The sequence below is a fragment of the Pelodiscus sinensis genome, chromosome 27 (genome assembly GCF_052426305.1).
Source record: "Pelodiscus sinensis isolate ZL-2025 chromosome 27, ASM5242630v1, whole genome shotgun sequence".
NCBI lineage: Eukaryota > Metazoa > Chordata > Testudines > Trionychidae > Pelodiscus > Pelodiscus sinensis.
In genome coordinates this window covers 12,051,725-12,292,829 of record NC_143078.1, presented here as the reverse complement: position 1 = coordinate 12,292,829, position 241,105 = coordinate 12,051,725, and the positions used below count along the sequence as shown (strand labels likewise).

Here is a 241,105-nt window from a genome sequence, read left to right as displayed (position 1 = left end):
ATGGGCGCTCTTGCGCAAAAGCACAGCTTGCACATGGCAGTGTGGACATTTTCTTGCACAAGAGTCTTGCACAAGATGTTCTTGCGCAGGAAGCCGCGAACATAGACATAGGCTAGAGGTTTAATAATAAAAGAAAGAAAAAGTATGAGAGTAAGGTTAAGGAGAATACATTACATGCACCAGTCACCAAGTTCTTGATGCAGGCTCTCAGCAGAGATGTTATAAACTGCTAGCTTAAAAGTCTCTGGTGTACATCCTATGTCAGGATGGGTCGACAATCCTTCCTGGCTCTGTCTCTCGCAAGGCTGCATCTAGGATCAGTAGCAGAATTGAAAACAAGATGGAGTTTGCCTCATGGCATTTTATATCCATTCCTGGTACCTTCCAAGCTGGAGCGGGTCACACAGTCAAGTGACCTATCCCTGTGTCCCATGCCAGCAGATTTGTGTGATGGGAACTGTGCTCAGCATGTGTAGACATGCGTACAGATGTTGTGGCTTGCTTTTATTTTCCTGGATGGCGGTCTGTATTTATACATACACACGTGTGTGTGTGTGTGTGTGTGTGTGTGTGTAAGTATTTGCACTTGTTTGTATGTGAACCTCTGTGTCTGCACACGTGCATGTTCTTATACAGGTAAGAATTTGTGTGTCATTGTTCTCACATATGCACCGATCTGCTTATAAATTTGTTCTATGGGCTTCTCTGTATGTGTCCTTATTCATAGAATACTAGGACTGGAAGGGACCTCGAGAGGTCATTGAGTCCAGTCTCCTGCCCCCATAGCAGGACCAAATACTGTCTAGACCATCCCTGATAGACATTTATCTAACCTACTCTTAAAAATCTCCAGAGATGGGGATTCCACAACCTCCCTGGGCAATTTATTCCAGCGTTTGACTACCCTGACAGTTAGGAACTTTTTCCTAATGTCCAACCTAAGCCTCCCTTGCTGCAGTTTAAGTTCATTGCTTCTTGTCCTCTCCTCAGCGGCCAAGATGAACAAGTTTTCTCCCTCCTCCTTATGACACCCTTTTAGATATCTCTTCATGTGCATATGAACATGCTGTGTAGAATCCTTGCACGTGCATGGATGCGTTGGGTATGGTTATTCATGGGCTGGCTTGTGCATATGTATGGATTTGTCTGTATATGCCCCTTGACATGTACCCTGTGCTTTCGCATGTGTCGACCTGTTTACACATGCAGTTGTCTGGGTGTAGCAGCTGTAAATGTCTGTGCGGCTCTTGTATGTGTGCAAGCCTCGCCTCTGTGTACAAGCCTGCTGGGTGTCCGTGCATGTGCAAATACTACGTGTTAGCCTGGAGTGTGCCGTGCACGCCTTTTATTTGATGTCCCAGCCCATGAGGGGAGTCCATCTTGGGAATGGGTCCAGGGGAGGTGTGCGTGGGAGGGCAAGGATGTAAACAAACAGCCTATCAGTGTGCATGCTGCAGTGCTTATCATTCACAGAGCCTCCACACGGGCTCACCATTTACTAGGGATGGGGCTGGCATCAGCCTGATGGAGCCATGCGTGGAAAGCAGGGGGAGCTAAAAGCCTGGCTGTGCGGGAGAAGACCTCTGCTCTCATGACCCTGAGAAAAAGTTGGAAGGATGTGGGATGCAGCCGGTAAGTGCACTAGGTGGGCCGATGCCATTCCGGAGATCTGTCGTATGGCTTAGCCCTGCCTCTGGGGTCCGGGCTGAACTGCAATACAGCTACTTACATCCTGTCAAAGTAACTTTTCCTTGTGGCTTCAGCTGGACACAGTGGGCCTGAGCTACCTCTTGCCACTTGGCTTGATTCCTCTGGCTCTCCCGAAGTTCCTTTTGACTTGCCCCAGCGTAGGAGGCTCAGGCCCAGTATTCCTCTTCACCCCCGGCCTCTCCTGTCAATCAGCCGCCACAGGCTGTCCCAGGTGGAGCAGCATTTCAGTGGGTAAAGCACTAAGGAGGGAAGGGACGTATCATTGCTGAGTCCCACTTACCTCTCGGCGCTGGGCCCTGTCATGTCACACCTGGGAGCAGGGCTCTGTAGCATTGGGCACGCTTGCATTGGGTGCGGAGCAGCTGGGGCAGCCTTAAGTCTGAATTTCCTGCCATTCGACTTCGGCCCTGGGGCACCTGTTGGGCGTGTGTAGGTTTCTCGCAGCTTACGTTCCGGAGAAGGGATCAGTCTCATGAGAGGGGCAGGGGAGTGGCCCTGTGGGAAGCGGATCCAGCAGGGCAGGAAGAGATGGTTTTGCACCAAGAGCGCAAAGGAGAAAGAGCAGAGTGTTGGAGCTGGAGGCTCCAATGGAGCCAGGAGAAGGGGCTTCATATCTCACCCAGCTGTTCATGCCCCCGGTGCAGAAGTGACCCCACAGCACCCTCACAACAGAGAGGGCCTCCCTCCCAAGCTGCCCACTTAATCTGGGAGAACCTAGCAAGGAACCATCTTAGCTCCCTGCCAGGACCCAGGCTCCCCTCTTGGAAGTGCTGGCTGCATGGTACCGGCAGCACTTCTGAAAGGGTTAAAGATTAGATGGGCCCAGCTCTGAGTCCCAATACCCAGCTCTGAGTAACCTAAAGGGTTAACCCTGGGCTGGGCTATTCAAACACCTCCTGAGGTAAGCACCCAGCTTGTTTGTTCAGGTAAATAAGGAAGGAATTAGATATAATGGGTAAAGGAGGCATTTGCTCAACACTTTGCATTCTAGCGCGCAGCGGCTGGGCATGCCTGCTACGTGCCTAGAGACAGATGCCTTTAGCTGAGTGTGTTTCTCCACAACCCACCACTTCGTTCCCACCGAGCCTCCTCGCGGCTCCCATCCCCCAGAAGTCACTTCTGGTGGCGCGTCTCTGAGGGCTGGTGCTTCTCCGCACAGCCGGCCTCCTGCAAACAGTGTCCTGCTGAGTTCCATAGGGGTAGAGCTCTTGTCCCCCCCGTCCAGCATTCTCCACAGACCAAGTCCCTGCACCCCCATTCCACCTCTCTGCCTCCCTCCCCATGCCTGACTGAGACGCTGAAGGGGAGAGGGAGAATTTTTCTAACCTTCTTCCTGGATCGATGCTGCAGCTGAGATCCTGCACGTCTCTGCACACCTGACGGGTAAGTCTCACTAGTGTTATATCTGACTTGCCCTCCATGGTGGTAGGGAGTACATCCTGGACCCTACGATCTCCTGGATCTTTTCCATCTCTGCTCTTTTCCAGCCCTGGCTCTCTAGTCTCCTGTCTTGTGTCATCTGAGGTCAGCTGGCTGATGCTGTGATGTGGTCACCTGGCTTTTCTTCCAGATCCTTCATTGTCTTGAACTCTCTCGGGGTTAACCTGAGAGATTTCCCCTGGGGGCAGCTTCTCCCATAGCTGCCTAATTTGGGGTTTCTTGCACTTTCCTCCGAAGCAGCTGGGACTGGCCACTCCTCAGGAAAAGTTACGGATCCAGTAGGTGACTCCTACAATCTTAGGGGGAAAAACATCCCAATGGCACAAATGGGGATGTAGTACCCCTCTCCTTCTGAAAAGCAATGAGTCGGAAACTCATTCTCATTAGTGCCCTTAGTAGCCCCCTCCAGAGCTTTGAGCAAAGGATGGGGGGGGGGGTTTCTGTACCTCGCTGTATTGCTGGATGACCACTGACTTTTAAAAAATCCGTGCCTCAGTTTACCCAGCTATGAAATGTAGACAATAAACGCTTGCTTCTGAGAGCATGCAAGGAGTTAATTGATTAAATTAGTGCCTTTGGAGAACTTGGTAGATGGTGGTATAGAAGGGTAAATTTATTGTTAGATACCATGCAAAATAAATAATGACAATTGTTAGGTTTCAGTGACTGGATTAGCTAAGATGGGCATGCAAGGGGCTGGGGGCATATTTGTAAAAGGACAGCGGGTGCTGTTAACCCTTTTAGACATAGTGGCCATGTTTCAGGGTGCCCTTCACATTTTTCAGTGCCGAAGGCAAATTGGCTCTGTCTGATTTTTGTAGTTCTGCTCGGTTAGTGAAACACAAATGACACCTTTGATGCCAAATCCCTTACAATACCAGTATTCTCCTGGGCAGGCGTCTCCGCAGGGCAAGCAGCTTGCAGGGGGGAGGCAGGCACTGATATAAAGAGGGGCTCTGCTGATTCTAATGGGGAACACCAAGCTCTGCTTCTCCCCTGGGACACATGCACAGGTCGGTGCTTAATTAAAACCAGCAGCTCGCCACCTCTCTGCTGTTCACCTCCCAGCGGGCATGGAGAGATGGCAGCTGGAGAGGGCAGCTTGACCCAGGCAGCAGAGATCTATGTGAACATCAAAGGCGGCTCCGAACAGGGGCTCCATCGCCCAAGAGTCTCGGCATTGGGTGAAGGTAAACCAGTGAGGAGCTGTGTATTGGTGGTTGTGGAGGGGTGGGTCTGCGCTCTCCTTTTAATACCCTAGTATTAATTTGCAGAGAAGTCAGCTAGGAAGAGAATGGCCCAAGAGGAAGGCTGGTCCAGGGGGAAGTGAAGGGACAGAAAAGAGAGGAAAAGTCTTTTCTCGAAGTCCTAAAATCAATAGCACCCAGACAGATTTCCCCGTCGTCATTAACAGGCCCGTGCCTGGCAGTCCGTGGAGTTTGCAGCAGGAATCAATACAGCCTATTGACACCCAAGCTTTTGGGGTGCATGGGGCTACAGCTGTGACCATTTTTTAAGAGCAGGAGAGAATGGGAGGACACTAGACTGGATTCTCTATCCTGAAAGTCCCGTCCTCTCTGCCCACCCTGCAGTGGTGGACACCTAGACAAGACAAACAGATCACCAGCCGTTCTCCACTCCTGAAATTGGTCCAACCTGCTTGTCTGTCGTCTGGGCTCTTCCCATGGCTAGGAGATCAACTGAGTGACAGGGACAGGCCTGGGTCACATACAAGCCTGTGAGGCCGAAGTGTTTGCGGGACCCCTGAACCTCACTGTGCATGGCTGGTGTTCCACTGACCCCTGTCAGTTGTGTGCTCTCTGGGAGGTGACCCCATCAGGCCTGAGGGCACGAGATGCAATTTGATCATGTGTGCAGCCAGACCTCCGTGCCTGACACCCTTGTCCTCAGGTGAGCATGCTCTGAACCCCCCCGGATCCAGAACCAGGGACAGCTCTTAAACCAAATGCTTCTAGTCCCTGCTCTGAACGTCACAGGCCAAACTTTGCCCAACGTCCTGCTTCGAAGAGCCCCAAAGAGAGGGAGCTTGTCCAGGCGTGTGAGAGACCGGAGGATTTTACAGACATGCTGAGCCCTCTGACACCTGGGCCCTTTCAAGGGTTTTCAAGATGGAGACACCTGGACTCACTAATCACTTGTGAAAACCTCAGCTGGGTGCTGCCTTCTGGGCGGCTGGTTCACTGTGGCCCCTTCTCCTGTCTCTCTATTTGGTTATGGGAACACCTAGAATTCACTTTCATCATTGATCTCATGGCCCCCAATAAAACCATCCCATTTCCTTCTTGCCTCCAGATGTCTGGCTGGCAGAGCAAACAGGCTGGTAATCATTTCATACCCGACGGCTGGACTTTGACAGCCTTCATTTCCAGGTGCGCCCCGTTCGCAATCTTGACGCTGTCCTCAGACCAATGCCAGGGCCCCTGAGGCAACCTGCTGTATTTCTAAAGCCCCTGTCTCCTTGGGATGTCAGGCCAGTGGTATCCTAGTAACCCGCATGGTTCCTCGGGGTTGTCCTAGGCCAGGCTCTGGAGGACACATGCCCAGCGCAAGGGGACTGGAAAGAGACGGAGAGATGGCCTTGCAGTCAGTCAGTGAGGGGCAGGAGGATAAAGCAGGGATATTATACTCCTTTGGGAACAGTGATCCGGACTTACTGAGCTTTCCTGGCAGTGGAAGGTACAATGTAAAGGGGTCTCGATAACATTCTCTCCCCCGGGGCGCTTTGCCTACTTGGCACCTTTGTTTGGAAGAGAGGGTTTATGAGGGTGAGAGATGGGGGGTGTTCTCATCCCAGGTGGCGGGCAGGAGCTGTGTACCTGGGGGAAGCTATAGAGCAGGGACAAGCCTCCAGTTCCAAACAAACCCAGCCTTGGAGGAGATATTGCAGCCAAGCCGAGCAGCTGAATCAAACCTGTGGAGCCAAGCAGTGCGTTTCACAGACGTAGCCGGGGGGTGATGGGTGAGGTACCCAAGGACCCTGCGCCTTGTGGACCAGTGTGGAAGCTGTCCTCACCCGGCCTGAGGCTGGGAGAGCCACGGCTGCGGTTGATGCTGAAGTTCTGAAGAGCTAAGGCTGCTGTAGAGAGGGCAGCTGAGCCAGCCACGTGGGTGGCTGGAGAACTCCAGCTGAGGGGTTTGGGAGGCCTGGGGAGCAAGGAGGGATAGCTTTCCAGGGGAGCTTTGGGAAGTGAGCACGGGGAGAACTTGCACAAGGGGCGTGGAGACTTGGGGCGCCTGTATGCAAATCCTTCCAGGCCAAGCTCTGCAGGCAAGTTTCGCACAAGCTTCTGCCTCTCTTGATCCTTAGCTGCCCTGCCTTGCTGGGCCCAGAGGCCTTGCATCACTCTTACCAGGTTAGACGCGCTTCTCTGACCAGCTGGGGCCAGCCAGGGATGGAAAGGGTGGGAGACTCAGGCAGAGCCAAGCAGCTCAGCCCGTGGGCTTGCTACAGCTGTGACGCCACCCTCAGGGGCTGCTTTTACCAAGGCAAATCCACCCCGAGGTAGGGGATTGCTGGGATCTTTGCAGACCACAGAATGGGGCAATGTGGCAATGGCCTATGTAATGGGTGGTGCCTGGTGGGGGGGGGACTGGGCCAAATGGGAGTGGCATTGCGGCCCTGTGCGCTGGGTCACGACACAAGCTGCCTCCCGGTCACGTTCTAAATCAGTTCTGGGGGCCTGTGATCCCGCAGTGCAGCCAGGGGAGTGGCCTGGACTCAGCTCGGGCAGCCCTGCAGTGGGGGAAAGGCCTCCTGGCCGGGTTCAGTAAAGGGCCTGCAATTTTTTATTTAAATAAGGGACATCCCTTATAAGTCAGGCCTGTTGCAACCCTATGCTCCCTCTGCCCTCCTGTCAGATGCTCCACTCCATGGGCATGGCCTACGTCCCCCCCACTTCAGGAGGGAGAAGAGTAGCCCTCATGGCCCCTTACAGCCCCACGGGGCGCACCCATTCTTGGGGCGCTGGGGCTACAACCCAGCTCCCTCCGCACAGCCCTGAGCCGCAGCGGGTCCCGTCTGAGTGGGGGGTTAGCGACGGGCTCGCTATCAGCCCAGCCACTAGAGAGTGATGTTCTGCACCCTCGGGCCAGGTGGATGCAGCTGTTACTTGCTATGCCTCCAAGGCTTGCCCCCAACACCCCGTGCCCAGCAAGCTGGCTGAGACTGGGCAGGTTGTAGGCACTGCAAGCTGCATTGGTTGGCCCCAGGGCTAAGGGAGAAGAAAGCCTTGCCAGAGAGTGCACCAGAGAGGGTGCCAAGAGCTGCTGGCCTCCCCAGGTGCAGGGAGGTGGGCGGTCTCATGTGCCAGGACCACTCCCTCTTAGTGCTTCCTGGAGGCGGCAGAGAGCTGGCTATGGAATCCCGGCCCTGCCTTTCTCCTACCCGGGGGGAACAGGTTGTGGGGGGGATCGGCTGGATAATGGGGCTTGGGATCCCCCTGCTGGCAGGGCTACTTCCTTGCTCCCTACTGCAACGGGGTCATACGTTGCACCGTGAGCCTCTGCGTACAGGGGAAACACATGGCCAGGGTCATGTGGCCCTTTCCAGGCACTTGGCAACAGGAGAGAAAGCCCCGGCTGCCCCATCACCCGCAATCTTACTATGCAAAGCAGTTCGGCTCTTGTACTCTGGAGCCTGGTGCCTTGAGGCAGCCTCTGTATTTATACAGTTACCTGCCTCCTGCTCCTTGTTGCTCCAACTCCCTTTAACCTCTGAGAGTGCGATCCAGAGCTGAGCCACCCGAGCAGGGAAGGGAGGAGGGAGCTCCATGCAATCAGAGCTGGTAACGTTGTCCAGCTTCCTTTGGGCACGGTGTGAAAAGGAGCTAGTGATTTTTTTTTTTCATGTACCGTTGAGGGGTGTTTTAAGGGGAGGCAGTGTTGTCTTCTGCTTAAACCATCCGACTGAGAATCAAGGCGCCTGGCTTCTTGACAGAGGCATTTGCTTTGTGTGTGACTGTGGACGAGTCATGGAAATGTGCTGTGCCTCAGTTTCCCCTTTTTGCAAAATGGGCCTCACCACTTTTGCCAAGTGCTTTGAGCAGGCCTGCCAACCCAGGAGGGGCATCGGGGGCAGTTTCCCTGGGGCCCAGCAATTCAAAGGGGCCTGGGATTCTGGCCATGGCCTGAGCGCTGGGCCCCTTTGAATTGCTGCTGGAGTGCTGCTCCGTACGGCTCTGAGGGCTGGAGAGGGACACGTTGTGGTCCCGGACGCACTGCGGGCAGCTGCTCTGCCCCTTCTGCCCAAGGTCTCGCCCCTTCTGCGGTCATGGAGCCGAGCCCTCTTCCCCCCCACACACACCTTGCCTTGGGGCCCGCAGTGGCTGTTGGCCCCACTGGCTTTGAGCTGCATACATGAAAGGTGCCACCAATTGTTAAATATTGTTTTTAGCCTTCGTAATGTGTTTGAATTCCTTTCCAAAGGCTCATCCTACTTTAAAAAGAAACAAAAAGCTTCTGTAATAGCAGCCTGTTAGCCCTCTCCTCTCCTGGGGAGACTTCAGAGTGGTAGCAAAGAGCACCCATTACGTTTAGATGTTTTAATCCAAAACTGCTCTGAACTCGTTGCATCTGCTCAATTGGGCTGGACCCATACACAGAATATGCAGCTGCGTAGGGCACCTGAACATTTGGGACACCCCGAGTCTTAACGTCCATCTGCCTGCCTATTCCCATCCCTGTTCTGTGGCTCTGCTTCCTTCAGAAAGGACTTAGTTAACTTCCAAGTGACAACCGTGGCCGGCGCGATTAGCAGGACACTGAACCTGGCAAAGGGCCAGCCACGCAGTCATGAAGCCATTTAACAGGCATTTGCAAACCCTGGGGCTGTGTCTACACTGGCATGAATTTCCGGAACGGCTTAAAACGGAATAGTATTCTGTTTTCAGTTTTTCCGGAAAAGGAGCATCTACATTGGCAGGCTGCTTTTCCGGAAAAGCCCTTTTTCTGGAAAAGCGTCTGTGGCCAATGTAGACGCGCTTTTCCGGAAAAGACTACTGGGCTGTCTACACTGGCCCTTTTCCGGAACAGTGTTCCGGAATAAGGACTTATGCCCGAGCGGGAGCAGAATAGTTTTTCCGGAATAGCGGCTGATTTTGTACAGTAGAGCATCGTTGCTTTTCCGGAAATTCAAGGGCCAGTGTAGACAGCTCGCAGCTTATTCCGGAAAAGCGGCTGATTTTCCGGAATAAGTGGCCCAGTGTAGACACAGCCCAGGGCTGTACCGTCAGTTTCTCAATTCACTGTGCTAGTCGACAGGACCTTGGTTTAAAATGTGCTTTAAAACCATTTCATTCGTGTGTGGCTGAAAGTTAGAAAATCACATCTCTAAAAAATCGTTCCCCCACCTCCCATCTCAGCTGCATATGAGCACCAGTTTACTAGTACTGTGTAGGACCCTGTATAAATCCTAAGGCTGGTCCTAGCTGGAAACAGGAAGCAAGGGCCCTTTTTGTGGGATTTCTGGAGATTTCCCCTCTTGGGAGGCTGAAAATGGGGGGGGGGGACAGTCTTCCCATGATTTTTCAGGGGTTCAGCTTATGTTCCTGATTGAAGCCCAAAGCACAGAGCCAGCATAGGGATGGGAGAACTGAGGGAGGGGGAGAGAAATGTAGTTTGGTCAAAGGTCAATCTTATTTTATCCCCTTTGGTTTGCCCGACGCTGGAACACATATTCCTCCTCCAAAAGCATTTATGGCTGCTGGAAAGAGCCCGCAGGGTTAGAGTTATACCACTTTGGCTCCCGTAGTCCTCCACGGACTGCTAAAAGGTGTCAGGTTCTTCTCCACAGGGCCCTCTCTCAAAGGCCTCTCCTCTTGTCTCGTCTGAGACATCCAGACCTTCTTGCTCCTGGTAGCCCAGAGACACAGAGCTAGGCCCTGGCTTTGGGCCGCTCCCAGATTTCTGGGCTGTTGTTGGCTGGGCGCCAACTTCAGTGAAGGCGAGACAGAGCCTCGGGAAACGGAAATAAGTTTTGGGAACCCCCCAAGATTGTCGAGCTGTCCTACAATCCCCCCCAGCCTCCAGGTCCCCTGCTTCTACTGCTTCTGCCTGTTCGCAAGCCGTTGCCAATCGTCGGGAGAGCTTTCTGAGCTTGCCCTAACCCAACCTGTTTCGCTGCGGATTTGATTTTAATTAATGAGCTCATTGTTTAAGGGAGGTTTGTTCTTTGCTTTCCATGGACTTGATCCCAACTCCACTGAAGTCAATAGCAAAGATCTCGCTGACTTATCAAGGAGGATCATCATAATACAAATAATGCCAGGCCGAGCTCTCAAAGCAAGAGACGTCTGTGCCGTTCTCCCCCCTTCGCAGATGGAGAAACGGAAGCCCAAGTGGCTGAGTGGTGAGCAGTAACCTGTTCTCCTGAGTCCCAGACTCGTGCTCCGTCCACTTGGTCACACCACCTCCACGAGAGACAAAAACCTGGGCTTTCCGTGTACTGACGTTCTGCATGGAGTTGAACGTAAGAACGGCCAGACTGGGTCAGCCCAAAAGACCATCCAGTCCAGTGTCCTGCCTTCCAACAGCTGCCAGCAGGGCCCGGCTGCGGGTTGCCACGGTGCAGGTGGAGCTCCAGGGTGTGGAGCTGGGGAAGGAACCGTCCCCCACCCTCCAGCCTGCTGCGGGGGCTGGATCAGCTTTGTTAGGGCCACAGGAGCCAGCCCGGCCACGCTCACCTGGGCCACGGCAGCCAGCCCAGCCCGGCCACGCTCACCTGGGCCACGGCAGCCAGCCCAGCCCGGCCACGCTCACCTGGGCCACGGCAGCCAGCCCAGCCCGGCCACGCTCACCTGGGCCACGGCAGCCATCCCAGCCCGGCCACGCTCACCTGGGCCACGGCAGCCAGCCCAGCCCGGCCACGCTCACCTGGGCCACGGGAGCCAGCCCAGCCCGGCCACGCTCACCTAGGCAAGGCAGCGAGCGGCAGGAGCAGCAGGCAGAGCGCCCCATGATGCAGAAGTGGACAGGAGGAAGTGTGTGGAGGGCAAGCTCCGGCAGGGCTTTATCTCCGGGCCTGGGCTCCCATTGGGCAGCACGGGAGCAGCCGGGGCCAATCACCGCTGCTCGAGATCCAAGCATCCCTTGGCGGGAATCAGGCAGTTTTGGTGCCCGAGGAGTTTCGACTGAGGCTGAATTAGCCACCTGCCTCACTGCGCACCCAACAGCTCTCACCTGCGGCGCGGGGCCCAAGGCAAGCACCTGGCTCACCTTGCCCTAGGGCTGGGCCTGCCCGGAGGGTAGGGAGGTGGGGCAGAGCAGGCTGCTGGGCCGCTCTGGCTCCCGCTGCTCGCCTGGTGAGCGGAGGGGAGTTAGGGCCGTACCAGGCCCCCGTAATCTCCCAGATCGCATTGCTTGGGAGCTGAGCAGGGGCGGGGCTTGAGGAAGGAGTGGGGCAGGGCCGGGCAGGGCCTGTGGGAGGGTGGGGTATGCCTTGCACATGGGGCACGGTGTGTTTGTGAGTGGGAGTTGTTGCCCCCTCAGCCCGGCCCTGCCTCTTTCCCAGGGCTATCCTGACCTATACGTAGAATGCACAGCTTCATAGGGCACCCAAATATTTGGGGTGACAGTGGGTCTTAATGTCCACCCACCCACCTCTTCCTATTAGCAGGACACTGAAGCTGGGAACGAGCCCGTCCAGTGGCCATGAAGCCATTTAACAGGCCTTTGCCAGCCCCAGGTCTGTACGGAGAGGTTTCAGAGGCAGCCCTGAGTTGCAACGCAGGGAAGTTTATGCCATAATCAAATTGCTAGTCTGTAAGGCGCCACCGGGTTCCTCGTTCCAGGTCTGTCCTGTCAGCTTCTGAACTTACGATCCGCTCACAAGCCCTTCGCTTACAATTGGCTTTAAAACTATTTCGGTCGTGTGTTGCTGACGATTATAAAACTACATCTCTACAAAAGTCATCCCTCCCCCTCTCTTCCGGGCTTCTGTCCGTAAGGGGGCACCAGTTTAAGATTGCAGCACAGAGCCCCACAAATCCCATTAGCTGGGGCCCTTCTTCAAAGCAACTGTGTTTGTGTGGCTCTGCTTAGCATCCCCGTGGGCGCAGGACATGCCAGCAGGGGCGGAAGGAGCAGCCAGCCCTCGACGCTGCCCAGATCAGGGACAATTTAAAGGGCTGATGCTGCGTGGCAGCTGGGGGCTCTGGGCCCCTTTAAATTGTTGCTCCCCCTGCCCCTTCCCCCGTTGACAGGCCTGCATGCCAGCAGTTGTATCGTCTCCTCTAGGGGGGGTTGCTTAGTAGGGAGCTACACCTGGGTTCTCTCGGCAGGCCCAACGGCCTTCACAAAGCTCTGAGCCGCGGGAGCGAGTCTCGTGTTTTTATCCTCCAAGCTGGATGAGTTTTACCTGCTTTGGCTCTTTTTCTTGGCAAGCGTTTTGCACGGTGCTAGGCCCTGGCATCGGCTCCTGTGTAGGACCATCCCGCTCCTCCATGGGTGAATCTCACCACTGATGCGCTCTCTAGCCAACGATCCCTTCATGCTTTTACCCGGTGAGCTCCTTTTGAGGGGTGAAAGGCCTTACCCCATCCCCAAGTCCTTATTCAGGCAGAGCTCCCAGAGGAGTCAAGGAGAAGCGGGAACCTCTCTCTGTTTTGCTGCAACTTTTCTCTGCTGGCAGAGACCTGCAGCTCCCTCAGGTGGGATAGAGGGTGGGTTAGACAGGGGTGGGCAGGCCCGATGGGAAGAGAGATGCTTTTTGTTGCAAGAAGGCTCTACTGATTTTTGCCCTCCCTCCCCCCTCCAGTGGCTTGACAAAAATGGAGGAACATGTTTCCAGCTGCATGCAGTGCTTACCTGGGATCTTTTTTTCGACTCATAGGAATATTTTGCATTAGAGTTAATGGGAGTGTCATAGGAGAATGAATGTACAGCCGGAAACTCGCCTGATAGCAAAGCTGATGTCCTCACAATTATCCACAGCTTGCAGGAGTTTCTTTTAACAGCATTTAAAATCTATTTCCCACTGGGAGGTGTGATTCTGTTTGTCTGACTGTGGGGAAAGAAGGCCCCTCCTTTCCCCTCAGACCAGCTCTTGGTGTGTATTTACCAGCAGCGTCGATCACTTTCGTGACAAACCTACTTTATTATTCTCCTGCCTCGCTGACAGAGCGAAGACTGTGCAAACTGGAGTCCGCTCCTCATGCATCTTCGCCAGCCCGGGTTGCAAAGTTCCAACGTCAGAGTTAATTGAGGCCCCAATGAAGGCAAGGGGCTTTGCAGACCCTTCATACCCGCGTGCAATGTCTGCCAATGCTGGTGTACACGAGCTGGAGATCTGGCTTAGCACCTTCCTTCTTGTAGACGGAGGCCAATTGGTGTGGAGATGCTGAGACCATTTTTACAAGGACTTTTTTCTTACAGTGACACCCCTTGCTCTTGTAGAGTCTGCAAACAGCTGAGGTGGGACATAACTCTGCAGATAATCGAGAAACCCACGAGGAGGCAGGGGAACCATTTGGGGGTGTCAGCAGGGTCCTTAAGTGCAACCAGGGCTATGCCTACCCTTCCGATAGCGTGTGACAGGTTCTCACGTGCTTCCCGAGAGAAAGAAAACCCAAAACTGTCAGGGCAGCAGCTCACACTTCGAAACCTTCAGGCCTGGGGGGATTCTTATAGCTTGGTGACAGGTGCTTGTTTTTAAAGACTGTAAGAGTTAATTCCTTCATTGTTTCCTTTCCTGCTTGGATCAGTGATAGCCTCGCTCTCCCCCCAGCCATGTGACCGAGAGAGAGGGACTAAAGTAGGGACCATACCGGAAAAAGAAGAGTCAAAGGAAATAGACCAGAGAGAGTTAAAACAGAGAAATGTGTGAGTGCTACATACCGGTACTCTCTGACTGGGGCATGGTGACCTCTGTAATTAACGTGCTGGAACCATTTGGTCACAGGAATGATCCCAGCTGACACTTGTTTTACATTTTTATTACAGCTGCCCGACGCACTGAGCCCTGGGACCCATTTGTTACTGCAGGGCTTGTCTAGCTGACAAATTACTGCCCCACACAGCAGGGTATCAATCTGCATTCGGATGCCATGCGCAGGCATAAGCGGCGGGCGGTTGGGCAGGGGAGGGGCTCAGCCCCTCTGCCCCCAAACACACCGACCAGCTCCCCCGTTTGAGCTGAGCCAGCCTGTGTCCATGCCCAGCTCCCATGCCCGGGCTGCTTCTCCTTGGTCTAGCAGGAGTGTCACAGGTAGTGAGGCTCTGGACAGCAGCAGCAGAGTCCTGGCCATGCGTTCCTGGTTTCAGGAGGGGCTGTCCTCACGGCTTGCCTGGTCTCTGCAGTGACAGCCAGACACCTGCTTCAGCGCAGCGAACGGATTTGCTGCGAGCTGCCCAGATAGGGAGCGGAGGGGTGGTGGCTTCTGGTCTCTCCAAGTCTGCTAGAATCTGCCCTGGAATTTAACTAGAAGTGCCTTTGGGTTCCCTGGCACATTCTTTTGCTCCATGAACCCCAGGTCAAATCCCAGAACTGCCTTTGACACCAGTCGGGGGGCAGGCGGTGGTAGGGTTTAAAGCTCTCTCCAAGGTGCTGGGGGAAAGGACTCGGAAGCCAAAAGAACCACACCCATTCAGCCATTAACAACTGTTTGCTTATGGCCTGAGCTCCAATGCTATCTCTGCAGCTGCTCTGCCTGGAGAAATGACAGGGGTGGAGGCAAAATATTAGCTGCAGCGCTAATGTCTAGCAGTAAAGAGGGGTGGAGGTCTCCAAGGCTAAAGATGGGCCAGGAGAAAGGGATAATGCAAGTGAGGGAGGAGAAAAGAGGAAATAAATGCAAAGGAAAACAGGCTAGAACATAAGACCAGCCAGACTGGGTTGGAGCAAAGGTCCATCTAGCCCAGTGTCCTGTCTGCCCAGGTGCCCCAGAGGGAGTGAACAGAGCAAGGAATCATCAGGTGACTCATGCCCTGTCACCCATTCCCAGCTTTATAGAGGGCACTTGCATTGGCCCCATTGTGCAATAGCTGGTTTCTAACTCATTGACACGCAAAGAAATTCAAGGGCTTCTCCTCCCTCGGATCAGTACGTCCCGGCTGATGGAGGGGACCTGATGCACCAGCCCAGCCCCCGTGTGACAGCCTGGCTTTGGAAGCAGGGCTGCGCCTTGACGATGCCGTTCGGGAACGGACGCGCCAGGGGAAAGCTGCGCGTTGCCTGCAGTGGGATCCCTCCTTCTGCTGTTGTCTCCGTCAGTCTCTCTCTTGCTCGACGCAGCTTCTCAGAGTAAATACGTCCCCACCTAACCCATAAAGGCCTCAGCAGCAGCCTCCTTGTGCCAAAGCCAGAGAAAATCAAACAAAGGTCCCCACCCTTGGAGTACAGCACATTTTGTCAGATGATTACTCAGTCTTTTCTCTCCCACAGCCCAGAGGTTCTGCTCCTGGCCAGAGTCTGTTTCCCAGGTGCTCCGTCCTAAACTTTCCCAGCCGATGATGGGTGGTGGTGAGGTGGGGTGGGGTGGAAAGAAAGGGCAGGCCTGATTAGTTAGAGGTTTCACCTTCTTTCTTTGTGCTCTGTCCCCAAACTTGGCAACGACCCGTGGGCCCGTGGGCCTCCGTTTGGCACCAGCTGTGCTGGCTTTGCCCCAGTCCATCTGTTTGATGTGTGGCTGCTGGCTTGAACACCGTGACTAGTGCGTTTCTCCAGTGGCTCTTGCATCAGAGATGTGTCAGGGACTTGGTAATGGTTTGGAGAACAGGGCTCACCCCACCTCCCGTGCAGACACAGAGGTAGGTGTCCCTCCGAGTGTTCCCCTACCTCCTTCCCTGGAGAGCGCTGTGGTGGAGATCAGGCAGCCAGATCCTCTGCTAGTATCAATTGGTGTTGCTCCATTGACTTCAGTGGAGCTACCCCTGTGGATGGCAGCTGGAGATCTAGCCCTGAAACTTAGGGGCATGGGCGGCGGGTATAAGAGGCAGGCCCCAAATGTGGCCCTGCCCACACTCTGCCCCCTTCTTTCGCGTGGCTGCCCACCCTCCCCATGCTCTGGACTGTGGAGGCTCACAGGGGGCTCAAGACCTGCCCCTGTGGTAGCGAGGGCTTGGCTCCTGAAGGGGGTGGGGCCTTGGGTGCGAGAGGTGGGGTTGGGGGGTTGCCTCCCCTGGCCGTAGGTTCGCCCATCCGCCATGCTTGCAGGTAATATTGTGGGCTCAAACGGAGATCTGGCTGAACGGCTACAACTGCAAATGCTTGATATCTCCGGAGGGGAGAGAACGGCAGACGGTGACTGGAAGGACAAACTCTGTCCCATTGCAGCCCATGCCTGGCACAGCCACTGTGCATGAAGGCGCGTTGCTGCAGGCACCAGACGCTGTTTTGCTGGGAGGGGACTTGGGCAGAGAAGGCTGGAATGAGGGAGAGGAGGGCAGCGCTGCAGGGGAAGGTCCCATGAGACAAACAGGCTGGGGCAGGGGGTCTGGTCTGCCATTGCTCCACAGTGCAGGCACATAACCGTGCACGCTCTTTTATTTACTGAGCCCGCTGCTTGTGGGGAAGGTGGGGCCTAGCCCTGCTCCCAGGGATCGCCTCACCCTCTCGGGTTTGCAAAGGGCTTTCTCAGGGCGAGGGCCTCGCAAGCTGTTACCAGCTTTCCTTTGTGCCGGGAGCAGCATGGGGCTGGATTTAAGGCTGATCCCCTCAAGTCTTAAACTAATCCAGAGCAAATAAACCAGAGGTTTGGAAGCGCGCAGCGTCTCTCAGGGAAACATGCTGCCTCTTGGGAGATGTCCTCCCCCCCTCCCCCCAGCTAAGGTCTTCCCAGTTCCGGCCTCTGGAACATGGGCGACAATGCAATGTTTGCTGGGCAGCAGCGAGGGTAGAACCCCTCTTCAGAGGATCTTCCTATCGGGCACCTGATCGGACGGGCCACGCTTGCTGCAGGGGCACTGGGACATGTTTCTAAAAGTCTCCTATCTGAGCCAAATTCCCCACTGACGGGCAGCCTGCTATTTCTGTGCTCCTTCCCACCAGGTGTAAATCAGCATAACTCCGAGAGCTTGAGGTCACCAAATGAAATGAATAGGTAGCAAGTTTAAAACAAACAAAAGGAAGTGTTTCTTCACTCAGCGCACAGTCAACCTGTGGAACTCCTCGCCAGAGGATGTTGTGAAGACCAGGACTTTCACAGGGTTCAGAAAAGAGCTAGATAGATTCATGGAGGTTAGGTCCATCAATGGCTATTAGCCAGCTGGGTAGAGATGTTGTCCCTAGCCTCTGATTGTCAGAAGCTGGGAATGGATGACAGGGGAGGGATTGCTTGGTGGTTACCTGTTTGTTACCTCTGGGACACCTGGCACTTGCCGCTCTCAGAAGACAAGACACTGGAGATAGGTGGACATTTGATCTGACCCAGTCTGGCTGTTTTTATGTTCTTATGTTCTCCATTGCTGTCCATGAGCCAGTGTGGTTGATTCAAGCTGGGAAATCCGTGTGAGTATATGATCATGTTGTGTAAATGTGGGAGGATATTTATCTATACGTTCTAGGGACTTATCCTAGCCTCCAATGTTCCCTCTAATTTTTTCCATGTGCGGAATACATTTTGTTAGGTGTACCGAGGCATGTGTGGATGTGCACCACCAGTAGACACACTTGCTGCTGACAGTGGGCACTCTGCGAATCAGCTGGGTGGCATTTGAATTTCTCCTGGGTGGCCGCCCACGTGCTCAGCTTACAGGGAACACTGCTGACTTCTATGACTGTAATGCCTGAGCTCCCCACAAACCTGCCTGTGTATACACGGTATGTGCAGGAGGAGAAGCTTTCTTTGTATAGTCAGTCGCGGGCGCAGAAGTAGTTACTATGGTAGAGAATGGCAACGAGATTTTCTGGCAGTCATCCTTGAGCACTGTGCTGGTTGTTGTACAGTTGTTCATGAGGGCTAGGGTTGCGCACAGTAGCTGGGATTTGTTGCATACCGTAGGATCCGCACGCTGACTTGTTATTGTAGGGTTTCCTGCGTATATGTTCTCTCTCTTTTTTTTTCTTTGAATAAAAGCACAGAAGCATTTAGATTTTTTTCAGATGAGCCCTGCAGGCCCCTTGAGTGCCGAGGCTTTGGAAAATCCAGCGAGAGCGGTAGAATTCCTCCCTCGCTCGCAATGTGGTTCATTTTCAAAACCTGAGATTTGTGCCACAAAAGGCCCTTGTGAAATGTTGGCCTTTTGGGATTCTGATGCCAAACAGGAGCAGTGGGATGAGACAGTGGTCTGTGCATAGGAATTGGAGCCAGGTCCGTCTAACCCCAGCTCGGCCACTGAGTTTGCGTGACCTTTGGCAAGTCTTTTAACCTGCACATGACTCAGTTTCCCTATATTCACTGCAAAGGGCCAGGACTTGACTTCAGTGGAGATATGATGATTTGCAGTAATGCAGGCCCTGGCCCAAGGATGGTAAAACTTCTTTCCCAGGGATAATTGGGAAACCTTTGTGAAGCACAGTGGCGATGCAACGCCCCGGGGGAATGTTAAGCGTTGCTGCTGTTAAAATCGTTGTAGACTTCGTTCCTGGTTTTGTTTGAAGGCTGAGTTTAACGGTAACAATGTAAATCTTCCGGATGCCTCCTCCTTTCCTTACCCCCATCCCTTCCACTGGCAAATCTGTGGTTAATGGAAACCTAGCTTGCGGCTGTTAATGACATTTCATTATCTCTTATTTACCAAGCACCCCTGGCTGCAAGGAGCAAACATGGGACATGGGACCAGACGATTTGCTGGAACCAACCTTCAAGACTCAGTAGAATGGAAATGAAATTTTCTTGGCACATTAAAAAAAGTACAAAGATAGTAACGCACAGTACAGAACACTTCGGTAAATAACATCTCTGCTACACAAAGGGTACTTTATGTGGCGAGAAGGGCTTGATAAACTCAAGGGATTTGCTGTTTCATCATCCGCTCCCTTGGGTTTCAAGAACTCAATGAAGGCTCTTCATTCCTATTATTTTCCTGCTGCTGCTGCTTTTTTTTATCATACCCACTGGGAAACATCCCACTCAAATCCGGTCACCTACCAATGTTTCCCGTCCTCCATCATATGTTGGTTTGTTTAATGCAAGATCACTTGTGTGTGCTGCATGGACCTATTTGGTTTTGTAATGTTTCTTTTGAGTCACGGCCTACGCTGACACATGCTGGTTATTTTGTGTAGAGTCACTTGTGTGTGCTGCTATCATTGCTCATTATTTGTATTACAGGAACAAAAGTAATGGCCCCTGTGCGCTAGGTGCTGTACAAACACAGATGGCCCCTGCCCCCAAAGAGCTTACAGTCTGTGATCCGTGTGCACTGTGTTTTGTAGGAGATGCCTTGCTGTGTACACTGCTTTGTTATTGCAGCAACCTTCACTAGCACGGGGTTGCTATATTGGGAGAAAAAGAGCGTGGAATCATTTGGTGGGGTTTGGTTTTCTGGAAAATCCCCATACAAAGAAAGGCACGGGCCATGCAAACAGCTTCCCAATTGCCCCTGGTGCTGCCCTTTTACTGGCACGCTCATTTCAGAGGGCTCTTTTCTTTAAAGCCTCAGGAGTCCTCTCGGGGAGCTATCGGGCTTTTTCTTTCGATGGCGACATTACCCAAGGTTGCCATGGAAATTCAGCAGGGTCATCCTCTTCTCTGCAGAGTCCAGGGCTCCCTGTGTCGAGGAGACAGATGGAAATGGGCTTTTAAACATGTGCTCTGGGAAGAAAAGAACCAGAGAAAGAGTTCATGCCAATAGGGATTGGAGGGGTTCGTGGCTAGGAGCCATCCGCTGCCGTGCGCCCTGTCAATTGATTGATAGTTTCCAAGGCCGGCCAGCGGGGACCGACGTGATCATCTCGTTTGATCTTCTAGATCGCCCGGGCCGAATTCCCAGAGATCTGATAGTAAAACAGCTCATCTTAATTTAAATGTGGTCGGGGCGATGGAGAAGCCAGCCTGACCCTTGGCAAATTGTTAATTACTCTCCCTGTTTTTTTTTTTTCTTTTAAGTGCTTCATTTCCATCCTTGGGAAACAGGGATACTAAAACCAGGGGGGTTCCCTATGGAAATGACACAGCAGCGAGGTGCCCTGAGCTGGGGCTCAGTCTAATCGCCAGCCACTCTTTTTAGGGTTTTTATACCAGGCTCATCCCTGTAGGGTCTGGGACGTCACAGATACCAGTGACTCATGCAGATCGGAGCCGAACTAGCACGGGTCTCAGTGGGTTTTGGAGAGCTAATGACTGGAGAGCTCATGGAGGTGGGGGTGTAATAGCGTGAGCTGCCCTGGGGCGCAAGAGTAGCGGCTACGCCTGGGCCTAGATCTTGTTAGAGAATCCCCACAGTGTCCTTTAGGACATGGCTCTCTGTCCTGGTCTACAGTAGGGACCAGGTTTGCAAAGAGGTTTAGGCACAGAAGGAAGCAGCAAGGCACCGAGGCAGGCTGGCTTAAGATACACCATCCAGCTATGCAAAATGTGTAGCTGAGGTAGGCTCCCCTTAAGCGGAGCCGCCGCAGCGTCCACGCCGTGGGAGGCCGATAGGAGCACGCGCTCCCTCCGGCTTCCCTTACTCCTCGCAGAATGAGGAGCAGCAGGTGCCGGCGGGGGCTGCCTGCAGCGTTCAACTTCCGGGTCTACACTTGAGCTGCTCAATCCAGTGCTAGATGATGGACTTCCAGAGGCTGGATCTTCTCTGCAGTGTAGACGAGCCCCTAGTGAAAAGCATCTAAGCAGCTGATGTGGCTAATTCCCAGTGACGTCAATGAGATTTCTGTGCCTCACCAGCTTTTTTAGGAATCTCCCAAGGTGCCTAGTTGCATGGTTAGGTACCTAAACCCCTTGGTAAATCTGGCCCTGTGCGAAAAGACTTTCCAGTAAGCCTGCACTCTGAATCCCTCGCAGTGCCTTGAATTTACCCAGCAGCCCTGCTAGGGACTTGATGGGGTTTGAGGCACCGCCAAGTCGAGAGAGAACCAATGTGGAGTCCAGCGCCGCTGGAAAGGCTTCCTGGCTCAATGCAGATGTGCCCTGCTGACGTGAAGCCCTTTTAAAGGGCTGCTCCTTTGGTGGCACTCGGCTCATTCATGGTTGTTATTGGTTTGTATGATTGTGGTGCCCTTGACTCCCAGTCCTGGCCCGGGACGCCAGCGCGCCAGGCGCTGTACAAACGCCGAGCAAACAGGCGGTCCTTGCCCCACTCGGTTGGACTTTTTCTCTGTGATCGTAACTGATCGGCGCTCGGAGGCCCCGCTTGGCGGAGATGCATGGAGGGGGAATGTTGCGGAGTCCAACCAGAGAGGCCCGCCTCTGTCGGCCCCTGCCCCGAGCAGCGCCTCCCCTCGCAGTGATGGGGCTCGGCTGTGAGCACTAGTGCTGGGTGCCTGGCAGAGAGGCACTCCCCGCCCAAGGAAGGGGGCGCAGAAACCTGACTCCCACGCCCTGTCTCTGGCTTTGTGTATGTCCCCCCCCCCCTCCTCCTCCTGAGGCTGATGGCTTCATCGTCACAACTGGCTTCGGCAACCCCCCCCCTATGCGCTCGACAAGGAGGGGGCTTATTTCTCCCAGACCCTGTTCCTTGCTACCACTCTGCTCAGGGGTGACTCCCTCACGTTTGGGTCTCGGATCGTTCCAGGCTGATCGGCTTTTCCCTCCTCTCAACCCCCCGACTGCCCAATGACCCAGAAGCAAAGCAGTCACCCGGGCCCACAAATAGCTATTTAACCTGTTTTCATCTGGGGGTCTCTTCGGGCGTCGAGTGGCTCTTTGGAGGCTTCTTTCCCGCTAACAGGCTTAGCTTTCCCCCATTGTGCCTGTCCACTGGGCAGAAAGACAGGAATGATGCTCAACCCCCAGCCCGCTCTGACGGGGGCTTGTGGGTTTGTTTCTCTCTCCAACCCTTGGCAGACTTGGAGACGCACCCGGGCAGAGTGATGGGCAGCGCAGGCCAGGGGCTGAGCGCTCTGCCTCTCGGCCGGATCGTCCCACAGGACGCCCTGCTGCTGACCAGCCTGGAGAAGCCCCCTGCTGCACAAGACCTCGATACCCAGAGCTGGAGCTCCCTGGACAGCCCCAGCCCCCCTGCCACGCCCGAGCAGAACCTGCCCGCTTTCTACCTCCACTACGTCGACATGTTCTACTCGGAGGACACCAGCTGGGTGCCCAAGGGCCTGGGGGAGGTGCCTCAGGGCAGCGGCCAAGCTGGCAGGGGTGAAGGGCAGAAAGAGCCGGAGCAGTGCCCCATCATCGACAGCCAGGGCCTGGGGCTCAGCCCCGACATGGACTACCAGGACGGCCTCCACTTGGAGGAGCACTCGCTGGAGCAGGTGCAGAGCATGGTGGTGGGCGAGGTGCTCAAGGACATCGAGACAGCGTGCAAGCTCCTCAACATTGCGGCAGGTGGGTGCTCCCTTCTCTCTCTCCCCTTTGCTCGGCGGGGCGGGGGGAGCTCAGTGCCTTGTCGTGGGGAGAGCAGGGGCCCTGAGAACTCCCGACCGGGCGGGGGCGCTTGTCACCCCTCGCTGCCTGGTTTGGGTTTGGCTCAGCAGCAGGGGAAAGGGGCTGGGGGCTCTGTTCTGGGATGTCCATGGGGTGGCTGCAGAATTCCTGGCCCTCCACAGTTACCAGAGCTCCCCAGGGCGGGCTGTGTAGGCAGGTAGCCCCAGGGCACTGACAGCTGAACCAGAGCCCCTGGAAGGCTGAGGCAGTTTTCCTGTTGTTTCAGGGAGCTTTGAGTCAGGTCCTAATTGTCCCCTGGTCGGCTCTCTCAGCAGAGAGGCCAAACACTGACTGGGCCATGGAGGCCACGCCATGCCCCTCATGGGCATTCCTCCAGGGCAGGACGGAGTCCCATTTCCAGGGGCTGCAGATGTCAAAGGAAACCTCCCCCACACACACACACACACTGGCCTCTGTGGGCTTCGCTGTCAGGACACTTGCTCAAACAAAGCCAGCTGGGCAGACTGGCTCTGTCCTTGCAGGCCCTTGTATGGGAGAGAAAAGGGAAACAGTGAAAGCGTTCTGCGGGGTTGTGATACCATGAGGGGGCGTGCGTGAGGGGCCCCCACAGCGCGGCATCTGGCACATCTGGATCCCAGCAGTGCCTAGAGTTTTCAAAGAGGTGGGAGCTGGGGGTGGAAGAGTCTAAGGCCAGAGCAACCCCTGAAACGTAGCTTGGTCTAGCTCAGAGGTGGGCAATAATTTTTGTAGGGGGGGCACTTCACCAATTTTGGTAGTGGTTCTGCCCCCAGAAGGGGCGGGGCATGAGGCAGAAGGGGCGGTTCCTTCTAGGCACCGTGTGCAGCTGGGGAGAGGAGACTTTGCAAGCTTCCCTGAGGTGTGGGGGAGCGCACAAAATCTCTCGGCCTCTGCCCTCACCATGCCAGGGGCGTGCAGCACCCAGAGGGACCTGCCGGCTGTTTCGAACCTCTGGTGCACGCGCCCCTGGTAGGGGGAGAGGAGACTTTGCGTGCACACCACTCCCAGGTGCCGATTGGCCTGGGGGCGGGGGAGTGTGCAAAGTCTCTCGCCCCCACCCCATTCTGCCAGGGGTGCACCGTGCCTAGAGGGAACCACCAGCTCTGGTGAGGGGAGGGGACTTCACGCACTCCCCCACCTCCAAGCCCCCGACTGGCCTGAGGATGGGGGTGCGGCAGGCCGGGCTGCAGGCCAGATCAGATGGCTTGGCAGGCCAGATCCAGCCCGCCAACCATATCTCGCCCACCCCTGGCCTAGCTACAACCCTCAAGGCTATGAGAAATGTCATGCCCTGAGCACTGTCAGTAGATCAACTTAACCCCCAGTATAGGGGTGCTAGCATTCTTCTGTCGACCAATAGAAAGGTGGATTATCTACATCAGTGTTTCTCGACCAGTGGTGTGAGTGGCCTTAGGGGTACTCGAGAGGAGTCTGGACACAACTGACATTTGGAGAAAACTGAATGAATGTTTTAAATTCTACAGCGCTTTCTTGTGTTTATACTTTTTACACCCACAAATTTCATCGCCCGCCCGGCTACGATGAAGTTGTTTAAACAAATGTGTTGTAATGGTAGAAAAATAGTTTGTATTTCTGAAAACTGTAGGTACTGGGGGTACTTACGTATTTTTTTTGAAAAAGGGGTACTTTATAAAAAAAAAAGGTTGAGAAACACTGATCTACATCAACAACAAACAACCCTTTTGTCGCTGTAAGAAGTGTCGATGCTGCAGTGCTGCAGCTGTGCCGCTGTAGTAGCTACAGTGTAGACATGGCGCAACGTTGCCTACATCAGTCTTCTACTCCCCCAGCCTTCCCCTAAGACACGCCGAATATTCTGGTCTCCCCAGAGACGGGGGCAACTGGATTTATAGGGACTAACAGTTTTTCCCCATCTCCCCTGTCAATGACCGTGGGAAATATATTTCACCAGGCTGCAGGGGGAATCTCTTCCCCAAGGGAGAAAAGAGTCTCTGAAGTCTTGTGTGCTAAGCAAGTGGATGGGAGGTGGGAAAGGGAGCAGCCGGATGGGTTGTTTTTTCTTCCTGGCTAATTTCCCGCTCAGGGAAGAGCTGGTGGTGGAATGTTGAGTGTCTAGCAGCTGTCCTCTGTGGTGAGTCCGGGGGCGAGGGGGGGGGGTACAGAGCCTGCTTTTGTTGATGTCAATGATAAAACTGCCAGGATTGGGCTGCAGGGGTGTGACAGTGAAACCTTAAAGCATGTACTATGGGGGGACTGCCAGGGAATAGTGCTGAGGCAGGGAAGGATGGCCCCACCCCCGGATGTGGTTCAATTGTACCCCTCTCGAAAATCATCCGGCACGTGTCTTTAAAGCAGTGGCCGGAGAGATCAGTGGAAGTGCTTTGGACTTGCCAACGCCTGCAGCAAGGTTTCAGCCAGCTGGCCCCAGTGGGGATGGGATGGAGTGTGAACCAGAATGAGCAGTCTGATCTTAGAGGAGCCGGAGCTGGCTCCTGTCTGAGTCAATGGGCATTTTCCCACTGACTTCGGGGAGGGAGGGAGCAAGAGCAGGGCCGAACTGTGGCCGTCTTGCTGCAGTGGTAGAACGTGCCCTGAGTGCGTCCTCTCTGACCAGCCAAACCCAGCAGCGAGGTAGGGACCCTACAGGCAGCACCTCGTTGGCTCTGCTTTGGAGCGGACGGTGATGGGCGAGGGATGGCGGGGCTACAGGGGAAATGACCTTGGTGGTCATTTGCTATTTCTCGTCCACAGATCCGGCAGACTGGAGTCCAGGAAACGTCCAGAAGTGGATCTTATGGACCGAGCACCAGTACCGGCTGCCCCAGATCGGGAAATCTTTCCAGGACCTGTCCGGGAAGGATCTGTGCGCCATGTCGGAGGAGCAGTTCCGTCAGCGCTCCCTGGTGTGCGGGGATGTACTGCATGCCCACCTGGACATCTGGAAATCAGGTGCGGAGCTGGAGGAGGTGGGGCGAGCGCGGCAAAGTTCCCTTCATTCAAAAGCTTGGGGGCTGATGCTGAATGAGCCATGACCCATTGACACTTCCCCGGCCAATTGCCTCTCTTCTGTGTTACCTCTGGCCCCTGTTTGTGAATGGCGCACCCTGTAGCGGGTGGATTCTGCTCCCCTGGCATGATGCCCCTCTCTGACACTACTTGGGCTTCCCTTCCAGCTGCCTGGATGAAGGAGAAGGCTGCGCCTGGAGAAGTGCGCTACTGTGGTGAGTTCCCACTTTTGCCAAGGAGAAGTGAGGAGGACTAGGGGGTGCAGCAGGAGAGTCAGTGTATTTATGATGGTTAATTTACTAATACTGTAGCACTCAGGAGTCCCAGCTGTGTACCGGCACCTTGATGTGCTAGGTGCTGTACAGAGGAAAGAACAGCAAGATGGTCCCTATCCCAAAGAGCTGACAGTCTCAGGCTTTACAACACTCCTAGATGGCAGGACAGGGCTATTCTCCCTAGGTTACAGATGGGGAACCAAGACAGAGGGAAGTTAAGTGACTTGCCCAAGATCAGTTTGGGAAATCTGTGTCGGAGCAGGAAACTGCACCTGAGATCCCCAAGTTGCAGGCTACTTTTGGCCCCTCATGACCCTCTGTTCCCAGTTACCAGAGTCATTCACTCCTCTGGCATGTGATTCCTTCCTGCTGCAGGCAGTGACGAGAGCTGGACCGATAGTGAGGTGGACTCCTCCTGCTCAGGCCAGCCCATCCACCTGTGGCAGTTCCTCAAAGAGCTTTTGCTGAAGCCTCACCATTACGGACGGTTCATTCGCTGGCTCAATAAGGAGAAAGGTGGGGGCCACTGACTCCTGGGAGACTCAAAGCTGCTCTTCTCTCTACGGAGTAATTTCCGGGAGCCCCCGCAGGTCGTCACCCAGGCAGACACTCCCTCGCAACACCCTCTGGGCCAGATTCCACTCTCGTTAGCCGTCAAGACACAGGGCCGGACTTTCTGACCGGCTCTTTGCAGCCAGAAAATTGAGCCCAGTCGCTCCTGGGTTCCGTGGCTGTCAGAGAGATCAGAATCAGGCCCTACGCCTGGGTGTCTCCCTGTTCTCTTTCCCCAAACTCTCTCCCTTCGTGAGTTTGTGGGAACCAAAGCTCCATGTGCTCAACTCCCTTCCTGGTGGACCTTCCGGTGGGCTCCTGCTTCCTGTAGTGCCCAGATCAAAGCCCGAGCGTGCTCGACTCTGCCTGTCTTGGGCATGTCTGCCCAGTGCCTGACAGGCTCACGGTCCAGTAGACATGCAGCTGTGTAGAGTTTGTGGCCTAGGCTCTGACACCCTCCCGCCCCTAGCTTCCGAGCCAAGGCTGAACATCTTCACTGATGTTCTTAGAGCAAACTGCATGAGCCTGAGTTTGCTGAGCCGGGCTTGGACCTTGCTACCTGAGTAGGCGTACCCACAGGGTCCCTGCCCCCAGACTTTACAAGGCTGCTGACGGGTGAAAAGGGAAACAGCCACACAGAGAGTGGGAGTCGCTTGTCCACATCCCCCCAGCAGGGCAGTGACTCCGGAATCCTAGTCCTGCACTCTGCCCACTAGACTATGCTGCCTCTCCACTGCTCTAGCGCAGTGTTTCTTAAACAGTGTCCTGTAGTACACTGGTGTGCCGCGAGGCAGCCAGAGATGTGCTGCGGAGAACAACAGAGTTCAAAATGGCTGCCCTTAAAGGGACAGGTGACTTTTCCCCCCCCCCTCAAGAACTTTCCCCTGACTCTCTCTCTCTCTCTTTTTTTTTTTTTTTTTTTTTGCTCAACAAAAAGTCCTTGGTGTTCCTCATTTAAAAAAAAAAAAATATTGTTCGGTGTTGCTGCATCTTAAAAAGTTTAAGAAACACTGCTCTAGCACCTCACCCCCCATCCTATATTATTGCCTCCTTTTTCTCCCCATCTTCTGCTCTCAGGCATATTTAAGATCGAGGACTCTGCCCAGGTGGCGCGTTTATGGGGAATCCGGAAGAACCGGCCGGCCATGAACTATGACAAGCTGAGTCGCTCCATCCGGCAGTATTACAAGAAAGGGATCATCCGCAAGCCTGACATCTCCCAGCGCCTGGTCTACCAGTTTGTACACCCCGTCTGAGAAGGGGGCAGGAGCAGGCGAACTGACTGACCTGCTGGTGGGATGGGGGGTTCCCTGTAACCACAGCACCCCCCACCCTCTCCCAAACATATATCCGCCTTTGATAATAAAGATGAAGCCTCGGGTTGTGCAAGAGGCTGGAAATGCATCAGACTTGCCAGATGTGAACTTCAGAGCTTCCAGCCTCCCTCAGGCTGCAGGTGCATGTGAGGGGGGAAGAGCCCTCACCTAGCAATGGACTGCCTGTGGAATGGAGTGTATGCATTTAATTCTGGGGGTCAGTGAATTTGTGCCAACAGCCCCCTTCTCCTGCTAAAGCAGCGGTGTGAGGAGACTCTGGGAGGCACGCAAATTGGGGAGGGGTGGAGGGGACGCTGCCTGAAAGCAACGTTGAACCTGTAGCCGTGGCATCTCGCTGTTGTGCATGGAGTTAATTGCCCCACCCCCCTAGAGTTTTGAATCTTTGGCTTGAAGAGAGGCACCGAGCCAGATGCCACTCGGCGGAGGTTTATGGCCTGTGGGAGGATATATAGCAAAGCAGCTGAGTGGAGAACCCAGGAGTCCTGCCCGCAAGTCCCTTACTGTGGAAACACAGGAGTTGCCGTACCGTATCCGAGCTGGTCCCTATGTTTGACAATGGCTGGCCACACCCATTTTAGTGACTGGTGCAGATACTCCTGCAGGGATGGGCAACTTGCTCCCAGAGGGAGTTTCTTCCTGACGCCCATCAGTGAGAGGCTGGCTTGGGCCTTGGAGGTTGATAAGAGACACTCCCCGGCCCCCAACCCCACACAGCATCTAGTGAAGATCAGACTCAGCTTCTCTTTGTCGATCCTTTTTCAGTTGTCCTGAAATATCCCCTTCCTCAGCCAGTCTGGAGCCTTTCTTTAGAGGGACAACTCCCTCACCTGTCCCCTAACCTTAAAGTGGTAACCTTTTAGCGTAAGTACCTCCCTCTCTGAGCTAGACTACCAGCTGGGTGGTCCAGTCGTTAACTGGTGGTGCCACATCTTTCAGCATAGAATGATAGCCAGAAAGTGCCTGTTACTAAGGCAATTTCTCCTGCCCACCTGCCGACGCTTCCTAGGTGCACGTGGTCAGTTTAGCAACTCCCCAGCCTTGTAGGGTGGCGCATGGAAGGGCGGAGAGCAGCAGTGCTGGGGGGTAAAGGACAGTGAGAAGAAGGTGGGGCATCGCGAGGCAGGGCTGGAATTGTCCAGTAGTGTGTGATGTTGGGTAGCAGCTGGTGAACCTCTTAATCATCCTGTGTCTCTTCCTTACCAAGCAGCCGTTCTGAAGCGCCTGCCTTGCTCTCTCTGGAAGATCGCTTAGCTACGCTCGTCGTGTCCGACTGACCCTCTGACGCATGCGGCGGGCAGTTTTCCTTTTTCTGAGTGCCTGATTCTTTAGCCTTAATTTAACACCTCAGAGCTTAATTGTGTGAGTATGAACTGGGATTAATTCTCTGAGCTTCTGCTGGTTTACTCTGGATTTGCCCTGGTGTGAGATCAGAGTCAGGCACAAGTATTTTTTGGAGTCAAATTCTGCTACTCCCCACCTCTGCTCATCTCCTGTAGCCCCTGGCAAGAGCAGCACCAGTTGTAAACCGTAGAGGAACGTGGCAGATTCCGGGGGGAGGGCTCTCACTCGGGGCTTGCCTAACGGGGTCAAACCCCTGACACGCGACTCAGCTCCAAAGTGACTGAGCTAGCCAGTTTCTGGGGCACACTTGGATGGCTGTGGTGACCATTTTCGGGCATTGTGTGTGAAAGGACAAAGTCACCCATGCGCAGGATGTGAGCAAGGTACATTTGAAAGGAAAGACAATAGGATCATACACAGCAATCTCCTGCCAGGGCTCACGCTGACCCAACATTGGGACAGCCTGGTACTTGGATGCATGAGAAAGCCATCTGGCTGAGCAGCAGGGTAACACCGAAAAGCTCTTCTGGGAAGCCTGGAGTGGTAGGCTGCGTAGTACCTGGCTGTGCCTTGCTCCTCTGCACTGGCCAATCTCCTAAGCAGAAGCAGATTGCAAACCAAGTGGGACCAGTGTCTCTTGCACCTCTTCTGTGTGGCTCTTATCTCTTTGCCACTGAGGGCAAAATAAAAGCCACTAAGCAGGTTTCCCTACCTCCCCACAATGTGAGGTGTTGATGCCCCAGGTGTGCTGGTTAATTTCACAGTGACACCCCATCCTGTTGGTGAGAAATCTGCTGCCTGTCTTAGGCAAGCAAAGTAGGGAGGCGGAGGCAGACTGCTTTGGGAGCACAGAGTGCTCTAGCAGTGGTTTCTAAGGTGGGTAGAAGGTCGCACGACAGCTGGGTTGGCTCTCGGGGACCAGATGTTCAGCTTGGTTTACAGTATGGCTGTATTCTGCCTCCTTAATTCTACCGGTGATTAAGAGCGTTGGAAGTGGCTGGAGCAGAAATCCGGAGGACTGACACCATAGCCAAGGTACTAAGGAAGCAAATTTTCCTACCCCCATTTTCCAGCTTCTGTCCTGACCTGGCAGTTCTTCTAGCATTAACAGAAGAACTCACTCTCCAGCCAACCAGGGCTCAAGCTGCAGATCTTGGATTCAGATTTCAAAGTCCCCAGCCTTCACCCCCGAGATAGCCAGCACAGGGTCAGATGGGGCAGGATCCCTTTAACCTTTCTGCTCAGACTGCCAACTGCGATCCAGTGGGGATGGTGGTTCATATGGACAGAAACCCACTCAATTCACTGCCTACCTGCTACTGCGTAGGGCTTCCTTGACTGCCTTGCTATTGTACCTGTTTTTAAAGGGATTTTATTCTTGACTCCTCCGTCGTTTACTCCCCCAGGAAACAAATCAACAGACGTTCACATGATGATAAAATAGAACTTGGACAGAGGGTAGAGGGTTGTTTAACTGAACGTTTCATAACAGGCCAAGCTAACCTGGTAATGTTGATCTTTTATATTATACGTTTTTAGTTGTTTTCTTTTGGCTGAAGAGCAGCTGTGATTCAGGTTCAAATGAAGAGTTGAGACAAGGGATAAGGATAGCTGTGAAAGCCTTTGGAAGAGATGGAAAAAATATAGATATATGTGTTTTTAATTTAAAAGAGCTGCCTGTGTCAGCTGCTGCCTTTGTATTTCTTTCTCATTATTTTGTATTGTTTACATGTCAGAGTAGGAGCTAAAATGCTTTTTAGCTTCCCCACAGATGTTTCATTGCCTTGGGGGTCTGATGCCTTGTCGGAAGGGCGGATGGGAATAGCTTCGTGTCTTCTGAAAAAACAGTGAAATTTGTGCTTCCTGATTATGTATTTTGTGTAATGAAGAGGGGAAAAATTGATGTGAACCATGTGGCTAATAGACCCCCTCCCCTCAACCAAGGATCTGTCCAATAACCTCCTCTCTATTACAATGAACAACTGTTTATTCTGTTCTGGGGTTTTCTTTCAGGTTGCAGTAGAAAAGGTGTGTCCTTGTCTCTGTGGAGGAGAAAGTGTCTGCACACCTAGGAGTGTGCAGGGAACATGCACATGTGTTTGTGCTCAAGTGTGTGTGCACAAACGCGGTGGGGTAGCGGTAATAAACGCTAAGCATAGGGAACAGTGGCGGCTGTCCATCTTGATTTTTGCTACAGCAATGTCATATGAAGGAGGAACAAAGCCTCCCTTTCTGCCACCCCCAGCCTGGCAACCACTGTGCTGTCGTTAGTCCCTTCCCTAGGAACTACTCCTGGACTTGCCTCGTCCCCCCGAGTTCTCCATAACCACATGCCCTTGTGGAAAATCTTGGCCCCCTAGATCCTCCTATGCTTTCCCCCGCCCCTTCCCCTTATTGTACGAAGCTGGGTGTGAAAACGTGCACTCAAGCCTAGGTGCCCCCTTTGCACACTCAGAGCTCCTGCCCCGCGGACTATGATACCATCCCCAGAGGACCCAGTGATGCTAAGCACCCCCAATAACAATGCAAAACACGCTGTGCCTGAATAAAATAATCCTTTTGCTTTATTACTGTATTTTTAAGTATTGTCTATTTTTTCCCTTTATGGAAGAAGAGCAGCCAGATACACACTCTCCTTCTCATAGGATGTAGCTTTGCTCACAGTAACACTGTTAATTACAGCCTCAAGAGTGCCCCTCCCCCAACCGCCACGGCACTAATGGGAAACGTTAAGCAAAGATATCACCCCCATTTCTGTTGTCTCCCTCGCGATGCATCCGGAGCCATACAGACAGTTAATGGCATTATCTCAGCCTCTGGTCCCTTCCATTTGAGCCCTTGAAGTTCCCCTGGCCATAAAGGGGCAGCCTCCCATTGTAAAGCCTGATAGGAGAGATTTGCCTTCTTTTAACCCTGCTATTTTCTGCTGGTGGTTTGGTCTGGTGGGGAAAGGAGGGAGGGGAGGGGGAGCGGCGCTTGCGACATTCTTTTGCCAGGCTAAAAGCTTTGCCTTGCAGCTCTTCCCATCCCAGGACTACATGTGGAATGACTCTCCTAGGTCGGGATGTGTTTGCATGCCTGTTGCACAGCTGCTGCCAAGCCTCAGTGGTAGCCTGTGGTCAGTGGTTATGAGGCCAGCCACGGAGAAGGCAACGGATTTAGGAGCTAACACCTCTCATGGAGCAGTCAAGGGAGGGAGCAGCGGACTTGCTCCATCTGCCAGGTTAAATAGTCTTAAATGGGGCCTGAGAGTCTGGCCGACAAGTGACTCAGCTCAGCCCTACTGGATAACAGCTCAGGGAGCTATCGGACAGGGCTCCTTACACTCCAGCTGAGCACAGTCTGAATGCAGCCTGCTCAGGATCTCACAGGGCTAGGCTCTTACTTCGAGTTGCAGCCTGGTGTTTGCTTGGGGTCTTGCTTGCTCCTTAGGGAGTCTTGGCGTCTGGGGGAAACTCTCCTGCAAAGGCCCTTTACTGAGAGAAGTGGCCACCTCTGGTGGCTGCCCATTGCACTTAATCCCCACCAAGGATAGCTGACTTGGGAGGCGGGGTTACTTGTTTGTTTAAAGTGAATGGGAGCAAATTCCCCTTGGGATATGACCCTGCTGGCTTCCCTGGAGTTACGGAAGCGATTTCCCCTTTGCACCTTACGCTGTTCCGCGTGTCCCATCCCCAGCGCCCTAAAGCAGAGGTCAGTTCCCATGCCTTCCGTGCAGGACGCTGCCAGCTCACGTCGCTTTATCCGCAGTGAAAACTCTCACCCCCTGGACCTACGTGTTATTTCCTCTGTTCCACCTGGACTGGTGCCCAGAGTCACTGCGCTAGAGACGTGCTGAGCTCAGCAAAAACAAAACAAAGCCTAAGAAGCCCTCTCCTGGCAGCCCAAGCTCCTCTGACCTGGTGCTGGAGCCCGGGAGAGGACCTGCTGAACTGAACAGCAGTAGGCAAGATGGGCCCAGAGGGTCAGTTATGGGGAGTGGGTGTCCCCCGCCCGTTCAGGCTTGGGGTGAATTGGAACGAGGCTTGGGTCCTGCATGACCGCAGGCAAACTCGCAAGCCCGGTCGATCAGAGGAGAATCTGAATCTTATGAGGAGCTTGGCTTTGTCCTGACAGCAAAAATTTAGAATCCTCCCTCCCCGCCTCCAACTCCTGGCTTTGGATTGGACTTTGGAGCGAAGCCCTAGAGGCAGCATTGGGGATTGGAATCCAATCCCTCCTCTCCACCAATAAAGGAACCACCGTGGACATCGTGGCCCAGCTCCCACAAGGAAAGGGAAGAGCTGGTCTTGGCTACAAAGGGCCTGTTCCTCCTGTCTCCCATCTAACCTCAAGCCTGCACCTGCAATGGGCTTCGCCTGGTAGGAATGTGTGTTCAGAACACCCAAGTCCTGGCGGCCACAGCGTCTGAGCACCTGCACCTCCAAATGAAGCCAGCAAACGCTCAAGAGGGCTGAAAACCAGGCCTCCCCGCCCCCAACCTTCTCTGGATGAGCACAACAGGCAGGAGCGGCCTGAGACCGGCTGCGGCAGCTGGCGCCCTAGTTGGAAGGTGCGATCGGCGCCCCCGCCTGCACGGCCGTCAATGGTCATGATGTAATCACGGGGCACCCGGGTGCCCCGTGACGTCATCATCGGGCGCCCGGGCCGGCGGCAACTGCCTAGTTTGCCTAGGTTCACGGGCCGCCCCTGACAACAGGGCCTGCTCAGCCTGGGTCGCGCCTCCATCAGGTGCAGCCATAGCTCAGCGTGCAATGAGTGAGAGGCCAATGGTGGGCAACAGGAAGGCCTCAAACTTGCCGTGCAGGATGTTGGAAGCAAGCAGAGAACCAAGTTCCCCCACCCCCGCCATGCTGGGGATTCAGAAATATCCCTTCTCTTACTCCCCCACGCCCACTGCCTGCTACTAACCAAACCCAAACTTAAGGCTCCTCTTGTAACGGTGACAGCTACATCTACACCGGGAGATATTTGAGCACAAGAATCAAAGGAGGATTAAAATCCATATCACATTTACATAGCTCAGTTACTCTTTTTGTTGTATCCACAGTAATACAATCACAAGATATATATATATATATTTCTTTTAAATTACACAATCAATGTACAAAAAACAGGGGCAGTGCTGAGACGACAGCATTTCCTTTACTTTTTCGTTTTCTACTAATGGAAGAAACAGAGCTGAAGGTTGGAGAGGTCTTGTCTATATTATCCCATATGCAGCACATGTATTTGGGCGGGAAGAACACTTGTCACTGGAGTCAATAATTCATGAACTAAACAGATTGAGGAGGAGGTGGAGGGGAGGTGGATGATGAATTTGAAAACGATGGGGGTATGGCATGAAAATAAATAAAGGGATGATTGGTGGCATCCTGTGGAAAAATCGGTGGTGTGTGTGTGTGGGGGGGGTATTTTCTTACGAACTGCTCAAGGGGTGGGGGTGAGGAATGGCAGATAGCCTGTTCTCCATATGCCCCAGTGGTCCATATGGCATTTGAATCTGCTATATATAATGTTCTGTCATTTCGCTGCACCTCCAAGATCCAAGCCGGTCTCGATGGAGGCTCTTTGTGGAGGAACGTAGCTAGATGCTGAAAGGAGGCTGCTGGAAAAGGGTAAACTCAGCTGCGATGCATGAAAGGCCTGTAGGGGCATGGGAGGCTTCTACCAGCCCATATAGTTTTGTCCTGAAGAGGCGGGAGACGATGCGTCTGGCTCGGAATCTCCTGAATTGCTCTTCTTTGCATTCAGCGATGATGGAACCTGTCTACGGCATGCCCAGGGATTGGGAAAGGACAAATGTGGTGAGATAACAGGTGACCCAACTTCATCGCCGACAGGAGGAAGCAGCTGTGATAACCAGGCTTGCTTTTGCTTGCTTCTCTCCTGGGTGGGGTAATGCTGTTCCTCAGAGAAGCTGTTCCTCCCTGTGGGGATTTGCTGGTAGGCCCATGCCAGGGCTATCAAATAGCAAACACAGATGGAGCCGAGACCTAAACATCTGCACTGTTTGGATAGAGGGTTTTAGGTTCAGGTTCATCTCTAATGCAACAGGCGGTCATGACAACGTGAGCAGCTGTGTGGTTTAATCTTCTCGTCTCCTCTCCCGTGGACGAGGGTTGTTGGTGTTATCTCAGTCTGAAGGCCAAAGCCGCTGAGGAATGGCCATTCTTTTCTCTCAGGGGACTCTTGACCCTTTGAACAGCTCCTACCTGCTTGTCTCTGATCAAACCTTCAAAGGGAGATGCTCTAAGGAGGACTGTTTGCCATGGGATGCAAGGCTGCATTTGAGTAAAGCGGAAGCACGTGTCCCTTTCTTCCATGGTCCATGCTTTGCTATCATGGCGTGCGGAGGGTTAAAGAGCTGAGATGTAGCATTTGACAAAGGGATTGTTGCTTCATAGTCGTGGGATGCTGCCTTTGTGGAACTGCCCCGATGGAAGAAGCCACAGGGCTTTCCCCGAGCACAGTTACCGATAGGCGTGCTGGGCTTAGCAGGGTCAGCTCCTTCCGCAAGGGCTACAGCGCTGTACTGGACCCTTCCCTCCATGGAGCAGAGTAAAAACCAATCCCCAGCAGCTTTCATGGTCAGTGAGGAGACCCTGGTGTTTTAGCTTTGCCGTTCTCTTCCATGTGGTATTTGTTCTTCGGTTCCTACACCCCTGCCTTTAGGCTCAGAATCCATTCCACGCGCACCGATCCAGTCCCACGTTCTCCCTCCACACCCCCATGCCAGGTGTGCAAAGCTGTCCAGCTAAGTTCTTCTTAGCCTTGTTACCCCCACCTAAGGGAGGGGTCTTCTCCTGTCCAACGCCAGTGCAGGCATCGTCTATTGAACCCGTCTCGCCTGGGATTCTTCCCCCGGGGTCCTAGGCAGGGCAGTGGTGCAGAGCACCTTCCTCATTATGCACCCAGTCAGCATGGCAGGACCCTCCTCTCCATGCCTCCTGCACCACCCAGCAGGTGGCTGGGGGTAAGAACCTGCATGTGTAAAAGGAATCTCCTACATCCATTCACTTCGGGTTGGATTAAACATAAATCTGGTCTCCAGGGCAAAGAACTGGACAGTAAAGTCTGCTCCTGGCTTAGTTTGGTGGCAGAAAAATAGTTCCCATGATGGTCCCTGGTGAGACTTCTTTCCCAGGAAGGAAATCCTCATCCAGGCCCCAAGATTCATCTCTGAGTAGTCCCAGCTCCTGTTGCTGCTACGAAGAGGTTTCCAACAGCGGTGAAGAAGTGAGACAAAAACTCCAAAGACTCTAATACAAGGGGTGATGCATTTCAAGCCTGGTTCGCTCCTACCCAGAGTGCAGGCCTCCATTAGCTTTCACAGACCTACAGTGTAGCAAACATCCACAAAGAGAGAGCAGGAGTCCACGTTATTGTTCCAGGCCCATGCCTGCCTGTGCCCCAGCGAGCCCAGGTACTGTCACACACAGAGGCATTCCTGTCTCAGAATGGAGAACTTGTACAGCCTTGCTGGGAACCGGGATTGAGGAAGTGATGTCACGTCACAGAAGAGCAGTGGAACGAAGCCTTCGCAGAGTCCAGAACGACAGTGGGAGACCAGACCATGGTGATGTCTGATTGGAGGAGGAAGACCAAAAGTGGAAGGTCCTCAAAGCTCTCACTGGTGTGAGGAAATTTCCCCTTCAATTTACGGGCAGCCATTCCTGCTTGCAAGACATCACTAAGCCTTTATCCTGGCCCAACTTAAGACTCCGGGGTATCCAGAGGGAGGGGAGGTGTACATGGATGTGGTTTGGAATGAATGGGAGAAGGCAAGGAACACATAAGGAGATATTTTCCCTTTACTTTCCCCCAAGGAAGGAGAGACAATGAACAAGGAGGAAGTGGGGGGAAGTGAGTATAAAAATCTATCCATAAAAGGGGTTGAACTCCATTTCCTCCCATTTTAATTTGGTTATGTTCAAATGGGACAAATTTGACCAGTCCCAGCAGTTGACGCGCTGTGCATTTCGAAACAGTTCCAGCCAATTGGAAGGCGGCTCATGGTTACAATATCCTTAAAAACCAACCAATCAAAAGCTCCAGAAATGCTCTCATTGGTTGGGCTTTAAGATCTTGAGGTATTGGCTTTTTGCTTCAAAAAAAAAAAAAAAAAAAAAAAAGGACAGACAATGTCGACCTTTTGCTTCACATTATCTTAAAAGAAGAAGAGGAAGAAAAGCCAGTATGCAAAATACTCTTTAGAGACAGCTCTTAAAAAAATAAAAGCTTGGTTGGAAAATATGTTTGACTCTCTAATGGTGCAGCGTGAGTGACCAGACAGCAAGATGGCTGGTTGGCTGGTGTACAGAAATGAAGATGGCGGAGGGTTTATTTTCTGACCGCAATGACGAGAACACCACGAGGTTAGATAGACTCCACGTAGTTGGCTGGGTAAAGGCCAAGTTGCCCATTGTCTAGACGCCCTTTGCACCATCCTTGTTCATCTTCTTCACCTAATTTGGTTAATTCATCGCCTGAGGCAAAAAGCAGAAATAAAGAATTCACTGCCAATCCATCTGTGTGCTCCTTAGCTTCAGTGCATACATCATGGGTGGTTAGAGGGGACTAAACCTTGCATTTCCAGTACGGTACTCTACCGCTTGAGGTGAAGCAGTAATTCCATAGGCTGATAGCAGTCGAAGGTATTTATCTAGCTACAGGAAGGGGACATGTAACACAGACTGAAAAAGTAGATTCTGTGGATATGTGTTATGTCCCAACTTCCATTCTATACACCCTAGTTAGCGCGTAACTTTCCCAAAGTGATTCCCATTGACATGTTCCAGGATCAGGCTCAGGCCATGTGTGAGGGGTGTTTGGAAAGTTGGAGCAAAACCGGTCACGCATAGTAAATGTTGAGTAAGAGGGGCAAAAAACTTCCTCTCCTTCCCTTATCTTCAAGGTAAATATTTGTGGGCTTGGATAATTCAGAGAGGGAGCACTGAGTTTACTCAAACTTTCAAAAAAACTCAAACAAACCTCTCAGCAAGCCCCCGCCTCTCAAAGTGCCAGCTCCCCTCATGGCCCCCATGGCAGACTGCTAGTGCCAACTCCTGGCATGTCCTGTGCCATACCTGCTTTGAAACTCAGCTCATCCTGCTCCTGCCCATCATAGTCATAGAGAGCCCGCACGCGGGCTCCCTTCCCTGCCGTCTCCTCCTCAAAGGGGTTGGCACCGCCGTTGGCCTCGCTGGCGCTGAGGGAGTTGCCGCCCTCGTCATCCGACCACTCCGCAGCGTAGGGCTGGCTGCGTTCGTAGCTGCTCACGCTGGGAACACAAATGGGGTAGAAAGTGCCGTGAAGAGAGGCACAGACGCAGGAGGCAGGAGAGTTTGGTCCCAGCCCAAGTGTATAAATATGTTTATCTATCCTAGTATCTTCCCAAGGAACCTCCTGCATTGAGACACGACCGTGTCCCCTCTGCTGTGTCACAACACAACCTACAGGAACCAGGGATGTAAATGGCCAACCATTTAACCCCAAGCCTCACCCTTAACGAGTGAGGCTTACCAGTTCTCGTTAACCAGTAGGGGCTGGGCCTCCCACCCCAGACAGGGGACTGCTCCAGCCTTCTGGAGCTTCCCACAGGCAGAGGCTGCTCTGGCCCCTGTCTGTGGTTGGGCCTGCCTGGCCCCCCGTGGTAGGTTACACGCTGGCTCCCCGGGAGCAGAGCCGGCAGGGGCTGCCGACTGCAGAGCCCACGGTGAAGCCTCCGTGGGAGTGGGGCTGGTAGCCTTTGCCGGCCCCACTCCTGGGGACCTTTTGCTGTGCTCTAGGGATGTTAAGAAGCGTATCATTTGTCAATCGTGGAGTCAACAAAAATGTTGTCGACTCCACAATCCATCGATAAGGGTGAGCAGTGAAAACACTTAGTCCCAGCTTGCGCCGCGTCTGGAACCAACCCCGCTGCAGCTCTGCCCGGTTAGTGGATGGGGGAGCTGGGACGCAGGCAGGCTGGCTCAAGCCCGGCTCGCTCTGGGTCCCAGCATCACCCCCCGGCAGCAGCTCTGCACTGTTAGTGGACGGGGGAGCCGGCGCGAGCTAGGGGGTTGATGCTGGGACCAGCCATGCGCCGGGACTGCCAGCCTGCCTGCACGCCGGCTCCCCAGTCCACTAATAATGCAGAGCTGCAGTGGGAAACCCAAGGTTGAGCCAGCCTAACGGGTCATAGAGCCACGGGGGCGTGTGTGTGCATGTAGCCAATAACGTTAAACGATAAGCTCCCGCTTATCGGTTAATCATACTGCAGAGCCTGCAGCGCATGGAACCGCTCAGATTTTTAGCAGTTGCATTTTTAAACGACTTCTTACATCCCTACCAGGAGCTGTCCACGGTGGAACAAGGCAGCACGAGGAGGTTCTAAGCAAAGCACAGCAGCTGTTGCTGTCTGCCTCTCTCCGAAGTTCCACCCTGTCTCTGCAGCCCTCCCAGTGGACCAGTAATCGGAGGCCTCCCCTCTCCCCTCGAGCAGCCTGGGTGCTGTCACCTGCCGCGGTCTCCGGCCAGTGCTGCTGACTCGCCCACTCCAGAGGCATTGGTCAGGGTCACACCTTCGTTCTTCTTACTTTTCTCTCTCCTCGTTATCGTGTGCGTGAGGTCTGAGTTCCACTCCTGGAGACACAAAGCAACATGCCCCTGTGCTTCTGTTGGGCTCTCTTCACCCTCCTCCCTCCCTGCATATCCCTTCCCCACCCCCCTTCTATTTCCTCCCCATTTACAGCAACCACCTCCGGAGGGGGCGCGCAGGCTCCTCACCTCAAACTGAGGCCAGTTCATAGGCATGCCCGGGCCGCTGGTGCTGCGGAACCACCGGAGGTCCTCCTGCGCGTCCGCCATGCGGATGGTTTGCTCCAGCTCACGGTAGACGTTGGCGTAGCTGAGGTAGGTCACAAGCAAAGCGGGAGTGAGGAACCCCAGGGGCTCCCTGCGCTCCCTGCAGGCACTGACTGGCGGAGAAGGGGCGGTGGGCGCAGCTATGCATGGGAACTATGCCGCACTCGGGACCCACTCCTGAGAGAACTCAGAACTGGAACGTCTCCTGCTGGCCACAGGAGGGAGCCAGGCACCGGCACACATCCACCTGGCGTGGCCACTGATCCAGCCATCCCCCTGAATGGGCTAGTGCCTTGCCAGGAGGTCCCATGGCTGAAGCAACTGATCCAACCCTGAGCCCTCCATCGGCCTCCTACAGTGACTGGGTCTGAGGGGGCCTCTGAGAGCCTCTCCTAGGTACCTGAACACATCCATGGGGCCTGGCTCATGGCTAAAGGAGCAGCCCAGCTACTGGAGTCACCGGAGACCCCCATGACTCCTCTACGCGGCTGGTCTCCTCCCTCCCCAGCACCCCCCGTGCGCGTGGTTACCTGCTGCTCTCCGCCAGGTTCAGGTGCCGCTTGATGTCCAACAGCACCTCCTTCAGGAAGATGAGCCGCTTCTCCTCGAACTGCTGGCACTGCTCGAACACCTGCTCCATGCTCTCCATGTACTGCGGGGTGCACTTGTTCAGCTCCTCCAGCACCTTCTCGTACTTCTCCTGGGCCTGCGGGGGCAACCCAGGGTGGAGGTTAAAGCCCGGGGCCCTCCCAGATCACCTGGCCTGGGCCCTGCCCTCCCCTGTGCAGCTTCTGATGAACCCATCTTCATCTTCGTGAGGGCAGAGAGCCTGGACCTCCAGCAGGGACAAATCAGCACGCCCTGGCATCAATGGATTGACACCAGCTGGGGGGCTGACTCCACTGGAGTGAGGCAGGTTTATGCCAGCAGGGGAGCTGGCCGTCTCTCCCCTAGCATGCACCTGCAACTCCACCCCCTGCCCTGCTGCACCAGGCTACAGTTGTGTGGGGCTGGCCCAGGGGATGAGATCCTTGGTGGAAGGGAAGATGGGAGACACGGATATTTCACCAATGCTCCTCTTTCAAGGACAACAGAGGCCTGTAGCACCTGGAAGGCTGCTTCCCGGAGGAGACAGAGAGCGGGGTTCCAGACGGTCCCCAGGGCCCTAGGCACTTTTGCCTTCGTGGGCCCCTCCCACCCTAATAATATCAATATTAAAAATTAGTTTTGATATCACTTTAAATACGTCAACATTTCATTTTTTTTTCTGTTTGAGGCAAAATGTAATAGATTTTCGTGGGCCCTAAAAATTCATTTTTTTCCTTTTGATTTTAAAAGAAATTAGAACATTTTCGTGGGCCCCTAAAAGTATCGTGGGCCCTAGGCACTGTGCCTACTGTGCCTAATGGATAAGTCGGCCCTGACGGTCCCCACACCCAGCGTAGTGTGTTTGGTTGCTCAGGAGCCAGGTATCCACCCAGCCCTGGCAGCTGGACAAGCTGCTCTGCCCGTGTGCCTCAGCATGGCCCTGGAGGGAGCTCAGCGTGTGTCTCTGATTCCCCTCCCCCTGCCCTTTGGGGCAGCAGCTCGCACCTTTTGCACATCTTGCTTGCACTTTTCCACCTTGTCCTGGAGCTTCTTCTGCTGGTCTGCGGTAATGGACTGCTCTGTCTTGCTGTTGGCTTCCCGGGTCACTGCCAGCTTCTCCTCTTTGCACGCCAGGTGGTAGGCTTTCTTCGCCGTCTCCACCTGTGGCCGGAGGGCAGGGTCGGGGAGGGAAGTCACCCAGGACAGATGTTCACAGATGTTCTACCCATAACCCGTATCCCTTCCCCTACGCATCATCTCTGTGCTGCAACTGGGCTTCCATCCTGCCTGTGTCAGGGTCTCCCTGCCCCTGCACATGGAGATTTTGCCTCATTCCACCTTTGTCCAAGTGCAACGGGTGTTCGGACCAGAGTTCCTATGGGGTCGGTGGCAGAAGAACGGGCAGATGCTCAGTAGTGGGTGTACCTACCAAGCCTGAGTCCTGGGCCAGAATATGCTTGTGCTAGGCCCTGTACAGACACCAAACAAAGAGACGGTCCCTGATCCTGCTTCTGCTTCCTACTGTGGAAGAAAACATCCACACTACGTTCTCCCACGTTCAGCCCTTCTCTCAGGTGCCATACAAGACGTTGAATGGGAAGCTCTGTAGGCAAAATGGGCATCTGTCTGCTGCTCCTAGAGGAATGACTGGTTCTCTCAGGCATCAGCCCTGGGACCCCACTGGAGAGGGGGGACCGCCCGCCCTGCAAGCTGTGACTGGTGCCTCTGTGATAGGCATCTTTCTCCTCACTGCTTGCAAGGTCAGGGCCGGATGGAGGCATGGGTGAGCCGGGCAGCCGCCCAGGGCGCCAACCCACGGGGGACGCCTGATGGCGGCTGTAAGGGGTGCGCGGCGTCCCTGACAGCTGCCATCAGGAGCTGCATGCCTGGCTCCCACAGCGCCGGCCCTATGGCACCAGACAGCAGTGCCCTTGCCCCTATGGCTGCGGGGGTCCTGCACGGCCCAGCGCGTGCGCTAGCCAGGCCAGGCTGGGCAGCGCATGCACCGTGCGCCCCGGGGGCACATCCTGGGGGGGGGGGGCAATGCCCCACGGGCGGGCCTGTGCATGTGCCCTGCGCCCTGTGGCAGCACTGCACGCCCGGGCCCAGGGCGCCAAAAGGGCTCGGGCCGGCGCTGTCCAAGGTACAACCAGTACCTCTGGCCATAAAGTGGCACATTATCCCCTGCCCTGCCCAATGAATACTGTGGTACTGTGTCCAGTTCTGGGCCCCACATTTCAGGAAAGATGTGGACAAACTGGAGAAAGTCCGGAGAAAAGCAACGAGAATGATGAAAGGTCTAGAAAACATGACCTATGAGGGAAGACTGAAAGAATTGGGCTTGTTAACCCTTGGGGTATGTTTAGACTGCGGGGGTTTTCCGGGATTCCAAAGGTATCCCGGAAAAACTCTGCCATGTCCAGGGCATGTGTTTGCTCTTCTGCTTTTTTTCCTAGCCGTCCTGTGGTGCAGTAAGTGGACTCTTTGCTCCTTGAGCTCTCCGTGGTTCACTGCTCCGTGAGCAGGCCCGCTCCACCCGGTCCCATCTCCTACCTCCTTTATTTTCTTGGCCCAGGGTTTCTGCGCTTTCCGGAAGCCGTCATCTGCCTCCTTGGCCTCCTTGAAGCCCCCTATGATCTGCTTGTGGTAGGCGTCCTTCTGCCAGTTCTTCACCTTCTCAAAGTCCTCGTTCAGCAGGCTGCTCTTCACGTCCTGATGCAGCTCGCTCACCTTATCCGCCTCTGTCATCACGGCTCCCCACGCCCTCTCCAAGCTGCCATACTGGGGGCCTGTGGGACAGGGCTGGGGTAAGCAATCGCGGTCATAGCAACACTTGGAGTCCCACAAAACGCCTGTCAATGGCTGGGGAAACTGAGGCACAGCATGTGGCAAGGGCGACTTACTCAAGGAAGTGCACTAAGTCAGGGGCCAAGTCACCCTAGAAGTCGTGTTTTCCTGTGCCTGGATCTAGCCCATAGGACAATGCTGCTTCCCCTTATGAACGGTGAAATGCCCCGTGTGGCCTATTCCCGAGTGCTGACTGGGAGACTGGCAGGATTAAAACCAAACAAACCAATACTATGAATCTGGACAGCCTGCTCAATAGGATGCTAATTTGGGGCCAGGCAGGAAGCCCACAGCCATTACTCAGTGGGACTTCACAGAAATGGGGGTAAGGTGGGGACTGAATAGAGATCTTCCAGCTCCAAAAACATAGTCTCCTGACACATGAGCTACAGGGGAATCTCCACTAGCAGTACAGGGCCTATGCCACACACTCAATTCTGATTCCACCCAGAGGAGAGCAGTGGAGCATGAACCACCAGCCAACTCTTTCTAATTATTAGAGGACCTACAAATATAGAAGTAAACAATTCCCAGGGGAAGTGCACAAACCCTGTCCTTAGGGGGCCATTCTGGGTTTTTTTCCCTGGTGAGATGAATGTTGCAGCCCCTTCCGCCCCCCCTCCCCTGCACACACACACATTGTGGAAGGCTGGGGACGGAGACAGGGCTGCAATACCTTTCTCTATCAGCTGCCTCCACCTCTTGGACCAGTCGGTCAGCTGCTGGGCGTAGGCCTTCTCGATCTTGGCCCGCTCATGGACACAGTTCATCAGGTCATTGCAGAGCCGGTGCCCGTCGTCGATCCGCTTCACTGTCCGTTTGTAGTTCCCCACCTGCGTGCGAGAGAGACAGCTGGCTGGGGACTACAGCTGGCTCTGGCCCAGGCATGCCCGCTCTGGAGGCAGGAGGGAACGGTGCCAGGCCAAACCTCTCCGGGAAGGAAGAGGGCTTGGGGCGAGATCAGCCATTTCTACAGTGACTAGCTCAGGAGAGGAGTGTGGAGAAGGCATGGGGGCCAATAGCCAGGCTGGGCCCCTGGGCAGGTTGGGGGGAGTCCTAGCTCTGCATTCCCACACCGGGTAGCCTTGGGTGGAAGGGGCGGGGCAGTGAGCTTGCCATGCCAACCCTCCTGCACAGCCCTCAGCACCACCTGGAGCCTGGTGCATGCCCTCCCCAGCCCTTAGAGTTGACTGGAGCGCACTGTGCCGTGCTCCAGGGGCACTTGAAAGGGCTGGGGCTCCAGGCGCTGTTACCCCCTTCACGCCCCCTGCCCTCACTGGCAGGCCTGGGGGTGGGGCAGGTTGTCATTTACAATTAGTGAGTGAGAGGCTGAAGCTGGTGGATGTGAATTCACGTGGCAACCCCCCTCGGCCGCTGCCACACGCAGTGGCTAGGTGGGATTAAGGGCAAGCCAGGTGATTTCTTTGCCTGGGTGACTTGGGGGAGGACTGAAACGCCGCTCTGCGGAGAGGAGCGGCCCGTGTGCTGCAAGGTTGCCTTGTAGAGGGTCACGTTCAAAAGAAAGCGAGAACGCCGCATTCTCTCAATCACTCATTCCCCCGCGCAAGGTCACGGAGCCCTCCCGCCGCCCTGCAGCCTGTGCCAAGCCCGACGCTGGATGCTGAACTGCTGAGCACCTACGACAGCGGGGCTGGGAACACACAGTGCTTCAGCTCGGGCCCTCAGGGCGCAGCGACTGCAGCCACGCACACAGCGGACACTGAATGCTCAGTGACAGCTCACGTCCCCTTGGGCACGAGACCGGGTTCCAACGAGATGTCACCCCCCCTCCAGATGTTGTGCCTGGCTCTGAGGGTCATGGGGAGTTCACCCCCTTGCAGGGGTGGTCAGGAACTGCAGGTGAGGGTCTCTGCTGGACCAGCCAGCAGGGGGCGCTTCCCGTTTATACTAGTTTTGCCATCTCGGTTTGCAAAGACGGCTGCTTGAGGTGGCTAATGGCGCCCTCTAGTGGCAACAGTTTGCTCAGCAAAGAGTGCAGAGCGAACCCTAGTGAGTAGAGATTGCTCTGGTTCTTTTCCTGACTATTCCATCAGCAGTGCTCATCCAGGCACCAGGGGAGGCATCTGCTACAATTCGTTGCTCCTCCCTGCTTGCTCGATATCCCTCAGGTGGCCCTGGGAAGAACTCACCTCCCAGAAGCTGTCGGTTATTTCCTCCGCAGCCGCCGCAGACTCGTCGTAGGAGCCCGACATGTTTCCTTAGGGTTTAATGCACAGGCTCAGCCACTCTCCGGGAAGCACCAGACCTCATGCACTGGTCAGAGGAAGGACAGGAGTCAGCAGGGGAGAGGGCATCATTCAGAGCCCAGCTCTGCACAGCTACTGCCAGGCCTGTTATCAGATGCCACCGCTGAAAGGCCCAATGTTCCACGTGCTCCCTTCTCTGCACTGCTCTGTGCTCTACCAAAGCACTTTGACTCCAAGCTGCAGAATCCTTCTGTGCCAGTCCTGCCCCACCCCGCTTTGCCAATCCCTTCACCCTGATCAACAGCACCCCCAGAATTATTCCCTCTAATCTTTTCCATCCATGTGTGGAATTTTTCTATCCATGTGAAGAATAAATTTTATGTGCACTGAGGCATGTGCTTAATGTGCACCACCAGGAGAAACAAAAACTTAGCTGTGGGTGCTCTGGTTACAGGAAACACTGACTCCCGGCTACCCTGACCATAGGTCCCCTGCTTTTCATTTGCTCTCTTTCCTTAGCAAAGGCCACATTGCACGATGCCTTCTCGGCCACCACTCACTGAGAACGAATAATCCCAAAAGGCATTTCAGTCGCGCTGTCTGAAAGCTGCATATTGTTTTCTGCACAAATGCTTGTCAAGCCCATTTTACATTTTCCCTTCCAAGCTTTCCCATGGAATAAAATTTAAATTCCCATGAACATTTTCCAGTTAAAAAAACAAAGAAAACTGACCACCAATTTTTAAAAACAAACTAAACAAATCCAATGGTGTAAAATATTTGGTTGTGAGTAAAAAAGTTCGTTTTTTTTTCCTGAAAATTTCTAGTGAAACTCAACTTTTCCACAGGAAAAATGTTGGCTTAAAAGGCCATTTCCCCAGAAAACACAAATTTAGAGGGAAAAGGCCAACTCTGCTTTTCCAAACCACACCGCTCTAGGAATCATTTTGCTCCCCCTGCAGTGAAATTATCATCATGTAATAATTAGATTACAGTAACCCACAGAGATCCCATTGTGGTTGTATTTCTCTTGTAATAATACTCAACTCCTATATGACATTTTTCATCAGTGGATCTCAAAACACTTTACTAAGAAGGTCGGTATCATTACCCCATTTTACAGATGGAGAAACTGAGGCACAGAATGGTAAAGTGACTTGCCCAAGGTCACCCAGACAATCAGTGGCTGAGCCAGGAATAAAATCCAGGTTTTCCTAGTCCAGTGCTATACCCACTAGGCTCCTCGAGAGCCTAGCATAGCGCATGTGTGTATATTGTGAAGTAAATAACCTTTTACATACAGAACTAAAAGAAGTAAATTGGACTGGTACAAATTCCATATTATACTGGTGTACAGCATCGTCATACAGACAGGCCCTTAGACCACACTCCTGTACTAAGGGGCTTCTTTCTTGGCATGGGAGAGGAATCTATACGTTCATCCATTCTTTTGCTTCTCTGACACTAGCCCCTGAAGCAGGATTCTGCCCTGACCTTGACACCAATTCAGAGCTAGCTCAGCCTCCTTGCAGCCCTGTGTATAAGTCTGTCACATGCAGAGAGCAAGAGCTGGCTAGCTTGGCATCTCGCTGCTGCTGTCACGGTCTTAGGTCACGTGAGCAGTTCAGCGATGTTATTAAAGTCAGTGTATTCTACAGTGGGAGGTATCTGTACTAGGAACCGCTGCAGAGGGATGGGATGGGAGGAGGCATCTTAGCAGTGTGACCTCCCCTGGTGGCAGCTACCCTCCCGCTCCCTTCTGCATTCAGATCCCAACTGCATTAAATCCAGCAAGAGGTTTTGGAAGTGGCAGGACAGTTCTTCATAGCTCAGCAGGCACCAAATAATGCCCGTTCCCTAAAAGGGTGCCTGCTGTCCTCCAGTACATTCAGCCACTGGCAGCTCTCAGGTATGTTCATCCCTTGCATCCATTATAACCTGCACCCATGCCACCCTCAGCACCCTTGATCCCAAGAGGTACCCGGCTCCATTCCAATGGTGTTTACTAGCCAACTTCCCCGGTGCAGAGCCCGAATGAGCCATGCACAGCCCAGGCGAGGCTCTGGGCAAGGAGGAGGAGCTAACCCCTGGACTGCTCGGCAGAATCATCCCCTACTCAGATTTCTTCCTGCCCAGCTGCATATCCCTGCTGGACTGAGTGGCACTTTGGGGGTGGGAGGGGAGGGAATAGGAGGCTGGGTTGTGTTTAGGGAGGATGGGAGAAAGGGGGAGCTGAGCAATAGGAAATTCTGGTCCTGATATTTCTATTTAATCCCTTCTGATCTTCAGAAAACCAGCATCTCTGGAGAGTCACATGAGCCGGCCAGCCACTTAACCCTTTGCTGCTTGGCTAAAGGAGGGAAAAGCTGGTGCCAGAACAAAGCAGACAGGCAGCCCTGGCTAGGGGGCTGGTAGGGAAATGCCCAGCAGGTGCCCTGCAGAACACAGATCTGCACTGGGGAAGGCAGAACTGGAAAGGCTGTGAACCTGCCCACAGTCAGCTCTCCTGTACCTGGTCCACCCTGCTGCAGGAAACTGGGGGTGGAGTAGTAAATTTTGCTGCTTGGCAGTTGTTTGCCTGCACTCTCTCCAACGTCATTCATGCTCAAATTTGACACTTTACGCTTAGGTTTGAACAAAGACTCTAATTACCTTACCCATTACAAAGATAGCCTCCCCAATTATCACCTCTAATATCATTAGCTCACAGACATTTACCTTTCCCCCTCCCCATCCCCCTTCTGTTCTGAAATGTGATTTGTCCTTTTCATATGTGTTCATTTTTTTAATTGTATCCTTTGGTATATATGGTTGTGCCAATTTTCTTCCACTATTTGATCTGAGGAAGTGGGTCTGGCCCACGAAAGCTCATCACCTATTAAACCATCTTGTTAGTCTTTAAAGTGCTACATAGTCCTGTATTTTGTTTCTCTCCAAAGTAGTGAGGGAGCTCATGGACTTCTCATACCTGGCCTACCCTAACCCTGAAGCTCGAGTGTTTGAGAGCACACCAGCAACTCCTGTTGGCTTGTTCTTAGTATGCTGACCTTCCTAACTAGCTGAGAGATTATCTCAGGTGACTGTAACCCCTCCCCTCCTGAAGCCAGCCTCAGGGAGCACAAGCTGTCCCAGCTGAGTTAATTATTAACAGCAAGTCTGCAGCACTTTGGCACGGGAAGCACTCTGCAAAGACGCTGGAAACTCAGCCATAGGTAACAGGATATGCACTAGAATTCATCAAACCAATGTCTCCAGCCTTTAGCTTGATGCTGGCTAAGGCTGAGTTGGGGGACAGAATGGCTGGGTATTGCATTGTTACTTAAGATCCAAGGGTTCTGCTCCCAGGGATGGGAAGGAGGGGTGCTAGTGGGGAGAGCAGGAGATTCTGGGTGCTGGTAGGGTGAGCTGTATTCTACTTTTATCATGGCTGACCTTGGGCAAATGGCTCCCCCGTTCTGTGCTTTTGGTTCCCCTGCCTGTCAAACAAGGACAGGGAGCTGGGTTCTCTGCTGTACAGCACTTGGTGAGCGATGGGAGGAAAAGAGCTACACTCTGGGCTATTTTATGTGTGCCCTCTAGCCCGACGGACAAACACCAAAAACATGAAAGCCACATTTCAGACCAAGAGTGTGAGTCCAAAAAACAAATCTCCCTGGCAACTCCCAGCAGCTCCCTTTCCCACATCCCCCGGGGGAACAAATGGCCTTGTAACTTTGACCTGGAGTCCAGCAAACTTAGATGCTGGCAGCCTGAAGCCTCAAGTAAACTCTCCAACCAAGGAGCCCTCCCCAAATACGACCACTCCTGTGGTGCGGCCTTACCCTGAAAGCCCAGCAGAGAAAGGGAATCCTGGGGAACCCATGGCCATGCCTTTTTGAGCACAGAGTGTAAATGAACAACTGGAAGGGAACGGATAGCCAGTGTGGCTTCCTATGCCTTGATGCCCAGGCTGCTGCATTGGCTCCTTGCAAGGTGCGTCCCCATGTGGGCACTGCAGCAATCCAGCCACACGGTGACCAGGGCCTTGCGCGCTGTGCAGGATCCCAGCAGCTGGGAGGGGAGGTAGCCAGCAGCGAGGCTGGGCCAGGCTCCCTCTGTACCAAGGCGGGCTATGACTCAGTGCTATCACCTGCTCACACACATGCACAGCTTGGGAACAAGAGTCGAGGGGGCTTTTCCGTTGGCCGGTGCAGCAGTGGGGACCATGGCAAGCTGCCGCCCTCTGTGCCGAAAGGGACACTGGTGCTCCTAAGCTTCTTGTTGTTAAGAGGCTGAGTTCCAGGGCTCGCTGCAGTGGAACTAACAGAGCCTAGAGGGGATTTAGTGATATAACCAAGGAACTACCAATCCTGCCCTGTGGTTTAGGCTGGCTATAAATAAATGTATGACTCTGTCGCATGCAGTCCAAGGGACGTACATATGCATGCACATGCTCAAAGTAACGCAAAGCACACAGCAATGCCCCTCGCCTGTACGCACCCAGCAACGCACCCTCACACAAAGAGCAACATACAAGTCACACCACGTACAGATAGACCCAGTAACAAACAGCACATAGAGCAGTGGACACATGCACAAGACCTACAGCAATGCAGAGAGACACACGGACAACAGGTAGACAGAGCAACATCTCCCTAACTTAGAGCCCCACACTCGCAACTGTGCAAATACACACCCACAAATCCAAGCATCAGGTCGCTACCATATACAAACATACATACACACACAAACTGCATGCTCACATTCCCACGTATAAATTGAATTACATATTCACACAAATGTACTTTCTACTAGGGATGTTAAATTATGTTTAATCAGCTAATTAAGTAGTCGGTGGAATTTTTATTGACTACTCGTTTAGAAACTGCAGAGCTGCAGCAGGGTAAGTTCCCAGCCCTGGGAGCTAACCTTGCTGCAACTTTGCCTTTTAAATTAGAGCCTGGAAGCTCTTAATGTATTTAAAAAGCAGAGGCATAGTGGGGCAGCCTGGCATGAGCCGGGAATCAGCTGATTTTGGGCTCATGCCCAGTCCCCACCCCTACTCCTCAGCCTCCCTGCGGAGACAGTGTTGGGGGGAACCAGCTTTTAAGCCGACTCCTCCCAGCACCAGCTCCTGCTCCCCCCCTTGCTGCCCCTCTCTGATAGAGGCAGCAGGGAGAGGGAGGGAAGGGACTAGTCGAGTCACTACTATCGGATAGTCGACTAGTCACTTACATCCCTACATTCTACCCACAGGTGCACGCACTCAAACTAACATTGATGTTTACACACTGTAGGGTAAACTGAGGCAGTCCATGTCATCTCTTGCCACGTGTGTTACAGTCCACTACTGTCAGCTGTTTTGTTTCAGGGCTATATAGCCAGATATATACACATATGCTTCATTGTGTATATTACTGTCTGTGTTGTTTTGAGGTGCTATATACACACATTTGTATGCGCGCGCACACACATTATTGCTCTGTTATTTTGTTGTATGGCTACACACACACACACACACATTGCTGTCTGTTGCTGCATATATTGTTGCCACTTGCTGTCAGTTCTGTTGTGGTGCTATGCACACACACATTCCCAGCTGTCAGTTGTTGTTTTGGTGCTAACCCTCCCCCCTACACATACACCCACTCACTCACTCACCCCCCACCCACCCTGCACTCCCTGCCCCCTGCAGAACACTCCCTCCCTCATCAAGTTCCCCAGCTCCTGAGATCAGCAAGGCAACAAGATGAGCAGCTGAAAGGAAAAACAGTTGAGCGTTATCAAGTCAATTTTATGCTTATTTCACCGGGGTTAAGAAACATCAAGGGGAGAAAAGGAAACAGCTTTAGTGACAACTCTGCCTGGGAGTCAAGTTTCTCTCCACCAGCCGCAGAGAGCGGGCAGGAGTCAAAGGGGAGAATGTAGAAACGCTGAGGACCTTGTGAAATTCTCCCTTTGCCACGCGGGGTGGCTAGCAGCATCATGGAGGGGAGAATGGTGGGATCCCCATGGCTGAGTCCCGGACATATTGCATGCCAGTGCTAGAGCACGGAGAAGGATCGCAGGGCAAACCCAACCCAGGCGAATGTGGGTGTTATGGCACTGTAATGTGATGCAATCATGCCAGCTGTTGGCTAATGAAAGCACCATAGTCACCACGGTGCCGGTAAGCCAATGGCCCATCTCATCAGCCCGTGCCAGAGAACAGGAAGCAAAGAGGAACCTGGAAAACCAGCTTTCTGCTCTTCACTGTTCCCCAGGAGCTCCAGAGAAGCCAAGGACTGAGAGAGTGCGGGGTGGTATGCAGGGACTCCCGGAGCAGGGAGAAGACACCAGTTCCTATGCTACTGCCAGGCAGCTAGCCTGTGGCAATTAACCCAGCAGGGAACCACCAGCCCTCTGCAGAAGCCCTGAGATCAGGCAGAAGGAAAGGACCATAACGGAGTAACTGGACTTATGCTACATGGTTTCTCTTTTGAAGAACTGAGACCAAAGCCACTGAAATGGGAAGTGACTTGTCCCAGAGAATCTCGGGGTTCGCAGCACCTTGCAGCCCTGGCTATTGTTTGCAGAACAAGTCAGCCCCCTGTGAAGGCAGCGGCTGACCTCTAATGTGCAGACACACGTCGCCTGTAATGAGGGTATTTGTTAAACAGGCTTCCACCACATGCAGGGCGTTTTAAACCCAGCTACGTGACTGCAACCAACCCTGGCCTGCAGCCCCCTCATTCCAGTCCTGGGCTCTGCACATGCAGTTCTGTGCGGCCCCTCCATCCTGCCGGGCAGCCCCTCTATTCCAGCTCAGGCCGCTCTGCCCGTGCACCATGCCTGTGCCGTGGTGCAGCCTCTGCTGTTTTGATCCTTGGCCTTTACCCGTCGCTACTACTACACAAGCCTGTAGCAACCACGGCTCTTCGCTCCTGTGACCACTAACTGCATGATTCCCAGCTGCTCATTCCTGACCTGTAATGCCCGCTCTCCCAGTCTTGAGCCTTTGCATGTCCAAGTCAGTCCCAAATTGGAGCACCCCTGGCTATCCCCGTCCTGGCTCCCTACACCCCTCTGCCAACGCACCTCAATCCTGACCTTCAGCAACCCCCTTCTGTCCAGTCCAGGGCCTCTCTTCTAGCAGCTGCCAGTCACGCCTCACTACAGCACACAGTGCAAGTTGCCAGAGATGACTGCATTGGCTCACTGGCAGGCCCACGGTTCCTCTGCAGCCTGCATTTTAACAACTGCCTGTGGTGCACTTCCTTTAGCTGCCAGGTATCTGCAGTGCCTCAGAACCTGCGCGGGCCAAGCCGACGCAGCTGCATGTTAGAAGACCCATGGGATTGTGCAAGCCTTTTGGTCTAGAAACATATCCTTGGGCTTCATGCAGCTCTGCCAATGTGCCTCCATCCTGACCAGCAGGGCTACTCCAGCCCAGCCTCCCAAAGGCAGCATGCAAGGAAATGTAATGTTCCCAGCCAAGCGTGATCCACAGGAGTGGGAGATCCATGAAGCGGTTAGCTCTCTCTGCCCGGCCCATGCTGTGGTGCTGAGCCAGCAAACAGGCAGGAGAGGGTGTCGTTTTAGGAAACCCCCTGAGTGGGTTGGCTTTGTTAGCAATTGCTCTCTGCAAGGAGACCCAGAGCAGGCAAAAGGCTCTGAGAGTCAGGCGCAGAGGCCTGATGTAATAACTAGTTCCCAGTTGCACCTCTCGCTTTCTCTCTCATCTTGTGTTGCATGGTGGGTCCAGGGAATTTCTCTCTGAATTCTAACAGGGCCATCCAGTCCCTTGTATGTGAATGCATGTGCACCCATGCACGCGCACACACATGCAATAAAGCATCCTTATTTTCCTGTGAAATGCATTGCAGTGCCACGCTGTCCTAAAAGCGGCTTGTTCCTCTCGCTCTAGCCCTGAGCCTGGGCACTCCCTGATCTACAGCGACTGTCCCTCTTCGGAGGGGAGATGGAAAGGCCAGTCCAGCCATATATCTCCGGCTTCACCCAGCATCCTCAGCCCTCGTTACAGAGAGCAGCTTGCTTCCTTGTGCGTCCAGTACTGAGCTTCGCTGGTGCTGAGTCGAATGCTGAGAACTTCCGCTGCTACTTCTCTGCAGCCTGCTTTGTCTCCCCCCATTCCCTCTTGCCCTCTGCCAAGTTGGCGGTCCCTGGGAAGCTGCGGCAGCCCCAGCCATAGCAACTTGGGTGCTGATGAGATACCGGAGGAAATCACAACGGTTGTGTTGCGCAGCTCTGCTTGTTGGACTCGCATATGTCCCCCCAAAACACTTGCACACTTGGCACCAGTTGCATCCCACGGGCCTCACCTTCCATCACCCTGTGCTACACGCCATCATCTACACCAGTGCTGGGGGTTCGGCGCTGCCACTCCGCTGCGGCAGCACTCCCTTTGCACTGGGGCCACCAGGACAGGGCACGGAAGAATCTGGGCCTGTCTCAGCTGAGAGGCCACAGGCAGAGCCTGGCCTCCCATCACACCTCACGGCCGTCTTCTCAGTGCAATGGAAGCACCTTGTAGGTGAAGCTTATCCTGCTGCTGCCCAACCGGCACCTGCTCTGCAGAGGGAGTGTTAGACACTAGCACTGTCAATGCAGCACCTGGTCATTACAGAAACACCACAGGCAGCTGGGCAACAAGCCCCTACTTCCAAATGGGCATGAGCTATGGAAGTTATTATTCCAACCAAGACCATGCCCCACCATGTTGGGTACTGTACAAAACCTAGGAAGAGACAGCTCCTGCTCCTATGTGCTTATTGCCCAGACAAAGCAGAATTCATAACCCTATTTTACAGGTGGGCAACTCAGGCCCAGAGAAACTAAGAACCGGAGTTTTGATTACATTTAGGCACCTAAAGATGTAGGGCGGGCCCTAGCAGGGATTTCAAAAGCACCTTGAAATCAATGGGAGTTAGATGCCTAATCTCCGTAGGTAGTGCCCTGCAAATCCATGGATATCCGCGGCTCATTTTTGCAGATACGGACACAGACGCAGATACAGATTTTGGATCTGGAACCATGCAAATCTGCGGATATCCACTTCATATTCTCAGATCACCTTTGCAGATGTGACTACCAGTTGTGTAGCTGCGCAGAGCTCTTTGAAAATCTCACAAGGCGCCTGCCTGCATCTTTAGGCACTTTTGCAAACATGACCAAGATCACACAGGAAAACTGGGCTGGAGCAAGGCAGACTTAGCCCTGTCAGCCGATGGTCAGGGTAGTGTGTGTGTGTATGTTACACCCGAGTCTTCAACTGCTGGGACACAAGGTCCCATCGCAGCGGGCAGCCAAGGGAGGCTGACGGGCACCCCGAGAAGTTTAACGTCCGTGTTTTTGACTGCTAGGACCAGGTCCCTTCGCAGTGGGCAGACAACAGGCTGACAGACGCCCCAGAGTTTACAGAGAGAGCTTATTACACCTCAGACTTTGACTGCTAGGATACATGATCCCTTCGCAGCAGGCAGCCTAGGGAAGGCTAGGGAAGGCAGCCTAGGCAAGACTGAGAGATGCCCCTACGGATCTGTCCTCTGGAAGCGACACGATCGAAATGTCCAGCTCTGCCTGTATCTGTCCCTTATGACCGGCTGGAGTTCTTTTAAATTGTGCTTGGTTCTGTTACAGCAACTGAAGGAGTCAGGTTAAAACTTAACCAGTTACAGGTTTGTTAAAGAAGCTTATAAATCATATGGTTACAATGGCTATTGCTCTATTTCTTAACTGCTAGCAAATATAGATCTTAAAAATGGTTACAAAGAAAATAAAGATAGAAAATAGAAATAATGGTACCAAGTGACAGCTTAATCTTTAAAGAGCTCTAAATCTATGTGTACACTTAAGACAAAGGACACATCCAGGTACAATTTTACCCCCTTCTGTGCCTCTCGACTCCAGCGTATCAGGCCAGGGCCGGTCCCTCAATTCCTAGGAAAGACAAACACGAGGTGGGCGTCCCCGTTGAACCTCGGAAGGCCAATCGCCTAACCCGACCAGCAGATAGATGGTAGATTGACGCTCGGAGTAAGTGTGCTGCTTGACCCATCTTTATACCCATAGGGGCCCGTATCCTCTTTCTTATCTTAGATGCCAAATTGTACTGGTCCGTCTTTGTGATGCCAGTTCTCACACGGGAGTTTCAACTTAATTTACACTTGTAAGAGAGAGAACTAAATTGTGAGTACTGGACATTCTTTACTGGGCGGGAGATTCCTCCCCCCAGACAAGTGTGTGTGATCGTATCAATATGGGTTTCAGTCAAGGGCACTCCTCGGCAGCCTCTTGGTCAGCGATTGGCGTATCTCTGTTTACAGCCATCCAGGGTCACAGCAGCCAGCATATCCGGGCCTCCTGTCAAGTCTTCAAAGACTATGCTGATTTTACTGCTCTGTGTGCCCTGTATGCTTCTAGGTAAGCAAAGATGAATGTTATAGGTGAGGGTACCTGTCTGGCTACAAGCCCCCAGCTAGTGCACTAACTAACCACTGGGTAATGCTACCATTCTTTTTGTTTCTTTGTCACAGGCTTAAGTCCTGAGCTAGTATAAACTTTGCCCCACATTGGAACTAAGGCCAGGCATGCTCCCTTTGAACTTAATATAGATTTTATCATTGTCATGCAGTAGGCTGAATACAGTCATGGTTCATTCTCTCCTAGTTCCCCTCTCTCGGTGTTATTGTCTCTGGGAAGGAAAGCGCGAGGAGCTGTTAATTTTATACCCTGTCCTCCTTAACATCTGCACATTAGGTGCACGAGTTTCTCTGCTGCGGCAAAATGCCCTGCTCAGCACCAATTTGCTATGTGCTGACTGCCGGGTGCAATCTTTATGGCAATGTGATTCATCTGCAAGTGAGAAGGGCTGGGGAGGGGGGAGAGAGGAGAAGAAGCACAGGAGAGGAAGAGGAGGAAGGGAGGGAGGTCAGGTGAGTCATGTGACTAAGTACCTGCCTGCTGGACTCAAAATTATCCCATTTGCCAGAAGGAAAGAGTGAAGAAACAATAAGAGTGAGGAAAACCGGACAAGGAGGGAAATGTACCAGGAGTGAAAAGAACCAGGAGACAGACAGACAATCACCGCCTATTGGTGGTGGCAAGGTGTAGGGCGCGGGTGGGCAATTATTTCTGCCAGGGGGCCACTTCAAAAATTTGCTCCTTGTTCTGCCATCTGTCACTACTGAGAACAGCCTTTCTCCAGCCTCTTTGGAACCTTCCTTCAGGAAGTTGAAGGCTGCTGTCAAATCCCCCCCCACTCTTCGCTTCTGCAGACTAAATAAGCCCAAATCCCTCAGCCTCTCCTTGTAGGTCATAGGCTCCACCCCCCTCATCATTTTGGTTGCCCTCTGCTGGACCCTCTCCAATGCGTCCACATCCTTTTTGTAGTGGGTGGCCCAGAACTGGACACAATACTCCAGATGTGGCCTCACCAGAGCTGAATAAAGGGGAAAGAACTTAAGAACTCTAATCATGGTCCATGAGCCCATGGCAGGAGGACCTGTACAAACACAGAACAAACCCCTTCCAAGTTCTCTGGCCCATCCACATGCGCCTCCCTAGCAATGGGGTCTCCCCGCAGCAGCCCAGGCCACAACCTCATAGATGTTCCTTGTCTTTCTCTTCTAAGATCTAGCCTCATTTTCCCCTTCTCTTCATTCCACCCTCTGACTCCTAGGCTATATCTACACTGCACAGTTATTTTGGAATAAGCTGTTCCGGAATAGTTACTCTGAAATAGTTTATTTCGAAATAGCACGTCTACACTGCAGGGAAGTCTCAAAATTAGTCCGAGGCAGGTTCCCCTAATGCAGACGCGCTACCTTGATTTCGATCCCCAAGGAGGAATAACTTGGAATGGCCCTGGTAAAGGGCTATTTCGAAATAGCAGTAGTGGGGTGTCTACACACGCCTTATTTTGAAAAAGCTATTTTGAAGTAGGTGTCAGGGCCGGCTTTCGGAAGTGTGGGGCCCAATTCGAACCGTTTCGACGGGGCCTTGGCAGCCAGGATATTTTTTGTTGACCAAATACAAAAAAACAAACCAGCACACACAGAAAAAAGTCACAGCCCCCTTAAATCCCTAGCTACAGGGCAGAGTCCTGCCTTCCGGGCAAACCCAGGCGCCGAACTCCCCTCCCGCGGCGCACAGAAACCACCGCGGCATGCCAGCACACTTCCGGGTTTAGAGCGCAGGGCCCTCTGGCTTTAGGGCGCAGGGCCCTTTTAGGTGTGGGGCCCTTTTGGGGGGAATCGGGTGAATCGGCCTAAAACCGGCCCTGGTAGGTGTTATTCTTCGTGGAATGAGGTTTACAGAAGTCGGAATAAGCTGTCTGTTATTTCAAAATTATTTCGAAATAACGCACTTGCTGTGTAGACACTCGCGCAGTTATTTTGGAATAACAGCCTTTATTCTGAAGTAACTTTGCTATGTAAACACACCCCTAGTTTCCTCCCTTTAATCCTAATCTTCTCCCCTGCCCGCTCACTACTGCTCCTTTCCCTGTACATGACTATGTTTCCCTGTTAGCCAAGCTGTATACAAAGAGTCAAATCCATGCCTGCCACAAGCCCAGTAGAGCTTCACCAGGGATGAATTTGGCCCATTTAGCTCCATAGGGACAGATACTTAGCCTATGTGACTTGTCAAAGCTCTACACCGATTGACATCAGTTGAAGACCTGGTCTTTAATCTTTGCTCATCAGATGATTCCCCACCCCCCACTTGCAGGTTGCTCTTCACTGAATTCGCTCTCCTCGTGGCTGGTTCTAGAGCTTGGTAGCTGAACACAATGTTACGGGGCAGCCTAATTAGAGACACATATCGAGGAGCTACTGGGGTACCTTCTGCCCCCTAGTATGATGCCTCTACATATGCAGCCCACAAGAGCCATGTTGTATTACAAGCTCATGTCTAATACGCTGTCCACTATCACCCCATGTCTCCTTCAGCCTCTGCGAGCCGGCTTCTCCCTTCTCCTTCATCTCCTTTCTGCGTTTGTACAGCGCCCGGCACAACGGGGCCAGATCTTGACCGAGGCCTTTGGGTGCTATTGCTTCTGTGCACCACCCCACATGGAATAGTTCTTGCATTTTCCGTGAACTGAGAGTCACCATATTTCCTGCCTCTATTTCTCAGCTCTATATCCTGTCCTCGTTGGTGCACATCTTCTCCCAGGACCCAATGCTGCAGTTGCTGTTGCTATTGCTATTTGGCCTACTACAAGAGCATCTAGAGGGCCCAGCTGAGATTGTGTTAGGTGCTGTACGTGCCCACAGTGAGAGCTTGAGAGAGAAGAAGAGTTGCTACCCCTATTTTACAGTTGAGGCTCGGAGAGTTTGCCCAAAGCCACCGTGGGATACTGTAGCAGACCTGGGATCTGCAGGAGGGTTTAGTGTTAGTAAGAGGGCTGCCTATTAAAGAGGGACTTTATAAGGAGCATCGGGGCCGGCTCACAACATTTTGGCACCTGAGGAGGGGAGCTCGAATGACACCCCCATGTCCCCTTGCTTGGGCCAAAACTTTGAAAGGTCTCAATTCTCTGGGTCTTAGTGACGGCCGCCTCAGTTTGCCTCATGGGAAGTCCAGCCCTGAGGAGCGTGGCCCCACAGAAGAGAGCTCTCTAAGCAGAGGGAGCAACCCTTGTCTCCGGGTGGCCGGGAGAGACCGCAGCTCTTTCTGGCGTCTCCGTTTCTGATCCCTTTGAATTATTCATCGGCAGGCGACGCAGAAGATCAAGCTGAGCTGCCTTTATTCAACGCGACGGCCTGTGTGTCAGAGGCGGACGCAGGCTGCGTTCTGCGCCAGTGCAGCCTTGAGGGGAACACGGCCCAAACACTGTCAAGTCACGGCAGGGCAGACATCGCTTGAGGGGTGCTGGCATTTCTACCACAGCAGTGCTTGCTACTGGGGGGTGGGGGAGACGCATGGAGAAGGGAGCCTGCCCAGGACAAGAGGGAGCCCCACTGGCTGTTTGTGGGGCTCCATGTTCGTGTGGGGTTTTTTTTGGGGGGGGGGTATTGGCACATGCGCTCTGAGCCCCACACTTAGCCAGGTATTGCAGCACCCGGCGCGCCATGGGCGGTGCATGGGTAACACAGCTCACGTGCTCAGACGCAGCCCCCCACCCCACTCCTTACAGAACTCAAGGGGCAGCTCCCCAACAGGAGGAAGCTGGGGGGTAGGCCTGGCACACTCCGCTCGCCAGAGGGCAGCTTCATGCAGACGTGTCGCTGCGATGCTCAGGGTGCAATGCTTCCCTTTGTTGGTGCAAAATGGGGGTGGGCGTGGAGGGAGGGAAAAGATGGATTGCACTCACCCCACCCCCCCAATCCTGCAGCTGCCAGGGCCTGCTTGAGCCCTGACCTCACGTGTACATGGCTGTGTAGTGTGCACAAATGCTTCCCCTCCTTGTGCAATTGCATTCAACTGCCCCAGGACTCTGCAGCAAGCAGGGCACAGCAGGGCGTGCAGTTCCCACTGGATATATCCCTTCCAGCATAGGTAGCCTCCCTCCCCCTGGCCTAGAATGGTCCCTGAAATTGGAGGCTCTTTGCTGGAGCTTTGTGGCTCTAAGCTTGCATCACCCACACAACACTGTGCATCCGCACATCGCCCGCACAACACTGTGCATCCGCACATCGCCCGCACAACACTGTGCATCCACACATCGCCCGCACAACACTGTGCATCCGCACATCGCCCGCACAACACTGTGCATCCGCACGTCGCACATCGCCCGCATAACACTGTGCATCCGCACATCGCCCGCACAACACTGTGCATCCGCACATCGCCCGCACAACACTGTGCATCCGCACGTCGCACATCGCCCGCACAACACCGTGCATCCGCACATCGCACATCGCCCGCACAGCACTGTGCATCCGCACGTCGCCCGCACAGCACTGTGCATCCGCACGTCGCCCGCACAACACTGTGCATCCGCACATCGCTCATCGCCCGCACACTGTGCATCCGCACGTCGCTCATCGCCCGCACAACACTGTGCATCCGCACATCGCCCGCACAGCACTGTGCATCTGCACATCGCACGTCGCCCGCACAACACTGTGCATCCGCACATCGCCCGCACAACACTGTGCATCCGCACGTTGCTCATCGCCCGCACAACACTGTGCATCCGCACGTCGCACATCGCCCGCACAACACTGTGCATCTGCACGTCGCCCGCACAACACTGTGCATCCGCACGTCGCTCATCGCCCGCACAACACTGTGCATCCACACGTCACAGCTGCTGCCAGCATTTCACAGGGTTATTACTTGCGTTGGAAGCAGGAACGTAGACCCAGTGCCGAAGAGGGTGTGTAACTTTTTATGCCTTGGGGAGGGGGGCAGGGCAGAGATGTTGCTTAAGGTTTTGGCAGGTTTTTAAGCTCGTCAAACCTTTTAATCACCTGCTTGATCACTAGTTAAATGCACCCACTGGGTCTGAGATCATAGCGTGTTCCCAGCCAGGTCTGAGGTTAGCTTGTTTGCTGGCGGGTTAGTGAGTGAAGCGCATTCGCTGTTGGGTTTGTGATCACAGCCTATTCACTATTGGTTTGCCATCAGGGGCTGTGACCACTGTGCATTCACCGTGGGGCCTGTGATTTAGCATTCGCTGCTGGGTCAGTACTGAGCCTGTGCTGCCTTCGTTAATGGGTTTCCCAGCGCCGTGATGATCCCGTGTCGCTACAGAGATGTGGCGGTGCTACAGGCATGGGGACTGCATGTGTGTGCAAATGACAGCTTGCCAGCCCCATCGCTGAGCAGAGCAAGCGCGGGTTAGTGGGCAGGATTCTTATGCTGCGTCCTGTGACCGGGCACCACCCAGGGAGTGGGGAGATGTGCCCTGCCTGTAGAGCCCTGGTGGTGTCTGTATCACACCCAGAATGACTCGTCCCTTGGGTTGGAAGAAGGGGGATGCCCTGGCTGCTCCTGGGTGTGCTGGCTAAGGAGGTGCCTGCTTGTGGTTCCGATGGCAGCTGTGAAGGGCGTGGGTATTCTGGTCCTCCACGTTTCTGGTGGAGGAAGCGCCTGGTGTGAATGGTCCCCAGCAATCTATGGTGACTGTGGGGGTAGGCAAGTGAGGGATGAAGTCCCCAGAGCTAGTGAGGAAAGGGAATGGCACAAGGAGGTGTTCAGGGGAGTAACAGCCCCCACACTGATCCCCAGCTGAACGCTGCAGACCACTATTGAAGCTGTCGCAAGGCACGGAGGGCAGGAAGGGCGTGTGCTCTTCCTGCTCTGTGGCAGAGTCTGGGACAATGCCCCACTCTCCCTGCCATGGCCCCTCCCTATGCTTAATGAAAACTGGCTTATAGAATCCCAGGGCTGGAAGAGACCTCAGGAGTCATAGAGTCCAACCCCCTGCCCAAAGCAGGACCAATCCCAATTGAATCAACCCAGCCAAAGCTTTGTCAAGCCGGGGCATAAACACCTCTAAGGATGGAGATTCCACCCCCTCCCTAGGGAACCCATCCCAGTGCTTCCCCACCCGCCTAGGGAAATGTCCTAATGTCCAACCTAGACCTCCCCCACTGCAACTTGAGCCCATTGCTCCTTGTTCTGCCATCTGTCACCACTGTGAACAGCCTCTCTCCATCCTCTTTGGAACCTCCCTTCAGGAAGTTGAAGTTATGAATATGTGCATGTATCCGTCTTGTATGTGAAGATAGAAATACGAAGTGTGGATCTGCTTATCATTCTAAAAGTGCTAATAAAGGCCATTATTGATGCCTCGGGACCTGTGGCTCGGTGCTCAAGTCAGCGACCTGTGAATAGCCTTGTTCGTCCTGTGAGCCCAAACTATGGTTGGCCCTAGAAAGACACAGGGCCAGGCCAGCTAATGCCGAAACCCATTTTGGATCTGGTTCTTTTCCACTCAAGTGAGAAAAGTCTGAACTGAGCACAAAGAATTTCCGCCTTTGGCAAAAGGGATAGAAGAAGGGAAACCAAACAATCGAGCAGTGGTCAGACGCCAGGCAATCCCCTCCCTTACCACTGCCTGCTGGAAACATCTAAGGCAGGAAGGAGGCATCAGTGACTTGATCAGGGCACGGGGGGATAATCCCGAGTCCCCAAGAGGATGTCTGAAGGAACAATCAGATTTTTGCTTCCGACACTCTAATTGCAGCCACAGCTGAGATCGGCAGAAACCGCCAACCAATTCTGCTGAGACTTCCACTCCCAAATCAGTGAAATTCAACCGCTATTAACCTTCTGGCACACGTTAGTCTGAAGGGGCTGCAGAGCCTTCCAAGGGCAAAGCACAGACCCTCCTCCTGCTCAGCACTCTGCCAGCCAGAACCGTGCATAAGGGACTGTACCACAAGGCTTGCCTACCTCCCCCCACCCAGATGGAGCGGGAATGCAGGGCCGGCTTTAGGCCGATTCGCCTGATTCCCCCGAATTGGGCCCCGCGCCCTAAACCCGGAAGTGTGCTGGTATTCCGGGTGCGCTGCGGGAGGGGGCGTCGGCCCCGGAGGAAGAGCGTGGTGGCTTCTGTGCCCGGCTGCCGGGGCCCCGTCGAAATGGTTCGAATTGGGCCCCTCGCTTCCTAAAGCCGGCCCTGTGGGAATGCATGCAGGGCAGGGGGAAGAGTGCAGCTCGCTGGGGCTCCACCTGCAGCCCACGCACCCCCTGCCTGCCCCTCCCCTCCACGTGCCTCTCGTACACTGGGGCATGGAGCCCTGCACGTCCTAATTCTCCCCCTCCCTCCCAGCACTTTCGGAGCGCCATGAATCCGCTGATTCGCGCTTTGTTCCCACTCCTCTTCCTCCATGCCTCCCAGAGCTTGAACAGCCATGAGCGGGGCTCCAGTGCCCCAGTGTGCTAAAGGTGTGAGGGAAGGGGGCAGAGAGGGGATGCATAGGCTGCAGGTAGAACCCCAGAGGGCTGCAGGTTGTCCGCCATGCGGCCCATTGGGATGAAGGAGGGTCACTGATGAGGCCCACTCACTAGGCTTGGTTGCCCATCGCTGCTGCACGTGGTTAGGGGTGTAAAAAAGGTTTTAAAAAGGTAGTAAGCATGTGAGGTTTATACTGCAGATCCTGAAGTGTAGCCAGCTCCCTGGGACAAGGGCCAGCAGCCAGGAGTTGGTGCACGCTGGGAGCCAGCACACAAGGGGAGTTTAACTGCAACCGGACCCTGATGCTTAAAGGTTAGGTCCATCACTGGTGATTAGCCAGGATAGCTAGGAATGGTGTCCCTAGCCTCTGGAGGTGGGTGACAGGGGAGGGATCACGTGAGGCTTACCTGTTGTGTTCCCTCCCTCTGGGGCATCTGGTATTGGCCACTGTCGGCAGACAGGACACTGGGTTGAATGGACCATTGGTCTAACCCCGTATGGCCGTTCTTACGTTCTTAACTGCTTAAACACTTATATCCCTATTCCAGGGAATGTAGTCCTGACCCTTGATTCTGAGTCCTGACTTTGGGTCTGACATCTGACTCTGGCTAAGACCCTTGGCTCTGTTTCTTACTCTAAACCTGAGGCATAACTACACGTGTCCCACTCACTAACACCCATTGTACCAAACTGCTATATAAACCACAACTGCATAGGGACATGGGAGTAGAACTTGGCCCTTCTGCTCCAAAAACACAAGCCTGTACCACCTGAGATCTTTTACATGGTAGCATGTGGTCCACCTATCCAGTAGATACTAACATCACACATTGTTATACAAAACTAGTGCATTACAGTCCCCTGTACCAGTCCCCTATTTTCCCTTCCCAACTAGGGATGTGAACGACTAGTCGACTATTCGATAAGCAAATGCTTATCGGATAGTCGACAAACTAGTCAACTAGTCGCTTCCCCCCCTTGCTTGAGTCCCCTGCTGACTCTGTGCTCCCCGCAGCCCTGGGGCTGTTGCTGCACTTCAAAGGCAGAGGTGCTTTTATTGACTAATCAAATAGTCTAAGCAAATTGACTAAGCAAATTGCATTGTCTGTTCGATTAGCCAATTAATCAAAATTTTACAACCCAATTCCCAGCACTCCAGGCCCACGCTGCTTGATCCCCACAATATTTAATCTTGCGGATCACTAGTTTAACCTCCATCGAGTGTGATCTGGAATAACAGATCTCCTTAAACAAGTGTTTATTTGAGAAAATTGCAACAGACCCAAAAAGGCTTCAACACATCTTGAAGCCTGTGCTGGTTACTAGGATCTATGCAGAGCTCTCACCAGAACATGATGACATCCAGTGGCTGCAATATATATATGCATATACACAGACCACCGAGAACCTCTGCTAACAAGGCTTCCTTGTTGAAAATTTAAATAAACCCTTTAATTTTACCCAATAGTTCATCTCGAAACATCCCTTAGACAAAATGTGGTGAGGATCCCAGTGCCTGAGACATGGCTACATCGGATCCAGAAACTTCACTTATTAGGTAAATATATGACCTCAAGAAGAAATGCTAATTTGTTCCATGCTGTTGCCTTTTAGTTACTTGTTGGTTCCCAGCAGGATCATCATTAAGAGCTTTGGAATTAGAAACAAACAATTGTGTTCAGGAACAAGGAGAAAATGGCCTACTTTATGTCTTAGATTTAGGTTTTGTAAAATGATAGTATTTCGCTGGGCTGTAATATGAAATTGAAGTATCTGAATTACTTTAATTGAAAATCATGTGTGTGCATATAAGCATGCACACTAGGATACTGGGATAGCCAATCAGAAGCAGAAAGGAAGGGCGTCCTTTACAGTTAAGGCACTGGCCTGGGACTTGAGAGATCTAGATTCAATTCCTAGATCTGCCATTGATTCCCCTAGGAGATCCATTGTGGCTGGACTGCTGTATGTAAGCAAGCAGAAATCATCCTAAATCTCCTTGTGCCTCAGTTCCTCATCTTTGAAATGGGGATAATATTTCCTTTCTCCCTCTCTGTTTTGTCTACTTAGATTGGAAGCTCTTCAATCAAGGACTGTCTCGCTATGTGTACGTAGGGAACCTAGTACAATGAGGTCCTGATTTGAGTTTTGGCTTTTAGGTGCTACCTTAATACAAATAACACTGAAAGAAAGTGAAATTGACTAGAAACAAAGGAGAAATTGATAAGCTGAGTTTAATAGTTCAAACTGAGTGAGATGCAGAGAGCAAGTCCTTTGGCCCTAATGGGGGGCTCTTTCTAACATCATCATCATCATCATCAACCATGAGCTCAGCGCCCATTGGTGTCCGATGCCTCCCTCACTATTTCCTTCCATTTTTCCCTGTCCAGTGCGGAGTGGCTTAGTTTCTGTAGACTAGCTCTGCACCAATCTACTATATCATCTCCCCATTCTCTGTGGGGTCTGCCTCTCCTATTCGGACCATCCATTATGCTGAATACCTGGGTCTTAACTTTTTGCTTGTCGTTCATTCTGCAGATATGCCTGAATAGCTGTAACTTCCGTTGTATAACCTTTTGCAGTAGGTTCTCTTTTGGCTGTATCTTCCTATATACTTTCTCATTGGTAACCTTCTGCATCCATCCTATTCTCAGCATCTTTTTATAACAACTCCTCTCGAACGCTAATATCCTTCTCTTCAAATCTTTCGTTATCACCTATGTCTCACACCCATACAAAATGCTGCTAACTACATGTTTTCAAGACACTCAGCTTAGTTCCTAAGCTAATCGCTTTACTTTTCCAGATCTTATCCGTCACCTTCAAACTCGCTCTTGCTTTTCTAGTCGCTAGTTCCCTCTTACAGTCTAGTTCATACGTCATGTTGCTACCCAAATACGTGAACGTCTCTACGTTCTCTAGTTCGATCCCATCTACACTGATCTTCCTTCCTATTTCCTTATCTCCAAATACCATTCTTTGTTTTATCGATATTCATAATCAGTCCATACCGCTTCTCTTCCTCATCTAGCACCTGCACCATTCTCGCTAATTTCTCTTCATCTTCCTCTATGATAACTATATCATCCGCGAACCTCAAGTTGTTAATTCTCATCCTGTGCACCGATATCCCTTCTATCTCTTCCTTAATCTTGTCCACCACTCTCTCTAGGTGTGTACTGAAGATACTTGGCAATATCAGATCTCCTTGTCTCGTACCTCTACTTGTTCTAAACCAACTTCTCAACTCTCTGTACGTTCTCACCGCTGCCTCCACATTATCGTTGATATCCTTCAACAACCGTATCAGTCTGTTATCCGCTCTGTACGACTCCAACACCGCCCAAGTCACTTTCTGATCTATACCGTCAAATGCCTTCTGAAAATCAATAAATCAAATGTAGATATGCTTGTTCTTTCGCTGAGCTTTCTCTGCTATCAATCTTAGTGCCAATCTGCTGTATGGTACTTCTATCTTTCCTGAATCCCGCTTGCTCATCCACTAGATGTTCTTCTATCTGTGATCTCAATTTCTCCGTCAGTATCATCATCAGCACCTTGCCTAGATGATTCGTTAAGGCAATTGTTCTATAATTCTTATATTCCAACATGCTAACACTGGGAAGGGTAAAAGTTGCTAAGGTACTCTGGAAAACTGTACCCTGTAGCTCTAAACATGATTTTTATCCTGTTTAAATACAGGATGGCTCAGAAAGGAACTAGCAGGCCTATTCATGACTAGAACCCACTTCCAACTCATGTTGTGCATATACATTATGGGTTAATCTCATTGTGTGGGTGCTCACTCCCGCCTTTCTTGTTGCTCTGTGTAAACAGATTGAAAGGCACCGGTGGGCGAGGTAATTGCTCTAACCACAGCGGCAGGGTTTGCAGGCGGCGAGAAGGTGCATGACAGCGAAGGATTTGCCTAGGGAAGGGCCGATTCAGACTGAAGCAGCAGCAGCTCCAAACTCCATCTAAAATTCAAACCGACTCACCTAACGTTGGGAAAGTTCAGGCCAGTCCTTAGCCTTTCCCTGCCTCTGTCCTAGCTCCCTGCTCCTGCACGGCCTGATTCTCACAGGATTTCTTGACCCAGTACTGCAGACCCTGGAGATTCACATGGAGTGCCTGGGTCCAATCATCCTGTTAAGTTAGGGGGGGAGGAAAGGCACAAATGCAGAGGCCTGGGGTAAAGTCTGCCATGACCGTGGCATGGAGAGGCAATGCCAGCCCTGCGAAGGGGACACACACACTGGCAACTAGTGCTGAGGCATCTGTTGGGAGCAGGGCTTGTAACCATCAGCCCTAGGGAGCACTGAGTCATACCAAAGTCAGCTGTCGAGCATTCCTAGACATTGGGTGTACAGCAGGGCCAGGAGCACAGCTGATCTCTGGATTCTGGCATTCTTGCTGGTCTCTTCCATGACCACCCAGGGGCAGTCTGGAACCCTCTAGCTTCAGCTCTTGTGCTTTCCCTTTGGGAGGAGTGTGTCTCTGGTTCACAGCTGTTTACTGTTTCCTGCTCTGAATGACCTGCTTGGTAAAACAGATCGGTGGAGTTACAGCCCTGTTCCCTCCCCTATTACTGTGGCCAGCCTGTCTGTTTGACTACCTGCTGGTAATATCAGGTAGCCTGGAGCCAGAGTCCACTGAGGTCAGTTGACTCCGGATCAGGTCTAGGAACATTTAGGCGCTCATCTAAACCCACACAAGGTTTGCTCAGTCCTGCCTTTGGCCCTCTATTTCCACATTTCAATGTGGGACTCCTCAGTCTAAAAGCACGATCCAAAGCCTAATGCAATCCAGGGGCTGAGAGGCAGGTTCTTGAGGAGCAAGGAGATGCTTTGCCCATTCTGGTCTCCCCAAAGACTGAAGACAATGGCCCAGTTCTCTCCTGGGGGATGCTGCCTATGCCAGCATCCCTGCCTTGCTCAGAACTCCATGCCCAGGCTCCCGGAGCCAGGATCGAGCTGTGTCAGTGCTTGTGTCACGTTGGCAGACAGCTGGCAAATGAGCTAAATGGCTCTATGTGTTGTGACTACCACAAGAAGAAACATAAATTGACTTCCAGAGGAAGAAACAATAAATCGGAGCAGCTAAAGGGCACACGCAACGGGAGGGAGGGAGAGAAAGGCTACAGGAAATGGAGAGGGGTGAGCCCAAGAGGGCAGAGGGAAGTGAGGAGAATAAAAGAGGGAGAGAGGATAATGGAAGCTGGGAGTTAAAGGATAAGTTAACCCCTGTGTCCCATTCTCTTTCCCCCACCTCTGACCATCTGCTTCTGCTTCTATTGCTCAGAGCCTGCGCTGAACCTGCCAAGCTGAGGGAAGAACCATTGGCTTCCATGTGGAGTATAAACAGCCCGGCACAGCTGTGCATCGAGTCAATAGTGAGCCTATTGCCCCAGCTTACTGGTATTTCTAAAGTGACAGGCACGTAAAGCGAGGGACATGCTGATTGCACACCGCATTGCCTGTCATAGCCACGTGCTCCCCCGCATCCAACCCCAGCGCTGCTGCCGTTCAATCGGCACAACCCCGCACGTTCTCAGTACGCAAGCGCAGTGAGCAAAACCACCCTGCCCCGGGAGACTGTCTTGGTTACAACAATCATGCAACCCACTGAGATGAAGGAGACCCCTCATGTGGCCCACTCACTAGCCTAGTTGTCCACCGCTGCCCTAGCCCCTCGTGTCTCTGCCATTTTCAAAAGCAGGGGTGTCAAACCTGGCACGCTGGCCACCTGCAACATATTTAATGATCTACATTCTCCCTTCAGCGTCAAATAGTCAAATGATTCTTGGCACCTTTTAGGCATTGTTATGTGGTGTTGCTGTTAAACAGCTGATGTGTCCTCTCCCAGAGGTGGGTGACAGATTCCTACATATACTAGGGATGTGAATGGTTAAAAGGCTGATGCTTACCGATTATGGTTAGCCAGCGGCTCAGCCTGGCCACAGCAGCCCACTGGGCCCGATGGGCCTCACCGGGGTGGGGCCCACTCTGGAGTGGCCCCTCACCTGCCCCCCATTTAAGCGATTAACCAGTTAAACATAACGTTTAACTGGTTCAACTGATGAAATGGGATTTTTTGTTCCTAACGTGTACGGTCGCTTCTGCCTCTGAACTGAGTCTTGGGGAGTTCTGTGCATACAATTTCAGGCTTAGGATTACGGTTCCCCAAGTCCCTATTGGAGAAGGATGCTGTATAAATATATAGGGATGTATAACAGGCTTGCTGAGTCATCCCAGCTTTTCAGCAGGCATTGATCGTGCAGGGAAAAGATTTGGTGGGCACGGCTGACACAGAGGCTCTATATGCCACTTGTATCTAAGGCAGGTAGAAGAGGATCTTTAAAAGATGGGACCTAGGAGGTGGGCTGAGTAATGTCGAGAGGACATGACCAACCCTGGGGGAAGGTTTGAGCTGAGCTTTTTCCTCTAGCTGCTAATTAAGCCAAAGCCTAGAAAGGAGCTGAGCTTGGAGTCTACTTACCACGTTGGCTTTGCTTTGGAGCAGGTTGGGGAAAGGGCCTGTTCAGGGTTGTATCCCTGGGACCCAACCGGCTCCTTTTGGAGTTAATGGCAAAACTTCCCTTGACTTCAGTAAGAGCCGGATTTGGCCCAGTCATTACTAGGTGTGCACACCAGTGAAAACTAGGGATGTGACGGTTTAACTGATTAACCGGTGGAGGACAGAAGCTGCTCCTCTAGAGCTGGAAGGGAGGGGGCTGCTCCACCCTAGCTGGAGCGCCCCTCCCCCCGATCACTCCCCCTTTAATTGTTTAACCGGTTAAACAATATGTTTAACTGGTTAGCCAGTTAAATGGGAATGGCTGGGGAGGGAGGGAGGGTGAGGAAATCCACTGAAACGCAAGGCATGTCTCTGAAGAGAGTCCACATAGTGAAATACACAGGGCCAGATCCTGGGGAGGTGCAAATCCCCATCGCCCCACAGAAATCAATGGAGTTAGGCTGACTTACACCAGCTGAGGATCTGTCCCACGGAAGCTATGCAGACGTCAGCAAAGCCCACTGAAAACATGCCTGATATACGTGGCTCTGCGCGTGAGAGCCTCGGCAAAGGCAGGGGTGGGCTTTGTTCTGCAGGCAAGGGCTCTCAGTTTAACTAGCTAAATAAAAAACCTACAGGAAGGGGGGCAGAGTTATAACCATCGGAGTGATCAACCTGGACTGGCAGGGAAGTGGCGTTAGATGCAGCTTTTCTGTCCATGGGATTAAATCACCGGCATCCGCAGGACATCCCTGCTTCCCCATCACCTTCTGTGAATTTCAGCAGCCAGATCACAGCCGGTTTCTTTGGCCTGGCTTTCCTTTTTAAATAGACTTTGGGAGAGTGAAAGCCTATAGGATGGAGTTCCCCCATCCCAGAACCAAGTACAGCATGGGCAGCTTCAGGACAAGCTTCCCAACATGGCCTTGCCAGCACACTTTGATTTGAAAGAGATCCACTCTAGGGCCAGCAGGGGGCAATCTGCTGTAATTCCCAAGAAGATGGATAACTAATATCAACGGGGTGCATCTAGACTGGCAAGATTTTGCGCAAAAGCTTGCCAGCTTTCTACGTTGGCCGCTTGAATTTGCGCAAGAGCACTGACTTTGTAATGTACAAAATCAGTGCTTCTTGCGCAAATACTTTCATGCTCCCGCTCAGGGATAAGCCCTCTTGCGCAAGAGGGCCAGTGTAGACAGGCACCTTCATTTTTTGCGCAAGAAAGCCCAATGGCTAAAATGGCCATCAGAGCTTTCTTGCGCAAAAGCGCGTCTAGATTGGCACGGATGCTTTTGCTCAAAAGCACTTTTTGTGCAAAAGCATCCGTGCCAATCTAGACGCTCTTTTGCAGAAATACTTTTAACGGAAAAACTTTTCCGTTAAAAGTATTTCCTCAAAATCATGCTAGTCTAGACGTAGCCATGGAGTTGGGACAACGACATCTGGTCTATCATCAAAATAAACATGCCCAATCCAGGTGTCTCAGTTAAGTGGACCCACGGAGGGCTGATAGGACCTACTTGTACCAAAGACCATGTCTTCACCATGGGAATTTGTGTCCCTGTCCCAGGTCATGATGGCAGGGTTTGTGAGGCACAAAGGTCAGACAGAACACCTTCTAAAGAGATTTCCAACTGTTTCCATGAACCCTTTTTAGAGATCCACGTTCCTCAGTGCCAGGTGCGAATATTGTGACATTAGATATGGTGCACGTACGTGAAGATACACCCTCCCCACCACTTGAAGCAATGCCACAAACTCAGCATGGTAACAACCACAAGCTTTTTCCTTAAATTCCTGGCCACAAAACAATTTTACTTTTTGCACACTCTAAGAGAAGATTCATCTTCTCCTTGCTCTCCCCAGGGCTAAGCATTCTTTTTCAGAACAAAGGAGACCATGCAGTACTTTCTTTCAGGGATCTCCAAGCTCTCTGCAATCTTTCCATTAATGTGACATGGCACTTCTCAGATCAAAGACAAGGTCTCCTCTGTCCAGAGGAGTTTACATTCTCCGTAATGATGACAAACACTGGACATGTGCCTAGACACCAGGGATGAGGGCAGTAGAGAAATGAGGTAGTATTGTCAAACTCAAACATGTGTCAGGTACCTCCAAATCTTGCTTAAAAGTTGCAAGATTAAAACAAATACATGGGTTCTGGTTATTTTTCCTCTGGTTTCTGAGAACTGAAGGGTCATGTTTTCAAGCTTTTCTTGGCTAAAATCTTACTTTTCATTTTAAAATAAGCTAAGAGTCTCAAGAAATCACGACTCTGGGAACTCGGGGTTTTAAATCAATCCCCAAATACCATGAGCCTTGTGATAAAATTGAGAGCTGGCAACACTATGGTGGCTACAGACGCATAATAATACCCAGCTCTTATACGGAGCTTTTTTTCATTAGTAAATTTCAAAGCACTTTACAACGTATCTGTTTCCACATTTTACAGACAGGGAAATCTGAAGCATGAGGAAGGGTCACCCAACAGGCCAGTGGCAGAGTTAGAAATAAAGCCTAGCTCTTCTGAAGCCCCGTCCAATACACTAGCCACTAGGCAACATTGCCACATCACAAAGAGTCTCTTTTTATCTTCCTTCATGCACACAGACACAGGGACTCCGAGGGTTTGGTGTCCTCGTGGGAAAAGCAGGCCTGACTCCGCTGACACTGCCTCCAGGGGAGCTCTGTGGACTTCCTGCTTGTTTACCCCAACATAAGGGTGAGAAGAATCAAGCTCGCTGTTTCAAGAAGAGACTGGCACCGCAGATCTGGTCAGGAAGGGAAGAGGGATGCCCAGGAGCGGCAGGACTGATGGAAGGTGGCGATGAGGTGAGTGAGAGGAAAATGCAGAGGAGCGGTTAATGTATCTGCTTTTCTGTGGAGTGCAAAGAGCGAATGGGGAGTCATAAGAGACAAGGACAGGGTGGGGGGGATGCATTCTATAGGTGAGGACAAGGATCTCAGTGATAGGAGGGCAGTGCACAGATTTGAGATAGGGCTGGAAGTTGTCCAAACAGCCTTCCAAGCAGGCTGGGGTTGGGAAGGCCAAGGCAGGGAGGAGGCTGCATTAGTGGAGGTGAAAGACAATCAGAGCTTGCAAGAGGCTTTTGCTTTGACAGAGCCTGGACAGGCAGGGATTTTGTGTCAGAATGTGGAAGGCGTGAAAGAAGAAGGGTGCTATGAGGCTGAAGGCTGGTCACTTTGCCAGAAGAGATGGGGATGGAGGGGCAAGCTTAGGGGCTAGGGTTCAGTTAATCCTCACAAACCCTGCGACAGAGGGAAGTATCTGTTTTATAGATAGGGAAACTGAGGCACTGAGCAGTGACATGATAGGCCCATGGTCACACAGTGAGTCAGTAGCAGTGGGAGAAGCAAATTCTGAGGATCCCAGCTTGTTCTCTCCACCTCCCAGACTGGTGAATCAGAGCCCAGTGACCCTCTCTGCAAGCACCCTGGCCTGTTTCCTTCTCTGTGGGAGGCAGCTGTTGGGAGCGGCTCCTGTTGTGACTATTCCACCCTATGGCTTTCCCTTCCCCAGGTGGCTCAGGGGGGCACACGGTCCTCCCAGGACCTTCTGGGTAACATTCTGTCCAGCTCTCTGGGCTTCAGAGCAGCTTCACTTCCCAGATGTGGCCTTTGGCTCCCTGGGCCAGCCGGGCAAGGGCTGGGAACAGCTGTCCGCAGAGCTAGCAGCCTCTGCCCTCACTACTCACTGGCAACCCCTGCTGGCTGCTTGCGGGGGGAGGGCAACAAGCTCTGAAAGGGCTCCTACCCCGCCCTCCTTGGCAGGGGTGCTGGGGTCAGACCCCAGGAAGATTGAGGGGCAGGGTGACAAAGAGAGCAGGGTGCAGGGGGAGGGGGCTGGGTGGGAGTGGGGAAGGGACGGGACGTGCCCTCCACGGAAGGGAATGCAGCCTGAGCAAAAAGATCAGCCTTAGAGCAAACTACTGAGCACTGGCCATAGGAATAGCTCTGCACCGCCCGCCCTCAGGGACCAGGGGCACTTCTCCCAGCTGGCAGCAGCCTCCTGCAACCTGCCTGCCAGGCGCCACGCCAGCCCCCCTCCCCAGGGCTGCAAGCTGCGCCCCCAGCCCTGGCTCCATTTCCCCCTCGGATTTGATCTCGCCCGTCCCCTTCCCCGCTTTTGGGAAGCTGGGGGGGGGGGGGGCTTTAGCCGATTCCCTCCCCCTCCACCCCACTTCCCTCGCGCTGCATAAACCGCAGCCTGGCCCCCGCTCCTGTGATGCAGGTAGAAACCGGCAGGTGGGAACCAGCCCCAGAGCCGGGGGAAGGGGGGAGATGCAGCCTCCAGCCTGCTCCCTGGTTTGCCAAAATCCAAGCAGGGAGGTCACTGCAGGAGACAGCCCAGCTCCCCCCCCCCCCCATATCTCCGGTGGGTGGGGGAGGGGGAGGGAAAGGTGCAGCTGGTCCTGCCTGCAAGCTGCCGGGACAGCTGCTCCCCCGCAGCGCGCCACAGGGACCTTTGCAACCCCTGGCCTGCCGCCAAAGACCCCCCCCCCTTTTGCATTTCCCTGCCGGAGGCGAGGCGCTTACCTGGCGCGCCCCCGACCGTGCATAGAGCAGCCCCCCTGCGGGAGGGTGCAAGGCGGGCGCGGGACCGAGCAGGGAGGGTGCGGGACGCGCGGCTCCTGCGTCCGCCAGCGGAGCTCGCAATGAAGCAGCCGCGCCAGGACTGCAGGCGAGGCGCGCGCTCCCTGCCTCCCTCCCTCCCTCCCTCCTTCCTCCAGCAGCCGCCCACCGCCTTCTGCTGGTTTCCATGGCAACTGGGTAATGCTCCGTCCCTCCAGGCTCCCCGCGAGCCCCGGCCACGCGCGGGCTCCCGCCGCCCGCCTTGTGCATCCGTGTCCTCAGCCCCTGCACCCTCAGCACATGCCCAAGTCACAAGTGCTGCTGAGAGACTCACTCTGATGAGTGCACACACACAGGACCCACGCGCTCACCCCGGAGGGTGTTTGCACGGGCAGGTGTGCACACGCGTGACATCCCCCCCTCCCAGGGCAGCCCCTGCATGTGGGAAGTAAATGCACAGCCTTCATGCTGGAACCGGTGTGCCTCTGTATGACCATGCTCACCTGCATGCTAGATTGCATGTGTGTACGCAGGACATCAGAGCTACCACTGGCATGATGAGTTCTGACCTGTTTTGGTTTTATGAGTTGCACTAATCAGATGAATTCTCCAGCCCTGCTAAGGAAGGGGTCATTGGGCATGGCCCAGCGTTATGCAACCTGCATATTTCCTTTTATGTAGCTCTATCCATGCACCTCCTTGACCATCTGCACAGACAGGGAGCTCTGTCTATGTATATCATTCATAAACCGTGCTCCCCCCCTGCTGTTCTAGTCCTGGCCTCCCTACTCAACTTCTGTCCTGATCTACTGACCACACAGCTCTACTAATGCACCTGAATTCTGACTCTCAGCATGCTCTGCTATTCCAGCTCTGATCCTATCCTGTCCAGACTGCTGGCTTTGCCCAGTTATCCAGAAGGCATGGTAGTTCTTGTGACCTAGCCCCAAAAGCTTGTGGAGGGCTAGGCTAAGACCCACCAAATGCCTTTTTCCCTGTGACCTAAGGCATTTTAATGAATATCTCCATGGACAAAGCACAATGAAAAGCCAGTGCCCCATCTGATCCCCAGAGCTGGTATTTCATGATCCTCATGGTTCATCAGCTTTGCTAAATATGCCTGGTGATCAGCCTTAAAAAGGGGAGGGGAGCGCAGACCTCACACCACTGAGACAATTTGGAAACCCAGCTCTGTTCCCAGCCTTTTGGGAGATTTGTGACTCCTAGCACCTCAGCTCTGCTTGAACATGGTGATCCGTTTTAAGACCTACAGTCACAGCTTCAGTTGTTTGCAGACACTGCAATAACAGGTCACTTTGGTCCCAGACGCACGTTCTCCAGTGAGAGCGCAGGCACTGCTTGTGCCCTATTTACAATGGGTGCCGTGACTCCCAAGTGCACACGTGCTAGGCACTAGGCAACGTGAACAGCCATCTGGACTCCTTGTTTAGTGCTGGTGGGCCAGAACTCCCTGCTCCCCGGGGAGCGCGCTCAGTGACAATCTGGCTTGCAGTCCTCATTGGATCTTGCCAGAAAGGGAGCAGAGGGGGACAAATACTCTCCAGGGGTAGGGATTCCATCTTAAAGCCTTCCATGGGGGAAGGCAGGTGAGTGGAAATAGAGCTGCATCCTCATTGCCAGTAGGAGACATCCCCTCCGCCTGTTCCTTCCTGTGGGGCTACCCAGATTGGAGTTGAAGGGCAGTGACAATATTTTGCGAGAGACGCCCTGGAGGAGCTTGGATTCCAGGCCTAACACTGTTTAGAGCTGGTTTTATCTACTGAGGCTCTGGCCTCCCTCCATAAGTAAAACCAGCTCTAAACAGAGTTGGGCCTGGAATCCAAGCTTCTCCAAAGTGCAGGGGGGGGGTCTGTTTTAGGGGTCTGGATCCAATCTAGGGATGTTACATACCGGTTAATTGAATAGTCGATTAACCTCATGAATTCTTATCCGTTAGTCAACTATTCTATAGTCCCCGGACAGTCCCTGTTTGGGGTGGAGGGATCTGAGCTCTTGGACCTGGCATGAGCCAGAACTGAGCTGGGCTGCCTGCCCACCTGGCTCCTTACACACTTTAAATGCAGAGGGTAGGTCCAGGACCCAGTGCAAGCCGGGACTGAGCTGCGCAGCTGACCAGCCTGCAAAAAAATTGGCTGGCAAGGCGTGGGAAAAATGTGTGTAGCCTATAGCATTCATCTATAAGCTTTTGCTTATCGGTTAATCGACTATACTATTACATCCCTAATCCAATCTTGCCTGGAGACTGGTTGCTGAGTGCATCAGGGCTGTGTTTCTTTATGTTACTAGAATGGACGCCAGAGAAAACCATGTTTCTTTCTTCCCTGAATTATGCTACCTGGGAGATTTCCCTCCCAGCCTAGAGAAGCTTAATGTACAGCCTCCAGGAGCCCTAGAGAGCCCTATGTCCGAGGAACTGAGGATGATCAATTATTCCTCTCCTGTTTACTCTCAGTCCCCATTGTGCCCTCTCTCCAAAGCACCTAGGAAGGACAGGAACGGGTTCTGTGTCACTGGGGTTTGGGTCTAGCAGAGTCTATTAGATCTCACCCGGCATGACAGCCCATCAGAACAGCAGCATGGACCAATTATCACACATTCTGTTTTTAGGAGAGCCAGCATCTCTGGGCAGCATTCCCTCAGCACCCTCCACTCCCTACCGTGCACACTCACTCTCTTGTTTTCTCCAAGCAGACGCACCGCGGCTCCTGTTATCATGTAGCTTGTAAGCACTGACAGCGTTGGACCACTGACAGCGTTGGACTCAGCAGCCAGGCTGCAGGTGCAGCCTTATTCAGTGGGCAGCCTTGTGTCTGCTGCTGCAGATATGAGGACCCATCAAATGCCTTTAAAGCTCTGCTGAGAGAGACGCAAACTGGACCCATCTGTTGGGAGAATCTGATGCAGCCTCGTCACTGATGTCACCGATCTGTGTTAATGTATGCTAATATATACAGGAAGCAACAGCCCCTCCTGTGAATAACCTGATACATGGGCCAGAGTAGGAGATGCCAGTTCCTCTCCCCTAGCCACCAGCCTGGTGAAAAGGGGCCTGTGTAGCTTAGGGGATGGGTAATAGACTAGAGAGACTGTTGTCTCCTAAAATTGCAAGGATGAATCCAGATCAAGCTGGTATCGAGGCCATTTTATGACCATCTGATGGCGTAGCCTGTTGTGAAGTCAGCGCCTGATGGCTCTTAGTCTCGATCCCAAAGCACGGGTGCCCCCATTATCACAAATGGTCCCCTACCCAGTCTCTGAGATGATGCTGATACATGCTAGAGATGGTTCCTTCTGGCCAGCACATGGGCCGGGGGTGCGGCTGGGGAAGCTCGCCCCACTGCCCATGCTGAACCGGCTTGGTGGCCGTTCTGAGTCATATGGGGATGACAAGCCAGCCCACTTCTGCAGCCAGAGGAGGAACTGAGAGGTGGAAAAGAGAACAAAGCAAGAGTAGACTCTACTTTAAATACCAGAATCCATCTTCCATATGGGGTAGCTCTAATGGCAGGGTGAATCCAAGCAGTGGGGGCTGAGATGCATGGAGGTAAGATGTTCTGCAGGAGACAGGAGCTGGGAAAATTTCCCTTCTGCTCTAAAGCTGCTTTAATGCCTCTTTCTTGTGTTCCAGCCTGGCTAACGGAAGGCACAGAGGTAACTAAAACTAGTAAGAGACTGGGGTCTTAGGCAGTCTTAGAACTCCCCTGGGACACAGTTGTGATAAAGAAGCTATTGAGCTGGTGAGGATTACTTTGTTGTTCAGGAGCTTCAGGATCGAGTTGCCCTGAGAACATAAACCATGTGGCTCCTTTCTCAGCGCAGTCTCATCTTTCTTCTAAAGAGCACATTTGACTTCCTAAAGCGCAGTGGGCCTCTCCATCTTCTGCACCTTTCAGCTGCCCTCCTGTTTCTTAGCCTCCTCATTTCAGATGAGACATTCACTCAATACACACACAAAACACTAAATAAATACAAATGTGTGTCCTTGAGCTGCATTTTCCTTTTTCCTCTCACTGCTAAGCTCCTCCCCAGAAGCAGCTGCATTTCAGCAGCACTATACCTATAGGCTACGTCTAGACTGCCCCCTCTTGCGCAAGAGAATATGCAAATGAGGTGAAGCGGTGAATATCGCGGTGCCTCATTTGCATACTTAATGAGCCACCATTTTCCACAAAACCCCTCCTCTTGCGCAAGAGCCATTCTGCCGCTTTTTTTCAGGAAGTATGGCTCTTGCGCAAGAGGGGGGTTTTGCGCAAAATGGTAGCTCATTAAATATGCAAATGAGGTGCATCAATATTCACCGCTTCGCCTCATTTGCATATTCTCTTGCGCAAGAGGGTGCAGTCTACACATAGCCATAGTGTATATGAAGTGTTTGGGGATCTTTCCAGATGATAGATGCTTTAGAAATGTAAAATACCGTTATTACAAGGAATCTATTTATCTCAGGGTTTTATACTGCTGCCCATCACCATAGTATTTGGGCACCTTCCCCGTAAAGTCCACTACAGCAGTAGTGAAGTCCCCAGTGGGCGTGAGGTAATGTTGCAAACTTGACAGCGTGTGGCTTCACTGGTCAATTACGGAACTGGGTTCTATTTGCCTCTCCCAGCGCGTCACACGCCATGGAGATTCTGAAACGAGATGTGATCGGCCAGTTCGACCCAGGAGGAAGAGCAGAATTGAGTTCCCTCTCCCACAGCTGGGTTGCTAAGGCCAGCAAAAGCTTGGTTAGATCCACAGAGTCAGCAGGTCTGAGATGAAGATACATTTGGCCATACAGTCGCTCCACTCAACAGCCTCTGGCTTGGGAGACTGCACCTTGCTGTTGGTGACTCCAGCTTCATGGATTTAATTTTCTGCAGTGAGGAGGGATGGGGGCAGAAGTCTGTCACCTCTCCAGAAAGCAGGAGGAGAACTTAAGATTGGGTGTTGAGCTGCTTCAGGGGAGGCTTTCATCTCCCGGGTCCCGCTGGGGCCAAGTTCCCTTCTCTCAGAGGAAGCCTTCCCAGTCTACAGCCTCGGCACATGCTCACGGTAGGGCCCAAGACTGGCATAGGAGGAGGCGCTGCCGGGCTTGACTGAGGTGCGCTGTCAGATCTCTTGGGGAGGACAAGAAAGAGCGACATTGCAGAATGGTATGGGAAGCCTGTTGAACTGGAGACGTAAATGCTAGCGTCCACCCCGGCACGGGTCCAGCACTGCTTTCGTGCCAGAGCTTCAGCAACTAGCATCACGCTTTGCAAAAGCTCAGGCAAAATTAGCTGTTCCCTAGGTTACCACCATATGGCTGCCCGCGGCAGGGGCTACCGCTCAAGGAAGCCTGCCTAATAAAGGTGAAATTCAGGCACCAGAGGGGTGCGGACGGGCTTGGTTTGTTTGCCAACAGTGACTCATGGGTAACTTCCTCGTTAGCCCAGTTACTGGGTCGGCTTCCCGAGAGGGCATGAGAGGAGAGGGGGAGGTTCATACTCCAGCTTCTCCTCCGTAGGGTGCAAAGGGAAAGCCAGCTCAGGGGCAGGGCATGATTGGTAAGGAAGTTCCCAGTTTCTCATGGGTGTTCCGGCTCTGCTGCCCTCTGGGTGCATGGATCAGGGAGGCGGGAAGGGAAGGGAACCTTGTTGTGGTCTCCTCTGACCTGTCTGGTTTGTTCCTCAAACATGCCATGTTAGATCCCAGCATCAGCGGCTGATCATCCGGGCTGATTCTTTTCCCGTCTCTTCTCTGGCTCCCATTTGATCCAGCAGGCAAAGGACATGTGAACACACCCCAGGGCTTCCCATAAAACCAGGGGTGAAGATCCACACTGCACCCAGGTCGGGGCGGAGATAGAATCATAGCACACTAGAACTGGAAGGGACCTTGCGAGGTCATTGAGTCCAGTCCCCTGCCCTCATGGCAGGACCCAGTACCATCTAGACCATGCTTAGATCTTGCAGCAGGCGACTCCAGGGTCCCTTGGGTTATTCTAGGACATTGCTGTCCTTCTCCGGAGGGGGAGAGGGAGGTTCCATCTTTCAGCCCAGGAAGTTCACAGTCAGCTGCCAATCCCAAGAGCCCTCTCCCTCTTGCAGCAAAAATGCAAACGCAGGGCTATTTGCATCTCTAATTAGGAAGAGCAGATAATTGGGCCCGCTGCAGTGATTACTCAGAAAGCGAGCCATTGTGAAGGTCTCCAGCGCGGTGCAGGTGCTGGCAGAAGCCTGGCTCCCACCAAAACAATCTGCCTTTTGTTTGCTAATAACCGGCCCTACAGGCATCCTCCCGAGCTCCTTCCGGGGAAGGGGCCGGGCCTGGGACATAAAGGACTCCATTTTTCTGGCAAACTGGCTGGCTGTACAATGCTCTGTGGAATGCTCTGTGTTTGTGAGGCTGGGAAAGAAACTTGCTTATTGCCCAGGAACTCAGCTCTGCTACTGATTCCTGCCTGGGGCGGGGGTGTGGTGGGGGGGTGCCTCCTAGGCTCCGGTTCTGTTGTCCTTGTGCTATGATGTCCACCCAAATGGCTGCATTTTGCATGCACTTTGCAATGGTGAAAATGGCTGCTTCAAATGCAGGGCAATGAGTCTATTTGCCAGAAGCTGGGAAATGGATCCAGCGGAACTGAGAGCCTCCGTGGCAAGGTGTGAGGGGGACGGCAGCTCTGTGCTCCCAGGAGGGGCAGGGCCAAGAGTGGAAGGGTGGGGCCGAGAGCAGCTGGCCCTCAGTGCTGCCCGGAACACGGCACGCCTCGGCGCTGCCCGGAGCACATGACCCAGTGTTCTGGCATGGCACTGAATACTGGGCTCCTGCTGTCACGGCTGCTATGAGGCAGCAGCTGGTGTCCTGGGCCCCTTTGAATTGCCAGGACTTGGGGAAATTGCCCCCTGGCCTGCCTCCCTCTTTCCCATCGGCAGGCCTCGAGGGATCACGTGATGATTTCCTGTTCTGTTCATTTCCTCTGGGGCATCTGGCATTGGCCACTGTGGGCAGACAAGACACTGGCCCAGATGGATCTTCAGTCTGACCCAGTCTGACGGTTCTTATAAAATCAGCCCTGGATTTGCAAACTGCTTGTTTCTTAAGGGTCCAGGTTGACAACATGTAAAAAATGCCTCGTGGGATTCCCAAAAGTCTCAGAGCAGATTACGACCTTGCCTCCCATTTGAAACTTGTGTGTGTTTATTTCCAGCAAAAGTCTCTTTTTTAAAAATTCCTTTGAAGGCAAAGCTAGCACAGAGAAATTAATCACAGAAGCAGCCGGGCATTCTCAGTTACCCTTAACTCTGTCCTCTCGCCTCCATCTCCTCTCTGCTTTCTATAACAGGCTGCCATTCTTGCCATATCAAATAAAACTTAGGACTTCTACATGTGCTTTCTAGCCATAGATCGGCTCTTTAAAAGGGTTGGTAAATATAAGTATCCCTCTTACACAGAAGGAGAAATATAGGCACAGGAGCAACATACCTCACCCAGTACCATGCAGTGTAGCAGGGCAAGTACTGGGTTTTCTGAGTGCTGGGTTTGTGCCCTATTCAGTAGACTGCCTTGCTGCCCCAGCACTAACTCTGTCTCCTCACCCATGTGTGTAATAAAAATAGCAGCCTTCAACTTCCTGAAGGGAGGTTCCAGAGAGGATGGAGAGAGGCTATTCTCAGTCGTGACAGATGGCAGAACAAGGAGCAGTGGTCTCAAGTTACAGTGCGGGAGGTCTAGGTTGGATATTAGGAAAAACTATTTCCCTAGAAGCCTAGTGAAGCACTGGGATGGGTTCCCTAGGGAGGGGTGGAATCTCCATCCCTAGAGGTTTTTAAGTCTCGGCTTGACAAAGCCCTGGCCGGGTTGATTTAGATGGGTTTGGTCCTACCGAGAGCAGGGGGCTGGACTTGATGACTCCTGAGGTCTCTTCCAGCTCTATGATTCTATGATACTCAGTATTATGTAGATGGGAAGTTCATGGGGCCAGGGACTGATTCTTTGTATGATGGGGTCCAGATCCATGGCTGGGACTCCTAGGCACTACCACAATACAAATAAATCATCATTAATAATGACGTCCAACTCCTCTCCTGGCCCATATGTGGTGGTTGGGCAGCAGGCACGCAGGGTGGGGGTGGGCTGGGATGTCTGTCCTGTGTGTGAGGAAGCTGTGGAGTTGTGATTATAACTGAAGTGTTTAGCACATTTTATAGCATCTCTTTTCCAAGGATCTCAAAGCACTTAGCAGTTCAGTCTCATAACGCCCCTACTTTTGAAACTGGTAAGGGATACAGAAGTCACTTCATTCCCCACTGCAGCGCAGTCACCTCTGGGGTGGGGTGCCGAGGCTTTTTAATCACAATGCAGATCACCGGTGGAGGACGTGCAGGGGGAGCGTGCTGTCCCTTAAGGGAAGCAGAGCAGGACGGCTTGAACTGGAAGTGGAGTAGCACGCTGGCATTAGCACTAGGGATGTTAAATATCGGTTAATTGAATAGTCGAGTAACCTCATGAATTCTTATTGGTTAGTTGGCTAGTCTATAGTCCCCGGGAGCGGGGCCAGCAGCCAGTGCGCTCTGGCTCCACTCTGGAGGAGCCCCTGCCACTCCGCGCTGCTGCCTCTGTATCAGAGGCAGCAGTGCGGGGTGCCAGGCAGGAGCTGGTCCACGAGGGGAGCCAGTTTAAAAACCAGCTCCCCTTACGGGACCCGGCGCGAGCTGGAACTGAGCTGGGCTGCCTGCCTGCCCAGCTCCTATTACACTTTAAATGCAGAGACGCAGCAGGGGTAGCTCCCAGACCCGCTGCAAGGCAGGACTGAGCCGGGTTGCTGGCCAGCTTGCTAAAAAATGTACTGGCAAAGGGCGGGGGGGGGGGGGGAATGCGTGTAGTCTATAGCATAGTCCAGGGGTTCCCAAACTTTTTGACACCAGGGACCAATAAATCCATTCGTGAGCTTTTGGAGGACCTGTAACATTTATTTGCATATTCATTAAGCAAATGATGAATATGTAAATACATTGTTTCTGGCCCTCCCAAAACCCCCAGTGCCAACTTTAGCCCACAGAAAAGTCAGTCAGGGCCATACAAGTGAAATACAAAAACACAACCCCGCCAACCTCACTAATGTGGCCCCAACTGTGCTTGTGAGTGCTGGGACAGAGTTTTGGGGAAGGATGCCAATGGGTGCTGGGGCAGGGGACAGAGTGCTTGTGGGTGCTGGGGCCAGGTACTTGTGGAGGTCGGAGGGGGGCGGGTAGGGACAGAGACCGATACCTGGGGTTCCTGTAGCTGCCAAGGCCCAGGAAGTGCGTGGGCTGCTCCCCGGTCCCCCAAACAGCGGCGTGGTACCTGACACACTGGTCCGTTGCACGCCTGATGCCTTCCTGTGCAGAAGGGAGAAGGAGTCCTGGACCGCGCCAGCCCCAACTATTTGGACAGCACGCGCCTTGCTCCTCCGTTCCCCATGGCAGCACGTGCTGCCCAAGCAGCCGGAGCCAGCGCCGTCCCGGATCCCCACCCACTCCCCTGCGTGCAGGAAGGCAGCAAGGGAACAAAGTCCCCAGCACGCGATGGACCGGCGTTTTAGGTACCGTGCCAGCTGTTGGGGCAGGGGGGAGAGCAGCTCGTGCACTTCTGGGACCTGGTGTGCAGCTGCACAACTGCCCCCCCAACCCTGCAGAAAGCCTGTGCTGCCTCCGTGGTCCCTGGAGGTAGCATCAGCGCAGCGTTCATCTTGGGGGTGGGAGGCAGCGAGGCGGGCTCTCTCGCAAAAATTTTTCTGAGGCCTGGTATTTTTCTTCCACGGCCCACAGTTGTGGAAACGCTGGCATAGTCTATAAGCTTTGGCTTATCAGTTAAGCAACTACACTATTACATCCCTAATTAGCACTCCTGCTCTGGCAGAAAGTGCCACAGGATGGTTAAGGATCACTAGCAGTCAGGCCATGGTTTTGTGTGTCACCCAAAAACAGCTCCTAGCCACAGGCTGACCTAGTTCAGTGCCGATCCAAAGGGGGAAAGGGGCTGGCAGATTGACCAGAGCTTGTCATACAGCCACACAGTGTAGCCCTCCCATAAAGCGGCAGGTTCCTGCCCTGCTTTGCTTGTGGCAGCTGACGGAGCCCTGGCACAAAATGCTACTAACAGGGCTGCCGTCAGCCTGATGTTTCCTGTGAAGTAAGGCCCGGCGGCCATTGCTAGAAGCGAGGTAGGAGAAGGCTCAAGGAAAGCAAATATCTGTGTGTGGTTAAGTGTTGGGCCGAAAGAGGCGCTGAGTCACAGTACTAGCTGTTCAGCTATCCAAGCCTGAGTTAGCTCACAGGTGCAACGAGGGTGGCCGTCTCATTCTGGACCAAGATTGTAAACATGCTCTCTCCCCTACCACAAATCAACCTGCCCTGGCATCCCACAGCCTGTGCCTCATAGTGGCTGGCAGGACTGAAATGAATTCCGTCGTAGTCCAGCCATGTTTGTACGTGCAAAGTGCAGAGTCCGTGCAATCCGGATCCTCACAGCACCCATCAGGGAGACAATGGGCTATGCCTATCCAAGGCATTACCGCCGCGTACGGCATTTCCTTTGTTCCTAAGGGACTCCTGGCCAAAAGCCTGCGCCAGAATCCAGGTCTCTCATGCCAGTGAGGTTAGAACACAAGATTTGTTCCACTTCCTCATGTGTTAGCACAGGCTTTCCCCAGAGGACTAGGGCTGAGCATTGCTGTTAGCGGCCTTGGGGTTTGGATACTGAGTTTTACAGTGAGGCACTTTGGGCACGAAGTTCAGTGGCAGCACTGAGCACCCACAGCTCCCTTTGATGCCCAGGGGAGTCAGATGACCAAGGGTACAAAGGCCTAGAGCCGGGCATGCCTAGCTGAGGATACGTGGATGCCTGTGTGGGAGGCAAAGAGGCCAGTCAGTCCCAAAGGCAGAGAGGTTATTTGCCACGGGAATTTTTGCTTTGCTAAAAGCTGGACAGAGACCCACTAAACGTATTTCCCAATCAGATGCTAGACTGTCCCAGCTGATCCCGAGGTGCAATTTATTTTCACAAAGCAGAGAGGCTGTGCAGAGAAGGACACACACACAGGTGCAGCACGTTCCAGTTAGAAGCAATCCCCCGATTAGCATGGGAATGGCAGGTCTGGTGTTCAGCTCCTTCCTCTCCACCCTCTCTCCCACGTGTGTCCCTGCTGGGCTCTGGATATCAAGTGAGCGGAGGAGGTGGTTCCTCAGCAACTGTAGCCACGAGACCCCTCCAGCTCCCACCACTCCCCCCGGCGTGTGGGGCAGGTTGCTATTTATTATGCATGATTTTTGCAGCGTCAGCAGCACGCTGGCCGCCAAGCTGCTCGGCTCCTCTCAGCAGAGTGTCTATTGCTAGTGAAGCGCGAGGCGCAGTCAATACCAGTGCGGCGTGATGACAGGTGGTGCCGGCATCTAACCCCCTGGTCTGTGCTCTGTCAGCTCTGGGAGCAGGAGGCTCTGATCTCCAGGCAGGGGCAGATGATCATTTTGCAGGGCCCAGGGCAGCCCAATTTCACGGGGCCCCCCTTTGCCATGGCACATGTGCGGGGCTTCTTGAAGCGCGGGGCCCAGAGCGGCTCCCCCGCTAGCCCTGCCCCTATATCCGCCCCTGTCTCCAGGGCAAGGAGTAGGCCTTAAATTCACACACGCCGAGCCCTGGTTGTCTGCCATGTGAGGCAGGTTCCCAGCTTGGTCTGGAAAGCTTTCCTTTCCAGGGAGGGATGAGCCAGTCCTGGGGTCAAACTAATCCCAGCTCTGCCTCCCTGCATTGCTTGTGTAACACGCCCACCTTCTGCGTGGGGTGCACTGGCCCGGCTCGTGGCACGGAGACCTCTTACTGAGAGAATAAAGATTCTGTGACATTTTGGCACCTGAGGCGGGGAGCTCAAATGACGCCCTCCTTCCTCCAGCACTGCACCCCACCATCTCTGTTCAGCAAGAGCAGAGAGTATACATATGCATCATCAGCAGACACAATTTTCTACACTCTGGGTCCTAGTGGCGCACCCCCCCAGTCTGGCACCTGCGGCTGCCTCAGTTTGCCTCATGGTAAGGCTAGCCCTGGCTTCAGTGAATAGCCAGCTGGCTTTAGGCTCATGTGCTAACTTCTAGAGGTCCCAGGTTTGCTTCTGGCTGTCAGCAATACCCTTGTCTAACCTACACACCTGTACTACGTCTAGACTGGCATGATTTTCCGCAAATGCTTTTAACGGAAAAGTTTTCCATTAAAAGCATTTGCGGAAAAGAGCGTCTAGATTGGCACGGACGCTTTTCCGCAAAAGCACTTTTTTGCGGAAAAGCGTCCGTGCCAATCTAGATGCGCTTTTCCACAAAAAAAGCCCCGATCGCCATTTTTGCGGAAAACAAATCTGAGCTGGCTACACTGGCCCTTTTGCGCAAAAGGACTTTTGCCAGAATGGGAGCAGCATAGTATTTCCGCAAGAAGCACTGATTTCTTACAGTAGGAAGTCAGTGCTTTTGCAGAAATTCAAGCGGCCAGTGTAGACAGCTGGCAAGTTTTCCAGAAAAGCGGCTGATTTTCCGGAAAAACTGGCCAGTCTAGACACAGCCCTAGACCACAGCAACAGATAAGAACAAGAGATCTCTACAGCAGGGGCTGAAAGCCAGCTGGCTTTTAGCTCAGAGGGTAGAGGCTCTTACACGGAGTTCCCAGGTTCAAATCCACCTGGTGGTGGTTACACTTGCACCTGCTCTTATACTGTGCCCTTTCTATGCAGGCAAAAAACACTCAGCAACCAGTGATGCTGCTGAAATAAGGGTCTCTTCACTGAGCCATACAGGGTATGCTGCACCTCTCAACCTTCCTGTGGAGCAGAGAACCTTGCTTGGTTGCTTCCAGATCTGTCTCCATGATATGGCCCTACACTGTGCTGCAGGCATCATGCCCTTCCTAGTCAGCATGACTCAGGAGCCGCCTTTCCACACAGAGGAGAAATATAAAGGTAGATGTAACCGTGGGAAAGTTGGTTAATGATTCCTCTCACACCCAGATGCCCGTAGGGCTTTTTGGAGAGGCCCTGCTGAGCTGAAAACTCTGCTCCAAGATGCTAAGCATGCAGCCTGCTTCCTGGAGTAAAAACTCTGCCTTTCCTTCTTTTTCTGGGCCTGCCTATGTGATTGAAAAAAGGCACTGCAGCCAACTGCAGGAACACCTTGATCTCAGTGCCTGACCCTTGTATTGGCACACAACAGCTATCAGAGGCATTTCACAAATGTCGATTGTATTTGCTGGTTGCAACCCCTGGGACAAAGTCTTTAGATTAGATCTGGCGCAGACGGTGCAGTCAGCAAAGGTTTCTTCCTAGTGTGCACAAGGAGCTAGGAGCATGCCGGCTGCCCTGGCTCAGCCAGTCCTCCAGCTCCCTCCGACAGTACTTTGCCTTCCAACCAGAAGCTACATCAAATCCCTTGCTCTAAGCCACAGTTTCTCAATCTTTTGGTTCTAGGGACCAGACTGCTGCCTTCCTAAATGGGGTCAGGGAGATCTCAGGGAGTGGTACCGGTGCGTGTACTGGCCATTGAGAAACACTGCTCTAAACACCAACGCCAGGAGCTGTGGGAGAGGTTCCTGAGGAGTCTGAAAATGCCAAGTGCGGCCAGGGCTGGTAGATGCAAGGGGCACTGACGTGCCAGAATGATTCTGTGATGGGACGAGCTAAAGTAGTTCAGGAACCAGCCCTTTGGGGCCATTAATGTCTTAGCAGCAGTTTCCAGTTAGGGCTGAATTCAGAGCTGGTGTAATTCCTGGCTTAGTGTAAACACATCTGTGTCTTTCTCATTCTCTTGATCTCTCTGTTTCCACCCCCTCCCCACACCTTCTCTCATCTTTGGTTACTCACGCATTGTTTTTCTCTCTCACAGTAGGTAACTGATCCCACAATGCACAGGAAGCACCCTCAGCCTGCCTTTTGCAGTGCTTTTACTATTATGTTTCTCCTGCCTCCTTGGACAGCTCTATAAGCACTGGCCACCTATTAATCACCCGGTCTCCAGGAAACAGGGCCAAGGCAAATGCAGTTGAAGAGGACCAGGTGTGGCCCAGCAGTTAGAGCAATGGTCTAGGTTTGGGATACCCAGCTTCAATTTGCTGCTTTGCTCTGTGTGACCTTGGGCAAGTCACTTAGTCTCTGTGCTGCAGAGCTGAGTTGGCTCTCCGGCTCCCTGGGTGAGACCAGTCACTGCATGGTGAGCTCTGCTCTGTCTGCTGGTTTGGGGCAGCTGCCTGCTGTGTGTGTGTCTGAGTGCTGGGCTAGGAGATTACAGGAGGTGCAGGCCACACAACTGCACTAAAATTCAAACTATCAGGATCAGTTCTTCTCTTTGGGTCTGTCTGCTTCTGGGGCTCCTCCATCATAATGGCTCAGCCCACACCCTAGATCCTGCTCTCAACTGAGAAAGCCACACCCACCTCCCTCGCATGCACTGAGGTAACTGTCCTCAATAGTGGGTCAGTAGAAACTGCTTAGTCCTTTCCCAGAAGGCATGTCATCTGGGAGGTAGGGGGAGGGATAGCTCTGTGATTGGAGGGAGAGCGCTCAGTGGTTTGGAGCATTAGCTTGGTAAACCGTGGGTTCAAACCTTGTGGAGGCCATTTGGAGCAAAATTTGTCAGGGGTGGTACTTGGTTCTGCTGTGAAGGCAGGGGACTGGGCTCAATGACCTTTGGTCCCTTCCAGTTCTAGGAGATAGGCAATCTCTATTTATTTATTTTACTTCCTAATGCCAGAGCCTGCTCTATCCCTGAGGAGCTGGTGTTGGCCCCCTACCAGTTGCCCAGGTGGGCAGAGGGGGGCAGGGCAGGGCCTTACCACCTTGTGCTCCCTAGGTGAATGCTGTAGTCTCTAGGCCCCTCCATAACCTACCCCACCACCCTCTCTTCAGTCACTGCCGGCCTGCTACAAACAGGGCAGAGAGAGGCTGGGTAGCACCCTGTGTGGCCTGGGACTTGGAGAACGTGAAGGCCTAGCACTACTGCCATTGGGCAGTGAGGAAGCAGTGTTTTCAACCCACAGCGAGCTCTCCACACAGCTTGTGTGTGTGCGCAGAAAGACGCTGATGACTCCTCTACCAGCTCCTGCTCCACAGGTCCATTGGTGCGAAAGGGGAGCCTGTGATAATGGCCTCCCTTGATTACGCCAGCCACAGAGGACAGCTGCTAATGCTACCGGCACTTGCAGCCAGTGTGAGTTGAGCGTCAGCCAGTGGCACAGAGCTGGGATGTGCGATCCAGGCCCAGCAAGAGCCCGTGGACGCTAAGCAGCAGGTAGTAATGCATCCTGGAGTCACTGATCCAGGCTGCAGCCTGAAGACAGAGCCTAATGTGTCACTGGAGCAGCCGGTTCAGATTACAGCCAGAGCCTGCACCAGCCTTCAGCTGAGGTAAGTAGGCCCAGGAGAGTCTCTAATCGGCAGTGGTGAGGGGTTGGGGGTGTCTGACACAGGAAACCAAAGCCAGCCTAGGGAGACCAGCCAGCCAAAGATAGTCTGACATGAGAGTCTGGGAGGATCATGCCTCCTGCAGCTGCCCAGGATGAGGATGGGGATTTTCTGCTGATCTCTTTTGTGTCGTCGTCCTCCTCCACCCCTAGCACAGCTGGGGAATTTCCTAGTGTATTGGGCTGTTTAATGTCTTCTGGCTGTTTGCCTCAGCAGAGCTGTTTTGCCCAAGTCTGCTCTCTTAACTGCAGTATTTATTGGCCATGAAAGAGGTGCCAGGACTCACATAGTTTGTTTACATCGATAACTGATGTATCAATCCCAAAGGCGCTGGGCTATGAACGGCCCATCCTAGAGGTGGCAGGGCTCAGCCCGGGCACAAATTAAGCCCTGCTGTACTGCCTGGAGTCAGATACACCGGGCCTGACTTCCATCTCCTGCCTGAGCTACCTCAGTGACTCTAGCAGAGTTCCTCTTGGGTTGCACTAGTGAAAGAGAGAGCACAGTTCAACCCACTGGGCCCCGGGCTCCAACGTGGCCGACAGTAGAGCCTAAATCCTGCATTTAGAGTCTCAAATCTGGCTTCCAAATACCAATCCAAATCCAGATTTTGAGAGGGGCAGGATTAGTGAAGCCCTGCACTAATGTATGGTAGGAGCTGGAGTCGTCTTTATTTAGCCCCAGAATCCTGAGAGGCAGGGAGGTGGTGTAATTGAGGATTAAGCCCTGGATGTGTAATTTACACCAGGGTATAAGTGAGGAAAAATGCAGCTGGTACCGATCTGGCATGAAGCAGACACACAAAACAAGTGCAGAACAGATGCCAGGAAGGCCCCATGAAAACTGAAAGAACTTTAAAAATCGAACCTACTCCTGTCACCGTCAGCGCTGATTGTTTTCTGTGTGCCTCACTCAGCTGGGACAGGGATCCCGGCCTGAGCAGTTTCACATTTTTGTTTCTAGGCCAGTGGTCACCAACCAGTCAATCGGGATCTACCGGTAGATCTTGGAGCCTCTGACAGGTGATCCTGACTGTCTTGGCCAAGTAGTTATCAAGCGCAACACTTCAGCTGCCCCACTGCCCACAGCTGTGCCTCTCCTGCCCTTAGCTTTGGAGCTACTCCCTCCACACCCCCCAGGAGCCTCCTGCTTGCTGTGCAGAGCAGGGAAGGGAGAGGAGGGAGCGCTGATGTCAGGGTGCCCCCCTCCCACTCCGTATTCTAGCTCCACAGAATGGAGACGGGACAACAGAACTTGGAGGGAGTTTGCTGGCTGCTTTGGAGAGTGGTGCTGGGCCTGGGCAGGGGTGAGCCTGCCTTAGCCCCACTGCACCCCCCCGCCCCCCGGAGCCACCTGAGGTCAGCAGTGTCCAGAGGGAGTTAGCATCCCAAACCTCTGCCCCAGTCATAAACCCCCTCCTGTACCCCAAGCCTCTGCCCAGCCCTGAGCCCCCTGGACCTAAATTTACAGAGCCTATCCCCTGAACCTCCTGCTGCTCCAGGCTCAGCTCAGAGCCCCTCTCACACTCCAAATCCCTTAGCCCAAGACCAGAAGCTGTGCCCCCAGCCCTCTGCCCCTCCCTGGTGAAAGGGAGGGAGGACAGAGTGAGCAGGGGTGGGGCGTCGGAGAAGACGGAGGCGGGGCAAGGGTATTTGGGTTTGGGGTAGATCCTGGATTGCACTTTAATTCAAAAAGTGATCTTGGGCTTAAAAAGGTTGGAGACCCCTGTTCTAGATGGTTTCCTATTTCCTATGGGAGCTCATCACAAGTGGCCAGGCATGTAAGTAGGTAGCCACCTGAGAGAGCCAGATTCTGAAATTCTTCTGGGCCACCACTTCCTAACGGCAGAACAGCTGATCTCAGAAGACGGGAGAGAGCAAACCATAATCCCCCCTAGCCATCCAAAGAGGAAGTTTTGGATGCCACCTGTGCAGTACTATGGACCAAACTCTGGTCTTATGCAAAGCGGTCCTATAACCAGGACATGTCTGCTGCAAGATCAGCATTTGCATGCGCCTGTGTCCCAGCCACCAACAGCCCCTTCCCCTGGGAACAGTCTGAGCAAGGACTGTGTGTGTGGGCTGTGGATGGATCAGAGGTGTATGCCGATTCTTCCCTGTGCTCCCAAGATCCTTTCCTTCTGCTCTTGTCACTGTGGGGGTGTGCAAAGGAATCTCTGCTGGGAAATCCATAATCAAGACAGTTCCATCACATCATTTAGTCCCCACAGTTGGTTTGGAGGTTTTCTAACCAGCACCTTCCAGAATTTGACACTAGGTAACATCTGACAGGTTCCATCTGCGATTCATAATGCATAATATACAGGCCAGCGTTCTTACCATATGCTATATAATACACACTCAGTGCTGTCCGTGGTAGATATTACATAGTGCATAGATACCTCTTCTACAGTCATTATAGGCCTGATGCTGCCATGTGCTGATCACACACAGCTCCTGCTGAGGTCCTCTTGTCTTATAGATGCAGCCCCTATGATAACACGCCCCTCTTTGTCATTTTCTTTGGCCCCTTACTGAAGTGTGACAGTGCTCCACATATATCTGAGCTTTGGGGCTTTAGATTGTTTTCAGACCTGGGAGGCCAAAAAGGGGGCAAGGTAAATGGCCTAGGAGCTACGCAGCACCAAGCAATCTGAGCCAAGAGAGCAGGATCCCGATAGACCAGCGTGTGTAGTGGAAATGTAACAGGTGAAAGCTGCCCCCATCTCTCAGAGACACTCATGTCTCACGCCAGCACTCGCTTGTGTGGACGGAAATGAAGTGTCAGCTGGCCATGATTAGGAGCAGGACCCGATCTGGTGTAACGGTGCTCCATAGCCACCCGACACCAGCCCATCCCGGAGGAAAGTTACAGGACTCCTTTAGCCTCCTCTCTCCCTTCTCAGGCATTTTCTAGGGCAAGCCACAGAGCAGGTTCAGGGGAGGAGGGGAGCCTGAGCCACACACACGAACACCTGGCCCCTCACCCCAGCCAAGGTGCGTGTAGCATGATGGTGCCGTCACAAGTTACAAAGTCCGACATGCAGCCCCGATGCCGGTGCCCACAAGGATCAGAGCGCAGCTTGCGACGTACCTTTGAGAAGTGGCAGCGGAGACCATGGGAAGCGGGTGGAAAGGCGAAGTCCCGGCACCTATCAGGCAGAAGGCCCTGCAGGCTGGCTGCCTCCTCTGCTGTACGGGAGCCGGCTGCCAGGGACGCCTACTGGGTCCTTCTCTCGCTCTGCACATTGGCAGGAAGGTCACAGCAGATGGGGAGGAGGGGGGTAAAGATCAGCACGGAGATTAGAGAGGCATTTTTAGCCAGCCAATCCCCGCCTGGGCCCAGCGCGATGACTCGCCCGACAGCACAAGGTGAACACAGGACTGCAGAAAAGGCAGGCAATACGCTCTGAGCCACGCGCCCGGATGGGACCCTTCCCCCGCCCCGCTCTTCTCTCCCTTTGCTCCCTCTCCCAGGCAGTTCCCTTCACTCACTCGACAATCCTAGAATCCTGCAGCTGGCAGAGACCTCAGGAGTCACTGAGTCCAGCCCCCTGCCCGAGGCAGGACCAACCCCAATTCTCTCACTTTCTCCCTCCTTGCTGCTCCCTCTTCCTCCTCTCTTTCTTTCTTCACCTGCACTTACTTTTACTTTCCTTCTTTTCCCCATCACCCTCCCTTCATTTCCTCCTTCACTCTCTTTCCCTGTCACTGTGCCTCCCTTCCCGGCTCTAACCCCATCCCCCCACCTGTTCCCTCTCCAGCCTCCGGCCTCGCGCTCCCTTCCCTTCATAGTCACAGCCTTTGCTCCCAGCTATGCCTGAGGAAGCCCTCGCAATGCACAGTATGGGAGATACTGTGCCATGAGCCTCCCTCCAGTCCCCTCTGTGCACGCAGGGGGGGACTGGGCAGGAAGTAGCCTCCCCTTCCAGTTCCTTTTGTTCTGCTGGGGGCCCCGTCTCTGTCTGCTCCGGTCTAAAACTTGGGCCCCCAAACACTTGGTGTCATTCCTCATCCGTAAGGCTGGCCCGCCTATCTCCCCAACGTTGCTTTCCCAGCCATGCGCTGTTCCCGCTCTTGCTTACAAAGATTTCTCTGTTACTGGGATCAATGTAATATATACAGTGTAAATAACCCTAGTACAGCCCTGCCTTGTAGGGGTGGGGCAGGAGATACACAGCCACAGAGCAGCTGAGCACATACTCTTCCTTCCTTCATCCCCTGGGGTCAGCCCTACCTCTGGCATTATCTCGCCGGCATCACGGTCAGTTGTTTGCGCCAGGAATCCTGAAGCAAACTTGCTAAACAAGGAACAGGGGCTGAGCCAAATGCTGCCCTCGCTTCCTCTGGTGCATCCCAGGAAATCAATGGGGTTGTGCTAGCTGACTGAGGGCCCGATGTGCCCCGTTGCCTTCGGGCGAGAGGAACTGCAGTTTTGGCCCAAGCAGGACATGACTATGGGGAGCTCAGTAATGACCAGGAAGGGAAATGAATCTTGCTGTTCACCCAGTGATACCACCTGTCCTGCGTTCTGGGGGCACCAGGGCGTAAAAAGTGACACTCGCTTTGCAGATGGATAAATAAGTACACCGGGTGCTGGGCAGTGAACAGCTTGGCTCTCATCCACCCGTGATGTGTGCACAAACTGGGTGATTGCATGTGCAAATGGGCAGGGCTCAACAAATTAGGCAAAATCTACTCGAGTAGATTTTAGCCTGGCAGGGCTGCGCAGCGTGGTCAGCGCATGCACAGCATGAGCTTCCGCACGGCTGGCGAGCCCTGCAAATGGGCATTTCCACTGGATGTTTGACTATCAGGAAGACAAGGTAGGTGAGGAAATGTCTTTTATCAGCCCAGCTTTTGTTGGTGAGAGAAACCAGTTTCGATCCACACAGAACTCTTTAGAACTCCTCCAGTTCAAGGTATTAACCTCCCCCGCGTGTGTCTCTAAGGCAGTGTTTCTTAATCTGCATTCCATGGCACACTGGTGTGCCATGAGGCAGTCAGAGGTGTGCCTCGGAGAACAGCACAGTTCAAAATGGCTGCCCTTAAAGGAGCAAGCGGGCTTTTTTTTTTTTTTTCTGCTCAATAACTTTCCCCCGACCCTTTTTTTTGGGGGGGGGGGGGGGTTAATAACTTTTCCCCACCCTCCTTTTTTTTCTCAAGAAAAAGTCCTTAGTGTTACTCATAAAAAAAATTGTTTGGTGTTCCTCAGTCTTAAAAAGTTTGAGACACTGCTCTAAGGGCTTATCTGCATGGCCACTTTACTGCGCCAAAATTTTCTCACTCAGGAGTGTGAAAAAACACCCCCGAGCACAGCAAGTTACAGCACTGTAAAGCACCAGTGTAAACAGGCTGGCAGTGGGAGTCAGGCTCCCAGAGCTGTTAGCTACTCCCCTCATGAAGATGGTTTACGTACAGCACTGGGAGAGCTCTGGGGCAAATTCTCATCTCTCCCTGATGTCAATCTAGTGAAGTTGGTGGCATTGCTATAGTTTTCCATCACGGTAACCCCCATGTTCACAGCGTACATACATATCCTTGCTGGAAGTTTGCAACATAACACAACTTTATTTCTTACAGTTTGGAAGGATAACAGAGAGAAAGCAGACTGGTCTGCAAGCCAGAGAGGAACAGCTCGTTCCACCATATTCAAAGCTGTCTGTCTGGAAACAGAGGCTGCTTGACCCAAACTGTGCACTTCCTCACAGAGCCGCGCAGTCAGGAAGCAGGAACAGGAAAACCTCTGAAGTATAAATGAACAGCTTATAATTTGGACATAGTTTTCACTACGCTGCAGTAGCCTACCTAGCATCTGTACTCAAAAAAATCCAAAATCCTATGTGTGGCCAATATAAAACAACATGCAGGAAGATCTGTAGACTTTCTCTGTGAAAAGCTGCCACACCTCCTACCTTGGGTTGCTGATAGGCCCTTATATAAGGGACATCCCTTATTTTTTTATCACTGTGCAACAACGCTGGGAGTTGCCAAGTGCTGCACAAAACAGCAGAAATACTCTTGGCGAATGTGATCAGTGCTACTCAGTATCATTATAAAGTAGAGGATTTCCCTGGTGTTACTCATGCCCTTAAATGAAATTTTTTCCCCGTCATTTAAATCATTGCTCTGGGGTGGGGATGGGGATAAGGGGTCTAGGATGCAGGCTGGGGAGACAGGACAACCCCAGCCCTCTATCATTGCAGCAGCTTGGGGCCAGATGAGAAGCGCCTGTCCATGGCTGCTGCAGCTGCAGCTGAGCACAGCCAGGGGAAGGGTGCATGTCTCCTGGCTGGGTGACAGACAGACACACAAACAGAGAAATTCTCTGAGATAGGGTATGTCTACACTGCCACCCTAGTTCGAACTAGGGTGGCTAATGCAGGCAACCGAAGTTGCAAATGAAGCCCGGGATTTAAATATCCCGGGCTTCATTTGCATCTTGCCGGGCGCCGCCATTTTTAAATCCCCATTAGTGCAGACTCCGTGCCCGCGGCTACACGCAGCACGGAGTAGGTAGTTCGAATTAGGCTCTCTAATTCGAACTACCGGTACACCTCGTTCCACAGCCTGGCTCTGGGGGAGGGAGAGAGCATTGGATTGAGGAGACCTGGGGGAGCCTGGCTCTGAGGGAGGGGGAGGGCATTGGGTTGGGGGGGGGCCTGGGGAGGCCTGGGTCTGGGGGAGGGATGTGTGGCTCTTTGCACTACTATCCAAAGCTCTTTTGGCTCTTCGTGACTAACTGGTTGGCCACCCCTGATCTAGTCTGACCTGCTATGTAGGATAGGCCATTCAATTTCATTCACTTGCCCCGTATTGAGAATAGGGATATAATAGTATAGTCGATTAACCGACAAGCAAAAGATTATAGGTTAATGCTATAGACTACATTCATTTCCCTCTCCCCCTCTCCCTGCCAGTAAATTTTTTAGCAGGCTGGCCAGCAGCCTGGCTCAGTCCTGGCTCACGCTGGGTCTGGGAGCTCAGACCTTCCCTAGACAGGGACTGCTGCCAGCCTGCACTACTGCCTCTTTCTCAGAAGCAGCAGCACAGGACGACAGGCAGCTGGTCCGCAGGAGGTGCTGGTTTTTAAACTGGCTCCCCTCACAGATCAGCTCCCACCTGGCATTCTGCACTGCTGCCTCTGGTACAGTAGCTGCTGGGCCCCACCCCTGGGGACTGTAGAATAGTCGTCTAACCGATACAATGTCATGAGGTTACTCGACTATTCAATTAACCGAGATTTAACATCCCTAATTGAGACCAGTATCTTGCACTTGGCTACGGCATCTCTTCCAGAAAGGTCTCTGGTGTCAACACGAACGCATCCACCTCTTCCCTTGGCACTTTGTTCATCACCTGCACTGTTCAAAATGCATGCCTTATTTCCATGTGCCTGGCTTCCGCTTCCAGCCATCGGTTCTTGTTCTACCTTCCTCCGCTAGATTAGAGAGCCCTTCGGTGCCTGCTATTTTCTCTGCAGGGAGGTACTTAGACACTGTAATCAAGTCACCTCTCAATCTTCTGTTTGACAAGCTAAACAGACCAAGCTGTTTAAATCGCTCGTTGTCAGACCTTTACATCATGTTTCTGGCTCTTGTTCTGCTCCCTCTCCTACTATTCAACATCCTTTGAGAAAGATGGGCACCAGGACTGGACCCAGTATCCAGTACTGGTCTTGCCACTGCTGTATGCAGAGATAAAACCAACTCCCTTCTCCTATGTGCTTATTCCCCTCTGTATACATGTCAGGATCGTCTTAGCCCGTTCTGCCCCATCACTGCATGGGGAGTGCACGTTCAGTTACTTGTCCACTGTGACCCCTAGTTTCTTTTCAGAGGTGCTGCGTTCCAAGGTCCCCTTCAGTCACCCCTTGTGTATGTGCACCCTCCATTCCTTGTTCCCGGGTGTCTGACTTTGCATTGAGCTGTGTTAATATGCAGGAGGAAAAAGAAAATTCAATCATGCCCAGTAAAAAAAAACTGAGCACCTGTTTCATATGTACCCTAATTGGCTGTGTCTAGATTGCATCCCTTTTCCATAAAAGGGATACAAATTAGACACATCGCAATTGCAAATGAAGCGGGGATTTAAATCCCCCTCGTTTCATTTGCATAAACATGGCTGCCGCTTGTTTCCAGCTCGGAGCTTTGCCGGAAAAAAGCGCCAGTCTAGACAGGGATCTTTCGGAAAATAAAGCCTTTTCTGAAAGATCCCTTATTCCTGATTTTAAAAATGCGGTAGCCATTTTTATTCAAATTAGGCACGCGGTATTTAAATCCCTGCCTCATTTGCAATGTCGACCTGCCTAATTTGCATCCCTCTGCCGACAGAGGGATGCAGTGTAGACATACCCTATGAGGGTACCCAGAAAATCTGCCCGCCACAGTGAGAAAAGCATTTGAGTTGTACACATACACACGGAGACAGCATGTGAGAGGCAGGGTGTCTAGCCCACACCATGCGAGGCGCCCCTAGCAGAGGAGGGCTTGTGTGCCTGTAATGTGTGCTGCTGCCGCTGAGATGGGCAAAGAACTGCAGGCATAAACACGGGTGTAGCTTGCACAGCTGCAAAACACTTTTTTTTGAGCCAACAGAATGGGGATCCAAGCAGATCTCCTGCCCAGAAAGCCTATAAACATGCAGCTCCAAACACTAAATCCTTCGAGGCCCCTCATTTGGCACTGACCTGATTTAAAAAGTCGTTTGGAGGGTTTTGACAAACCATTTTAATCTAATCCCCTGCTGAGTCTACACTGCATTCCGTTTTTATCATAGCACCGAAATCTGGGTCTGCTTTTGACTGAATCTATCGTGTTTGGGGGCAAGCCATCACCTACTCTTATCTCACTTCCAGTGGTTAGCTTTATCCTGGGTTTGGAGGGCAAGTGCCTCCCTTGGACAACAGGTTCAAATCCCCAGTATGCCACGACAGCTATAGATTTTTACGGTATTTAATATCTTGTTCATTAATGGTAGTTGCTCATGATCCTAGCGCCATCGCTATGTGTGGCTCACTCTCTCTAGAGATTAAAATAAGTCCAGCCCCTGCTCAGAAGGATTTACAATTTAAGCCCCCCAATCCTGTAATTTTATCCATGCAAATAGACACCCTGGGCCTGTGTGGAGTCTCTCTGACTAGAATAGCCTAAGGACTTACCCACATGAAGTCAATGCAGCTCCATGTAGGCTCAGAGAACTGTGTGATTGTAGATCAAGGCCTACATTAGGGAAATCTAGCTTGTGACAATAACCAATAGAGGTAAGGGAGGTGGGTTTTAGCCCATGGGCAGTGTTCCCCGTAAGCTGTGTGCTTGTGCAGCTGCGCAGGAGACGTTCCAACGCTGCCCAGCTGACTGAGGCACAAACCTTCCTCTGCTATGGGCACCTCACATGGTGTGGGAAGGACACCCTGCCTCTCATATTCCAGTGCTGCTCAAGGAGCTAATAGAGGAGGTATCTGAGCCTTTAGCGATCACCTTTGACAAGTCATGGAAGTTGGGAGAGATTCCAGAAGACTGGAAAAGGGCAAATCTGGTGCCCATCTATAAAAAGAGAAATAAGAGCAACCCAGGAAACAGTCAGTTTAACTTTTGTGCCAGGGAAGATAATGGAGCAAGTAATGAAGGCAGTGTTTCCCAATTGTATTTGGCCACGGAACCCTTTTAAACTCAAAAGAATTTTGTGGAACCCCTAATAGCAGTCTTATATATGGCACTGAAAAAGTAGACCACAAATAAGTAAGGATAATAATAAACAAATGCTAATCAAGGTCATGAGATCAACACAAATGAAAACTGGTTTAAATAAAATTCATAAATGCTTAATATTTATTATTATTATTTTATTTTATTTTATTTTATTATTTTAATAACAACATGTTATTGTAATGGAATTTTCTTGCGGAACCCTTATTTTCACTTCGCAGAACCCCAGGGTTCCCCAGAATTTGGGAAACACTGAATTAAGGAATTCATATGGAAGAAAATAAGGTGATAGGTAACAGCCAGAAATGAATTTGTAAAGAACAAATCATGTCAAACCAATCTGATAGCTTTCTTTGATAGGATAACAAATCATATGGATAAGGGAGAAGCGGTGGATGTGGTATACCTAGACTTTAGTGAGGCATTTGATATGGTCTTGCATGACCTTCTTATCAATAAACTAGGCAAATACAACTTAGATGGGGCTACTATAAGGTGCATGACTGTCTGGATAACCATTCTCAGAGAGTAGTTACTAATGGTTCACAGTCATGCTGGAAGGGCATAACAAATAGGGTTGCACAAGGGTCTGTTTTGGGATGGGTTCTGTTCAATATCTTCATCAACCATTTAGATGTTGGCATAGAGAGGAAGCTTGTTAAGTTTGCAGATGATACCAAGCTGGGAGGGGTTGCAAGTGCTTTGGAGGATAGGGTCAAAATCCAAAATGATCTGGACAACAAACTGGAGAAATGGTCTGAGGCAAATAGGATGAACTTTAATATGGACAAATGCAAGGTGCTCCACTTTGGAAGAAACAATCAGTTTCACACATACAGAATGGGAAGCGACTGTCTAGGAAGGAGTACTGCAGAAAGGGATCTAGGGGTTATAGTGGACCACAAGCTAAATATGAGTCAGCAGTGTGACACTGTTGCAAGAAAAAAACCCATGATTCTGAGATGCATTAATAGGAATGTTGTGAGCAAGACGGGAGAAGTCATTCTTCTGCTCTACTCCGCACTGGTAAGGCCTTAGTTGTAGTATCGTGTCCAGTTCTGGGTACCACATTTCAAGAAAGATGTTGAGAAATTGGAGACGGTCCGGAGAAGAGCAACAAAAATGATTAAAGGTCTAGAGAACATGAGCTATGAGGCAAGGCTGAAGGAATTGGGCTTGTTTAGTTTGGAAAAAGAAGACTGAGAAGGGACATGATAGTTTTCAGGTATCTAAAAAGGTGTCACAGGAAAGAGGGGGGAAAATTGTTCTCCTTGGCCTCTGATGATAGGACAAGAAGCAATGGGCTTAAACTGCAGCAAGGGAGGACAGTAGGAAAAACTTCCTAACAGTCAGGGTGGTTAAACGCTGGAATAAATTGCCTACGGGGGTTGTGGAATCTCCATCTCTGGGGATAGTTAAGAGCAGGTTAGATAGACAGCTATTAGGGATGATCTAGATGGTGCTTGGTCCTGCCATGAGGGCAGGGGACTGGACTTGATGATCTCTCGATGTCCCTTCCAGTTTTAGTATTCTATGATTCCATGATTAGCAGAGCGCCTACAGCTAGGTTTTGTGTCACTGGTGGTGCACATTGGCGCTTGCCTCAGTGCTCATAACTATTTATTCTGCACATTGGTGGAAAAAATCCACACATGGATAGGAAAGATTAGTGGGAACATTGCCCGTAGGCCTCCACTTTTGAGAGATTTAACTTTCAATCCTGCAAGGGCCTGGGTGCAGCAAGCATGTGAGTAGGGCTATTCATGTGTTTGAAGTGAAGCGCTTTGCTGGCTCGAGACCAAAGGGTTTGCCCTTTTGCAGGATGCAGCCCCTGTGCAGTAACACTGTCTGTTGTTGTAGACAGACTGCTCTCATGAGAAGAAAAATGTCAGGGATTTGGCTCATAATTTATCAAGTACTTCAATCTTGCTGGGCGGAAAATGCTACCTATCTAAATGTCTGTCAGTTGGCTACCTGTGTGAACACATTAACTATCCAGTTAAAAAGTAGTTGTCTGGCAAGAGGACCTAGAAGAAGCCCCATGGGACTGCCTGGATTTCCTTACTCTCGTTATGAAATATTTAAAAGCTCCATCAGATGAAGTCCCATTTCATTTTGCTGGGTGGAGGGAGGGAGTGGACAAGCAGGCAGGGTTGTTCTCTCTGCACTGATCACTGTCCCTGGGATATTGGGTAAAGAGGCATCTTAACATTTCACATTTGCTGCATCCAGCATAGCTTTTGTCTCTGAGGCTGTGTCTAGATTGCAGGGTTTTTTCGAAAAAACTTCACCTGCATCTAGACTACAGCTGCGTTCTTTCGAAATTAAATCGAAAGAACGTGGCTTTTCTTTCGATGGTGGTACTCCTCATTTCACGAGGAAGAACGCCTTTTTTCGAAAGTGCTCTTTCGAAAAAAGGCGTTCTTGAATGCAAACAGGGCTTTTTTGAAAGAGAGCATCCAGACTGCCTGGATGCTCTCTTTCGAAAAAGCGGCTTGCTTTTTCGAAAGTACTGCTTGCAGTCTAGACACTCTTTTTCGAAAGAGGCTTTTTCGAAAGTATCTTTTGAAAAAGTCTCTTTCGAAAGAGGCTTGCAGTCTAGACGTAGCCTGAATTGGTCTATTTCAGATTCAGGTTTCATTTGGGGCATCAGGGCTGTGAGGAAGAATGTGGGCTAAATCCCTGCTCCTCTTTCACTTGTCTGCATGCCCGGCAGGATAATAAGAATAAAACCTAACTCTTATCATCTGTAGAGCTCAAAGTGCTTCACAAAGGAGGTCCTTGTCATTAACCCCATTTAACAGATGGGAAAAGTGAGTCAAGGAGCAGGAAAGTGACTTGCCCAAGCTTAGTAGCAGACTGGGAGTAAAATTCTGGATTCTAGAAAGCGAGTCTAGGGCTCTAGCCACTAGCCAGCCCAGCTTTGAAAAAATGTCTCTATGAAACGAGGAAAAGTTTGCAGAGTATTTACTCAAAAAAGTCAGGACCAGTGTTCCCTGTGAGCTGAGTGCTTGGGCAGCCACCCAGGAGAGATTCAAGTGCCTTCCAGTGGATTAGCAGAGTGCCCACAGCCGGCAGCCTGTATTTCCACTGGTTGTGCACATCCTCACATGCCCTGGTGCACATAACAAAATGTATTCCACACATGGATGAGAACAATTAGAAGGAACACTGGTCAGGACTGTGATCTAAGCAACCAAGATTGCCACCAAGTCTATCATAGAGCTGGGAACAGACCCCAGCTTTTCTTGTATTCAGCCAGCATAACCACATGCCAGCCTCTCTCCCAGAATTAGCACATTTAATCTATTGTAAAGTGGGCCCATGATCTATGTATAATTTATAGAACTATACTGGCTCCATCTGTTTCATTAACAGGATGGAATCAGACACAATGGCAAAGTAAAATGAAGGATAAGGAATACATGATCGACCCTATGGTGTGTGCGACATAGCCATCTACAGTGGGAATATCGTTCATCCCTAGGATATGCTTCATGGCCACTCAGAACGTCACACAGACATAAATCTGATCCTCTTGCTCAAAAAACAACACAACAGCACAGGCTCCTGCCGCTTATGCTAGAGGAGACTCTCCCCTAGTAGCGAACAGTATTGGTCCTATGACACACAGTTGAGCAGTTCTCATTCCAAACTTTAGAGGGCAGTCATATGCACAGTTCATTACACATTTAATGGAATTAATGAACAAAAACCTCAGTGTCTGACTTCTATGTAGGACCTTCTTTTGTAAACTGTTATGTTGCCTGATCCCAGCAGGATTAGCTATCTTTACTCTCACTATTCCAGCACAGTGGGGCACACGGAATTGCCTTTTGGTGAGGCACAACAAAAATGTAAATCATTTTAAAAAATACTATTGGCCATGCTTGTCAACTAGAGGCCCTGAACCATAGATACAATCCTGCCAACCAAGGATAGATTAAAATCCAATGTACAGCCTGATCCAACCCACCAAAGTCAATAGGAAAAGTCTCTGCCTTCACTAGACTTTGGATCCAGCCCTTGGTACTCCAGCAATCTCTGCCATACTGAAGATGTTGAATCATGAAAGGTCCTTGAATACTGTGTACAGATGTGGTCTTCTCACCTCAAAAAAGATATTTTGGCCTTAGAAAGGGTTCAGAAAAGGGCAACTAAAATGATTAGGGGTTTGGAACGGGTCCCATATGAAGAGAGGTTAAAGTGACTGGGACTTTTCAGTTTAGAAAAGAGGAGACTGAGGGGGGATATGATAGAGGTATATAAAATCATGAGTGGTGTGGAGAGGGCCGATAAAGAAAAGTTATTTATTAGTTCCCATAATAGAAGAACTAGAGGACACCAAATGAAGTTAATGGGTAGCAGGTTTAAAACTAATAAAAGAAACTTCTTCACACAGCGTGTAGTCAACCTGTGGAACTCCTTGCCAGAGGAGGCTGTGAAGGCTAGGACTATAACGGAGTTTAAAGAGAAGCTAGATAATTTCATGGAGGTTAGGTCCATAAAAGGCTATTAGCCAGGGGATAGAAATGGTGTCCCTGGCCTCTGTTTGTCAGAGGCTGGAGAAAGATGGCAGGAGACAAATTGCTTGATCGTTGTCTTCGGTCCACCCCCTCTGGGGCACCTGGTGCTGGCCACTGTCGGCAGACAGGCTACTGGGCTAGATGGACCTTTGGTCTGACCCAGTATGGCCCTTCTTATGTTCCTATGTTCTTATGGCCTCCTGCCCCAAAACAGCATGGAACATGCACTGCTTCTTCTCTGGTGAGCAGGGATGCAGAATTGAACCCAGCTGCTGTCCCAAGGGGCACGACAGAACAGAAACCACTGGGATGCATGATAACAGAGACATCAGAGCTGGATGGCAGTCCATTAAAGAGGATGACGATAACAGCAGTTAATAATTGATAAATGCTAAGGCTGATCCATGTTGTGCTGTAACTAAGTTAAGTGAGGCCTGAATGTATGTCAGGGAATGCTAAGAGGGGAATCTGAAGCCCTGGTTCCCAGGGAAAAGCTCATTACAAGCAAATGAACATCCACTCTTTGTAGCATCCCTGTTGTGCAAAGAGCAGCCAATGGGAGCTAGTCCTCCCGTCCATTCTATTCAAGAGGTAGTTCTCTACCTCCGTGAAGATGCACCAATGTGCTAGAGGGGAAGGAACAGGAGATTCCGCATGTAAGGATGGCATTGGGATCTGCCTGGACCAGTGAAAACTGCCTGTCTTTGCATTACTGAGACTAGAGAGCCAGGGTGGGGATGGGGGTCCGGAAACATGCAAGTTTGCATTTGTCATGCTTGTGCTTGAGATGGGGAGGCACCACAGGTAAACAACACGGTCCTGCCCTTCTTCTTGCTCATCCTGGAGGGTCTGTAGAATAGCATGGATGCAAAAAAAAAAAACCCAGGAGGGATCATCTGGTTAGGGAAGGCGGCTGACTGCTGGGCTGAGCCGACTGAAAGCAACTGTTTTTGCAAATTGTGGGGAGCGGAATGAATGATCTCTGTGCTTGTGAAGAATCCTCCTTATTCAGAAGCATGTGATGAGCACAGCCCTTCATGCTGATAACTGCAGTGCCCTCTAGTGCGATTGCCTGGGCAGAACCTTTGCTGGAGAAAGCTTTCAGAAGGGGGACACTGCATGTCTGCACAGATTGCTAGCTATTAATGGATGGCATGCGTGCAGAGGGAAGGGAGTGGAAGAGAGGCTGTGGCAGGGGTGTAGCCACGGATAGGCCTGAGTGGGCCGTGGCCCACCCACTTTGCATCTATTCTAGGCCCATCTCCTGCCAGTGCCAGCCCACCCAGCTTACCAGCCGGGGAGTGGGATCTGAGCACAGGGACAAGCCACCCGGGGAAAGGGGCCCGGGCGCTGGGGTTTACCCTGTTCACCCCACTCCAGCGAGCCAGTGGGGGAAAGGAGCTGGGCGTATCCCACTCACTCTGCTCCAGCCAGGGTGTGGGGGCCAGGGCTTATCTCGCTTTCCGGGAAGCGGGGTCGGGGCTTACCCCATTCTGCCCTGACACCCTGTCCAGGGAGCGGGGTCAGGGTTTAGCGCCCATCCCTCCTGTCCCGCTCTGCCCCACATTCCTGCCCACTTATCCAAAGTTGGGGCCCACCCAAGTGGGCAGTTCTGGCTACGCCATTGGGTTGGGTGGGCTCCAGTTAGAGGTAGGAAGGGTGGATTAAACACAGCGTACCCAAACAAGTAATAGTGGGTTTAAAACAGGATCATTATTAGAAGTCCACATGGAATGGGGGAAAAATGTGGGGGGGGGGGAGAAAAGGGTGTGTGTGTATGCGCGTGACATCTCTCCCTTCATCTCCCTCTTGTTACATTACATTCAGGAATAGCCCAGCTGCTCCATGTGCACAGGTCCCTGCATCCCCACGGAGCCACGTTGATTTTAGCAAGGGCTTCCCTTTGGGCTATGGGTTTGCTTTTGTAGAACAGCCCTCAAGGCCAGTGCCGTGGGTTGCGAGCTCTTCAGGGTAGAGACCACGTTTAATGTATCTGCCTAGACAACACCTTGGATATAGGGTTGCCAGATACAAAAAATCCCAAACATGGCAGGAAAAAAAATCAGTTGAGCAAAAAAAATCCCCACGCTTCTCGCTCCCCCCGCCCTTGCCAGATGCAGCTGGGGAATAATGTCCCCACCGGCCTTCCGTCCGAGAGAAACAGACAATACCAGACATTTTACATGTCCGTTATTTTCTGGTTTTTTACCGGACAGGGGCCAGAAATAACGGACTGTCCTGGCAAAAAACAGACACCTGGCAATCCTATTTGGACATGGGCTAATTATGCATAATTGGAATCGCTGTATTTCCGGTGTAAAACCCTGAGTGCTGCGGAGCAGTGGATGGTATATAAAGAAAAGTATCCCAAAGGTTGATAATTTAAATGGGAATGGCAGGCCAAGCCAACTCTGTCACTATTTCAATGTCTGCAGGGAGGATCCTATGATCGTTGCAAGGTGAATTTGGCCAAGTATTAACAGTTACATAAATACCTGACACACACACACACCATGTGAGGGAAGGATTTTAGGGAGAAAATGGTCTGGTATAATATTCACAGTCACTTTGGGATTGCTGGTGGAATCAGTCAATCCATATTATGGGTGCAGCTGGCTCTTCCACTGCTCCTATGTGATAGCTGCCTACGCCTTCTCCCACCACAAGGCCGATTCTCGCTGTGCCTGAGGTGATTTTGAGGCTGTAAAGAGAAGGATGAGTTCCCCGGGGCTACATGTCTCAGATAATGTGCTGCATTCTCTTCCACATGGGAACATGAGCTACATTCACCCCAGCCTTGCTGTATTAAAGACTAAGTGACCTTTATTGTGTTGCAGAGAGCAAACTCTCTCTCAGCATGGCCAGTCATCTGGAAAGGGCAGCCTCTTTGGGAGGCAGCAGCTGCTTTGATGTGCTGAGGAAATGCAAGGTCAGTTTGATGGCTTTATATATATATTTTTTCCCGTCCATCTCATGATTCCATTTCAGTAGCAGCTCCCAATTTCTGCCAAGCGAGGGCCTGCAGTGAAGTAACAGGGCGGGAGCCCACGAGAGACAAGCTGACAGACTTAAGAAGCCAGAAAAGACTCTGATCGCATCTGTCCATGTGGTGATGCAGCCTATGGAGACTATAAGTACAGCCCTGCAAAACTACCAATATCCATGGAGCATTTTTGCAGATGCAGATGTGGATACCAATTTTGTATCCATGCTGGCCTCTATCTACAAGCCCTGCTGTGCAAGGCTCCATCTTGAAACCAGTGTACCTGTGAAACCTCAACATTAATTTAGTAGGAGGCAGCTGTACATTTATGTATTTTTGCACCAAGTTATTTAGATCAACATTGCTCCATCCCTCCAGGCTGTGAAAATTTTTAAATCCTGAGCATTGTATAACCATTCACCACGCAGGCTTGCCAGGAGCTCCAAACAAGCAACCCACATAGAGCTCACTGCAGGATCACGATCAGAGACTGTACTCTGCAAACAGACTTTAATGCAGGACAATAATGCATAGGAATGGCTCTCTGTAAATGGGAGGAAATGGCATTTTGGATTAATCCTCAGGTTTTGACTCCAAATCACAGATTCAGTCACCAGAGAGGACCAAAATGTTTGTATGTGGTGTGGGCCTTATATTGTTTATTACCTCAACAAAGACAACATTCTCTTTACACAGACCTGTGGACTGCTAAATAGATATGTTCTTTGATGGAAGCGCTTTAAGATTTCTGTGTGGTAATGCAAACTGGATGAGGAACCTCCTGCCCTCTGGTGGGAGCAGAATAATTAAATTTATATAGCCATGTTATTACATACAAATGCAAAAATAATATAATAAAAAGATGTCCTGCCTCTCCTTGTTCCATAGGTATTTAATTTGTCCCGCTTTCTCAATGATGGTGGGTCCCTGTTTTTCTCATATATAAATGTACTAGAAGACTTCAAGGCAAGGGGCTGGTGGTGTGTAGGGGGTGCCAGAGTCAGGGCAAGGCCTGGGAAATTTGGGGGTCTTAGGGGAGAAGGCCAGGGGTGTGGGATTGCAGGAGGGGCAACTGGGGGATCTCTCCCTCTCCTCTGGCCCCTTCTGGTGCGTGTGTGCGCGCGCATGCGTGCACCAGGGGCTTCCTCCTTCCCCCCGGACTTCTTTCAGGAGGGGCTGCCAGGGGCTTTCTTCTTACCCTTTGGCCCCTCTTGGGGTGGGGGTGAGGGCCCAGGGGCTCTCTCCCTCCCCCCGACCCTTCCCAGGGCAGGGGGAGCTTTCTCCCAGGGAAGACTCACAAACAGACTCACAGATGGACAAGCACAGAGATGCACATTTTTAAAATATATAGATATAGATACAAACTGCAATATTGGATAGCTAAGGACCAAAGGCTCCAAAGTACAATAGTGATTTGCTATACAGTAATCACTCCATTAGCAATGTTGTTTAGGGCTTTTACAGTGGAATGCTTCAATAGTTGTTTGTGTGTTCATTAGAATTAATTTCCCTTAGCAGCTCATATGATCCAGGGTCTAGCAGCCAGTGGAGGCCATGATACAAGACCCATATACTTTATTTAATATTTGACTGATTGTTGATTTTGCTTAGATTTTTGCAAATGCCTGTCTAATCTGAATTTAAATTAGGGCATCCATCTACATTCAAAGGAACGAGAGGACATCAGTAAGAAGAATACAGGACAGCATTTCTTTTTAAGGGTCAGTACCTCTATTGTTATATCCATGGCACAAAACCATACATTTGTACAAAGAGTATGAAGTTCCAGTAAAATACAAGGCAAAGTATGTTAGAGTAGGTGGGATGTTTTGAGTGCCAAAAGCAAGATCTGCTGTGGTTCTGATTGTCAACTGTTCAATACTTCTGAAAGAATTCTGCCAGCCATCTAGCTATCATCTCTTAGGTGGAAAAACCCCTTTTGTCAATGTAGGCAGCATCTATGCTATGGTGCTAGAGCAGAGAGCAGTACAACTGCAGTGCAGTAGCTATGCTGCTGTAGTAGACTAGAATTTCATTAGAATTCTGTGACCTGGTCTATGCTTAAAATTTAAGTCAACATAGCAATATCTGTCAATCCACACCTCTGTCCAAAATAGTGTCAATTTAAGTGTAGATGCAGCTAGGTCAGCAGAAGACTGCTTTCATTGACCTAGCTACTGATGCTTGGGGAGATGGCATTCATAAACTAGAAAAGCCCTTTCCTTTGGCATAGGCTGCATCTACTGTATTGTGCCAGCATAGCTACAGCAACACAGATATGCTACTGTACCCTAAAATCTGAGGAATTTCTGTTGACTAGACCAGAGGATCAAAGACGAGTTTTACTTAGGCTGGTTATGAAGAGAACTGACAACACAGTGTATTAACACTGACCATGATCCTGCAAATGGATAAGCCGAATCACCCTGTGTCTGCGTGGAGTCCCACAGATTTCAAATGGGGCTTTGTGGGTGCAGGACTGGGGACAGGAGATGACTTCTCTGGCTCCAGTGCACCAGATGACAGTAATCTGCAGGGATTTGAAAGTAGCATGGTGGGTCATGTTGCAGGGGGAGCCAATGTCACTATTCATTCAATATGGCCTGAACAGAACAGGTCTCTCTGGGTTTGGGTGCTCAGCTTTAGATAACAGACTTGGCTAAATTGTCAGAGAGGCTGATATCACTAGACTCAATGGAGCTCTAGAAATCAGGACCTTGTTATTTTAAATTAGACACGTTAAAAAAAATGAAGCACCCAACATCAGAAGCCACTTAACTTCCATTTCCACTTCCCTCCCAACCTGCAATTAAATGCAGGTGGCATTTCCCATTCAGGCACTGGTACAGCTACCCATGTGTTCTGCTCAAGGAGAGGGGTCCTAACGCGATTTCCCCCCGGCACTCGATTAGTCGCTTGTGCCGCTGTTGCGTGGGGTCCTTCGCGGCAGGCCGGAAGAGACCGCCCTGCGCATGCTCTTTCCTTTCCAGCTCTTGGGCTTACTCTTACCGCCACGGTACGTCCGCGCTCCAGCTGCTTCATCTCTCTCCCATCGCCGCCATCCTGCGGCCTGGGACCCCGGCTTGGCTCTCGGCGGCGGGCGGGCACCCTGCGCCACATGTCTATGGGGATATTTCCCGGGAGGGCCCTCGGGGACTAGAGGGAGCTAGGCCCCAAGTGGGGCGGGGGCGCTTGCGGCCTAGGGCTGGATGTTATGCTGGGCCACCGGGGTATGGGGGAGAAATGAGTGCCTGGAAAGCTGCTTGTGTATTGGGTGGGTGGGAGAAGCTACGCAGTGCTCTTGGTAGGGTCGAGGGGATGGGTTGGGTAGGCTAAACTGGGAAATCCGATTTCTGCTGTCTACCTTGTAAACTGAGGCAGTGTAAACCTGCAGCCCTTGTAAATCTCCAGCCCTGCTGGTATGGAAGAGGGTCCGGCTTTCCCTGTACTGCGGGAAGGTGTGATGGAAAAGTCTTCATAGAATCAGAGCTGGGAGAGACCTCAGGTGCTCATCAAGTCCATCCTGCCCAGCCCAGAGTCATTGAGACTGGGTGGCAAGTTGTGCATGAACTGCACCAAAGTGCTGAAAAGTTATTTTCCTGTTGCTTAGTGATGGGTTTTCCATGGCTCCCATGCATGTGGGACATGTTCTTTTTTTCTCTGTATGGCCCGTGAACATAATTTTTGCAGTTAGGTGCTGTGCGAATGTTAATTAGAAAGAAGTGACCCAAAGCCAAAACATCCTTTTTGTCACTGTAGTGATGGGCAGTTATTGTTTTTATGGACCCTCTTAACTGTGAGACTATCATATGAATATACATTTACAATTTTCTAAGTAGCTTTTTATTTCAGTAGACCCTCTAATAGCTTGTTGATGCTGTTCATTATGCTGCACTAGTTTTGTACATTTGAAGCACTTAAGTATCGGGGACTTTGCTTAAAGCACTCATTAAGTACGTGTAGCTTTTATTGGCAGGGAGAGTGAATTAAAATCAGTAGAAAGTAAGTCTGGAGACAACTGAATGCATGTTTGCAATTATTCTCTTTTAGATTCTGTTTACAAATATATCTGTCATCAAAAAGGCTACTTTGCTTGCTCTTCCTAGTGCAGCATAACACAGGCTTCTGAGCAACTAATCTATGTAATCTTACATCTTGTAGCAAACTTCCATACATCTTGCCAGTTCATATGCAGCAAGGATGTTCATAATTTCCAGCTTGGTTAAAGATAGTACTTTGCTCAGTGAATTACTGAAGGTCCAGTGGACTCAAGTGATGTAAAATAAAATACATCCAGTTATTAGATCTAGTAGCACGCTAATGTATACTACAAGTTTACTACTTGTTTCTCATTCTAGATGTTGATGCCCAAGAAGAACCGAATTGCCATCTACGAACTCCTTTTTAAGGAGGGAGTGATGGTGGCCAAGAAAGATGTTCACATGCCTAAACACCCAGAGCTGGCAGACAAGAATGTACCCAACCTCCATGTAATGAAAGCCATGCAGGTGTGAAGTATTAATTTGTGGGTGTACATGGAGTTGTAAAAGCAGCTTTAATTTCTGTTTTGGGGCCTCATTGGTTTGAGCATCATCTAAGTAATGATGGCCTTACAGATGGTTCCTTCCTGGTCTGGGACCTGAGTGGTCCCAAACCACAGGGTTTGCCAGACCAAGAGATGTCAAGGCTCCCTCATGGCTGTTAGCCTTGCTGCCCTTGGCCCTGCTGAGGCTGTACTCCCCTCCTAGGGCCGGGACCACGCTCCAGTCCGTGCTCCCCAATGTGCCAGTGCTGCGCTTCCCACTGTGTTAGTCCCCAGCTGTCTCTTCTGCTATGCTGTCCATGCCTTTGCTCCCCACTGTGTCAGTCCCCACCAGCCAGGGCTGTGCTCCCAGCTGCCTCTAGCCCAGGCAGAGCTGTGTTCTCCCATTGCACCAACCTTGCTCCTGCTAGGGCTGCGCTTTCCACCACCATTTGAACCCCTTAACCTGGCCAGCTGGGGCTCTCTGGTCCAGCAATAACCATGGATATTGCTGGACCAGAGAATCCTGGATTATATAGGTTCATCATGTACTTCTCTTTAAGGAGAGAGAAAACAGCAACTCCAGTGGACTTCGCTTTTTCTTGCAGAATAATTGTTTTTGCATATTAATTTCATAAATCCTACACAAACTGTAGAAAGTTTTTATATTGTGTTGCACAAGAGTCACAGTCCTCTCTGAACTATGATTTTAGCATCATTATAGTTCAGTTTTGCATAGTGACTCTTGAATTGGTCTCATGGAGTATGAATGTGTAGTTGTCAGTGCTCCACCCTATCCCCCCCCCCCCCAAATAAACTACTACAGAGATCTGAGTGATCATGTTTGAAGAAATAATCCACTTTAAGGAACTGCAAAAAGGTTAACCACAATTTCTCTCCATAGTCACTGAAATCCCGTGGCTACGTTAAGGAACAGTTTGCTTGGAGGCACTTTTATTGGTATCTGACTAATGAGGGTATCCAATATTTGCGCGATTATCTTCATCTACCCCCTGAGATTGTGCCTGCCACACTGCGCCGTAGCCGCCCTGAGACTGGCAGACCGCGGCCTAAAGGTAAGCACTGGTTAATAGAAGTAACTTCCAGGGGACTGTTGGATGGGTGATATGGGAAGGAGGGAAGAATGGTGTAAATTAAAGTTGAGGTTGCTGGATTGCACAGTTATGGTGGATAATCAGCTTAACATGAGCTAGTGCCATGTGTTGACCAAAAGGGCAAATGCGATCTTTGGTGAGTAGGAAGGTTCTCCGTTTCAGGTGTCTGCAGATCAAAAAGGAAGTTGAAAAATTTGAGAGTCACCATGAGAATGAGAACTAATGAAAGTATCAAGGAAATAAATATATAGTTTTAAAGCTACAGAGGCAGCAGTGTGGGCGCAGGGGGGGCAAACTCCCCAGGAGCCGGCTGTTAAGACGGCTTCCCTTGTGTACTGGGAGCCTGTGTGTAACTGTGAACATTAACTGATGAGCCAAGGCTCATGGGTTACTTTCACATCCCTATTATGTACTGTGCTGCATGCTAGCTGATGGCCTGCCACCTCATTTTCTTAGGTATTAGTGTTTAATTGAACAGTATGAATGTCTTGCAAATTTCTTTGGGTGTGAACAGATGCTATTGTGTGTCTGTAGAAAAAGTTTATACTCCCGAAAATAGCTTTTAGGTTTTGTTTGTAACACTAAAGACTATGAAAACTGAAGGTGAATAAGTTGTTTTATTGTTGCTTATTTGCTTCCTAACCTTGTGCTCAACACAAAATGTGTGAGGGTTTGTACCTGTAACCTTTCTATGTTATCCAGAGAGACAGTAGCACCTTTTGAGCTAGGGTTGTAAAATCTTGTAATTGGGTAACAGATTAAAGAGCAGTGGGGCACTCCAGCCCAGCTGGAGCAGCCCCTGCCCTTCAACAAGCCTATTTCTACTATGGACATGGGCTGCTCAGGAAGGACAAAGCAGCCCCTGTTTGCACCAGGCAGAGAGCTGCTCCAGCAGTTAACCAGAACCGGTAAGCATCACCTCAACGGGAGATGCTTACCGGTTAACCTTTCACACCCCTACTTTGAGCAAATGGTTTAATTTCCATTTCCAGGAAAATACCTTCACCAGTATTGCGAGGTTTGAATGTATTTAATGCCACTTGATGCTGGGTCTGTAAGGTCCCCAGTTTGTCTTTGTCCTTCCTGTGAGGTGCCGGACTATACAGAAGAGCTTGTAAGTGTGAGAAATTAGCAGGCTAAAATTTTCTTTGAAGCTTCTCTGCTGATAGCTATTGCCTTATTTATCTCAGTGTGTATAGCACAGAAGTCTTAAACCCTATCCACTGTACAGCTCAAATGATGCTTCAGGGGGTAGCAGAGTTAAGTTTGTACAGGATAAACTTAAAAAAATGACACAGTCTGGTAGCACTTTAAAGACTAACAAAACATGTAGATGGTCATCTGAAGAAGTGGGCTGTGCCCAAAAAAGCTTATACCACCATCTAAATGTTTTGTTAGTCTTTAAAGTGCTACCAGACTATATATTTTTTTTAAGTTTAGCTTAAATGATGTTAACTAAGACACTGATAGAGCTAGACCTATTGTCCAGTTGCAATAACTAATGTGATTGACTTTTTTTTTGTTCAAGGCAAATGATATTTTAAAGTGTGTGAATTATATTCTCAAGTACTGTTTACGGGTAGTCAGTTAAATGGTTACCCAGTAACCAGAAGCAGCCCCCCTGTCCATGGTTGGTTAGTGAAGGGGTGAACCCGTCCCTTCTGCAACGGCCCCACCCCGTCCCCACCATAGCCAAGCTACTTCCCCACACCCACCCTTGCAGGGAAGCAAGCCATGCGCGCATGTGACCCCCGACCGCCACCCTAACTGAGGGGAGGAGAGTGCATGGGTGCAGCCCCAGCCTCCCTGGACCTATCTACATTAAGCATTCTGGGGGTGGAGTGTGGATGGTGCCAGGTTAGTGGCTTGGGAAGACAATGCCTTCCCCTGCCCATAGCCTGGCAGGAGTGTGGGGAGGAACAACTAGGCTGGAGGAACCCATATAATTGGATAAATGTAGTATTAGCAGTGTGTTTACCTGTTTAACCAATGAAACAGGATTTTACATCCCTAGTACTGTTGTGTAGATTATGGCATTTCAAGTTTTTGTAAGCTTATTAGGCATGTAATAATGTTTGACTGCAAGCTTCAGGGTAGACCGGCACTGCATTTCTTAGTGCCCAGAGCTTTGTCAAGACCAGAACTACCCAACAGACAGCTCTCTTTGCTCAGGGGAATGAGAGGAAGTGGGTGTAGCTGAACTCTGGTTCAACAACTGTGTCCCATAGATTTATCATTTGGGGGGAGGGGTAGCTCAGTGGTTTGCACATTGGCCTGCTAAACCCAGGGTTGTGAGTTCAGTCCTTGAGAGGGGTCATTTAGGAATCTGGGGCAAATCTGTCAGGGATGGTACTTAGTCCTGCCATGAGGGCAGGGGACTGGACTTGATGACCTCTCAAGGTCCCTTCCAGTTCTATATGAGAGGTATATCTCCATATAAAAATAAAATCATAGGAAAGTATCCTATGGCAAAAGCATTTTGAAAACTCTGACCTCTCACCCCACAGCAAATGGAGTGAGCAGGAGCTAGTGCTGGGGGGAACTGGCTTAAAAGCTGGTTTTCTCCCCAGCACCATCTCTGTAGGAGGTAGCAGGGACCAGGCGCAAGCTGGGAATCAACTGTCCCGGCTCGCACTGGGTACCCCCACTGCACTTCAGCCTTTTAAATATATTAAGAGTAAATGGAAATTCCATTGACTAGTTGATTACGCTAAATTTAACATCCCTAGGTGTAGGACAGTGACCCTCAACCAGTGGTACATGTACCCTGGGGAATAAACAGTCCTTCTAGGGTCGTGGTCACCCACCCGTCAATTGTGATCAACTGGTCGATCACGAGGTGTTTGGGCACCCCCATCCTCCCATTTTTTTCCCCCACCCCCGAGAAGCCCCACTATCTACCTCCAGTGTAGTGCCGGCTTCCTGCAGGGTGGACAGAAGTCCTGTCTGAAGCCCGCGTCACTTCCGGGGGTTTTGGAAGTGCGTGAGCTGCTCCTTTCCCACAGCTCTGTTGCGTGCTGAGGGAGGGGGCGTCAGCCCTAGAGGAGGTCCCTGCGCCGCCGGCGCCAGAGGGGTGAGCTGAGCGCAGGGGTTTCCCTGTGTCGCGGGAGCGGGGGTCAGCCCCGGGGTTTGGCCCAGGTCAGGCATCCATGGGGGTTTCGCTGCGCTACGCGAGGGGGGATTTGGCCCTGGGGTAGGGGTCCGCGGGAGAGGGGCTTTGGCCCCGCCACAGGAGAGGGGCCCGTGGGGGTTTGGCCCTGCCATGGGAAAGGGGGTTTGGCCCTAGGGCAGGCGCCTGCGGAGGTTTGGCTGCGCTGTGGGAGGCATGTGCCGACATCCCTCGGGGGGGGGGGAGAGGGGGTGGAGAATCCTGGGAGGAGGCACTAGCAGGGGACTCTCTGCCCCCACTCGCATCTGTCCCCTCTCCCCAGCCTCCTGTTCCATCTCCCCACTCCCCGGCCTCAGAAACCTGTCCCCACTGGCACCCTGTCCAAACAGGTTCCCTGCCCTTCTCAGAAATAAAGATAATGCAGAAACTTTTTGTGTTTGACATAGTATTTTATTTGAAAAGGAAGCCTGGCCAACAAACCCCCAATGGGGGCCACGCCCCCATCTGGCCAGAGCATCATGACACTCCTGCACTCCCCTTTCCCCAGACCCTAGATCTCAGCCTGTCATACACTGGAACCCCCCTGCCCTGAGCTCCGCACATACCCCAACCCAAATTCCTAAACCCTCACATCCAGAAGTCTGTGGCTTACTTAGTACCCTAACCCTACATCTGACCCCAACACTGCCCGGCCTGGAACTCCCTCCCTAAGCCAGCGTTCCCTTATCCACTTCCTCCTGCATCCAGATTTCCTCCCGGAGCTTGCACCTTGCATCCCTTCCCACACCCAAATCCCTCATTCCTACCCCGGAGCCTACACATCCTGTCTCAACCCAGCGAGGGTACGTCTAGACTGCAGGAGTTTTTCAGGATTCCGGAGATACCCCAGAAAAACGCTTCTGCATCCAGGGATGCATTTGTTCTTCCACTTCTTTTAGTGGAAGAGCAAGCATGATCTTTTGGTCACCCCTATATTCCTCTTTCCACGAGGAATAAGGGCGCTTCCAAAAGAAGGGTTTTTTCTGACATTTGGTCAAGACTAGACAGGCCAAATGTTGGAAAAACTTCTTCGTACAGAAGAATTGGGGGGGGGGGGGGGAAGCAGCATGGCGAGAAGGAGAACAGAGAGGGCAGGTCTTCAAAGAAGGGGCGGGGCGGTAGATCTTGGCTTGTTCTGTCATTTAAAAAGTGATCTTGGGTGTAAAGGTTGGAGACCACTGTTCTAGGGAGTACATCAACCCATCTAGATATGTCTAGTTTTACAACAAGCTACATAAAAAAACACCTGTGAAATCAGTACAAACTAAAGTTTTATACAGTGGCTTGTTTATACTGCTCTATATACTATACACTGAAATTTAAATGCAGTATTCATATTCCGGGCAAATTAGTCGAAACAATAGTAAAGAATATGTTCTTCTACATGCTTCACAATATTAATTTGTTGGACAAAAGTCAACATGGTTTCTGTAAAGGGAAATCCTGTCTTACTAATCTATTAGAGTTCTTTGAAGGGGTTAACAAACATGCGGACAAGGGGGATCCAGTAGATATAGTATACTTGGATTTTCAGAAAGCCTTTGACAAGGTCCCTCACCAAAGGCTCTTGTGTAAATTACATGGCCATGGGATAAGAGGGAAGGTCCTTTCTTGGATTGAGAACTGGTTAAAAGACAGGAAACAAAGGGTAGGAATAAATGGTAAATTTTCAGATTGGAGAGGGGTAACTAGTGGTGTACCCCAAGGGTCAGTCCTGGGACCAATCCTTTTCAACTTATTCATAAATGATCTGGAGAAAGGGGTAAGCAGTGAGGTAGTAAAGTTTGCAGATGATACCAAACTGTTTAGGATAGTCAAGACAGAAGCAGACTGTGAGGGACTCCAAGAAGATCTCACCAAACTGAGTGATTGGGCAACAAAATGGCTAATTTGGCTATGACAAATCAGGAAAGAGATCTTGGAGTTACTGTGGACAGTTCTCTGAAAACTTCCACACAGAGTGCAGCGGCGGTCAAAAAGGCAAATAGGATGCTAGGAATTATTAGGAAAGGGATAGAAAATAAGACGCAGAACATGTTACTGCCCCTGTATAAAACTATGGTACGCCCACATCTTGAATACTGTGTACAGATGTGGTCTCCTCACCTCAAAAAAGATATTTTGGCCTTGGAAAGGGTTCAGAAAAGGGCAACTAAAATGATTAGGGGTTTGGAACGGGTCCCGTATGAGGAGAGGCTAAAGAGACTGGGACTTATCAGTTTAGAAAAGAGGAGACTGAGGGGGGGATGATAGAGGTCTATAAAATCATGAGTGGTGTGGAGAGGGTGAATAAAGAAAAGTTATTTATTAGTTCCCATAATAGAAGAACTAGAGGACACCAAATGAAATTAATGGGTAGCAGGTTTAAAACTAATAAAAGGAAGTTCTTCTTCACACAGCGTGTTGTCCACCTGTGGAACTCCTTGCCAGAGGAGGCGGTGAAGGCTAGGACTATAATAGAGTTTAAAGAGAAGCTGGATAAATTCATGGAGGTTAGGTCCATAAAAGGCCATTCGCCAGGGGATAAAATGGTGTCCTTGGCCTCTGTTTGTCAGAGGCTGGAGAGGGATGGCAGGAGACAAATCGCTTGATCATTGTCTTCGGTCCACCCTCTCTGGGACACCTGGTGCTGGCCACTGTCGGTAGACAGGATACTGGGCTAGATGAACCTTTGGTCTGACCCAGTACGGCCGTTCTTATGTTCCAATAGATTTATATGGCTAAAAATGAGCAAGTAAGAAATTTTGAAGTGAGATGACATTTGCGGGTACAGAAGACAAATTGTTTTAGAAAGGGGTACAACAGTGTGGAAGGATTGTGTGTCACTGGCATAGATATTCATCTTTCAGGACTGACAGTAGGGTTTTCCCAGAGTTTCAAAGACTGGCAAATAGGGATGTAAAAAAATTGTGTAACCCCTAAAAATCCTAGTGCTTACACATGCTGCAGGCTCTGCACTATCACTCTTATAGCGCCGAGCCCAGAGCACAGGGTGATAGCCTGCTCCCCAGAAGCGGAGAGATGGTTTGTAACCATAATGGGAACCTTTTACATTCCTACTAGCAAGTTAACCAGGCTTCAATTTGAGCTCTGCCTCTTCCCTGGAAGCATCTGCTCACCTTTAATTTGAATTGAGCTTAATTTCTTGTAATATTAATAGACCATCTTTTCTTAGGCTTACTAATGTATGCAGTTTTAAAGATATAAGATGGTTTTTTTTGCTCAAAGGTAAATATTTGGGGCTGAGAGAATTCTGTACATCTGGGATTTTGGGTAAAAATGTGCATTTGTCTGGCATTATAATCACAATATTGATGTGTTATTTATATCTTAACCTTCAACTTTAGTCCAGCCCAGTGTGGTTGAAAGTATGTTGTAAATTCAGAATTGGTAACATAACTTAGCTGTATTTGCATTGGTCTGACTTGGCAAGCAAATAGTTATGACTTTTGTAATTGTAGAAGGGATCTGTTAGATCAGATTTCTGTTTAGATTTGTATTGTTCAAACTAGGGATGTTAGAAATAGTTTCAATAATTGCATAACCACTAAAATTGTTCGTGGTTACACATGGGGTAGGGGTTTCTGATCCACAGAAAAAAATCATTTGGGGCCCACACACAAGTGAGAAGTGGGACTCAGACTAGTAGATTTTGTGTGCTCTGGCCCCATGAAAAGGGCAGGGGCCTGGATCACCAGCACAGGTTCCTCAATGCTGGGAAGGAAGCCCAGATATTTGGGAGTCAGATCCAGGCAAGCCGGTGGCTGCGTCTGGCCCTTGGGCCTTAGGTTCTCCACCTCTGGGTTATACAATTACTCGGTGCCCCTGTTCTCCCACAGGTGTGAGCCGACATCCAGTGTGCTCCCAGCCCTACTCCAGGGGAGCCCCCTGGAACTCCATGCTGCTGCCTCTATATCAGACAGCAGGGCAGCAGGCAAGAGCCGGAATTTTAAACCAGTTGCCCACATGGACCTGATCCTGCCTGCCGCCTCATGCTGCTGCCTCTGTATCAGATACAGAGGCAGCAGTGTGGTGTGGCAGGCAGCTCCCCTACGTGCTTTTCATTAAACTCAGACTGGAGCTGAGCCAGCCTGCTGATCTAAGTTTTAAATGCAGAGCCATGGGGAGGAGGGTTGTTAAAGTTAACCAGTACGGATAAGCAACTGCTAACCAGCTAGCAGCTACTTGGTTGGCAGTCCTAGTTCAAACACTATTGATGTGGTCTTTAACAGTGGCTCTCAAGTAGGGGTATGCAAAGGTCTTTCAAGGGGTAAACCAGCTCATCAAGGGTACCTCTGCACAGTCTTGCGTAGCTTGAAATAAGCTACGCAAATTGTGGGTAGGTGTGGGCTGCTCCCAAGTAGTGAGTCACTGTACCTGGTAAACATCACCCATTAAGGGTGGTGCTTACTGGTAACTGCTTAACACAGGACCCATTAACATCCCCAATTCATACAGACAATTACTTGTTCATACTGCTCCCTCTATGATAAACTGAAATGTAAGCAAAAAAATTATATTTTTGTTGACTTCTAGTTATGGTAACAATGAGAGTGTTTATCTGAAGGTTGGTGGGTTTTTTTTGTTTTTGTGGTTTTTTTTGGTAAGCATTTGAGGTGAAACTTGGGTTATGCAAGACAGATCAGGGTCTGAAAGGCTTAGGGATGTAAAGACAGGATTAAAAATACAGCCAAGTGACCACTAAGAATTATAGAGATTACACATGCTGTGGGCTCTACAATATAAAGCTTAAATAAGCTTTATACTGCAGAGTCCCAGCAAAGCTGGGAGTGGGGTCAGCAGCCAGCATGTAACCTGCTTCAGCCCTTACTGGTGAACTGGTAAGCCTCACCCTTAATACATCTTTTACATCCCTAGAAAATAATATGGTAGTCAAGAAAGGGGAGTCGTGCTGGTCTGTAAGAATGTCTAGTAGTGTATCTGATAGAGAACTGTATTTATAACTTAGCTGCCTGCATTTGTGGCCCAAAGAGGTCACAAATTTGCTCAGGCAAATATGTCTCTTTAATCCTGTATTGAAGCATAATTGTACCGTGACGTGTAGCATAATTGAGGCTTCTTTAGATCGGATTCCTTGGATTGAGAATGCTGTTCTAACTTGCAGGTCTGGAAGGTGAACGCCCTGCTCGTCTTACTCGGGGAGAGGCTGACAGAGATACCTACAGGCGCAGTACCGCTCCACGTAAGTACCCTGTCTAGTGCAAGAATGAGTTAACCAGGCTGAACTTGTCATTTGTGCCGTTTAAATCTCTTTTCAAGACATTTCTTCAGTGTTTAGATGTGTAACGTGATAACTTTTGTGATGAATGTCTGTGGCCTCAAGCCTCCATTTCCCTGGCGATTCTAGGGTCTGTTGATCAAGTCGTTTCTGCTACACTGCAGTTACGCTTACATGTCACGCTCCCATGTGGCATAATGTTTGCAATTGTCTGGGTTTAAAAAAAAAAGGTCACTGCAAAAGTGCCTATGGTGTGCACATCACAAGGTATTAAACATTTGACATTGCTAAAGATGGTATATCCTGAATAAGAATTTGTCATCCACACCAGGCAGTGGATTCTCTCTGCTTTCTGATTTTCTAAAAAAGCCTTTTCTTCTTTCTAGCTGGTTCTGACAAAAAAGCTGAGGCTGGGGCTGGAGCAGCTACTGAATTCCAATTTGTAAGTGTCTGTATTTGAGCAATGTGTAGTGGGGTGGTTTGTTTGTGTTTTTTAGTTCCTTATGTTAATGCTTTAGGAAAGCTTTTACTCAAGCAGTTCCTGGAAGAGATGGTATTTTTTTCACATCATTCATTCACCACCTTGCTGTTGGAACAGTATAAGGTGCTCCCTGTAGATGGAGTTCCTTTTGAGCCTGTAGTTACACCACCTGGCCTACTGTCATATAAAACTTCACGTGTTAAATAGCATTGGTTGAGATAATTGACTGACCAGCGCTTGTGTGTCCTTAGAAGACCTTCTGAGGTGATACTAATTTTTGGATTAGTACTGGGTAGGGAGCCCCCAGTGTTCCTAATCTTTCAAGTGAAAGCAAACTACAAAAACCATGATCATCTGTAATTTAATTCTTTGGCAGCCTTTTGGAAAAATCATAACCTCAGTGATGTGGTCACATAATTCAAGTTGCAATTGGGTTCTGTCAAGCTAAATTTTCTTTGTTTTCAACTTGATATGTTATCTTTCCCATCTGTCTTAAATGTGTTACTGTATGTAACGCTTAATGCCTCTCATTTGAGGTGTTAAATTTCTTAAGCAAATCAATGTCTATATCCCTTACCTCATGTCAAAAGAGAGATGGAGGCTTAATATTTGTGGGATTTCTGATGAAAGGGTTGCTTCACACGTCTATAGAGTATTAGTTTTGAGTAGACTAGCTTGGAGGTGATACATCAGTGTGATCCGCAACTATTTACCATTGTGGGCTGCACCCACACCATATATACACTGTATGGCCCTGAGGATTTCACATGGACTGCAGCTATGTGCTAATTGGGTTTCTAGTGGGCCGCAGATTGAGAACCACTGCATTAGGCTAACAGTGGAGAAGTGATAAATTTAAAAAACAAAAACTGGTCTGGTAGCACTGTATAGACTAACAAAGCATATAGATGGCATCATGAGCTTTCGTGGGCATAGCCCACTTCTTCAGATGACAGGAGTTTTGAGTTTAGAATGTGCAGACCCAAAATAAATAGGTGTGAAAGAAGAGGGGGAAAAGGGCGGGGGGAGGAGGGGAGGGCAGGATTGAATTCCTAGCTTAGTCATGTTTTGGATCAGTATGGTGAGGCCAAGAGCTGTGCTTTTGACAAGTGCGAGTTCCACCTTGCTCTCAGTGCATACGGTAATTAACTTCAGAAATGAATCTTTAAGTCTTTGTTTGCTGAACTTGATCAATAGTAGCATGCAAAATGAATGGATCTCCTTATGATTAAAGCATACAATTCCACATCATGGGAAGAAATGATGCAGTGTATTTGGAATGTACTTAATATTTGGTTTGGAAGTGATGTGCTACTTTCAATTGCTGATATGACCAAACTTCTAATGCTGTCTTTTTTTTTTTTTTTTTTTTTTTTTTTTTTTTTTCTTAACAGAGAGGTGGATTTGGTCGTGGACGTGGTCAGCCTCCTCAGTAGAATTCTCTGGTCATGTTTTTGTGTATAATAAAATAGGTGAAAATCTTCTGTGTATCATTTCAATGTGTGGAAGCTAATATTGGAGAAAGGCGGAGCAGCCTCTCATACTATTAAGCCTTCTGGTATGACAGAGTTGAAAATAATCCAGATTACAAAGTGGGTTCTGGAGAGTAAACAAGGTCCTAGGAAATCAGTCTGACTTCGCAGCAGTGATAGGAGAGGAGATTACTGCTGCAGGATTTTGGTAGTGAGGTTGATGGATCTTTTCGGAGGAGAACATGGGGTTTTGGGTTCTCTGGTGGCTTGTAAGGACTGCTGGTACCCTCTGTGCTTCCAGTAAGGGGGTGTCCACAGTAGATTTCTGGTAAATATTATGGGGCCTCTCTTTTAATAAGGCAGTATGGAGGTTTGAGTCCTCTTCAGAGCTTAATCTTGTATTACGGGCAGGGCTCGATCGTGGCAAAAACCACTCGCCAGTCCCGTACTGTGCATGCGCGAACTGCCAGTGAATGAGGCGACCAGCTGAAATCTACTTGCCACAGGCAAGTAGATAAGTGGATTTGTTGAGCCCTGATTATGGGTAATGTGAGGTTGAAGCAGCTGAAGTATACTGAGTCCTGAAAGATTCCTGTGGTGTGACACTGAAGTAATTTGACCACACCCCATCGCCTTAGAAAGGTTAGAGCAGTGTTTCTCAAACTGCTCCACGGAGCCTGAGACAACACAAGGGGCTCCGTGAGGTTGACAAACTGGAAACGTCGATAGGTACAACACACACAATCAGTGGACTGCTAGGGCACCGCATAAATTTTTATGCATGTAAAGGGCTCCAGAGCCCAAAATGTTTGAGAACCGCTGGGTTAGAGGACCCAGCCCTTCATAACAACTGACACATCTTTTGCTTCTGTGGCAAGAACTCTGCATCAGCTTGTATTGCAAGCCAAACCTTTCAGGAAATTCTCCTGCAAGACAATAGGGAGCAGCTATTGATCTTCCATATCTTAAAGTACAAAGTTCTCATAAGATCAATGTATTCTTTACTGTCTGTAGGTAATCATTTACTGTAAAACAGTATAGTCTATGGTCTCTGATGTTTAGCAAAACATAGGGGAAAATAGAGCTGTCTTCCTTTTGATATGGGGGCAGGATGACAAACAACCATTTCTCCAATGTAGTGTTGTTTATGCACACATGATCTGTTTGTAACTAAAAACGGACATGAAGTAATTAAGCAATCTGAATTGGCTGCCTTGCTATAGATGTGTACTCTGTCGAGTATAATCAGATTCTGTAGCAAAAGGTGTGGGTTCTGTGACAGTCCTGTGCTGCAAACTGAAAAATTCCTTAGATAGAGGCTTTTATTAAAACATACGCATGACCCACAATCACTACATTATTTCTTGTGTTCAGAATATTGGAACAGTAAACAAATGAACTTGCAGCATGCTGTATAACTTTGTGTTGCAAACAACCATTATGAAAGGCAAGTTTTTTTTGGGGGGGGGGGGGCTATGATCAACCAACTGGAGTCATCAACAGTCATGAACTCCTACTTGCAGGTGAATCAAACACTTGTAAAGAAGTGAAGCTGCCTGAACAGTGGGGAGCGGGGAAGAAAGCTGACTTCCTGTGTGTGTGTTTTGTTTTTGTAGGTGTGTTTTTTTTTTTTTAAAGCGGTGCTTACCTGTCTCAGCCCAAGAACACTTGAAAGTCTTTTCAAAGGAAACTCATTTGCTATCTTTTAGATTTGATGAATCTGGTGGTTTGAATCTCCATTGTTGGCTTGGATGGGCCTGTTTGCAATATGTGATCACACCAGTAGATGTCATCCTAATGCAAATTATATGATAGTTATGAGACTGCTAACCTGAATGGTGACAGAGATGCAGCGGTGTTAGTCTGGTGTAGCTGAAACAAAAGGATCTGAGGAAGTGGGTCTGGCCCACGAAAGCTCATCACCTAATAAACCATCTTGTTAGTCTTTAAAGTTCTGTCTTTTGTTTCAGCTAACCTGAATGGTTACACTGCAAAAGTAGACACAAATTAATCCCAATAAACACCCCAGTGATGAAGGTAATTCATTATTTTTAGAGATGGGAGAGTAAAATGAAAGGAAGGTGGTTTTTTTTTTTTTTTTTTTAAACTACAGAGTATTGGTGTATTAGGTGGTCGTCTTTACTTGGGGAAGTTTAATTCTAATGCAGCCATCTCTAATTTTCATCTTTTTTACATCAAGAATTCCAGTTTAACTGAAGTCTGTAGATTATAATGTAGCCGAATTACCACAATTAAATTACAGTTTAAGTATGGATATCCTAACCACTGGATCTAATGGTACACTTTATAGCCTAGATACCTGCCACGCAAGCAAACATTTCCAGTCATTATAGTTGCATTTGATCTTTCCTTGTTTCTAGCTAATCACTGTTGCACAATGAATTATGTGGGTTAGTATTTCTGGACTGTTTACTTGATGCTATGTAACTGCTGTGATTCCTGTTTTTTTTTCCCTCTAAGTAGGTAACAGGCATAGTTATTGTCTACCTTTTTTTGTCCTGCAAGACTCCACTTCCCAGGGTAACACATAGCAATAGATACATTCACTTGCTGCTGGCTCTTATCAACTTTCTGCTATGCTCTACATAGATGGAGGCATCATAATCTCATTATCTGTAGACTTGCTGGATAGGTGCATGTGCTTATTTAACTGACTTGTCAATTTCCATATTTTTTGCCTGTTAACATAATATGTTTTGCTTCATCTACACACATACTACTTGCACTAACAGGAGATGCTGATATATGGAATAAGTGCTTTCTAGATAAATACTCCATCAGAGATGCATCTTTGGTCTTTTCAGCACTAGCTTTTTGTCTGTTTCATTAGCTGCCTGTGACACTTAATTGCATGTGAACTCATTTGGAGGAATTCTAATCCAGTGGTTCTCAAATTTCATTGCAGCTCCCTCCTAACACAAGAAAAATTGCTACGTGACCTTGAGTGGGGCTGAAGCCAGAGCCTGAGGTCTTCAGCTCAGCAGGGCAAAGCTCAGGCCCTAGCTTCAGTCTCAGGTACCAGAATGTCTGATGCTGGCCCTAGCAACCCTGTTATAACAGGGTCAGACTTATGACCCACAGTGTGAGAAGCATTGTTTTAATGTAAGCAGTGTCACTTTGCTGCTTTCTTATTTACAAATCCCAGTGAGTGAATGTCTTGATGCTAAATACCAATAAGTAGCACAATGCACCAAAGATGGCTCACCTTGAAGTACAGTATTAGAAAAAAGTAATGAAATGCTGACCATTAAAAATGAACTTCCTGGTACAGTGCTGTCACCTCTTGTAGTCAGTAATCCAGTCTTCCTCCTGCTAGTGGTGGTCATAAACTTTGATCTTGGGAATTAAGATATCTAGCTCGTGTTTGGATGAGGTTTACGAGAGCTACAAACTGGCTGGAGCTGCATCTGAGCAAGAGCGGGGAGATGAGTGGGTGGCTCTTGGAATTGTTACAGCCCTCTGCCAGCCGCCTCCACTCTAGGCGTGGGTGTGTGTGTTTTGATTTGTGTTCCTATGCAGCAGTTTCCAGTGGCCACGCATGCAGAAATGAGTTACTGTAGTTTGTTCTCCACCCTATTCCCCAAATCTCCCCTGCACTAGCAATCCACCAAGAACTTTCCTCAGGAAATCTCAGACCAATGTGGAAATTAGTAATCTGACTTTTTCCTAGATTATGACAAACCTGCAGTTGCAGGCAAATACCTACAATCAGTCAATTAAATCGTTTGGGTTGTAGAAGGTGTCTAGGTTTCTCAGTGCCCCTAATTTCTCAAGTGGCACAAGTAACACTTCCTATCATTTCCAGTTAGCTGTGAGACTTAATTCTCTCCTTGCAGACCATGACCTGCCCTCACTTATGCACACGTTTGTTGCTTTCTGTCTAGACTACAGGAATGCAATACATGAGGGTGTATAAACAGTAGGAAATTCTAACTTTGCTCTAGCATTCTGTTGCCTCAGTAAAAAAGCTAATGAGAACACCATCCTGTTATAAAAATTAACACCTTTGTACTTTTAATTGACTTATGTTTGTAAAACAAATGCCAGAATAGTGACAAACAAGACACACCAGGCACAAAGACACCAGTAAATGGCACCAATTAGTTTTATAGTCAAAGGACCTACAAATAAAGTAGATGGGAGATCATCTATTCAAGCATAAAGCACTCTTTCTGTTTTCTATTAAACCTAGCTTGTGCTTTTGGCCCATGGAAAAAAATATTACAAAACTACATACCGAAATATTTTAGTAATGTTAATAATTCTTACTTAAAAGAGCTAGTTATACTATTGCTGTTCTCCTACTCCCTCCCGTCTTTCCATGAATAGATGAGTCTTGTAGTCTGTCCTGAAAGTCGTCAATCTCCTGTTCTGCTGTGGGGGGGTAGAGCAAAAGCATCCCATACCAAAGAGGACTTTTTGCTGAAATTATCTTGCTATTAGAACCCACTTGTGTAAAATGGGGGGCCCTGCTAGCTTAAGCCCCTTTTCTTTCAGTTAAGAATAGATATTACTAAACCAGTGTCAGAAATGTTCTTTATGGGAGGAAAATTGCCTCTTGAGTTTTAACCAATGTTACTGAAATGTGTTTGTCCTTGTTTTAACCATATTTAGATGCATCCTCTGTCCATGGTGTATTTTAGGGATTTATGCTGCCACCCATCACCACAGTAGCTAGCTGTTTTCCAAGTAAAATCAAGATCCTTAGTTGACTTCATGGAGTCTCTAGACTAGAGCTTTTCAGTTGTCATTAATTTCTTCCTTTCTTCCCCCCTCCCTCACTGGTTTAGCAAATGGGGGTTAATTTGCTAGCTAGAAGTGTCAGTGCTCTCAGTTAAAGCAAAATGCAGGACAATGTAGCACTTTAAAGACTAACAAGATGGTTTATTAGATGATGAGCTTTCGTGGGCCAGACCCACTTCCTCAAGTCTGGCCCACGAAAGCTCATCATCTAATAAACCATTTTGTTAGTCTGGGGTAGCTGAAGCAAAATGCAGGACAATGTAGCACTTTAAAGACTAACATGGCTACATTTCTATCACTGCTCTCAGTTAAGCAGCATAATGGTAGGCTTTATGTCCCATGACTGGAGAGACAAAGTGAGTGAAGATATTGCCTCACCAACCTATTACTGAGTGTCATGTTCATGATGGAAACCCCCGGGCTGTTTTTCAGTTTGGAAGAAAGTGACTGGACGTTGGATTCTCCTAACAGCCAGAAGTTTGTTCTGTTGGTGCTGGAGCTCTCTTTCAGTTGGAATACTTTGTCTCCCCCCAGCTTTATCCTGGGCTTTATGATCTGTTTGGTCCCAGAGGATAGCAGAATCAGAATTGGGCTTCTGATGAAGAGGAGGCATTTTTCCACTATAAATTAGCCACAGCACATATGACTTAACTTGTAATAAGTGAAAACCACTCCCTTTTTTTAAATTACATTTGCCTGCCAAGCCTGTGTGGGAGCTGCAGGTAGGAGGCACGTGTTTCAGTGGTGATTGGTGTGCTATAAATACCTAACTACATATGCAACTAGCCCCACAGCCTAGTGGCTCGCCTGTGCTTCGGGTGTAATTCATTACGGTCTCGGTGCAGTGCTTCGAGCTCCTCCGGTGGAAAGCAGCAATGGGTGTGCGAAGAATACGGCGGCTCTTGAGTTCTGGCTTTAGGCACCTTTCTTCTACCAGTCAGGGCCAGTTCTCCCCCCTCCCGGACATCAGGTTCTTTCTCCCCTTATTCCCACGAACTCCAGCGGCTTGTCAGCAGACGACTCCTTCCTTTTAATTTCCCAAGCAAACAGGAGACACTTAGCCTCGGAGCCAGTGCTAGGCAGGAGCAGACTAAGCAAGCCTGACTCAAAGGGAGCCTCTTTTTTAGTCTAGAGACAAAGATGCAGCCGTGTTAGTCTGGTGTAGCTGAAACATAGTTCTGTCTTTTTTTAGTCTGTGCGGGGGGAGGGGGGCAGGAATATTCCTAATTAGGGATCCAGGGGGCTAGCATTGTAGCTGTCTAGCAGGCTGGAGGGGGTTCCCCAGAAGAATCACCTCCCCCCCCCCCGTGCTGAGCTGGCTCGAGTCACTTTTATCGCCCCCCCCCCCCCATCAGCTCACGCGTCTCCCCCTTCCCGGGTACTGTTACAATGGAACAATCGCAGCGCTCCAGTGCTGCGCTAGTAGCGTAGCACTCTCGCCACCAGACAGGTACGCTGGCTGGGTAAGCCAGGTGCATTGCGTAAAGCCACCGTTTGTCTGCCGTTCCTTCCTGCGCCATTTGCGTAAACGTCCGCCTTCCGACCCCACCCCCTCCCGCGCCGCGGGCCGCAAACGGCGTAAGGCCCTCCCTATTCCTGGCGCCGGTCTACCCTCGTGCCTAGCGTAGAGCGCGTGCTGGGCCCGGAAGGGGAGTGAGGCTTCACGCGCGGGGCGTTACGGCCGCCCCGGTGCCTTTACGCTGTTGGCGTAGCGTGCCCCAAGATGGCGTCGCGGTCGTCGTTGGCGGCGGCCGGAGAGCTGGCGGCGGCCGAGCTCGCGGAGCTGACGCGGGGGACGAGGCGGGCGAAAGGCGGCAGCGTCCGTAGCGTGTAGCGGAGGCTCCCGGCGTGAGAGAGGCTCCCCTGGGAGGCGGGTCCCCTCACTCCCCGCTGCCGGAGACCGGCGGGTCCCACCCCCTCAGGCCCCCTTCCCCGCCCGGAGCCCAGGCCCCGGCGCCGAGCCCCTTCCTCCTCTCAGCGACCCGGAGCCGAGCCCCGCTTCTGCCCCCCCGCCCCGCCCGCCCTTCCTCACGGCGGAGGATGATGAAGCTCAAGTCCAACCAGACTCGCACCTACGACGGGGACGGGTACAAGAAGCGGGCGGCCTGTCTCTGCTTCCGCAGCGAGAGCGAGGAGGAGGTGAGCGGGGCTGGGGGCGCGGTGGGGGAGGGGGAGACAGTAGAATGGGGGGCTCGGTGGGGGAGGGGGAGACAGTAGAATGGGGGGCTCGGTGGGGGAGGGGGAGACAGTAGAATGGGGGGCTCGGTGGGGGAGGGGGAGACAGTAGAATGGGGGGCTCGGTGGGGGAGGGGGAGACAGTAGAATGGGGGGCGCGGTGGGGGAGGGGGAGACAGTAGAATGGGGGAGGGGTTGGCCTGGGGGCGGCCTAGGGGGATTGGAAGGAGGGGGCCGTAGTGGACTGGGGCCGGGTGTGGGCGCTTGGGAGTAGAGTGGGTGGGAGGCCTGGCAAGAGAATGAGGGAGCTAAAAGGACGATGCCTTCTGAGTGGCTCACCAGGGGGAAGAAAAGGCAGTGGGGGGGGAAGCTGGTGGGGTGCTGTTACCAGGATGAGCAGGGAATGCTGAATGTTAAGCCTGGGGAAACGTAGAGGCGGAGACACTTTTAGAAGTGACAGGCGCTCAGGAGGGTGGGCTGGCAGGAATTGTGAGTGAGACCTTTGGGGGGAGGCTTGGAAGGTAAGAACCTGGTGTTCCCAGAGAGTGAAGGCTCACAGGAGCTAAGATATTTAAGGTCCTTGCCATGGTTGACTCGAGAGAGTAAACGCTTGGTTCTATAGCTCAAGAAGTGTATGGGGCTTTAATTTTGCTAATGAGCTAGACAGCTCTCTCTTCTGCTATCTTACATACCGGAGGTGTGGGAAGGTACAACAGATTTTGGTAGATAAAGTAGATGCAGGAGTCTGAGTCTAAGGGCAACTGAAAAAGATAAAACCATTGCAAATCGTTATTTTTTTCCTCGTACAAAACCTAGACTTCTGAAGGTGTTTATATTACATTTGGTGAATTGAATGTAACACTTTTTGTAAAACATATTTAAGGAAATGTAAGATACAGTGTTGAGTGATGGTGTGAACATGATTGCAGATGAAAAGTACTGAACTGAAGGTTTAAAACACTGAAGGGTGAAGTGCTCTCGTATGGCGTGGCATGGGATTTGGCAGTGGATTGCACTTTAACCACAGTGGCAGAGCTTCACTCTACCACATCACATGAGATGGGAAAGGAAACATGACTCTGGATTTATAAAAAGAAACTGGGATAAAAGGGACTCATGCATTGCCAGAAACTAATGGCCAGAAAGGCTTGAGAGGAAGTGGGAATTAAATGTAAACTGGTTGGCCTGAAAACAATTATAGAGGATACTTATGTCTGTAATGCTAAAGGGATGGAATTTGCACTTAGAAATATGATTTTTCTAACCCTTTTTAAAGAGAAAAGCTTCTTATTTGTGATACAATATTTAAAACAAATCAAGAGATACTCTTACATGAATGTAATGGAATCCTATTGACTTGATCTGATTTACTAGTTTCTGGGTGGCTGTATCAAAGTCTTTGTTCTCCTCATTATCATAGTTGTAGATACAGGAGATCTGAAGGGAATCACTGGAAAGTTAATTAGCATACCATTTGGTTATTATTTAATATGGTGAAGAAGCCTTTTTTATAGTTGTACTCTCATGGTGAAGAATGTCAGCATTTCAGTTAAAAATGGTCTGAATGCTTGTAAAAACTTGCCTAGACAAAAAGAACTGCCTTTCTTACCAATTTCTATGAAACTATTTTGCAATTTTAAATAAGTATAAGGAAAAAAATATAGCCTTGTGGTTTCAGAGGTTGCTTTGTGGGGCAATGATGCTGGGCCTAATTAAGAAAATTACACTTACTGAAGTAGCTTTATACAGTTGATTAGATATATATGGTAACTTCTTATACACATTTCTAGAAAGGTGTATTTAGGTACATTTTCATTGTCGTGTCTGGATTGTAATATAACTAAATATGCTTGAAATTTCTGAACTGAGGCTGTGAGGGGAGACACAACAAAATTTCAATAATGCCATTCACTGACATTTGGCCCGTCCTTCCACCTCATCACCAACAGTGAGACAACCAGGGCAAATCTGAACAAATGGAATTGCAACCAGGCATGTGGAGTTGTAACACCATTCAAATGTAAAGTGGTTGGCTCCCTGCCTGTAGGGATGTCAAAATGTAGAAGCTATACAATTAATCAGTAGCCCTGGGCTTATTGGTTAATCTTGTTGATTACACACATTCGCTCCCCCCCCCCCCCCCCCCCCGCCTCTGTATTGGAGGCAGTAAGGGGAGGCGGGAACTGGTGCCTGTGAAGGGCCAGATTTAAACTGGCTCTTCACAAGCACCAGATCCACCTGCACCACTCCCACCCCGCACTGCTGCCTCTGATAGAAAGACAGAAGCATGGAGGATGACGGGGCAGGCGGGAGCCGATACATGCGAGGAGCCAGCTTTTAAGTGAGTCTCCGTGCGTCCAGGCTCTGTGGACCTGCCCACTGCCTCCTACAGAGGCAGTGTGGGGGAGCTGGCTTGGTGGGAGGGTGGAAGGGAGACGGGAGGCTGCTGCGAAGTGGCAGGCGGAGCTGGTCTGCACGGGGAGCTGGTTTTTAAACTCTGATAGAATGTCAGCAGCGCGGGGTAGCAGGCTGGGAGCACATTGGCTGCCGGCCCTACCCCAAGGACTATCAAATAGTCATGTACATGCATCAAATATTATTAGTTACACAACTATTATTACACGATATCTGATAGCCATACCTGCCAGGCTTCTAAGGGTGGGAGGGAGTGATGGTGGAAATGGATGAGGTGGACAACAGGGCTGAGGACTAGGGATGTAAGAGAGTAGTCTAGACTGCTCACATTCTCTTCCCCTCCTCCCCCCGCCTTTATAGCGGAGGCAGCTGGGTGCAGGGAGCAGGAGCTGTCTTAAAAGCCGGTCCCCCCACCCCCAGCACTGTCTCTGCTCCCCCGCCCCACCTCTATTAGAGGCAGCAGGGGGAAGGGGGCAGGGGAGGCTGCTCTGGCAGCAGCCCCTGGCCACGGGGGTCCCAACTTCCCACTGGGACTCTGTGGTAACAGTTCCTGTCTAGCTGAGCAGGTAGCCCAGCTCAGTCCTGGCTTGTGCTGGGGCCAAACCCCACTGCGGCTCTGCAATTTAAAAGGCAGTAGGAGCTGGGCAGCTTGCCCTCCTCTCTTCCTTCTTCCCCCTTCTCCCCTCTTCTATCCTGCCCCTCCCTCTTTCCTCCCCCCGGGGCGGCTCCTACTGTGTTTTAAATTGCAGATCTGCAGTTTTGGTCCCCGATCTGGCATGAGCAGGGAATGAGCTGGACTGCCTGCCCGGCTTCTACTAAATTTAGGAGCCAGGCGGGCAGGCAGCCCCGCCCAGTCCATGCTCGTGCTGGATCAGGGACCAAACTCCACTGTAGCTCTGCAATTTAAAATGCAGTAGGAGCTGTGAAACAGTGGGGTTTGGTCCTGGCATGAACTGGGACTGAGTGGGGCTACTTTCTCCTATTGGGTAGTTGATAGAATTTTTGACTACTCAATTTCTGAAATAATGTAAATTTAACATGCCTACTGAGGAACTATATGGGTCAGGGCAGGACTTTTGGGGAGGTGGTTTCATCCAATTCACTGCACTGGCTCCATGCCAGCTGGCGCTGCATGTACTTAGTCCTGCTGGTGCTGGTCTTGCACTCTGCCCGGATGCAGTTGCACCTCTAGAAAGTGCAGATCAAGCCCGTGGAATAGCTTCTGCACTACCTGAGGACTTTGCTTTCGTTGGCTGCCTTGCTGCATGATTTGGAGTTGTTGGATGGGCCAGAGGAGCCCTGGCAGTGCCAGCCCTCCATATGGCCTAGAGGAATCTCTGAGCTGAGGATATTTCTAGGGCTTGCCCCTTTGCACGCCTCCCTGGGGTTTGGAGGAGTGGAATTGGCTATTCAGCCCCCTTTGAAGGGGCTGCCATCAGTTTGCTGCCAACTTGACATCTATTCAGTTACACTCGAAGCAATGTGTTTGTATCTCTACATACTCGTCTGCTATGATTAGGATGTAAAATCCCATTTAATTAGTTATCTGGTTAAACATTAAGTTTAACCAGTTAACTGATTAAATGGGGCTGGGTGAAAGGGGGGGCTGTTCCAATCCTCTGTATTGAAGCCATTGGTGCTGGGAGCATGGGCTGCTCCTCCCTCTGCCTGCTGCAGCTTCCGCCCCTTATCCTTTCCTCCCCCCCACATGGCTGCTGACTCCCAGGTAACTGTTTACATCCCAGTTGTGATGGAGGGACAGATGGTCCAAATTTGAGTGGCTTTGTAATTCCATGCTCAAGGCAGGATCCTTGCTATTGTAAGGGGTGGAAACAGGCTCCAAGTGTTTATGGGAGGTGTGCAATAGTAGAAAAACACCCCCTAAGGTTTTTTATAAAGGTGGAGAACCCAGGCCTAATGGATAGATGATATACTACTTTAAGTGGTCAATTTTGAAACAAACCATTTTTCAATATATCGTCTACAGACTGGGTATTTTTTTTAAAAAGATCTATGATTGAAAAGTCAGTGTTAGGACACAATATTTAAATGAGGTTGTCCTAGAAATTGAATACATTCTTTCTCCAGAGATTTTCATACCCAAAGTTTACATAAAAACCAATTTAATGCTGCAAAGATTCCTCTAAAATTGGTGAAGAAATAATTAACATAATAAAACTTAAAATACAAGTGAAGAATAAATTTAAATTGGCTCTGCTAGAAAACCTTTTATTGTACTCCAGTTCTTTGTGAAACAATAAATTCCCCTTAAAAGGAAATGTCTGCAAAAAAAAAAAAAGCAACATGGCTATTTCGAAGAGATTTTGAACGGCTTTCAGAGAGCCTTGCAATAGTTAGCCTAAACAAAGGATGAAAAGGATGAAAAAACTAGGGGCAGTAAATTCTTGTGCTAATTGCTGCCTGTGTGTGAGAGAAGGGAATAGTTTAGAAATTTAAATAACTGTTTATAGGAAGCAGCATAATCCTGAATTTTGTGTGTAATCCAATCTAGAACTTTGAAGTACAGCTTTTTAGCACCTGTGATGTCATGTAAGTTTTTAAAATTTTACTGCAGGTTGTATTGACAAAACAAAACAGTTTTGTATACTGATTTTTTCCAATAAGTATTTGAGGCAGGGGTCCAAAAAATTTCACAGATTCACTTACAGGTACAGACAGAATGGAAATCCACTTACTGGAACTTTGTGCTATATTTTAATAAGATACACAGTATAAATGTTCAGTTCTACTGTGTTTTTTAAAGCCTGGGTGTTGGAGTGGCTACAGCTATAGACATGCTTGACTTATCTAATAGATAGGTTGCTTATTAACAACTTAATACCTTGAAGGAATTTTTGAGGAAATAATTGTTTCACAAAGAGTAGCAGGGCATTACTGCTCTCCAGTCTACTATAAAGTGAGGAATAAAAGTGAATGAGGGAAAGCTATGAAAATATGCCGAGTCTACAGAGCTTTCCTGAAGTGTGCCAGATAAGCACTCTGAGAGGATCTCTAACTTGTTTCATGTGTGCTGTGTTTTAAGAGATAGTTACGACCATCTGACTGCTCACTGATAATCAGGTAACATCCCTGTTGTATCCTTAGATTGGTTGTTGACATGAAAAGATGATATTATACAGTATTTAATGTATATTTAGCTATTTTTAATGTGATTCAGTAGCTGGAAATAAGGAAGTACTGCATCATGTGATCAGCCAGCTTTCCACAGACCAAAGTCTGAAAATCATTGCTCTAAGGTTTATGCCTAAATGTTATGTGTAATTGGTTAACCGTTTAAACAGGATGGGTGAAGGGCCCCTCTCCAGCCCAGCTGGGCTGGGTGTTCCCTGCCCACAGTGGGGCGGACTGCTCCAGCCAGACGGGGCCTGCTACAGGTAGAGAACTGCTTCTGCCAAGGGGCTGCTCTGGCTCGACTGGGTGCCCACTGTAGGCTAGGTGCCAGATGGCTTCAGAAAAAATACCAAAAAAAAAAGGACCCTGAGAGTTAAGCAAAAAAAAACCCCAACAGCGTGACCCCTTTAAAAAACGTGTGTTGAGGCTTTTTGGCCCTGACAGGCTGCCAGCAGCCGCCCACCATCTTGCCTCCCTGCGTGGGGCCGGACAGTTCCCCTGTGGAACCAGGTAAGCACTAGGGTTGCCAGGCTGCCTCCATATTGAGCTGGACAGGATGAGATTTTCACCTCCTGGCTGGGAAAAAATGAGAACGTACCGGACATTTTAGGTGTCCGGTATTTTCTGAATTTTTTTTTACCGGACAGGAGGTGAAAATATCAAGCTGTCTGGTTCAATACCTGACACCTAGCAACTCTACTAAGGATGTTAAGAAGCATGTAATTTGCTAATCATGTAGTCAACAAAAATGTTATCAATTAATCATGTACTGTATTTGACCAGGATTAGCACTGTAAGGACTTAGTCCTGCCTTGTGCTAGGTCCCGGCTACTACTCCTGCTGTGGTTCCGCGTTGTTAGCGTTCTGGGAAGCCAGCACACAGGCAGGCTGGCTCAGTCCCCTAATAATGCGAAGCCACAGCGGGTTAGTTGCTGGGACTTGGCTCGAGCAGGGACTGAGCCACTTGCCTGCCCATGTGCTGGCTCTTAAATTGTTTCTAATGCAGAGCTGCAGCAAGGGTTGTTGCCAGGACCTGGCACGAGCTGGGACTGAGCCAAGTGTTTGGTCAGCCTTCTAAAAAATTTACTTGCAAAGGCACAGTGGGGGGGTGGAGGAGAGAGTTGTGTGTAGCAGATAGCATTAACCAATAAGCTCTGGCTTATCTTTTAATCAACTATTACATCCCTGCTGCGGGTGGGGGGCTGCTCCAGCCCAGCTGAGCCACCTGTTAACCATTGACATCCCTAGTGTCTGGTGAACTTTTAAAATTCTGTATGTATAATATTGTTTGGCCCTTTTAAATTTCTGAATTATAGAGAATAATGCACTATGAACCTGTTTTGAAAATATTATGTGAAGTTGCAGAACTCCGTGAAATAAGAGACTCCTACATGGGTATAGTTCGGGGGATGGGGAAATTACAGGCCCTTGGTGTATTTTCTGATTCCTAATGACTTGACTCATGTTTCTTTTTGAACATATAGGCACATATCTTTGTTCAGTGTGGATTTGACAATTTTTTTTTTCAAATATGAGTATATTATGAGTTAAACTAGTGGGCACTGGAAAAACAGAAGCTAGTTTCCTCTTCCAATTAGGGAGTATAACCAGTAAGTTGTTGCTTATTGGGTAAACTCTTCCCACCTGGGGAGTTGGCTGCAGACTCTGTAGTTAACTTGGAAGCCAGCAGGATCCTGATGTGGGCTGGTTCCCACCAGCTAGCCTTGATCCAGGGGAGCCAGCTGCCCCCCACATGCCCTAGGGTTCTTGCAGCCCCACTCTGGGGCACTGGTTCCACTCCCAGAAAACTGGCTGCCCCTGCTGTGGGCTCTGTAGTAGGAGCTGGCATGCTCCATCCCAGCACATGCCGAGTCCTGGCTGCTGGCCGCCTTCCCAGGGAACTAACTACCTCTGCTGCAGGCTCTGCATTAGAACTCCCAGCCAGCTGCTGGGACCTGGCGTGTGGCAGGATGGAGCCTGCTGGCTCCTAATGCAGAGCTCGCAGCAGATGTCCCATCCCCGGGTAAAAGAAATGCTTAACCGTATAACTGATAGGAATTGTATCAGTTACCTGGTTACCATTTTAAATTATTTTTTTACATCCCTACTTCCTATCTGTAAATAAAAACTAGCTTTGAGAGGATGAGATCTACTAGTTCTAAAATCTTGAAGGATATAGTGACCAGAAACAGTTCAATTCACTGACTACAGATACTATATTTTCTTCGTGCAACAGTTTTAAATACAGAATGTTTTGATAAATGTTCTTATGTATTTAGCACATGTAAGACACCTTTATTTAACTAATTTTAAAACACAAAACGTCTGTTTTTAATTGAATTTGAATTTCCATCTGGCTAGAAAGTAACAAAAATCACATGTAAAATATTTGTTATCTAGGAAACACATTCACCATTTTATAACATAATCCAATATGTACAAATTAAGATTATGAATAAATGTAAATTAAATTATGTAATTGTTTAAATGTGTAGGTATGGTGTATTCTTCTGTTACACTAAATTTGGTGTTTATTTTTGGTAAAAGCATTGTTTAGTTACAAATTAACATGTTTCAATGGTTATCAAATGAGAATTTCCTTTAAGAAATTAAAAAGTACAAACATAAAACAAGATTAAAGTTGGTAATTTAAAAGAAAAGCTCCTACATGCCAATTTAAATCAGTTGAAATTGGCAAATCATTTTGATTTGAATAGATCCATCCTGTGACTATAGAAAGCATAGTTGTTCCTTAAATCTATGTATTGATAAATAGATCATTTTAGATTTTATCACTGAAATGGTTGAGTTCAGTTGACAACTATTCATAGAACTCACTGTTTCTCAGATTTTTTAATTTCAGGGTCTGTGGGCCTTCCTTCCTAAACTGTGTAAGGGAGATCTCAGGGACTGATCATTAAGAAACGCTGAACTGATCTTGACACTTTCCATCTTGTGGCAAGTTCTAATAGATATATCTGAGGTAGCCAATGTGGAGTGGACCTGGATTAGTTTTGCATGCAGTTTTATGAGTTTGGTTATGATGATAAATACTGCTACTTGATATCTTGTCAGCCTTCCCTCTGTCATGTCTCATCAAGTATGTTTACTTGACTGTCCTTAAGACTGTGAATTACTCAGGGCTTTTCTTGAATGTCCGGAAAGTGCATTGCTAAAATATTTTGTGTGAGTAGATAATCATCTAGCTTTATATCCATTCTTATAATTCTGTAATCCTTCGTAAAATTGCATCCATGAAGCCACACAGTAGAAGTCATATGCTTAGCTGTGACTAAGCAGTGAACAGTGGTGTGTGTGATGTGTGGTTTTTTTTTTCCCTTCTGTAGTTGAGGAGCCTGGCATTTCCTTGATAGCTGCCGTGTATAAACTGAGGATTGATCCTTCACTTTTCTAACATCTCTCAATTCCTCTGTTTTTTGGCTGCCAAAGTAGTCAAGGAACCAGTCTCTCCTTTCCAAACGTGTTAGTTTTGCATAGGAATATTGTTAGTAGTACATAAGGCCATGTTTGTCATGTAGATCACAGAAGTCACAGATCTCATGACCTTTGGGACTTCTGCAATGTTTCCTGGCCACTGGAAGATGCGGAGCCAAAGCTTGTGGCTGGGGCAGTGCGTGGAGTAGCCTCCCTAACCTTTTCTTCCCCTAGGAGTTTGCAGGGACACGCTGTTGACTTCTGGGTAGCCCTACTGCGGTAAGCTCTGCCCTGCATCCCAACCCTGAGCCACCTCCCCCATACAAATTGTCCTATGCCGAATTCTTCTGGGGAGCTGGGTAGGGGGCCTGCCAACTCCCTCTTTTACCCCCCCCCCCAGCTCTAGTAGGAGTCCTTAGACTAAGTTTGTTAGGGGTATAGGACAAGTCATGGACAGGTCACAGACTGTGAATTTTTGTTTACTACCCTGTGACCTGTCCATGACTTCTACTAAAAATATCTGTGCCTAAAATGTAGCCTTATACTTAAATAATTGTATCTTGAGTATGGTATGTGCTTTAATTTTAGTTTAATGTTGTAGATTTCATTTGTTTGGTTGAATTTTTACTGGCTTTAAGTTGCCATGGACCTTGCCTAAGATGATTGCCTTGCTACTTTCCTTTCTTTTGATTTATATATGGTAAGTACCTTTTTATGCTTCAGAGAAGGGCAGTTTGCACTCATCACAGTCATGACAAAGTCTTCTCCAAAAGGAGCCATAAGGACTGTCTCCAGAACATGCCCCCCAAGAAGCTGTTAGTAGATGGCCATCTCCTTACAAATGCCTTGCTGGCAAGAGTAGTGTGGATATTAATCCTCCCTCAGTGCTTAAGCCTAACACAAAATGCTTGGCTGCGGAAGGGGTTCTCTTTTAAAGGCACCCTGTAAGTAACCATTGAAATGTTTTACCAGTGAGGGAACCCCGGGGTCATTGAAATAGGTGAGAGAGAGAGAGCAACAGGAAGAAATGCTGGGGTTCATGGAGGAAAGAAATTATTTTAGATTGCTCTTGTTTCAGCCCTGGAGGCCTCTAGGCAACATAGAAGGCACATTGCATAAGTCCCTATACAGACACATACATAGAGACAATACTGCAATTGAAAGAAATGAACAATTCATCTTCTCTTGAATTTTCGCTGTATTTCTGAGAAACAGTGTCCGGGCTTGGTCACTGCTTTCAGGCGTATTTCAGAGGCTCAGTGTTTTTTTTGTTTGTTTGTTTGTTTTTTAAGCATTCTATTTTTAGCTGAAGTTGCTGAAAATCTCACCTAGTCTCTTGCAGAAACACTAATGAACTGTAAGATGCCTTCATAGATATTAAATACTTTTTTGAAATAAACTTTCTTCATTTTGTAAATTTCAAATAGATTTGTTTTTTAAATATGATGCAACAATGGGAATACATTTTGCTCACACTGCTATAAGTTAGCTTGATGAATTTTAGTATGTTTCCAAAAGGTACTTTTGTCTGATGCTAGTATTTCATGATCGCTGCTTTTACAATTTGCTGTGACTAGAGTAAGAATCTGGGAAGTTGGGACTCCTAGGTTCTGCTTCCATATCTGCCATTGGGTTGCTCTGTATTACGGAGCTCACTTCATCACTATGCCTCTGTTTTCTTATGTAACATAAATATAATACTTTCTCACGGGATTTTTTTTTCTGAATGATTGAAACTATCAGTGTAATAAGAGTAGAATAAGGCATTTAGTGATAGAATATTACTGAGTTCCAAGCTTGGCAGGTGAAGGCATTAGCTGCAGTAGCCTGACTAAATGCAAACTTTGATAATTCTTCCTGTTTTCGTGTACTATACTATAGTTGCAAATGGATGTTATGTTGACTTGTACTACGTTATTGTGCACTGGGTTAACCATTTGACCAGAGATGGCTATGCTTGTCCGATGGGCAAAATGACTGTTCATGTGTGTATTATATGCTGTTAACGTTACGTTTTGTAAAGCACTTCAGGAACATTCTAGATACATAGCAGACATGATAATTCTCATGAGCAGAATAGAAGAATTCTTGTGAAGGTCTGATTTTTTTCTAATGTAGGTTGAAAATATAAAGAAAAGGGGACTTTAAATTTAAACTGTTCAGAAAATTAGAAACAAGGAAAGTAATGATTAAGTCTATTAAGAATTTGTCAAGTAATTTAGATCAAACATTTGGCCTGCCTTTTTTGGTGTTGGAAAGAGAGGATTCCTTTTGTTTTGAGAGATGTTATAATCTGTAGACCATCTGTAAGGACCATCATGATCATATAGTCTAACCTCTTGCACGCTTCAGGCCACTGAACTTTATTTGCCCATTCCTGTAATAGCCCCATAACCTCTGGTTAAAATGCTGAAGTTCTAAAATGGTGATTTAAAGTTTTCAAGTTATAAAGAATTCACCCTTTACCCTAGTTCAAAATGGATGTTAAAAATCATGTAATAGGGTAACTGTGTAACTGCTACATGGTTACGTTTTAAAATTACTCTTTACATCCCTAGTTCAAAACAGAAAGTGACTTGTACCCCATGCTTCTGAGAGATGTCAATTCCCTCCTCCCCGGACTCTAGCAGTCTGACCGGGGCAGGGATTCCTTCTCACCCCAAATACGGCAATTATTTAGATCCCAAGCATGTGGAAAGACCCACCTGTTGGCCACCTGGGAAAGACCTATCTGTAGGCCATTTGAAAGATTGGCTAATAGCAGTTATGTTTGTAAGTAATCTCATACCATTTTGTCCATACGTTTATCGAGTTCAGTCTTGCAGCCGGGTTTTTGCCCCCACTATTTCCCTTGGAAAGCTGATCCAGAACTTCACTTCTCTGATGATTAGAGACCTTTATTTAATTTCAAGCTTAAACATGTGGAGGGCCAGTTTATATCCATTTGTTCTTGTGCCAACCTTGACCTTAACTTAAATAACTCTTCTCCTTCCCTGGTGTTTATCACTCTTATATATTTATAGAGAGCAATCCTATCTCCCCTCAGCCTTCGTTTTGTTAGGCTAAACAAGCTGGGTTTCTCTCATAAGGTAGTTTCTCCATCTCTACTGGAAATACAATAAACTTCTGATAATCCGGCACCTTTGAGACCCAGGGGGTGCTGGATTATCGGATATGCCAGAGTATCAGGAGGTACTCCGGAAGGGGGTTGTGAGGTGTCTAGGGGGGAGTAGGCGGGGAACGCTGTGGCGTGGGGTGAACCCTCAGCCGTTATGCAGGGAGGTGAGGGAAGCCCCGTGCAGCTGCTGGCGATAGGCCAGCTGGGGCTGCAAGTGGCAGTGGCGACTTGGGGAAGCGGTGGGGCAGAACAGCTGGGGTGCTGCCGGGTTGGTCCCACAGTGCTGCCCCTGAGCGGTGCTGCGGGACCAACCTGGCAGCACCCCAGCTTCTCTGCCCACCATTTCCCCAAGTCCGCTGCTCGTCAGTTTCAGCAACGGCCGACTTAGGGAAGCCATGGGGCAGAGCAGCTGGGGTGCTGCCCGGTTGGTCCTGCAGCGCCACCCTTCAGCCCCCCTGCTCGGCGCCCAGCAGCACGCCCGCCAGCTGCTCTGCTCCGCAGCTTCCCCAAGTCTGCTGCTCGTCAGTTTCAGCAGCAGTGTGGAGCAGAGCAGCTGGGGTGCTGCCCCGTGCCGAGCAGGGAGGTGAGGGGCAGCGCTGCTGGACCAACAGGGCAGCACCCCGGCTGCTCTGCTCTGTGCCTCTTCCCCAAGTCCGCCACTGGTCAGTTTCAGCAGCAGTGGACTTGGGGAAGCGGCGCGGAGCAGCTCCAATTGTCTGGCTGGCCGGAGTATTTCCAGGTTCCATTTGGTGCCGGGCTATCAGGAGTACCAGACCACTGGATGCTGGACAATTGGAGTTTTACTGTATCTTGCTTGATGCATCCTAGGATTGCATTAGCCTTTTTGAAGGCTATATCTTGTCAGTGGCTCATAGTTATGCTGTGCTTGGCTGAAGCTTCATGCCCTTTCTCCTTTTCTATTGCTTCTAACTGATCCATCCCCAGCTCATAGCAAAAATGCTTTTTGTCAGTTCATAAATGCATGACCTTGTACTTGGAACTATTACATTTCATCCCATTTTTGGTAGTCTAGTTGTCATCCAAATCTTCTTGTATAATATTCCAGTCCTCCATGATATTGGCAGTACTTCTCAACTTTTTGACATCTGCAAATTTTGTTAGTGCCCTTCCACTTTTTGTGCCAAAGTAGTTAATGAAAATGTTTGACTAAGATTGATCCCTAGACTGGTTCCCGAGGAACTCCACTAGAGGTTGAACCTCTCTGGTCCGCCATCCTTGTGACCTGACTGATGCTAAACCAGAGAATTTGATGAACCATGGGAGATCAACTTTGTCTAACAGCATTACCAACATTACTTCCACCGCTTACTGGGCTCTTAGAAGACATTTAGGGGTAAATTGGAGCTAAATAACAGCACAGGACATTGAGAGCCAGGATTGATAGCTTTAAACAAACTTTATTGAACTGCAGGAAACTTGGCTACACCCTGTGCTTTTTTTGTGATGGTACTGCCTGGTACACAGTACTGGCACCTCCAGACTCAGTACCAGCACCTCCAGTTGGAGCTCAACAACTTTCCCCCTGGAGTACTGGCACCTTTTTTTAACAAAAAAAGCACTGGCTACACCCATGATAAATGGAGCTCCAGCTAACTAAAATCATGCTGGACCAGAGAGAGCTGGACTAGAGAGGTTCATCCTGTAATAACTTCCTTTTAGTATGACCAGTTGTAGCCTCCTATTTAACCATTTCCTTACTCACCTGTTGATTCTTGTATGAATCTCCATATCTGCCTGTTTCATGAAAAATTAAAGGAAAAAAATGTAGCCATTGGGGTGGATTTATTTTTTATTTTTTGAGTGCAATTTGATAATATGTTTGTGTTCCTGCATTCTTTCTTGCCTCTGGAGCAGCAGTTCTTAACCCAGTAGTTCCAAACCTTTTTTTTATTCCGGGGATTGGCAAACCCATTCCCAAACCTTTAGTGGGCTGGTAATATTCTATTTGCATATTCATTATGCAAATGATGAATATGCAAATAAAACATTACCAGTCTGTCAAAAGCCTAGTCCCCAGTGCCAGCCCTAACTCCTAGAGCCCCCCACCCTCCACTGCCCCACCAGCCACTGACCCCAGAGCCCCCTGTACCCAACCCCCTTTAGTGCCAGGCCCCCCATCCCAAATGCTTGTGCCAGCCCCTGAATAGAATTCCCCAGTACCAGCCTCCTGTTTCCAGAGCCCCACTGCACCCAAACCCCCCCAGTGCCAGCCCCCGATATTAGCCCTGTCCCCAGAACCTCCCCTCCCGCCCACTACTAGCTCATCCTCCAGAACCCCCCAGCACTAGCTCTGCCCCTGGAGCCCCCAGTGCCTGCCCCATCCCTCCTTACCTAGCTAGCCCTGCACTGCTGCCTGTGTTGTGGTGGCTCTGGGGGCAAGGGCTGGGGTACACTGCCCAGAGCCTTCCCTTCCCCTGCAGCTGTTGGGAAAGTTATGTCCTGCCCTGCCTCTCAGCCAAGCGCCGGGCAGGGGCAGGGTCTCCTGGCCGTGGAAGAGCGCTTTCCTGCATGGTGGGAGGGCCATGTGGAGCCATTCAGGGAAGCACTTTTCTGTGGCTGGGAGGAGATGCTGCCCCTGCCCAGTGTTGGTTGGCTGAGAGGTGGGGAAGGACATGCCTCTCCCAACAGCCATGGCGGGAAGGGTGGCGCTGGGTGGTGTACCCCAACTCCGGCCCCCAGAGCTGCTGCGGCTTGGGAGCCAGAGCTCCACGGCCAGACAGCTGGGAACCGCTGTACTAACCAGTCTTATTCCCAGAACTGTGTTAATGTAACAGTTTGTTTCAAAATTAATTTTGAATGCACTAGAAACTGTGGTAAAATTAGAAAGTAAAAATTGGTAGGGATAGAACTCTTAATTTCAAATTTTTGGGAAGAGGGGAAAATTAAAAATAACACTTGTGCTGTTTTTCTGAGCAATACAAATTTCAGAATTTTAAGCAGTATTTAAGTAGTGCAAGTGCATACACATCTACTAATGGAGCCATTTTGACTTGTCATGAGATCAGTTAAGCTTGATGATTTCTTTTTTTCACTCCTTTGTTGCCAGCAAAGTTACATCTTCCATACCATGTTGCCATTGCTACTCGGTTAATTCTGCTGTGGTTTTCTTTTCTCTGGTTCTATAAGGATAAAGATCTTAATTTTGGTTTGTAAGTCTTGTGCTATATATGGGTCTTGTGCTATATAGTGGAAAGACCTTTCTTCAGCAACCCTACTGTTTAGCCAGATTGCTTGCAAGAAGTACTGTTCCCCACCCCCATGATCTCACTGCAGAAAAGAAATAACTGCCAGGAAGTGAGGGTGCGGGTTGGGGGAGGAAGGATTGTTGGGATAGAAGTGCCAGGCATTTTCTTTGTAATTCCCTATTGGTTTTGATAAATCAGGCTGAGAGTAGCCTTAGTTCTGTATAGAATTCTGCATTTGTTTCTTGTAATATAGATGTTTGATGGCAAATCTTGATATTTAGTAACTCCACTTGAAATGTTTTTAAAGGACTTTTAGAGAATGGGGAGGGGAGACAGAAGGGATTTTGTTTTAATTGCAACTGCTTTTTAACAGTGAATGGAAAGCCAGCCAGGCTATTGGTACAGCCACGTGAGGCCCCCTTCCCTGCAGTGTTGTCTGGGCAATAGAAAAGAAGTGCTAGCTAGCTGTTCTGTGGTTCTAATCTATAAGCCTACTTACCCCCTTGTTAACTTCACTGTAAAACTGTGGTTATAACTTTTACAATCACAAGCATAAGTGTGTTGTGAAAGACATGGATGATGATTGTTGACCTCTTGGCAGTGCAATGAACTATGAGGAACATTTATTTGTTTTTGTTTTTGGGGATGAAGAAATGCTGTAAAACTCTTGTTACTTGAAATATTCATTGGACTTGAGTTGCATTTTTGACCAGTGGCAGAAAGACCAGGAGTTAAATTTCTTAACTTTGGCCTTAGAGGTAAAGAATGAAGGCCACACCAAACCAAAAATGAGTATAGGATGGTAGATGGAAAATTGCAGAAACTTCTGTAGTACAGATATAATGTTGAGAAGTTTCTTGGTTTGTAGAGAAAGCAATAGTAAAAGAGAGTTAACATGAAAATACAATATTGAGTTCTGGGGTGGTGTTAGAGCGGGGTGGGCAATAATTTTTGACAGAGGACCACTGCAAAATTTTGGAAAGTAGTTGAGGACTGCACTCTTCCATGATGTTAATGGAGATGTGGGGTCTGGAATGGAGATTGAGTGCAGAAGAGAGCTTGGGGTAAGGGATTGGGGTGCAGGAGGGAGAATGGAATCTGGGAGGGAGTTTGGGTCAAAGAGGCGGTTGTGACCTAGGGCAGGGAACTGGAGTGCAGGGGTTTGGGATGTGACCTAGGGTAGGAGGAGGTTGTGATCTGGGGCAGGAGATTGGGTTGCCAGATCTGGGAGGGGGTATGGGTGCAAGAGGGCTGCACAGGGTTTGGGGGATGTTGATTGGGGGGGCAGAAGGTTGGGGAAGGGAGGGGCTGGGGTGCCAGAGGCAGGCTCTGGACAGGAGACTCACCAGCCAGCAGCCAAACCAGCCTGCCTGCCTTCAGAACCAAGACTTAAAATGTTTTCCTGCCTGCCTGGCCATGTGCTTGTGTGAATAACTGAGCCAAGGGGGGGGGGGGGGGGTGGTTCTTCTTGGCAGCCTGTTATTCAAACAGGCAGCTCCCATTTGGCCAGTTTCTGGCCAGAAATGGGCCAGTGGGATTATGCTTGGAGCAGGGGCAGCTTGTGAAGCTTTTTCCCCCTCTTCTCCAGTTTTGAAATAGAAACAGGGCCTGACATCTGTGTTTCTGAGCAGTGTGCAGAGCTGTGGGGCAAGCAGGGAGGCCTGCCTGGGGCTCCCCACTGTCTCCGTGGGCTGGATCCAATGGCTTGGTGGGCCAGATCTGGCCCGCGGGCCGTATTTTGCGTAGGCCTGTGTCAGAGGCTTTTCAGTGCTGCAGTTTAGGATGGGGAAGAGATGTGTACTAATACATTTGTGAAGCCTTTGTTTTGAGACAGCAGTTTTAAAGTATGAATATTCCCTTTAGAGCTTTGCACAAGTTTGTATATTTTAAAATCTTACGAAGGGAGGGAAAGGATAGAATCTCCATTGCGGCACACAAATCTTTCATGTGAAAAACTTCTCATCTTCACATTTTGGCCCTGTTTACTCTAGTAAATTAAATAAATGCAGTACATGTTTTGAAACTTATCCTCATACTATAATGACTAGAAACTAAAGCTGTCAAGTGATTAAAAATCATTGTGATTTCAAAATTGTGATAATGCAATTATGCTTTTAAACAATAATATAATACCATTTATTTAAATATTTGCATGTTCTCTACAGTTTTGAATGTTAATTTCAATTACAAAACAGAATACCAAGTGTATACTGCTCACTTTATATTTTTGACTAGAAGATTTACCAGGCATTGCTTGGCTCTTAAAATAGAGAGATGTGAAAATAGAGAGATGAAATAGATGTGACATCACAGCTGTGTATGGAGTGAATGAATAAACATCATTTAGAAACTTGACAAAATACCACTGGATTTGATTTTGCTTGCGTTTCTCCTTGTGGATGAGTCACAGCCAGATACAGTAAACACAATGTCCAGGTATTCTTTGGGGAAACTTTCATCCAGCTGGGATTAACAGTTGCCATTTGTTTATGGGAGAGGTTAAGCAAACAAATACAATCACATAATATTGTACAGCTGAATGCTAGAATAAAAGGTGCTCCAAAAATATGTATACTATGGGGAAATCTTGAATTGCTCCAATTCAGATACATTCAAACTGTGAATGTTAAGTACCATTTAACTAGGTAATTGAGTAGTCGATGGAATTTCCATTGACTACTCAATTAGTTAAGGGAGGGCACTCGCTACTCTGGCTGAGGCTCTGCAGTTTACGTGTAGTAAGAGCTGGGTGTACAGGCAGCCTGGCTCCTACTACATTTAAACTGCAGAGCAGCAGTGGCGTTAGCTCCCAAGGGCAGTGCGAGCAGATACTGAGCAGTCCCAGCTCATGCCGGGTCCCCAGTCGCTGCCCCTCTGGCTTTTGAATATAGTAAGAGCTGCTTGGTATCTCTGCATATCCCCCGGGCGGCTTTTACAACATTTAAAGGCAGAGGCACAGTGGGCAGGGATCTGGCTTGCTAAGAATGTACTAAGAATCAGGCAGCTCTTATTACCTTTACAAGGCAGATCCTCAGTGTTTGGATCTCCCAGTGCGCTTCTACCTCCTCTGCCCCTCCCTGCGGAGAACCAAAGCTGGCTCCCCCCCAGCACAGGCTCCTGCTCCTTCCCCTTGCTGCCTCTGATACAGAGGCAGCAAGTGGGAGAAGCGAGTAGTCAAGTAGTGACTCCACTAGCCTAGCCTTATCGGGTAGTAAACTACTCAACTAGTCTCTACATTCTTAGTTCAAACCTGTTTTGCTGGTTCACAAACTGAGTTCTATTGAAATGAGAATATGTATTTCTTTTTATTCTTTCTAGGCTGATGGAACTCAGACATGCATTGAGATTCTGCTTTCCACCTTATCAGAGGCAGAGAAAATTGAGCGCTGGTCACAGGGCTGTTTTCCATGGTGCCTGAGAGACAAGGCAGGGGAGAGAGTGCAGAGTGAATGAATAGGATTAGCTAGGATCGCTTGCTGTCAGTTCCAAGGGTCAGAAGAAGTGTGATGGATGAGAAATATATTTTTCTTTTCAACAGCCAGAAAGGGGTACAACAGTTGGGATACAAATGAAAGGTGTATAATTATTTGCGTCACATGTTTATTCTCTTAGTGTGCTACTGAATAGAATGTAGGTTTTGGGTAGGAATGATAGCAATTCTTTATTTTTGTCAACATGTAAATGTTATATGTTTACATGTGGGTGGGGGGCAGGCGGGAGTTGGGGCTCATGGCGAGCCACCGTTTAAGCCAGCTCCTCGCAAGCACCAGCTCCTGCCTCCCCTCTGTCACCTCTGATACAGAGGCAGCAGCTGCCGGGGGAAGGAGTGGGTTGTACGGAGCTGGCATGCGCAGGGAGCTGGTTTGAAAGCTGGGTTTCCGTGTGTACCACTTCCTCCTCAGCCCTCTGCATTGCTGCCTGTCTATCAGAGGCAGCAGCGTGGGGCAGGTGACCTCCCCCTTCCCTGCCCCCTGAGAGGCAGCATGGTGGGAAGGCAGGTGACTCTATGGGAGCTGGCACACTTGAAGAGCCAGCTTCCCACGTGTGTCGGCTTCCATCTGCCTCCCCTGTTTCCTCCCACCATGCTGCTGCCTCTATCAGGGGAGGAGCTCTATGGGAGCCAGTATGTGCAGGGAGCCAGCTCTCAAGCTACCTCCCCGTGTGTACCGGCTCTCTCCTGCCCCCCTCATCCTCCACATGGCTGCTTCTCTATCAGAGGAGTAGTGGGGGGGTGGCTCCATGGGGAGCCAGCTTTTAAGCCAGCACCCAACAAGAACTGGCTTCTGCCTGCCTCTCTGTGCCTCTGCACCTGGAGGCGGCAGCAGGTGGCTTCACAGGAGCTGTCTTAAATACTGGCTCACGGCAGGTACTGCTTCCTTCCTCCCCCCCCGCCCCCCCAATCCCTTGCTGCCTCTCATAAAGAGCCAGCATGGGGGAGGGTGAATGTAGTTAGGATTAACTGATTAAACCCAGGCTTATCTGTTAACCATGTGAACAACTACATGTTATAACATCCCTAGTTGGGGGGGGGGGGGCGAACTCTTCAAAGGGAAAAAGGAAGTTAGGCACCCAACTTGAAAATCTTTCCATTATACTACCAAAAGTAGCAATTTATAAGGGCAAGTTACCTTACTTCTGTGTCTAAACAACTTAAACCCCCTCCCTCCCGTTCCTTGTAATGTAGGTGTGGTTAGGTGCAAAGTAGTGGTATAGTGTCTTGACTGTCTGATATTGTATTGTGATGTGTCTTGAAGTTTAAACAGTAGGTGATGACATTGACTTTAATGCGACTTTGGGATGTCATGTCAGATTGCTAACCCTAATTTTGTGGTGACCATCCTCCATTTGTTCTCTTTTCAAGATTGAGTACCTCTGTTTCCAGAGTAGTAGTGGTTAGAATAGTTTGGGAAAACTTTGAGTAGCTTACTGAATAGAGTATATGCAGTTGTTAGGGTTAGGGAAGGCTGAGCCTCAGAAGGAAGATACAGAATATTTTTCAGACCCCAGTTTGACCAGTCTGAGGGGGTCTTTACATGAGAACTTGTGTTTTTAAACCAAGTCCTGCAAAAGCATGCTACTATGAGTACATATATCAGTAGTACTCTGTTTTGCTTTGAAATGTAACCCTTTTCATTGGCAGGTGCTATTGGTGAGCAGTAGTCGCCATCCAGATAGATGGATTGTCCCAGGCGGGGGTATGGAACCTGAGGAGGAACCCAGTGTGGCTGCTGTGCGGGAAGTCTGTGAAGAGGTAAGTACCCTACAAGAACAAAACACTTAGCAACACTCTATGGTCGGTAGTTGGCTGTTTCCTTATTCATCTCTGTTCCTTCCGTTCCCCTGCTGCCAAAATATTTGCGTGTTGTGAGAAATCTTTTCTGTGTTGGTTCATTTTTCAGTATTCCCGCAATTTATTACAGGTACTAAATAGTGCTTGCATTATCAGTGACAATGTCTGTTACTATACTTATGTCTCTATCTGCATATCCTTAAGGGTAAAAATTAGGGCTGTCAAGCGATTAAAAAATATAATTGCGATTAATTGCATGTGCCTCCCCTCTGAAGTGCTGTGGCTGAGCCCGGGCTCCATGCAAGTGTTGTCCCTTGGAAGTGCTGCAGCGCATTAGAAGCTTGGTACCAGCTGGGGACTCCAGCTGATCCCTGGCTCTGCTGAAGCCCCTTTGAAGCACCAAAATGGCACTTCAAAGGGGCAGCGCAGCATTACTGCGTTAATCGCAGACGTTAATGCAGGTCAACTGACAGCCCTAGTAAAAATTATTTAAAGTCAACTGCAAAGTTCATGTGTAATAGAGGACTGACTACAGGTTCCATAAGTGCATAACGAGAACCCTGCAAATCTGATGATATCTGTGGGTATCTGTGAACATGGATATGCGCGGTGCTCTTTTGTGGATATGCATGTGGACAAAAATACAAATTTTGTATCTAAAACACTGCAGATTTGCAGGTATCTGTGGCTCATTTTTTGCAGATACTGACATGGATGCAGATGCACCATTTTGTATCCACGCAGGGCTCTGTGTGTAACTTCTAAATTGAACAGGATTTATGTGGAGCATAAAACAGAATACTTTCATTCTTACAAGAGATTTTGTATCTATTTAAGAAACTTATAAATATATACCTAATAGTATTCTTTTCCCTTCCTTTAACTGTGACATTACATAAATTCTTTTCAGTAATATGTGCATTTTATGTCTTAAAGGTCCCAACATAGCTATACAGTGATTTAAGTTTGGCTGTCCCATTCAATGTCTTGCTGTGAAGAGGCAGCCTTTTCCATTCTCTGTACAGCTTTTACTTTAAGTAGTCTTTTGGGTCCTGTTTGATTTGTATCTAATAGATGGATACAAGCTCCTGACTGCTGTTACTAGAATTTAAAATGTGTTTTTGAATGGCTGGTGATGCTTCTTCTGTACAAATATAATATAGGTATCCTGTTTTTTAAGGAAAGAAACTAAAGTTTTGTTAGTGCTAATAACATGGAACGCTTGATACCAACAGTCTTGTGCAAAATCCCCACAAAAACATTAAAAGATCAGGATTATCAGTCAACACAGTCAGTTTTTCTCGAATTCAGGATCTATCTACTCTTTTGGAAAGGTACATTGACTAATGTAGGGGTGAAAAATTATTTTATAACCTACAAAACTGATATAGAATGAGAAGAGTATGTATGGTGAGTCACCATTTTTCAGCACTTCAGAGTATTTTTCTTACTGTTTCCCACTTCCAAATTCCAAAATGAATTTTCAAGTTAAATAGTTATGATTTTAAAAGAAAAGACTATACATTCGGGAATAAAAATGCATAGAAGATTGGAAACTACATGAAGACTGTTAAAATGACAGTAGCTGGAGAAGTGAAGGTTCTTGTATTAGTACCAAGATTATTGGAAGAGAGCAGACAGTGTTCAGGAATTGGAGAGTGATGTTCATGTGCTTGGTTGAGCAAGTTTCCAAGGTTTTTTAAACTGAGGACAGTTTTGAATTTGATATTAAAATCAATAGGGGTTCAGTGGAGTTGTGAGAAGACAGAAGCATTTTGTATGTGTTTATAGTTGGCAGTGGTAAGGAACCGGGAAAACTTGTAGTAATCGAGATGGGAGGAAATGAACTCATGTTCAACAGGCTTTTGTCTGAGACCTTTTGTTGAAAAGTTAAAATGAAGCTAGAATAATTTTTGAGCCCTGTATTGGGATGAATTTTACATTGTATTGTCTGTAAAATTCAGTTTCTTAAAAAATAGCTTCATACAAGACATGTCCTTACAGAATGGTCCAACAGTTGGTATAGAACTCCTGTGGGCAATAACTTTTTGATGGGGAGCCCCTTCAGAAATTTCTAAAGTGGCCCTGGGCCGCCCTTGAAGGGTCAGAGCCAGAGCCAGGGCCAGGGCAATTCTGTGCTTTTCCAACCACATCATGGAGGGCGTAGGGGGCTCCCACTCCCCCCACTGCTGCCTTTGTGGAAGACTGGGGGGAGGCAGCTCCTTCCTCCTTCTCCCCCCCCAACCCAAGCGGTGATGGGGAGTGTGTGTAGTTAATAAGTAGTAGTCCTTATCAGTTAACCATCTAGTTGACAACACATTGACATCCCTAGTTCCCTCCAGCTCTAGGAGACACTGATCTGGAAATGACTGCTGACACACACAGTACTGGACTAGATGGTCTCTAGGTCTGGTCTAATACAACAATTCCTGTATTCTGTGTATATATTCAGATGTCCTCAATCTTCATATCAGATTTCAAAATCCTTATCTATACTGCCTTCTGTATACACTCCAAGGCAGCCTCTTAATAGCAAAATATCTTTCCTATTTAACCCACGTCTAATAACAGATTTTCATGAAACTGCCATTTTTTTATTTACAGCACAATTGGTACTGTATTTTATTGCTATAAAAGAAATAGGTTCATGCACATCTTAAAATTTAAAAATCATATTTAGAAACCAACTAAAACATTGCATGCTTTAGTGTGTGTTCAAAATGTTCCACTTTTGTTTCCCCACATATTATGCTTTGTGCTGAAAATCAAATAAGGCCAGAGCTGAGATTGTCTTCTTCCCCCAGTTGTGTTAGGAGGATTGTGGAGCAGGTTATTGAACTTTGTACTTGGTTCACCTCCGTTGTATAATTAAACCATGTCATTCAGTTTCAAATGCAGGTGGGGTTAATTGTGCTTGTGAAAATACTTGGCAGCACCCATCTCTCTCTCCCAGCTATTCATTTTCTTGTATACCCTGGATAAAATAAAATGGCGAAGATTGAAAAAGAGCCCCTCTTCCCAAAGTTCTTCTGAAGGCTATTTTTGGTGGGAGTGGGGGGTGTTCCTACGAAGGTCACGTTTTCCAATAGCTCATCTCTTTGAAAGTGAGGAGAAACTGCTCAATTTTCTTGTTTCCAAGCTGTAACATGGTACACTGAACTTGAGCTTCTAATAATCTAAGAATATAGCAAAATATTGTGCTGGCAAGCGTCAAAGGACAAATGATATTAAGTTTAATCACACTAGTGAAAAATGTTCTAATTATGGACACAGCCCTGCTTTACAAACAAAATCACTATTAATAATAATTAAGCTATTTGATATCGAAGTCAAAGGTTCATTGAGCAGAGCAGTGGCTTCACCTTTCAAATCCAAAAATAAATCTGCATTGACCCTTCCTTTCTCTGGCAGCTGAGAGCCTTGGAAAAGCTGCTCTTTCAACCACTGAGCTGTCATGGAAAGGAAGCCTTGGCATGGACTACATTTGCAGTGAAGAAACTGGTTTGGGCTGGCTGAGATAATCCCCTGTTGCTCAGCTGGTGTTTGCTTGCTCACATGTATTACTGCATAATGAGACTGTATTTCAAACTGTGGCAGCCTAGCAGGGTTGAGTTGCTTTGAGTAAAGTACCTGCCTGCTTGAATGCTGTTCAACAAACAATAAACATTAAAAATGCCAGGAGAAGCAGGGTTACAGAAACAGCTGATCGCTGCAGCACACAAACATATCTCCAGGGATTTCAGATTCCAGTTCTGCCCTCAATCTATCAGATGCTGTCACGATGAAGATTCCTCTCGAAATGAACGTCAGAAGAACGATTTGAAAGGGTACTGGGTTATAGCAGGGAGGGGGAGATGTTTGGCTCTGGGAAAGGGAAGGGGAGGTGAAGGGAGGGGCATTGGATTGGGAGTATGCCCCTGTGATGGATCTACTGGGAAACCCAGCTGCTGGCCTGCAAGAAGGGGTAGAGGAGAGGGGGCATGGCGTCTGGCAAGGGGGTGTCAGCGAGGAATGGTGTGGCGAGCGGTGAACCCTCCGCCTCTTTGCAGGGAGACTGGGGAAGCCCCGCGCAGCCACTGGCAATGGGCTGGCTAGGAAAATCATGTTATTCCAAGGACGGTCGTGTAATTAAAAAAAGTTCCCTAAAAAAAAAAAAAATTGTGCTATCACAAAAACGTGTTAAGCGGGCACGTGTTAAATGAGGAATTGCTGTATACTGAAACCTGTAGGAGAGCACTTCCGACTCCCTGGACACACAGTAGCAGATTTAAGGGTAGCCATCCTGCAGCAAAAAAACCTTCAAGACCAGACTTCAAAGAGAAGCTACTGAACTACAGTTCATCTGCAAGTTTGACACCATCAGTTTAGGATTAAACAAAGACTGTGAATGGCTAGCCAACTACAAAAGCAGTTTCTCCTCTCTTGGTGTTCACACCTCCAGATCAGCTGCTAGAAGTGGGCCTCACCCTCCCTGACTGAATTAACCTAATTATTTCTAGCTTTATTCTGGCCTGCATATTTATAGCTGTCTCTGGAAATTTCCACCACGTGCATCTGATGAAGTGGGTCTTTGCCCACGAAAGCTTATGCTCCAATACATCTGTTAGTCTGTAAGGTGCCACAGAGCTCCTTGTCGTCCTAGTGAACTAGCCACACTCAAGCAGCCAAATAGTCACATGTGGCTAGTGACTAGCATGTTGGACACCTAGACCTTGCTGGCTCTCTTGTAGCCTGCATCATGGGCTATAGCAAATTCATGGCTCCTTGGACCTCCAGGGAATTTGGAACTTGCCTAACAGGTTCCCCAGGATTCCAGGGCTGCTGCTGACTCTCTCTCCAGCTAGTTCCTTGGGCTGCTTTCCTGGCTTTCAGTCTTCCCCAGTGGCTGGTTATCCAGCTCTCTGTGCTGCCCACCTGATGGGCTGACTCCTTAGGGCAGTGGTTCCCAACTGCTGGGCTGTGGCCTGCTGCCAGGCCACGGCGGCTCTAGGGAATACATTGCTCCTGAGACAGCTTTTGGGAGAAACATGTCCTGCCCCGCCTCTCAGCCAACCAGGGCAGGGGTAGAGTCTCTTCCTCTACATGGAGGAGTGGTTCACACTGCGGTGGGAGGGCCGCACAGAGCCTGGCATGTCAACCTTAGAGCAACCGCGACCCAGGTAGCTACGCTCAGCTAGCGGCAGGGAGATAGTGCAGGGCTAGGTGAGGGGGTGTGGAGCAGGCTCTGGAGCAGGCTCTGGAGGTTCTGGGGGCAGAGGGAGGTCTAAGTAGTGGGGGGCTCTTAAGAGGTGGGGAGCTGACATTGGGTGATACTGAGGACGGGGATAATATTGGGAACTGGGCTGGCCGTGCGGAGGACTCGGGGTGGGGTTGGGTGCAGTGGGTCTCTGGAAATAGCAGGCTGTCACTGAGGGTTCTGGTGGTGGGGGGCTCTAAGGAGCGGGGGGCTGGCACTGAGATGTTTGGGATGGGGGCTGGCACTGGGGTTTGGGTGCAGGACACTCAGATCATTAGCTGGTGCTGGGGGGTAGTGGAGGGGTGGGGGACTCTAGAGGTTAGGGCTGGCACTGGGGGATTCTGGGGGCCAGGACATTTGGTGGACTGGTAACATTCTATTATATATAATGAATATACAAAATCATGAATATGAAGATATGCAAATAGAAAGTTACTGGTCCGCCAAAAGTTTGCGACTGGGTTTACCAGTCCCCGGTGTTTTTAAAAAAAAAAAAAAAAAAAAAAAGGCAGCAGCAGCTTGGGAACCTCTGTCTTAGGGTAAAAGAGAATTGGCTAGAAAAGTTGGAAAAGTTCTATTTCAGGTATCCTGAAATTAAATTTGTTTTTTCCATTGCATAGGAAAATCCGCTTTTCAGACTTATTGTTCATTTCCAAAATGAAAACTTTTTCAGAAATATGAATTGATTGGTTTGTGATACATGATAAAACAGCCTATCAGTTAATAAAATATTTGTGACTTCTACTACCAATTTTATTTGTAAGAATAATAAATAAGGAGAATTAGAAAATAATCTGCTGTCTGTACAGATTCCTTGAAATTTCGCATGTCTCCAGTTCCATTGTAGTACAATTAACTTTGAGTTATAATTAGCACAGTTGGCATTGTGCTATCTAAATGCCTTATTCATCTTCAGGTTACAAACATGAATGGTAATTTAAGATATACTTTTTCATCTGCTGTAACCTTCCATTTGCTAGCAAAATTAATTGCTAATCAAGCTTAGTGTAGGAAGACTAGAAACAGTAATGGGGAACCCTAAATTTTAAACTACCCTAACTAATCCAGTATGTATTAAAGCTGGGGTTGCAAGGTATTTAGCACATCTGGCGTATAAACTTTCATATGCGTCTTTATGGTTTGACTTATGGGCTCTAAAGGTTTTACTTTTTTTTTCTTGTAACTGTGTTGAAAAATAAAACATAAATAAAAATTCTACATTAAGTTGCACTTCCATGAAGGGATTGTACTACAGTACTTATTTACATTTGAAACTGTAGAAAAACATTCAAAAATATTTATAGTAAATTGAAATGGGTATTCTATTCAACAATACAATTAAAATGGTGATTAATCACAACTATTTTAATCTCATGATTAATTACAATTATTTTTAATTGACTTAAATTTAAATTTAGTGTAATGGACTATGGTAAAATTAGGTGGTAGGCTGACATTTTAAATGTACTTAAAAATTTACATAATTTAAATTAAAAATTCCAATTTAAATACAGGTCTGACTTTTTTTATTTAAAAATTTGATTATCCACATCACTCTGCTAGTTATAAGACAGCAGAGAATTAAGTCTACAGACTTACATCGCCAAAAGTGTGGGTAAAGGAAACAGTAAATCATTTTGCCCTTGTCTAAAGTAACAAACATCTTGTTTTATAATTCACCACCGGTGTTTGTGATGGAAGTTATATTGTAAATAGGATTAAATTGATTTTACTTGAGGTTTCTCAACTTAAAGTTTACTAATGTAGACTCAGCCTTTAAACCCAAGTAGAACAAAGTAAAACTGAAATTCCAACTCACGCTTTCTTCAGCTAAGATGCAAGAGAATAGAAGCTGTTTGCAGAACAGGTGGTGTTGCTACAGATTTTCCTTTTATTAAAAAAAGCTAATCAATATTGATCACATAGAAAATTTTTGCTACATGTGTGATGAGTTACTGATATTTGGCTAAGAGTGACCTTAGAACAATAACAGTTATTTGTGGCCACAGTCCACTAGAAACAGTCCCCACATGGTGTAATAAGGAGGTGAATGAAAAGGGAAAGCTTCATTTCAGAGCAGCAGGTATTTCCTTACCTTAGAGATCAAAGTGATTGAATAACATTCTTTGCAGCATATTTATGTATTTATGCTCTAACTTAGACACAGATCTTCTGCACTTGTGAAATATGGAGTGAGCTGTTACTGTGTTCTCTGGAATTACGCCATCGCACGTAGATAAAATGGCAAAGAGAGCAGGTGTTGTAACTGTTCCCAAATCCACTACTGTATTCACAACTCGTTTTGTTAAATCAGAAAGCTGTTTTCAAACTTGTAATTGGTTATTTAAGAAATATTCTGAGCAGTCATTTGTGCAGTCTTCTCTCTTCCTGCTGAAAGGACGGAGTAAGCATTTACTGTTTCTGTCTCAGGCAGAATAAAGCAGCTAATGGGAAAGACTGCAACATTTCTAGATCGGAGCAGATTCTTTAAATTGGAAACATCAGTAATGAGAGAAGCAAGTCCACTTAAGTTGAGGAAATTGACTTTATATAACTGCATAAAACTGTAACTCCAGACTGTAGAAATAGCAGAGAGGAGAAGGTGGAGCAATTAAATGCATTAGAAATGCTGTTGTATGGAAATGCTAGAGCACTGGTCTACTCTCAAACTAGACTGGCTGTAACAGGAAAGGAACTTCCAGGATCATGGTCTCTTGAAAGGTGAGTTGTAAACAATTAACAGCCCCCTTCTCTTCCCCCAGGAGTCTTGAAATACAGTATTAACCAAGACTCATTTTGTCCTGAATGCCTGTCCTGCCACTGCAGATAACTTTATAGAAGTTAAAAAATTGTTGTCAAGTAATGCAAAATGCCTAAAGTTTTCCAAAATCATGCAAAGTTAATACTTTTAACGTTTGGACTGAACAAGAAACTATTTGGCGCAATGTAATGGAAGTTCTGAAAACACTGCTATTTTAAAATAAAGCATTGTGTGCATTGGGTCCTATCACTTGATTCGCCATGACTAATAACATACAGTTGAGTGGAAGATACCTAATGATATGATTGTTTATGAAAACCTCAAGAACAGGATGTATCAGGGAACTGATAAAAACTTGTGTTATGCGCTTTAAAATTTTATTTTACTGCTTACAAACAAGTTTACAGGTGGCTGAGACTTTCAGAAGTATCCAATGTTTTTTACCTCAGCAACTGTATGTCCAGGAGTAAGAGCTGTGCCTATTTTTTTTTTGAGATGTTGATTTTTTTTTAATAGTGTTCTCAACAAAACAGTTGCTAAGCCACTAAGCAAGTTTTATCTAAGTTCAGACTTGATATGCTGCTTGTTGTATTTAGGGTCCTGTATAGAAGCTATTGGATCATTGAGGGTATCTCAGTATACAGGTATCAAATTGATTTTCCTCTAAGATGGATTCAAAGTTTTTGGGGCTTGTGCTGCAGTTTCACCATCCCTCTCATGATTACACTATTGTATGTGAATTGACTGCTTGCAACATTTGCTTCCTGCTTTTACAAATATTGCAGTCAAACTGGAAATAGAAAATGAGCTGAGCTGTAGTTAAAACATTAAACCTTATTCTTCTGTTTGTACCTTCTGTAGGCTGGAGTGAAAGGGACGTTAGGAAGATTAGTAGGAATTTTTGAGGTAAGTTTATTAATATCGCTATTTAGGTTGTAAGATCTTGCTGCAAAAATGTCATTTTAGTGAAACTTCTGTCTAAGCTTGCAGCTGTATGTGTGTTGGCCAAACTAGACAACCAGGTTTGGAGAGAGCACTTTTTTAAAAGTGTGCCCTGACTTTTTTTTCAAAGGTTCTGAGTGCTCAGTTTCAGTTAGGAAGACTGGTGATCAGCAGCAATCAAAATCACATCTTTTATTAAATAATGCCATTCACCAATAGCAAGATTCATGGAATGGTGTTGGGCTTACTGTGTGTGGACCATTGTATGGTACTTCATCCTTAGTTTATACACACTAATCCTTTCTGAACAAATGTCTTGATCTTGAAATGGAAAACGACTGTATACTAAATAGCCAGTATTTAAATGAAGGCTTGCACTATCCCATCTTCTGAAAGCTGCTTTAAGATTTCCCCCTCCCACCAAAAAGAAGGGTTTAGGATTTTATTTAAGTGCTATGTTATTAACAGGATTATGGCAAGCCTGTCCATTTTGCCTTTCAGAATCAGGACAGGAAACACAGAACGTATGTTTACGTACTCATCGTCACAGAAGTGTTAGAAGACTGGGAGGACTCTGTCAATATTGGTAAGACCTTCATGCTTGGTAATACTTCCTTCCATGCAGAAACATGCCAACTCCCCCACCCCTACAATAAGTGATTGTTAAAATAATTGAACTCTATTGGCTTCTTCTTTTCAACGCAAAAATGTGATCGTGTTTTGGATTCCTTCTTTCCTCTCTGATCCTTGAGTTGGCTCTGAGTGTTTATGAGGACTTGTGTTTGGCCTAGTCCTGAAAGCTGTGCATTTGAATTATCAAATCCCTAAATGAACTGAGTTTCAGAATAATTCCTGCAGGATGTTTGCCAGCACTCTTAAAACCCCACATATAATTGGGCTCATCTTGTTGGCTTTCCCCAGAAGAGGTCTCAGTACAAAGAGGCAAATGCTGTATGTGAAGATTGAGATGATATGGGGGGAAAAGCACTTCCTCATTCTAAACCAGGTTCCAGAGAGTGACATAATTTCCTCCTCAGGAGCAAGTCATTCAAAAAAGAAAATATTTAGATCATAGGTTGAGTTCTAAATTTATATTGTTTTTTCTATCCTACTCAGAACTCATGGAAATAACATTTTTAAAAACCCCACCAAAACTCAGGAGTCCCAAACCACCATCAATTGGATTGTGAATTTAATACCCTAATGATGCATCTTTTGTGGAAGCTTGAAGGCATCTGTCATACACTTGGGTAGGGTGACCCTTCTGTGGCTATGAGAACAGAAGACTAGTGAGAGAAATCTCTTGGGATTTTTGAATTGGCATTGGGCTGCAAGATCACTTCATTGTTGAATGTTAATCACAGTTGATGTGGACAGAATGCTAGTCAACTGCAAAAACTTCACAGAAGGGATAAATGCCTATCTATAGTTCTTATACTGCATTTATTAATTTATTCCTCTACCCACAGGAAGGAAAAGGGAATGGTTTAAGATAGAAGACGCTGTAAAAGTTCTGCAGTACCACAAACCAGTGCAGGCCTCATACTTTCAAACCTTGAGACAAGGCTGTTTGGCAAATAACGGCACTCCTGTCATGACCGCTTCATACTCTGACTCTAATGAGAGCTCTGTGTCTGACATCAGATGACTGAAGACGTCCCTATAAAAGAGAGATTTTTGGAATATAGACTGAAATGTGGATTTCCCTCTTCTTTCTCCTACCCCCTTTCACATGCCTCCTCTGAACAAGGCATGGGCAGCAGCCTGTGGCAAAGCAAGTGTTAAGAATGTTGCAGTTTAGTGCAAGGTGGGGTTTTTTGCTTTTTCTGGATATGTATTTTGTAAAATACATTTTGTGCATGAGGTGCCCCTTTCCTTTTACACCGCTACCATGGCCTGGAGAGTGACGCTGCTTGTTTTGCCTCTGCCTTGTGTTCTGAAGTGTTCCCGTATGTGTCATCCCGGCCATAGCCAGATATTTTTCTTTTTTAAATTAAAGACTGCAAATGTGAGATCAATTCTTTAAGTCTTAGTCTGTACTGTAAGGTGCTGTTCAGACCTGTGGTGGTCACTTTCAGCGCATATGTATAAACTTTTTTTTTAATGGAGGAATCTAACTTTTTAATTTTGCAGGATTTTTTTAAAACCTGGACTACTTGTGAAAAGAGGGTTTCATAATCGGTTTGCCTTGTTTTTTTAAATACAAAACTGTTTGTGACCATGCTAGTGGTTGGGCCAGTTTACTCTTCCATAAGCCCCCTTCAAACTTAGCGCCGATGACATTTTAAAGTCAGCAGAATTTTGATCGCTGCAAGCATCTCTGATGCTCAGTATTTTCTCCTACAGTTTCAGCCAATGTTTCTGCTTTTATATTAAAATGAAACACAAGGAATTGGTTTTTACCACCCAGCCAAAAGCAAACAGTCTCAGAAAACCACTGATAGAAACTGGATTTTGGCCTCAATGGTAGACATCAGGGGATTCAAAATGAGGTTAAAATCTAGCCGAGCTGTCCTGCTGTTTTGGAATTATTTCCCATCTTGCTGCATATTGTTAATGTCTCTTCTTGTCCACATGCCTTACAATATGCTGAACTGAGTATTGTAATTTGTGCTACAGGATCAGATTGTACTTATTGAGTGTCATTGCACAAACTTGTGGGGACGTCCCTGGCATATCCCTGAAAATAAGTCTTTTTTGGGAGGGGAGTTCAGGTTTGAAATCTCTTGTATGTGGCTCTGCAGCACTTACCATTGCACCACAGAGCATGCCCAAAATGTTTAAACTCTCATCTTCTGAGACAAAGGTACAGCTGGCTTCCATGCAGAAATGCTAGTGTGGAGAAGTATGCATCTAATAGGATAGTTAACCTGATGCATTGGCACACTTCATGATTTTTTTTGTTTATTTTTTACTGATGTAAGTTTCATGCTGTCTTGATTTGCCAACAGTGTTGTCTAGTTGGAAAATAAAATGGAAAAAGGGTTGGGGTTGGGGGTCGGAGGGTAGGGAAAGGTTTGGGAGGGGCATTAGTTAATCCCTGGCTTGGGACAGGAGCTAGTTGCTGCAATTGGTAACTTCTCCTTTGTCAGCACATAGCCAAGATGTGAAATTAAATCTGCAGTACTCTTTTCCTTATATTTAATGGAAATTATTCTAATAAATAATCATACCTTTCACGAGCATTCTTTCTTCCCAGTGAGCACTTACCATATACAAATCTGATATAAGTATCCATGGAGCTGGGATAATGGGAGTTGGTATCTTCGTTATTTTGGCAAGTAGCTGTTTAATTTGAGATCCCTTTCTATTTCTTTACTTGTTCTCCCTACTTTCATCAGTATGTGGCAACAAGGCCAAAGCGATGCCAGTGATCACTGAGATGAAAAGACACACAAGAAAAGGCTGAGAGGCATTATTCAAGTAGTAGTTTGAAAATGAGTATCTGGAATTGAGCCTAAATTTCACCAGTTCTGTTCCCTTCAACTTAAAAGCAAATATACAGGCCCTTCTTAGTCTTTGTTGATTAGCCTGAGCATAACTCTAAAAAGGGCTTGAATAGTCTATCCAGAAATGGACAAGAAAGTAAAGGAATCCACTCTTTCCAACCTGTAAGCAGTGCCTATCAACACAGCTTTTTGCTGCCTTCAGTTGAGTGCTTTTTCTTCATTGTATAGATTAATACATTACAAATGCTTTGCAAGAAAGCAGCTGGTACTTGTGAAAGAGTAACTGCAGTTTTAATATCAATAGCATGCACACTTTTTTGTTTCCTTAAGTCTAAAAATGTTTTTAGAGGGCTGTTAAACTGACACTTTAGGGTAGCATATTGTTAATGACTTGCTAGTGGCTTTGTTTGGGTCAGAAAAATAAATTGTGCCAAGAAAGTATTTTAATGTGGCATGAATTGATGCTGTTAATGCAGTTATATTGAGTGGTTGGTGCTTTGCCTTAATAACTGGAAATAGAAGATTGAAGTCCTCTGGTGGAAGTAGCCTTTATTCAGTAGCTGTATATTTAAAACAAACCTTGTTCCTGACTACATAAATCGTTTCCCCCTTTCCACCACTTAGAGTTCACATCATCTCAGTGTGCGAAGCTCTTCTGGATGTAGCTATGTGGTATGTTGATGTGAGTCATATTATCCAAAATGACACTAAATTGATTTGAGACTGATAGTTGAGCTCACTTTTATATGTAAACACATCAAGATTTCTCTCAGCTGTTGTCAGCATGAAATAACTTCAATCTCTCTGTAGCAAGTCTGGCTGACCCAGTGCAGAAAATGACTTTTGAACTAGGTTAGTATTTCCAGCATTGCTAGGTTAGGTGCTTCTGAATATATTAACAAAGGTGGAAATCATTACTTCCCAAAAAGTATTGGGTATAGACTCACCCTAAATTTAGAGCTAGGATATGTCTCAGATCTTCACTTAGCCAGTGCAGGTACTGATTTAACTGTCGTGGGCAGACAGGTACTGCAGTGTAATTCCTCCTTGATTGGCCCTGGATATTAGCCAATACAATCTTGGCTGCCCTTCAACTAGAATAGGAGAGAGATTTCTAGATTTGGTTTAAGAAATCTCTTGAGGTTGTAGCAGTCTGGGAAATATATAGCTACACCCTCTAGCCACAACTGTGAAGGTTTTGTTATATTTGTGTTGGTGCTTTGGAGCAGAACTTGCCACTTCTCATTAACACCAGAGGTTCATGATTGTGTATAGAGCCCAGCTGAGAGTTATTAATATTAGGTTTTCTTCATCATCTCTTAACACAGGGTTTTAAGAGAATTGGAGTCCTGAAATTCAGTGCTGAGCTTGGTGATAGAGTAAATTCACACACCTGATTATTTCCCCCAGTATCTTGCTAGCTGCACCTTCATTCCCTGCATATACGAGAGGCAGGAGGATAGTCATTGAGAGACAGGACTGCTTACAGGAGAGGAGTAGGAGAAATTGCTGGGTATTGGAGATTCTGAAATGATTTGTATTGTGCACCCTACTGTAGGGCTTAGGGTTAGAGATTAACATGAGGGCAAATAGGCATGATGATGGGGCTTGTCTATATTAGGGAAACTTGTCAAACGTTTCCCACTGTCACACATGCTGATTCAGCTCCACCAAAGTTAGCAGAGTTGAAACCTTGCGTCAAATGGGTTGTAGGCCGCCCACCTACATTTTAAGAATATAGGCCACATTGTCAAAAATCATACTGTGTGCCTGTCTCCATCTTGAGGCACCTAAATGCCTTTTGAAAATCTGGCTCCATGCCACTTAACATGGCTTAGAGCAGTTACAGCTGACAGGATGATTAAAATTTAGTGGCAGCCAGAGAGTCCTCTGCATCATGGTGCCAAACACAGGTAACCCTGTCAGAGCTGAAGTAGTGTTAGAAATAGTGTAGAAGAGGCTTCAGTAAAGAATAGACCCTTTTAAAGGAGGAAGTATGCATCAAGTTCTTGGAATTATTTCTCAAACTCTGTTTTGGTACATTGGAACAGTGATTTCTGTGGCATTATTTTTGTGCTTTAATATCACCATTCCGAAAGTCTACGTGAGTAAAATAAATACATTGGAGTCTTTGGAACTAGTTACTGTAAGTCTTTTTTGGCTTTAACCTTGAGTTAATTAACTCACATTAGGGCTTTTAAAAGACTTTCTTTTTAAAAAGTCAACTGAACTGCATCATCCCTGATTTTCTGCCCCTCTTCATTTTTTGTTTTAAAGACAGGGCAGTCTTGTTGTTCTCCCCATATACTCTCCATATATTTAAGCTGCTTACACTCTTAGCCATAATTTTTTCACCCATTAATTTATTTGCCACTATGGCTAGCTGTTTCTCATATTGTCTTCCCTCATCACCATTGCTCAAAGTGAATTGCCCTTGGCCAAGTTTATTTCTGAAATTTGTCACCCATTATGATGAGTACCACGCAGTATGTCATCTCAATAGTGCTCCTAGTTATTTCAAACCTGACACGCAGCAGATTTAGAATGTGATCTCTAGAGAAAATAATTACTTATGTGCTTTTTGTTTTCTTAATCAGAGTTAAAAGTAAATGGATCCCACATCTGTCACTTAGCTTATTTTAAAAACCGCTTGACAATCTGCCACTGAATCACATGAAATGTTAGCGTTCCTACATCAGTCAAAACTCAAGGAAATTGTGTGGCAATGACAACGGAGCTACTGCTGATGTTTTACTGTGGGTAACTGCTTTTAGAAAGAAACATTCAGCTGCACTTTCACTGCTCACTTGGTTTTGGCCATCTGTCTGACTTAACTGTCCCTAAGCCATGCTGTTCTTCAGTCAGAGGAAAAGCATGTAGTAAGCTATAGACCAGCTCTCCACGGGAGGAGTAGTACTCTGCTCAGACCTTTCTGAAATAAAATATCTTTGTGAATGATTTCCTTCATCTCATCAGGGCAGACTTTATTAGGATGTCTTGCCTCCTGGAATCTGACCGTAAAGGGTTTTCAGCTAAGACTTCAGTTCGGCGTCTTGCCTTTCCAGCATGACTTTCTTGGCTTGATGGGGATGCTGAAGTCCCCATGCTGGTGAAAGGTTTCAGATGGCCTGTGAGAGCTTCATAGTTTGGGCACTGTCCATGCAATGTCACTCACTTGAGGTGCAAGCATGTCCATATGTGGGTCTCCTGTGTGACAGGGGGAGGGGCGTGGAAAATATCTTTGAGGGAAGGATATAGATAGTCATACTCTGACATTTGAACATCTTACCCCTAAGAAGCTCTCTGTCCATCTGAAACCTCTCACAGGCATGGGGACTTCTGCATCCCCACCAGGCCAAGAAAGTCATGCTGGAAAGGCAATGCTCAGAACTGAAGTTTTAGCTGAAAGCCGTTTACGTTCACATTCCAGGAGGCAGAATACTGATGCTTTCCTTATGGCAGTTTTTTCCCAGGTGCAAGCTTCAGTTAGATTTGGCTGCTGTGATTGCTTGCTTGAATCCAGCAGGTGTTTGTGCATCAGGATAATAGAATAAAAATGGTTGTGCTGCTGGCAAATCAGTTACCCAACACATTAGCTCTTCTAAAGATTAAAACATGGAGGGGAAAGGTCATCTACTTGTCAGACTAAACGTGTACTCACTGGGGCCTGTAGTGTAGATTAATGGTTTTCTAAGTACCCTTGGAAGACCAGTTACAATGAAACTGGAAATCTTAACATTCTTAAGCCCTAGCAAGTAGTAAATTTTTCTTGAATTCACTGTAGATCTGAGGAGGATCCTACAAACTGGGAGCCACGGTGTTGCCGAGAATAAAGATGTGTTTTTGGTTTTGGACCATGACTTATTGGAGATATGCAAAAACTAGTATTGTACATAGCAGGCAGATGTGTGAGGGGGAGGGGACTGAGTTGATGCTTTTTTCATCTTGCTCTATGGCAGCTATATACAAAGGAACAACTTCCTGTCATCACTGGAAAAACTGTTTTATTCCTGTACTGATCACGTTACATAGTATCTCTCAACTAATGCCCAAAATACTGCCTCCGAGACCACAGTGCCCTTGTTTTCTTCAGTGTTGCAAGACCTGCTTAGGAAATGAATTGTGTATAGGAGGTGCATTTCTAAGTATAATGTGTGACAAAACATTGATTTTATTAAAATCTACTTTGTAAAGTCAAAACTGGAGTGTAAAACTTGAAAGAGTAGTTTCAAAAACACCTTAATTGGATTAAATTAAGACTGGGACTGATAGTGACAATTCATGTATGTGTAGGGGTTGGGATCCTGAAACATATTTGTGCCATGCACATTAGAGAGGAATCTGACTGCTGAGAGCCTGTTCTGTCCTCCCCCACGCCTTCTGCCAAGTCTTATTCATGAGCTGCAGTAATGGGACTATGCTCCCATACATTAGACTGGATTCTTAATTTAGCTAAAATACTCAACCTCAACACAACTTCACAACTGAAATCCTGCATGAAACTATAGAAGATGTTTTTCTTTAAATTAGACCTTTTGGTTGGCATGAGTTTGTGATTATCTCCTGTAAAAGGAAGGTATATCTGGAGCTGTTGAAGATCTATACCACTAGACAGCAATGAAGTAACGGGTTCATCTTAGTGGTAAATTTTTAACCAATTAATTTAAATCTAATGAGAGGAGATAGAAATGTTTGATCTTGTGAGGAGATATTGGTGACTCAACACACTCGTTTAGCACTGTTTGGAGTGAATGAAAAAGTAAAACCTCAATTGTGGGAGTTTGGGAGTTTACTTTTTTTTGTATCTCTAACTTAGATGAAGATCTGAGAAACAAAACGTTGGGAGGCCATACATAAGTTCTTGATTGAAAATATTGCTAATATGCTACTTGTCTAGAGAGTTTGGTCTGGGAATGTTTTAAGTATGTGAAATTATTGTATAAATGGATCTGTGTTTTTTGTATTTGAGGAAAGTCCTGAATGAGGTCCATATAATTCTCTTTGCAGTATGAAGGTGGTACATGTCATAGCCAGATGGAAACTTTGTGTTTGCATCCACTGCACTCTTTCACTTTAGTCAAAATGAGTACTTTGGGATTTGCTTTCCTTTTTACAAGGAGGAATTGGTTCCTCTGAAAGCGGATTGTGACTGTAATTGCAACATGGGTGCTGGAAAGGCAGATGCTGAGTTTGCGTATACCTGTTCCTGCTGTGACGCAAGATGAAACTGCTGTGCTCGGCTAATGCTGGAGTAGTACAATCCACTGCCGTGGTGGGATTGAAGTTCAAGATATTTTGCTACCAGGTCAGCAGAGGTTCGTGTGGGAATCTGCTCCAGTGTGACCTCCTTAGAGAGGATTGTGACCAGCCTTCAGTGAGGAGAACTGTTGCGATGGGATCACTGGGCTAGGGAAAGAAATATTAGTGAGAACTTGTCAGCTTCAGTTGCTGATGGAGGAATGATAAGTTATCTTACTACAATTTCTCCTAGGCAGACACTTATACTATAAACTAAACTTCACCTAAGAGGGAGCCAAAGCTGTTGGAATTCCCATTTATCACAGTGTCATCTTTTAAATTGTGCTGTGTGCAAGGTAGTGATTGGTCATTAAAGGTGGGCCAGGCGTGCCAGGAGGCCTGGCTCTATTCCTGTCTCTGCCAGTGGCTCTTAAAAACTAACAAGATGGTTTAATAAGTGATGAGCTTTCGTGGGCCAGACCCACTTCCTCAGATCGTATTCTGGAAGAGAATTGGCATGTGGTTGCCAAAGGAATACAGTGAAAAAAGTGAATAAATTATTAAACTGACAATGGATAAGGTATTCACATTTTTCATTGTATTCCTTTGGTATATATGGTCATGCCAATTCTCTTCCAGAATATGATCTGAGGAAGTGGGTCTGGCCCACGAAAGCTCATCACCTATTAAATCATCTTTTTAGTCTTTAAAGTGCTACATAGTCTGATCTTGCTAAAGCAAAAGGAAAAACTAACACAGCTACCTCTCTATTACTGGCTCATTGTGACTTTGGGCAATTCATTTAACCACTCTCTGCATGCGTTTCCCCTTTTGAAAAATACAAGGCTATTGACTCACTTGTTGCAAAATGCTTTGAGTTTGCTATAGAAGTGCAGCGCCAGATAGGTTTTGATACGTGCTGGACAAAGCTTAAACAGCAATGCTTTTAGCGTCCTTAATTATCAAAGAACATGACCGTATCCCATCTCTTGCACTAACATACACATTTGTTCATAGTTCTTCTTTTAAAACAGCAGTTCTAAATGCTTTGGTCTTATGTCTGCAACAACCATCTCTGGCTCAGAAGGAAGTGGATGATCTTTAGTTTTGAAATTGCTATTTTTGGTATGTTTTACTTGAGCGGAAGTCATGTTTTGTAATTAAAACAGTGCTGTAGCAGAAGAGATGATTGGTTGGGTCTGGTCTCTCTGGCCCGTCTAGGCCACGAAACTGACCTGTTGCTTAAAACTGATAGCAGCTTGTTGTCCTGAACTGGTGCTGAAAACCACATACATAAACTAATGCGCACAGGGTTTACCTGTTTCTGTGGTCATTAGGAAAAGCATGATTGGCCCCTTTTCCCTTGTCTCAGTTAAGTTGTCTGTTACTGCTGAAAGGAACAATAGTAGGTAAATGGTTTCAGCATGGATTTAATGAGATCCCCGAATCAATTTCCTCATACAAATAGGGCTTAAGGAATGGTAGTTATTTGCGTGAGATGGATCTGTTTAGGTTTACTTTCCATACAGGTGAGATGAACCTCAGTGATTGCTGTCATCAGTGACTTTGAAATCCCAAACCAAGTGTTCATACCGAGCATGTACTTTGAAGAAGATGGAAATGCGCCTTTCTGCAGGGCATCTTTATCTGGATTAGAAGAGGAAGTAAATGTTGCATTTCAGGAGCTGGAGAGCTATTTTAGAACTGAAGTGCTGAGCAAGTTGCAGCCCCTTGCACACAATTTGTGTCAATTAAAGAGGAAGTTAGAGTAGAGTCCTTTCTTTGTCACATTATTGCCAACCTGTTCCTCTAGTTCTTATGTACTGTCTTTTGTCATCAGATGTTTGAACTGCAAAGAAAACCCCACACAGCCCCCCGAGTCTGAGCATGGATTAGTTGACTTGGCTTTGCTGGCTCGGGCGGTGGGGCTAAAAATTGCAGTGTTGATGTTTCAGCTGGGGCTGGAGCTGTGGCTCTGTGATCTTACCTGCTCACTGCTTGTCAAAGCCCAAGCTACATCTGAGCTGGAATGTCGACACTGAGATGTACAGCCCCTTAACCCAAGTCTCAATCAGTTGACCAAGCTGCGAGGCTCATTAACAATTTTCTCTAATCCTCTGGCTGCTACTGCAGATAATAGAAATAAAAGTTTTTCCCCTCCCAGCTCAACTAGTAGTTACAACAGAGGATTTGAGATTCCAGAGACCTCGCTTCTATTGTTTGCCAAAGGCTGACTTGACACAACTCATTTTGCCTCCATGTGTCCCCATTTCCCTACCTGCACAATGGGCTTTAAAACTCATCTGTGTTTATAGAGAGCTTCCAGATCCTCTGATAGAAGGTGGTATATAAATGTACCCTGCTGTGTTGGCTATCGTGGAATGCCTTTATGTAATCAAGGAAGAGGAGCAGATGGGCTGGGAGGGAGCACCAACTGGATTTAAATGGCATTTATTAGCTTCTTTTTCACATGTCTGTAAAGACCTTTTTGTGACTAGCTGATAGTGTCCTGGGAAAGAGAAATTTGGATGTGTGCTTTAAATGTGGTGGCATTTCCTCTGCTCTCGAATTCCACCTGCATTTACTAAGCTTCCTATATGGCACAGTATATTCACTCTGGTAAAAAGTCAAAAAGCTGTAAGCTTTGAATTTTTTGTCTGATCTTGTCACAAAACCCATAGTATCAGCAAAATCTAAAATGTGGACATTAGCATGGAGGACTGAATCCCAGACCTGATCAAAATTCTCTCTGAATAGGTATAAAACACAATAGCTAGGGATCTATTATAGTAAAACAGCACAAGTCTGGTTTGAGTAAGTCTGAGCACAAGTGATTTGAGTAAGTCTGAGCACTTTGCTGTCATTCCTTACCTTATCCATATATCTCCAAGACCAAACCCCTTTGGCTCACTCTGACTCTACAAACATTAGTTGTATTTATTCATTTTTTGTGCGTGGGGCCCTACTTGAGATGGTACATTTGAACTGATCTTTCTGACCAAGGATAGGATGTGGTGAGGTCAATCCAGGTACTGATTTGACACTTCACCTCTTCTTCTGGTTATTTCTGCAATTGGCAAAACAAATGGAAACCACAGAGAAGCTGAACATAGTCACCTGAAATAAGAACGGCCATACTGGGTCAGACCTACCCGAGTCCATCTACCCCAGTATCCTGTCTGCCGACAGTTGCCAATACCAGATGCCCCAGAGCGGAGGGATCAGAACAGGTAATCCTCACGTTATCCCTCCTCTGTCACCCACTTCCAGAGAAACAGAGATTAGGGACACCATTCCTACCCATCCTGACTAGAGAACTGGGAAGAACTTGTAATTATTTGTGAGATTGGCAATGCCCTATGTAAGCCCCCATGTTTTCCTGCTAATGCTGGCAGTGGATGTTCTTGACTGGAAAAAGTGTTGGCTGTGGTGCTACTGCTGACCAGTAATTCAGTTTTCAAGTGGCATTGTCAGATTAGATCAGGAGTAGACAAAAGGCGGCTAGTGTGCCGTATCTAGCCCATGGCCACTTCGCCAGCATCCTTACTACATAGCAGTGGCTGCTAATTTCTCTGCACACTGGAGAGGGATGGAGAAGCCTTTTATGCTGTCCCTGTCCCCTAGGAAAATCTTTCAGCTCCCATTGACCAGTTTCCAGCCAATAGGAGCTGAGAAATTTTCCTGGAGGCAGAGTCAGCAAGCAAAGCTTCCTCACTTTCCCCTCTGTGCTACAACAGTGCCGCATGGAGCAGCCAGCCCAGCAGACAGGCATGGAGAGTGTCTCAGGCTCCTGCAGCACTGCTGGCTGGGAACTGCCTAGGTAAGCGCCTCCCAGCAAGAACCTGCCTCTGGCACCCTAACCCCTCCCTCCCTTCAACTTCCTGACCAAGGCCACCACTCCCTCCTGACCCAGACCACCACCCAAACCCTGTGTATCCCCTCTCCACACCTCGTCCAGGTCACAACTCCCTCCCAGACCTTGCACTTCCTCCTATAATCCCTCTCCCAGGCCAGAATCCTCTCCTGCACCCACACCCCCTCCTGGACCCTGAACTTCAACCCTTGCCCCGATTATAACCCTCTCCTTCACCCAAACTCCCTCTCGGACCCCACACCTCCTTCTGCTCCCCAGTCCTCTATCCCAGGCTCCCTTCCACACCCCACCCACTGTCCCAGGACTCCATGCCCCCTGCATAGAATGTGGCCCTTGATGACTTACCAAAATCTTGGAGTGTCCTCTTCTCCCCCCCCCCTTAAAAATTATTGCCCACCTCTGGATTAGATTGTTTCATCAGTTTTTCCTACTCCAAACAAGTCAGAATTAAAATTAAGGCTGGCATTTTCAAGGGCGCTGAAGGGAGTTAAAACACCCAGTTGAGTGAATTTCAATGAGATCTGGGAACTAACTCCCTTAAGCTTTTTTCCTACACAGTGTGCTCCTAACCTCCTTACTTTGTGTTTGATCTTTGGGTAACCCTGACACTTTCTTGTCATCTTCTTTGATCTTAAAATAGTTCTTAAGAATAAGAATTGTGAGGACACTTCAGAAGTGTAGCATTTCAGCAGAGGTCCATGTTTGTCGCTGCTTGTGTTGGAGTCTCTCATTTGTGACTTCTTGTTCTTGTTGTAGGTATAATTCATTGAATAGAAAACCATGTTTTTCTTTGAGGGCAGATCTTTAAGTCTGTGAATAATTCAGACGCACACTTTTTTGTTTGCTCTGGGCTGGGCAGGTTCAGTAGACAGCTAGATAATTTTTAGCTTTCATCCTTCAGTTTCCAGAGACGAGGCACAACTGGGGTTTGTTCTATGGTCAGTTGTGCTAAACTGAAATCCATGTATGGGATGAGCCGTATCCTCAACTGATGTAAAGCCGTACAACTTCACTGAAATACAGGGAGAAACGCTGATGATCTGGCCTCTTGCGTTGGAGAGTGCAGTTCCTTTCTCTTTAAAAGATCTCTCTCATTTTGAGTTGTGTGCGAGGGGGAGGGTTTTGATGAGTGTAGGTTGTAATCTAGTGCCACCCAATAAACGCATTGATATTTCACACACAGCTATGCTTATTGTGGTATTTCTTCTTCCTAACCTTGCTCCCCAATTCTGACTTTTAAACGGGCTACAAGAAGAGGAACAAGAAAAATGTTCTTGAAGGAGCACGTTCCTGCTGTGAATCTGCCAGGTAAGTTGACGGTCAGGAGGATGCCAAGTTTAAGGGACAATACAATCCTGAAACCCTCATGTTAACTAAAGACTTGTCTACATGGAGAAAATATTCTGGAACAACAAGGTATGGTGTGAATTTAAAGTGCGATATCTATTGCAGAATGGCTCTTATTCCAGTAGCACTGTAGGGTTTTTTGTGATGTAGTTTAACCCAGACATTGGAATTGGAGTATGCTAAACTGGAAAAGGCACTGTTATAATGGAAGAAGCTGTTGCAGTTAGCTTCCCTGTGTAGACAAGCTCTTAACTAAGTCCTTTTCTGAATGGTATATCCTAAAATTGAAGTGTCCTCCTCCTCGTCTGCTTATGTTTAGGATCAAGAGCGCAGCACTACCCTCTTCCTTTCGTACAGATGCTTTCACTCTTGTCTCTTTGGGTTCAGATTTGCTGGTTATGGTCTGTTTGCATTGCAGCAGCCCCTAACTCTCCCGACCCTCCAATCCCCGGCATGGACCAGAATCCCACTGCGCAAAGCATGGTGCAAAACCTCCTCTTGCAACTATTTTTGTGACTGGGTGGGAAGAGTATAGAAACAAGCTTCTAGATTGGCACATGAGATGCCATCAACCATCAGCAAAATAGACAAGTAACTTGCTAATCAATGCATAAAGTAAACTTGAAAACTGTTTCATCTCTTTTTTTTCTGCTGTTGTGTTTTTTGTCAAGTAACAGAATGGTCAGAGGAAGGTGTGGTTTAAGTTGATGGTGATGTCTGTTAGTGTGACAAGTCACATGTCTGTCCACTCCATTTTATAAAGCAAAACTACATTGTAATGCCTGCAAGACTCTTTACACTCACCTCTTTTTTCTTCTACCTGGACCTTTTCTTCCAAGCATCACCAAATCAGGCTGAGGTGAAGGAGTCCTGTGAAAAGAAGCAGTAAGTGCTCTCCAGTTGTGGTTTGACTTCACCTACTGCAGAATTGCAGTCTCCTCTTATTGTGCATGTGGCTGTTCAATAGGAAAAGCAACCCTACAGTGTGTCAGGAAGTGAAGAATAAGCAATCCGAGCTGCTGGGACTTAGTTACACGGAATACATTACTCAAATTGAAACAGACTTGGGACATTGGGGCCAAACTTCCCACCCCCCTGTTGTTTTTAACAATGCCACAATCTAGAATAGTGACAAGGTTGGTGTGGTAATATTTGATTGAGGACCATCTCCAATGCCTAAGACCTCAATTTTATTTAGATCTCCTCTGAAATATAGGAACTCAGCAAACCAAAGCCTACTAACAAAACCATGCTGTGCCATTGGGTCTCTGAATTATTTGTGCAGATCTTTGCACTCTCCTGTGCTATCACTGAAGATTTCTCCTTCTATTGTCTGTACTGAAGCCTGAGACCACCTTGCTTCATGCCCCTCTGTAAAGAAACAAATCGCCTCTTACAGAAAAGAAGCTGCTTGCTTGACCCAAATCCCCGGTGCCATCTTCCTCTAAAATAGAAATCTGGCTTAAATACTCCATATTAGAGATGTCAGTGTTACCAGACATTTTTCTACTCTCACACTAATGCAGTGTTGGGAGTGTGGCTAATCCTTTGCCTTCTCTCACTAGTGATGTTACAGCATCTTACCCAGAGACTTCACCAAAGCTAGGAGTTAATAGAACTTAGAGCTCACTCCAAAAGTTCAGGGCTGATTTCAAAGCAATCTTACAGGGGCAGGAGAAGGGAGGGGAAAGGAACCCTATCTGAACAGACAAAACAGCCTTACTGGTGGGTTGTACATGTTACAGCAGAGATCTATTTCACTGACTTGTACTGAGTACTGTATGTGGTTTGGTAAAAATAACCATTGCATCACTTCTAGTAGTATTTCATGCCTGGCAAAGCTGGTTACATTTATCCTGAGCTATTGCATTGATTGTTTTAATCTCTGTCCCATTTGCTGCTGCAACAAGCAAGAGGCTAGCAAAAAGCTTTATGGAAATGATCCTGAGTAGAAAGTGTGTGTGTGTGGGGGGGGGGGGAATGAAAGGCAAGGCTTGAAGGAGAATTAGCGTAAAGACGATCACGAGTGTAAATGTGACTGAATGCTTCCCCTGTAACTGAATCCTTTTAATGCTAGGCATGGGAGGTTGAGAGGAGTACGACAGCTGCCTCTGAGTAGCCCTGCTTTCCACATTTAGTGCTGGGTTCCCCCTCTCAGATTGTAGCTGTCCCAGGGGAGCAATTAAAAGAAGCCCCGTTCTACCTGCTGACCTAACAGTCCAGCCACTAACAGCAGGATGGCACGACAGTACAAAGTTGGAATCTAGCACTGCACTTATGTAGTTATATAAGGCCTTTCCAGGGAGGCTCTCCACAAGTTGTCACAATTTTAGGTAATTGTGCCTGTGTCCCCACTTCAGGCCCCTTGGAGTGGTCAGTCAGGTCTTAAGCCTTTTCTTTGTCTTAGTCTCTGGAACAGCCAATTTCAAGCCGTATGTGGAAGCTGCCTCCAGGGGCAGTACCTGTCTGGAGGGGGTTACAGCCTGAGAGTCACTTTCCACTGTGCTGCTAGCTCAGTTGTGGTATCTGTGCCCCTGGTGCTACATGCAGTTCTTGGCCCACAGAGATACAGTAATCACTCATATAGGCTCAACAATGTGGCTCTCAAAGATACTGCTTAGAGTTGCAGTATCTCTCACCATGCCTTCCAGATACCAGCTATCAGTAACCCAGGGATTATGCACCTGTGTGTGTGTGTGTGTGTGTGTGTGTGTGTGTAAAATACATTATATATAGCAATGCTTGGTCGGTGCTTTGTTTAAAGATGGACTCTTCTTTGTGCTCTTAAATCTGCATGTGTGCTCAGGTCTTGACATTTGCTGTGACTCCATGGGGTGCAAGTTAGTGTCGGGGGTCCAAAATGTGGGTCATTCAAGCAGAGTCTTCTCTAGAGAGCCCTCTACAAAACCAGGATTTTACAAACTCAAACTCTTTTAGGATTCTTTGCCCACGCCTGGGGCCCAAACTATGGTTCTGATCAGTTGTTCCCTGTAAGCTGTGTGCTTGTGCAGCCACTCAGGAGAGATTCAAATGCTGCTCAGCTGATGAGCAGAGTGCCCACAGCGAGGTTTTGTTTCTACGGGTGGTGCACATGGGCACGTGTCTTGTTGCACACACACAATGTATACTGCATATGGATGGAAAAGCGTAGTGGGAACATTGGTTCTGATCTTCCCTAACCAACAACGGGGAATTATATGGGACATATTATTATTAAAAACTAGTCTAGGAAAGTAGCAAGTGTCTGAAATGTGCATGTGCAATGAGATATGAGCTCTGTTGAAACAAGGATCTGCTGGCAGCCCATTTTCTCAGTCGCATTTTTGGCTCCAGGGGCAGGCTGTGGCTACTGACCTGATCTCTGTGATGTAAGTTGACAGAAACTTGAGTATCATCTGCAGGCATGTTACACTATCCACTTCTGTCAAGGAGGTTTTAGACTTCTGGGAAAAGTGCCCGGAATAGTACAATTAATGTAGAAGGGTTCTAGTGGGGGAGGTTTTGTAGGAGGGTGGATCTGCCTCCCATGAAAACAGGGATTGTATAGCTTTATTAATGAATTGGTGATTAATTCATACTGATTAATCTCTTAGCCTGTTGTGGGCAATAAAGGTTTGATCTACTGTGGGCTACAGTATGATGAATATTATCGGTAGCGTTAGAATAAGACTCCCGAAGCCCATGAGAAAAAAAATGTGATTTATCACGTGCCTTTGTTTAGCACACCCACTAAGTGCACAAACAACCCCATGAACATTGAGCTACAATAGCCGACAGTGCAAAGTGGTGAGCCCCATGACGGGCATTGTGCATAGCTGTGCCTGGTGCACACTGGAGTGATACTCATTCTCTCTTTTCATCATCACTGCTACCACCTGTGGGTCCCCAACTTATCTCACCTGGAATGCCACTGTACTCTTATCATTTACTGATACAAGGTTCAGGCCCCAGGGTTTGTGTGGTTGAGCTTGTCTGTCTTCCAGGCCTGTGTGCCCTGTGTTAGAACAGGAATTAATACTTACATTTCACCCCCGTAGCCAAAATAAACTTCCTATCTTTGATGCTTGGCTACAGCCTAGGGGAGGAGGTGCTGATGAAGTTCACAGGAGCATTTACAGTAATCTCTCTTGCAGGTGGTAGCCAGGAGCGGTGGGGAATGCAATCTCTTGCCCTTCTGTAAAGTTAGTAGCTGGTCTTACGTGGCCGTCTGCATCCGCTGGGCTACTACAGATACACTAGCACCCTTCTAGGAGAGTGCAGTGGATGGACTAGTTCTTCATATCTTTTCAGGGAATGCTAGGCTGGGCACACTTAATTTTAAATAGCCTCAAAATTCCCGAGTAGGCTCTTACACAGCCCCACTTTTCTGTAACATTTCAGCACCTGAATGGCTGGAAGCTGGTTATCTGAGGGCACGTTTACAGGAGGCTTAGGGAAGTTCCGACAAAGCAGTGACGTTGAAGTGCTCTTATTCAGGAGTAAAGCCCACTAGCTAATAACTAAGGCCCTTTCGCTTTGGAATGAAAGTTTGGTTAATGTGCTTAACTTACACAAGAACTTCACGTCTTTAGCTGCTTCATTTTTGCTTTCCAGAGGGTTCCCCTGCAGGCAAGAATTGAGACCGCTCCAAGCATAAGATCAGCCATACGGAGTCAGACCAAAAGTCCATATCACTCAGTACCTTGTCTCTGACAATGGCCAGTGCCTGATACATCAGAGGGAATGAACAGAAAGTGACAATTTCAAGGGATCTATCCCTGTTGCCTCATCCCAGCTTCTATCAGTCGGTGGTTTAGGGGTACCCAGATTATGGAGTTGCACCACTGACCACCTTAGCTACTAGCCATTGAGTCCTGCCCTCTGTATACATCCTCTATTCTTTTTTGAATTCTCTTACCTTTCTGCAGTTGCCTGGGAGTGGATGGCCAGAGACGAGGCTTCCTTGGGTGAAGCTAACCCCCTCTTACTATGGAACTTGCACACTGTGATGGGTGTCCAAACCCCTTGCCAGCCAGGCAAGGTCCAAAGAGCTGCTCTGGGCTCAGGGAGCCCGGCCCCACCCAACCACCTTTGCCCTGTGGGGAGAAGGGTTCTGAAAGAGGGAGAAGTGTAGCTGAGATGTTGGCAGACCCAGGAGGGGAATGGATCTCTGCTCCTGCAGAAATCCTTCTGGAAGTTGAGAGCTGCTCCTGCAACCACAGCCAGTCTGGGCTCCCGAGGGGGAAAGGAGGGCCTGGTGCTGAACCATTGCTTCAGAGCGATTGTTACAGACTCATCTGGAAGCATTGAGTTGGGCTGCTGCTGGAGGAGAGGAGAAACCTGTGACTCCCTTGGATCCTTGTGTGCTGCTCGCCCCAGTTAGGGTGTGTGTGCACCCACAGAATCAACTGGAGGGAGGGTGTAATCTCCCACCACCTCTCTTGGGCTGCTGAGCCTTAGCTATAGAAAATCAAACTGGGGTGAGTCTAGAGCCCTGTGATATCCGAAGGAGGTCAACCCTGTGGGGTCACCAATGTCAGGGTCTGGCATGTTTCAGGACATACTGCAAGCCCTGGTTGTTTACTGGGAGCTGATGGTCCCTGGGTGGGCAAGGCTTAAATCCACTACCCCAAGGTTCCCCAGACCAGTGCCCTAACCCCTAGGGCAGCTGCTGCAGCTTGCTGGAGTGAGTAAGCTGCTGAATGTGGGTGCTGGTGAAAGTAAGTGACTCTTGGATGGGCCCCAACTCTCGTGAGGGGTTAAGCACCTGAGCGCTCAGTTATATTAGCTATCCATGGGGTTTGGCCTGTTGCAATTGGCTACAAAGGGCTACAGGAGTAGACTGTTCCAAAGGTCAGAGCTCAGTTTTCACTCCCAAATGCAGGGACAGTGAAAGAACAGATCTTCCCATGCACAACTACCCGATCTATTGATCCCAGCGGTACGACGGCTCAGGGTTGGCAAAGCTCAGTCCTCCTGGTCCCCCAACTTTCAACCCCAGCAGGGCTTCCTCAGCCCTTCATCCTTCTGTGATGGATAAACTGAGTTGCATTGAGTTAACACCTGGGGAAAGGCGCCCTTAACTGTGCAGACCATAAGGCTTCTGTGAGCACTTTAAAAGGAAGTGGTTTCTGCCCTCATCATGTGCTTGAATGGGGCTGCCCTCCACCCCAGACGAAGCCACCTTGATGCATGTGGGGCTTGTGAGGGGACTTGTATTCTCGTGCCAGGCAAAGGGCAGTTAGTTCTATTACTTTGTTGAAAATAATAGCAATAGACCCTAAGGCAGAAGTTTCTGTAAGGTGTGGCAGTAAGGCAGTAAAAACAGCCAAGCCCTTTCTACAGCATTGCTTGTACTGGTGGTGAAATACAGATCCTAGGTCAGACAACACCCAACCTGAAACTTGTTTCAACCCAGCTTTCAATCTGCCTTGAACACTGCTGCTTTATAGTAACAGCTTCTTGGGAAAGCTCAAAGGTTTCTTTCATGGGGTATAACAAGCCAGCATGACCTAATTTCTTTTAGGTGAGTGTAAGACGCCTCTTCACCTCCAGAGGGCGCCCACTCTGCATGTTTCTCTCCAAGGAAATTTCCTAGAAATTCATGGTTTATTTTTAACTGCGACAGGGAGATGTGTGAAGGGGGGAGGAGAGGAGCTACCTACCTCCTCCTCCTCTCTTCTCCCCAGCCTGTCTCAAGCAGAAGCAGTGGCCTGCACCACGAAAGGTCATTTTGTGTATCTATATTCCATCTCTGCAGTGTTCAGCTAATGCCCGAGCCAGGCTGGGCTGGATTTAGCCTGGGATTTTCCAAGCTGTAATGGAGTGAAGTGCCTGACTTCCAGAGACTGGCAGGGGGATAGGAGCAGTTTCTGTAGGGTGTGGCAGTAAGGCAGTAAAAACAGCCAACCCCTTTCTACAGCATTGCTTGTACTGGTGGTGAAATACGGATCCTAGGTCAGACAACACCCAGCCTGAAACCTGGTCCATTGCTTTATTTCTGGAGGGGGGGGGGGCAGGCGCTCCTCTCTGCCCCATCATCTGCAATGGGACAGTGGAACCTGACAGGTCTCCTCTCTTCTCAGGCCAGAACTCCGGGGGAGTTCTCCTCCTCAGTGAGGCCCAAATGGCAAAACAAGGAAATTAGGCTGCGTAGCTACAGCTCCGGTGTGAGCTGCGAACCGGGCTGGGACCGCTGGGCTCTTACTCCATTTAAAGTGCAAGGCGCAGTGGTCCCGGGGTGAGCCTCCCCTTATCGACTAATTGTGTCGTCGATACAAATTGTATCGACGACACGAGTAGGAAAATACCTGTTCCTTAGCCCCCTTAGGTAAATGAATGTGTGTAACCAGCTGTGAGAGCCTCCCATGCCAGGGGCTGGGGAGGGCCAAAGCATCGATTAGCCAGGATGGGTAAGGAATGGTGGCCCTAGCTCTGTTTGTCAGAGGGTGGAGATGGCTGGCAGGAGAGAGATGGCTTGATCATTGCCTGTTGGATTCACTCCCTCTGGGGCACCTGGCATTGGCCACTGTCGGCAGACGGGACACTGGGCTGGATGGACCTTTGGTCTGACCCAGTGTGGCCGTTCTCATGTTCTTATCTCACCAAAGTGTGTCTGGGCCAGGGCTGCGGGGGAAGAAGCAAGGCAAAGGACTTGCCATCTGTGCAGCACTTGTTTTCAGCTCCAAGCCCAGCTCCTCTCACCGGCCGGCTCCCCTTGGCAGGACTGCGGCCGTGTGAACTCTTCATTCACTTGGATGGAAGGATGAGATGGGGAGAGAGGCAGGAGGTGAGAGCCCAGACTCTGCTTTAGAGAATGAGCTAAGGGCGGCTTTCAGACACCCTTAAAATAGGCCTTGCTCCAGGGTACCCAGCTAGGTGCAGTGGGAGGTGCTGGCGGGCTCTTGGCTCTAATCAACACCAGGGAACCCTAGGGTAGGTCCAGGTCACGCTCTCTCTGCCCATCCCTCCCTCCAAGTGCTGATCAGGCAGCCTTACTCATTTTGATTTTGTGCCCCCCCTTGTCCCCAGCCATGTACCCCCCTACCTGGGTTGGGTTTAAACCCCCCCTTGTCCCTAGCCATGTACCCCCCGTACCTGGGTGGGGTTTGACACCCCCCCTTGTCCCCAGCCATGTACCCCCGTACCTGGGTGGGGTTTGACCCCCCCTTGTCCCTAGCCATGTACCCCCCGTACCTGGGTGGGGTTTGACCCCCCCTTGTCCCCAGCCATGTACCCCCCGTACCTGGGTGGGGTTTGACCCCCCTTGTCCCCAGCCATGTACCCCCCGTACCTGGGTTGGGTTTAACCCCCCCTTGTCCCTAGCCATGTACCCCCCGTACCTGGGTGGGGTTTGACCCACCTTGTCCCTAGCCATGTACCCCCCGTACCTGGGTGGGGTTTGACACCCCCCCTTGTCCCCAGCCATGTACCCCCCTGTACCTGGGTTGGGTTTAACCCCCCCTTGTCCCTAGCCATGTACCCCCCGTACCTGGGTTGGGTTTAACCCCCCCTTGTCCCTAGCCATGTACCCCCCGTACCTGGGTTGGGTTTAACCCCCCCTTGTCCCTAGCCATGTACCCCCCGTACCTGGGTGGGGTTTGACCCCCCCTTGTCCCCAGCCATGTACCCCCCCGTACCTAGGTGGGGGTTGACCCCCCCTTGTCCCTAGCCATGTACCCCCCGTACCTAGGTGGGGGTTGACCCCCCCTTGTCCCCAGCCATGTACCCCCCCGTACCTAGGTGGGGGTTGACCCCCCCTTGTCCCCAGCCATGTACCCCCCGTACCTGGGTGGGGTTTGACCCCCACTCCCTTTGGCGCGCGGGGCCCCCAGCGGAGCTGCAGCGATCTGGCTGCCGTGGGCCACTCTGCCGCACGACCCCCCCCCCCCCCCCGGCTCCCATCCCCACCCGGGCGGGCTGCGGCTGCACGAAACTCCGCCCCCGCTCCCCAGGGAGGAGCCCCCTTCGCTGCCAGGCCGTGTCCGGAGCGGCGCCTGCAGATCCCCCCTGTCTCCCCCAGCGGCCCCGCATGGGATCGGCCCACCTGGGCGCGCTGACCTGCCGGCGACCTTGAGACAGGTACCGCTGCTCCGAGCCCTGCCCAGGTGCGCTGAGCCCGGCGTGGGGGGGGGGGGGGGCGGACGGGTCAGGGTTTGCACAAAGGACACTGCGGGGGGGGGAGCAGCAGGGGGAGCCCCCCTCCCCCCATGGGTCGTCTCCCTTGGGATGATTTTTTGCACAGAGACGGGGCGGGGGGGGGGGAGGTTGTATCTGTGATCAGCAAAGAGTAGCAGTTGAGCCCTCCGGGAAGACCCCCCCCCTTTTGCAACGCTTCTTTTGTGCTGCGGCCAGAGCCGCCCCCCCCCTTTAATCCACAGTCCTGCCTTGCCCAGAGAAGGGGCACTGAATTATTGATCATTTATTACCAACCCCCCTTCCCCCCCCAGCCAGCCACTTAGCTGCCCCCTTCCCTTAACAAATACCTATCAGCAGCACTGTGTGTGGGGAGACGTGGGGGGCTGGACTGGAGAGCATGGAGCTGGATTAGCCCATCAGAGGAGTGGCTGTCAGCAGCAGAGAGTCTTTCCAAGGCTGCTGTGAGCCTAGCGGACTGCAGCTGCCTCGGAAAGTGCAGCAGTTATTCCATTTCCCCCTGGATGCTGGGCAGAGGGGCAGGAGCGAGGGGGGCTGCCGCACCCCCAGCCTGGAAGCGGTGGGATTAGAGTGTGCGTCACTGGCTCCAATGCCCTACCCACGGGTGCTCTGCAAACTAAGGGAGTAAGTGAGTCGGTCCTCAAGAACAGGCTGTTTCGGGCCGCGTGCTGTGGGGGGTGCATGGGCCTTCCTTTGACCTGAGCACAAAGCGCCTGTGGGAAAGCTGAGAGGTGGCACGGGGGAGGGAGGTGTTGGTTCCTTTGCCTGCTGCTGAGTCCGGGCATGTTGGCTGGTTCTATTGGCCTGTATGTTCTCTTCCACCAGCAAGATCATAGAAGATGAGGCAAAGGTCCTGAGTCCAGTGGAGGGTCCATCACATACAAGAGTCTCTTCCCTTACCCCTCTCCCTTGCAAGTTGTTTTCTCCAGCGAGACAAAAGAAACCCGCCCGGGTGCAGTGGTGCCTGGGCTGTGGTCAGTAACCTTCCCCATCTCTGTTCCTTCCTGTGCCGGATCTCTCTGATGCTCGCTAATAGGGAAATATGACACATCTAACTGCAGATATCTCCAATCTGGTTGATTGACAGGCATCGTGCTCTCCCCTTTCCCCATGCTCTTTGGCCGCTGGCCTGCCGTGCCGGGTCAGGACTGTCAATCCCGTGTTTGATGCTTCACATGAAGGCAAAAGATGGGCATAGCCAGTTGTTCCATGCAGTGTAAGTGTCAGAGGCATTCCTGACCTCCCTCAAGCAATCGGCTTATGCTCTGTGCCTGGAGCTTCCCTCCCCTTTATAGAACCATAGAATACTAGGACTGGAAGGGACCTCGAGAGGTCATCGAGTCCAGCCCCCTGCCCTCGTGGCAGGACCATCCCTGATAGACATTTATCTAACCTACTCTGAAATATCTCCAGAGATGGAGATTCCACAACTTCCCTGAGCAATTTATTCAAGAGTATGTCTAGACTACATGGCTCCGTCAATGGAGCCATGTCAATTAGTTTACCTGGCATAGACAAAGGGATAAGTTTCACGAGGCATAAGGGGATCGGTCGGCAAAGGCTTCCCCAGCTGACAGATCCGCGTCTAGATTGCCGCGCTGTGCCGGATCAGCTGATCGTCGGCACAGCGTGGCGGCCATGTTTATTTCAATGAAGCGGGGATTATTTAAATCCCTGCTTCTTTGCCTGTGCCAGGTAAACTAGTTTACATGGCTTTGTCGATGGAGCCATGTAGTCTAGACATACCCCAAGTTTTTAACCACCCTGACAGTTATGAACTTTTTCCTAATGGCCAACCTAAACCTCCCTTGCTGCAGTTTAAGCTCATTGCTTCTATCCTCAGAAGCCAGGAAGAACAAGTTTTCTCCCTCCTTGTGACACCCTTTTAGATACCTGAAAACCGCTATCATGTCCCCTTTCAATCTTCTATTTTCCAAACTAAACAAACCCAATTCTTTCAGCCTTCCTTCATAGGTCATGTTCTCTAGACCTTTAATCATTCTTGTTGCTCTTCTCTGAACCTTCTCCAATTTCTCCACATCTTTCTTGAAATGCGGTGCCCAGAACTGGACACAATACTCCAATACTCCTACTGGAAATAATCACAGGTCTTACCAATGGTTGTAAAACTGCCTGGCAGAAAGGCTTAGGTTTGGGGAGCAATGGAGAACTGGTAACAGGGAACCTGGAAATAGAGGGGGCTTAGAGTTGAGGAGGCTGCAGAGGTGGAGAGCTTTAAACCATAAGCTAGGGATGATGGTTCATAGGCAGAAATGACCAGGAGCTCCTTAAAACGGACTCTAACCAAGGAGGGAGACAAATATTTGGGGGAAATGAACCAAGCCTGCCCCAAGAGTTACATCAAAACCAAGAGGAATCTCCTTCCAAAGCCCTCTCGTGTCTCTGCTTGTGGGCCACTGCCCATTCTGTGCCCACATGACTAGTGAGGCAGGAAACTGAGTCACAAGGACCCATTCAGACTCGGTGCCAGCCTGTGAAGCTCTGCTCCTGCTTTCACCCACTTACGAGCTGGGCCCCACTAGGAGTGTCAGGACATAGGGAGGTAACTGCTCAGCATGAAAGAGGACGTGTGGTCCCGGTTCACCATGGCCCGTGGACTCTGTCAAGCATGATGCCCTTTGGCTTGTGCTAAGTTGTGTGTGACCTCCTGAGGGCTAATCCCAGTGTGGACCAAACACAGCGACTTCTCTGATGCGGGGGTGATGAAAACCAGTGGATGTGATTGCGAAGAAAGAAATCAGCCCAGAAGGCATGGTCGCTGGAGCGCTCTTCCCTCTGCAGGGCGTGGAATATCGTTGCCATTTGCAAACGCAGGGAAAGGGGCCGGATTTGGCTGGGGATGGGGCTGGTAGCGCTCTGTTAATGTTTGACGATGATTGTCGAGTATGTTGCAATGTATTTTCCTGGCAGGTTTTCAGGGACAGCCGGTGCTCCCTTTAGGAGGCAGGCATGTCAGTGTCACGAAGCAATGGGCTCTGTTATTGTTCCATGATACCATTGTCCAGAAGAGATTGCTTCTGCCAGCTAGAGAGGGAAGAATCTGACTTTCCAACACATTCTTCTGCCTTCCTACTCTTTTTGTCTTTCTTTTTCCCTGGATGACTTGGTGGTTTTTGCAGCCTTTGGAGAGACTCCAGAGAAGGTGAATTTTCAGTGTTTACATTCCATTCCTTCAAGCCCCGGCATGTGGGATGAGCTGCCGTTCTCCAAGCAGATGTTGTTTTCCACTCTAGCTAGTAAAGGCTGCAGAACAATACAGTATGTGTTGCCTTGCATCCTGCTTGTTGTCTTTGAAAACAGTGTAACTCTGGGCCTCCAAGGACTTCACACAGCTGTCACTATGCCCATGGTGATACAAAATCGTGGGACCAGCAGGGATGGACCGCAGGTCCTTGTGCTCAGAGGCATGAGGTTCGTGAGCTATTGGGGAATCTCGCTGACTGTTAACAGTATGGAGTCTAAGACATGCAATGGGCTAGTTAGACAGCTGTTATGTACACTCTCCTGTTCTATTTAGCAGTGTCTCGTTTTATTTTTAAACTGCTCTTTAAACTATAGTCAGGGGCTGAAACGCTGGTGTTTTAAAGAGTAGTTCAAGCCAAAAATGGCTCCTGCATAAGAGAGACCGAAGACCCGGGTGGGGATCAGAACGGGAATGGTGCAGTTAAGAAATAATCACTTCAGGACCATGTCAGTCTGAAGGTCAGATCTCAGCCACGGGGGCTAAAACCCAGAGATGAGCTCAAGGCACAGAGTTTAGATCTGGGCTGTTCCAAATTTGGGTGGCATTTGGAGAGAAGTGCCCAAGCCTCTGGATCCAGTGCCGGGGTTATTTTTCCAGCCCGGTGTCCAGACGATTAGGAGTGAAGTCAATGGCAAGCTAAAGGACGATGCTTTTACCAGCAGGATCAGAGCGTTCGTGCAGCAGTGTGGGAGTGGTATTTTAGCGAAGCCCGGGGGGAAAACCCTCTTGGTCAGCACCTGCACCCTTGTGTTGGGTACACAGCCCTGAGAACTCCTACTTGTCCGTGGTGGGCACCACCATTCCACTCTTTACCCAGAGCCTGAAAGAGCCATGCTCAAAAAGCCCATCCCAGAGGGAGCATGCTGTGAGATAAAAGCCTTCTAACCTTATTATCTCTAATGTTCTGCCTTCGCTGGGGCTGGGGAGGAGGGACAGAAACCTCACAGCCACGGAGTTCTTGACTCTTCTCTTCCCTCCAGCTTTCTGACCAACTCCGTGTGACCGTGACCTGTTCTGTGCCTCAGTTTCTCCTTGGCGACGTTGTGTAGACACAAGAATGGACGTGGGGACAGGTCGTTGAAGACGGGGTGTGTGCGGTAGGGGAGTGTTAGAGCTGGGCTAAATGTTTACTCATGCGATATTTGTAGATGTTTGCCCTCTGAAGAGACCTCTGCGTTCAGATGTTGGAAATAATCTGGATAAGAAGAGAGGTGAAGATTTTGGTCCTAAAGCAAAGCTGTTCAACACCTCATGAGGCTCCTAAATAGAAACGACCAATGTTTGGATTCCAGTCGTACCCACGGGCCCTGCGGCGCTAGGTGCTGTACAAACAAGAGACAGTCTCTGCTCCAGAGGGCTTCATGTCCAAATAGGCAAAGCCGCCTAGGAGAGAGGAAGTGCACTGGGCTGCCGAGGTGCGGAGTCCCCGCAGCCCCGATTGCCGTCAGTGGAATTCGGAGGTGCTCAGGCACTTCTGCTCACCAGGCCACAAGGAGTGAGGTGCCTGCGCGTGAATTTAGGAAGCTCATTTCTGACACTCCAGGTTTGAAAGTTTCAGTCCAAACCCCACTGTGGAGAAGAGAGCCAGAACTGACCCTGGATCTCAGCATGAGTCTCCGGTCTGCCCCCCGCCCTCCTGCCTGCCTTCCCAGGGCCAGATCTCCGACCCGGTCATCTCAGTTCGTTCCCCAGACAGCAAATCCCTCTCCATGTGGGTGGGTATAAATCCACCTCATTAGGATGCCAGAGCAGCGCTCCCTCCTTGCAGCCGTCTGCCCCTGAAATGCGCTTGCCTCGCCTCACGCTTGAGCCCGACCCGTCCCCGGGTTAGACGGGAATTAGTTCACTGGCAGACAGAGGGGAAGCGAAGGCTTTAATCAGCGTGGCCAGGAGCGTCCCGGAAGCCTGCCTTGTTGGAGGGTTATCCTAGGTAAGAGTGGAATGCAGCAGTTGGATGGAGGCTGATGCCAAGGAGCGGGGGCAAGCGGATTGAACTAGCCAGACTGTGTGTGTGTCGTATGCTCCAGCACTGAAACCGGCTGCCCTGTGTGACCTGTGCACAGTAGAGTCCCTGCAGCAGCTTGAGACGTGGAGAGAACTGTTGCAGGTTGCTCTGGGGCCGGGCTGCCTAAATCCACCAGCATCGTCTGTCTTGTTCACCTCCTCTTGTATACAAGCCCTTCCCCTGCACCCATGCCCGGGTCCCCTGTGCCCTTGTTCTGCATCTTTCCTCCTTGTCGGTGCTTCCCAGTTCTCTCTGAGCAGGGGACGACTTTTGCAGGCGTGCACAGCTGGGAGTTAAGCACTAAATTCCTACTGGTTTCCCATGGGAGTTGGGCTCTGTTGTGAGGGGCGGGGGAATACCAGGGAAGGGAGGTGAGTAATTATCTGCCTCTTTGGTGATGGGCCAGGGGCTGGGAGGAGTCAGGTGAGAGCCTGCAGCTCATCTGGAAAGCGGCCAGGCAGCAGGAGCTGATGATCTGCCTAATAACGTGTATGGGATTGTTTTTGTTCCGAGAAATAAACTCTGCCCTGAAGGCAAGGACTGAGATTCTGCCGCCGGTGGGAGCTTTCTCCCATGCCCTGGCCAATGAGTGCTGCCCCCCTCCGTCTCACATTCTCTGAGCTGCCCTTTGGGCCTTCTGAAAAAGTCTCCCCTAGAGAGACCAGGAGCTGGTGGGACGTGCTTGATCACGCTCTTACCAAGCACTGGGTGCTGGATTGCACTCAGTCCCCTCCGCCAGGAGAGGGCCATTGCAGGGGTACTTGTAGGGCTTGAATTCAGGCCCCGAAAGGTTGTCCGGTTTGAAACACCAAGACTTGCCCCTTCGACTGCTGGCGGGGCTGGCTGAGCGTTTCGCAGGTGCAGACTGTGGCGTTTGCTGTGCCTTCAAACCGAGCCCCTCTCTCCTCGGCCTGCTGTTCGCCAGCGTGGGGCCATCTGTCAGCCTCTGCTGTTTGCCCATGTGGCTTTGGTTGGCACTTCAGATAGTATGGCCTAGAGGTTAGAGCAGGGCTCTTGGATTCTAAACCCGCCTTCCACAGAGACTTGCCGCGTGACCTTGGGCAACTCACTCTGTCTGTGGAAAGGTGGGGAGATATCAGGGCACCTCGCTCCCCTGACGACTAGATGGGATACCACCCCAGGGGGCTTCTCTCATTCAAGCCCCTCATCGGAGCTTCCCTCCTCCAACGCTCAAGGGATCTCTAAATGCTGTTAACAAAACAGCCCTGTGAACCTCCCAAGGCAGGTGCTTAACTCACTGCAACTTTCAGCACCAAAATACTAACGGCAGAGGTTGCTGCATCTGCTGGCCCCTAGGGAAATGTGGTTTGTTACCTAACAGCTCAGGGAGGGTGGCAGGTTTTGGTACGTCTCGTCATCACCTTCCATTCAAACAGGGCAAAGCGCATGGGGGGTATGGGGGACTTTCATCCCGTCCATCTAATTCTTAAGCTGCTCTCATCTGTACTGCCAGGAGACAAAGACCTGCCAGTTTCCATGGCTGTGATCTGTTTTCCAGGGCTCCGTCCGTGCCATAATGTTCCCCTGAAGAGATGGCTCCATGTTATGGACTCTTCTCTGTATAACTCAAAGGTATAGAATGGGTCAGAAAAAAAATCATGGTCTTGAAATATATGGAGATATACCTATCTTGTAGAGCTGGAGGGGACCTTGAGAGGTCATTGAGTCTGGTCCCCTGCCCTCATGGCAGGACCAAGTACCATCCCTGACAGATTTACCCCAGATCCCTAAATGGGACCCTAGAGGATTGAACTCATAATCCTGAGTTTCAGCAGGTCATTCTCAAACCACTGAGCTTTCCTTCCCCGAGACACTTTCCCATCCCAGAGCTGGGGAGAAAACTCCAGAGCCCTGGCTCCCAGCCCACTGCTCTAACCACTAGACCACATGCCCATCCCTTTCTTTTTTCCTCTCCCAAAGTCAAAATTCTCTCCCCCTCTGCTCCCTAATCTAGAGCTGGTCAGAGCCCTGGAAGAAAAAAATCCACAGTTTAGTTTGGGTAGAAAATTGTAATGTTGACCCAAAAAACCCTTGGTTGGAAGTTGGCTCCTTTGGAGCAGCTTTGCCCTGTTCTCTTACAAAGCTGCAGCCGTCAGCGTGTCTGCTCCTGCCTCTTGCTCTTTGCTGCTGTTGGATTTGGTGCCTCCAGCGCAGCAGTCTCATAAGGAATCCCGGCAGCAGCTGGCAATGATGGTCTCTGGCCATGCTCCTGGGCGAATGGCTTTGCAGCAGTTGGACGTCCTTGCGTGGTTTTCTCCTTTCTCTGCCCTTCTGTGTTGCCTTCTAGGTGTTGACGAGCCAAATGAGATGCCCCTAGTGATGGTGGCAGCACCGACCTCCCCTTGATCACATTCTGAGAGACCCTCTGGCCAAGGGAACACTGGACCATGAAGTCCCCCAGTGCTGTGATCTGCAGGGAGAAGCCTCCTCTGTCCGTTTACCCTTATGGGTCTGAAAGGGATGGCTGGGAAGATGCCAGGGATGGGGACATGAACTCAGCCCAGATCAGCTGCACCATAAGCCACCTGGAGCAAGCTGGTAAGGGGCAATGGATGTTGGTCCTAGATGCTGAAACCTGTTCTCTCAGGCTACGTCTAGACTACTTGGCTCTGTCGACAGAGCCATGTAAAATAGTTTATTCGGCATAGTCAAAGAAGCGGGGATTTAAATAATCCCTGCTTCATTAAAATAAAAATGGCCGCTGCGCTGTGCTGGCACAGCGCGGCAGTCTAGACGTGGCACAGTTGACAACGTGAAACGAGGTTTACCGGAGTGGTCGACAAAGGCTTCCCTTGTCGACTGCGCCGCGTCTAGACTGCCGCGCTGTGCCGGATCAGCTGATCGTCGGCACAGCGTGGCGGCCATTTTCATTTTAATGAAGCGGGGATTTAAATCCCCACTTCTTTGACTATGCCGAATAAACTATTTTACATGGCTCCGTCGACGGAGCCATGTAGTCTAGATGTAGCCATAGATACTGGACCAGCACAAAGCTGCTAGGTCATCTAGCCTCGTCCTTCCCCCGCCCAAGGCTGTTCCCTAGAGACTGTTCTCCAGGCCTCTGTCTAGTCCAAGTCTTAGACGTCCCCGGCAGCAGCTTCCCTTATTTCTGTCCATTTGCTTTCCAGCCAAACAGCGCTCAGGGACGGGAGATGTACCCAGTTCCCAGCCATAGCAGTTCAGGAGTTCTGTAACTTAGTCGTGCTCCGAGAACTGTGCCCGCCGGGCTTGTCAGTAGCCTCAGCAGACAGGCCACTGACTGGCTGGGTCACAGAGACCTGAATTCTCCTCACACCCTTAGTCGCTTTTCAACGGGTCAAAACGTGGGCGGGGCAGCATGGCCTCACCCTCAAACAGGTCCACGGTCAATCTGGCATCTCACTATTGTCCTTAATCCCGATTGGTCCCTGCCAGTGTGAATTGACAGACCCCTTGAGTAATCTGCACCCGAGGACTATTTGGACTGGGGTAGCTCTGGCCCTAGAGGCCCGGTCCGTGTTGCATTCAGGCCAGGCAGTCCCTGCCCTGAAGAGCTCAAAGACAATTGGTGGAGAACGCAAACAGCTGGGGGGGAAGATGAGGAACCAGTGGGGTGACTGATAGTGGTCAGCAGGAAAAGATTGGTCACAGCCCACCAGCTGCCCGCCCACTGGCCTTATTCCTCTGCCCCTTCTATTCCCGTGGCCCAGAGCTCTCTTGGGAGTCTCTTACATGGGGCAGCCAGCAGGCCCCTTCCTCTCCCTGTTTCCGCCTTGTCGGGCGACGCGCTCGGGCTGACCGGCCTGTGATGGTGCTTTCTCCCTTGGGCAGGTTGGTACTGGGGTGCCCTCTCGGCAGCAGAGGCCAGGCGCGTGCTCTGCCCAGCTTTGGAAGGCTCCTTCTTGATGCGTGACAGTTCCAGCCCGGACAACCTGCTCACCCTGTCCGTCCAAACCTCTGCTGGGCCCACCCACATCCGGATCTGCTACTGCGCCGGCCGCTTCGGCCTCGACGCGTCCCTCCTGGCCAAGCCCAAGCTCCAGAGCTTCCGGGACGCTATGGACTTGGTCCAGTTCTATTCCCAGGCCTCGCGGAAGCGAGCTGAGCGGCTGGAGCCAGCGGGGGAGGATGTCGCGTCCGAGGATCCGGCCATCCACCTGAAACTGATCAAGCCCCTGTACGTGTCCGTGCCGGCCCTGCAGCACCTGTGCCGGCTCGCTATCAACCGGCGCGCCCCGCAGGTGGCGGCCCTGCCTTTGCCTCTGAGGCTCAAGGACTATCTGCTGAGGTACCCCTACGTGCTCTGAGACATGCCCCCCCTTGCTCGCCTCACCTCCCCGTGCAACACGTGGGGCTCTCCCAGCAGCTCCCCCTGCTCGGGCACCAGCGCTGGTGGAGTCCGAAGGCCCCTGGTGCCGTTCAGCTGGGGTGCTGCAGCACACGGCAGCGGGGCGGATGCAAGTGCGAGAGGCGGAGCGAAAGGCAGGGATCCCTGGGGCTCGGGGGGCAGACGGTGTTTTCCCACTCTCTGGGCCTGCAGTCCCCAACCACGGCTGCTAATAAAAATGAACCGTCCTATTGTTGGTTCTTCTCCCATTGCTAGTCTGGCGCCGGCTTCTGCTTGGCCAGGGCTTCCCTCCTGGCTGTCAGGGGGAGAGGCGGACTGTTTTGGTAGGGTTGGATGGTTGAATATGGCCTGGTGCACGGCGAGGGCTGAGATTTCTTTTTCAGAAGTGGCAGATGATTTTTCAACGCCCAAATTGAGTCCATAAAGGGGCTTGATAGTCAGAGGGTGGATGCTCGCCACTGCCTAGAAATCAGCATCCCCAGCCAGGCCCCCAGAATCACTGCGGGGAAATCCTGACCTGGGTTTCCACAGGGAGGACTAGATCTCCAGGCATCTCTATGGTGGAAGCAGCCGGGGGCTAAAACACACCGAAGCTCAGCTCTGCGATGCTCTATATTCCCCACCGATTGCTTCTCCCTGCACATGGTGCAACATCCCTGGGAGGGGGGAGGATGGGGTCACCCCGTTCCACAGACCCCATCAGCCCCTGCTGGGCAGCACAAGCCCTGGCAGTTTTGCAGCCCTGTTTAGGAACACAACGGAGGCCGGATTCCTGTTTACGTGGGACTGGCAGGGTGGGCAATGCATTACTCCCCTGGTACGAAGGCAGATGAAATTCTGCCAGCACGAAGGCTTACGTGCTCCCGGCATGTGCCCATGCGCACGCTGCCCGGGGTTGGACTTCCAGGTTAGCCTCTAGGCCCAGACGTGAGGGCGTAATTCCTTCACTCACCATGCATTTTGGCATCTGTGTAGTTCTAGTGCGTCTCTCCCTAACTCAGCCCCTGCTGCCTCCCTCAACCAGGGCTAGGAACAAGTGTCCATAAAACAACAGACATTCTCCTGTTTCCCCTTAAACTTTAACATGGATTCACAGCCTGGGGGGGGGGGGGAGGTGTGTGCGTTAGGGATGTAATAGTGTAACCAGTTAACTGATAAACATGAGCTTGTTGGTTACCATAATGGTTACACACCAGCTCCCGGCCCCACTCCTGGGGAGCAGGGTGTGGGAACAAGGGAGCAGGCTTGGGAGCCGGTACATTCCGGGAGCTAGCTTAAAAGCCAATTCCCAGTGCGCACCGGTTCCTGGGGAGCCAGCTGCCACCTCTAAACCCTCAAGTATACTCTCTGGCTACGTCTACACGATGAGTTTTCTCAGCAAAAAATATGCTAATGAGGGACTCATTTGCATGATTTATCTCATTGGCATATTTTCTGCCGATCTGTTTTGCGCTAGGGGTTTTTGCACAAAAACAAGCAGTGTGGATGTTTTCTTTTTGCACAAAACCCCCTTTTCCCACAAGATCGGTAAACCTCCTTTTTTGGGGCATAAGGATCTTGCGGAAAAAGGGTTTTTGGCACAAAAGAAAACATTCACACTGCTTGTTTTTGCGCAAAAACCCCAGCGAAAAAAATGGAGCAGCAGAAAATATGCAAATGAGATTGCAACTCTCACAAATGAGTCCCTCGTTAGCATATTTTTTGCTGAGAAAACTCGTCGTGTAGACGTAGCCTCTCCGTATGTATCAGGGGCAGCAGTGTGTAGCCACTAAGAATTTTTAATGGTTACACCGTTACTTTAGTTAACTGTATTTTAACATCCTGTGTGTGTGTGTGTATTCCAGCATAGCCCACATGGCTTTTAATAGCCAGCCCCTTGCAAACTTGCTGCCTCCGCAGGAGGGTGAGAGCCTCTCTCCGGCCTTTCTAGGGAAGCAGGCTAACATGCCCATCTTACCATTCCGCCTGCGAGGGAAGGGGAGAGCAAATACACGAGCCCAGCACATTTCTTGGAAGCTGCTGCGTCTCAGCTCCACCTGCAGAGGGAGGATGCGATGCCTTTTGGAACTACCTGCTACAGGTTTGCAATCCCTGCATTTCCGGAGCAGCCGGCTCTGCCTGGGGGTCTTCTGTATTGATTATCTTGGAGCTCAAAAGATTCTGGGTTTGGCTCCTGTGGAGCAGCCGAAAGACTTGAAGGAGGGGCTGCCCCGTGGCCACCATGCTGTCGGGGAGAGAGGCAGGTGGTTTATTCTTTGTCTTATGTCAGTGCCACAGCAGCTGTGGGGCAGGGGATGGTCGCTTGGGTCTGTTTGTACAGCACCTAGTGCAATGGGATTCTGATCTGTGACCGGAACTTCTAGGTGCAAACGTGGTATAAATAGCCTGCGGCCCGTCGTGCGGTTTGGGTTTACGCAGGCTCAACATGCGGCCCATGGGTAGGATCCTTTGACCATGGCCTCCACTGGGAACACGCTCCACAACCACGAGTCAATAGAATGGTCTTCTGTTGAGATGCATTTTAGTAGTTAAATTCCTGGACTGTCATTGCTCATTAATTGCTCCCGCCCCCGCATCCAACCATACCCCCTGCCACCTGCAACCATGAGCTTGCTGGCCTGGAACACCTCATCACAGGGTGCTAGCAATTCTCCACCAATCCAGCTCAGTTATTCCTCGCTGCATGGCTGGGGCACTTGTCTGGTCTCGCTAGTGCCTGCCTATTTGACACGTGGGGGTGCTCTTAGGAGGGCTGGGTTCTCTCTGCCTCCTGTTCTCATAAGAATGCAAGAACGGCCATACTAGGTCAGATCAAAGCCCACTATCCTGTCTTCCTGCAATGTCCAGTGCCAGATGCCCCAGAAGGAGTGAATAGACTAGGTAATCATCAAATATCTCTCTCCTGTTATCCATTTCAAGCCCCTGACAAACGGAGGTCAGGGACACCGTTCCTGGAGCCTCCCTGCTGCACCCAACCCCCACCTTGGCTTAGCCATTCTGGCTAATAAAGTATTGATGAACCTAACCTCCATGAATTTATCTAGTTCTTTTTTTAACTCTTTTAAAGTCCTCGTCTTCACAACTTCCTCTGGCAAGGAGTTCCACAGGTTGACTGTGCGCTGTGTGAAGAAAAACTTCCTTTTGTTCATTTTAAACCTGCTACCTATTAATTTCATTTGGTGACCCCCTAGTTCTTATGTTATGGGAACAAGTAAATAACTTTTTCTTATTCACTTTCTCCACACCCGTCATGATTTTATAGACCTCTATCATATCTCCCCTTAGTCTCTGTTCATTTTCTAAGATGAAAAGTCCCAGTCTTTTTAATCTCTCTTCATATGGGACCCGTTCTAAACCCCTAATCATTTTTGTTACCCTTTTCTGAACCTTTTCTAATGCCAATATGTCTTTTTTGAGATGAGACTACCACATCTGTACGCAGTATTCGAGATGTGGGCATAGCATGGTTTTATACAGAGGCAATAAGATGTTCTCTGTCTTATTCTCTATCCCTTTTTTAATGATTCCTAACATCGTTTGCTTTTTTGACTGTCGCTGCACACTGCGTAGGTGTTTTCAGAGAACTGTCCACAAGGACTCCAAGATCCCTCTCTTGAGTGGATATAGCTAAATTAGTCCCCATCATTTTGTCCCTCGAAAGCAGCCTGTACAGCTCCCAGCATGCCTGGTGGCTTAGGATGCTTAGAGACTTGCCAGTTCTCCTCCTCCCCCCGCCTCCCACCGGCTGCAACAGCCGCCGCCGCCCACTCGCCTTTTGTTTTATGGATCCATTTCTCGTTTGACCCAGTTAGTGGTGCCATCTGGTGCCTCCCTCCATGTACGCAAAGAGGATTACGCAGCAGCCAGCGGGGGAAGGGAACTGGTGCAGAGGGGCTTGCCTTCCTCTCCTGGCTAAGCCGAGGTGGGGGCTGGGTGCCGTGGGGAGGCTCCAGGCATGGACTCCCCAGCTCCATGTGAGGCATGGAAGATAACTGCTGGCATGTTAGTGTATCTCTCCATGCAGTGCAGAGGGCTGACCAGGCTACTCCAGGCTGCTACAGGAACAACCCTGTGCACGTTGCTCTCTGTTCATTATCTAAGCTTGCTCCTTCCTCCCAGGGAGAGAGGAGATGCCCATTAGCTCTGTGTTATGGGGGAAACTGAGGCACGGAGAGGTGGATTTGTTTTCAGTGCCCTGCCCCAGGTAATGGAATGAGTGGCTGAGCCTGGAAAACAAGCCAGTCCCGTCACCCTCCCCCACTAGACAACATTTCCTCCCAACAGATAGCTTTATTCACTACTTACACACAGCCACTAGTGTGGAAGGCAGTGGCTGTTCGTCAGGGCATAGCAACAGAACAGGACAGGACAGGAAGTGGGGTGTGGCAGAGCCAGTGACTTCAAGAAGGCAGAAGAGGTGTTTGGTCAGCTTGCTTCGGCTCTTGCAAACAGTGCGACTGCATGGTTAGTGGTTCCAGAAGAGCAGGAATTTGGATTTATGTCTCACGTGAAAATGTGGCGTGGTGCTTCCTAATGATGCACTGTGAGACCCAGGAGATGTGCTAAAGCAGCATGAATTGGGGGAAAATATTCTCAGCACATTTCTCTTTGAATTCCACTGTCATTTATCTGCCTTTGACATTTTTTTCGTGTCCGTTCCTCTGTCACTTCAGGGCACATGTTTCACTCACATGTGTACAAGGAGAAGACACATCTGGATGCATGTTTAAGGCACTAAAGTCAGGAGATCTGGGTTTGATTCTTGATACCGCCACAGGCTTCCTGGGTGACCTTGGGCAAGTCACTTGATGTCTCCATGTCTAATAGGGGCAATACTTTCTTTCTTTCCCCTTGGTCATTTAGGTTGCTTTGGGGGCAGAGATTCTCTCTTAGCATGTATTTGTACAGCACAATCTCAGCCGGATTATAGTAATACACAGTGAATAATTGTAAATTGCTCACAAAAGAGAGCTACGAAGCTTGAATATTTGCCAAAGGCACTGGTAACATTTGCCATTTATGTGATGTTTGGCTAGTTACATAAATTGTCCAACCAAGGAATGGGAACAATACCCCCATGTCATTACGATCACTCGCCAGGGCCGTGCAAATGATCACCGCTAGCAAAGCAGCCGCGAGCCATAGGCCAAGTCTGTTTCCCTGCAGCCGTTTGCAAATCAGGAAGGTTAGCTAATGAATTTGAGAATTTCATGGACAATGGGGCAGCGCAGCCTGCCAAAGTTCTTGATTAAATCATTCATTGTGAATTACTTGCTGTCAGATGCTGATGGGATGAATTGTGCAACTTGTCGAATTGCCAGCAGCACCTCATGCAGCACCCGGAGGGCATCAGCAGCCCTGGCCCAGCAGTTCGAACTTGGTAGAACTAGCTGAGATCTTCCCAGATAGTCTGGTCAACTTTCTCTTTCATTCCTGTGACCCTGCAGAAGCTGGGGGGAGGTTGCAGAGATGTGCACGTGATAAGGGAAGTAACAGTTTGCAAGAACCATGTAAACTTGGCCACCGCTAGTGGAAGCAACCAGCCCCTGCAACATACAGCTGGAGAGAGGCAGGGTGAATTGTGTGCATCAGACTGTTGCTGGCTCAGTTTCCAGTAGAGGCCAATGTTCAGAGCAGCCCAATGGTTCAGCCAGGCTGCTCTTGTGTCTCTAGCAGCAGCATATTGCAGGTATTTCAAAGGACAGTGGGCGGGAGGGAATAAACACAAGGTACCAGACCAGTGGCCCAATATACCATGAATTCCCAAAGAGAACCCTGACTCCAGCTGGAGAGCAGCTTTTGCCTTGAAGCATGAGAATGGAAAGTCTGGTCATCTTGGCCATGGTGCCTGCAGATGCTGTTGCTATTCTGATGCTCTTCATTCACACTAGTGAGAAGGGACCGAAAGGCATCTGACCGGTAACAAGTTACACAAGTGGCAGGGCTATGGAGAAGACAGAGAATCAGGCTCCCTCTTTTTTTTTTTTTTTTTTTTTTGCATTCTCTTAAATCATTTGCCCCTCTCATACCCTGCAGCAGTGAGTTCCCCAGGCTAATGATGTGGGGTCTGAAATAGTTACACATAAACTTGGAAGGATTAGATTTTTATGGATAAATGTTGGTAAAGGTCGATGTTGCTGTCCAGCCGCACACTGCCAAAACAGTATTTCCAGCTATCATCATCACAAAGCTTGGCTAAGTAAGGAAGATGCTGCTTGGAAACTTACTAGGGATTGATTTGAGGATAAGTATTTGGTATATTTTATCATGAGAGGTTGATAATTTGTGCTTTAAAAGATTTTAACCTTGAATCGCAGTGCCTCCTGTGATTAAATAATTACTGTCTCATGGCCAGAATTTCATGCAACTGTGAAAATGTAAATCGATAAGTAAATGCTTAAAAATAAACATCCATCGTATCTGTCAAAATCATGAGAAAACAAAAATTGAATTCTGCCAAGCCACCTAGGATGGGGTTCTGAGCTGCTGCTGTTTTCATGTATAACAGTAATTCCCTGCTTTTAATCTTAAGACTTCCTCCTCTGTCAGTATTTTCCACTTTCCCATCTTAAATTTGACACTAAATTTGGGATCAGGCATAGCTTGAAATATCAGTTATTGTCCCATCCACACTGTGCGTGCGTGCGTGTGTAATAAGCTCACATACCTGCTCAAGAAGACACATGGCATTTCCATTCTCACCTGCTAGTGCTGTGTTTGCCTTCTTGACATGCACATTAAGGTCAGAATAACCAAGTGCCACAGTCCTGTCTACACTGTAATCTCTAGCATCTATAACACAATAATCCTTCCAGGTGGATAAACTTGGTTGCTCTGAAGAATAGGTAGAATTGAGACAGGCTCTCAAACCATGACATGACCGTGGATGGGGGATATTATCCCTGTTTACCACAGGGAAACTGAGGCACAGCAGTGAGGTATCACACTGGCAGAGCTGGAGCTGTGGTTAGCTAACCCACTTCTCCTGTTCATTAACCTTGAGACTATGCTGCTGCCCTTTCTCCAGTTGCTTTTCCTGTCCTGCCTACGCTTGCCAGTGCTAATGCCTTGAATACAGGCTCCTTGTGGCTGGCGCTCTGCCTTATGCACTTGTAGGTTTGGAAGTATCTGACCATGAGCCAATGAGTGCTATAGCAAAAGTGTTGAGACATCTCTCTGGGGGGTAAAGCTGGTAATGTGCTGGGGGGCACTGGAGGAGCTCCCCTTTCCTCGGCGGTTGCAGGGCACGCTCACATAGGGAATGATAGACTGGCACATCCTGGGATTTCAACTGGACAGACTTTGCAAGCCCAGGTGGCTGCTGGAGGTAGGTGGCCTCCTCCCCCCCCCAGCCTGGATCCTGGGAATGCCGTTATCATCCAGAGAGACTTCCATCTCCCACGGGAGCTGTAACCCGCTCTGGTCTGACGTCAGAGCGAGAATTGCATTCAGTGCGGGAGCCAAAGAGAAGCATAACAACATGGTGGCAGGAGAAGCAGGAGTCTGAAGTGAGGTCCCCAGATCCCTACCAGGGCACACAAACAAGTGGCCTGATTTCCAACACTCCGCACTTGATGGCAGTCATGGGGCTCGGTGGTGATTAGCCCCTCTGGAAATCAGCTCACTTCTGTACAGAGAAGGCTTTAGGTGCACAATTTTAAACACCCAAATTTGAAGACTTCATCTTCGATTCATCTTGGTTGCTCTGCAGCATAAATACAACTGAGACAGGCTCTCAAACTATAACACAACCTTGGATGGGGGGGTATTATCCCTGTTTACCACAGGGAAACTGAGGCACAGCAATGAAGTATCATACAGACTAGTGTGAGACACACCCCCCAGGGCTTTGCTGTCACGAACTCTGCACTGGCCTGATTTGGAAAGGGGTGTGGAGCCCTCTACCTGTATTAACTTCAGCGAGAGTCAGGGGCATGCAGCTTCTTGGAAAATGGGCCCAAATCAGCCTTGGACAGCTTTGCCCCCCAGGCAGACTTAGCTCTGGGCCATTGCAGGCTTCTGGCTGTCCTGTGAACATCTCCCATGTTACTGGATCTGGTGATAACACGATAGTCGGCTGTTGTGGTTAAAGCAGGGTGCAGAAAGGATGGAACAAGGTATTAGCAAAGTTCACCATTTTGGGACTGTGGCTGCTGCTGGGTTAAGTGTGCTGGATGCAGCGGCGTTGCAGCTGGACCTGAGGATGCGCTATGAGTTTCTGTGCAAGGAGGCTCAGGGGTGTGGCACAGAGCAGTGAGGTGATCTGTGCTCCGGAGCTTAGGAGACATGATATGGAGCCGTATGGACTATTGGGCCTTATGTGGCACTGGGCCCTGGAGATCGGTTGTTAGGGCACAGGATGGGGCCTCAGAGCCTGCTGGGGGGATCATACCCCTCATGGTGCCAAGTTCATCATGTGGTGGATGGGACTGCCTGGGCTTGGCACCCCCAGCCCTGGTGTAACAAGCGGCCGTGCCTCTGAGAAACGCATGGCACGGTGCCTGGGAGCAAGCACCCCTCCTAGTGCCCCCTGCCTGGCTGGAGCCAGCTGGCTGCTGCCCGGGCCCTGGACAAACCTGTTCCCCGCTATGGGCACAGGCTGCCCGCTCCTCCCCGGCATCCCCAAAGATGTGGCCGGCTGGGGGGGGGAGGGCAGCGCCCTGGCAGATGGCATGAACCTGATGGCACCTCCCCATTGGAACCCCCCCCTTAGCAGGCTACTGGGGCAACAGAGCCAACCAGCCCCCCTCTCCCCCGGCCTTCATCCCGTCCTCCTCCTCCCTGCCCTGGCCCCCATCCCTGCCTAGCTCCGCTCTCCCTCCACCAGCTGGCTAGTCGGGGCCGCGAGACGCTGCTGCCCCCTGCCGGCTCCCTGGCGTCCCTGCAGCCTCCCCGCCTGCCGGGCGCGGCTCCTCCCCCTGCCCGGCATGGGCTGAGGCCCCGCCCCGCCCCGCCGCGGCCGGCTGTCAGTCACGCGCCTTTGGGCCTTCCGGATGGGAGGGGCGCGCGGGGTCGTGCGGCAGGTAAGGGGCCGGCGCTGCCCGGGGCGCGTGGCGCACAGAGGTGGGGGCGCGCGGCCGGGGATGCAGCCAGCAGCAAAGCCGGGCCGGGGGGATGCAGCACGGCGGGGCGGGAAGGATTTGGCAGGGCATATGAAGCGGGCTGGGGGTGGCTGCCAAGGGAGAGGGTCTGGGGTGGTTGCAAAGGGAGAGGGAGCAGGGTGGGAGCCGGCAGGGCAAAGGGAGGGGTCTGGGGTGGTTGCAAAGGGAGAGGGAGCAGGGTGGGAGCCGGCAGGGCAAAGGGAGGGGTCTGGGGTGGTTGCAAAGGGAGAGGGAGCAGGGTGGGAGCCGGCAGGGCAAAGGGAGGGTCTGGGGTGGTTGCAAAGGGAGAGGGAGCAGGGTGGGAGCCGGCAGGGCAAAGGGAGGGTCTGGGGTGGTTGCAAAGGGAGAGGGAGCAGGGTGGGAGCCGGCAGGGCAAAGGGAGGGGTCTGGGGTGGTTGCAAAGGGAGAGGGAGCAGGGTGGGAGCCGGCAGGGCAAAGGGAGGGGTCTGGGGTGGTTGCAAAGGGAGAGGGAGCAGGGTGGGAGCCGGCAGGGCAAAGGGAGGGTCTGGGGTGGTTGCAAAGGGAGAGGGAGCAGGGTGGGAGCCGGCAGGGCAAAGGGAGGGTCTGGGGTGGTTGCAAAGGGAGAGGGAGCAGGGTGGGAGCTGGCAGGGCAAAGGGAGGGGTCTGTGGTGGTTGCAAAGGGAGAGGGAGCAGGGTGGGAGCCGGCAGGGCAAAGGGAGGGGTCTGTGGTGGTTGCAAAGGGAGAGGGAGCAGGGTGGGAGCCGGCAGGGCAAAGGGAGGGGTCTGTGGTGGTTGCAAAGGGAGAGGGAGCAGGGTGGGAGCCGGCAGGGCAAAGGGAGGGTCTGGGGTGGTTGCAAAGGGAGAGGGAGCAGGGTGGGAGCCGGCAGGGCAAAGGGAGGGGTCTGGGGTGGTTGCAAAGGGAGAGGGAGCAGGGTGGGAGCCGGCAGGGCAAAGGGAGGGGTCTGGGGTGGTTGCAAAGGGAGAGGGAGCAGGGTGGGAGCCGGCAGGGCAAAGGGAGGGGTCTGTGGTGGTTGCAAAGGGAGAGGGAGCAGGGTGGGAGCCGGCAGGGCAAAGGGAGGGGTCTGGGGTGGTTGCAAAGGGAGAGGGAGCAGGGTGGGAGCCGGCAGGGCAAAGGGAGGGTCTGTGGTGGTTGCAAAGGGAGAGGGAGCAGGGTGGAGGGAGGGTCAGGGGGACTGTGGCAGGGAGAGGGGGCAGGGCGGTGCAGGGGGTAAGAAGTGGAGAGGGTGGTCAGACCTGGGGAACCCCAGATTCCCTCTGGGGCCGGTAGCAGTACTGCAGGGGGGTGGGCTAGGGAAAGCATAGCAAGTGAAGCGCAGCAAAGGGCAGGAATTGCACGTGAGCTGGCAGAGTGTTCTTGCAGGGCTTGAGTTTGAACCGGTGCCTTTCCTTCCTCAGGACCTAGCTCTAGGGCTTCCCACGAGGTGATGAAAGCATCTCGGGAGTGACTCCTTGTCAGCAGCCACTGTTACACCCACTGCCCAAGCACTGTGGAATTTGTGGTGGTGAGCCATGCGCTACCAATGCGGGGACCTGGGAGGGGGTGCTGTGTGATGTGTACAGGGGTGGAGAGCACTACTGGTAAACTGGGGGAGCCACTGCTGGTTACATTATAAAGTCCCCAGTAACTCCACAGGTAACTACTGTGCTAAACATCTAATTGATTCCTCACTGTGTGTGCAGGCCCTGATCCAGCAATCCACACCACCATGCCAGCAGATCTCTGCTATTGGGGGTCAATAGGCCCACTCCTGTGCTGAGCTTGTTGAAATGCTTTTAGAGCGTTATTCATTGCATTGTTTTATGCTTGGATAATGCAGGCCACCTCCTATGTTACCGTTTTACCTTTTTGTTGCCTTTGAATACAGGGAGACTCCATGCCTATCCACTATAGTGCTTGTTTCCGTTGGCCTATTGTATCAGAGGCAGCAGCTGGCTCCCTAAGAGTGGGGTGGCAGGTGGGAGCCGGCTCCTGGTGCATACTGGCTGCCAGCCTTACTTCTGGGGAACTGACTTTATACTGCAGTATAAGCTTTATACCGTAGAGTTTGTAGCTTAGTGTAACCACTAAGATTTTTAGTGGTTACATGGTTGCCTAATGAATAGCTCTTTAACATCCCTAGACTGAATGCTGCCCCTCATGCAGACTTTATATTTGTTCTTTCTTTGATGGGCTTCTCCTCCCCCTCTCCCCCAAATCTGAAATAAGCCTTCCAGGTTTGTAAGCCATTTGTGCTCTGTGTGGGTAATACAGAACCACAGAACTGTAGGGATGGAAGAACGTGTTCCATCCCCCTATGCTGCAGCATAGGGTTCGATGTCAGGATGGCGGTCGGTTTCTAGTAGAGTGCCCCAAGGTTCGGTTCTAGGACCGGTTTTGTTCAATATCTTTATTAATGACCTGGATGAGGGGATAGATTGCACCCTCAGCAAGTTTGCAGATGACACTAAGCTAGGGGGAGAGGTAGATACGCTTCAGGGCAGAGATAGGGTCCAGAGTGACTTAGACAAATTGGAGGATTGGGCCACTAGAAATCTCATGAGATTCAACAAAGACAAGTGTAGAGTCCTGCACTTGGGACGGAAGAATCCCAAGCATAGTTACAGGCTGGGGACCAACCGGTTAAGTAGTAGTTCTGCAGAAAAGGACCTGGGGGTTACAGTGGATGAGAAGCTAGATATGAGTCAACAGTGTGCCCTTGTAGCCAAGAAGGCTAATGGCATATTGGGGTGCATTAAGAGGAGCATTGCCAGCAGATCCAGAGATGTCATTATTCCCCTTTATTCGGCTTTGGTGAGGCCACATCTGGAGTATTGTGTCCAGTTCTGGGCCCCCCACTACAAAAAGGATGCGGAAGCATTGGAGAGGGTCCAGCGGAGGGCAACCAAAATGATTAGGGGTCTGGAGCATATGACCTATGAGGAGAGGCTGAGGGACTTGGGTCTGTTTAGTCTGCAGAAGAGAAGAGTGAGGGGAGATTTGATAGCAGCCTTCAACTTCCTGAAGGGAGGTTCCAAAGAGGATGGAGAGAGGCTGTTCTCAGTAGTGACAGATGGCAGAACAAGGAGCAATGGTCTCAAGTTGTGGTGGGAGAGGTCCAGATTGGATATTAGGAAAAACTATTTTACTAGGAGGGTAGTGAAGCACTGGAATGGGTTACCTAGGGAAGTAGTGGAGTCTCCATCCCTAGAGGTGTTTAAGTCTCGGCTTGACAAAGCCCTGGCCGGGTTGATTTAGATGGGATTGGTCCTGCCTAGAGCGGGGGGCTGGACTTGACGACCTTCTGAGGTCTCTTCCAGTTCTATGATTCTATGATAAGGGGATGGTTGGATGAAATAACATGATCTTGGTAACTAATTGACCATTCATTATCAGTTGGAAATAGGTCAATGGAGGGATGATAGGAGTTGCTATTGGGAACTTTCTGGGTGCCTGGCTGGTGAGTCTTGCCCACATGCTCAGGGTTTAGCTGATCGCCATATTTGGGGTCAGGAAGGAATTTTCCTCCAGGGTTGATTGGCAGAGGCCCTGGAGGTTTTTCGCCTTCCTCTGTAGCATTGGGCACAGATCACAGCTGAAGGACTCTCTGCATGTTGGGGCCTTCAAAGTATTTGAAGGCTTCAATATCTGAGACCTAGGTGAGAGGATTATTCTAAGAGGGGTGGGCGAGATTCTGTGGCCTGCACTGTGCAGGGGGTCAGACTAGATGATCATAATGGTCCCTTCTGACCTTAAAGTCTATGAGTCTATGAGTCTATGAGCAGGGATAAATAAATCGTGTATACCAGGATACCATGCCGTAGATCAGTGGTGCCCAACCCGTGGGTCATGACCCCCGAGGGGGTTGCAGCTGTTTTCCTGGCGGGTCGTGGCACTTTGATCCAGCTGGCCAGGGGCTGGGCCCGGCTGCATGTGGCACTTTGATCTGGCTAGCTAGGAGCTGGGCCCAGCCGTTGGTGACCCCCGCAGTGCAGGGGTCGCGAATGAAAAAAGGTTGCGCGCTACTGCCCTAGATTAGCACTGTAGGGTTTGAGCTGCTGGAGAGGAATGTTTGCATCCAAGCACAACAATATTTTTTAGGACTGTTCTGCTCCCTTCCCCCGAATCTGGCTCTCGACTGACTGTGGGCATCCCTTCAAGGGTGGAGAGACCAGATGGTGGATTGGAAGCTCTTTGGGTCAGGCACCATGTTTTTTGTATGGCACCTTACATAGAGGGGAGCATGGCCATCACGAGGTGCTGCAGTAATACAAATGATAAACAGTGATGGGGCCTGGAATGAGGCCTGCTCCTGCTGGCCATTGGGTAATTCCCTGTAGTGGATAAAGGCCCATTGTGCTCTTCTGAGATGTATCCGCATGGCTGTCCGGTGCTTAAGGGCCTCCAGGCATTTCCTGACTGCAGAAGGCTCAGGGATCTGCTCCTGAGCCAAGATCTGGCCTCTGCTGTCAATTCCAGTGTGTGTCTTTATTCATCTCAAGGGCGTCTTTGTATGTGCTGCATATTGCAAACTCGTGCTCGGAGATGGCAGAGTTTCTTTCGTGGATTAAGTAGTCTGGGGAGGTCTCTGCACCAGCGTCACAGAAGAGGGATTTGAGACAAAGCTGCAGTTTTTTACATCCCCCCCAACTGATGCATTATTAGTATGAATTATTTGTATTGCTACTGCATCTAGGGTTCACAGTGCTAGGGGCTGTAAGCCCTCTCTGCAGTGGTGCCCCCTTGTGGGTGTTTCTGTGAGAGCCGTGAGGCCATGAAGATGCATTGGCATTTTCTTGAGCCTTGCATAGTTATTGGTGTCAGGCTAATGCCTAGAGTTCCAGTTGAGATCAGGGCGCTGGTGCGCTAGGAGCTGTACATGCACATAGTGAGGAATGGTGCTTACAGTGTAAATGGAGGAGACAGATGAAGGGAGGAGAAACAAAGCATTATCATCCCCATCTTACAGGTGAGAAACTGAGGCACTAAGAAGGTGACTTGCCCAAGGTCATGCAGGAGTCAGTAGCCGTATAGGGAACTCAATAGTGATAGAAATGTAGCTATGTTAGTCTGGGGTAGCTGAAGCAAAATGCAGGACAATGTAGCACTTTAAAGACTAACAAGATGGTTTATTAGATGATGAGCTTTCGTGGGCCAGACCCACTTCCTCAGATCAAATAGTGGAAGAAAATAGTCACAATCATATATACCAAAGGATACAATTAAAAAAAATGAACACATATGAAAAGGACAAATCACATTTCAGAACAGGAGGGGGATGCAGGGGGGGGGGGGGGAGGAAGGAAGGTAAGTGTCTGTGATATTAGAGGTGGGGAGAGTGGGATGTTTGTGAGTTAATGGTATTAGAGGTGATAATTGGGAAAGCTATCTTGATAATGTGGCAGGAGCCTCACTGCAGTCTCTGCTCCTGCCGCAGCACTGCCAGCTGCAGCACTCACTCTGCTGCTGCATGGGGAAGTGGATGGAAGGGAATTTCCTGGGAACCTCAGTGGGCGGAGCTAAATAAAAGATGGAGGCGCGGCCTGGCAATGTGCCACGGCCCAGCAGACAGGGGTTCGCTTGGTGGTTGGGAACCACTGAGTTAATGGGTTAAATGATAGGTTAACCTAACCCATTGAGCAGGATCTGGGTGGGGGGCCGCTTCAGCCAGGCTGGAGCAGCCTGCAGGGCTCCCGCTCCCAGCCTCGCACTGGGGCTGGCTGCTGGCTCCAGGCCCCCATGTGAGGGCTGGGGCTGCTGCTGGCTCCCAGTTGCCGGTCCCCGCTGGAGCAGCTCCAGAGTAAGGGTGATGCTCACCGGTTAACCTTTCACATCCCTACCTAGCCCTGCAGGATGCTGTGTCCTTCTCTAGCTCCTTTTGTCTCAGCGCCTCGCAGGTGTTTCCAGGATGTCTGGCGTGAAGGGAGGCACATCACCCCCATTTTAACTGGGAGGGAAACGGAGAGGTGATTGGCCCAAATTTGCCCCAGGCTATCACTCAGATGTGGGCAGATTACTTCCTCCCCCTTGGTTTTTCTGCCTCTGGTTTTCCCTGTCTACCAGCAGTTAGTGAGGTCTGTGGCTGGGCCGTGCTCTCGGAGCGCAGCAATTGCCTAATACAGCGGTTCCCAACCTTTCCCAGACGGGGACCGACTCTGACAATCCAGGAAGACTTGGTGACCCAAGGCAATTCAAAAATGGGGGGAGGAGGGAGGACAGAGCCACCTGGGGAGACCCTTGGCGACCCTTTTGAAATGTAATGGCGACCCATAGAGGGGTCGTGACCCGTCGGTTGGGAAACCCTGGCCTAATAGATGGCGCAGGCCTGTTTTTCAATGGGCTGTTTCCCTGTGTAGCCTAGGGAGCATTTGTAAGTAGCCCCCTTGCCCATTTGTAGGTTTAAACAGGAAGGAGCCATCACCTGTTACTCCTCCCCTTGTCCCTAATGGGCATTGGGTGGGGCCCACGCAACCTGCTAGGCTACATACCAAAGCCCTGAATTTGTGTCCTTTGCTGGCCTGCTGTGGAACCCGATGTCGTGGTCAGTCTGTGACGGACTCACATCACACCCTGTGGTGCCGGTGTGGGGCGTCCCTTCCCCTCCTGCCTGGAATTTGGCAACTGAATGGGAGAAACCGATTTGCATCTGGAACGGGGAGCTTAAAATCCAAGCTCTTGTTCTGTTTACAGCTGAGAGGGTCGGCCGAGACGTTCTCTTCTCGATGAAGATCCGAGCCACCCGCCTGTCTCCCCTCGACCAGTTGCTTCCTATGCAATGAGTAACACGACCACTCCCAGCTCCGCCAGGACCTCCAGCGACTCCTTGGTCGGGTATGTCCTGGTGCCCTTCTTCCTCATCACCGTCGTCGGCATCGTCGTGGCCGTGGTAAGAGAGTTGCTTTTGTTTGGGGAGTTCAGCCGGCCCCTAGAGTGTATAGATGCCATCCCGGAGAGGAGTGGGGATTGGACAGCTCGGTTCTGTGTGTGGGGATCAAGCCTTTTCTCGCTTCTAGGTTGCTCGTTCAAGTCTGGGCATTGATCAAAATGGAGGCCTGCCTCTGTGGCCGCTGTCCCAGTGTGGCTCACACTACGGAAGTGATGGCCTCTTGTTGGGGGCTCCAGTAATGACCATAGGCCCCTCTTGCCCTTGGATGTGGCCTCTCCAGGTTGGGGCTGACCTACACTAGTGTGTGGTGAGCTTGAGTTGCTGCTGCCTATGCTGTGGCTCGAGCGGAGTGGGCCAAAGGGCCCCCAAGAGCCGAATCCGGCCCGTGGAGGCCCTGCTGCTCTGCTGTCCCCAGGCTGATTAGGGCCTGCGGGCGGGGGAGTGCGTGAAGCCTTCTCCGCTCTGCCACCACTCTGCGAGCAGCGCGAAGCCTCCCCCTGCCCTGCCAGGACATTGATGGCAGGAATGGGCTGAGCTTTGTTGCAACAGGCTTTTCCCAGGTGGCCAGCTCCCTGCTAACATCTGGTGCCAGCGTCTCCTAAGAGCTCTGCCTCCAGCATGTCCTGAAAATCTGGCTGCAGGTGCCTGGCGACCTCAGGCCAGAGGCTGTGGCCCATTGACAGGGGATGTTGTGTTGTGTGGGAAAGCCAGCGCTGCCACCATCCGGCTCTGTGAATGGGGGCCAGCCCCTCTCCTTAGCACGCGTCTCACTTTACATGTGACTGGGCTGTGTTCCTGCTCACGGAGTGCTTTTTCCCCCTTTGCAGATGATGTACATTCAGAAGAAGAGGAGGTAAGAGGGGGCGGGGACGTCTGGGTTTGCTTTAACTGGAGAACAGGGCGATGGTCCTACACTGTGCTTTTTTGTGATGGTACTGCCCGGAACTGCGTACCGTCACCTATTTCACCAGCCCACAGAAAAGGAATGGGATTGCCCCCTGCACGTACCGGCACCTGTTTTCCTGGGGCAGCTCAGCTACTGACAGAAGCCTGCTTGGGACGCACAGAATGTGTGTTTTTGTTGTTGTTTTCTGGCTTCCAGAGTGGCGCTGTGGCTGTTACAGGGGCTATGACCACTTTTTGGCCCCCAGCACAGTTTGTGTGGGGTGTTGTTTTTTTTTTTTCTCCTCAACAAGTTTGCCCCAGAGTACCGGCACCTTTTTTCTTACAAAAAAAGCACTGGTCCTTCAGCGTCTGCAGTGCTGACGGTCGCAAAGCAGAGACAGGTGTGCACGGGCCTTTGAGTGTCCAGGGAAGAACTCACTGGCTGCAGTCCCTTTATGTTCTGGGCCTTTCCCCTCATCCGGACTGGTGGTTGTGCGGGCGAAAGGAAGGGGGGTGTGTGCTTAGAAGGGATTTAAACCAGGCCTGGTGCAGCCGTGAGTGTCTTTCTCATGCGCAATGTCAGCAGGGCCAGACTGATGCAAAGCTCAGATGTGGGGAGGGCGAAATCAGGCCATTGTCGCCCGCTTCTGCCTCTGCCTCCTGGTGCCTCTGAGGGCCACTGGCTGCCTGCAGCCATGCCCTCTGTCCAGACGCTGCGATGCTGATCCCAGCTGGCCGCTCTGCCTCTCTCTTCCCCTATGCCTCATGGCAGAGCCTCCTTCCCCAGCAGCTGCCCGAGGCATCGGGCTGGCATAGCTAGGTCGGCCTCTGCTTGCGCAAGCATTCGGAAACTTGCCTCTTTCCCCAGCTCTAGCAGAGCGAGGGCCTCTTGGCCTTGCTGCCGTCCGCTGAAAGTCCGGCATTGCCCCGATTCCAAACCTGCCAGGCTCCGTTTACTCCCCAGCTTGCCACAAGCTGAGCGTTGGTGTGGACATGCCCGGGGGTGCAGTGAGATTGAACCTCCGTCCCCTTGGTTTTCCTGATTCACCTGCACTCATTGCCCCTCATTGGCCCTTTCCACAGGGAAACAAAAGGGACCTTGTGTGTCTGTCTCCTCCCCCCCCCCACACATGTTCTCTGTCCACCTTCTGGGGCAATCATAGACTCATAGCACACTAGAACTGGAAGGAACCGCGAGAGGTCATTGAGTCCAGTCCCCTGCCCTCACGGCAGGACCAAGCACCATCTGGACCATCCCTGACAGATGTCTCTAATCTGCTTTTAAATATCTCCAGTGATGGGGATTCCACAACCTTCCTAGGCAATTTATTCCAGTGTTTAACCACCCTGCTAGTTAGGAAGTTTTTCCCAATGTCCAATCTAAACCTCCCTTGCTGCAGTTTAAGCCCATTGCATCTTGTCCTAATGAATATCTTTCACCTAACTTGGATCCTGGGCTCTGTGATGCCCGATCCTTTGAGTGTGGCTGGGACCTCTGGTGGGAGAAGAGAGGGACTTAAATGTTGCACTATTTCCCTAGCCAAACTCCCATTGACATCACTATAACAATAGTTAGCCCTTCCGTTTATCCTAGTGCTCTGTCCCGCTGTCCTAGGTGCTCCAGTTGCCCAAGGAGCTTTCGACCCTGTGTAAGAGTAGAGGGGGTGAATCGAACACAGACGTGGGGGAAAGCACAAGGCAACAGCCAGATGGTAGCTTTGAATGAGGAAGGAGCGCTAGCTTTGCCCCTGGGATTAGACCTGTGATGAGATTTTCAAACAAATGTCTAGATCTCCTAGGTGGCTCTGGGAATTTCAGCCCTCCCTTCTGCTGACTGTGTGGGCCTATGGTCAGTGTCGCCCTTTGGTTTGGTGCGGGGCTGCGGGTTCCCAGACCAGCCTCACAGTCTCCTGTCTCTGCGCGTCAGGTTTGACAGGCTACGTCACCACCTGCTACCGATGTACAGCTATGACCCTGCGGAGGACCTGCATGAGGTTGAACAGGAACTGCTGGGGGATCCAGATGACACCAAGGTGAGCCACGTGGGTCCAGGGTCCCGCACGGGGGAGGCTGTGGGTAGGTGGCGTGAGTGGGCGCAGTGCCACTTGCAGCCAGTCTCTGTCGTCGGTAACGAGCTTTCAGGCAGGTGGGTTGATGGAGGGATGTGGGGAGGCACTTTACGGACCACCCCGGTTGCTCCTGCTGATGTTCCTCACCCTAAATCACCCGCTGAAACAATCTGCCCAAGAGAGCTCTGTGCATTCTGCTGTCTGGTGCAAGAGACGTGATGGCTGGGGTCTGAGCACAGGGCAGGGTGAATGCTTGAGTGACTTATGTGGATGAGTAACAACCTTTCAGTGCCAGAGTTGGTCTGTAAACACAGGATTAATCATGCTGCTTGCTGCTAGTGGATAAGTCCTAGAGGGCTGTTTGCAAACGAGAAGTTTAAAAGGGTCACCCTCAACTTGGCAAACCATATTTTTTTGCCTGAAACTTAGTATCTGGTATTATTACAGCTAACACCGGAGATCACTATCACCAAAATGTTAGCAGCAAAGTTGGGGATTGCGGTCCAGAATCTGCTTGATATGAGTTCCCGGTGTGACCTGCGGTGGCCAAAAGGGCTAATGGGAAGAGTCCTGCATGGATACAAAATTTGCATTCACATCTGCAAAAATGAACCCCAGATACTCTCATTGACCCCCACGGTTGTAGATGCCTGTGGATATAAAGCGGATAGCTGCAAACGTGCAGGGTTCTAGATACAAAAAAATTGTATCCGTATCCAGACCTGCCAAAACGAGCTGTGGATACCTGCATTGACATCTGCAGGTGTCTGCATCTGTGGATATAAAGCAGATATCTGCAGATTTGCAGGGCTCTATTAATGTGATCCTGGGATGCAGACACCAGGGCATTCCCAGGAGGAGCAGAGAGGTTCTGTTACCTTTGCTTTTGACACCAGTGCGACTTCTGAATCCTAGAGCTGGACGAGACCTCAGAAGGTCAAGTCCAGCCCCCTGCCCAAGGCAGGACCAATCCCAACTAAATCAACCCAGCCAGGGCTTTGTCAAGCTGAGACTTAAACACCTGCTGCAGTGTTGCATTCTGCTGCAATGCTAGGTGCTGCTCTGGTGCCCATAATTCAAGAAGGATGTTGATACATTAGAAAGGGTCCAGACATGAGAGAGCTCCAAGGGTCGTATAGTCATAGACTCCTGAAGCTCAATCTACTTTGCTTGACAAAGAGAAGGTTAAGGAATGACTGGCTTAAGGACAGTCCATAAGGTATCGACAGGCGCTCTTCCATCTAGCAGGATCCAAGGACTGGAAATTGAAGCGAAACAAATCCAGGCTGGAAAGATGTACATTTTTAACAGTGCGAGTAATTAACCATCGGAACACTTTACCAAGGGTTGTGGGGCATTCTCCAGCACGGATAACTTTTCTTCAGTGAAGACTGGATGTCTTTCTAGAAGGTCTCCTCTAGGAATTATTTGGAGGAAGTCATATGGACGTGATAAACACAGGGGTCTCTTCATGCATCAGAACCTATGGCTATTTGAAACAAATTGCCTTTTCTCTGTCAGCTTTTTATGTATGGTCACTTCCAAGGAGGTTTTCCTCTGTATAGTCAATTAGGCCCCAATCTTGCAAACATTTTATCATGTAACTCGTTGGGTTTATCAAATTACCTTTATGTTTGCAGCATTGGTCTTTCCTCTGCTGAAAAGAGCCCTAAACGTTTAACAAGGGAGCAGAAAAACTTGGCCATTTGCTTTTTAAAGTATTTTAACAAGAGATTCTCTTTAAGGGGCTCTGTCAGAAACAGGAACTTTTTTGCACTTGGTCCATTTAAAAAAAACAAAAAACCAAACCAAACCAGTTTGACCATGTTTCTTTACATATCACTGCTGATGCACAACACAAGTCATTGACTAGAAATGAAGCTGCTTTTTTTTTCTTTTTTTTAATCTGGCTTCAGGAAAACAATACTAAGAAATGCCCACTTGTTTCTCAGAAATGGGGCTTGGAAAACTCGGTCTGCTGTAACTAGAGCTTTGATCCATAATACTTCAGTGACTGTTCAAGATTTCCCCCTTCCTCATATTGATCATCCTGTGTTTTAAAGTACTCCTGTAGGGAAAGTAACCACTGGGTGAAAGGAGGCTGCACAGCTCAGGGAATAAGGCACTTAATTGTGGGTCAGAAAAGTGGAGTTCTGCGCTTAGCTCTGTAACTGACCTGCCTGGGTAGTCTCTGTTTTCCCCATCTGTGAAATGGGGATATCATCTGACTTTTGTAATGAGCTTTGAGAGCTACGGTTTAAAAGCCCTGTGTAATAATTTAGCATTTACAGTAAAACTCCAGTTGTTCAGCATCCAGTGGTCTGGCACTCCCGATTGTCCGGCACCAGCCGGAACCCGGAAGTGCTCTGGCCAGCTGGACAATTGGAGCTGCTCTTCCCCCCGCTTTCCCAAGTCCGCCGCTGGTCAGTTTCAAGCAGTGGCGGACTTGGGGAAGCTGGGGGCAGAGCAGCTGGAGTGCTGCCCACGCTGCACCGTTCCTCACTGACCCCCCCCCCCCCCACCCCAACCCCTCATAGCCCCCCTTCTGGTACTCCGGCATATCCAATAATCCGGCACCCCTTGGGTCCCAAAGGTGCCGGATTATCGGAAGTTTACTGTATTGTTGTTGTTCTGCACTTGAAATGCGTAGAACATTTTGAATCCGTAACTATTCAATGTAACCTGGCCCTAAACTGTTAAAAATGGCATCGTAAAAGAAATTAATTAATACTCCTGTAGATTACAAATAGAGATCAGATCTGACTTTCCACCATTTATGTTGCTTGCATTTCACTCTACTTGGATGACAAAAACAGGTCAATTTCCCACTGTTGTTTTTCACGTGGTAGCCCAAGGCTGCAGTGCTAGGGTTGCAAATTCAGCAGGGGAAATTTTCACTTAATTATGTTGATTTAAAAAAACAAAACAAAACCACCCGGTTTTCACAAAACCTAATGTGAGGCCTCAAGCTCCAGTTTAAAGGGGGCGATGGATGAGAGTTGAGAAGAGGCCAAGTGTTGTAGATAAACAACATCAGCCCTTTGGAAATTAGGTCAGTGACTCAGAGTGAATGTTTGTGGAGTGGCTGATTGCTGGGGACGTGTTAGCGCTGAAGTGATCACCAGCAAAGCTGCGTGATCTTGTTCAGGCCAGCTGTCCTAGGCACGAGTCTGATGCACCGGATCAAAACTAGAGGGAAATTTAGATCAAAAGGGTTCGAGTCTTGCCTCTTCCTACTCTGTTGTCTTAGTAAGTTCAGGACTATCCCAAAAAGTTGTTGACAAATCCACGCCTGGGGTGACGTGGTTAAATCAATCTATCTCCCAGCATTCTACGTTGGCGATTCTGTCAGCTTAACTATGTTCATACTCCTGAGGGATGTAACTAGATTGACCTAACTTGTAAACCGGCCCACAGCACCTTTCTGAGTTACATTGCTTTTGTGTAGCACTGCTAAGCTACTTTTGTGTAGCAAAAGCTACTTTTGTGTAGCATTGCTTTTGTTCAGATCCCGCCTGGTGAAATAGAGGTGTAGAATCAGTCCTGTTCCATGCAGGCAAATGTACCTGCTGCACAAAGCTAATTTGGAGCACCTTCTGTTGGCAAACTCAGCAGAGGCTGTAATTGGACTGGGTCAGAGAGACTGAATCCCTTGACCAGCGGAAGAAGCTGGTGACGTTTTCCCAGCAGTGGCCCACAATCTGCCTGTTCTGTGCACAGACAGACGGCTTGGGTCTGCTGGGCTGTGCTGGTTTTACGGGGTGGGGGAAAAAAATTCATTGAAAATAACTTGTTTGGGCAGGAAACGTGGCCTGTGATCCTGGGCTTCTGCTGAACTTTAAGGCATGTTCCGTGAGAGAAACTGACCACTCCAGCTGATCTGGCCTCTCTTGTTCCCTGCAATTGGGATATGCCGATTGCCACTATCTCCTTGCTAGCCAGACAGCATCCAGAGTGTCTCCTCCGGCTGTGGACCGATGGCCAGTGCATCAGCTCGTTTTCAGGTCATGGCACATGGTGTGGGGAAGGAGAATCAGCCCCCACCCAGTAATACAGGCAATGTGGGTTTTTTCACTGCCTCAGCGGAGGGACGTTGGGAATTCCTGAGTCCCACCCCCAGCTGTGATGGCAGTGCCTTCCACAGCTCTGGCAGGCTGCTTAATCTCTGCCTTGGTTGCCTGATCGACAGGTTAACCCCACCGTGCTTTTGTGTCTGGTTGGCAGGAGCGGGTACTCTGAAGGCACATAAACAGCGTGCTGTTTGTTGCAGGTGATGCAGGGCTGGGGTGGATACCAGCCCCAACGGACTCTGCTCATGGACATGAAAGCGTAACGCCACGTGGAGACCAGCGGCCGGGCGATGTACTCACCAGCTCCACCCTTCATCCGTTTGTGTTAACCTCGCATCCTCTCACGTGGGGTTCACTGGTAAAGCTCCGCCCTCCTCGTCACTCTCCCCGTTTTCTGCTCCTTTTCCATTACCAGGCATGGCAGGTGGGCGTTAACCCTGCCGCCTCAGCACTGCCAGACCCGCGCTGCAGCCCCTGAGTGTTCCTGCTGGCGAAGCACTGAAGGTATAGGCCAAGTTTGGGGTTTGCGCGCTTTGACCAGGAACAGGGTCTTTCTTCCTCCTGGTTCTGGATATAAAACCCTCTGAGCCTTTCCACACAGGCACCGAAGAGACTGTAGATCCTGAGTGTGTGTTGGTGAAACTTCATTGCTGGGTGGCTAAAGACTCAACCCCAATAAACCCAGTTTCTCAGCCTCCCCTTCAGTATAAGCCATTTAAAACTAACCTGGCTCTGGTGTTGCATATCTGCAGACTGCACAGAGACTAAACCTCCATGCTGCCTGTATATCTATGCACGTACTGGGGGTGTTAGCTTGCTACAGTGGGGGGGTGGGTCAGTCCCAGGCACTAACCTGATTATTGTGCGTCTGTTTGGGGACTGCTGTTGAATTGTGCAGCTGGGGACTCGAATACTTAATTTAATGGCGTCTTTGCTGTGATCTTGAACTAGCTGACAGTGAGGATGTTCCCTGCAGCCCTGCAAGTGGCCGTTCACATGGGTGCCTTCGAAGCAGTCACCTAAGGGCAGGGAGGGTCCAGTTTGGCTATGCAGTGAAAACAGGGTGTGTTTAACAGGGCAAAACTGTCTTTGCATTCAGCCAAGAGGCCTTATGTATTGACCAAGGAGGAGACCTCATCCTAGCACGAAAGCTATTGGATCGTAAAAGAACCCAACTCCGTAGGGATTCAGCAAGGGGGCTCTTTCTATGCTGTGGAGTTTTGTATTCACCGGTAGCGCCTCTCTTTGTTTTGTAAATAAAAAGGCACTGTGAGCGTGTGTGTGTCTGGCAAGAACTCCGTGGGCAGTGCTTGTCTTGCCACTTAAAGCAAGGAGGGCAGCTTGTGTGATGTTAACCCTTTGTCAGCTGCAGAGCTGGACTGGGAGGTCCTGACTGGAAAGGGACTGTGTCCTCCGAGCAGAACCCTCTGCCACCATCTGCCTCAAAGTCAGGGCCACTGGTGAGGGGCTAGTCCTGGGCTTGGCCCTGTCTGCTGAATCCCTTATGCCCAGTATGCTCCTCGCACTCCACTGCCCCTGCCCTTACTGCCATGGAGAGGGGTGCTAATACTGAGTGCTTCATGCCTGCCGGTTGCATGTGGCTGAGACTCAGTGCCAGATCTCTCCCCTCCCCAGCTGGGTGATCCTGGAGTAAAAAGGCCCTTTCTGTTTGTCCTTCAAACGGGGTGGCAGGGAGCTTGAAAAATATATAGAGATCAACACTGCACAGCCCTTAGCCACTCAAACCAATCTTGGGATACAGTCCTGCTCAAATTGCAGACCTACATTAGTAATTCAAATGCACATTAACATTAGCGAACCCCCCAAATGTTAGAAACCCAGGAAATGCAATGTTAGGGTCACACTCCTCAATTAGGGTGCGTGGCCCACCTTAATGCTGACCGTTTAGCTGTCTCCTCGCCATTTTCTTTTGTTTGACAATAGGTATCGTACAAAGTGGGCCTTGCAACTTTGTGTCAGCGATACCTGTCGAGTATATCTACTAGCTTCCAAGTGACTGGGACTCGAAGTTCCCACTGGTCCCAGCTGCTGCGTTTGTGGACTCCCAAGGAGAGTGCACAGAGTGGGCCTTGTGTGGAACTGTACATGTTCTGCAGCCTGAGAAAGAGAAGCCTTTTGCTGCCAGAAATCCCAGTCTGCTTGCACCACTGTTGCCTCAGCTGACAGACCTGGGAGTCAGATGCAGAAGGAACATCCCTTGCTGCTGGGGATATGGCCAAGAGTGCTCAGAAGTGACTTGTTGCCTAGAGTCCTGCTGCTACCAGCTGCCGCCCACGTTCATGCTCCTGCCCTCCTTGTGGCTCTTTGCTCGAAGGGCCATGTGTCCAGTGCTGTTGCACTCACCTAGTTGCCTGAAGCCGTGGGAAGGTGAGTGGCTAGCAGCCATTTGCTCTGCGCTGTGTGGCTGTCTCTACACTGGCCACTTATTCCAGAAAATCAGCCGCTTTTCCAGAATAACTTGCCAGCTGTCTACACTGGCCCCTTGAATTTCTGGAAAAGCACTGACGATCTACTGTAAAATCATCAGTGCTTTTCCAGAAAAACTACGCTGCTCCTGTTCGGGCAAAAGTCCTTTTCCAGAAAACTGTTCCGGAAAAGGGCCAGTGTAGACAGCCCAGATTTCTTTTCCGCAAAAAAGCCCCGATCGCGAAAATGACGATCGGGGCTTTTTTGCGGAAAAGCGCGTCTACATAGGCACGGATGCTTTTCCGGAAAAAGTGCTTTTGCGGAAAAGCATCCTGCCAATGTAGATGCGCTTTTCCCGGAAATACTTATAACGGAAAACTGTTCCATTTTAAGCATTTCCGGAAAAGGGTGCCAGTGTAGAGGTAGCGTCTCTGTATGTAGATGGAAAAGCAGGGCCTCCCTACCAGGTAGAAAGCCGGCTGATCTGTGGCAGGGGCTCGGTGCTGCTCTTAAACCAACCCACCAACTAGGACAGACAGGGAGGCTGGAAACATCCATAAAATGTTTTATTCAAGTAACTGCAAATAGGAAACCAAAAGGTCTTTAACAATGGACCAAAAACCCCCACTTCCTACTGCCTGCCTGCTTTCTCCAGCCGCTGCGTCCACATGGATGGGTGCCCCCCCCAACCCCCACCTGCTGAACAGGTGCTTTTCACTGGTTTCACTCCTCGGGGCTTCCTCCTAGCAATAACCTCCAGCTCTGTTGCAGTTGGTCGTGTCTAAAGGGATGGAGTGTAGCGAAGGGATCTCAGAGGCCGCCCGAGAGCATTGCAGGCAGACACTCAAGTGCTTCCCGGCTTAGTCTAATCCCCCAGCCGTGAGGCCTGGCGCATGAGAAGTGTAAACGTCCTGGTATGACTTAATGAGCAAAGAACAGCACCCCTGCCCATCCTTCGCCTGCTGAAAGCAGCACTGTTGTGCTGACGCCCTTCCCTCCGGCTATGGTGCTCGCCTTGCTGACGCACCCCTCAAACACTGTATGCTCTCCCCCCCCCCCCCCCCTTGGCCAGTGGCAGGTGGGGAAAAGGAGGCAGGGACTGGCTCCTCTGCTCGTCAGGCCCAGTGGGACACCTGACCTGGGTTGCTCCTCTCTCTCAACAGCAACATTGCCCGTTCAGTGTTGTGGAGCAGCCGGGGAAAGTTTTCAGGCCATGGCTGTGGAGAGATAATCCCACGGGGGCAGAGAGATGGGGGGAGGGAGGCAGTTTCCCCACCTGCAAGCACTAACGGCTGGTGGGGAACAGGTGAAGTCCTGCTGCTTTGCCATGTTTCGCTAGCGTTGGCGGGAAAGCCTGGGGAGAAGGCTGCCGGGAACCCTTCACCCCGCCTCATGAAAGGCTGTGTCCCTTTTCATACTAGAGCAGCCTAGCGCTTTAAAATAATTAAAAAAAAAAGACCCTGTCCAGCTGACTTTGGCTCCCTCCTGTAACCAAATGGTTGCCAGAGAAGGGAAGCGTGTGTGTGTGTGTGGAGGGAATATAAACCAGAAAGACCATGTTGGACTAATATCACTGTTGTAACCAGTAGAGCAGCAGTAACAGCAGCAGCATATCTATGGTTAAGAGAATGGAACTTAAATTATCCAGAGGTAGTTGTGAATGAAGGAGAGGAAAAAACAAACAAACAAAAAAACTTTAAAAAAAGAAATCCACTGAAACCTGGACAGAGAGTACAAGTGTAACTAAAACGCCCCTGGCAGGCGTTCCCCTCTATATGGCAGAAACTCCGAGGCTGGTCCTGGTGCAGACTGCCTGTAGGCCGGGGATGGGGGAAATTTGAAGCGAAAAGGCAGCAATGTTAACTCTACGGTGCGCAGCCAGGCCCCCTGTCTTTTGTTGAGAGGGAAGCCTGCTTCTGTAAGCAGGAAGGAGGGATATGAACAGCATTAGTGCTCCGCTACCAGGACCGCCAGGGATGGGTGGGCTCTGCACCTGAAGAACAATTACCCTTTTGTTTCGAGCACTGAGCCTTGAAGGTTTTCCCAAGATGGCAACAGGGCAGTTTTAAGCTCTGCCCGAGAGTAATGCAAACAAAGCTGGCAGCGCCCTGCTTCCAGGCTTGCGATTGTGTCTTGGGTAGGTTCCATGGCCAGCTGGGACCTGCACCAGGTCTGCTCCGTGCTCCAGCATCAAGCCACAGCGGTACTCTCCGGACTGCACAGAGGAGATAGAACTATCAGCCCCGGGCTGCTCCGTAGGCAAGCGACGGTAACACTGTACCTGCTAGCTCCTGCCTGGAGCTGTTCAGCTGCAGCTCTCCCAGCACTTTACAAAGGCAGTTGGGATCATTATCCTCATCTTACAGATGGGGAAACTGAGGCACACAGGCACAGTGACTTGGTGCAGGTCAGCCAGAGGCAGAGGAGGCCCCAGTTCTGAATCCCTGGCCATTGCTCTACAGCCATTATCTTCTGTCCTAGACCCAGAGCTGGGCACAGTCACATGCCCGTCCTAAGAGAACATGCCTTGGCTGACCCGAAACAATTAGCACGCAGCCATGGCTCAGAGCCTCTCCTGCACCCTGCCAGGGAGTCACTATCGTTCGCTTCCCCCCACCGTGATCTGAACGCTCAGCCCTGCTTCCCAAAGGGGAAACCTACCAGCATGAAGGTTCTGCTGAATTCTAGGCTAGCACAGGGCTTTGGGGAGCACAGCTGGAGTTGGACTCAGGAGAGGGGGATTCCTTCAAGCTCTCTCAACTCTCCGCCTTCAAATCTTCCCCTCTGGGCCAGCTGTGGAGGAGGGCGGGCCAGCCCATTGCAGTGGAGGGAAATAGAGGCAAGCCAGGGAAACGCCAGCCACTTCTGCGGCCGTGAGCAACAAGGGAGTTTGAAATACTCAGGGGGGAGCTGTTCTCAGCCAGCCCATCTTCCTCCCTGCATTTGCTGCTCATCTCTACTGCATGCTAGCAGCAGCTTTAGGGTCTCCCCTCTACAAGGGGGGTTGGCTGAAGCTTGAAAGGTGGGGCACCGCTTCAAATGAGCTGCAGAGGGCAAAAGCGTACTGCTCCCCTGGCCTCTACTGGCGGGAGGGGAGGAATTCACATGCATTCATCCGAGAGAAGGCCATTTATACCAAACCTACCGTACCATCCTCCCACTCCTGAACCAGCAGCATTGGGTTGGGAAGTCGACCACCTCTGCAACAGAGACAAGGGGTGCAGAAAGAAGACTGGGGGCATGTGCGACAGACCTGTCTCCAACTAGTTTAAAACAGAAAAAGAAAACTAAACTATACAGCCAACTCTAACCGGTCCCCTGCTCTCCTTTCCCTGCCAAGAAGCGTGTTGGGACAAAGTCACAAGGGCTAAAGGAACCTTCCCTCAGTGAATTTCACCAGGAGCAAAAGAAACTACGTAAAATCAGTCGGCTAAAGTTTAACCCTGTCCAATAAGGAAGTGAAACAGACCGTTCTCTCCCTTCACGTTAACGGCGGCCGGCGCGACGGCTGCTCCGTCGGTTTGATCTGTACTCCAGTGCTGCTGCTGTTTTGAGTGTGAGAAAGTTGCGGAGGGAAAAAAAAAACAAAAAATCCCACCTAGGATTTTTGTTTTGTTTTGTTCCTTCCTCAGTCCAAGTACGTGACGAGAAATTGGTAAGTTGATTGATGAGGTAGTGCCGGGCTCAAGCGTTTTCACTGCTCCTCTTCGGACGACTCCTGGGATACGTTCACCTCCTCCTCGTCCTTTTGCTGAAAGAGAAGGAGGAGTGAGGAAGCCCCTGAGCTGTCTGTCTCCAGGTCAGCGTAGGGCAGCGGAGGCTCCTATACATTTCAAAGAGGAACGTGGAACTCCGCGTACAGCCAGAGGCCAGCAGGAAGTCCCGTTGACTCCAGGATGCATGCGGGTGCCTGCTTTGAAATGCACAAGTGTTTCCAGCAGGGGCTCCTGTGCATTTCAAAGCCATGGAGCCCGGGGTCAGCAGGGGACTCAGAGTTCCCCGCCGACCCTGGGCTCCATGCTACATTGCATGGTGCTAGGAGCCCAGCGTGAGCTGAGGAAGTGCCGTGTTCCCCAGGTTCCAGGGAAGTGCTACACGGAGACTGGGATCAGCTGGGGATTCCCAGCTGACCCCAGGCTCCACAGCAGCTGCCCCTTTGAAACATCAGAAGTGGAGTTTTAAAGGGGCAGCCGCAGCACAACTGATCCACAGATCAGCTGTGTAGCAACTGCCCCTTTTAAATGCTGCCTTGGGGTTTCAAAGTGGCAGCGCCAACAGCTGTGCGGCACTGCCACTTTGAAGTACCCCATTCCACCCTTTGCTGCCTCTATCTCAGAGGCAGCAAGATGATGGGGGAAATCAACTAGTTAAACCGACTGGTCAAAGCAAATGTTTTTTGGATAGTCAACTAGTTTTTAAACAACCCTACTTTAGACACTTCTCCCCCCCTTCAGTGGAAGGCTGCTATCAAATCCCCCCTCGCTCTTCTCTTCTGTAGACTAATAAGCCCAAATCCCTCAGCCTCTCCTTGTGGGTCACACGCTCCAGCCCCCAAATCATTCTCACTGATGACTGCAACAGAACATGACTCTTGGGCTATGTCTACACTGCAGGCTTCTTGCGCACAAACTGTTTTGGCACAAGAGTTCTTGTGCAAATGGTCTTCCACAAGAGCGCATCCACACTGCCTAGTGCTTTTGCGCAAGAGCGCCCATGGCAGTGTGGACGCTCTCTTGCACAAGAAAGCTCTGATGGCCATTTTAGCCATAGGGGTTTCTTGCACAAGAAATTCATGTTGCCTGTCTACACTGTCTTCTTGTGGAAGAGCTCTTGCGCAAGAGGGCTTATTCCTTATGGGGAGAGGAATAACTCTTGCGCAAGGAGCCCTCTTTTCTGACACTGTACTGTAAATTTACTTGCGCAAGAACATGTGTCCAGTGTAGACGCTCTGCAAGTTTGTGCAAGGACAGCCGTTCTTGCGCAAAAAGCCTGCGGTGTAGATGTAGCCTTGGTGTATTCAGCAATAGCGCCTCTGCCAAGAAACCCCCCCAGTTTCTGTGCTTCCAACAGCCCCGGGAATGGATTCCTGGTACAGCCTGGGGACGGAAGGCGGGGCCAGGGGAGGAGAGCTGTGCCGGGAGAGGTGGGCAGGGCCAGTCTCAGGTATTCATGTGGCGCAGTGCACCGCAGGGCCCTGCTCCCAAGTAGTTGTCTGGCCTCTGCTATAGCAAAACCACGAAATACTAGTAACTGGCACGGACATGGAACAGTCCAACAAAAAACCATCTCCAGCTGCTAGATGTAATGCTGCCCGGAGGCCACAAGAGGGGCCCCAGCAGCAGCTGGAAAGCTACTGGCCCTTTTACAACCCCTTTGTGCTCTTCCTCCCCTTTCGCAAGCACCTCTGTTCGCCCGCTCAGAGGGCGCACGCTGTCCCTGGCCCACCCCCTCCTGCCAACGGGCAAGGAGCCCTCGCCGGCACTGCTGGAGGAGCCCTGGGCCCAGTGCCACAGTCATGGCGTGAGGCGGAGCAGCAGCATTCCTTGAAACACACTCCTCCGCCCGGCTCTCTTTAAAGCAACACTCAAAACAGTCTGAGTCAGGGCTGAGTGTGAGAGTGAGTCAGCAGCCTCCACTTCCTCGCGTTTCATTCATAAAACAAACACTCCGGCCCGCGGAAGCCGGTATGGAAAGCAGCTGCCAATTCCATACAGAGTGTTCCAGTGACACAGAGCATCTCACTTAGCGAAGGAAGGAAGGAAGTGACTGATGGGCCCAGGATTAACCCTTCTGTGCCCCTGGGCAGCCCACTGTGGTTAACCAGCAAAACCAGGGCAACCCAGAATGGAAAAGGGGGCTGGCAGCCCCACCTGGAGAGCGAGGAAACTGACTAGAAGATCCTGCGGCTGGACAAAGCCAAGGCCCTGCTTGCAGGCCGAATCGTTGGCCATTCAGACAGCGGTTTCGGTTGGAGAGTTTCTGGGGGGTAGGAAACAGCCCCCCCGGGGAGCCTGCAAGGGAATTTGCAGGTTTCCAAGCCAAAGACTCTGCTGAAATAATATGGCATTCAGGGGACGAGGGCCTGCTCAGTTCATTCCCTCTCAAGCACCTGGTACTGGCCGCTGTCCGGAGACCAGTTGCCAGGCTAGGGGGACCAGTCCGGCTAGGGATTGTCCAAGTTTCAGGGAGGCAGTGAACTTTGTGTTAGACCTGATGCCGTTCCAGTCCAGCCCCACTGCTGCTATTGCTACGGCAGCCCCCCTCGCCTCTGTCCCTTTACTAGGGACGTAACAGTAGAACCGTTTAAACGGTAAAGCAATACGCACAGGCTTATCGGTTACACGCCAGCTCCTGGCCCCGCTCCCAGGCCCACAGTGCGGGGCTGCAGGTGGGAGCCCGTGGGCATTGGAAGCTGGCTGCTGCCCTGTGGGCTCTGCAGAATAAAGCTTACACTGCAGAGGCCGCAGCTCCTTAGGAACGAGGTCAGCAGGTGCGAGCCAGCTCCTGGCGCACGCGGGCTGCCAGCCCTGCAGCCCAGTCTTCCTACTGCAGAGCTGGCTGCGTGGCATTGCTAAGAGTTCAGTGGGTTACACCATTACCTAGTTAACTGCTTCTGAACACCCCTACCCTTTACCACACCGGAATGCTAGGGACAGCTGGACAGCCTGTGTTATGACCTAGTCCGGCCTCCTGCATAACAGTCCCTTGTGGCTTTATCTCGCTACTAGATCTAAAGCCAGCAATGGGCAACCTAGGCTAGGCAGCGGGCCACTAGACTGTAACCAAGACCCCCTCCCACGATAGGGTAGGTTTTCTAACTGCGCCTAGAATTTGCAGGGGGTGCTGACTGCACTAGGGAACTTAAATTTAGTTTAATCAACTTGCTGATGAATTTTCCATCATCTGGTCAATTAGTCGATAATTGGAGGAGCTACAAGCTGGGTGAGCTTCTGGGCCTGGGAGCTAACCCCACTGCAGCTCTGCCTTTTAAATGGCAGGTTCTTAATACATTTAAAAGGCTGAAGCACAGCGGGGAGACCCGGCCCGAGCCAGGAATCAGCTGGGTCCCCCTCACTGTGCTTCTAATTTTTAAAGAGCCAGCAGAAGACCGCGCTGGGGAGAAACGGCTTTTAAGTCGACTATCCGATAAGCTTTTGCTTATTGGATAGTCAACTAGTCACTTACATCCCTATACTGGACTGTAGCAGCACTTTGATTAGACGCAGAGGGAGCGCAGGCCTTTTACAGATTGGCTACCTATACTCCGCAGGCTTTTTGCGCAAGAACAGTTGTTCTTGTGCAAAAACTTGCAGAGCGTCTAAACTGCACGCGTGTTCTTGCGCAAGTAAATTTACAGTGCAGTGTCGGAAAAGAGGGCTTCTTCCGGAAGAGTTATTCCTCTCCCTACGAGGAATAAGCCCTCTTGTGCAAGAGCTCTTCCGCAAGAAGGCAGTGTAGACAGGCAACATGAATTTCTTGCACAAGAAAGCCCTATGGCTAAAATGGCCATCAGAACTTTCTTGCACAAGAGAATCCACACTGCCATGGACGCTCTTGCGCAAAAGCACATCTCTTGTGCAAAAGCACATGGCAGTGTGGACATGCTCTTGTGGAAGACCTTTTGCACAAGAACTCTTGTGCAAGCAGCCTGCAGTGTAGACATAGCCTCAGTGTTGGGTGCAATCAGCACGCCCCTCACTTTGCACGCTCTGGCTTTGCACGTATCACTTTAGTAACACGGGTAGGAAAAAATGCATGGACAGAACCCAGCAGAATCTGGCAACCCTGCACGTGGGCAACGGTAAACAAAATCTCTCACGGGCCGCACACAGAACCCCGATGGACTGCTGGCTGCCTACGACTGTCTTAAGCGCACCCTCAGGCCTGACTGAGCCTGGGAAGGGCCCAGCATTTGGCAAGGTAGGCATTTTCCTCATTGACCAGCCTCGAACAAACCCCCCCCCCCGCTTTCCAGGCTGGGATCTGAACCTACGTCTGGAAGAGCGAGCGACCACGCGCACCAGCTTTGCTGTTATCCCTGCTCTGAGCTTCCAGACAAACTCCCTTCACAGCTGCGTTCCGGTGAGCCTTCCCAATCTAGCAACAGCACCGGCTCCTTCCCCTCCTCGCTGCTCACGGGCTGGGAGGACACTCCAGCCAGCCAGCAGCAGGTAAGCACGGCCCATTCTGCAAGGATGCTCCTGCCTGGGGTGACGTTGCAACATGCTGAGCCGGGGCTGAGGGAGGGGCGAGTGTGACGGGTCTGCTGTGCAGTATGGCCCCCACAGCGGAGCCACGCTTAGTTTGGCCAGAGGAATTTGCAGGGCGTACGAAGAAAGGACCAACTGGAGGTGGTGGCAGGAGACAGCCCGTAGTGGAACCCCCAGGGGGCTGGCAGGATGCAGAGGAAGCCATGAGGCAACGAGGGGCAGGTGGGAGAGATCCAAGTACTGCTGGCGGGGTGCCCCCCATGGCCAGGCTATCAGAGCTGGCTGTGCAAGGCGATCTGGCTGCCATAACCCGGAGAGAAGCGAGAAAACCAGCCTCCTGCAGCGCTAGCAGAGCCAGCAGAGTGCTCCTGAGGGCAGCAGATAGCCTGCGGGAGGGGAAGGGTGGGGCTGCTGCAGTAGCTTATCGCGGCTGGGGGAAGCGGGGCCTGCCAGGGCCCGGCGGGAGGGTCTGCGTTACAGCCGGAGCGTCACAGCGGCTGGGAAAGGGAAAGAGGAGCGGTGGAGGGGGGCAGAGGGGAATTTGCTGCACACTCACGCAGCAGGAATGTCACCCTGGTAACACACCACTAAGCTTCGGGCAGGCCTGTGCCAGCTAGCTGAAGGGAACAAGCCACTTCCTGTTAGTCACGCCGGGAACAGGGGAAGAACACGGAGCTAATTGCAGCCGGGTCGGGTTCTGCTGGACCACAGAGAGGTGGATTAGTACCTAGGCTATTCCAGTTTAGCCCCCAGGAGCCCTCTGGCCCAGAGACAACACCGTCCCTCCCCCGCATGCTGTGTTCTGTTGAGCATCATCCGGCACCAGGATGTGACTGTCCTCGCCACAGTACATTGCACCACACCCTAAGGTATACCCTAGCCTGCCTCCAAGGACATCTGGCACCCATGCTAGCTTGCTGCTAGTTCTGTGCTGCAGCCAAAGAACTTCCCGCCCAGAGATTTAATTGCATCTCCCCGGTACAGGACCACACAGGTCCCCAGGAGCTGCTAGCACCAGGACACAACTGTATGCCTTCTGCGTAGTGAGGGCACAGCCCTGGTGGCTGATGTCCAGCCCAGAGACGCAGGGCCTTGCACCCCTGCCCCTTCTACTCTGTTGTGCTGCCAGGGCTGCGAAGTAGTGGAGTGCGGGGCTGCCGAGAACTGCGTGGTTCTCACCGCAATTCACAATGGCAGACCTCAGATCCTCCTGCAACTTCTGGTGCCCAAGGAGAATTGCCATCAGCAATACAGGGGCTATGACACGAAACGCAGCAAATTGCCAGCACTGGTGCCCATACAAAGTAGCCAGCATCAGGATGTGTGTTAGCCACCTGCAAATCCTCAAGGACAAAGGCCAGCTCTCAGTGCAGCAGAGAGGCAAAGCCATCCACCTGCAGCATGAGACACCAGGCAGCAGTGTTCCCTGCAAGCAGTGAGCTCCACTGGCCACCCAGGAGACAGTCAAAGGCCGCCCCGTTGATTAGCAGAGCGCCCACAGCCAGCAGTGTGTTTCTATTGGTGGTGCACATCTGCACATGCCTCAGTGCACATAATAAAATTTATTCTGCGCAGGGATGCGCGCTCTCCCCTCCAGACCGGCTTCCTCTGTGCAAGAAGCAGCCCTCTTTTCCCATCTTGCATCTGAGCAAAGGCCTGATTCTGTGGGGCAGCGCACCCTCTCAATTCACCGGGAGCAGAGCGGGGCTTAGCACCTTGCAGAATCCGGCCTCGGAGGGGAACGAGGAGGAAAGGAAGAGCCACTTACTGATTTTTTGGGCCGGCCTCGAGGTTTCCTCCCAGGTGTTACTGCAGCTTTCTAAACACAAAAAGAATGTTTAAGTTCCGAGAGGGGATGGAAGAAACTCCCCCTCACCGCCACCCTTGGAAATCTTCGTGATGCTGATTTCGGTCCTTTTCTAGTTCAGGTGGCACAATGGTCGATCCTTTCTCTCCCCCCCTTCCCTGCCACAACGACTTGCCAAACTCATCACACATGTGGCAGTTCCCAGGCTGCCCTGCAGCTGCTGCCCCACCTACTTCCCCCCATCCTTCAAGTTATTTTCCAGCATTTGAGGGCCGGGTCCCGGCCCCATGACTCAGAGAACTTTGCAGGATATGAGTCGCATGTTTTCAAAACAGCTTGTAAGACAAACACATACACAAACCACATTCCCCGAACCTTCCGTGTCTCTCCCCTGCCTTCCCCCACGTATAAGCACAATGATGTCTCATCCTCCCAGTCGTTTATATAGCCTGTCCTCACAGACTTCCTGCGGGAGGGGGGAAAGGGAGCTGGTAACCTCATCCTCCTTCCTCACACACACACGACCTCGGGCAAAGCAGCACGACATGCCTGGGTCACTGCTGCCACCGATTCCTCCCTAGGCACCCCCCTCCCGCACGATCACACTTTGTCCTTCTACGAAGTGAGGATCTGAAAGCACATTTCTCAGTGCTGGGTATCATTATTCCCATCTCACAGGTGGGCAAACCGAGGCACAGGAGAAAGTGACTTGTCCAAGGACCCCTGCAGCAGGAATGGAACACAGGTGTTCTAATGCTTGCCTCCCCCTTCCAATGTAACCTTCCCATTTATCAGGAGATAAATATCCCTCCAGAGCTGCTCCCTTCTTGAATGCCTTTCACAGGCCTGGGGAAGAGACCCAGGGAGTGCGTGCCTAGCAGTAGCTAGGAGCAAACCTGCGACTAGTGGAGGCTGCGGAATCTGGGTTTGGTGAGATGCTCAAGGCTGCAGTTAAACTGAAGATCGGATGTGAGCTCTCCCCTTGTCCATCGTATCGCAGCCCAGAGTCTGGGGTAAGAATTTCCTCTTGTCTCACCTCCGACGTCCCTGCAGAAGGGCCAGGTTTCCCTGCTTTATGGGGCCCCCTTTCTTCCCTGCCCCGCTGTGACCATGCAAGCCCCAGTGGCCCAAATGCTGCACACGGAGCCCATGCTCCCACCGACAAACCAATCCCATCTGCTTTCCCATTTGGAAGCAAATGGCTTCACGTGACGAGACCGAGGGACCCTCGTGTTCTTCCGCCTGCCAGCTCCCCACACAAGCACCAGTGACCTCCTGGAACGAGGAGTTCCCAGGCTCTGCATTAGTGATGGCGGAGAAGGGGCGGAAAGCCACGTAGGGGCTCTCCAAAGGGGCAGGCGGTTCCTCCCTGCAGAAGTCTGGCCCCCCCAAAAAGCCAAGGGACAGGGACACCTTGTGACGTCCGCGTTCCCTTCCTAGCTTTGTTGCATGCCCTTGTAGCATGCCAGCTTAGCACGGTGCTTGGAAAGGCTCATCTACACCGGCACCGGACCATCATCGGCTGAACCCAACTGGTCCTTCGCCGCGGCTGGGGAGGGTTTCTCTCCTGTACCTACCCTGCCTTTAGAACTGGCCTTGTTTTTGCTCCCCTTTGGTCTGCCACGTGGTCTCTTGGGGGTTGGCGCCTCGCTGGGTTCCTGCTGGAGACAAAGGACGGGGCTGTTAGCAGACACCCAGATCTGAAGAGGCAGGGCTGGACCAAACCCACGTGCCCAGCCATGGGGAATCCCACTGCAACAAGGCCAGGAGCCGTGGAAAGGAAGGAATCCCAGCAAAACAAAGGGGATCTGAGTCCCGGCGCAGGAGGAGACGTAGGAGCCTCGGTTACAGAAACGCTCACAGCCTGGCACTCCACCAGTCCCCTTCGATCTTAATATTTGGCGGGGGGTGGGATACAACACAAGAGGGTGCGTGGGGACGTGGGGGGAGAGGAGGGGCGCAGCTACCAACCAATACACCTGGGTAGGATTTTCACAGCGGCAGAGGCAGCTCAAGAGGGAGCAATGCATGCTGGGACCTGTAGTTTCCAAAGGAATGGATGGCCACAGCAGGCCTGCACTTAGACCAGCTCTGCTTTCAAGGGATGCTGCTGCGGAGAGAATGCACCTGTCGCGCCGCAAACAGGAGGGACGTAGGACAAAGCCGACTGGACTTCTGGTGGAACGGCCCATTGGTGGCTGGAGGGGTGAGGGAGGAGGCCTGACCCTTCCCAGAAGAGGCTGCTTTTCCTCCCCAATTTGGAGACCGAAGAGAGAACAGCACAGGACTGATTTCTGGAGCAGGTACCAGGGTATCTCCCTTTAAAAAACTTAACCCAAGAGTCCATCGCCCAGGGAGGAGCCCCCTGACATTTCAATGCCGAGAGACTGATAAAAATCCCAATCTTGTGAATTATGCATTCCACCAGGAGATACTGATGTCACAGCCACAGTGTCTAATACCCAGGCGCTTTCTGTTTATAGCTGCAGCTATTAGCAAGCCAGTAATCCAACACCGGCCGCCCTGCCCCCACCTCCCGAATCCCGGCCCGGCTCGGCAGATATTCCACCAGCCGGAAGAGGAAGGAGCAGCTGGCTCAGGGCAGTTGCTGCTCTTAGTTAGGCTGGTGTCCATGTGGAGAAACGGCCCTGGCTGAGCTCAGATGTAAGTGCTGCGCTTTTGAAGGAGACGTGCTCGAGATTTCCTGTGCTTCCCCAGCTCCCTGGGTCTATGCTGGAGCTAATATTGCAGCAATAAAAGGGCCAAAGGAATGATATGCTCCAGAAATTAGAATGCTACATGGGAATCCTGCAGACGCTGCACTTTGACCCCAAGAAACCCAAAAGAAGAGGGAAATTTGCAACACCTGAGTTCCCTTCCTTGTTTTGCCACCAACTTGCTGCGTGCTCTTTCCGTGCACCTGTAACATGTCTGCTTAGCACAATGCTTTGAGGGCCTCATCTACATAGGCACTACACCATCGTCAGCTGAACCCAGCTGGTCCTAAAGTTCCCCAGTTTGAGCAGACTACTGGTTGCTAGTTAGTGGCTGCAGTTCCAGGTGGTGAATAGGGGACTTTTCCCTTCTGTGCAGGTTTAGCCAATCCTGTTTCAGGTTCTGCCGTAAGAAGTTATACATGGTTTGCGAACTAATTGTGTTGGCGGCACGGCAGAGAAATCAGAGAGTTAGCAGCTGGGCCGGACACAAGAGAAACTTATACAATGAAATTCCCAGTGGTTCAACCGGACTCACGGGAGCCCTAGTGCAGAGGAGACAGCGTTTGTGTTTTTAGTCAGTGTTAGGGAACGAAACGTGCTGAAAAGCAAGTTTTGTTGTCAGGATCATAAAAATGGGGCCAGCTGCACAAGTCTTACCTATAGGGTGGCTCCCATCAATTCAGCTGAACTAGAGGTAGAACTGCAAAGGAATCCCAGCAGGTTTCCCTATTGGACCTAAAACCTTTGTGGTCATTTTGTTCGGACAGCTGGTGCTTAGTTGGAGTTTCCCGAGGACCGTGGGCACAGCCAGGAGCAGAATGTTATGTTTACACAATTCCAAGTCACTCAAAAACCATACGCCTACAGAAATGCAGCCACAACTGCAGCAGAGAAGAGAAGCAGAGAGGGAAGGCATTGGGAAAGGAGATATCTTTCCATCCCCTTACTCTGTAAGAAGTTCCTGGAGGTCCCTGCTAGCCACATGTAATAAAGAGAGCCAGGGTTTCTACGTTTGTAGCAGGAAGACAAGGTGTGCATGTGTTAGCTCCCATGGCATGATTCCCAATGCCAGTGAATATATTCTGTGGAACCCCAGTTATTTTGTTCTGTTCATCCCTAGGGTGAATGTTACTTTTCCCTTAAAGTCCCTTCTGTCTGTGCTTTATTGCTGCCTCTTCTCCTTGCCTTGGCCTCAGGTCCTGCTGGAGAGGGCCAAATGGCCCTCGCTCAGAAGCCAGACTTTAATCTTACCCAGCAATAGAGGCTATTTTTTTTGCCCCGTGCTCGGTCTGGGGATGAAAGCTCAGTAAGAATTGATCCAGCCGTCCTCGCTGATGTTGGAAGCAGCTCCATATTGTTAAGTAACTTGCCCAAGGTGGCTGCAAGGCAGCGGCAGAGCTGAGGAGAGAACCCAGGATCCCAGTCCTTCACTAACAACCAGACTGAGTTTGGCAGGCGGGGCCTCCCAGGCTGCAAAGTCTGTAAGGAAGGGGCCTTGTTCTTCCCTTTCTTCCCCATGGATCTCCTCTCTGGGAACAAGGAAGAAAGCAGTTCTCCATACCTGAGGCTTCTTCCTGGGTCGCCCCCGTCCTCTCTTCTCAGACACGTCCTCCTCCTGTTTGGAAGCCAAGGGCTGGCTGGATTTTGCACTAGATTCACTCATCGTCTTTCTTTGAAAGGACAAGAGAAGGAGAGAGGGTAAGTGCGCAATGCTGGTCTCTACGTTGGTGACATGAGCATCCCCACCATAGTGATGGGGGCACAGAGGGGGGGAAGGGTCCCAGGCACGGCCCATGGGAAAGGTCCCAGGCACGGCCCATGGGAAAGCCATGCAGTCGGAATCACAAACTGGAGTCCACTGGTCCTCTGCCGTGTCCCGTGAGACCCTTGTCTCCCCCTTGCCGGTTCTCCCCCCACGATGACGGCAGACCAACAAGCGGCGAGGGATCCGTCAGCAATACCTTTCTCGGGGAACGGCAGCGCGAGAAGAGGTGGGGTTTCCTTCCGAACACAAAGCTGTCTGGGCCTCGCCGTTTGCCCACCCCTCTGCAAGCACCCCAAATCAGAGCCCCCGTGGGGAAGTCTGAGCCCTGTCCATTGCAGCTGGTTGTCCACACGCCGCCCTGCTGTGTCAGCGAAGGAGGGAGCGAATGACATATCGTCTCCCCCTGCTGCGCCCCGTGCCGACCTGCAAACCTTCCCTGCATGCACTCGCTAGTTACTTAGAGGAGCGTCAACACGCACAGACAGTACTATCGTAAATAGCCTCGAGAGCAAGAGGCAGGAAGACTAATGGAAGACTCCACCCTCAGGATATGGAGGGGTAGCCAGTTATCTGGTAAGCTCTGCCTTACCAGCATGCTTACCGGGTAACCAGCTAACCACCCTGGCATGCCACAGGTCAGTTAACTGGTTCACATTTTAAATGGGATTTTGCATCCCTACTCCCCACTCAAAGTGGGGGGAGCCCTATGACTTACAGCACGGAAAAGTACGCTGCAGAGATAGGACCCCAGGGAATAATCCTGCCTGGGTAGGGAGATGGTCTCGGTAGCTCCCAATTCTATCATTCCAGCGATCCTCCTCCTGTGCAACGTGGCGGCAACGCTTCCCTAAGGCTTCAGGGGAGAATACTCCAGAGAGCATTGATGCTTCTGTTTGTACTGCAGAGCCGGAGGTGCTGTTACATGCGCAAAAGCAAGACAGCCCCCGGGCTAATTGCTTCAGCCTCCGACAGAGGACGGGTTATTTAACCCTGCTGTGCAGATGGACAATGGAGGCGTGGAGAGATGAAGAAACCTGCCCTGGGTTACACACTCAGTCTGTGGCTGTCACAAATGGAGCTCACATCTTCTAAATCCCAGACCAGCGCCTTGTCCGGCAGGCCCTCCTTTAACTCTGCTGGGTCTCACGATGATCCCAATAATACCCCACCTCTAGACAGACACAGGACCTGCTCCTTGACCTAGTCAGAGTGCCTGGCTCCTCTGGTCCAGACAGCCTGATGCTCTCCCACATCTCCGTACTGTCCCTCGAAAAGTCACAGGCTGCTCCTTGAAACCGACAGAGCATCCTGCACTAGCCACTCTCACATCCAGCCAGGAATCAGGAACCGGACGAGTGGCAGAAGTTCTAGCCTGACAGGTTGCTAGGTGCTGTACAGATGCAGTGCCAGAGACAGCGCCTGCTCCCAAATATCTAGTCTGAGTAACCCCTCTGCAGCACTGGAGCCAAAACTGTCTCCTCTGCAGGAGGGGGCTGATGCAAAGGTCACCTTGGGGCAGTTGTTCAAACCTGGCAGAAGGCAGCCTCTCCCCCCCTGACTCCCCGTGGAGGCCTAGGCGCCTCTCTGTTGTCATGCTTCTTGTCTCCAGCTGCTGCTATCACTGGTGGGGGTAGGGTTCTCCTGCACCCTGTCCTCCACAGCTGCTGCTCCCGTTATCCCTTCCCCCGTCTGTGCAGCGCCCCCTGCATTTACTGCAGGCACCTGGAGACCCCCGGCAACCCCTCTCCTCCCTCCGAATTCTCTGTGTGCCTCCATCCCTGCTCAACAAAGTCAGTCCGTTTCCCAGTGGCTAAGCCGCTAGCCACCAGTGCTCAGAACAATGCCACCTCCTCGTCAGCAGCAACTAGAAGGGGTCCAATTCCAAAAGGAGCATCAGCAGTCAGGAAACAAACCCCTGAGCTCACGAAAACAAGCAACGCCAGCATCTAAATCTGCCCCAGAGCAGTCAGCAAATTCCCCCTCAGCCGGTCACAAGGGAAGCCCTTATGGTGCCTAGACCACCTAGGGCTAATGGATTTCCATCCAGCACCTTGGTAAAGTTTCAGAGGTGTGAGAGTAACTGATTTAAAAAAAAAAAAAAAAAAGTCACAAAACCAACCACCACCAGCCAGTCCTGCAGCATCTTAGAGATGAACAACAAATGTAGTTGGTACCATGAACTTTTGTGGGCACAACCTTAACTCCATTCATATGAAGAAGTGGGTTGTGCCCTCAAAAGCTCATGATACCATCCACATTTTTTGTTCAACTCTAAGGTGCTGCAGGACTATTCATGGTTTTTAATGTTTTTTTTAAAACCTTGGTTAATCGGTATATACAGCCACGCCCCTTTGTGGTAACAGCTACAGGACCAGTCTTGGAACAACCAAATTCAGAGCAGTCTGTCTGTCTGTCTGTTCGGTCCCCTGCATATTTAAAGACAATAGTAGTGGCCTTATGGCAATTTCATTCTCTCTGGCTATGTCTACACTGGCAGCTTCTTGCACAACAACAGCTGTTCTTGCGCAAAAACTTGCCGTCTGTCTACACTGCACGTTCTTGCGCAAGTAAATTTACAGTACAGCGTTGTAAAACAGGGCTTCTTCCAGAAGAGTTATTCCTCTCCCCATGAGGAATAAGCCCTCTTGCACAAGAGCTCTTCCACAAGAGGGCAGTGTAGACAGGCAACATGAATTTCTTGTGCAAGAAACCCCTATGGCTAAAATGGCCATCAGAGCTTTCTTGTGCAAGAGAGTGTCCACACTGCCATAGACGCTCTTGCGCAAAAGCACAGCTCTTGTGCAAAAGGACATGGCAGTGTAGACGCTCTCTTGTGGAAGATTTTTTGCACAAGAACTCTTCTGCAAAAGAGTTCTTGCGCAAGAAGCCTCCAGTGTAGATGGAACCTCTAGGTATACACCATGCCTATGCTCTCCTTGCTGGAGGAGGGAGCGGGCTGAGATTAGGGATGTTAAATTTCAATTAATCAGCTAATCGAGTAGTCGATGGAAATTCCATTGACTAGTTGATAAGGAGGATGCTCACTATCCCACTGAGCCTCTCCCTCTGAAATGTACAAGAGGCACCCTCTGCCTCTCTCCCTCTGAAATGCACAAGAGCCGGGGCAGCTCCTGTACATTTCAAAGGGAGAGAGGCAGCAGAAACCCACACCAGTGGGGAACAAAGCAGCTGGCTAGGGTTCCCCTCTGTGCCTCTTCCTTTGAAATGTACAAGAGTCTTGTACATTCCAAAGGGAGAGGAGCAGCAGTGGGACCAGCACAAGTGAGGCATTTCAATCCCCGCTCGCACCATTTCCCCGCTGCCTCCACTGCCCCCCGCGGAGATGGTGCTGGGGAGGCGGGGAAACTGGCTTTTAAGCTGACTCCCCCCAGCACCAGCCTGTGCTCCCCCCTTGCTGCCTCTCTCTGATAGAGGCAGCAAGGTGCAGGGGGGAGGAGGGGAACCAACTAGTTGTGTTCCTACTCGACTACCCGCTAAGCATTTGCTTATCGGGTAGTCGACTAGTCGCTTCCATCCTTAGCTGAGATCTGACCAAATGGGCACCACCACCCTGGCATTTTTTAATAGAGGTCTTCACAATTTGCTCCCAATTTTTTCTCCTAAAGATTTGGGTGCAACGTTTCTTGGTTTGGTCCCAGTTCTGCAAGACCTCCTGTAGTTCGGTGAGTCCCATGCATGGGTGGGTCTACAATGCAATCACAGGGTGCTAATGCAGCTCACCTATACATACTTCAGCTAGCTTTAATCCAGGCAGCAGGGGCATGGGCTATATGAGGCTGCCTGGAACCCAGATCAATTACTTGAGGTGGTCAGCCTGTGGTACTGCGACTTCGCGGCGCCAAATCCACGTGCTAAAAGCAGATTAAAAGTAGCTCTGGTACATCAACATAAGCTGCAGTCGTGTCCTGGAATTGCAGCACAGATATACTGTAAGTATCACATGTGTGTGTCTTCTGGACCATTGTACTTGGGCAGTGGTTTTCTACCTTCTCCAAACTGATCTGACCCCATTCCATCAACTTACAGCAGTAGAAGTGTTTCAGGACCTTCCTCCTAGCTATAAAGAAAGAGGAGGTTTGCAACCTCCCCCTGGAACCTGATCGCAACCCCCCAGGAAAACAGGGAGCCCATTTAATTAGCACTGAAAGCGGTTGTGCAGAGAGATCAAATCTCTAGCAATGCCTTTGCAGCGCTAACAAGACACAATGGTTTTGAAGATGCTTCAGTTCCATTTACTCTCTCAGCTGTAGCAACCACACAGGGTCCCCTTTACAGAGGGCTACCCTCAGCAATGGATAGTTTTGCTCCAATTCACACCAGCACAATTCACCCCGTGGTGACATCCATGCAGCCTTCCTCGCCAGGGCTTCACTGCTACAGCCCAAAATGGGAAGTTCAGATTCCTAAACAAGTTGCATAGTGGGATGAAAGCCCAAGGAAACCACACACGCATCCTGAATGCACAGGCCTTCTAGGTTTTTAAAAAAAAGTGCATATGGGCTCATGTTCAGTTGTGGAAGTGACTCACGAGTTAGTAAACCTCAGAAGCCGCAGCCTCATGTAAACACCCCTATGCATTACTCACTACAGCCAAAAGCTATTCAAGGATTCTCTCGCTCAGCCCTAATGTTTTGGTTTGTTTTTAAAAGTTAAATTCATGGTCACTTGGGTACCTTCCAAGCCAGGATGCTTCTCAGAGGTGATACATCCTTTGAGCATCTGTCTCTGAAAATCTGGCCATGCAGAGCTCTGGACTCACAACATACTTCCCTCTGCCCCACAGAGAAACCCCTCTCCAGCAGCTGCATGGGGCAGGACTCACCCCACTGTGCTAATTCAGGGTCCCATCTCCCCATTTTGAGCCAGTAGCGAGGTTTTTGGCAGAGCTGTGTTACCCTGAAGGAAAAGAGAGCCAGGAAGTAGGCTAGAAACACAAATCCTTTTGTAGATGGTCCTACCCAGCATCCAGGAAGCTGCATGAATAGATTTGCAGCTTCTCTGGGCTAAACCCCTTCCAGTTTTTGCAGCAGCTCTGATAGGCAACCTCAGTGCAGCATTATGGGGCACTGGGAAACTGGGATATCTGTGCAGGGATGTCATAGGTCTCTTCCCTGTCTAGGCCAGGTCTACACAATAGCCATGCCACTGTAGTGCCGTGGCGTAGATGGAAGACTTTTGTGGCATCATCTTAATTAATCCACAATAGCTAGGTGGAGGGATGAGTCCTTCTGTCATTGTCCACCTCCACACCCGGGGTTAGGTTCACCTAACCACACACAGTGCTCAGGGCATGAAGTTTTTCACAGCCCCCCAGGGACACAGGTCAACCTAAGCTTTAGGTGTAGACCAGGCCTCTGGCTTACGAAGAGAAGCAGTCAGTGGTGCAGGAGGAGCTAGTCAGGTCACATGGCTGTCTCGCTGTGCCCTGAACCCCGCGGGCAGGAAGCGAAAGCACAGCAGACACACGCAGCTGGCTGGCTGACACCTGAGGAAGGGACCTGATACTCCGGCTGTTCTTTCGGACGCACAAGCCTCCGGCGTGTCTCCACACCCCAGCCCAGTTTCACAGCACCATTCCAAGCAACCAGCCCTGCTGATCCAAGGCCCAGTCACCACCTCCCAGATGAACCACACACACAAAAAGGGAGACCCAGTGGAGACCCATCTCCTGCGTACATCTCAGTCTCATCGTGTGCAAGAAGGCAGAGCAGCCGCGCAGGGACACCATCAAAGCAGGGTGGTGCCAGCAGCAAGGGAATAGCATAAATAAAAACCTGTTTGATTGAGGAATAGAGGAGGGCTGGAGGGGGAAGGACCGGACAGGATGTGCATGCAACTCCATCCCTATTAACTTTAGGAACATTCCAATGCTGTACGAGAGCAGCCCAATCCTTTTAAATGAGCACAATAAAAGGAAGTGAGAAGGGGGAGGGAGAGAGAGGTCACAGGAAGAGACACCACCAGAAGCCCTGGAGGGTAGAATAAAAGCCACCCATTTGGAGAATGGCTTGATTCCAGGAGAAAGGGCTGGCCCCCTCCTCAAGAGGAAGGAGCGGGAGTGGAAAGAAACCTGGTAAAGTTTACAGCGGGGGCAGGCCACGGTCTGTTCCCCCCCTCCCCACTTTTGGACTGCCACTGAGGCCAGCCCCAGCCTCCAGAGGGGGCGGAAGCGGAGCTCTTCCTGGGGGGCTATCTGGAGCCCCCAGGAAACCCGGCCTGGCCCCCAGCTGGGAGGCAAGCGCGTGGGAGATCCCAGGTGCTGGTACTTCCCACCGCACACAAGATTGGCAGCGCAGCTCGATCGCGCTCAGCACCCCGGCGCTGCAGAGTGTGCCAGCCCCCTCCTCCCGGGGGGGGGGGGAGAGCCATGCACCCCCCCCTAAAAACCACCCCATCTCCATGGGCACACACCGACCTTAGCATCCACCTCTCTGGTCCCCAATGGGAACAAGCCGGAGGGGCAAATGGAGCCCTCCCCCCGCGCACGCCCCCCAGCAGCGGCTTTACCCCCGTCTGGTCGCGGCTGGAAAGAGACATGGCCTCGGGCCCGGCCCCTTTAAAGGGGCAGGAGAGGGGGCGTCCCAGCGCGCTACCTGCCCGCTGCACAAGGCACACGGCAGCCCGCCGGCTCCGGCCGCTATTGGCAGAGCCGCAGCGCACAACACACGGCGAAGGGGCAGGAAAGCGGTGTCGCGCGATTTGAAAATGAAACCGGCTCGGAGTGTGCGTATTTGCAAAGCTCGCAAATGCTGGAAGGGGGGGGGGATCAGGAGCACCGAGAGCTCAGCCAAAGCCACCCACCCTCCCCCGAGCCCTGCAGCGGCCACACTCCGCCAGCCGCCCGGAGCCGATTGCAAGCTAGCGTCCCCCCCCCCAGCCACTGCTGCTCCACCCCAGCGCCCAGGTGGGGTGGTCTCCGGAGGGGCTTCCATCCATCAGCTCGGAGACCTGCTGAGGAAAGGCCCCCCGCTCCCAAAGCAGGTGCTTTAAGGATAAAAATAAAGCAGGGTGGAGAGGCAGCATTGCAGTTTCTGCCCCCCCCCCTCCAGCCCCGTGCAAGCCCCCCCCCCCCCACCTGGCATACTGCAATGCACGATGCGAAGCAAAGCAAAAGGGCACATCGATTCCGCATGCCTGGCTTGTTTTCCTCTGCAAATTCTTAAAAACAAACAAGCAGGCTTCAGGATTACTTTTTTTTTTTGCAATTGGAAAATGATTTTTTAGCCCCCCCCCCCCCAAGCTGCACATTCTACTAAAAAATGGTAAAAAAAACCGAAAAGAAACATCAACTCCCCCCCACACCTCCTCCACCCAAATCAAAACGAAAAAAAAAAAAAAAAAAAAAAAAAAGGCCAGACACTCACAATTGCTCTCGGTCTCGGCTCTGTGTGGTGTTGTGTTTTTTTTTCCTTGTGAGTCTGTGTTGTGATCAAATTAAACCCCAACCCCCCTTCTGGTTGCTGCTGATTGCAAATGCAGATCTGAAACAAGAAGGCAGGGACTCACTCACATACATATACAGACCAGCCAGGGCTCTCTTATTTATATAAATAAAAAAAATTGTTCCAAGAGGAAGGAAGCTGGGTCAAAATCATTTGCACGGGGGGGGGGGGGGGGGGGGAGGGGGAAATAGGAAGGGGACCAAAAACAAAAAAAACCTCCAAGCCTTACAGGAGGGACTATCCAGCTACTAAAAATAGCAAAATCACACTCTAAATTAAATAAGGGCAGGCTGGCTAAGCTTAGGGGAGTGTTAAGCCCTTCTAGTTGAGGAAGGGTGGAGCTCAGCAGACGCTACGTCATCACCAGTGGGTGGGGAACATGCAAAGAAGGGGAGGGGAAGGGTGATTTAAAAGTGCTGCTTGGTTAAAGCCAATGTTGGAAGGTGGGTGGAAAATGGCTAAGAAAGAACCATCACTAGCAAAAACCAGCAGGAGCAGCCAGGACCACTGTCTCCTTCCCCCTTTTAACAAAACAAATCTGGTAAGATGAAGGAGAGGGGAAGAGAATTGTTTTTCAGAGTTGTCATTTAGACACATAAATATTTAAAGAGGGTAAAAGAAAGCCCCTCAATTGTTCTTTGGTTTAAAGGAGAAATGATTTCTGTATGGTTCCTGTGGGATAGGTAGCAGGCAAAGGGCTGAGAGATGAAGCTATTTATTATTTTTGAGAGCGATGCTTGCAGGCAGCTTTAGACCCTCAATTTTTTACAAAAATCCCCCTTTTTACATGCATGAAGTCATTTTGATTGTGAGCAAGGGTGGGACCTGTTTTTGGGACCTGCTTGTGCTGTTCTATGACTATGTAAGTCCTGGTTTACACCAGTGGTGGGTGAATGAAAGATCAGGACACTGTACTGTAATGTAGGGAACTTTTCCACAGCCTGGGCTGAATATCAATAGATTGTCTTGTCACCTCCCCTCCTATTTGTGATTGTTCTAGCCCACCTCTGACCCATGTTCTCCATTGCATAGTATCTGTGTAGTAGCTATGGTAATTGCTTACATGGAAAAGTGACATTAGGAATGTATTATTTAATGTATCTTTAGATTATTTTAACATGATTTAGCTGCTGGTAATCAGGAAAAACGAGCCCCACATGATCAGCTACAAACCACCAGCCCCCATTTTTTTTAACCTAAGTTATTCTAAGATCAAAGTCTATTAAAAGTGAAAGGATTTTTAAACTCCAATTCACTTGTCCCCCATTATGGCCTTTTGTGTATGTTTTACATTTCTCCCCACCTGGATGAGGAAATGAACGTTTCTCTTTTGCTGAGGATCATTTTCCCATCCAAGTTCTTCCTCTGACTTTGGGCTTCAAACTCTGCAGTTAAAAGTAGTTTCATTGTCATTTTCT

The 241,105-nt window shown here is 50.1% G+C and overlaps 7 protein-coding genes and 1 long non-coding RNA gene across 31 annotated transcripts; 6 read left to right on the top strand and 2 right to left on the bottom strand.

Moving 5' to 3' along the window:
* Nucleotides 1-2,701: 2,701 nt before the first annotated feature.
* On the top strand, nt 2,702-31,657 carry SPDEF (SAM pointed domain containing ETS transcription factor). Its single transcript, XM_006115640.5, has 6 exons — nt 2,702-3,093; nt 22,050-22,541; nt 25,353-25,550; nt 25,775-25,822; nt 26,258-26,398; nt 27,512-31,657. The coding sequence occupies exons 2-6, from the start codon at nt 22,076-22,078 to the stop codon at nt 27,688-27,690; spliced, it is 1,032 nt and encodes a 343-aa protein (XP_006115702.3). The 5' UTR covers nt 2,702-3,093; nt 22,050-22,075; the 3' UTR covers nt 27,691-31,657.
* PACSIN1 (protein kinase C and casein kinase substrate in neurons 1) lies at nt 19,356-93,488 on the bottom strand. 3 transcript variants are annotated; one of them, XM_075909910.2, is made up of 10 exons: nt 93,095-93,488; nt 45,546-45,669; nt 44,072-44,228; nt 43,102-43,337; nt 41,554-41,709; nt 40,491-40,666; nt 39,883-40,003; nt 39,614-39,738; nt 38,202-38,395; nt 19,356-19,815 (listed from the first exon to the last, which is right to left on the bottom strand). In XM_075909910.2, the coding sequence occupies exons 2-10, from the start codon at nt 45,606-45,608 to the stop codon at nt 19,724-19,726; spliced, it is 1,320 nt and encodes a 439-aa protein (XP_075766025.2). In that variant the 5' UTR covers nt 45,609-45,669; nt 93,095-93,488; the 3' UTR covers nt 19,356-19,723. The 3 variants fall into 3 exon arrangements, with proteins under 3 accessions (XP_075766025.2, XP_025036794.3, XP_075766024.2); XM_025181009.3 differs by lacking the exon at nt 19,356-19,815 and adding an exon at nt 31,654-37,601 and having other exon boundaries at nt 93,095-93,484; XM_075909909.2 differs by lacking the exons at nt 19,356-19,815; nt 93,095-93,488 and adding exons at nt 31,654-37,601; nt 74,512-76,253.
* On the top strand, nt 64,766-108,937 carry LOC142820869 (uncharacterized). Of its 3 annotated transcripts, XR_012897816.2 has the most exons (5): nt 64,766-64,996; nt 68,740-68,823; nt 72,565-72,786; nt 107,071-107,162; nt 108,866-108,937. It is a non-coding gene; the product is annotated as an uncharacterized LOC142820869 (long non-coding RNA). The 3 variants fall into 3 exon arrangements; XR_012897815.2 differs by lacking the exons at nt 107,071-107,162; nt 108,866-108,937 and adding an exon at nt 77,260-77,521 and having other exon boundaries at nt 64,771-64,996; nt 68,740-68,830; XR_012897814.2 differs by lacking the exons at nt 107,071-107,162; nt 108,866-108,937 and adding an exon at nt 77,260-77,521 and having other exon boundaries at nt 64,780-64,996.
* Nucleotides 108,938-110,074: 1,137 nt separating this feature from the next.
* RPS10 (ribosomal protein S10) lies at nt 110,075-123,202 on the top strand. Its single transcript, XM_006115637.5, has 6 exons — nt 110,075-110,232; nt 111,575-111,724; nt 112,643-112,814; nt 121,127-121,204; nt 121,627-121,682; nt 123,116-123,202. Exons 2-6 carry the CDS (start codon nt 111,575-111,577, stop codon nt 123,155-123,157), a joined length of 498 nt encoding a protein of 165 aa, XP_006115699.1. The 5' UTR covers nt 110,075-110,232; the 3' UTR covers nt 123,158-123,202.
* Nucleotides 123,203-129,597: 6,395 nt separating this feature from the next.
* Nucleotides 129,598-167,050, top strand: NUDT3 (nudix hydrolase 3). Its single transcript, XM_075909878.2, has 5 exons — nt 129,598-130,096; nt 150,579-150,689; nt 159,587-159,631; nt 160,169-160,253; nt 161,137-167,050. The coding sequence occupies exons 1-5, from the start codon at nt 129,998-130,000 to the stop codon at nt 161,313-161,315; spliced, it is 519 nt and encodes a 172-aa protein (XP_075765993.1). The 5' UTR covers nt 129,598-129,997; the 3' UTR covers nt 161,316-167,050.
* A 15,447-nt stretch (nt 167,051-182,497) lies between these two features.
* On the top strand, nt 182,498-192,563 carry LOC102447309 (suppressor of cytokine signaling 2-like). 6 transcript variants are annotated; one of them, XM_075909869.2, is made up of 4 exons: nt 182,498-182,635; nt 187,124-187,905; nt 190,289-190,539; nt 191,812-192,563. In XM_075909869.2, exons 3-4 carry the CDS (start codon nt 190,389-190,391, stop codon nt 192,285-192,287), a joined length of 627 nt encoding a protein of 208 aa, XP_075765984.1. In that variant the 5' UTR covers nt 182,498-182,635; nt 187,124-187,905; nt 190,289-190,388; the 3' UTR covers nt 192,288-192,563. The 6 variants fall into 6 exon arrangements, with proteins under 6 accessions (XP_075765984.1, XP_075765980.1, XP_075765981.1 ...); XM_075909866.2 differs by lacking the exon at nt 187,124-187,905 and adding an exon at nt 189,500-189,573 and having other exon boundaries at nt 182,513-182,635; XM_089773577.1 differs by having other exon boundaries at nt 182,523-182,661.
* SMIM29 (small integral membrane protein 29) lies at nt 182,504-216,121 on the top strand. 7 transcript variants are annotated; one of them, XM_075909877.2, is made up of 7 exons: nt 201,248-201,351; nt 202,807-202,913; nt 208,079-208,274; nt 209,102-209,127; nt 211,087-211,192; nt 215,031-215,071; nt 215,499-216,121. In XM_075909877.2, exons 3-6 carry the CDS (start codon nt 208,164-208,166, stop codon nt 215,061-215,063), a joined length of 276 nt encoding a protein of 91 aa, XP_075765992.1. In that variant the 5' UTR covers nt 201,248-201,351; nt 202,807-202,913; nt 208,079-208,163; the 3' UTR covers nt 215,064-215,071; nt 215,499-216,121. The 7 variants fall into 7 exon arrangements, with proteins under 7 accessions (XP_089629705.1, XP_075765990.1, XP_075765992.1 ...); XM_075909872.2 differs by lacking the exon at nt 215,031-215,071 and having other exon boundaries at nt 201,253-201,351; XM_075909874.2 differs by lacking the exon at nt 215,031-215,071 and having other exon boundaries at nt 201,283-201,351; nt 202,807-202,832.
* Nucleotides 216,122-218,270: 2,149 nt separating this feature from the next.
* On the bottom strand, nt 218,271-239,989 carry HMGA1 (high mobility group AT-hook 1). Of its 9 annotated transcripts, none has more exons than XM_075909864.2 (6): nt 239,610-239,989; nt 237,068-237,141; nt 232,021-232,129; nt 229,320-229,400; nt 227,704-227,754; nt 218,271-221,476 (listed from the first exon to the last, which is right to left on the bottom strand). In XM_075909864.2, the coding sequence occupies exons 3-6, from the start codon at nt 232,120-232,122 to the stop codon at nt 221,420-221,422; spliced, it is 291 nt and encodes a 96-aa protein (XP_075765979.1). In that variant the 5' UTR covers nt 232,123-232,129; nt 237,068-237,141; nt 239,610-239,989; the 3' UTR covers nt 218,271-221,419. The 9 variants fall into 9 exon arrangements, with proteins under 9 accessions (XP_075765979.1, XP_075765977.1, XP_006115694.2 ...); XM_075909862.2 differs by having other exon boundaries at nt 229,320-229,403; nt 239,610-239,983; XM_006115632.4 differs by lacking the exon at nt 237,068-237,141 and having other exon boundaries at nt 239,610-239,987.
* Nucleotides 239,990-241,105: the final 1,116 nt, after the last annotated feature.

Excerpts from the sequence above, each read along its gene's own strand:
- SPDEF (XM_006115640.5), top strand. The coding sequence starts at position 22,076 with ATGGGCAGCGCAGGCCAGGGGCTGAGCGCTCTGCCTCTCGGCCGGATC. Across the intron at positions 22,542-25,352 it reads GCTCCTCAACATTGCGGCAG|ATCCGGCAGACTGGAGTCCA; the intron begins GTGGGTGCTCCC and ends TCTCGTCCACAG. Across the intron at positions 25,823-26,257 it reads TGGAGAAGTGCGCTACTGTG|GCAGTGACGAGAGCTGGACC; the intron begins GTGAGTTCCCAC and ends TTCCTGCTGCAG.
- PACSIN1 (XM_025181009.3), bottom strand. The coding sequence starts at position 45,608 with ATGTCGGGCTCCTACGACGAGTCTGCGGCGGCTGCGGAGGAAATAACC. Across the intron at positions 40,004-40,490 it reads AACCTGGCGGAGAGCAGCAG|CTACGCCAACGTCTACCGTG; the intron begins GTAACCACGCGC and ends GACCTACCTCAG. Across the intron at positions 39,739-39,882 it reads TGAACTGGCCTCAGTTTGAG|GAGTGGAACTCAGACCTCAC; the intron begins GTGAGGAGCCTG and ends TTGTGTCTCCAG.
- RPS10 (XM_006115637.5), top strand. The coding sequence starts at position 111,575 with ATGTTGATGCCCAAGAAGAACCGAATTGCCATCTACGAACTCCTTTTT. Across the intron at positions 112,815-121,126 it reads TGGCAGACCGCGGCCTAAAG|GTCTGGAAGGTGAACGCCCT; the intron begins GTAAGCACTGGT and ends TCTAACTTGCAG. Across the intron at positions 121,683-123,115 it reads CAGCTACTGAATTCCAATTT|AGAGGTGGATTTGGTCGTGG; the intron begins GTAAGTGTCTGT and ends TTTTCTTAACAG.
- NUDT3 (XM_075909878.2), top strand. The coding sequence starts at position 129,998 with ATGATGAAGCTCAAGTCCAACCAGACTCGCACCTACGACGGGGACGGG. Across the intron at positions 130,097-150,578 it reads GCAGCGAGAGCGAGGAGGAG|GTGCTATTGGTGAGCAGTAG; the intron begins GTGAGCGGGGCT and ends TTTCATTGGCAG. Across the intron at positions 160,254-161,136 it reads GGAGGACTCTGTCAATATTG|GAAGGAAAAGGGAATGGTTT; the intron begins GTAAGACCTTCA and ends CTCTACCCACAG.
- LOC102447309 (XM_075909869.2), top strand. The coding sequence starts at position 190,389 with ATGAAGTCCCCCAGTGCTGTGATCTGCAGGGAGAAGCCTCCTCTGTCC. Across the intron at positions 190,540-191,811 it reads AAGCCACCTGGAGCAAGCTG|GTTGGTACTGGGGTGCCCTC; the intron begins GTAAGGGGCAAT and ends TCCCTTGGGCAG.
- SMIM29 (XM_089773579.1), top strand. The coding sequence starts at position 208,164 with ATGAGTAACACGACCACTCCCAGCTCCGCCAGGACCTCCAGCGACTCC. Across the intron at positions 209,128-211,086 it reads TACATTCAGAAGAAGAGGAG|GTTTGACAGGCTACGTCACC; the intron begins GTAAGAGGGGGC and ends TCTGCGCGTCAG. Across the intron at positions 211,193-215,498 it reads GGGATCCAGATGACACCAAG|GTGATGCAGGGCTGGGGTGG; the intron begins GTGAGCCACGTG and ends TGTTTGTTGCAG.
- HMGA1 (XM_075909859.2), bottom strand. The coding sequence starts at position 238,782 with ATGTCTCTTTCCAGCCGCGACCAGACGGGGGTAAAGCCGCTGCTGGGG. Across the intron at positions 227,755-229,319 it reads AGGCCAGTTCTAAAGGCAGG|AAAGCTGCAGTAACACCTGG; the intron begins GTAGGTACAGGA and ends TTTTGTGTTTAG. Across the intron at positions 221,477-227,703 it reads GAGGCCGGCCCAAAAAATCA|CAAAAGGACGAGGAGGAGGT; the intron begins GTAAGTGGCTCT and ends CTTCTCTTTCAG.